This window comes from Aethina tumida, chromosome 4 (genome assembly GCF_024364675.1).
Source record: "Aethina tumida isolate Nest 87 chromosome 4, icAetTumi1.1, whole genome shotgun sequence".
NCBI lineage: Eukaryota > Metazoa > Arthropoda > Insecta > Coleoptera > Nitidulidae > Aethina > Aethina tumida.
Genome location: NC_065438.1, coordinates 13,725,798 through 14,014,155, shown reverse-complemented (window position 1 = coordinate 14,014,155; position 288,358 = coordinate 13,725,798). Strand labels below are relative to the sequence as shown.

The window sequence follows — 288,358 nt, the reverse complement described above, 5'->3', positions numbered from 1 at the left end:
TTAATCCATATGTTACCAATATATATCTGGTGGTTGAACTGGCGCCCTTTTACCAGTTGAAACTGCTCCAATGATGATTTAAATATTCCTCTATATGATACAATTATCATTTTTAAGGCACAAGAGGGAAAAAAAATTAAAAATTTGGATTATTCTGTCCCAAATATTTTCAAATTCGGAAAATCTAATAATAGTAACTGAACAGAAGCTGTTCCAATGATGAAACAAGAGGGATCCAAAAATTAAAAAAAAAACTGGATAATTCTCTACCAATTAATTATTCTCAAATTCTGAAAATCCAATAATAGTAATTTACAACATCTTCGATGATAAATCAGAAACCTCGTTCGTTCTATGAAATAAATTTAATGCAGATGTTACTAATATACATTGAAAACGAATCAATAACTTTAAATGAAACAAAACTAAATTATAATTTGTCTCTATTAACTACTAGAAACCAGCTACATTTTACAAGTTCAAACTCTCAGTGATGATTATATTCGTTTATGAGAAGCAACTATTCTCATATCAAATAATAGTAACTTTTGTAAGATCTTTTATGATAATTTGGAAGTTTTGTTACATTCATAAAGGAAGTTCAACGTTTTCACTACCAGTATATGTGTAATTCAAGGAATCAATAGATTAAATGTACATTAAACTACATTATACTTGATGAAATCTATTAACTACTTTGAAATAGCTGAATTTTACAAAGAGAAATTGTTTTTAATAATGATGTTAGTACTAATTTTACCAAGTAATTATTCTTTTTTATATAGCCCAACTTATAAATTTTAAGATTTTAGGGAACAAAATAGAAGCTATTTCACAGGATTGGTATTGTACCACATTAAAACGTTTGAAGTAAAAAATTAAGTAAATTGGATAATTTTACCCATTCTGATATTCAGATTATCCAATAATAGTGCTCGCAATTTACAATATCTACAGTGATAATCCGGAAGCTTCCTAAAGGAAATTTAATCCATAAATTGGCAATATATATGAGAAGGCTAATCTTATTTAATCCATATTTAATTAAGAGGTCGTTATGGAATAATGAAGTTTACGTAGTCGTATCGAAGTGTGACAAAATTAAACAAGTCACGTATAAAGTAATAAAAATAATAATGTCGACGATTTTACCTCACTAACATAACAACATAATATCTAGTTTATGTTAGAGTTTATTATCAAACCCCATCATTAGAGTTTATGCAGTCTATTTGTTCTGACCATTTTAAATTATACATAAATCCGTAACGACCAATGTTTAATTTCTGAAAACAATAACTGAATATTATATGCACATAATGTGGCACGGTATAAAATATTTCATATACTTTGATTTAAATTGAATTTAAGGTTTTGTTATAACGTTCATTGTGGCGTTTTACAATATAATATTTAATTGTTCCCTTTATGATAATTTATTGAAAAATTAAATTCGTATCAACGAGGAAGTATTATGTATAAATTATGTTTTATATTTATTAATTAAATTTAAAGTTAAATTTATTTAATTGTTTTGACTGCCTTTGAACATTTGGTAAAACAATAAATGAATTCAACTTGAAAAATTGTAAATTATGTATTTACTTGTTTAAATTTAATTCAAGTAGAATAATTGTTTATGTGTCAAAAAATTAAAACTTAACTTAAAATATTTGAGAAACAGTCATAAATTTTTTGTGTATTTTAAAAAACAAAAATGAAGAAATGGATGTAAAAAATATTTGAGAAACAGCAAAAAATTTTGAAAATGTTCATCAAGCTTGCAGCCCAAAAATTGAGGTTTTATGGATGCTTAAGTCAAATTTATCTCTGTTTCGTCTGGAAATAGTCGTAGCAACCAAAATCAAGAACGATCTTTACAAATGAGTAAGCCATCAAATCCGTGCACTTTTTCGAATGGACTTTTGGCCCGCCATGCCGATAATAAAATCGATCGGCAGTCGGGAGCAACTAACACATAAATAATTAAAATTAACTGCTTTTTGGTCGGCGGCCAAACCCCACATTTGCGAAGCCAAATGTCGAATTGAATACTGTCGAAATCCCTTCGGATGATGCAGCTTTTATCTGCGCATTTTTACGTTGGTCGCCCCGGTTCCGGTCGAAATTAACTTTTCATTCAAATTCACGTCAGAAATGAACGCGCCAAGTCCCGCGAGGTAAAAATTTATTTGATAGGAAAACGATATCCGCCCCTTTCGAAATTACAACGGGGCAATTTGACTAACACGTTTCGCAATTATCCGGGACGGTTGTCCTTTTTTTTCGTCACGTCTGAACACCTTATTTATTCAATGTAAACTAAAACAAATGTTGGATGAGTGGAACCGAATGCAACCGTGTCGGTTTATTATGTTTCAACGCTGTCACTCCAGGCAAATACTTTATAGCGATTGCTGCTCCAGCAAAGCATTATTGTTCATTCAAATCGACGTAATGTAGCAGCAAAATGCAACAACTAAACTATTACGTAATTTAAATGTTTGTTTCGCACTCGGTGCATTGTTTGCACTTTAGGGAGAGTCGATGAAAATGGGTGATACTCCTAAGGGTACATTTTAATGAACCATAACATTTGACATGAGTTTAGAAGTGGCCAAGTTATTTTAGAATAGAAAAATAATATAAAATAATTTTAATAAATAAATATATAATTTTATTTTTATCGTATTTCCATTTTTTATTTTTGATATTTTCTAACAGACTTATGATATAACTAACATGTCTAAAGAGTCCTCAATCTAGAAAGAGCCATTATTAGTACACCCAAATTTAAGCACAAATAGTTTTTTACCTAAAAATGCCAAATGTCAATTTACATAGATACGTCACAATCAGAGATACTATAACATGGTTTGCCACAATCACGTTTTAAAAAAATTATGCTCCAGCCGCTTAAGTCAATTTTTCTCTATCGGGTTTAGAAAGCCAAAATCAACCAATTTGGGTCGGGACGCCATACCTTTTCAACGAAAAAACTCCATTATTGATATTGGAAGTCTGAAAGTAAAATGTCTTTTTGTGTGGCGAACTTCCTTAAACAAAATTAATATTCCCGAGGGACAATAAGCGGTTTTATGTTTCCGACTTTTACATAGAAACGATTTATTAAATCATGTGGATATAGGATTTTTTTCCATTTATATACAGTCACTGTCGGAACGTGATCAGAAATACGATTCGAAATGACAAGGGAGCGAAATTATCGGGCCCGTGACATCTCGACAGTCTTATTTAATTAACTTTCATTTTTTTTACTGAAGCAGGGGTGAATAATTATGGCGTTTGGCATTCTATCGCCGGCTGCGGATCACACAGTTTGGCGGTAAGATCGTTCGGGTTTCTGTTTCTTTTTTGTGTGGGAAATCGATCAGTGCTAATTGTGCCTGACACATAAAATTTGATTTTTGCCAAAGGAACTCAGTTTAATAAAATTTCAACTAGACTGGAAGCAGGAAAAGTTTCCCAACTTATTACTTTACGACCTGTTTTATTTTATATTATCGAAAGGAGTTCGGAACTTTAAAAACTAAACAGGAAAATGTTAAATTTCATTTCAAATATATATTAAACTGGGAACTTTCCTGAAACCCATTTGATAAATTAGAATGTTGAATATACAAAGGATGATAAATTTGAATGTGCGAGAACTATGAGATTTTTTCGACGCAATCTTATGCAAAGAATGAGATTTATTTTTACAATGTCATCTACAATATATCAGATAATAAGTTTAACATGGGGCAATAAATTAGGTTTTTTACACTAATAATGGCTTTATATCTCTCAAATATATTTTTCTTTCTACAAGCGACTCCTAACTGTACGCCTTGAATTCAAATTACCATAAAGGGACAAAAAATTGTTTGAAAACATAAAAAAATTATGAGGAAAGTCGTTCCCCCAATGATATTATGGCGTCGTTAGCATTACAAATTATTTATGTTTAGTTGTTTCCTTTGAGTGATTTATGATTCTGAAGTTTATTTTTGACTCATTAATGCCTTTTTAATAAACAAAGCATTTGTGCAAGTTGAGAATAGGACTCGTCAGGACTACAGATGCGCCAAATCAAATAACTACAACGTAATTCATCATAAAGAAACCATTGCGCATCTAAGGGGCGTGGCTATTTTCTCCCATTCTCAACTCATCATGATCACAATGAATAAAATATATTTCTCACAGATATATTTTTCCTTTTACAATTTCAATTTAAATGACCATAAATGGACCCCACATTGTCATACAACTCAAACAAATTATGAAAAAAGTTGTTGCTTCAAAGATATTGTGGTGTCGTGTGTGATTTATAATTCAGAAATTTATTTTTGTCTCATTAATATCTTTTTAATGAACGAAACATTAGTGCAAGTTGACAATAGGACTCGTCAAAGATACATATGCGCTAAATCAAGTAACTACAACGCAAATCGTCAAAGAGAAACCACTGCGCATGTAAGGGGCGTGGCTAATCACCCCCATTGTCAACTCATCGCGATCAAAACGAACAAAATCCTTTTGGCCAATTAAAAAGAAAGTATCCGTGCGCCACAGGTGCTAAAATAAAAGCTGCCGCCTAATTGCCTGGGTCGCACGTCTGGTTATCGACATCGATTTTGGGGGGGCGTACGTCCGACGGCAATAAGGTCCGGGGGATCCCCCATTAATAAATCAATCACACATTTGTACGAATGCGATTAAATCCCCCCCGGACGTTTCGCTCAGCTCCGGATATTCACCGGATTCCGGGGGAATTAGAATAAATTTGGCCGCGAGTGACCTTTAACAGATGCTCCCCGGGTCACTTCCTGGGTCCGGTTTTCGACTCGCGTCCGTCTTTAATCCGATAATTACGTCGGTGCACGGAGATCACGCAAATATGCTCGGACCGCGGTTTCGGTCCGAATTGCCCCAGGCAATTTCAGTCAATCCGATTAAGATTAAGATTTGCGAAATGATATAATGAAGATTCAGGGGGAATAGTCTCCGGGCTTGATGCAAATTGAATTTGTGAAGTGTAATAAAAAATTTATTTAAAAGACATGATCATAAACCCTAGACAGAGAAGGATTTTAGTACTAATGATATTTTCAATAAATAAATCGTTGTTGGGATTGGTATACTCAGCAATAATGATCTCTAACCGTGATTAATTGAATTCATTATTAGTTGTATTCATTTGAGTTTGAAAACAGACCCTCCCCCATTGTATTGTTATCGGCGCACCCTAATACGGTGTATTAGTGGCAGTATTAGATTTTCGGAACCGAAAGTGTTTGATACGTTTCAAACACAAAAGACCTGGCATATACACTCTCACACACACACACACACTTACACCGATACTCAACTTTAATAAAGTAATATCCGCAAAACTTTCCGCAATCCGGGTGAAGTTATATGAATTATAGTTGTGATTTACGTTGGTCCCGATTCTATGGTTATAAGATGATTTTCGCTTGATTAATGTTTAAATTTATCTTGCCTAGAGTGCTGTTGAAATTGGGACGCGAATTTATCACAATTGATCTGGCGGCTCGGTTTCTTGTTATTCAACCCAAAATCCTTCTTTAAAATAAAATCTAGTCTTTTTTATCATTGATTTTTTTTCCAGTGGATAATATTAAATTTAATTAAGATTTTTAACTGACTTCTTAAGTATATGTTATAATATTTATTTAAAATTAATTGACAAATTATTAATTCGACATTATTTATAATAATTATTAATATACTTTGTACAAAACTGTGAATTAAAAAATAATATTTCAATAATAAATAAGTGTCAGTAATTTGGAGTATTAATTGATTGAGTTAACTGAATTCTTGAGATTCTGTTATAATATTTACACAATTATTGTAACATGAAAAAATAAATAAGATATATTTTTTATACAATAAAAAAGTATTTTTTTATTATTACAAATCTAGTTAAAATATTTAAACCTAAATTTTATTTAAAAAAAATATGAAAATAATAAAATAAATGAATATTCAAATAAGTAATAAATTTATTTAAGGAGTTTAAAATATGGCGAATGCATCAATAAAATTAATTTACAAATTATTAATTCGACATTCCTTCTAAAAATTATTAATATACTCCGTACAAAACGAAGAATTAATAAATTAAAAACTTCAATAATAAATAAATATTAGTGTGAGTTTACTGACTTCTTGAGATTCTGTTATAATATTTACACAATTATCGTATGAAAAAATAAATAATATTAATATTTTATACAATAAAAAAGTATTTTTTAAACATCATAAATCTTGTTAAAATATTTTATCTTATATATTCGCAAAAAAATGAAAATAATAGAATAAATTAATTTTGAAGTAAAAAGTTTAAAACATGGCGAATGCGGAAAAAATTAATAAACAAATAAAAATTTTGAGATATATTATTTGACATAAATTTTATTCTTTTTAAAAATAAATTTTTTTATCTTAATAAATATTTTAAACAATCAAATGTTTACTATAAAATTAGTTACGAACTTACTTTCTAAATGTTTTTTTTTTTTTTGTTCTAAATCGCTGAGAATATTACGTTATTCGGTCGGTTGGTGAATTATGCAAAACACAACGTATCGCATCCCAGTAATTGTATTTTACTTTCGTGATGAAAAATACACATAATCCATCTTTGACTTTTGAATAATTTAGTCTGTCAATGGAGTTTCATTACGCGAAACACAGTACATTTACATAAAAAGAATTCGTAACGATGTCATAATTAAAATCCAGCGACAGAGCAAACGGTTTCCTCCATTTAATTTAGTGGCCGGAAAATGTGGAGATAAAGCGAAACGGGAAAAAGAACGCGCCAACCGCGAATAAGAAAACTTCAAAGCGACCGACGAAATGAAATGCGGCCAATTATTTGGAAAACACAAAATAACACATGCACGGGTATTATTTACTATATTAAAAATGAATCGGGGGCGTTGTCAGCTATCTATTGAAGCGCTGATCTAAATGCAAATCAGCTTTAATAATATGGAATATAACTCGGGCGTACGGAATGGGGCCGTGCTGGTAATCATTTAATATGCTTTCAAGTAACGCTAATCTGGCTTTAGTCGAATGATATTGAATTGAGCTATTATCACTATGCAGTTCTAGGTAATTTCCACCAGACTATGTAAATTCATTAAATTTATTTTCGGCTGGGATTCTTTTCTATTGACTATTGAGCCGATTTAATATGGCATTACTTTGGAAGTCAAATATAGAAATGTCATTTCTTTATTCATAAAAATACTCAGTTAAAATTTTAAAGTAAAATACAATAACTATTGATTAATTATCTAAATTATAGTAAAAATTTGATTTGTTTATTAGGATAAAAACAATTTATTATTACATAAAATAAGCTTTATATATAATAATATATCTCAAATATTTATTGATATTTTTTTTATTTTTTACAAACTCGATTCAAAAATTTGATAAAAATATTTATTTTAAATTATTAATTATTTAAATTATATTTAAAATATTTATTAAAATAAAAACAATTTATTAATACATAAAATAAGATTTGTGTATAATAATATATCCTAAATATTTATTAATATATTTTTTTATTTTTTACAAACAATTTGAAGTTAATAATTTGATAAATTTATTTTAAATTATATTTAAACTATTTCTTAAGATAAAAACAATTTATTATTACATAAACTAAGATTTATGTATAATAATATATGTCATATATTTATTGATATTTTTTTTATTTTTTACAAACAATTCCAAATTAATAATTTATTAACGCATTCGCCATATTTTAAACTTTTTTATTCATTTTCTTTATTTTTATTTTTTGTGAATAAATTTTAACATAAGATATTTTAATTAGATTTATAATGTTCAAAAAAATAGTTTTTATTATACAGAAAATGTATATTATTAATACTTTCACATCACAATAATTGTAATAATCAATTAACATTGCAAATGACTGTTTATTATTGAGGCCTTTACTAACTTTATTAATTCTCTGTTTCGTGCAGAATATTTTAATATTTTTTACAGATAATATCAAATTAATAATTAGATAAATACATTTTTTAAATGCATTCGCCATATTTTAAACTCCTTAAATAAATTTAGTACTTATTACTTTATTATTTTCATTTCTTTTAAATAACTTTTAAGATATATTAATTAGATTTATAATGTTCAAAAAATGCTTTTTTATTATACAAATTTTGTATATCATTTATATTTCATATCAGATGCTTTCCCATATTTTAAATTATTTAAATATCTATCTCTTTACTAGAATATTCATTATTTTCTTTTATTAAAAACAAATTTTAATATTAAATATTTTAAATATATTTATAATCCCTAAAAAAAAGCAGTCTGAACGAGTATTGTCTCAGAAATCCAAAAATATAAAAATTTACAGAGTATTGTGACCGAAAAGTGAAAAATACCAGATCTCATTTTGATATACCGAGTGTCCTAAAAACTACACATACATACATATATTCATTATTTTGTTAAAATTATTTGGAGCATCTTTATTAAAAAGACTTTCTGGATTTTATATATTTCGTAAATAGTAGTAGTAAAGGAAATGGATAAAAAAATAATTTCCGTCGCTTTCATAAAATTTTTTCGTTTGAATTATTATTTAAGTCGATTTATTGATACAAAAGTTGTTTACCTCTTAAATTTTACAACTAACAGAAAATAATTAAGAAGTTATTCATAATTAGAACATAATTACTTCAGTACATTACCTTGTGCACAGTTTTAACCAAAAATAGCGAAAACATAATATTCTCGACGATTTATAGTGAAAGGATGTAAATGAATAATCCCGCTCTAATCCGGCAATTTTGATAGCGAGGCAAACAGAACAACATGCACTTATCTACGCTTATGGAACACACCGTGCGTAAATTCTATTAAACACAACTCTCTAGTTTCTCACTAAGTAGTTATTCTCTAAAATCATAGTCCGTGAGGGGCTGTCTCCGACAAATTTCAAGTTTCGGCGAATTGCTTTAATATGCTCCCCGGTACGCTAATTTGAATCCGAAGTAAAATATGGACCGTTCCTCTTGTACATTTTGTCTGTTTCGTGAGATAGGGACGAGTTTAAAACAAAAATGCGGTCATTACTTGGAATTAATTCCATGTCAATTTTATGTTTTAAAATCGACGATTTTCAGGAAAATGTCGTTTCAGCAAATTTTGTACTTTAACTTTATTATTAATGATTGCGAAATTTAAGGGAAAATAGTTAAAATAAACTTTCGTTGTTAAATATACGTGGGATTAAAATTTGGAGATCTCTATGGTAAACGAAATTTCTTATATTAAAATTTAATTATGCTCTTGAATTCATAAGTTTTCCTGCTCGAATATTAAAATTTGAAGTGGAAGGAAAGTTTTAAAATTATTTTTATTGCATAATTAATTACGAAGTAATTTGAAATTCATGTAAGTATAAAGATTTCTGAATTTAAATTTCATAATGTGTTTATTACTAGGGCTAATTTTGTTGATATGATGATTTTTAATAAAGCATTTCTTTTAAATTTTTTGTGAAACATCTCATTTAATAAAAGTTAAAATAGTAGATCGGTTTAGATATAAAACCAATTTTTTAAAACAATTTTTGATTTTGAAAAATTATTTTTTTTTTTTTTTTTGAAATTCTTTTTGTTTTAGAAAATATAAAGAGATGTTAAAAATAAAAATTAAATTAAAACAATTTTTGATTTTGAAAAATTAATTTTATTTTTTTAGAAATTCTTTTTGTTATATAAAAAAATAAAAGATATATAAAAAATGAATTATAAGTTATAAAAAATAGGTAGGTATACAATGAATTGAAATTATTTTCAAAATTTATTATATTTAAATATATTTTTATTTTAAAACATTTTTATATATAATTGTTAAACTAATGAAATTTTTAAAATATTTTGAAAATAACTTCGACATTATTATAATGTTTTTTTATTTATTTTAAAAAAATTATATGGTTTATAAAAAACATAATTCCATATTTTATTGAATTATTACTTAAAAATGTCGATAAACTGAAATTATTTCCAAAATTTCTTATATTAAAATATATTTACAATTTTAAACATTGTTATAAATCATTGTTTATTTAAAATATTCAAAATATATATTTTCATCAATGTTATAATAGTGTTTATATTGACTGTAAAAAATTTAAATAATTTGGAAGTGATATGTTGTAAATTTTCATTTTAAAATAATTTATATATAAATTATATACTAATTATTAACTACAGTAATTTTTAATATATTTTAGAAAATAATATCAACAGTGTTATAAAGTTTTTTATATATTTTTATTTTAAAAATTTGAAATGGTTTATCAAAAAATTTATTTTATATTTTATTTAATTATTTCTTAAAAATGTCAATGAAATTATTTCCAAAATTTCATATATTTTATATTTTCAATTTGCAATAATGTTATAAATATTTATTTTCTTAAGGAAATAGTAAAATATATAATTAAAAAAATATAGATAAAAAATAAAAGTAGTATGTATATTTTATTCCACATAAAACAATATAAAATATTAAAAATGTTACATTAAAAAAACTGCAGACTATTTTTAGACGGGCAGTGAAAAGGCAAGAAGTAAATTTAAAAAATGATTAATTAGATCCTAAGCAGACACAATTAATCAATCAAGAAGAATCAGAAAATTATTGAAACGATTAATAAAACAATTAATCAAAAGCTAATTCGTAGACGGTCCGGATCAACGTGAACCAGACGGCCTTCTATATTACTCACTTGTTGAGAATTAATATTGATGACTGGCCTCTTTTCCTTCCGGGCTTCGAAACTTTAAAGGATAAGGGCCGTCGCATTAAATTGCAAGAGTCTCTTTCAACGTTAAGGGGGAGGAAGAAAACGAACGTTTCAAGTTTTGTGAGCTCCCGGAAAAATTTATGTAGTATGTTATAGTTAGCGGGAGGTCGGTCATAATCATCAGGCATTTCCTGATTTCCACAATTTTTCCTTTGTGCGTACGCAACGAGATTTACTTTGACTTATTCGGAGGGGACAAATGCACTTCTTTGTCACGGCGACATGTCTCCGAACGCCTCTTATGTGTTAACTTCGCACCATTGTTACCGTTCTTTCAACCAACCAGCCAATTTGTGGAGATTTATTCGAGGGTGAAAATAAAATAAACCGAAGCCGTGATGATTTACAAAAGGAACACTAATAACAGCACGGAACAAGCCGCAACGTATTCATAAAAGACGAACGAGCTGGTACTTAATTCGAGAACGATTTCAATAAACGTTCGTTTCGCCAAAAATCGGCATCTCTTGAAAGCTCTCCAGGCATTATTTCGGTACCTTTTAAATTATTTATTTAATGTGGGTAACTGAGAGGAAGCTCAGCTTTATGAGGGCCGCAGGTAGCTGAATAATATCAAATACTGACCTAGTTTCTGCGTCCCCCCGCAATTCCTACGCCTTATTAAGACGACACGAAAACGTCTGCCGCCGTTCCAAACGACGCGATACAATGGCAATTTATTATGAAAGCTTAAACAGCCTCGGTATTTTTGCGGAAACATTGTTTTCGAATGTTCCGAAGTGTGCGAGTTTGTGGCGGGCAAAAACATTATAATCCCAGGGTGTTTTATCTCAGATTTCGGAAAAGTTTTGGGTCAGTTTGTGTCTTAAGGAGCGATTAATTTTATATATTTATACCACACACCCGAAAGTTTTAATTATTCCATGATGTACAGCCCCAAACTATAACCCAGTTTTCATAAACTCACAACAAACTGTGGGTCCACTTAAGATGATTGAAATTAGGCTTGGAAACTAAAAATATTTACATATTTACAAGTCCGAGCGAAAATGTAGTTTTTATTGGATGCAGAAAAGTAATAAAATGGCATTTTTCACATTATGTCCTATAAAAAAGTTATATTGCATTTTTGTAAACGCATTACACCTGGAACTTATGTGTGCAAAATGCAATATAGCGATTTTATAGTAGAAATCTCCTTTAACGTGCATATAATGTGGAAAAGTCGTTATCCGAATTCCACAATTAAAAGTTTTACGGGAAACGAACGAAAAATTTTACATTGTAAAAACGTTTATTATTCACGACGTTCGGCAACGTTAAATTTCAGGTTTGGTGGAGTAAAATCTAAATTAAATTCTAAATACTGTATTTTAGGATTTTCTTACAATGTCTGTTATTTAAGAAAATTGGAAAAGAGTTTAAGCAATGAATTTTTAAATATTTTTTAATTTTATGAATTATTTATAGATGTATAAGCTTTTCTCCAAAATATTTATTGTATTTTTAAAAATCGATTAACATAAAATTATGTTCTCAATGTTTGTAATGAATTTATTCTTATTTCCTCATTTGTATTATTAATAGCATTTTTATTTTACAAAACAGAATTTGAAATAGAATAAACATTATTCACATTTTTATTATCGGAAATTTCTTCTAAGTAATGACAAACATTTTTCTCTACATATGAAATAATGATTTGATGTTGGTAATTTTGTTATTTTCAAATAATATTTTTGATTTGAATGAATAAAACAATAAAAATGTGTATAGATTTTTTTGTATATAAAAGTTTATTATATTAAAAATTGTTTAGAAATAAAAATTAAAAAACTAATTTAAAATATTAATTTTGTTAATTTCCGACAGTAAAGTAATAAAAATATGTACATTTTTTTATTATAAGAAAACAGTGATAATTAAATATTTTAAACGAATGCATATTTCTATTTTTTTTATATTTTATTTTGTTATTTACATTTAAGACAAAAATGAAGAATTCCTGAATTTTTCAAAGTGATTGAAAGTTTTATGTTTGAAATATAAAATTATTTTTATTCTACATATATTTTTAAGTTTTAATTTAATTCAAATTGAATCAAACATTTTTCTCACATTAAAAATTCGTATGTATTTCAATTTAATTAATTTAACATATTGAGAGTGAAAATTTTAAATATGACATTATTTTTAAAATACATATTTTTAAAATGAGAAATTTCTTCCAAACTATGTCAAATATTTTCCTCAAAATAAAAATTAAAAAAAAAATTATCATATTCATTTTTTTGTTATTTTCATTTCCAATTTATAAAGCAACAACAAATATGTTTCTCTTGTAATAGAATTTCTTCCAAATAATAATTTAGCCCTTTTATAATATTAACCTTGTAATTAACTGAGAAAAAAATGCTTTCAAACAAATGTCGATTTGATAATTATAAAGTGTTTTCAAAGAAAAAAAATTACGTGGTGTGATTAATATTCATCAGGATTGCTCAGCGCTTCAATTAATTTAAGCCACTTTCTTCAATTCGACGTCCCGAAATTCCCATCGCAACGTGGAATTTCGCAATGCAGTATATCCCGTTTAAAAACTTGCGAAATAAATAAGGTGCAAATGAAATATGAATTGATTACAAGTCCGCATACGTCGGTGTTTGCGTTATAATGCGAGGGTCCGAACAATTTTTCATTGTTTCGCCGCTTTAAATAATTAATGAAGAAAGTTTTAAATTTACGATGAGGTCCGCGCCAGGGGTCGCGTCCCCCGATTTTCATTGATATAATACCTCTGGCGGTTCCTAATTGGAATTCTATTTGAAAGGGGTCACACCGTCACCGCACCACATAAATCATCGATATGATGAATTTTTGGGTAGGTTAAACCCGATAAAAGCCCCATCAAATCTGTTTCGAACTTTTTCAATTATTTATTCCGCATGTAAAAGGTCCGTTCCGCGGAGAATTACAAAAATGTCCGTGTGTGAGTTTAATCGATTGACTTTTTACAACGTTCATCCTTTTTTTTTCCGAGCGATTTTTCATGAGTGCAGTTTTGCAGGGGCGTCGCACCGGAATAAATCTGGAGTCCTCCAATACGAATATACGACTATTGTTTTAGTTTCGGTCATACAACAATGGTCGGCGTCCGAAAAAAATAAAAATAAAAAACACCAACGGTAACAAATTGCGGCAATGCGGAGGAAAGTTGGATTCGGTGTTTTCGGTTTCCTTTGTGATTTCTATCTAAATGCGATATTTACGTGGGTTTTCTTGGCAGCCGCTCCCGCATCGGCCATGTGTCCGCCGGAACGTTAATTCCTTCAGTCCGCAGTCGCTTTCACCTGCACCACTTAACAAATTATACATTAAGGTCCGGGCATTGCATCCGTGGAACGACTTTCTAACCAATCGACAATATCACGGGATTAAGACCGGCAGCGAAAATAAGTTTCGTGAATTGTACAAGTTATTTCAGTTATTCGGTGTTGCAGAGTCTTGTTATTAAAACTAGTTCGAGAACGGGACTGAAACCTAAAGTTTCACGACCTGAATGTGCGCATGTTGAGGATATTCTGAATTTTATACGTTTAGTGCATAAGAAGCCTAAATTAAGTTAGTTTAATTAGAAATATTCTTGAAATGTTTGGTAATTATATAAATATTAATTTTATAATGCAAAATTTAGAAATATTAATTTTTGGAAAGTTAGCATTATATTCGTCATTTTGAAGAGTCACCCAAAGAAATCTGTAAATTTTTGAAAATCTGTGAAAATGTATAAAAAATCCACGAAAATTAACGAAAAACTGTGGAAATTAATGAAAATTTATAAAAACTATATAAAAATATATAAAAGTTTTTGTATAACTGAGGAAAACGATGAAAATATATGAAGGCTTATGAAAGTCTATCAAAATCAAATATAATATGAAATCTATAATAATGTATGAAAATATGTGAAAATTTATGAAAATATACGAAAATCTATGAAAATTTATAAAAAATTATAAAAATCCATGAAAATCTATAAAGTATGTGTTTTCATATTTTCATCTATAAAATCTACATATTTATAAAAATCTGAAAATCTATGAAAATTTATGAATATCTATGAAAGTATATGAAAATCTATAAAAATCTTAAAAGATCTATGAAAATCTATGAAAATCTACGAAAACATGAAAATCTACAAAAATTTTCAAGATTTTTTTATATTTTTGTAAACTGTGATTTTTATTTTACCTATTAAGAAAACATTATATAAATTATTAAATTAACAACAGAATTTTGTTATAAAATCAATACTAACTTTTTTATTAATAGATTAACTTAATTTTAGATGAATCAATTGCTTTAATTAATTTTGTTAAATATTGAGCGTTTAATAATTTTTAAAAAAGAGTTTCTGTAAAACGTATAACCAAATTATTAAGTTAACTTTGAACCAAAGTACTAAATCACGTTTTTGATGCAATGTTTTATAATTTATTAGATTAATTTATTTTTAAAATTAATACATACTAATTACATACCATATATATTTGAAATTAAAATCCACGAACCGGATAAAACACATATCATGACGTTATAGCAATTTGTTTTATCTGTAGCGTTATAAATTACAGTGCAAAGGTACTGGAAAATGCATTATTCGATGCAACTGCACAAGATTATGAGGTTAATGAGTTATTAAACCTATTATGCTGTAGAAACAACGTTACATTTTAATTACCAACGTCGTTTGATGCCAAACAAGAATGTATTTCCACTGACGCCACACATTTAAATATTCATTCACCGGAGTTGAAATTACAAAAAATGTTTCTAATTAAATATTTATATAACATATAATTTATAATACATGCACAACAACAAAATAAAAATTGATTTTATAATTTTTTGAGTTGTACAATTCATTTGTTCATCAGTTAAGTATTGATGGAAAGTGGTGAATTTGCATACATCAAATATGCTAACGAGATGATCAATCTTGTTTCCTGATTTGTAATGCATTATATTTCATATTTCCGTTCTATATCTTACACAATTTCAATTTGAATTTCTTTGTTTCCAATACTTGAAAAAGTAAATTAAATTTTAATGCAATAATTTGTTTTATTAAAAGTATTTTATTATTTAAAAATACTAATAAAATGTTGTCGTTAAAGAGCAATCACACTATGCAAATATTAGGCCGTCGTCACGAAATTCAGTTGATGCTTCGTCATTTTATTCCTGTAATTAAGTATCCCACACAATTTTATTATTCATGAGTCTTGAGACTTTGGACTACTTTTGAGACGTTTTACGATAATCACAAAATTTAGTACGCCGTAAAACTGTTCCGGGGGCATACATTTATATCCTCCCCGGTAGTTTTTTACAACAAAAATGTTTATTTCGCTAAAACTATAAAAAAAAATTTACAACTTACAGCAGTTTTATTAGCTAATTTAGAATCAAAGCAAACTGCATTAATTCTGTTTTTTCTAATTTAAAACTGGTCGATTCAGCGATAATGTAATGACGAAAATAAGGATCGTTCGATTCGAGTAAATTAATACTTTTTAACACTTTATGAGAATATAGTTTAGCATGGTACGCTAGTGAACAAAACAAGAGCTAAGCGCAAAGTAGGATTTATACTGTTTTATTCTCAGCAAAGGCCTCGAGACTTATCCGAGCGAAAGAAAGGCTTACAGCATCCACTTAATGCGCATAAACATCTGCTAAAATTCCAACGCGAACTTTCCGATTTGAATTGTTGAGTAAAGAATCCGGCGCCTGCCCTTGTTACATATGATAAAATTGTGTTGGATCATCAACCAATAAAACATTACAAACTTTTGTGATGAGATTTCAATTATTGCCTGGAATACAATAAATATTTAAAAACGCGTATGTCAATTTAAAATGGGTTAACGCGGTTTATGTTGCATAATAAATGGTATAACCAACCAATTTTAACACAAACTTTCTTTAAATAAAGAATGAATATTAATTAGAATAATGAATAGATAAATAAACAGATATTAAGAGAAGATGAACATATTGTCATGTGAACATGTGGATAGATGAACAGGAATCACATGTTCATGCAACCATATGGATATATGAACATGTGGTTAGACGAAAATATGGTTAGATGAACAAGCATGTGAAAAGTAAACATGAGGTTATATAATCATATGGTTATACGAACAATCGTGTGGTTGTATGAACAAATATATGGTTATATGAACATGTGGTTATATAAACAAATATGTGATTATACAAACATGTGGACAAGCATATGGTTATATGGACAAACATGTGGTTAGGTTAACGTATATGGTTAGGTTAACGTATATGGTTAGATGAACAAACGTGCGATTATATGACATATATGGTTATATGGACATATATGATTAGGTGGACGTATATGGTTGGGTAAACAAACGTGTGGTTCGATGGACAGGTGGTTAGGTGACATATATGGTTATACGTACATTTATGATTATACGAACATATATGGTTAAATGAACATTTATGATTAGATGAACATATATGATTATATGAACATTTATGATTAGATGGACATATATGGTTATGTGAACATATATGGTTAGGTGGACATGTATGGCTAGATGAACAAACGTGTGGTTGAATAGGCAGATGGTTAAATAAATATATGGTTATATGAACATGTGGTTAAATGACAAACATGGTTAAATGAACAAATGTGTGGTTGGATGGACAGGTGGTTAAATGAACAAACGTGTGATTGTAAACAAATGGTTAGATGGACAACCATGTAATTAGGTGGACACGTGGTTATATAAACGTGTGGTTCGACGAACATGTGGCTAGATGAAAAAACATCTGGTTAGATAAACAAACAACTAGGCAAATGAACAAACAAATGGACAATTGGTTTAATTAATTAATGAATAATGATTAAAATGATTTTAAATTTCAATTTTCTTTGTTCTTTGTTTTAAGTACGTAATTTTCATAAAAATACAATACATACAATAAATAAAAAGACTTTTTTTGCATTATAAGATTACTTATAATTATATTTGTTTTTACATCATTTAATTTCTGCAATATTTATTACACAATCTTTCCTTATTCTTTTCTTTTAATATTTCTTTTAATTATTATTAATTGCCCTAATTAACCACACAGGATCCAAAACCCATTAAATCCGGTCCATAACTAAACCGGTAGAATCATAATCTACGCCGGAATAAATAAATTCATTTGGCGCACCGAAAACCGCCGATAAATTCGCAACGAATTTGTTTCATTACACAACTGTCACATAAAAACGTTTTAAATTACAATTTTTCTAAAAAAAAATCAGATAATCTCATTATAACGTATAATCAAATTTATGTCCGACCGCGGCCGCCACTGTATTTTAAAAACGGCCCCTAAATTTTTAATATCAGCGTCAATATTTTTCAACTGTCAGAGGGTGGTTTTATTATTAAATCGTTATTGTAACTTCTGGAGAATTGAACATCCACTGTATGGCTCCATTTACGGTAATATTTACCAATTAACCTGTGTCTATTTCTTTTATCTTTTGTAATATGAAAACTACGTCCCGCCGCGATTTTAATTATAAAATATATAATTAGTGTTCCACAACATGGAAATGATCTTCTTTGTTGCGGAAATAAACTTCCAGCATTGTTTTCTTCATAAAATTGCCGTTATATAGAGGATGGGGGTTTTCAATTACGTCCTTTGATTTCAAACCCAAGCGCACTATGTTTTTTACCTTTACGTTGCAGGTAAAGGTTAAGTTTTCCATTGTTTGAATATCTATATTTTTTTGAATTTATCAATATTGGCCATAATACTTGGAATTGGGTGGTACCCGTTGGCTTTTTTAACTGCTTCATATCTTTTGGACATGGATTCAATCAAATTATCAGTTTGCCTCTGTTCTGTTGAATACTTTATTACTTCGACCTTTTCCTTTAAAAACCAACTTTGAGATGTGTTTGGAGTCGTAGTGTTGAAATATATATAGGCATTTTTTCAACAAATATTGGACTAAATCATTAATAAGGATGCCTCTATAAACAAACCAAACCATTATGCCCTTTACACGGTGCAACCGATACTAATGCGGTGCAAAGAAAAACGCCCCCATACAATCACAGATCCTCCTTCAGTTTAACAGTTGGCATTTTTTATTCAATTGTTCACCTTTCAGACGTTGAAAATAAACAATACCATCACTGTTAAACAGGTTAAAGTCATGGATAAATTCTTCTTTTTTGGAAATGATTTCTTTATTGGTCTACTTTTTAACCAAAAATTTTCGATGTATAGTCTTAGTACAATTCCCAAATGGCCCATATTGATTCATAACAGCGGAAATTTGAACCAATTTTACAAAACTATTACAAAATTATTATTTTGTAATAGTTTAATATAAATATATTATAAATATAAAAAAATAAATCAATTATATCTAAGTGTTTTTACACATTGCAATCAACGTCGACTTACAAATCCGAACAACTTAAACTACTTCGCAATAGATGTGATAACAGGACAGAACCATCCGTACATAATTAAATCGTACATGTACATTAGAAATAAATAATTCTGTTAACCGATTTTCCTTCATCTACACAACACGCCGTGTCCCGATAACTGACAAATCGACAAAGTTTCGCAACGCCAAATGGATACATTCCAGTCAAAGATTTAAATTCGGCCCCCAGGCCCGAACGTCTGACGTTTGATTTTAATTGTGGTTCTAACTGAAATTTAACATGATTCCCCCACTTTAATGGAAACCTTTAACTTTTCTATTAGACGCGTAACAGAAGCGAAAGGGCTGCGGTCCAAAGCTCACTACTCACCGCAGAGAATGCCTTTCAATTTGAATAAATTAGATATTCGCTACAACGTGTAATTTTCCTAGCTAATGCGGCCGTGTTTGCGTTCCAGTTTCATAACGTGAGATTTCCAGTGTTATGATCTAAATAGTACATGTATAAAACTAATAATACGGTCTGCAATTATGCATTCAGGATTTGCATTCGGTATTATCTCGTTGGCCTTTAATCACGCTCGTATTAATCAGGGTGGTGGGAATTTTTCGTCAAATTCAGTGTACGGTTTGCACACAGACGTATAAAGTTGTCACATATGTCCTATCTAGGGATAATACTACCTGTGGCGCGAGACAGTACGTTGAAATTTATTGTATGCAATTTTGTCCGTGTCTCGACAAATTAACAATAACAATGCCGCCGTACCTAGCAAATCTCTCTCTAAACTCTGTCAAGTTTATAAACGTTACAAACTAAATTAGATTCATGTTTTTGCTTCATTATTATGAAAGGTGCCCTTATAAATAGGTGGTCGAAATGTAAAACACGTTCAATAATGAAGAAAATATAAATAAAATTATATTTCAGAAATTGTTTTTCCTAATATTTTCATAACCTTTGGTCGAATCGTGTTTAAATTTTGTGTATAGTATGCTAAAATACATATATTCGTAATCTTACATTTCATTCACAATTGACATTTCACAATATTTGTGATATTTCATTTCTAGATTTGAAGAAATTTAAAGATATTTTCATACAATACAACATGAATAAATAATTAATTTAGTTTTTACTTATTTATTAAACATAAATTTTATTAACGTTTCAGAAATAGCACCATTTCCATTGATAGATAATTTTATATTTCATAATTTCACATTTCACAAATTTCTATTTCATAATTTTCTATTTCATAATACCGTATTTCATAATTTCGTATTTCATAATTTCTGAAATAAAAAAAAAAAAACAATTTTTGAATTTAAATTTGAGGGACTGTATTTTTTTCAGGACAAACTTCATTTTTTGACATTTTTTTATCTGAACCCAAATTTTGACCACCTTTTTATTTAATTCCACGTGATAAATTTAGTAAATGTTTAGCAAATGGACGTCATGGTATGAGAGTTACATTAATTTCAATTTTCAACGATTATACTTCCAGTTGTGGAACCAAACGATTATTCAAAGTAACATCCAATTTCACTAAAAAATAATAAAAGCATCCACAAGACATTAATCTCAATTTTCAATAAACCGTTACACATCTAGTGCTTAATACCAGACGATTAATCAAAGTAGCATTCAATTTTACTAAACTATTGATACTGTTCTAGGAATCGATCTCACAACCCGCCACTGGTGGATAATCGCCACCGTCCTCCTCTTGGCCGCGGCTGCAGGAGTCGGCGTTCCGATAGCACTGAAAATCAGCTCCAACGCGTCGTTCGAGGAACGTCTGGAATTCGCCACGAGACTCCTGCAGGAAACGCCCCTGGTCGACGGACACAACGATCTGCCCTGGAACATCAGAAAGTTCCTGCACAACAAGCTGAAGAACTTCAGATTCAACGAAGACCTGAGGAACGTGGCCCCGTGGTCGAACAGCATGTGGAGCCACACCGATCTGGTCCGTCTAGAACAAGGCCACGTCGCCGCCCAGGTAAGCGACAAATACAATTTTAACTTTGACGGATGTTCCAAGAAAATTGCTCAATTATTCGGCGACGTGCTTTAGACGTAATAAGTAAAAGGTGGGCGGATGCTGCATGTGCGGTGTCTGCGGGACACCAGGTGCACCCACTTAAGGTTGTGGTTGCGGAATATGCCAGATTACTTCCAAAATGGCATTTGCTTAATACGCCAAGATGTAAACAGGTGTCTTCGGATTCGCGTACCGCAGGACCCGCTGAATTATTTATACGAATGACTTGAACTGAAAATAATGAGAAAGTGAGGAGGCCTTAAGAGCCATCGTTAATAAATAATGAGCCGAGTGCCAATTTTGGCCCGACTGATAAATGAACGGATTTTGTGTGTTTGTGAGTTTATGTATGGAGGATGTAAAAGGGATTTTGTTAAATAATATAGGTTCTTGAAAGGAAGTCGGGTTATTGTGCTCGTTGGATTTTTTTTTTGGCAATCAATTTAATGATGCCCTCTTTCATCGTCGCTCCTTCAAATATTAATTTTATGGTGAATACTGCTCAACAAATAGGAAGTAAAAAATTGCGACTAGTGTGTTAACAGATCCACAAGGGTATTTACAGTATCCTAAATTACGAATTTAATTTCGAAAACTTTCCATCACATATAGATTTTGAGTTATAAACTCTTAATCCAAATGGAGTTATACATTTGGACAACACAAAGACATATTTTATCTAGCATGGCCAAAAACAGAGCTAACTTCTGATTAGGGTCCCTAAAAATTGGACTATAGTTACCGTTTCCAGTAAATTCTATTGTTGTAATCTTAATCTCAAAAGTTCATCATGCTCTTTGGATTAAAAAATCATAACTCAAAATACTGACGAGTTAGAAAATTTTCAGTTTCAGCAATCCAACAATTAACATTAAATAGCCTCTTACACCGCAGTCGCAGAATGTTTGTAAACTGAAATGATGAAATGATCAAGCCATTTCGTTGCATTTCAAATTTTTCACATAAAAATTCTGATTTAAACTTCTGAAAATCTGTATAAAATATGTATTCTACACATAATGGATTGTACATATTTTCCACGAAAATCTAATTTATCTCCCGTTACACATTCAGGACTATCTCGAACAAAAAAAAAAAAAAGGACGAACAATTTCGAGTTAGCTCCATTCGAACAAAACCAACTAGAAAATATTGTATGGCGGGCAAACATAAAACTACTTTACGTAAAGTTCACTTCTTGTTTTATTCTGAAACCGTATATTTATAAAACGTCCGCAAAGTTTACAATATACCTTCGAAATATTTTTCAAAGTGTTTCGCTGATACTTTCAGCTCCCGTGAAAATCCTCCGTAGTTTATATGATACATATCGCGTTATGACGTTGCACTTTTGCAACCGACCGTTGGGAAAATAACCGAAGTGGCTTACGTAGATACATCATACGTTATCTAATAACTTCGTTTCGTCGACGATATTGTCAATATAAAGTTCACCCTCTAAAAACAATTTAATCAATATACATACTTTAATATCTGATGCGGGCCTCAAAATAATATTGTTCCGTGCCGCCCACCCTTTGATCTCGTCCGCATAAACATCTTTGAATCGTCGGGGCGCCGTCTGTTGAATCACTAAGTCAAACAAAACTCGTCCACATCCAAAATCCCACCCACCATGTACATGTACGTGCACAAGGCCTTGTTGCGTAGACGCGTAAACACCGTGTTAATTGTAGCTAAACGATTTAATTAAACAGACGTGGCAGATAAGCAAATAAGCAAATTACATTCCACCTAAACCGCAATGTGTTACTCCTTTAATCCCATAAGATCAGCGTGACTTTACTGCCATTTGACCATAGTCCAATGATATTCGGGTTTGGCGCGTCCAAATTGGTCTGGGGCACAATCGACAATCTCCAAGGGTCCGGCTAATTAACCTGAAATTTGTGCATTTATGAAAATGTTGTTTTGTGTTGACGATTGTCGTTGCGAATTATCAGTTTGCGGTTATTGTTTCGAACGGTTCATTTAGTATTTAGTTTTAATTGAATTCTAAATTTAAATGTAAACTAATTAACTGGGTGTTCATCGGGGTAATTATGTGGAATTAGATCTCCAATAAGACTAATTTCAATTTGATTACTTAACACACAACAATATTTAAAAATATCACTTCATAACTATTTCTGATACATTTTTGAGTTAACTAAATATAAGAATTTGAATAATCTTTTAAAATAAACGTCTGAATTTACACATTCAGCAAATTTGTTATTAGAAAATTGATGTTTGAAATAAATGTAATGAAAATGTGAATTAAACGAATATTCATTTATATCTTTTTTTCCACAAACTAATCTCTCCAAATTCCTTGAGAAATTAAAATAAAAATTAATTAAAATAAAAAAACAAAACATTAACTGGTACATTTTTCCAATCAGCGCCTAATTGCTTCCCCATTTTATAAATAATTTCATGTAACCAATTAATACTCAAAGTAGTCATTTAATTTAAAATTTTTGTATCAAAAGTTTTTAAGTTCTTTCTGAATATTCAATTTAATATGTTACTTTTTTAATACCGAAGAAGAGGTTAAAACTAAGGTTGTTGTTTTCTTCAGCTTCAGGGACTTTGTTGAATAAATATCAGTTTAAAGAAAGTTATGTTATTATATTGTTGCTTTATATTAAAAAATGGAAAAAATAGAAATTTATCAAAAATGTTTTATAATTATTAGTCAATCAAATAATTTGCTCAAGCTGAATGACTTTTCCAAATTGTTTTAAGTAACTAACAGTCAAAGTAACCATTTAATTTAAAATTTTTGATATTAAACTCTATATATTATTTAAAAGCTTTTTAAGTTCTTTCTAACTATTCGATGTAATGTGTTACTTTTTTAATACCTAAGAAAAGGTCAAAACCAAGATTGTTGTTTTCTTCAGCTTCAGGATCCCAAATTTTATTTCTCTTGTCATGAATTTGTTTTTATTATTTTTATTTAATATAAAGAAATGGAAAAAAATTAAAATTTTAAAAAATATTTTTTGATTTTAAGTGAATTAAATAATTTCAAGTAGCCAACTAACAAACAAATTAATTTAAATTTATAATTAACTCAAAAAATATATTTCTAAACTATGTGGAATAATTGTCATCTAATGAACAAATAAATTTTTTTAACATGATATGATATTGTAAACTTGTTGTTCGATTAATAACTAATTATATCACATTTGTATTAAATGGCCAATAAATTAGCTCGTGATAGACCAATTGGTCTAAAATCAGAATTGATTGCAGTTGTACGCTTAATCGACTGGGAAGGTCCTTTTCCTTGCTGAATTCATCCCCCGAAATTAATGTATTTCACCCCGCCGGACCATAACTTATAAATTTGTTTCTTCACTGTTAGACGACGCTCCAACAAATCAAGATTTATTTAATTAAAGCCAACTAAGCAGACCGCGGACGATGATTTAATTGATGTTGAAACACTTAAAAAGGTGAAATAATGTCCGAACGGAGTCATTAAGCAATTTTGTAAAAACGCCCACATCCCACAACGTAATTTACATCGGTTCATTTAAATTGGGAGGAAATTTCCTTTTCCCATCTCGAAAAAGGGCAGTGAGAGAGTGACTTCATTGTTTTCAGTTTTATTCAATGCCGCGAAAAAGTGCTTATAAAAAAAAAATTGAATAAAAGTTCTTTCAGTTAAATTACTTTTCATGCTCCGTCTTAATGGTCTCCAGCGAAAACATTTGTGCACTTGTTTAGTGTGACAAGGTTTAAAATTTGTTACAAAGCCGATTCAATGATTTGGGGCTCTAATTAAAATTGCCGTTTCCGGTGCCGGCTTCTTTGAAACCATTCCCGGGCCATAATGAGATTTTTATTAAATTGGATACGGTCAAATTAGCAAACTTCTGTTGGATTCATTTAATATTTGAAATCCAGTTTCCTATTCAACATTCATTATTATTATTATTATTCATACGGTACGTTCTCCCGTAACATGCATAAATTTTATGAAAGCTACCGCAGTTTATTACTAAACTCTAGTTTGCATAATTTGTGACGTTTTAACAGCCCACCGTGAAATATGACAAGCTTAAAAATTATCTAATGTCTATCAGTTTTTTATGTAACTTTCATTTTTACTGCATAAACGTTTACACAAAGTGTTATATAATAATCCCTTTTAATTTCATAATTAAAACGTCCTCAATCATTTTAACTAATTAAGTGCTTTTATAAAAAATTGTGATCTAACCTCCTTTGATTTTATAATTCCAAAATAAGATTTTCCTTTGATTTTTATGAATTTCTCAACTCCATTCAATTAATAAAATGCTTTACTTATAATTAGTGTTGAGACAGTTGATTCCTTTTAATTCTGACCTATACAAAGTTTACATAATATTAAATTAGTAAAAATTTTAAATATAATTTGTTCATTATATTATAATTTAATAATTCAAATAAGATTTTCCATTATTTCTATGATTTTTTTAGTATTATGTAACTTATAAAAATTAGTTTATTCATCCTTAATGCCAAATCAGCTAATTATTTGTCTCCTTTTTTTTCAACCTTCTAAAGTTTAAACAATATTAATTAAGTATTAAAAATTTCTACTTTAATAATATTTTTTAATTTTAAAATTAAAATAAGATTTTCTGAAATTTACATGAATTTTTCCTAATATTTAATAATATTAATTCAGGTAGTTACTTTGATTCTTTTTTATTTCTAACCTTCTAAACAAAGTTTAAACAACATTAATTGATTACTAAGTTATATAATTTGTACTTCAATACTTTCTTTTAATTTTAAAATTAAAATAAATGTTTCTCTGATTTTTATTCCACTTTTTCTAGTATTATTCAGTTAATAAAATTGGTTTGACATTTATTCTATTTTAATAATAATTTCTTTTAATTTTATAATTAAATTAATTTTTTCTATAATTCTATGATTTTTTCTAGTATTTAATAATTATAAATTCACTCAATTAATAAAGTTCCTTAAATTATTTTATTTGTTATTATTATTAAATCAGCTGATTAAATTGACTTACTTAATACCTCTTTTAATTTTATAATTAATTATAATTTTTTATATGATTTTTATTATATTTTCTAATATATGACAATTATAAATTCATTCAATTAATAAAGTTTCTTAAGTTTTTTATTTATTATTATTAAATCGGTTAGTTAATTTAACTTTTTCTTAATTTGAATCTGTATACAAAGTTTAAATTTATATATAATTTCTACTTTAATCATCTCTTGTAATTTTAAAATTATAATAAAATTTGATGTGATTTATATGAATTTTTTCTAGTATTTAATAATTATATAAACTTATTCAATAAACAAAATTTCTTAAACTAATTTATATGTTATTAATGTTAATCAGATGGATAATTTGACTTTTTAATTAGGGCCTTCTATTCAAAGTGTAAATAATATATATTAAATATTAAATTTATATATAATATATTTATTAATGATTTCTTTTAATTTTATAATTAAATTAAGTTTTTCTATGATTTTCAGTTTTTTTTTGTATTTAATAATTATATAAATTTATTCAAATAATAAAATTCTTCTTGAAATTAATTTATTCTTAATCAATGTTAAATCTAGTAAATTTGGCTCTGACCTACTGTGCAATGTTTAAAGAATTAATTAAATACTAATATTACACAAAAAAATTTGTTCTTTAATATCTCTTTTAATATTATAAAGGAAATCATGTTTTTTATTATTCCTATAAATATGCTAATTAATGTTAGAAATTATCTAATGTTTATAAATATTTATTTATATTTAATTTTAACTACAAAATTGTTTACATTCATAATTTTTTAACGATATCATCATAAATACATTTAGGAAAACTTTAATTATTTTCTTATCTATTGTTTAAAATAATTACACCATGTATAAATATGTAACCTTCATTTAAATTATCTATGTTAAATACCTACACGAAGTATAACAAAAAAAATGTATGTTAGGTACAACATTTAAACGTTGATACAGATACTCAATTGCTAATAGTAACTTAAGTTCAAACACAATTATGCCTAATTAAAAGTCTAAACGTTTTTAATTAACAAACACAATTTGAAAATGCAAATAGAGTTTTACAGACACTGCCGTTTTAATAATTCCGTTCTCAAACAAAAAGACATGTGTTCAGTGTCATCTATGCAATTAAACCGAAAAAATAGCACAGTGGGAAAAAAAAGGCGCACGACGCTAATTGAAATCTGCATTTGGAAATTGAAAATCGCGCCAGTAAATTAAGCGTTAATTTCGCAGAATCCAAGCCTGGATGAACCTTACGATCTTAATTCCGCAGTTCGCCGATTGGTAGTAGAACGAAAATCCAATTTCAAGTAAACTGAAACGTTAATATTCGCCTTTACCATTTCGCTATTAGATTATCTTTAATTAGTGCAAACAATTCCGGAAAATTGTTCGAACGTCACCGGAGCGAACATTGACTATAAATATTGCATCGGTCCATTCGCGTTTAACGTCGTCTAATTGCACCCGTTCAACCACTGTTTAATGTACAGACAACCCCGAGCTCCAAGAAATTAACGCACTACAATAATAATTGAGAGATACCTATATAATTGATTTATTTAATTTTTTGGTTACATAAATATTAATCTATACAGAATAATAATTGATTGAAAAATTTAGACTTGAATTAAGATTATTGGATTAGGATAATAAATACTAAATTTAAGCAATTTTATTAATTTGATGGGTTTATAAAATTATTAAATTCTGGAAAAATAATTAAAATTAATTTATATTTTAATTAATATTGTTGAAATATAGTGTGGAAAATAAATTGTATGGAATATAATTTACCTTAATTGGATGTGAATTTATCATTAATTTGGATGTGAATAGACTAATTAAATAAGTTTACTAAATTCAGATTTTAATTAATAATATTATAATATTGCATGGAAAGACAAAAGTTAAAATTTACCAACTAATTTACCATCAGTATGAATGTGAGTAAACTAATTAAGGAAGTTTATTAATTATTATTTATAAAATAATTAAATTGAATTAAAAATTAACTATCAAAAATATAATATTAAATACTAAAGATATTCCTGGAAAGTAGTGCTTAAATTAATAATTAAAAAATGGATTATTGATATAATGTAAGAGGGACAACATTAAAATGAAGTTAAAATGTGCCATTAATGATGAATGAACTAATTGAAGGCATTTTATTATTTGAATAGATTTATAAAATTAATAAATATTAAAAAAAAAATCAATAAAATTGAAGAAAATCTTATATTAATTAAAAATTTGAGATTATCGAAAAACTGATTTTATATAAACTCAGATTTTAAAAAATTTTGTTGAAATATTGTATGAAAGATACAAATTTATTATCATTAATTTGAATGTGAATGAACTAATTAAAGAAGTTTATTAATTGAATTGATAATAAAATAATTAAATACTAGAAATATTGATGGAAATCAATAAATATCTTATTTTAATTAAAAATTATCTATCAAAATTAGATTTTATATAAACCCAAATTTTAATCATAAAATACTAAAAAAATTCGTGGAAATTAAAAATTAATTTTAAAAAATTACATAATCTCATATTTTAATTAATATTATTGAAATATTGTAAGAGAGGTCAAAATTTGTCATTAATTATGAATTAACTAATTTTATTAATTGAATAGATTTATAAAATTTTATAGTATATTTGAAAAATTAATAGGAATTAAAGAAAATATTTAATTAAAATTGAAAAATATTATCAAAATGTAGGTTTTATATAAAAACGAATTTTAATTTATATTGTTGAAGAAATTGTATGAAATGAAGGACTGTTAGTTTAGTGTAATTTTTGTATTTATTTAATGCTAAAAAAACTCATAGAAAGAAAAAAAATCCTTATTTTAATTTTGAAGTAAAAGAAATTAACTAAGATCAAATTTTATATGAACGTACAGTCTAAAAAATCAGAATAAAAACATTGATAATAATAATAATAATATAAATGAATAAATTTACTTAAAAAAAATATTTTCAAATGGATTTAAACAATTACAAAAAGGAAAAAATGCATAGAAAAAAATATTATAATAATTTTAAAACTAAAAGCTATTATTGAAGAACAAATTATATATAAACATATGACGTTATTTATTAACAGTATTAAAATGGAGTAAAAATTCACCAATGGATTTTCCATAAATAATAAATGAACTAATTTAAGGAATTTTATCATTTACATGGGTTTAAATATCAGAAAAAAAAAATAAATTATTATAATTATAAAGTTTATAAGGATATTTTATTTAAACTTATGTTAGTACCTCATTAATATTGTTGAAACGTTGTAAAAACGACCGAAATTAAAAAGTTTTTAAAAGTGACCAGCGCTGAATAAATTAATTAAATAAAAAAATTTTGTTAATTAAATGGGTTCACAAAAATAACACTGGAAAAAATTCATACAATTCAAAGCAAACCATATTTTAATTAATAAATTAAAAGAGTGAAAGCACTTTTTGAACTGAGTAAGTAACTTATTATTATGAATATAAAAAAAGGTGAATGCTGCTGAAAAAAAAAATGCTCCAGACTTCTCCAGACTGTAATTAAAATTTTAGCAGTCGACGTCGCGGTGCACATTTTTTGTTCGGCCCATCAAAGAAACAAATTCGCCTTACGCCTAATTGTATATGCAGAGGGTGTAAAGATATATGAAAGGCCTCCACCCCCGACAAAGATGTGTGCAAACACACGTACATTTTAATGGGTCAATTAATTTGTTTTGTGTCTCAGACATTGAATGCGAAAGGACCTGAGTGCTCTTCACTCGAGCACTTACCACGGTGTGTGTGTTCTTTACGCGCGTCCGGACCTCTATGCATTTCACACCGGAAATAGCGTCTGCATTTTTCAGTAGCTCAATGGAAAATACACTGCTCCAATAATTTAACGTACCACCTATATTTTTGTAAATAAATTTTTCTATTTAAGTAATTTATTAACTTTGAAACACCCTCGTATATAAGTGTTCTTTGATACCCTCTTTTAATTTTTAATTAAAATAAGATAAAAACACATTAAATTATTAAAATTCCTTAAATTACTTTATTTATTATTAATTAAAACCATTTTAATTCTGATTTTCCATAAAATGTATCAAAAGTATTAAGTTCTAAATTGAAATTTTTTAAAATATATTATATATTCTTTGATTTATTTGACTTTTTCACCAATCATTTGGTAAATAAACATTTTTTCTCGACAATTTGCAATATTTTTAAAAATCAAACAACATATTTCCTCCATCAGTTTAGCAAAATCTTTAATTTTGAAACATTTCATCTTTATTTAAAAAAATCAGGTTTTCCATTACATTATCCATGATTGTTTAACACTCGATTATTTAAAAATCGTTTGTATTGGAAACAGGATATGCGTATTTATAATTCCAGATCATGTTTTATTAATTGCACAAATTGCCATAAAACTGTATTAAATACGCTCATTTAATGTCTATTATTCCACTTTATTGCCTCTTTCTGTTCGCGTAAAAATGGCACCGAATTCAATAATAACGTGTAATAAATCATGTAAAAATTTCGAAAATAATGGTCACAACAAGGCAACAAGTGTCCACGTCTTTTCATCCACCTAAATCAAATTGTTACACATGTACAAAATTGGAACAATATTATTTCGTATACTAAACACACACAATAATTAACAAATTAAATTGAACTTCTGATAAAAAGAACACATAAATTTAATTAACTGAAAACAGCCGAAAGCGATAATTTAAAATTACAATATATATGGTAGATTCGTCCGCCATTTTATCCGGATTAAATTTCTCGAATTTATTAAATAATCTCCGGGGATTGTGATTTAATTGAAATTAACCGTCCTACTAATTAAATAATTCGTGAATCTTTTTAAGTGTTAGCTCCCGAAACGTAATTAATTTGTTTCGGACCGACTGTAATCAGATTAATAGATAACTGGCCAGATTTTGTTTGAGTAATTTGTGTGATTAAGTCCGACAATACGGTTCGACGTTTTAAATACTTTAATTCGGTGACCGGATTACGCGGTCCATTAAAATAGTTTATATTATATAAATAAAAGCCTTGTTATTGGATGATGTTAATTAAACATTAAAGTCCAGATTAAAAATAATGCGATTGTTGTCGATTATTATTGGTAAATTGTATCGGTACAGATCCGAGTTTCTTTGTTCGGCGTCGGGAAATAGGGAAATCGCCATTAATCTCTTGTTAACAAAGCGTCGCTTTAACCGGCAACTAAAGTTAAACACAAACTGTTCCCCCGAGTGGACGTAAAAACTTTTAAAATACTCTTTTTAGAGTAATTAGTGCCGGCTCTCCTTGATGAATTAATCAAAGTTTTTCATTGGTACTAGTGTCGGAATTGCAAGCTTAAGTATTGTCCAAGTTTAAGTTACAGTCTTTTACGTAAGTTTAATATACCAGTTTAACCACATCGCTTTTTATGATCTAAATTGTGTCTGTGTATATATATAAAGGTTGCTATTATTTATTTTCACATGAACTGAATAAATTTATTTTATAATCTCTTTATTTTTCGTATTTATCTTTAATTTTTGTTTATATATCTTCTTTAAATTGTTTTGTTTAACAAATTTAAAATAAAATATGTTTTAGGCTACTTTCTGAAAAAAATAGACATACAGAATAAACAATTTTTTCATAAAAATTTCAAGGAAAAACCTCATAAATCAATATTGTTCAATATTTAAGTTTTTTTTTTAAGTTTCAGTTAACGTTTTAAATTATTTTTAGCAATATTGATAATATGTGATTGCAAAAAGGTCCTCAGCATTGTTAACAAAGGCCCGATAAATTTGCGTAACGAAAAAGGGACGCAGATACAAGTTTCCCAGTTGAGTACACACCAAAGGCCAAATCATTATACGAAACTTGTCAAGCTTAAAGCGATAGTAGAATATATTTATGGTAATGATCTGTACAATAGGCTTTCCAGTAAAAACACAGTACACCATCCAAATATGATTAATGCTTTAATTATGTTTTTAGCCGTTTTGCGACACGGCACAAAAACACTCCCGAAACGACATCGACGCAACATGTAACTCATTCTTAAACTGTGGGAGTCCGTGGCAAATCGATGCTGCCTCTCTAAATCAAGATGGTGTGTGTGAATGTTCTTTTTTTTCAGGCCTGTAGCAGCAAAATTTATCAGCATATTAAGGGAATTTGCGTACCGAAGCATGCACAAAAGATTCGCCCGTTTGCACGAAACCGACTCCCATTTTTTCGGCGACTGAAAAATTCCCCTGTCACTTCTCTCTCGGAAAAACCTGAAAACTGAAAGAGTGAACGTAATGGTGCGCGACGTACATCTGCAAAGTTCTTGGCAGCCGCTTTTTAATTCATACCCTCGGATGGATTGTCGGTCGCATAGTTTTTAAATAGTGCCGGACTGAAGTGATGGACGCTTTGACGATTGTTTTTTTTTTTTCTCGACGATTCTAAGTGATTCTTTTCAAATCTTTCGGATATGCGTCGCCCTGTCGTGCTGATAAAAGTTTTAAATGGAAGTTTCAGGCTGGTAACGGTTTTGTTGGAACTATTCAGGGACAAAGTTTCGAATTAATAGTTGGAATTTTAAATATTTTACTGTTGTTAACGGTTATACGGGCCGAAGTCGTTTTCTCGGTGGTTTAATAGTTTCTGACTTCAAATTTTAGTAATTTTGTCAAAGAAACTTTGCTAAATATTTAAAATTTTAGAAGATATTCTGTTAAAAAAAAAATAATAAAAAGATACTTAATGAAATTATTAATTAAAATTATCAAATATATTTTGAATTTATAAAAATTAATTTTAAAATATTAAAAATAACTAATTAAATTGAAAAAAATAACATTATTAATTTAAATTTTTAAAATCAAATATGAAAAATTAGAAACAACCATTTAAATTAAAAAAAAAATGAAATTGACAATTTAAATATATAAAATTTAAAAAAAAATCGAGGATAAATTAAAAATAACAAATTAAATTTAAAAAGACTAAAATTTTGAATTCATTTTTTAAAATTAAAAAAATCAAGGTTAAAAAATTGAAGTAATTAAATTTAGAAGAATTAAAATTTCCAATTTAAATATATCAAATTTAAAAAAAAGGAAATTAAAGCAAAATAAAAATAGTTAATTTAAATTAAAATTTTTAAAAAGTTAAAAAAATTGAGCTAAAAAATAAAAATAATCATTTATAAAAATACTAAAATTGATAATCTATATACATGAAATTTTAAGAAAGAAACCTAACCTAACCAAACCTAACGTAACCTAACCTGACCTAACCTAACCTAACCTAACCCAACCAACTTAACCTAATCTAATCTAACCTAACGAAATATATTTTTTCTTCAGAAACATCACCAAAAAAAAGTCGATAACGTAATTTTTCAATTTTTATGAACTAAAATCTTCCTGATTTACTGATTTTATTGATATTAAACTCATAAAAAATTAAAAAATTACGTTGACATTTTTTTGAGCTTTCTGATAAATTCTGATCTGATTTTTTTCATTACACCTAAAAATAGAACATTTAAAAAATATATATATATGGAAAAATATTGATTTTTTGATTTTATTTTTTTATGATATAAAACGTGAAACAACAATTTAATAAAAATTCTTAAATTTTCAAAAATTCATTAAAAATTACTTTATCGATAAATTTTTTATTTAAAAATGTGCTATTTTTGATCTCAGCCTAAACAAAACATTATTAATCAACAAAAGAAAAAAGTTTGGCCGAATATTCATCATTAAAAAACCAAATATCAAAAAATAATCTAATAATCGAATGCTAAAATTTATTCTCTTAACATAGTTACAGATTAATTGCCTGATAATTCAAAATTAAATAAATAAACCAATAGAATCAATGAAAAGCAAATTCAAAATTAAAATCAACAAATTAATTAAAATATTTTCATTGAATACAACGCAAATGCGAATGAAAACTGAATTTAATTACGCGTTTTCACAGTTACATTTTAAAAATTACTACTTCAAACTAAATATTTGAAATAAATATAAACAAAAACTAATTTTGTTGTGGACTTTTATCAAACTTTATAATTTAATAGTATTTAATTGACTACGTGAAAAAATCAACAAAATAATTAAAATATTTTCATCACAGCGCTATGTGTAGTGAATTAACGTCTCTTGTTTTTGACAAAATTGAATTTAAATTTAATGAAATTTAAATAAACTAATTTAATATATGTTTTCATGTAAATACATACGTATGGGTTTTAAAAAATTGTAGTTTTATTGAAACTAGTTGAACTTGTAAATGTTTAATTTAATTTAGGGCATATTATACGAAAAATATGTATATTAATTAGTTTAGTCACATAACATAAATTAAATTTTTGATATTTGGTTATCATATTCTGATTAATAATATATAGAAAATTAAAATTGGGTAAACAAATAATATTAAAATTAATAACTTTTATATATTTCTAATATTAGTTTCTTTATATTATATATTAAAAATATTTTGTTGGAAATGTTTGATTACTCTAAGATTTTTTTTCTGACTGGTTCAAGTTGTCGAAATTCTATCGTATATGAACTTCGAAAAATGGCGAATGCGCATTTAATTTTAGTGGATAATTTGAATTTCCTTGATTAAATAGTTTTAAAAATATGTTCAGTGCTTTTATTTATAAAACTAACGTCGACCTATAAACCCGAACAAATATAGATATCCATTTATAACTTTCTATTTAATAACTCTAAGATTTTTTTCTGGTAGGTTCAAGTTGTCGAAATTCTATCCTATGTACACTTCGAAAAATGGCGAATGCGCATTTAATTTTATTGTATAATTTGAATTTCCTTGATTAAATATATTTAAAAATATGTTCAGTGCTTTTATTTATATAACTAACGTCGGCCTATAAACCCGAACAAATATAGATGTGATAACAATGGTCACGAAAGCCTTAATCTTTATTTACTCGTATACCAAATTGTATAAAAATAACTTAATATTGGGTGTTGCGTTTTTTTACAGTAATAAAATGTGACCGAAAACGCCGTACCGCAGAAAAATCCGAAAAATGTCCGTTTCAATGGAATTAGCGCCAGTTAAAATACGAGGGCACAGTTCGAGACACGAATTATGGTGCGAATGCACCGACAACAAAAAAAAAAGCGACGTAAAAGTGTCAGCGGCAACAGGAAAAGTTTTAACGTATTCCCATCGATGACAAAAAAGCCGTCACACGTATTATTCCTTTGCACGACGCGTCGGCACAAATATAAATAAAACGGCGACGACTGTTGCGGAATCATTTCCAATTACCCACATATATTTTTTTTCCACGGCCCCGCCGATTGATCTGGAACCGAATAAATGGCGAATCGGAAACCATTGACTATTAAAAAAAAAAATGAAATAAAATCAAAAAGACGCGCCATTATGAATTACACACACGAGTAAATAAACCTGTGGCCTATTGGGTATAAATTTGTCGATCACATGGTTCGGCTGATGTGTGCGGAAATTTTCATGAGCGAAGGGAAACGGCCCACGTATTTAGCATTTTTCGCCTTCGATGTGCCAACTTTTATCCCCGGACCTTTTATCAGTTTTTGCATGTGTGGGCTATTAAAATTTTGCATTGATTTTTTTGTACTTTAACTCGTTAATTTTATTCGCAACCAAACTAAATAATTATTATTTTTGTGATTCAAAATAAACGTGTACTAAATAAATGCCTAATAGGATGTTAAACCATAATTAAATTTAATTAGTCTATTATTATAAGGTTGTTTGAATGTTTAATTTCATTTGTTGCAATGGTGCAACATAATAAATTTACGATAATATGTATTAATTCTGTTAAATTAAATTTAATTAAATATAAAATTTGTGTCAATATTATTAATGTAAATAAATTACAATATTGTGCTAATGTAGTATAAAATTTACAAAATTTCATTTTACAAAATATAATATTTTAGAATTATTTTATTTTATTATATTTTGCAACAAAAAACTAAAAAATTAATTACGAGTTTAAATTAACAACTTTGTTTAAAATAACTTTATTTATCAATAAAATAATCACTATTATAATCAATAATTTTTGCCTACATTCAACAAGCAAACTCAAATCAATACAAAAATAAAAATTACTCTTGTTTATTAATTAGTATTGTAATCAAAATTTTACAAAATATCTAATAAAACTGTGTGTATATATATATATATATATATATATATATATATATATATATATATATTATATATTTTTGAAATATTTAAACCAAAAATTATCAAAAATTAACTATATATTAAAATTAAATTATATGATTAAATGAATTTTATTATTTAATAAAATATTTTAAAAAATATAAATAGGATTTTTTGTAAAAATTTGTTCAAATATTCCAGAGCAAATTAAATTCTATTAAAAAAGTAAAAACATCTGAATATAATGTATTTTAAAAAATATTAATAGGAAATTTCTTTATTTATTTATAAAAATTTATTCAAATAAATATTGAATTAAAAACAAAATTACACAACATATGTAACGAAACAGTTTATAGAAAATATTATCAAATATAAAAAAGAAATTAAAATGAAAATAAATGGAATTTGAAGGAAATTTATTATTTAATAAAATTTCTTCTAAAAATTTATTTAAATAAATCATGTATTATTTTTTGAAAACAATAAGTGAATTTTATATATTATATTAAATTTTTTGAAAATATCTGAAACAATACTAGTCAGAAATAAACTAAAAATTAATATAACAATGAATTTGAATGAATTTTATTAGTAAGTAAAATATTTAAACAAATTATGACTTAAAAATATATATTATTTTTCTGCTACCTAATTTTATTATCTATTAATTAAAATAAAATATCTAATAAAATATTTAATAGAAAATATTATTATATTAAATTTTTTGAAAACATAAAATTAATATTAATAGTTATTTTTGTTTTCTAAAAGTTTATTTAAACAAATTATGACTTAAAAAGTAAAATAACCAAAATTAATGAACAAATTAAAATGAAAATTAATTAAATTTGAGTGTAATTTTATTATTTAGTTAAGTATTTTAAAAATTATAAATAGATATTTTTGTTTTCTAAAAGACTATTTAAACAAATCGTGACTTAAAAGCACTAATTATTTTTACCTATTAGTATTATTTATTAATAAAAACAAAATAACTATAATAATAAAATAGTTAATAGAAGAAAATATTTTTATATTTAATTTTTTGAAAACAAAAACTGAAATAACCAAAAATTTAATTGAATTTGAATAACTTCAAAACTTCTTTATTAATAAAAAAAATTAATAAAGTAGTTAATAGAAAATATTATTATATTATATTTTTTGAAAGAATATAATATAATAATAATTAAATAACCAGAAAAAAAGAAGATATTAAAATCAAAATTAATTGAATTTAAATGAACTTAATGTGTGAGAAAAATGGCTGAATTTGCCTTACTTGATGTTCTTTACATTACTCCAGAAATTTTTCTAAATTTTCACCTAATTTTAAATCATTTGTGTGGGTGTGGTAAACATTTGTACTGAAGAAAATCTAAATAATCTAAAATTAAATAAATATAAAAAAAATTCAATGTAATAAACTTTTCCCATTTTTGAGTTATTTCAGTTTCATTATTTCATGAAAAACTACTAGATGGTACTTAACAGTTGGGTAAATTTGTAAAAAATTGATGTAAATAGAAATATTCTCGCAAATTATATTTAATTCTTTTTTTGCAACTAATAACCCAGTATTTTCTACGACACCGGAAACCGTGTGAAAATAAGCGAAATCGATAATATCGGAACACGTGTGCTGGGGGGATTGTTCTCGTAACGGTAGACTTCAATTAAAAAGTTAATTGAATAAAATGTAACCACAAAGCGGCCAGTGGTTAATTACCTAACCGGCCTTAAACTATTTTCACGCCCAGCGTGCCGGAGTTCTTTTTCATTGAAATAAGAGGCAAATCAAAAGTTTACAAGCTACTGAACCGGCAATTTAAGCGGCCAGTCGTTAACTTAATGCGTTTGGCTTATTAAGTTGAAATGACTTTCTAAAACATCATAATCCTGTTCGGGGTTTCATATTTATTCGACCTTAAATTTAAAATGCGATGGAGGAAAACTTTAGATGCGAACTACTTTAATTCTATGGAGCGTTGTTCGGAAAACTATTTTTTAATAGTGGGGTTTTTAGTATGTTTTTGGAGTGTCGCCGACAGACATTTCATTTGTGTGTTAACTTAGGGTTGGCCCAAGTTGGGATTGCGATTTATTAAGGTTACATACAGTACGATCCGAATAGGATGTAATGCTCCCGTTAATATTTAATTTATAACTAAATTTTAATTAATATGTCAAAAAATAAACAATTAAAAAAATTGAACTTATTATTTCTTATGATTATTAGATACACATATATTAAAACTAATTGTCAAATCACCATCAGGAAAAATATATTCAAGACATTTTTCTGTTCAATTATTTTAATATAAAAATAGAAAATATGTATTTTTAAATAATAAAACAAAAAATATATTATTAAATATTATGAATTTCAGATCAGATATTTAAAATATGGCGAATGCATTTTAATATTTATTAATTCAAATAATTAATTGTCAAAATTAATAAATCAGATATCCACAAAAATTATTAATTTTATCAAACTTGTCTTTAAATATATTGACAATTTTATTAATTATTAATTTTAAAATTAATAAATAATTAATTACTCTTTTTAAATTTTAAATCTATTGTAATTTTTCAACTATATTTTTATAACTATATTATTAACAAAAATTTTCAGTTTTATGTTAAAATAGAGTTAGTACAAGTTGGAAGTGGGACATATACATGACGTGTATATTTTATTAAAATTAATATTTAGTAAAATGAATTGATTGACAAATTTTGAAATAATATTTTCTTAATTATTTTGAAATGAAAACATTTAAATTTAAAATTAATAACAATAATGTTATGAATATATTACAGTAAAAACTCCTTATTATATAGACCTTATATATTATCCTAATTCATTTGAATATTTTAATTAAGTTTTTTGTTTCGCATCCAACATTTTTACAAATGATGTTAAAAATGGCGAATGCGCAATAAATTCAATAATTAGTTACTAGTAACCAAATTCTAAGAATAAATTGATTATATTAAAAGTAATTTATTTCATCCACTGTTAGATTCATTTTTTACAGATACTATTTAAATTTTTTTAATTAATCAGTAAAGTAACTTTTAAAATACTATAGAAAATATAATTTTGATGTTTAATAAATGTTTAAACATCGTGAATGCGCAAACAAATTGTATAATTACAACTACATCCAAAAGGCAATTAATTTTATGTTTTCAAATATCTTATCCCAGTTCATTTGAATATTTTAATTAAATTTTTTGTTTTGCATCCACCATTTTTACAACTATTGTTAAAAATGGCGAATGCGCAACAAATCCAATAATTAGTTACTATTAACTAAATTCTAAAAATAAATTGATTATATTAAAGGTAATTTATTTTATCCACTGTTAGATGCATTTTTTACAGGTATCATTTAATTTTTTTAATTAATCAGTAAAGTGACCTTTAAAATGTTATAAAAATTATGATTTTGATGTTTAATAAATGTTTAAACATCGTGAATGCGCAAACAAATTATATAATTACAACTACATCCAAAAGGCAATTAATTTTATGTTTTCAAATATCTTATCCCAGTTCATTTGAATATTTTAATTAAATTTTTTGTTTTGCATCCACCATTTTTACAACTATTGTTAAAAATGGCGAATGCGCAACAAATCCAATAATTAGTTACTATTAACTAAATTCTAAAAATAAATTGATTATATTAAAGGTAATTTATTTTATCCACTGTTAGATGCATTTTTTACAGGTATCATTTAATTTTTTTAATTAATCAGTAAAGTGACCTTTAAAATGTTATAAAAATTATGATTTTGATGTTTAATAAATGTTTAAACATCGTGAATGCGCAAACAAATTATATAATTACAACTACATCCAAAAGGCAATTAATTTTATGTTTTCAAATATCTTATCCCAGTTCATTTGAATATTTTAATTAAATTTTTTGTTTTGCATCCACCATTTTTACAACTATTGTTAAAAATGGCGAATGCGCAACAAATCCAATAATTAGTTACTATTAACTAAATTCTAAAAATAAATTGATTATATTAAAGGTAATTTATTTTATCCACTGTTAGATCCATTTTTTACAGGTATCATTTAATTTTTTTAATTAATCAGTAAAGTGACCTTTAAAATGTTATAAAAATTATGATTTTGATGTTTAATAAATGTTTAAATATCATGAATGCGCAAACAAATTGTATAATTACAACTACAGCCAAAAGGCAATTAATTTTATGTTTTCAAATATCTTATCCCAATTCATTTGAATATTTTAATTAAGTTTTTTGTTTCGCATCCAACATTTTTACAAATGATGTTAAAAATGGCGAATGCGCAATAAATTCAATAATTAGTTACTAGTAACCAAATTCTAAGAATAAATTGATTATATTAAAAGTAATTTATTTCATCCACTGTTAGATTCATTTTTTACATCCGTGTATGGAATGAAGTCTTATTTTTAAGAGGCAAATTGTTAATGCTTCTGCTGAACATCAGTTTAAATTGAAAGAGCTTCTAAAAACTGCGAAGCAAGGAAAAATTACAAAACTCTGCCTAAGCCTGAAGACAATAATTAATCAATATGGTTAAAAACTTCAATTAAATTGATTTTTATATATATATATATATTTTCTTTGTTTTGTCACCTAGGAATATATCCCCTGTAATCCCATATAAATTACCATTCTATATTCACGGTTTCTGTATTCGCAGCATATTTACGGAACATATACCCAGCGAATAAAGAGCTTTTACTGTATTTTTAATTTTAATGTCATAACAGAAAACTAATAGTAAAATTATTGTTATGTTATTATCTAGAAAATTATTAAAGCTACTAAATTAATCTTTGGAAATTTTTAAATTATATGCACGTAATTTTATAATAGACAAAAAATATGTGTTAAAATAGAGTTAAGTCAAGTTGAAACTGGGATATATGAAAGACATGTTCAATTTATTCAATTCCGAATATTTCACAGAAAAACTAATTTTAAATATTCTGTTAGTACCACAGTAATTAATTCTTCAATACACTTTACAGGTAAATGGATTCCTTGACCATATTACCGAAACGATTTTATTATGAAATTGCGGAACAAAATTAACATGTGAACCCCGAATTCAATTATCGTTTTATATTCGTGCCGCGTCCCATTGTTCGTTGCGGACACAAAAATGCGCCGGCCAATCCGACATCAAACCGAAAATCCGACCGCACATTTCCGCTCGAGAAAGTTTTTTCGATAAACCACTGTGAAAAATTCGATGCACGGCATAACCGAAATGGAAATGCGCCGTCCGAACTTTTGGTGCAGTACGCGGCGTATATTTTTATTTCGTCCGACTTTAGGTCAGTGCATCGCAATACGGCCAAACAAAACCCTGTGTGGGGGCTCGCTCACACAATACACCCCAAGAAATATCTATCTATCCATCTATTCCCCGGACTGCGCGGCGTATCTTTATTTTTGCGGTTTTATTTTTCGGTTGTTGCTTTTTTTTCTTCGTTTTGGGTGTCTCGTTGAAAGACGGTGCCACTAGTGGATTGAATTAAGCCGGATGGACCGTAATAAATCATTACTCCGTTCAATTGTGCGGTATAAAGAACAGGCGTGCACTCCGGGTTGGGTTTTAATTCTGGATAAGACCCGGGGATACTTTATGAAATGGACAATTTTCGAGCGCAGCCATCAGTTTTGTTCCACAATAACATTTTTCCTGTTCTGTACATTTGGAAACAGATTGCAGGGGAGCGCAATTAAATGAGATAACTAAATACAATCTTCTAAAAAATTTGGTAAATAAATTTTCTTTTGGGCTCAAAGTAGCCCACAAAAAGCCCGAAATTTCAGTACTAAGAACACTTCGTAATCGACAAAATTAACCGTTTAATGACAATTAGAAAAGTACAAGTACCTAGAAAACTTAAAATTAAAAAAAAAAAACTAAAATAAGTGCAGCACCTCATATTAAGTTCAAATTTCTTTTCCCGTTTTCAGAAAATATTAATAATGATCAATTGATTTGGTTCGTTAATATCTGGAATAGTGTATGTACATAGTTTAGCACTGAAACACATAAGTGTGTTCTAACATAACGCCATAACTCTCGATAATCTCTCAACTCTGTATTATTGCTCATTGCATAGTTTCCGGCACGTAATCCAGGATCAAGAAGCAATACCAATATAAAGGACTTGCCTGAGACAATTGAATATTTGTTCGCATAATCCGGCACAGAAGGCTTTAATATACCCTTGAACCGTTTAAATTTATAAGGATTTTCGTAACTCGTACGTACACACCTATTGCAACATGTTCTTTAGAAACTCGTCGAGGCAACTATAAAACTTAAGTTCCAGCATCCATGTACCGTTCCATGAATTTCTAAATACTTGACGTAGTTAATAATTTTCTTACGAAACTGCCCCGGGACTAATGAACGGATTTAACTCGAGACAAGCTTTCAAGTATTTTGTAGCTTGACCCTTTCTGAAGTGCCTCGCTTTGCCTCGCAGTAACTAACAAAGTAATGATTTATTATGCACGTCTCTTAAAATACTCTCGGTTTTGTCGTAACTGATGGCCGACGTTTTCCTTTCAAAAGATAATTCGTTTAAATTTATTGTTAAATTAACGCCTTGTATATTTATACGAACGTAGAAATTACCGGACTGAAAATCGATCATCAATCAAACAGTTATCGTTGTGCGGCATTGACGCAAAAAAAATCAAGCTGGCAGTCCCGAAGCTTTCGTCATGACCGATCGGCTGTAACTTTCGCTTTCCCAACCACGTTCACATGCATGTCCCGGACGTTGGTTAAGATTTTATCGGAGTGTTGCCTTTTATCCCGCACACGTCATCGCCATCCAGCGCCTTTAATGAATTCGCCACCGTCGACGACCCGGATATACCCAACCTATTTTGCACATTGAACAAATGATAAAGCGAAAGGGCGATTTTGATGAAACTGTTCAAACATTTGTAATATTCCCGCTGTCAGTCACAGCGTAGAAGATGGATCCCAATTAAAATGAACATACTTTTATTACGGCTCACAAGAGCAACGATTTCCTTGACTATCAATCAAGATTAGAGCAAATTACGGCCATAACGAGTGGGTTTATTTCCGAAATACTGCAGGATAATAAAAAACCTAAATTAAGGTTATGATAGTTGATCATTTCTTTTACGTTTCTCGTGATGAAGCTATTTATTGAGGCGTTTTTGTAATTAACACGTCTTTGTGATTGTTAAATAACTTGGGATGATACAATTCACCTTCTGTTTAGTTTAATCCATCACAACTTCCCTCTTTGATCAATGTCCAGTATAATGGGACTACATTTTTTATTATCATTGGAGTTATAGCTGGATGTGAAAGAAAGGAATCTTACGCATAATTTTTCTTCAAGTTTTTAGTTATGAAACAAGAACTGATAGAAATGTGTACGTAATGCAATATAGTAAATAAACGATTGTGATGAACCTTCTGTTTACTTTAATCCATCACGTCACCTCTTGACTGACTTTGAGCAATGTATACCATATTGCTTCTACATCTTTTTATTATCTTTGGAGCTACAGCTACAGCTGGGAGTGAAAGGATATTCTTGAGCACCAACTTCAAGTTTTCAGTTATGAATCGCCTCATTTGTAATTTATTAAGTGATTAAACACAGTACATGAAGACTTAAAGCACTTAGGTATCTAAAATTTGTAGATTTAGCATTAGAATCAAAAGTTGTGAGAATTGTGTAAAAATATATTATAATAAGTAAATCGACTATTTTGATGACACTGCTCAAATATTTGTAATTTTCTTGTTGTCGGTCACAGAGATGAAGATGGATTCCAACTAAAATAAACATATGTTGAATGACTTTGACCTCACCAGAGGAATAATTTCTTCAAGTATTTTTCATTTCATTCATGTTTGTCATGATGAAGCTATATACTGAGACATTTTGGATTTAATTCGTCTTCGTGATTGTTAAATAATTTGGGATGATGTAATTTACCTTCTGTTCACTTTTAACCATCACAACTCTCCTTATGTGACTTTGAACAATGTCTACCATATTGTCCCTACATCTTTTTATTATCTTTGGAGCTATAGCTACAACTGGGAGTGAAAGGATAATCTTGAACACCAAATTCAAGTTTTCAGTTATGAATCGCTTCATTCGTAATTTATTAAACGATTAAACACACTACATGAAAAAAACTTAAAGCACTTGCACTTAAGTATCTAAAATTTGTAGATTTAGCATTAGAAACAAGAGTTGTAAGAAATGTGTAAAAATGTATTATAATAAGTAAATCGACTAATTTGATGACACTGCTCAAATATTTGTAATTTTCTTGTTGTCAGTCACAGAGATGAAGATGGGTTCTAACTAAAATAAACATACTTTGAATGACTTTGACCTCACCAGAGGGAAAATTTCTTCAAGTATTTGTCATTTCTTTCATGTTTGTCATGATGAAGCTATATACTGAGGCATTTTGGATTTAATACGTCTTCGTGATTGTTAAATAATTTAGGATGATATAATTTACCTTCTGTTCACTTTAAGCCATCACAACTCCCCTTGTCTGAGTTCTTCCGTATCTTTTATTATCTTTGGAACTACAGCCACAGCTGAGAGTGAAAGAATAGTTTTGAGCATCAGCTTTTTTAACTTTTCAGTTATGAATCGCCTCATTCCTAATTTATTACGTGATAAAACACAATACACGAAGAAATGGTTTAGATGAGACTGTTCAAACATTTGTAATATTCTTGTTGTGTCTAACAACTTCTAAGAGCACACAATTCTCATTATCTTTTTACTTTTCTTTACTTTTTACCCTCCAACAACACTGGATGCGTCTGTATTTGTTTCATTAGCTTCAGAGATGAAGCTGGGTGTAAGGCGGAAGAGTCCTGTACTTTAGTTTCTCCTCCAAGTTCGACATCATCTCACTCTCAACTTACTAAGCTCCAAAACGCAGAACACGAAGAAAACTTGCAGCGATCGCACTTAGATGCCTAAAATTTACGGACGTGGCATCAGAAACAACAACAATTTCATACAGTTACACAACAAGAGTTGCCAGAACTTTGCGAGTCAATCTAAAATTCGCTTTGATGTGCCGCGATTTGCACTCGAAATCTTGATCCTCTTTGAAACTGTTTAATGCACTTTGGCGTCGCCCCCATTGAAAACTAATACACATTGAATGCCATTAACGAAACTATCGCACGGGGAGGAAACGTGACGAATTTCCAATCGATCCGAATCGGATGGCCCGATACCGCCGACCCGATTGGTAAAAACGTGTCGGCAAACTCGTTACGAACAGTTTCAGAGACAAGACTTTAATCCGCCATACACGACACGAAACGTCCCACTATTGTTAGTTACAAAAATAAGGGTTTATACATGTCACGGGGATTATCGTGTAATATCGGGTCGAGTGTTTAACTCGTAAATAAAACACCGTTGTCTATTTAGCCCGAACATGTTGAGCCGCGCAATTAATTGTTTGTCTGGTGACGGACGAATTGATGAAAGTGGAAAAAATCGATTGTAATTTCGGGTTTTCTTTATTTGCTGCCCGTTCTAATCCCATTACTCGTCCGAATTGTTTTCGTTGTCGTTTGTTTTAAACCCAAATGAATTTTTTCACTGTTCACTGATGTTTTATTTAACGAAGCCGGCCAAGATCCGATGTCGGATAAAGTCTTTGTTTAAATCAGTAGTCGATATTGCCTACTTATCCACTGTTTATCATAATATTGGAATGCCTTTAAGACCCCGAAACCTTTGTCATAAAAACAAATTGAAAACAAAGGGAGAAGAGAAAATATTTACCGCACAACATCTTGTGCTTTTTATTTGCAAGATATTGAAACAAACAAGTATTTTTATAGGTTCACACAGAAATGTATTGTGCTTTTGAGAATACTAAATAATTTATAAATGTCTATAGGGTACACGTTTTGGATACAAAGAAAAATTGTTCAAGCGATTCATTAGTAAATTTTGATGAGTTGGATGTAGTTTATGTTAGGTTATGTTACGTAAAATTAGTTGAGGAAAGCTTTAATTAAATTAGATTTGCTTAGTAAATAACTAAACATTTTAATAATCGTCGTTTATATTATCAACTTTTGTTAGTAATTAGTTTAACATAGATAAGGTTATAATAAGTAAAGTAAGGTTAGGTTAGGTTAAGTTAAATTAGTTTAATAAATAACTAATTTTCATAATTGTTGCTTATAAAAGTATAAAAAGAGAAGAATTCTAAAGAGAAAACGAATCTATTCAAACAGGAGGAATAGTTAATTAATGTATTTAATTATATAGAGTTTTTTTGGAAAAGATATTATCTTAAATAAACAAATAAATAACAATGCATAGATTAAAATTCGTATAATATACTGAGATTAAGTTAGATTAGGTTAGGTTAGGTTATGTTAGGAAAAGTTAGGTTAGTTTATGTCAGATTAGTTACGTAAATATAACAAATTCTAGTTAATATTGAACATGAAGTTATTTCTTCATAGGAACTAAAAAAATGTTACTGAAATAATTCTGAAACAGTTCCTCAAAGAAATTAACCATTATTCATGTAGATCAACTGTGAAATCATTAGTATATTTATTGGCAAATTCTATTGTTATGTGTGATTGCACGTAAATGAAATACTTAGATTAATAGGTCACGTACTATGTGGAAATCAATGGTTGATTACTATTATAACAATCACCTCCGGGTTCGAGCGTTTATTATTCATTCATTTCGACAATAGTATTATTTGTTTTAGTATTGATGAAATAATACTTATATCATTAAATTTATATATTCATATTAAAAGGTTAGATAAGGTTCAGTTAAATTAGGTTAAGTCACTAAATAACTTAATATTTTAATAATTCATACCTCTATTATCAAAAATAGGAAAAGAGAAGAGATCTAAGAAGAAATTTACATGTTTCTAATTATTATGTAGTTTATTTTGAAAGTCTAACTTAATCTAACCTAATTTTATCAAACATAATCCTATACAATCACATGATATTAAAATTTCAAAAATAATAGACCAATTTTTTATCTTTTCTTATTTTTGATAATATTAACATTAATAATATATGAAAATAAAATAACCTAACCTAACTCAAGGTAATCTAACATAACCTTATCGAACATAGTTCTAAATTTTAAAAATAACAATGAATATTTTTTGAAATATAAAGTTTTCTATTAACTTAACCTAACTTATCTTAACCTAATCTTACATAACCTAACTTTAATGTAAATAAATGTTGTAAATCATAAAATACCAGATTAGATTGTATTAAAATGAGATTTAATGGCGAGACAAATGGACAGAAGCCATAGATCAAAAACTTACACGGCAATGTTTGAGCATAATTCCGCGGCAAGGTACTAATAGAGCAGCGAATAAAGCCGGAACGGACAAAAAGAAAAGGGGTGGATCCGGCTGGAATAAGTGCCTACAGAAGTCGGCAAAGTTCCTCGAAAATACCGGCTGTATGGAAGCCGGCAGGGGAGCGAAGTGCACAAACAAAAGTTGGCCCTTTAATATTCATATTCTATTTGTTCGAGTGCTGTATGCTTTTGGTCTTTCTCAATGGGCCCCACAATACGCGTACAGATATAATTGTACTTGGACAGAGTTCAAGTCTGAACCGCGACCTGGTCCCCAGATTAATTGTTTGCCATTCTTTTGTTTCGTCCAAAGTGTTTTATTCAAATGCAAAGTCACAATAATTCTTCGCGGCGTGCCGGTTTCGTATTAATTTGCGATTTTTGGGCCGCCGCCTCTTTTCCAAACACCATGTTACGTTCGCCGGGTGCTATTGTTCTTATTTTAATTTTTGATTTAAATAAATATGTTTGGTGTGTGTGTGTGTGTTAACGCTGTGGCCCATTAAATATAAAAACATCTTCTGTATTTGTAATACTGTAACAATTCTTTTTGAACTATTTTATGTTCTTTTTAATTTTTGATAATAAAAGCTATAATTATTAAATTATTTATTTATTTTCTAACCTTACTTTATTTAACCTTATCTTTACACTCAAAAATTAAATTTTTATTAATAAAAAACTAATTAAAATTATGTCTATTTGTCTCCCATTTTAATTTCAAGTTAAGTAAATAACTAAATATTTTAATAATTGTTGATTATATTGCAATTAGATGAGAGATAGGATTAGCTTGGATAAGGTTATGTTTGGTAAAGTAAGGTTAGGTTGAGGTAATAGTATTAAACTTTAAGAACATGTAATTAATTAGTATTCTTTTATTTCTTTCGTCAATATTTAGAAGACTGCTCTATTAATAACGCAGAATTATCCTCAAACATTTCGTTGTAATTTTAATGTATGGCTTCTGTCTATTTGTCCCTCATTTTAAGCCCAAGTTAAGTTATATATAATTAAATATTTTAATAATTGTTGATTATATTGCAATTTTTGAGAATTAGGATTAAAATAGATAAGGTTACTTTTGGTAAAGTTAGGTTAGGTTAAGTTGATAACATTAAACCTTCCAGATAAACTACATAATAATTAGAAATATGTAATTCATGAATATTTTTTACTTCTTTCATCAATGTTTAAAACTGCTCTATTAGTGTCGCACAATTATGCTCAAACATTTCGTGATTATTTTAACCTATGGCTTCTGTCTATTTGTCCCCCTATTTTAAGTTCAAGTTAAGTTTATAAATAACTAAATGTTTTAGTAATAATTGATTATTATATTGCAATTTTTGAAAGTAAGGTTAAGTTAAATAAGATTATGTATTGTAAAGTTAGGTTAGGTTATGTTCATATTATAAAACTTCCAAGAAATATGTAATTAATTAGTACTTTTTAAATTGTTGAAAAGTTTTCTCTATTAGTAAGGAAAAATTATATTCAGACATTGTGTTGTAATTTTGATATATGGCTTCTGACCATTTGTCCACCTATTAAATCTCCTTTTAATACAATCAAATAAATTATTTTATTTCCTCCGGTTTGGATTCTTCTTGTATTACCAGTATGGAGTTCATAAAAGTTATGTTTAAAATAGTCGTAACTTCTGAACGCTTTCATTTAATAAACCATTTCTGTCGTCATTATTATTAAAGTGTTCGAACGTGACGCTACCTAAAGCGACAGTTAAACATGATGAATTTTATAATAAACGCTAGATCCCCGTAAAGTTTATAAATTCTAAAGCGTGTTTACGGCCGTATGTTCATAATAATCTTAAGCACATATTAAATTTTGGAAGTCCTTACATCACACACGAAACGTCCCCATTATCATAAATCCTAGAAAGGTGTAACGACACACGTTATAAATAACCGACTCGTCTTGCGACTGTGACTATTGCTCATTACAATTTGATTGTGCGCAAAAGTTTTCAGGTTTTCAGCGGCACGAAATCATGTAAATGCGCCCGAAACAATTTTCATATCATTGCACTTTACATATCAATTTATCACACTTACAAATTTTCCCCCTTTTGCAACGGAATACGTAACGCATCATAAATATCAAATAGACGGCAAAACCGGCATTAAGAGATAAACTCGCGTCCCAACGTTTGTATGTGTGTGTGCGGATTTAAATTATTCATTATATCTCGAAACAAATAAGAACATCAAACGTCTAATTTGCACAACAAATTTTACGTTAGAATCTGCCCTGAAAATTCTCACTCAACTCGACTGAAACAATAAACCAGGCTCGGATCAAAAATTAATTTTCAAAACCTCGTCTGGCCATTTTGTTTTCCGACACATATTTCATCTTATTTGCTAGAGAAAAAGCCGTATTGTCAACTTTACCACCGCCAAAATACGTTCGGATGTGATTTATACGACGTATTTACTATAAAATATAATAAAAAAAAGCCTATCAAAAACAGTTTTTTTGTGTAACAATATGCGTAGGAAAGTGTATAAAACTGCCACGTGAGAAAGACTTTCACTGTAAGATTTAAAAGTGAATCCCGCAAAACGCTTCTTATACATAATTCAGGGGGTTTTTATATCTTTTTACGCCTCGTTTTTGTTTTACACGCCCTTTCTTTCGATCCGCTGTGTACGTTGGTGTCGTTTTTATTTACTCAAAGGGTTAATGTATTATTGCCGGTCTGATACTGTTTTTTTGCTTCATTACAAGAAAACAATGGGAATTAACATTTTTTTCTGACATTTCAGTGTTCGAGTTCTTGGCTTAAAAATCTCGATTTGCAATTTTTGCGTGGGGGGTAATAAAATTGTAACAGATGGTTTAAAGATTTACACATTGGCAGGGCACTAAATTTTTAGAGTGTAATGTTTCGGAACGTGCTCTAGTTTATTACTCAATTCAATCGGTAACAATCCCACTTTGCAGGACGCATTCGAGAGTGCTGAAAGTTTGTAATGTTTTGAAGCTTAAATTTCTTCACATTTACACAAAAAAATAATTTACATGTCCTAAAATTTTGCGGTTATAAAAGTATTAGAAACTGAAATGAGAAACTAAAGAATTCTATCAATATTATTAATATTTTTAATTTAACTTTGATTAACATAATCTTATCTAACTTAATCTTAACCCACAAAATTTTACAAGTATCAGAAACTGATATGACTAGTTAAACAATTTCATTAGTATTATTAATATTTTTAACTTTAATTAACTTTAACCTAACCTAATTTTACCTTACATTATCTTAACCATACAAACTTAAGTTGAACCTAAAATGGGAGACAAATAGACAGAAGCCATAGATTAAAATTACAACGGAATTTTTGAGCGTAATTCTGCGTTACTAATAGAGCAGACTTCTAAATATTGATGAAGAAAGTAAAAAAGTACTAATAATTACATGTTTCTAATTATTACGTAGTTTATCTTGAAAGTTTATTGTTATTAACTTAACCTAACCTTACTTTACCAAATAGAATCTAATCTAACTTCATTCTGTCTCTCAAATATTGTAATAATTATATGATTACAATTATTAAAATATTTAGTTATTTACAAATTTAATTTGAAGTTAAAATGAGGGGACAAATAAATAAAAGTCATAAATCAAAATTACAACGCAATGTTTGAGCATAATTCTACGTTATTAAGAGACATAAATATTAATGAAGGAAGTACAAAAGTACTAATTAATTACATATTTATAATTATTATGTAATTTATCTTGTAAAGTTCAAGGTTATTAACTTAACCTAACCTTACTTTACCAAACATAACCTTATCTAACCTAATCTTACTCTCAAAAATGATAATATAACAAAGAATTATTAAGATATTTAGTTATTTACAAACTTAACCTGAACATATGATCTTCAAATTAAAAAAATAATAAAAAGTATAAAGTTATTCTTTAGTATCTTAAAACAAATAAATAATATTTATTTTCTGTCATATTCAAATATGCTTTTTAAGTCTGTATCACAGATAAGTTCTACATAATAAGCTTTATTCAACAACTCTTCTTACCTTTCAACCTTTTCATGTTTCCTTAAGAATCCTTCTTCCTATCTTTCATAATATAAGAAACAATTATCAAAATTATTGTTAGTTATTTACTAACAACTGTAATGTACATAATTCTTAATATTTTAAAATAAGAAAACCTAACTAAAATAGTTTATGCCATCGTTTTAAAAAGAGATTTAATTGGGTGTGAACAAATGTTGGAGTCATAGTTACAATGAAGTATTTGGGCATAATTCTATGAAAAGTTACTCATAGAACATAAAAATAGTGCTTGCATTAGGAAAAATAATATTGCAAGTCGCTAAATATAAATAATATACAAAAAAAGACCAAAAGTGCTATCTTGGAGAACAACCGTATTATCCACAGTTTCCTTATTATAAATATTATTTATTCAAACTATAATTATTCAGTATTTTAGATATTCCTTTACCCAATAAAATACAGTTCATGTAATAACAGGTGTAAACTGTTTTGAAACTAACAGGTAGTAACAAGTATTTATTAGTAGAAGTTTATAAATTTCTCCTATAATTGTGAATAGTTGATTCTTTTTATAAAGCTTCATTTTAACAAAGTTCTCACACAATTTGCCCTTTACTTTTAATGAATCATTAAAATGTAATATAATTCTCAAATGTGTTTCGTAAACTTAATACAAAAGTTTATGATCAAATTCATTTTATAAAATATCACATTAAAGTTATTTCAATACTTTATATACTATTTTTAATACTTCATATTTTATACAAAGAAAACTTAATTATTCATTTTTCATAGAATCAAATCCAATATAAATAACACCATGAATAAATTTTTAGTTAAATTAATAATAAATTTAATTACGATAGTAATAAATTAATTGCCTTTGTACAAAATTGAATTAAATAGAATTTTTAATTTATAGAAATTTAATAAATTACATACAATATGATTATTTATATAATTTAAAACATATAATAAACAAATTAGTTTTTTTAATCAGTTTTCATAATGAATTGTTAACATTACATATAATTGAAATAAAATTAGCTCGTATGTTATGTAAATACTAACTCCATTAATGAATTATTATGAATTTTAAATTAACTCGCTAAATTCACAATTATAACATTGCAACTACACCAATAAAAATGTAACGGTCCTTTCAAAAGATTTACGCTTTGACGAGGCATTAAAATTTTAGTGAAGGTACAGTGTTTCGGAATGTACTCGGGTTTTATTGCTCAATTCGATCCTTTAAGAGTGGAAACTTTTACAAGACACATTGAAAGTTTGTAAACAATTTAAAAATAAAATTCCTTGAAGTCCATTATAAGTCTTGGTTTTGCCTTAATGAAATAAGGAACTTTAAACTGCAAGGTAAAAAAGAATTTTTAATTAAATTTGCAACGTTAACAATAATTCTCACGTTGTGATTCTAATTAATTTTCTCATTAAGTGAAATTGCATTAGTCGAATATAATTGTTTCGGTAATTACGGGTTTGTGGATAACGTAACTATTGTGCTGTACTTACACAATTTTTTCATTCGAACTTTGTTAATTAGCAGAGCCATTCTCTTTAGTAATTTTTATTGTGGAGTTGTAATATGTATAGAATATAATTGAAAAGGTTGGAAATTAATGAATGGTGTACACTTTAGGGCTTTGGGAAGACACAAATATTTGAATATATTGATCAGTATGAGATGACTTTATCTAATGATGTGGCCAACTTCGTCTTAATGTACCTCATTCTATGTCTGCTAAACTTGAAGTCTATGGAAGTCTCATGCCTACGAAGTTCCTCCGTGATCAACCAGTTATAAGTCCAGATATCTTACTGGCTATGACAACAAATTTACTTCGAAATATTGGAAACAAACAAAAATAACATAATAAAATATGAGTTAGGGCATTAACTTGTTAGAAAACTGGGGTTTTAAGGGAAGATAGCAAATGGAGACTTCAAGAAAAATTTAAGAAAAAGAATTATTTAGACTTCTTCGTTATTGAACGTCTTCTATCTATTTAAATTTTGACTACCTATTTTAAAAATACCTAATCATTATTATCAGACAAAAATATTTGAATATATTGATCAGAATCAGTTTTTAAACTAATAATGAGTTGAGTCTCCACAATTACATCGTCACCGATTTGAAAATGTTAATAATGCTAAAATAAAAAAAGGTTAACCCCAATAAGATAAAAATATCTTCAGCACAGCATGTAATTAGCCAGTTTTTGTTGCACCATACTAAAGGTATAATTTAGTTCAGCTGAAAATGGTAATTGGAATTTAATTTCCTATCTGGTAGATAAGCTTCTTTTCATATTTAGACGACGTTCCATCCGGATTCCTCTTAAAATAGTGCTGATATTCTTACAATTACTGTCAGATCCTTTGAATAACGGTTTTAATGAATCGTTAAATATACACCACGATAAAGTTTAATTTACTAAAAGTGGAACTGCAATATAATGCACAAACTAAGACATAAAATAAGAGGTAATCAAAAACAAAAGTATAATTGGGAACGAGAATAATTTGCCATATTTTCATAAACATTATTTGCAATTTGTAGAAAAAGTTTTAATTTTCTCTTGGGGCAGGTTGGAGCGGAAACTCGCAATATTAGAATTTTAAAAGGAGACCTATCTTAAGTGTCCCCATGTAGGAAGATAAAGTTTCTTATAAAAGTATAATATACCCTTATTGATTTTTGTTTGCGGGTGTATGACAAGCTCATCAATATTTCTTGGGGCCAAATAGCTGACGTACCAGAATGTACGGACACGACGTGGAGGCATATTGGAAAGACGTGTGTCACTCATTGTTCAAAACAATGCATTATAAGACCTATTACTGGTATACGTTTCGTGAACAACTTACAAGACTATCGAACATTGTTCAACTTTCTTGTTCAATGCAGCATATGTTCGGGCTCTTATTGAATAACTAGCGAAACTTCCATGCATCTCGTTACATTTGCTATGTAAAGTACACTAAACTTTCTTGGTGTTATTGCAAAGAGCATGTTTAAAATCGTAACGAACTTCCACTGAACACTAATGAATGCTGTTTGACAATTCGAAACTTAACATCGCAACAGTTGCTGTTTATAACTGAATTTCTGCAAGAACCATTCAACTATTTTGTGTTGGGATCAAATTTTTAATACAGGTTCGCTGCGACCAAACTAACTTTCAGTTCGAAGTTGTAAAATTTAAATCAGTTCATATAAGTTTGGATTTACATAACATTTACATAAAGAGAGCTTAAGAGCTTAGTAATATACACATATGACTAACTCAAAATTGATTGATGATTATTTTCTGACCATTATGCGTTTAAAAGTGTGATTATTAAGTACATAAATTTGATAAAGGAAATGCGTCTTTCTTTCGATAAGACTGTTTTTGTTTTGACTTCTTGGAACTTTGTATTGAAAATAAATAATTAATGCGTGATTCACAGAACAGACAAGCAATATGATACTTCACTTTTAATATTTGAAGAAAGTTAAAATGATTTCCTTACTTTTCATTCGTTACTATTTATAAACATAAATTTCTTTCACATTTTAAAAAGCCCTCCATTTGTGTTAATGCATAAATTCTTTTTTGTAGTGACTGTACTATTTGGTCCCTTTCCCCTAATTTCATTAAATGTATTTTCAATTTTTTGATGTAATTGTTTTATGGTAAATAGTCTAATATATGATAGATTAGCGACTGTTAATCTGGCTTTTTAGTTTGATTAAAACACTAAATTCACAATAATACGCTTTATTACAACAAACGTACTTTAACCCTCGACATCTAAAGCTTGACTGCCCGGTTCTTTCTTAAAAACTGCCCCGATTATTAAATGTAAACAAGTACTTCAGATTTGCTTATAAAACAAAACTAGTCTAAATAGATGTGAGCACGTCGCATCGGTCCATCGGTCCATCGGTGAAGGTGATGACGTAAGCTAACATATATATATATATATATATATATATATATATATATATATATATATATATATAAATACTATATAAAAAAAATACTGTGAAAGTTACAGCTCTTAATTAATATTTAGAGGTGCCGCATCGTAAATTTTAATTTCCCGTTTATAAATAACACGGGAACGGTGTTCTCTTGAATTTTGGAATTTTTTAACTCTCGTTAGATGTAATATTGCAAAATGATCATAACAGATTTTTATAGAAAATTTAACGCTCTACAAAAAATGTCTCTTACAGTTTTTTGATATATTCATTTTTTAAAAAGTTATTTAACATTAAAGTTGGATTGTTTAAAATTTTGACATTTTTCTCATTTTCTGATGCAACCATCAACTTTATGGGAAAATTTTATATGACATTTTTTGTAGAAAATTTAATTTCCTATAATTTATTTCCGAAAAAGTTTTTGATATTTTTTACAGATCATAAGTTACCCGATGAAAACTAAAAATTTAGTATTTACAATACAGAAAAAAATTGCCAAATGTAGTAAAAGTCTGTAGTGTAACGATATATACTATTTTGATTATAATAAACAATCAATTTTTTTAGTAAAAATCTATTTATTTAAATAAAATGCTTAATTTTAAGCAAATAAAATAACATTTATTTAATAAAATTTTTAGTTTTCAGCAGGTAACTTATGATCTGTAAAAAATATCAAAAACTTTTTCGGATATAAATTATAGGAAATTGAAATCTCTACAAAAAATGTCATATAAAATTTTCCCATAAAGTTGATGGTTGCGTCAGAAAATGAGAAAAATATCAAAATTTTAAACAATCCAACTTTAATGTTAAATAACTTTTGAAGAAATGAATATATCAAAAAACTGTAAAAGATATTTTTTGTAAAGCGTTAAATTTTCTATAAAAATCTATTTTGGTCATTTTGAAATATTATCTCTAACGAGAGTTAAAAAATTTAAAAAAACCAAGAGAACACCGTGTTATTTAAACGGGAAATTAATATTTACGATGTGGTACCTCTTAATATTAATATTAAGAGCTGTAACTTTCACAATATTTTTTTTACCATTTTCAACAAGATTTTCGATATAAATAAAAAAAAAATTGTCGATTTTTTTGAAACAGAAACAGAAAATATATATAGAAAATAAATCAGATATTTTTAAGAAATAGTAAATTATTTTATTATATTATTTTTTTATATTTTGATTGATTTTCAAGAATAATTATTTTAATTTTATAAATTTAATTAATAATAACATCCCTGATCATATTGATCTCGTTTCCATTAGTAATATTTCTAATAACAGTGGTTCAGCATAATCATAGAAGACAATGTAAGTCCACAAACAGTTGAATCTACCATCTTTGTCATTATGTAAAAATTTGAAAGAAACCCAACATCTGAATATTTTATTATTATTTATTTATTTATTTTGTATTACAAAAAATATAATATTTATCACTTTCCTACCACCAATTTCGTTTAAATTCAATCTTAATCGAGGCTTGGAGAACCAGCACTTATTCAAATGCGAAAAACGATTTTTCAGCGAAACACAATCACTCAGAAAGTGCATTAAACGTATGTTCAAGCGTGGTGGCGGGCTTAGATAGATTTCCGAGAATGTTATCCCGCCACAAAGAACTGGATGATTTATTATATTGTTTTAAAAGTGACACCGGCTAGACTTTAAGCCTTCTCTTAGCTAAAGGCGCTGCAAATCTGGACACATCGTCTAATCCCAAAATGTTTGTTTTAAGCACTGTACAAGGCCCACCGCATCGATCTGCCCTTTTTGGTCCTCCTAATGTGTCCACATTGTTTCGTAGCCGTTTTAAAAAACGCCGCTTTATCGTAATTGCTCCCGCGTCCAAATACTTATCTAAAAACGCATTCATATTTAAATTTTGGGCCCCGACAAGCTCCCAACTGACTAAACAAACTTTCCGTCATCGATCCAGTCCGACCCTGGCAAGACAAACATCTTCGCATCCCTTTAAAGTTTTCACGTGAAAGCCGCAAGATAAGGTGAGTTGATAGTAAAATTCGCCAAGAAACTAGCCGAGATATTATGTAATTTCTGCTTAAAATTCCCCCGAAATTTGTTTAAAGTCTTCGGGAAGTGACTGATTACGTCAACTACATTTTCCGCATCTTTTCCCGGAGCTGAGGGAAACTTGCCGGAGGCTGGTAACAAGTTCGTTGCCTAATTTTACGATCTTTAACACACCGAAGAGCATAAATTTCATACTGATTAACTTATTAATGCGAAACACTAATGTTGTTCGTGAAGATGACACGTCACGTATCAATGCATTTGGAATTCATGTCGAATATGAGGGCAAATACTTATCGGGGATGTGTAAAAAATTCAACATGTTCTCAATGATGTTCGTTGCGATGGTCTGGGAATAGTCGATAAAAGTTCCTCATTCTCCCCTTTGACAACTCTATTATTTATTGTGTCAGTGATGGAATGGTACGACAAATACATATTGTCAGATCGAAGCTTGTTACTTCCAATACATACGTTTTACCTAAAATACTTGTACACTTATTGACACGATATTGGCATCTTGTATGTGACAATAAAAATTATAATCTTCTGCCCTCGTAAAGTAATTGTGGGAGAAAAAAATAAGTAACACACATTGACTAAACTGTAATTATAGAACAATTACATTAATATAACCTGACTGTGACTTTGTAAATTCAGATTAACAGTAATTAAGCTAACAACAATTAATTATACCGAATAACATGGTGTGCTAACTGTAACTGTTAATACACATGAAGTGGATGATTTGAATCATTTCAAAAACTAGAATATCAATGACCTCCTATTAAAGTAAGTTTTAATGAATAATGTAATCTCCTGTATAAATTAAACAAAATTGCATCAACACATTTTTCCAATCAGTACTCAGAGGTCCCCCCTTGCTTTACTAACAGCTTCCACCCTCCTTGGCATACTCCAAATTAGTGATTCTTGATCCATAGCTCGCCATTCTTCCCTAAGGGCTTTATCATCTAAATTTTAAAGCTAGTTGTTTTGAGTGTAAATTTGTCTTTGAAGCTGCAGTGCATAGTCGGTGATTGGCCCTATGATTCCGGGTACAACGTACTAAACATTGTGAGACATTATACATTTGAGCTACTTGTTGGTGACTTAGATTACCATATTCCAAAATTACAATAATGTCAGGAAAATCTTCAGAAGAAAATATTTTTGGAGCCATTTTACAGTGCCAAACAACAAATAAATTAAGAATGAACCGAATAAACTATATTCAAAGGATTTTAAATACATAAAAAATAAAACAAATTTACTGCTACAGCTACAAATATTCAAATAATATTACTAACCAAAATAAAATACACTGAAAATATATTTAAATCTATTTAATCCAAAAAATTGTGTATATAGCTGAAATAGCTGGAAATGTTTTTGATTTGTTGCTGCAAATTCTCTAAACTAAACTATTATAAATATTAAAACATTGAGTCAAGAAATATATTAATAGTAAATTTTTATTTTTGACTCCCCTAACCCCAGTGCTAAAACAAAAGATAAGCTTGTTGTATGTTATTAAACCACAGCAATGCCATAATAGTTGCACTAACGCCCCATTATATTAAAACATCATACTTGTGGTCGAATAAATCTAAATAAACAGTAATTAAAGCCACAAAAATTTATAATACAGCATTTGTATTATTTTTGTTTAATTTATTGTTCTGCTAATCTGATCCCATTTAATTTAAATGTATGTTACACAAATTCTTTTATTTTTACCCCAATTGGATTTTGAAGTAAATTTTCATATTAACAGAAAATCAGGCTCTTTATTAATTGGATGACGTGACCTTGATGGAAACTAGTTAGTAAATGTTTAGTTAAGTTATATATTAAAAATTCAAATAAAAATATTGAATATACAGGTTAGTGTCAATTACTTATAATGAGTTAGACCTCCATGATGAACTAGCTACGCATTGACTAGAGAGGTGATTCTATCTGTGGAAGCTTCTTTGGTGCCCACTTTTTATAAAATCATCACCAACTTCTACATACTGATTTCCTTGTGACTGCTTTGTTCCTTGCCTCCAGAATCAAGAGGCACCAAGATGACTGTCATAGATCTTGAATAAATGCTCAAATTATGCCAGTAAAATTAATTGGATGACATGCATTTGATGAAAGCCAGTTAGTTAATGATTAGTTGAACTGGCAACTTAAAACAATCATTCAATTTTATTTATTGTGCTAATTTTGATGACTATCACTTTATGAAAACTCCTAAATTGGTCAATGGATTCGAACTCACAATGTCCTTTTGCTGACTTTTCTGTCAACTATATTCCCTTGACTCCGGTCAAAAGTGCAACAATATTCTAAAACTTGTGGTATAAATAGTCTTAATGTGGTTGAAGACATACTGACCTCGTTGTTACATTAAAATGTGCCACTTGTGGTCGAATAAATTTGAATAAACAGTAATTAAAGCCACACAAATACAGCATTTATATTATATTTAAACGACATCTAATTTAATTTAAACGTATGTTACACAAATTCTTTTCTTGTTACCGCAATTGGATCCTGAAGTAAATTTCCATGTTAACAGAAATTCAAGCTCTGCATCTGAAAGGTCTTGTGGGAGAAATTCCCTGAATAGTTACGACATTATGGCAGCGTGTCACTCCGACCGAGGACTAGTGCCATTCGCCACTACACATTCAAAGCGATGTACAATAAAAAAAATCCCCCAGCGAGTCAATAAAAACATTGTAGTAGTGCGTTAAGATAATGGCACTTAGGGCATCACCGATTTGAAACATCTGTATTTTAACTGACGAGTCTCTCGAATGCGCCTTCGCATCCACAGTAGGCCTAAATGGAAGGGTTTTATTGTCCTTTGCCTCCCAATAAAAATAAACGGCAGGCTTATTGGAACGGATTTTGGACACTGTTAGATTACAGTTTTGATTATTTGGCTGTTGTGGTTTCTAATGATGTTATTTTTAGTGATAGTACCAGTTACAAGAAACAAAATTATTTTGTATCAGGAAGATAGTAGTTATTATGAAAATGTCAATGTTATTGTGTTAAAATTTTATTACTATAAAATGACCAAAATAATACCGAAAGAATTAGATTTTATGGACATAGGATTGCCATTATGACATTACCCATTTACCGCCATATTGGTGTGCCTCCACACAAGTATAATTTAAACATTTATCAAGGAAATGGTTTTACAAAGAAACTCACTCAAATTAATATTTATTAACATATATTATAACAACTATTATAGTAATAACCAATTAAATTTAAATATTATTACATATTTTTTACACTCCATTGAGGAACTGTTTCCAAATCAACAGCTCCATCTGTGGAAGCTTCTTTGGTACCCGTCATCGCCAGCCTACTCCTTGTGACTGGTTTGCTCTTGACCTCCAGAATCAAGAGACACCAAGATGTCAGACTTAGATCTAGAATAAATACTCAATTTGTTCCAGTAAAATTAATTGGATTACATGCATTTGATAAAAACTAGTTAGTTAATTAGTTAGTTGAACTGACAAATTAAAATTCAATTTTATTTATTGTGCTAAATTTGTAAATGATATTAAATGAATTCGAACTTACAGTATCTTTTTCTCTTCATTCTCAGTCAATTCCTTTGGCTGTCCCTCCAGTTCTTTAGAAGCATTTTCCTTCAACTCTTTTTCATACTTTTCTTTAAGTTTGTGCAAATCACAATATTCTAAGGCAACACTTAGAGGTCTGCAAAACTTCAACATTTTATGATAATTTTTCATTTGATGCTGTTGTCTTTTAGGAAATTTGTACTTTCGCCTATATATTGGTTTATTAGGTTTAGAGGATTTTGATGTTGAAGGCACAACTTTTTCAAGTCCCTTGGTAATTAAATCATCCGGCACTTGGTAATTTTCTTTCTCCAACCAAGTTTTGCCCCTTTCTGAGCTAAGTGGTATGTTTATTATATTCAAGAATTCGTCTGATTGACTTGTTGACGGCTGTGGTGGAGAATTTGATACTGGCACTAAATTAAGTTGTCTTAAAAACTGCTCCTTAGTCAGTGGTGGGGGTGGTTTCATGATATCCTCAAATCTTACATTTGGGATTTTCATTGTGGGTCACTCAATGTTTTTTTTTTATTTTCCTTTATCAAATGTTCTCCTGACAAATGACTTGTATAGGAATTGTTACTACTACTTTTTTTTTCGAGGTTGGCACTTCGTATTTGGAAAATAAAAATTCATTATTATGAAAAATATCATTTTATTCTGAAACTTTAATACTAGTTATATAAAAGTATACAATAATATACAGGATTTGATATGGATTGTGTATACAAACTTAGAAATTACTATCAATTATTACCTGTTTATTTTTTCAAATGTGACAACAATTAAATTACGTTATTCTACTTCAAATATTCCCGCCATAACAACTCAAAGTCTATTTTGAAATAACATAATTTGTTTATACAGCATAAATTAAAATTAATTATAAAAATTATATGTTTATATACATGATTACAATAAAAAATACAATTAGCATTTGTACACAACTAGTGATAATTTGCATAAAATATTTAAATATAAATAAATAAATTTATGCAACTTTACAACAAACAAATAATAAAAATAGTTTATTCTAGATAATTACTTATAAATAAATAGAAATAATATTTTTTAGATAATTAATGTCAGTTAACTAGAATAGTAATTCCCTGAATATATCATGGACGCTTAGACAATTTTAAATTTATATTTGTAATTTTCTCTCAATTAAAAGCTACAATTTTTGTCATATAAAAAATACGTTTTAACATGGATGTAGTTTTACTAAGAAACTCTGATTAGATCTTGTAATAAAATGTAATAATTTTAATAACCAATGTGCTAATTTTAATGCCCATCTCTTTACGACGACTCGACGACTCAATGTCCTTTTCCTGAGTTTTCTCAGGATTAATTGGATTACATGCATTTGATAAAAACTAGTTAGTTAATTAGTTAGAACTGACAAATTAAAATAATTATTCAATTTTATTTATTGTGCTAAATTTGTAAATGATATTAAATGAATTCGAACTTACAGTATCTTTTTCTCTTCATTCTCAGTCAATTCCTTTGGCTGTTTATCCAAATGAACCTCCAGTTCTAAAGAAGCATTCTCCTTCAACTCTTTTTCATACTTTTCTTTAATACTTAGAGGTCTGCAAAACTTCAACATTTTATTGTTTTTTTTTACAACATAGATTTTTACTTAAATTCTCATAAAAATATACATATAATAATAATTTTAATAATTATTAATATATATTAAAATGCTTATATACAAAAAGGTATTAAATTTAAGCATTAGATATTTTTTTTATTTTATTTTAAGAAATAACGTTATATTTTGAATAAGTTCAAAAAATATTAATTATAAATCAGTTTAAATAAAAACAGTTGGGTTGTCCGAAATCTATATTAAGTTGCCTATTTTTTTGTTGTAGCAAAGGTAATGAACGTAGTATAAATGATGTTTTTTCGGTATGGTCGAATTATATTTTTGGAGAGGCAAAACAATGAATTGAAAGTGGTAACCAATTCTGTAACCGATAGTACGTGCGACAATATTCTGGTGCTTTAGAAGTAAACGGTGGTCTCAATGTTGTTGAATGCGCACTGGCTTCTTTGTTTTTCTTGTTGACATATCATTCAACTCTTTCAAGTCTCCTTACAAGCGACTTGTATTGGTTACCAGTTCTGCAGGAAATTCATTATCGACAAGGGAGGGATTTTGAACGCTGTTAGAATAGTTCTGATTAATCCGTTCTTATTTTCTAACTACGTTATTTTAGTGATATTACCAATTACAGAAAAAAAAAATTATTTTGTATTAGGAAGACAAAAACTCATTTTTTTGAAAAATATCATTTTATTTTGGTAAAAATGTATTACTACAAATTGTTCAAAACAATACCGAAAAAATTAGATCTTATGATCACAGAATTCTCATTTGGTATTATCTACATAAGTTATTTATTTAATCAGTCTTTTATTTGTTGTTAAAACTCTCTTGCAACAAAAACTCTAGATTAAATTATTTCAGTTTGAAACTAAAACAAACTAACTCTATAAGTTATGAGAGCTAATTCAAAATTATATTTTTTTATCACATCTTTAATACTAGTTATATAAAAGTATACAATAATATACAGGGTTAGATATTAGTTCCCTATCTAATCTTAGGAATTATTACCAACTATTACCTGCGTATTTTTTTATCTCATGTGATAACTATTTTGTAAAACAAAATTACATTTTTATACTTCATGTATTCCCTGCATAACAACACAAATATATTTGAAATAACATAATTTGTTTATACAGCATAAATTATACGTATGTACATATATATAATTACAATAAGAACAATTATCATTTGTTGGAATGCCCACACAAAAATATAATCCAACAATGTCAGTGATAATTTGCATAAATAATTTAAATTGATAAAATATAAATGAATAAATTTATGCAACTTTACAACTAACAAATAATAAAATTAGTTTAAACTAGATAAATCCCTATACATAAACAGAAACAGTAGCTTTAAATAATAAATGTTAATCAACTATAATAGAAACATTAATTCTCTGAATAGTTCATGGATGCTCAGACAATTGTAAATTTATAATTTTATCTTAAATTTAAATAGAGAATTTAAGTCATATAAAAATACATTATAACATGGAAGTTGTTTTACTAGGAAACTGATTAGATTTTGGTTCTATTGTAACCTGTAATATAATATAAAAATGAAATAAACAATGAAATCAATGTTGTCTAATTACATAACAGCAGAAAACATTTGTGTTCATAAATGAAACAACCTTAAATTATAGTAATAACCAATCAAATTTAAATAATGTTACATATTTTTTACTCTCCATTGAGGAATTGTTTCCATATCAACAGTTCTATCTGTGGAAGCTTCTTTGGTACCCACTTTTTCTAAAGTCATCACCAACTTCTTCCTATTATCTTCCTTGTGACTGGTTTGCCCTTCGCCTCCAGAATCAAGAGGCACCAAGATGATTGACATAGATCTAGAATAAATACTCAAATTATGCCAGTAAAATTAATTGGGCGACATGCATTTGATGAAAACTAGTTAGTTAATGTTTAGTTGAACTGGCAAATTAAAACAAACAATTAATTTTATTTATTGTGCTAATTTTGATGACTATCACTTTGTGACGACTATCACTTGGTCAATGACTTTTAAATGGATTCGAACTCACAATGTCCTTTTCCTGAGTTTTCTTTCAACTATGTTCTCTTGACTCCCAGTCAATTCCTTTGGTTGTTTGTCCAAATAAACCACTAGTTCTTTAGAACCATTCTCCTTCAACTCTTTTTCATATCTTTCTTTGAGTTTGTGCATATTACAACATTCTAACACAACACTTACAGGTCTGCAAAAATTCAACAATTTATGATAATGTTTCATTTGATGGTGTTGTCTCTTAGGAAATTTGTATGTGTGACAATAGTCTGGTGCTTGAGGTATAGATGGTCTTAATGTTGTTGAAGACATACTGGGTTCGTTGTTATTTTTATTGACATACCATTCAACTCTTTCAAGTCTCCTGAGTATAACATCTTGTGGCACTTGGTGATTTTCTCTTTTTAACAATTTTTTGCCAATTTCAGAGCTAAGTGGTATGTTTATTGTGGTCCTGAGTCTAACCGATTGACTTATTGATGGTGGTTGTGAGGGAGGATTTGATACTGATTGCTTATTGTCTGGCACCAAATTGAATTTCTTTAAAAACTGCTCCTTATTCAGTGGTGCAGGTGGTTTCATGATATCCTCCAATCTTACTATTGGAAGTTTCATTATGGGACACTCAATTTTTTTCATTTTCCTCAGTCGAAGGTTCCTCCTTACAAGTGGTTGATTTGGTTTATTACTGGCACCCTTTTTCTGGAGATTCGCCGTTCTGCAGGAATTCTCATCATTGAATGGTTGACAAGTTTTGTAATTGTAGGAGTACTTTTTGAAAAAACGGCTGCACTTGATCACCAGCTTTTGCAAAATGCTGGCCTTGGGTCTTCTCTTTTTGACGCCGTTTTTTGCGTAGAAACTATCGAATTCCAACGCGTTGGGCCACCACTTCGGTCTGTTGTTGACATCCTGGCCGACACTTTTGGGCAACAATTTGTTCGTGTACACGATCAATTTGTCGACGAACAATTCCAAATCGTACAGGTCCATGTTGACGATTTCATTCTTCGGATAACCACCGTTCAGAACGTAATTCAGAGAGGCGTTTTGCGAATATTCCACTACCTCATGCTGAATCGGGCACTTTTTGTTTTGACGCTTGTTCTCTCTGATCGCCACCATCGTAAAACTCTGGACACTGTCGCATCGGCCAGTTGCGGTGCACGGTACGTGTACGTTGTCAGTGCGGGCTGACGCAAATTTACGCACTAAAACACATTAATTTTGCGAAATTCACGTCCAAACATCAATAGCTCGACGAGTCAATTGAGAGACGTCGCGACGCAGCCGCCATCTACCGATCGATATTAGCGAACCTAGAACGCGCGCACTTTTCCCACTTCCCACCAATAAATAATTCTTTCTGACTTTCTTTTTTTATTTACCGTTGGAATAATGACACTTTTTTATTTATATGTTTGCCAAAGGAATGAATAAATATTTTTTTTTATTTTTTATTTTTTCTTGTGTTTCAATATTGTTTAAAAGTATTACAGTACAAAGTTTAACAATAAAAATTAAAAATTACATTATTTATTATATAATCATTTTAGAAATAACAGCTGCCACAATAATTCATTTAAGTTTAATCATGTATTTGAATTTGATTTGATGATTTATTAGATAATTATTTAAGAAACAACTGCTGAAAATGTCTCAGAAATACCCTTTAAAAATTTTGTCCAAATTGTATTATTACATATTAAAAACTAGTTGAAAGTCAATTTTTTTAAACATGTGCCACAACAATTTTTATCATTTACAACTTTATTTCTTGAATATACAGAGTGGTTCTAAAATGTCTGTATATAATAGCTCATGATTTATTAGATAATTATTTCAGAAGCAGCTGCTCCCCAGGATAGATCCACCTTGTCGTGGTCCTGGGGTACAGTATCGCTCCACAAGCCAAGGTAGTGGTAAGCTAACGGATCTAACTGCAAGTCCAATCCATCCCCAGGAAGATCTCGGATCTTCCTCAGATTGGACTTGTTCTTCCAAACCCAATTGACAGGGGGCTGGCATCTTTGTCAGTCCCACGTCTTCTGGTTCAGCATACGTTCTTTCCCCCATGGATTTATACATACATGGTAAACACTAGGGCCATGATCTTCGCAGAGGGGTTTTTAACCTTGCCCCTCTTTGTTTCTCAAACAAAAAAAGCAGCTACTGAAAGTATCCCAAAAATACACTTTACAATTTCTTTTTAATAAATAGTTGAATCCAGTTTTTTAAAATATGTGCCACAACAACATTTATTATTTCTAGAATATACAGAGTGATTCTAATATGTATGTATACAGTAGCTCATATCAGTTTAATTACTCAAGTATTTTTTTAATTTTTTTAAATAATTTATTAGATAATGTGTCCAAATTGTATTGTTATAAATTAAGAACTAGTTGAAAGTCAAATTTTTTAGATAAATAAGATAATTATTTCAGAAGCAATTGCAGTGTCTCAGAAATACCCTTTACAATTTCTTTCAAAATTGTAACAACATTTATTATTTACAACTTTATTATACAGAGTGGTTCTAAAATATCTGTACATAATAGCTTATGATTTATTAGATAATTATTTCAGAAGCAAGTGCTGAAAGGGTCTCAGAAATATCCTTTACAATTTCTTTCAAAATTGTACTGTTGGATATTACAAACTAGTTGAATTCAATGTTTTAAAACACGTACCACAAAAACATTTATTATTTCTTGAATATACAGAGTGGTTCTAAAATGTATGTATACAGTAGCTCATATATGTTTAATTACTCAAGTATTTTAGTCTAAATAATTTATTAAATAATTATTTTAGAAACAATTGCTGAAAATGACTCAGAAATACGCTTTACACTTTCTTTCAACATTGTACTGTAAGATATTAAGAACTATAAAGCAAAATTTTTGAAACATGTGCCACGACAACATTTATTATTTACAACTTTAATATTCGTCAACATACAAAGTGGTTCTAAAATGTCTGTACCCAAAAGCTTATTTATGTTTAATTACTTATATACTTTACAAATTTTGTCAATATTGGAAAAATAAATATTAAAAACTAGTCGATAGTCTTCTTCTACAGATTGGTAAAATTTAAAAGATTACATAAAAAGTTGAGAACTGATAAAATGATGAATATTAAAAAAACATATATTATTAATAAAAATCAATAAATTCTGCCACGGAGTTTTAAAAAGAAAGTCAACGATTTTTCAACTATTTGCTTACAATTAGTGAATATAGTATTACAATAATGGTATTTAAATATTAACAAAGGGAATGTAATGTTTCTGTAATTATTGCAATTAAATGTAAATTTTGAATGTATTTCCTTTATCATCGTTATAATCAAAAAAGAAGTTCCAAAAAAGAAAGAAGTAATTTTAATAAATTGCCTACATGTATTGCCCGCATTTTCAACGAACATTCAATATAAAATATTTAAAGTAATTCGTCACCGACAGTTCATGGCTTTGACAAATGCCAAGAACAGAACCGTAATTTGGTTGCAGTCGTGCGGTTCGTTACGGGGAGACCCTAAACAGATGTTACACATTTCGATAAAATGGTTAATTTACAAAAGACACAACCTCTATATTAACTATGGTTTAATATGAATATTAATTTGATAAATGTCCAAATTTTATCAGTCTCCTTTTTGTGTTTTATTAAATTAAAAAAATATAAATTCATTGAAAGGGAAAATTACGTAATGTTAAGTGGCTACTTTTTTTATTCACAATTTATAATAAATTATTTTTTACTATTTATATTAGAAAAAAATTAAATGAATATATTAAGGGGATCGGGAAGTCCTTTCTGCGCATGTCGATATTTGATTGTCTGTATCTGGAAGGCGTGGCAAACTTATTTTAAGGTTATTCTGACTTGTTCACTTCTAAATAATTCAATATATAACTTTTTCTCAAATTTGGGGTGAAATGATCAGGTGAATACCAGAAGAGCAAATCCAGTATTGTATGTTTACGAGTTTAGCAAAGGTAGAACATTGACATAAACAATAAAAAAGAGGACTTTTATGTGTATAATTTATTTGAAATAACTATATAAACGTTCAATGATTTAAAACATAAAAGTCTTCATTATCCTGTAATTAGCATAAGCCCCTTTTTTTCTCAGGACAGATTATCATGATAATGAATAATCCATAAGCCTTGTAATTAGTCCAAGCTTTTATCTTCTGAGAGTTACCATCCAATTATCCCACCTGTAAGTTTAGTAAAATTCAGTAAAACGTTCCCTTGAATTTTATACCTTTGTTCAAGGAGAAATGAAAACATCAAAAAAACCCAGCTGATCAACTCAGATAAAATGTGCTTTATTAAAGCCGGACTGATGAAATTTAAATTATGCGGCTCCATCTGAACACATCCATTAAAAACTCGCACAAACGTGAAATGTGCATTGTTCACGTCAGACGATGATTAAATATGCGAATTCCATGCCAATGTTCGGAGGTCGCAACATCCCACCCCTTTACGAAACCATTAATTGCCATCGTATTTTTGATAAACTAATTAGATTGTTTTGCGGGTTAATTTACAAGCGGCGGAGCTGGCAAAATACAATTAATAACAACAAAGGGCTTTTAGAGGCGGTACAATAACCGCGACGCCACGACTCCTGGACTAAGTGCTTATTGGGCCCATCAACTTTCCGGAATAACATCGGTTTTGTGGATACACATTTCGAGCGGAAATTTGATACTGGCCACATTAACAGATAATATAACGCGTTCATTAATTCGCATCAATCCAAATGTTCGCATAAAACCGGAACGACACCGTTTTTGACCGGCGAAATTGATAGCGGAACACGCCGGTGTGGGATCGGAGTTGGGCTAATGTGTTTTAATTGGGTTTTGGCAACAAAAGTGTCTCATTACAGCGATTGAAACATATTAACAAATTGCGGTTCGCCTTTGTTGTGTTCGAAGGTTTTTTCTTTCATTTCAAATGTCACTAGTATGAAGGAGATTAAATTTTGGACGGACCAGGTATGGAAGGACTGTCTGGATTTGTTGGAGAGAAGATTGGTGAAGAAATCAACGTCACACTCTTAGAACTGAGCCTACGAGACAAGTCCTATTGACCAACCAAGAAGAAGAAATACTACCTACAACACAGAATTTTTACTGACCCTTTTCATACCTCTCTCATCATCAAAGATAACAGCTACTTTGGGATGTTGAGTAAAATGAGATTTGTCTCCAATGATAAGTCCCAAATTTGTTGGGATATACACAAGGATCAGGAACGGGAACAAAGGCGAAATCAACAATTTTTTGTGAAGAGGTCTTCAAACAGTCCAACGTTATGGAACCCAATCGGCTGCCTTACTTTAACGCTCTTCAAAATCCGGTTTTCTAACAGAATTATGACTAACCTCATACTGTGGTGGTTTCTTTGGTGTGTTCCAACATTTCCACTTCAATAGAGAAGACATTACTGATACTAAGCTCCAACTTTTGAGTAATTTAATACCATATCTAGGAGTTCTTTAGTTTTGTCCCAGAAGACATTGTTTTCAGTCAAGTATCAGTAATTTTAAAATACTGATAATTATACACTTGGTTTCAAATGTCACCATGCTATAATTTAATTTAGAATTAACATAAAATTGTTGTTAATATATTATTATATAATTTTATAATACTCTAAAGTACCTTAACTTTTAACAAATAGAGATTATTCATCATTAATAACTTTATTACCAAAAACGTTTATTTATTTATTTATTAGACAAACAAAACCAAAATCAAATTTTTGACTGTGTTTTTAAAAATTGTTCACTGTCAAATTTTACTAGAAAATGTTTTTTACAATCAGGAATATTTTTTTTTTTTTTTTTTTGTTAACCAGCATGAATTCATTTAACATTGTTGAATATCAAATAACTTAAATATTTACTGGGTATGTGTCATGTGAAATGTATAAAGGTGAAAATCGATGTTAATTATACAGATTTCTCGTTCGACAGGATTGACGACCTTATAATTCTCAACAAATTAAATTCCTTTGGTTTTAGCAATTCCACTATTCAACTACTGTCTTCGTACCTTAGTGGGCGAGAACAGCAAGTCAGCTAAAACGGAATTAACACGAAATTCTACTTGGCATCCTCTGAGGTGCTGTAAGGTTTCTTTATCTTCTATTCAACAATGATTTACCAGAAGTAATCAATTGTTTGCTGATCATTTCATAATTTTCCTTTCTGACAATTCTGTCACTGACTGGGAGGATTTACAATTGCAAATTGTGGCAGAATCCAAACCTTTAGTTAAGAGTTCTGAGTGATGATAAATCTGTTTTTAATAGTCATATTTTGGAGATGTCTAGATCTGCATATTCCTTCCTTCCCACCCTTCATACCTTCAAACTTGTAACCAAATTTTGGAAAAAGTGCAGCACAGATTTTTTAAATCTTTGAAATCTGATGCTACATATCTCAAAAAAGTGACCTGCGAACAACATCTTCATCAGAATAGTAGTAGTATTATGCATTAAACTCACCTCTTCAACAACAGAGTAGAGATGAAATAAGGTATCTCAAGATGAAATTGAGCAACCATCAATGTCAAGCAGAGACAAATCATAGTGGAGGTCCTCAGTTTTTCTTTTATTTATTACCTCAATCTGTACATCATCAATCAGTAGGTTTTCATAACAAAAATATTAACTTTCAATTTTATTAAGAAAAAGTTTGATATACAAATGAGATATCCCAATAAATATTTTGCACAACACCAACTTCTTACCTCTTAATGAGCAATAAATATAAATGTTCTTCAACAAAATTGGCTTGACGTAAATATCCTTCGTGGAGTTTTAACACGCAACCTAAAAATTCTATGAATCGTATTCGCTCAGTTGTTGTGGGAATACTATTTCTGTATTACAGTTGATACCTGGCGCCCGGGCTAATGCGAAATGAATACAAATTCAGCCAGTTTCCTCAGCCATGAACGACATAAATCCCCGACAGGTCAATGCAGAAATGTTACTGAAATAAATAAATTTAATACGTGACGGAGGGACGTTGTCCCTGAGAGACGTATGCCGTTCATAAATCCAGAAGTATCTCAGTCTTTCCAAGATTATGGATCACCTGTGGCATCTTATCATGGAGCGGCCGTGAGCTGGTTTTAAATTTTAAAACAATGTCGCCGTCGGACCGACGAAAACGCCTGAAAATCCTAATGCATTTTGGAACACGGTAAATCTATCAGGTTTATGGATGTCTGACAGGTCAACGGGAAATATTACTTGTCGACGTACAATTCTTTCGACTTAACGCGTCCACCGAAATATTCCACTCCGCGTTTTATTTTACAATCCACTTTAAATTACTATGTATACTGGGAATAAATCTCGGAGGGGGAATGGATGGAGTTATTGCAATACCTCAAGAAAATTCCATCCACCACCTACGGTGTGTACGAAGATATTGGACGAATGTAACAATTACATCCTGCACTTTAATTGGATTAAGTCAGCGAACATCCAGTACTTGCATGTTCATCGCTTTCGGTAATTCTGGGAATGGAGCTGCGAATTAAACTCGTTTAAAAATAAAGTGGAGCTCATCTTGCTTACTCTGGCGATTCGCCGAGAGCTAATAAACTTTACTCTAAAAGGCACGTCACCTTGGATTATTGCGCCGGTTTTTCCAAGGCAAAAGGCTTGAGTGGATATTGGTATATGGATGTTTTTATCAGCTGATGTTGTTAAGAAATGTTGAAACTTTTTAAAGAAGATTTTCCAGTTCCCACTCCGCATTCGGATTTAATTCAATTCTAACATTTTTGACGTCTAATTTGTCGCCCTTGTCTCGTATAATTTGCGTTGATTCGTGATTTTGTTGCGACGCAAGAAGTATTTTTTAAATTAAAAGCAACTTACTGTACAGCTGATTAAACAAATATTTTTTATCGCTTCTTATCTGACGGACCTTGAGCAACACAAAGTGTCTGATTCACTCCTCTACAGTTTGAATAATAAATTGCCTCGATCACGGCACATTAAAACGTGAGACAAAAAAGTCATGTTTTAATTCAATAAATATGCAAATTACAGGCCGTAATTAAACCTCAAATGCAGACCTATTTCATCATTTTTGCAGTTAATGAACAAAAGAAGCTCCATTACCACAATTACGTTATTCATAAGTTTGTTTTCGAGACCGAAATTAAAACTTGAACGATTTAAAAGTTTAACACATGCATTATTAAGATCTAAAGAAAAAAACGCTTTAACGTTGGGAACTTTTGCATTTTGGAGACGATAAACGGCCGAGATGATGCTATATATTCGACCCTTAATGAACTATGAATGTGAAGGAAATGCAGTAAAAAAGTTTGTAAGTGATCTTTAATATGATACTTTACAATTCTTTTCAAGTCGCCATTGTTTTCGAAGCACCGAAAGCTTTTTATGTATCACTAAATTATGCGTTATCGATTCGCCTGCGCAAGTCCTATTGACTGAACGAAATTTAAAGGGAAGCGTTCTTAAACACTCGAAGTTCCTGTTGCTAATTAAATTATCAGACGCTTTCCTGCAATAATTTGGTGATTGTTTTGATAACAAATCCTCAGGCTTAAAAGTTGGACGACGGCAGCCTGCCCTAAGTTTATGACCAAAGGGACAATTACCTCAATTATTGTTGCTGGGATTTTAAAATTAAAACTTCCAAATTTATCACATGGATTATAAGATGGAAGACTGGAAAGATCATTTAAACTTTTTCGTTTCTATAACAAGGAACATGGGGAATTTTCGAGAGAAGTTTTGGGACTAAACAAGTTACGCATTTGTTTGGAAAGTATTATTTATATGTCAAAGACAGGGCTGGGTTTACTAATTTATAATCTATAGTAATTATAAAATCTTTGGGAAAACATTTTATCATTTTTTCCAAAGGGGTCTCCAAGCAGCAATTAGTAAACTTTGGATCAAAAATTAAAACTTTGGCAATTCCAAAGTTTTTCACATACATCATTAAAAAGGGAAAAAAATCGAATGAAACTTTTTCATTCAAGAGGCGAGGAAAAGCGGGCGTACAAGTTTTTCAAGAAACTATAAATATTTGTAACAACAACCATTTTATTTCTAACTTTATGTTTATGTAAGTCAATTAGAAATTATAATGTATTAACCCAAATTGTTGTTAAATGAAACTATGTAAAACTTTTATGGACTCTTTGACAAGAAATGGCCCTTTATTATACGATATTTTAATGACGTTTGAGTATAAAAGGGTTCTAGTAAAAAGTTATTGGCTGTCATAAAACAAGGCGGTAAATACTTCCTTAAAAGCTGCTCTTTGGACTCTTTATCAAGACTTTTTCCAATATTTTTAGCATTTAGTCAAGTTTCAGCAGTACAATGTTGATACTAGAAATGAAATTCTAATTAAGGTCAAAGAGTTTGTCCTAGTAAGAAAAAAAGAGCAATAAATAATTAAAAACTCAAACTAAAATATTAAATATATTGAATACTAACATTTTAAACAGTTAATGAATTGGATCCAGCTATTCATTGACTCGCCTTGGCATTGATCTCAGGTGTGGAAGCTTCCTTGGTGCCCTCTATGTCTAAAGTCACCACCAACTTCTTCCTATTGTCTTCCTTGTGACCGATTTGCTCCTTGCCTCCAGATTCAAGAGGCACCAAGATGCTTGACATAGATCTAGAAAAATACTCAATTTATACCAGAAAAATTAATTGGTTAACATGCACGTGATGAAAAGTTAGTTATGTATATTTAGTTAAACTGGCAAATTAAAACAATCATTCAATTTTATTTATAATGCTCATTTTGTGACGACTCCTAAAGTTGTCAAAGACATTAAATGGATTCGAACTCACAATGTCCTTTTCCTGTCAATTACATCCTTTTGACTCCCAGTCAATTCCTTTGGTTGTTTCTTCAAATAAACTGAAAGTTCTTTAGAAGCATTCTCTTCCAACTCTTTTTTATACTTTTCTTTAAATTTGTGCAAGTCACAATATTCTAACACAACACTTAGAGGTCTGCAAAACTTCAGCTGTTTATGATAATTTTTTATTTGATGGTCTTGTCTCTTAGGATTTGTGTAACTGCGACAATATTCTGATGTTTGAAGTATAGTTGGACTTAATGTCATTAAAGACATACTGCCTTCGTCGTTCTTTCTTTCAAGTCTCCTGAGAATAACTTCTTCTGACACTTGGTGATTTTCTTCCTTTAACAATTTTTTGCCAATTTCAGAGGTAAGTGGTACGTTTACTGTGGTCCTGAGTTCGACTAATTGACTTGGCGATGATGGTGGTTGTGGTGGAGGATTCGATACTGATTGCTTTTTGACTGGCACTAAATTTAAGTTTCTTAAAAATTGCTCCTTTGTCAGTTGTAGGGGTGATTGCATGACATCCTCCATTTTTACAATTAGAAGTTTCTTATGGGATACCCAAAGACTCCTCCCTACAAGTGGTTGTATTGGATTTTTCCTTTTGATACTGTTTTTCACGTTGGACCCGTTGTTGACGTCCTGTTCGACACTTTTGACAGTTGACATTTCCAAATCATAAAGATCCATATTTTGGAAATTTTGTTGATATTGGCCTCGTTGTTCTTCTTGTTGACATACCATTCAACTTCATCAAGTCATCTGAGAATAATATCATCTGAAACATTATGATTCCTTCTTGATCAATGTTTATTGTTGTCCTGAGTTTGATTGATTCACGTCTCAAAACTGTTTTTTAGGTAATTGTCTCAAACATTTCCAGACAATATTTGGAGTCAAATTTAATCGATCGCCTATTTCTTTTTTAAGGCAGTAATTAGTCCTCTGTCAAACTGTCTTACATGACTAAAATTCGTACATTTTAATAGTAGTAACATTTGAAATAAATGAAAAGTTCTTTTAAACATTAAAAGTGAGTTGAATACACAGATAAAAGTGTGTGGGACGAAATCTTTTCATCAAATTTTTTTAGATCAGTCTCTCAAACTTCCCTAATTAGCACATATTTTTGTAAACGATACCTTTGACTTTATGTGGCACAAGCAAAGCAACTCCCACATACAAATGATAATACAAATATTCTTAAGACCCGTTTTCTTTACCCCGCATTAACTTTATGTCAAAAGGATTAAAGCTTTCAGCCCCAAGTCATAATAACTCCTTTATAAAACCTTATAATTATAATAACTCCACCTGACAAGATTTTAATTATTTCACAACCTTAGTCGCACACATATGGCACACACAAAGACCAATCGGACAATCTACAAAGGAATAGTGGCCATTGTCAACTATCACAAGATCGGGGCGCCACCTTCAAAGTCTAATTAAGACGCGGGGACGAGGCGGCCTCTTAATTGCGAGGCGCACACCCCCATTCAAAGCGAAGGAGCACGGATAGTTAGTTCACAGACCATTTCGGTTATTAATTACGGCCGAGGAATTATCCTGCTGCCGCTCCTGAATTTCTTGTCCACAATGGAGTGATTTAATTAATTAGAATGTGTATCAGTTCAGATCGAATTAGTTAAGCCTTCGATTTGCGTGAACGGTACGACTGTTTTGTTGCTTCACAATGACCGATAAATTTGCGAGTTCCCCGCTCACAAGACGTTTCTACTATTCGTTTTATTTACTTCATAAAGTCTTATTTTGTCATCATTATTCCTTGCTTAGGTTACGCTTTTGATAAACTATTTTGTAAAGTAGTTCGAAAAAAGAGCAAAACGGCAAATTGCCTATTAAAATGAACAGGAACAATTTCAGGATAAAATATCGAGGAATAAATTGCCAACAATTCTTATTAAAACTTTACAAAAACTCTTAAAAGGATTAGGGAAGTAATTTAATTAAATTTATATTTGCCGGAGAATAAGTTTAAGTTAAAATAACAAGAAAATTCTAATACCTTTTAGCGTCTCACAACTCCTTTGTATTATTAATTTTATTTTAAACTATTTATTTTCAATAACAGCAAATTTTAATTCATCCAAAGACCGTCTACAAAATTAATTTTCTATCGTAAAACGTAAGTACAATATTATGTAGCAAATTTTACAAACTCGTGAATTAAACGACTAAAAGAAAAGTTTTAAAAGCTACAGACTGTAACGATGACATAATTGTTAATAGTGATGAGTTGTTCATTTATTAATTTCTTCATTAAACGGAGTGTTTTAAAGGATTCACTAATGGAACTTGTTATGGTATAAATGGCATAATAAAAAGTTTAGAAATCCATTTAAATTTAATAAATACTTCATTTTGTTCAGATTCGATGACAGAATTTCTGCTAAATTTATAGATTTTACAACAGTTTATTGGAAAAAAATTTTGAAAGTTTCTTTTAATTTGTTCTTTGATTTCCTTCAATTCGTTTTCATTTTTTTAAAATTGTTCTTTAATTGTTGATTAATATTACATTGATTTCTTAAAATTAATCTTTAATCACTGAGATTTTAACATTACTTTTATTCCATAGAATAATGAAAATCAATGTTACTACAGTATTATTTTTAATTTTTTTTAAATTAAACTCACAGTATATAAAATATTTTAAAAGTTTATAATCTCATTTAATATTAATAAATATTTCTTCCTTTTCTTTTATTCATGACAGAATATCTTTTTATTTAACATTTTTTGAAAAATTTGTTGGAACAAAATTTATTACTTTTCCCATTACTTCTTCTTTTGATAGTTTCTTTTAATTTTTTACTTTGCATCGACTGACAGGGTCCCTTAAATTCATTTTCAATTTTTTTTAATCTTCTTTAATCAATGAGATTTTTAATATTAATTGAATACCTCAGGATAATGGAATTCAATAATTAACTGTTGCTTTTTTTAATTTTTAATCACAGTGTATGAAATATATTAAAAGTTTATAACCCCATTTAATATTAATAAATATTGTTCTTTTTCTTGTAGTGATGACAGAATATCTGGTTTATTTTAGATTTTTTTAAAAGTTTAATGTAACAAAATTTATTATTTTTCCAATTATTTTTTCTTTTGATAGTTTTTTTTTTATTTTGCATCGATTAATAAGGTCCCTTCAATTCATTTTAAATTTTTTTATTCTTCATTAATTATTAAGATTTTTAATATTAATTGAATATGTCAGGATAATGGTATTCAATAATTTACTGGTGCTTTTTTTAATTTTTGATCACAGTGTAAGAAATATATTAAAAGTTTATAACCCCATTTAATATTTATAAATATTTTTCTTATTCTTGTATTGATGACAGAATATCTGGTTTATTTTAGATTTTTTTAAAAGTGTATTGGAACAAAATTTATTACTTTTCCAATCACTTCTTTTTTGGCAGTTTTTTTTTTAATTTTTTACTTTGCATCGACTAACATGGATTTTAATTATTAAAATTTTTAATATTAATTAAATACGTCAGGATAATGGAATTCAATAATTTTCTGGTATTTTTTTTTTAATTTTTAATCACAGTGTATAAAATATATTAAAAGTTTATAACCCCATTTAATATTAATAAATATATCTTCTTTTTTCTTAACATATATTATTGCTATTTTAGATTTTATATAAATATTTTAGTGGAACAAAATTTATTACATCTCAATTACATTCCTTTTTGATAATTTCTTTCAATTTTTTACTTTGCTTCTACTGACAGGGACCCCAATTATGTATGTAATAACTAAATTTGATATAGTAGTTTAGCTTTGTGTTTAAATTTTTAATTAAATGCAACTGCAAACATGTTTTTTTATGCTACTAACTTTTCAAACCAATTTTCTTATAAAATCAATACCCGAGACTCAAATAAATAAAATTCCCATTTCAAATTTAAAGTAAACTTGTTCAGACCTTACAAAGTAAATGAAAAGAAAATATTGCAAACTTTCCCGCCCTCTTACATAACTCTCCCGTAATAATCTTCAAATTAATTATATCTGAAGTCTATAACTGACTTAATTGCATCCAATTAAAATAGCAAGTTGCCAACATTCAACCCCCACTTTTTGACTCCCTCCAATTGGTTGAAGTAAATTAATGGTCCTTATGGTTCCGATGTAACTACACATGCATATAAGAACCAAAACCGCACCCCTAATTCAAATTCACCCACGGAGAAACCTTAACCGGACCCACTTTACATAATTACAATCTTGTTTCGTCTCGACGACGACGACGGGGTCAATCTGCCGGCACACTTGTCGATCTGACACATCAATTTATCATCACGAACTTATCATGCACCAAGTCCCGGATGTGTTTCCCGGTATCCAAATCCGGACTGCAAACTCACTGCCAACTCCGTGCTAACGAACCGGAATCATAGCATGATTCCAGACCTCATTATCAGTGAGGACGTTAAAGTTTCAATTGCTGATAAAATTGTGTTGCCAATCCAATCGTGTTATTTTTTTCTCTTTAACAATTCAGACGTTCCGATGCGGACGGGAAGAAGTGATGGATATATTCAGAATGCGAACCGTGGAGACGCATCCGGCAATATATTCCCCATCGTGATTTTATCCAGAGGCACGGGCGTCTCGCAATGTTTACCGCGTAAATATATCATCGGCGAATCTGGAGACACACATATTTCAGGCGGTTCGGTCGGGGGGTTTCAGGAGTGGCGTATAATGCGGAAAAGGTAGATGTATCGTATCGTGATCCGTGATTTACCACTGAAACCGTTTATTACCCGTCGTTCTGGGCATGACATCCAGCGGAGGACGCAAACAAAATAATTCAGGAGGTCGGCAGCCGGAGCCCCGGACGGTTTGCCGGCTGACTGCTCCGGACTGCTTTTGGCGGTTTTATTTCTACGGATTTGAGTTATTCGACGATCCACCGCACTGTCCCGGCTCGCTCTGTCCGGTTGATTTATTAATTACTTCCGGTGTATGTGAGAATTTATATTGCTTTCTCTTATATTTATTCAGTCAGAACTCGCCACCCATAAATACCATGATGTGGTGTTGCGATAAATTAAACTGACCGTATCGGAGATTTTATTTTAGTCCAACGAAATTGTCCTTGAACTGTTTCAATCAATTGATTTGACTGTTATATAGTAATGATAATTAATTAAATTATAATTTGTTGGTTGAAAGGGAAGAAATATTTAAATCTTATAATGTCAAAGTTGAGAAATTATTCACTCTCTTATAAATGTCAAAAACAGGTTATACAAAGTAATTAATAATAAAAAATTACGCTTAAATTTGAGAAATTTTTTATGTTTATTTATGTAAAAAAAATATAACTACTTATATCAAATTTTTTTAGAATAAAAGTTTAACTATTATTTTTCGATTTAAATTAATGATTATAGAATTGAAAATTACGAAAAAAGACATAAAATATTCTCGAATGAAAATTTTATATAAATTAATTTGTTGTTGTTTGTTTTTTATTAAACAAATGTTCTATTTTAAAATTTATTTACTGTTTAATAATTTTGATTGATATTTTCAAAAAATAAGTGATTGTTTTTAAATATATTTGTATTTTAATAAAATTTAAGTGTTAATTAAGTAATATTCAAAAAATTAATTATCTAAGTGTTCATTGAAAATTATGAAAAAGTACATAAATATTTAATCTAAATATTTTTAAAAGTTTGTACTTAAAATTAATGATTGAGTATAATTTTTGTAATATTAAAAATTTTAATCTTCCTCATTTAAATTTACTTTAGTTAACAATTATACAAATGTAAATTCAAAATTATGGTAAAAAATATAAATTATTCCCAAATGAATATGTCAAAAAGACCATTACACAAATATTACTAAAAAATTATATTTAAAAGTATTTATTAAAAAATATTAAAAAATTAAATTTATGATATTAGCACTAATAGAAAATTAAAAAAAAGGAAGAAACTATTAAGAAATAAAAATGTTAAAAACAAAATTATTCCAAATATAATATTAATTAAAAATTCTATTTAAAATTGGGAAATTATAATTTTTTTAAATTTCAAAAACATTCTACCTCACTTTACAAATTCATTTTTTTTTTTCTTACAGAAATGTTTGATTATTTTTAATTTAATTTATTTTTTAATGACTTTGATTTTAAATTTAATTTAATAATCATACAAATGTTAATTGAAAATTTTGATGAAATACATAATATTTCCCAAGAAAATTATCAAAAAAATAATTATATTAAATATTACTAAGATGTATTGATTTAAAATTATCAAAAAATACATAAATTTTTGTTTTAAATTTTATTTATTGATTAATTTATTTTTTAATGACTTTGATTTTAAATTTAGTTTAATAATCATAGAAAAGTTAATTGAAAATTTTGAAGAATCACAAAATATTTCCAAAGAAAATAATAACAAAATATATATATTAAAAATTACTAAAAATTTATACTTGTTTTCTTTATAAACTTCAACATATTTAAATTCAATTTATTTATTTTACTAAACATTGTCAGAAAATTATATTTAATATTAAGAAATTGCTAAATTTATTATAAAAATCATAATTTTTTTCTGAATTAAATTATTTGGTTTTTGCAAAAATTCATTTGTTTAGCTGTTTTTAAATTAATTTGTTTATTCTTGACATTGATTTTAATTTAACAATAAAATATCACATATTTCCAAATTATAGATAAAAAGACTATTTTAAGAAGACATTATTGAAAATAAAAATTAATCTCAAAATTGCAAAAATGAAATTTAAATTTCAAATAATTAAAAACAAATGTTTTTGATTTTATTTTAAAATTTATTTGTTTTTTTACTGATATTGATTTTAATTTCAATTTAATAATTACTGAACTTTTAATTAACAAAAATTTTTAATAAAATAAATTGATCATTAAGTAAATTTCAAGTTTTTGATTTTTTTGTTAAAGTATTTTTGATCACTTCTCAATGTTGTCAGAATTATTTATTTAATGCTTTTAAATTTGATTTTATTCACTACAGTGAATAAAATATTCAAAATTTCAAATAATTAAAAACAAATGTTTTTGATTTTATTTTAAAATTTATTTATTTATTTATTTATTTTTTTGATATTGTTTTTAATTTTAATTTTATAATTACAGAACTGTTAATTAATATAAAAATTGATTTAATTATTGTTTAATAACTCTAATTTAGTAATATTTATTAAAAATGTAAAATAAATATATTTTACTGTTTAAATGATAATTTAAAATGTAAAAAAATAAATCAACAAAAGTTTTTAATAAGATAAATTTTTCATTATGTAAATTTCAAGCTTGATTTTTTGTCAAACTGTTTTTGTCAATGTTGTCAGAATAATAAACAATAATAAATTCACTTCAGTGAACAAAAAATAATAAAACTAATGAGAGGAGCTTAAATTTTAGTTCTCATTTAGTGACAACAAAAAGATATATCTTTTAATAATAAGACAGTTACTCTCACATTACCGCAGTTCTTCAGATCAGTTTTTATAACCTAAAAGTCTGCAGTTGCCCATTTGGCTCCATCAACGTCGCACCCCGAATAACAAAAAAAAAGCAACATAAAAACGACTACAGTGTGAATCGCACATAAAAGTTTTGATGTTCGTTTTCCGTGTTTTCCGCTTGTTTTTTCGCGTTTAATTGGAAAAATCGGATGGTATAAATCTTCCGGGCCGCGGATATCTGAATCGGATAGAAACTGGTGCGTCCATAAACAATACCATTCAGAATAAATTAGCTCATCAGTGCGGGAAAAGTAAACAACCGGGACCAACCCCCCGCCCCCAAAATACGATGTTTTGTAATCGGTCGTGTTTATGTAAATCCATTGTGTTTACCAACAAATAGTTAATGATAAATGCAGCGTATTTACATGCCTTTTGTTTGTTTAACGCTATAATGTTTACTACCTAAATGTCACGCCGCCAGTCCGATACACTAAATTAAGTTAATTAAATCGGATGCGGTTATCGAAGTCAAAGGACGTGGAACGTGTTGCGGACATTGCGATAATCGAAGACCGATTCCGGGGGTGTCTGTGAATATGTGCGGTGTGTGTTAACATAATCCCAGTCGAGGAACATCCGACGCAATTTGATGCGATGAAACGGAAGAACAACCCCTGTGCCGACATAAAAATACAATTACAACTAGATTGGATATAAAGCTTGGCGCATTTTTTTCTTTTTTTTTTTTCTGTTCCAACCCCCGGCCTCCGTGCACTTTCGCGAAATTGCCGCGTCCGTATTTCGAATGGAAAACTCGTCCATTAAATCACCGTTTTTATCAGTTTTATAGTACAATGGCTCTTAACAGACCTCGGGAAATTTAATGGCGATTCGTTTTCCCATTGAAGAATAACACGGTTTTACATGGTTAATTAATTAAGAATGAGTTATTGTTGTGCAGCACTTATTTAAATGTGCCCCCTTAAATAAAGGTCCCTTTGAATCGAATTTTAATATTGCATCTATAGTGACGACGGCGTCGCCGATGAAATAGGATTTACGCGTTTATATTTTAATAATCTATTGCGAGTGAAATGGATATTTGGTCGTAAAAGTTTTTGCATTTTAAATTAAACGAAATGTGCTTCGCAATATCAATGGATAATTAAAGTAAGGTATGATGAAATTTTTAATATTACGATATGAAGTATATTTCATTATGTTTATAGATATTAATAAGAGAAAAGAATATTGGCAACGAATACTTTTTAATAATATGTAATATACATTTTAATATCGTCATATTTTTAATGTATTTTTATTTCATTTTAAAAGCTTTTTTCTGTATTTTATTTTTCACTATTTTATTATTCAAGTTATAAAAACTTTTCATTAATTCAACATATGTTGAATATGGATTAAAAAGTAAATTGGTTATCTTTCTTTTTAATTAATTGTTATCTTTAACAAATTTATTTATTGGAATAAATATTAAAAAATAATTTTCCAAAATTAAAATGTCAAAAATATTGTAAAAAAATATGTTTAAAAAATAAAAATTGTAATATTTGAGCAAAATGGGCAAAAAGTTTTTAATTTATTTCGAACAAATTAATATTTTTTCAAAATTTTGTTTGTCCCATTATGACAATAATTTTAAATTTTATTTGTGAGTGTTAATTAAAGAAATTTAAAAAGAAAGTAATAAAATATTCTTATATTAAAAATATTAATACAACATATGTTAATATAAATATTTCCAAAAAATATACATTCTTAACAATTTATAAATAAAATGTTTTCTTACTGGAGAAACTGCTAATTTTGTTACAAAAGCCGAAATTATTTAAATTTAACTTATAAAAGGTTTTTAAATTTATTAATTTTAATGTCACTGACTTTTATTTTAATTATAGGGACATTAATTGGGAAAAATATAAAAAACTAATTTGTCAAAATTAAAATGTCTAAAAAGAATTATATAAAATATTGAAAAAAATATCTTTAAAAATATAGAAATTGTAATATTTGAGCAAAATGAGCAAAAAGTTTTTAATTTATTTAGCAAATTAATATTTTTTCAAAATGATTTTTTTGTCCTATTATTGTTAAATTTCTTTATTTTTTAATGACATTAATTTCAAATTTAATTTGTGAGTGTTAATTAAACAAATTTAAAAAGAAAGTCATAAAATATTCATATATTAAAAATTAATATAACATAATATAAATATTTCAAACAATATATTTTCTTAACAATATTTTAAATAAAATGTTTTCTTAATTAAGAAATTGTAAATTTTGTTATAATTGTTAAAATTATTTAAATTTACCTTATAAAAGGATTTTTAATTTATTTATTTTTTTATTTTTAATTATACGGAAATTAAGATGTCAAAAAACAATTATATAAAATCTTGTAAAAAATATGTTTAAAAAATAGAAATTATAATATTTCAAGTTTTTAATTTATTTTGAGCAATTTGATATTTTTTCAATAACAATTTTTTTGACCTAGTATTATTAAATTACTTTAATTTTTAATGACATTAATTTTAAATTTCATTTGTGAGTGTTAATTAAATAAATTAAAAAAATATATATAAAATATTCATATAGGAAAAAAAATGTATATATTCCTAATAATTTTTTAAATAAAATGTTTTCATGATTGAGAAGTTGTAAATTTTGTTACAAATGTCAAAATTACTCAAATATATCTTAACCATATTGACTATTTGTTAAAAGGCTTCTTAACTTTACTAATTTTAAACATTGATTTTAATTTTACAAATGAGAAATTTTAAATTTTCATATAATTGCTTAAAAGTTTTTAATTTATATCAAGAAAATTAATTTTCTTTTCTAAACTTTTTGTTTGTCAAATCAAACCCAAAAATATTCCAATATTTTATTTTTATATTAACTTTAATTTTAATTTTTAATTCTAGATATTTTAAAAAATATTTCAAATGAAGGTCTCAGAATATATTTATACCAAATTATATTTAACAAAATGTGCCCAATATATTCCGAAATCAATTAAGTCAAAATGCAATATTTACATATATTATGTTGATTTTAATTTATTTTAATTCTAGAAATGTTAAAAAATATATATATATAATTAAGGTTTAAAAAATATTTAAACGAATATTATTTAAAAAAATACACCCAAAATTAAAAAAACATCTCAAAATCAATAAAATATTAATTTTCTGTCAAAAAGCTTTTAATTATACGACTGATAAAAAATATTTCAGAAATTAAAATGTAAAGAAATAATTATGCAAAATACAATAAAAAATTTGCTCACTAATGAGACATTATATATTACAAAAAGTTTTTTTGGTTAATACCAAAAATTTTATTAATTATTGAATTCTACTCATCTTCACTAAATATTATTTAATCATTTTTATTATTAAATACAAGAAAAAAATAACTCAAAACTTATATTTTGGTCTTTTTTTTATAATTTATAGTCTAATATTATATAATAGAACGTCTTCAATAATTTTGTGGGATTTTTAAATTATACAGACAAAATTTAAGTAAGCACTTAACATTCAAACCATGTTGCAAGTACAGAGTGAACCCAAATTAATAGTGTGAATAAATTTGCACCAACACTTGGAATTATCTTTTTAAATTCTCGGTATGGCTGCGGCAAAAATTCGCGACAAATTCAGCCGGTTACAATTCAATAACTCTTGTCAAGTTCATTGTAAATTCAGGTACACCGATGAGCGTGCCGTAGGAGCTGAATGTTGATTAGAAACTTGTAAAATATTTCGCAGACGGACACGTTATATTTTCCTAGGGACGCGACGGACCTTTATTATACCCCGTGTCGGGGATACGTCGGACAATATTAACTTTTCTCACGTGTCCAGTCAATATTTATTGTCCTAGGTAAACATGAACGGAAATAATTTCAATCCGGCGATTTATTACTAATTGTTCTCCATTTCCACTCCACACTGTAATCGAAGTTTATGGGGGTGGATTTTCAATTTGCGTCCGTTTCAGTTTGTTTGACAATTATTACGGTGGAATAAAAAAAACACGTTTACCGATGATCAACATTGAACCAATAAAAGAACTTCTGTTCTATTCTATGTTTTACACAGATAACATTTATGGTTAGGTATCTCTGACACAAACTCTAATAAATTTATATGTTTCCTGTAATTTTCTGCGTCCACTCGGTATTTATCGAATAAACAATTAAGTCGTGGTGAAATTGGGCACATTTTCAGGGGGTAACCGCAGTAATTTTGGTAAATGTAGCTGAAAGTAATTTAATGTTAACGAGGTGGATTTTTAAATTAACCTCGGTTTTAGTTTGACAATTATCAGGTTCGTTTACTATAACAAAATGCCTCGGCAATAAACAACAGAACAAGTACTTCAACGAACATATATTGTGGCTGTATTGCAACTTTTACTATGTCAATAACAGCTCCGTTTTATCAGTGAGTAAAAATTTACATAAAACAAAATATCCAATTTAACTTATGTTAGAAATATTTTTTACTGTAAATGTTATCTTAAAATATATTTGTATTTACTATATCAATAATAAATGAACTTTTTTGCCTTTTATCATAATTTCTGTCAGTAATATTCTTTATTTTCTCAGTGAATAAAGATTTATATAAAAGAGAATTACCAATTTAATTTCTGTTCCAATTTTTTTATAAATATTTTGTCAAGTATTTGCAGCAGGAATATTTTTTACTGCAAGGATTATCTTGAAATATATTTTTATTTAATGTCAATAATAAATTATATTTTTACCCTTGATCACATTTTCTGCCTATAATTTTGTTTAATTTGTCAGTGCACAAAGATTTAATTTCTCTTTCAGCTTTTTCTTATGAAGATTTTGCCACTTAACAGACATGTTTTTGTCTGCATGTTTTATCTTGAAATTTATCTATATTTAAGCTCATTAGCAAATTATTATTTTTTTAACTATTATTTTGATTTTTGACAATAACCTGTTTTATCAATTTTTACCAGGAATATTTTTTTCTGCAATTGTTATCTTAAAATATATTTTTATTTACTGTAATGTCAATAATTAATTAACTTTTTTTTATATTTTCTGTCAGTAATATTCTTTATTTTCTCAGTGAATAAAAATTTATATAAAACAGAAATACCATTTTAATTTCTGTTTCAATTTTTTTATAAATATTTTGTCAAGTATTTACAGCAGGAATATTTTTTACTGCAAATGTTATCTTGAAATATATTTTTATTTAATGTCAATAACAAATTAATGTTTTAACTATCATATTTTTTGCCAGTAATAAAGATTAATATTAAAGGGAACTTTAAATTTAATTTCTGTTTTAGTTTTTTGATAATGATTTTGTCATTTAATTATTCCAAATATATTTTTTCTGTTTATGTTGTCTTGTAATTTATTTCTATTTAAGCACACTGGCAAATTAATATTTTTTTTAACTTTTATATTGATTTTCGACAATAACTTCTTTGTTTTATCAGCAAATATAAATTTACATAAAAGAAAATTTCGAGTTCTACTCATTTTTTAATTTTTTTATAAATATTTTGTCAACTATTTGCTCCAGGAATATTTTTTACTGTTACCTTTATATATATTTTTATTTAATGTCAATAATACATACATAATTTTTTAACTTTTATCATATTTTCGGCCAGGAATATTCTTTATTTTCTCAGTGAATAAAGATTTATTTATATAAAAGGGAATTTCCAATTTAATTTCTATTTCAATTTTTTAAAACGATTTCTCTTAATTATACCAAACATATATTGCATGTATTGTTTTGATATTTATTTCTAATTAGACAATTATAATTTTTCTAACTTTTATTCTGATTTTTGACAATAACTTCCCAGATTCATCAGTAAGTAAAAATTTACATAAAAGAAAATTTCCAATTCAACTCATGTTTCATTTTTTTTATAAATATTTTGGCAATTATTTGTACCAAGAATACTTTTTATTGAAAGTGTTATATTGAAATATATTTTTATTTAATGTCAATAATAAATTAATTTTTTAACTTTATTTACTTATTTCCTGCCAGTACTAACCTTTATTTTTTGGTGAGTAAAGATTTACATAAAAGGCAATTTGGTAATTGGTATTCTCAAGTTTGTTTCAGTTTTTTAGTAGAAATTTTTGTTAATCAACATTTATGCTTACGAAAATTATTTGGTGCTAATTATTATGTTATCCCTATTTTATACCATAGTCCTGTTTCTTTCTGTTACTTTTATGCAGGGCGGATCAATGAAACCCGCAATAGTAATCGCACTTCCACTCAATAACTTCCGTTTCCCTCTTAATATTAAAATAAACAATTAAGGATGCCGCATTGGTGAAACGGAAGCCATTTTCCTAAGACACCGCAGCAATTTTGCCAAACGTACTGGAAACTCCTGATGCAATGTTTATGATCTAATTTTGGGGACCTAAATGTTGTTTTTGTTTCAGTTCTGGGCGGCGTACGTCCCGTGCGATTCCCAATACAAGGACGCGGTCCAGCTGACATTAGAACAAATCGACGTAATCAGGAGGTTCACTGAATTGTATCATCCAAGACTGACGCTCTGCACATCATCCGAAGGTATTAAACTTTTTGTTTTGTTCTTGTTCACTGAACGGTTATAGTTTCAGTCTGTCCTGTCGATTATTAGTTTCAGTTGAAATTGAGTTACCCAAACATTGATCGTTCGTTTTGCTTTTATCACACGCGACGTTCGGATTGTTTCAGAAATTAAGGAGGCCCACAAAAAGCACCAATTGTGTTCGCTGATAGGAGTCGAGGGGGGACACTCCTTGGCTGGGAGCTTGGCCGTCTTGAGGACCCTCTATCACGTAGGCGTCAGATATCTGACCCTCACATCTACGTGCAACACACCCTGGTAAGTGTTTTTCCATTGTACGTCCAAATAAATCACAAATTGTGCCACAATAATGAAGAGGATAATAACACTAGTTTGTAGTCATTTTACGACTTGCGTGTAAGGGGCTCTTTTTTGTTAATGTTCCTGACACGTAAGATAATATATATATTATAATTTTTTTAACAAAAATAATTGAATCAAATTAAAAGTCAGATGTTTTATACAGTAGAGCAACACAAAGCCACTCTTAGGATACTTTAAATACCCCTTAGACTTGTTACAACCCCTTGATTGAACCGAAAAATGTGCACGTGTTAGATTTTTTAAATTAAGAGTATTTCAGCAGTAATTACTTAGCATCGAGGCAGGAAAGTGGGAAAAGAAAAACAATAAATACAAGAACTAACTTCCTCATAACCAAGAATTCATTTATTAAGATGCCGACGACAAATCCTAAGGAAATTTTAATTCCCCAAAGTGGTCTTCAGCCACAGTTCGGGAGTGGGTCGTCGCGAAATCTGCAGCGGTGTTGCGGTGGAATTTCGAAGGAGAAAAAAAATATTTTAATTTAACCAGCCCGTGAAATTTCACGTTTAAAAATGGCCGTAATAAAGAAGTGAATTTACATAATTGTGATTTTGTCTAATGAAGATGAAACGGGAGCCGAAAGGGTGGAACGCATTAAGGATTGAGGTCTGGCCCATTTTTTTTTTTCCTTGAAATTAGAATAATGAACGCCATAAATAAGCCGGAGGCTGTGATAAAATTACAAATCTGTTACTTGCAATTCCATAACAACGCATTAATGTTTACTCGTACGCGTTGTTTTTGTCGCAGGGCGACTTATTGCCGGGCCACGGAGGGATCACTTCCCCTTTTGTATCTGCAGTACATTTACGGGCAAGTTTTTGGGACTGGCACTGGGGGCCGGACGAGATAAATGTTTTAGTTATTTCGCTGATGATTAATTAGAATAAGAGACCACGATCAAGGGCTTAATTTTGATATGGCTCAACAGAAACTTTCTTATCTGCGGCCCCTCACTGGGTTAGATAACTGCGGTCCCGAAATTTCCGGTCCTAATCATAAAAGGGACAACAGGTCACATGGAATAGTCCTTAAGTAGTTACAACTTTTTTATGCAATATCATATTGTTGTCCATAATATAGATTTCATAAATAGGTCACCCAGTTTTTCGGTCATAAACCTCCAATAGATACAGTGAGGAACATATAAGATGGAATAAGTATGTAGCTTAATGTCACAGACATGGAATAACTATAGTATGACTCATTTTAAAGGGTACTAAATCAAATAGAGAACTTATTTTTTTATAGAAATACCGTAATCAATTTTTCTCATTTTAGTACTGTAAAAAATAATATATTGGACCTTTTTCAGACTTTATGACATACATAGAGAAACACCCCATAACTTTTTTATTCACATTCCGATTTAAATGAATATAAACTCAAAAATTGAAGTGTAAAAAATATATGCATGCTATAAAAATTATTATTATTCATTTTCGTTCAGTATTAGTAAATAATAAAATAGATATTTTATTATAAAATATTAATAGTAGTAAATTAAATTTAAAATTAAATTTATAAAATGTAAAAAATTAAGGTTTCAAAATTAAAAATATTCAGTTAATTAAAAAAAATATAATTATTATTTTAAATTTATATTTAAAAAATTAAAAATAACTAATTAAATTAAAAAATAAATGAAATTATTTTTTGTTTATAATATACAAAAATTTAAACTTAATTAAAATAATAAATTAAATTATAAAAAGTTTAAAATGGAAATTTATAAAATTTCAAAGTTGAGCATAAAAAATTAAAAAAAGGAAGTTGAATTTTAAAAATTTAAAAATCAATCTTAAATAATTAAAAATAAAAAATTAGATTAAAAAAAAGATTACACTTTTAGTGTTTTTTTGTGTTTTAGTAATATTTTACGTTTTCAGCAATTTTTTTCCGTTTTTGGTTACTTTTACATTTTTTAACTTTTTACATTTTTCTTCGTTTTTTGAGATTTTAATAACTTTTTAATTTTTTAATGATTTTATGGGATTTTAGTACTTACTTAATCACTAAAAATTCACTACAAAGGTGTAAAAAAACTGTAAACAATAATAAATTGGTAAAATTCCAAAAAGTCAGAAGTTTCCATTATCTGAATCCTTTTTCCAATTCCTCCTGTTCATTAAATTTCTCCAAATCATGGTCATGATGTAATTTGATCATCATGTAATTTGGTCACTAAGTAGTTCAGTTATTAGTTAACTAGAATATCTTAATCACTGAGGACGTAAAAATTCACTAAAAATGAAAAAAAGGTATTAAAACCGTGAAAAAACCCTAAATTAATAAAAATTCTAAAAAGTCAGAAGCTGAACCTTTTAACAGTTGAACCTTTCAACATTTGAAACCTTTCCCCAATTTCTCCTGTTAATTCAATATCTGCAATTCATTTTCTTGAATTTTTCCAATTTCTCAAATTTCATTTGGTTATTAGTTTATTTGGTCATGACATAATTTGGTCATTAAATAATTTAGTCATTACATATTCGGCCATTAGGTCATGAGGTAATGTTGGCATTTTGGCCATTAGATAACAGAGATTTTAATAACTCTTTATTTTTAATATACTTATTTGAGATTGTTGTATCTTAATTATTGAAAATGTGAAAATTCACTAAAAATGGAAAATCGTGAAAAAATCGTAAAAATTCAAAATTGGTAAATATTCCAAAAAGTCTGAAGCAAAACTTTTCTACTGTTGAACCTCTTAACAGTTAATACCTTCCAAAATTTGAAACCTTTCTCCAATTTCTGTTCATTAAATTTCTTCAATTTCTCCATTTTCTCAAATTTGGTCATTAGGAAAATTGGTCATGAAGTAATTTTATCATTAGGTAATTCGGACAATATGTTATGGATCATTAGGTAATTTGGTCATTTTTAATATGTTTTTAGTATTTATTTTTAGAATATCAGTAACTTTTTAAGTTTTTAGTGAATATTTTCGTTTTTTAGTAATGAGGTAAATTGGTCATTAGGTAATTCGGTTATTAGGTTATTTGGTCAGTAAGTAATTTGGTCACTTTTAATATTTTTTTGGAATTTTAATAACGTTTTCAGTTTTTATCAAAATTTCTAGAACTATCTCCTTCACGTAAAGACATTTTTTATGGAATATATAGAATATTTCCTGTCATTTGAACTATTATTTAATAACAACAAGTTATAAGTCAAGTTACACGAATATGTTCGTTTTAAATGGGCTACACTGTAATTAGAAACCGTCATTGGAAACTATTTGCTTTGTCACAACACAAAGTTACATTGTAATAGTAAATTTTGGCAAATCACATTATTATTTTGGAATTTAATTGTTGCACAGTGTCAGCATGCATATGAAATTGAAATTTGCCCAAGTGAATAGTACCAATTTGTTCAGGCCAAACTTCATGCAAGTTCCGCGTCGCGGAAACTTTGTTTATCCAAATAAAACAACCGACAAGAATTTATTTGGGCAGGAACGTAGTTGCGCGACGCGTACGCCAAAAACTTTCGACGGCAAGTCGGACCCGGTGACTTATTCCCATTGTGCCCCGCCGTTGCCACCTTCCCACCCCCGGTTCATACGCAATTAACTGCGCCAGCTTAACAAGCGATTCTTGTTAATTAAATAAGCCCGAGTGGAAAGTAAATTATCCTCTTCGTCCGCAACGAAATTTTTATTAACCCCGGCTAATGTATTTAAAAGTTCCTCACTCTCTCATTGTTCCAGGGCCGATTGTTCTCTGACTGATATGCCCGGACGGAAGCCCGAACACGGGGGACTCACCGATTTCGGGAAGGTACGTATACGAACTTTTCGTTCGCGCAACACGAATTAATTTTACTTTGCGATTGTTCTCGTTTTTGTGAGTTGTTTAACTCGTCGGCTTGGCGAAAACAACGGACGAGTTGTCTTGGTTTTGTGTGCTTTATAAATATGGAAAGTTTCTTTTGCATATTTTCAGGGTAATTTACGCTGCTCAAAACGAAAATGTTATTCATTTTTCTTCCATTTACGTCTATTTAGATCATTTATTTTTTACTGTTCATCATTTTACTTAATGCACATGTACGTGTACATTTTTAAATAAAATTTTCAAAAATTCTTTGTATTATCACCAATTCTGCATTATCAAAATAAGTTTTAAAATACAATGTAATATCCTACAAGTATCATGCTTTGATACAGCAAAATCAGATTAATAATGGAAATGTTATGGCAGAGAGAAAAATAAACGAATATTTAAATTTACTGCTATATTTCTCAACACCCTTTAATATTTGAACTCTTTTTCCAATTTTTCCTGTTCGTTAAATTTCTCCAAATCCAATTTGGTCATGAGGTAATTTAGCCATGATGTAATTTGGTCACTAAGTGGTTCGGTCGTTAGTTAACTGGGACTTTAATAACTTTTTACATTTTCTTTTTTTTTTCGAATTGTATAGTAGTAGTATCTTAATCACTGTAAAAACCTAAAAATTCACTAAAAATGTAAAAAAGGTGCATGAAAAAGCAGTAAATTAGTAAAAATTTTAAAAAATCAGAAGCTGAGCCTTTCAAAAGTTGAAGCTTTCAACATTTGAAACCTTTCTCCAATTTCTCTTGTTAATTCAATATCTGCAATTCCCCCATTTTCTAGAATTCTTCCAATTTCTCAAATTTTATTTGGTGTTTAATTTATTTGGTCATGGGGCAATTAGGTCATGAAGTAATTTGGTCATTAGGTAATTTGTCATTAGGTAACAGGAATTTCAATAACTCTTTACTTTTTTATTTTATTTTTTTTTTTTGAGATTGTTATAATATCTTTTTCTGAAAATGTAAAAAATCACTAAAAATGGTATTAAAATCGTGAAAAAGCCTTTTAGCCCTTTACATCTTTCAGCATTTGAAACCTTTCTCCAATTTCTATTCATTAAATTTCTTCAATTACTCCATTTTCTCAAATTTCACCAATTTCTCACATTTTATTTGGTCATTAGGAAAATTGGTCGTGAGGCAATCTAGTCATTAGGTCATTTGGTTATGAAGCAATTTGGTCATTAGGTAATTTGATCATTTTAAATGATTTTTTTGGAATTTTAATAATTTTTAGTATTCCTTGCATTTATTAGTTACTTTATGTGTTAATATATTGAAAATATTTTTAAATCTATTGAATCTGGTAAATTCAAATTATCCACTATAAAAATGCCATGTTATTTTTGACCATATTCGATTGATTGATAGACAATTCCAATATCCAAAGTTTTACATTTTTATTCGTAACAACAAGTATTCGTAATAACAAGTATTTCATGCTCAGATAGAGCAAAATCAGATTAATAATTGAACAATGTTTTGGAACAATGAAAAATAAACGAATATTTAAATTTACTGCTATATTTCTCTATGATTCATCTCTTTGAACTATGTAAAGAGCTTTGAATTGAACTTTTATGTTTCCTAACGGACGAATCGTCGCGAATAAGAATTCCTTAATCGGTTATTATTTGTTCACCACTGAAGCTTTGATATCATCTTTCTATTTCAGACACCTTATTCATCGCTTTGACCACCTAGGTTTTCTGAAAATAAAACCAAATAACTTAATAACTGAATTTTAATTGTCTTATTTGAACCTGAAAATTGGGAGTAAATATATGTATAATATTTGAAATTCATTTCATTAAAATTTTTGGGCAATATTGGATTTTTTTTAGAAAACAAAACACTATTTAAATTTCAATTAGGCATTTTTAATTAGTTTATAAAATTTTCTGCCATCTTGTTAATCTTTCTGTTATATTTTCATTTTTTATCCAATCTTGCCCTTTGAAAGTGAATGAAAAACATCAAAAACCTCTTGGTACCTCAAAACATCCATATTTTGTTATTACATATTTTAAATATTTTTAATTAAAAGTTAGTCCTCGTGTAAATAAAAATATTAATAAAATTTATTTGATAAAATTTAATAAAGTCAACGTAAATAGTAATTTTTACTTTTTTGTCAAATTTATACGTATAGTACCGACCAAAAGTAGACAAACATTTTTATTTTGTAAATTTTCGTTTATATAAAAAGAAAAAATTTTTGTCAACAATAAAATACACAAAATATAATGTTTTAAACATATATTAATAATTTCATTAATTCAACTAATATAAATTTGAAAGAAAATAAACATAATATAGAAGGAACAAAAGTAAAGAAACAAATTTATTTTTATATTAAATTATGTTAATATTTGGTGACATATCCCTTTTTTATAACCTCTAAGCATCTATTTTTCTTAGAGAAAATAAGGTTATAAATATATTCCTTTAGAATTGAATTCCATGCTAACACAATTTCACTAATTTTTTTCGAAATTTTAAAATTTTTTCTTTGTTTTGATCAAATTTCCTTACTCACAATGTTCCAAAGGTTTTTAATGAAGTTAGGATCCGGACTCTGTGGTGGCCATTACAAAACTGTAACCTTATTGTCCTGGAACCATTGTTTTACTATTTTTTGGCCTGATGCTTTGGATCATTGTTTTGTTGGAATGTGTTCCTCCACACACATAATTTTGCTGAGAATCTCTAAGTACTGGTACCTATCCATAATTCCATTTATTTTCAATATAGAGCCAAGCTCAGTACCAGAAAAGCATCCCCAAACCATCACATTTCCTGGGCCATGTTAAATGGTACCGAGTGTTTTCTAGATGACCTGCCATTTGCAATAGCATTTTTAGTCTGTCATTTCTTTCTGAAGTAGAGACAGTTTGATAAAATTCAGTAGCGTGAGTCTAGCTGCAAATATTATCTGATTAACCCCACATTCCAACATTTATAATACAATTACAATGGACCAATCTGAATTTATAAAAGTTTAAGTAATATGTTAAACCGAAAAACACAAATTGGTCATTATATAAATGAATGGGCTAAGTGAAAAAACGATTTTTTCATGTGCTGCGCTCCCTAATTGCCCTAAAAAAATTCTGTAATTTAAAAGTTGGAACCTATTAATCAAACAACTTTACAGTGCTTTAGAATTGTATTATTAAATTGATTTATTTTTAAAAAATTCTTCTTGTTTCGTTGTACTCGTAGATGAGATATGTTAATATTAATAAGGCCCATAATCTCGTTGCATTATCCATGTAGAATGATGAAAAAAGAAATTAACATATTGATTTAAAAACCTAATTATAAGTTTTGCATTCGAATTTGAAATTTAGATCGGATGGTAAACAAGTTTTATTAATTCCTATGATCTAATCGGAACTTTTTTTATCCGAATTATAAAGTGGAATATTCAAATCTTCACACTTTTTAACGAACCCCATCGCGACAAGACGGGGTCGCAGACCCGTGCCGTTTGCGCCATTGTTCAATCTCACACACGCGATCTTGATGCTTTGGCACGTTTGTCGCTAATTCCCGTTTTATCCTTTATTAATTTAATATAATGTCACGGGTCGACATCCACTCTATTCCATTATTATTAATCTGCCTCCGATGCAGAGGAGATTTAATGAAAATTGTGAAGGAACCGAGAAGGTATTTAATAAAGCAAAGCCGGGGCAGGTTGCAGCCGAATCCCTGATAACTATTCGGCTCGGATATTTATATGCGTTTTTCTTTTCTACTCCACCCTGAATACGACTTTTATTACAATTTTCCACACCCTCGGAATATCACGGGAATGCGACCCCGTCCGGCTTAAACAGTGGAATCAATAGACTTTCGACATGTTCAAGTGAAATAATAATTGGGCCCAATAAAGCATGGATAATAAGGCCTCGTGGAAGCCGCGTCGTCAGTATTCAAAGTTATCATGGTAATAATCTAAATCAATTCGATTCCACGGCCGACTCATTCAATTTAGACAGCCGAATAAAGTTAAAGGACGACCAAATTAGAGTTTTCTTTTATTAGATTTCGGGACGCCGAGTTATCACCGACTTTTTTTTTTTCACTTTCACTTTTATTTATTTTCATATCGTCAACCCCTTTCCGTCCCGCCACCCCCACATTGTACCGATCCACCGTCCCTTTTGTATGTTCCCGCCCAATTACCGGTCCAGATATGAAACACGAAAATTAATTTATTCCGTTGAAATTATTAATTTTACTAAAAACAAAAAAATTGTTTTTCTTTTACGCGATATTAATTAAGGAGGTACACAGAATTTCTCGAAATTAATTAACGATCTTGTTCACAAAGCAATTTTTGAATAAATTAGGTGGAATTTTCGCTAATTTCGTAGTGGCCCTTTTGTGAATGCTTTGTTTTTAAATTGGTGATTTAATTGAGTTCCGTTCTACGTACTGGCCAGTTTTTTTCAGCTGTTTTCTATTTTTCAGCACGTGTAATGCATTAATTTTTACGTTTTATTACTGCGAATAGTAATTTTAAATTAAAATGTATACTTTATAAATTTTTAATGCACACAGTATTTTTATTAATTCTAAAAGTTTACCGGAATATAATAAATAATGGAATTAAGGAACATATTTTATTTAAAATATTTTATTGTCTGTATTACATGTTGTGTTTTAAAATTTTTATCTATTATTAATATTTCACCTACATAAAAGCCTCATTTCCATACATTTATGCATTTTCTGTTTTTAAAACCTCGAATATTAATTAAAATTCATTTTGATGCTTTAGGTAAAAATAAGTGGAGTGAATTATTTTCTATTTCCTTTAATTTGATTTCTTAAAATATTTTTAACTGCATTATAAAATAAATTGCAGTCACATATGAATGTATATTGTGTGTAACCGGCTGCTTTTGATGTAATTCACCCCTACAGTTAATTCTACTAACATATCATTTCGTCAATAATTAATTAAATCTTGTTTGTTGAATGTAAGTTCTGTCAACTACTCTTGTAATTAATACTAACTATACACAGTCGCCTTTGGTAGTAATCAAGGAGTTCAATGGCAGTATTCAATAATTGGCGAATTATCTACAACTGCATATTCCCAAACCAAAGATATACAAGTGTGTTAATAAAATAGGAGCAAATAAGACACGTCCAATAATGAAGACAATATATTTTTTTTCTAAAGCTTCTGAAAAAGTGATGGTGACAAATAATGAGAACCTTAATGCTGAGCGTTACATTTTGAACACTGTAGAAGAATATGTTGTAGCATATGCCCTTTTATAGGTCCAAATTTTTTACTAATGCAGGATAATACACGACCACATACGGCCCATGTTGTCCGAAATTATCTTGCTGACCTTAGAATTAATATAATGGCCTGGCCAGCTTACAGTCCAGACCTTAACCCAATAGAACATATCTGGGACATTTTTGGGAGACATTTAAGGGACCATCTTAACAGACCTAATAACTTTGAAGATGTAGAACGTCTTCTACTCAAAATTTGGGTGAATTTGAACCAAAATGATGTGAGGCTGTCATTTGTAGTAGTCATTCATTATTTTTTATAAACATCAATTGGACCAAAGATTACAGAAATGTTAGAAAAATTCAATTTTTGAAATTTAAATCAGGGTCTGTTGTTGTTGTCTTCAAGAAAAAGATTTTCTCAATTATTGAACGTGGTTGAATTAATATGTACATTAAAAATGGATAATTTCCTCACAGAGCATCATCAGGGAGATGAACCGCTTAGGAATGATAGTGGACCTGTCGCACGTGTCGGTCGGAACGATGCGCGACGTCCTCCAGGTCTCCAAGGCGCCGGTGATCTTCAGCCACTCTTCTGCTCATGCGCTCTGCAACTCGACGCGCAACGTGCCCGACGAGACGCTGCGCAAACTGGCCCTGAACAAAGGCGTCGTCATGGTCAACTTCTACTCGCACTTTTTGACCTGCAACAACGTCTCCACCGTCGCCGACGCCGTCGGTGAGTATAACGATTACAAATTGTTCTGTTGGCAGTCGACGGACAATGAAATTGCCCTTGGTAATCTGCATTTGTGCTCACGTTTCTGATATTAAGGCGAATTAATTCGTATTTTTGTTTAGCCCACATAAATCATATAAGAGAAGTGGCTGGTGTGGATAATGTGGGGCTGGGAGCAGGCTACGACGGGATTAACTAGTAAGTATTCATTTATTCCCGTCCAGTTCCGGAGAGCCGGGTTTTTTGTTCACTTGTTTTTCATTGTGGATGGAGAGGGGATAATGTCGCTTTTTGTGCGCCCTTATTAATGACTGACAATTCTGTACACTTTTATTACTTACATGACAAAAAGCTCTGAGACAAAAACAGGTGGTTTCGGAACCGGACTGTATTTATACCACGACACGTGTAATCATTGTTTGGGGAAACTTTCATTGCATTTTTTTTACTTGGAGGCTTGAATTTATTGTTTTCTTCCGGCACGTTATCACAACGAAAGCCCATTTTAATTCTTAACTCCCCCATTAAACTCTTATTGACCGTTTCACATTCAATTTAAGCGAATTTCCCCATAAAATTTTATTGACCACTTCGTTTACCAGACAAAGTTCCTAATAACCCGGATTCCATAATTCAAAACTGCACCCCGGAAACGCATTCAATCAATAATTCCATAACTTTTTTAATACGCCCAAGAAAAGTATGCCGCTTATTAAACACTCACTGGGGGAACTTTCGACGTCCACAAGCATAAAAAGTAACCGGAGACGTCTTCCGTGTTTTATTTATCGTTTTAATCATTATGAAAACCTCGTGCCACTTTAATTAAGTTCGAACCTATTTCGGTAATAAGAATTTTTAAAGAGTGAAGCCGGAACCAGACACGCCGTTTCCGATAATGAAATTGTCCGGAAAGTGCATCGCCGAGTAAAAGTTCATTTTGCAATGCATAATTAAGTAGCCGAGTCGCCGGTGAAATTATTACGACCGCACAGCATCAATATTCAAACAACTACGTAGCAACAGTAAAAATTAAATTAGCTCCACCCTTTAAACGTCCCGATCTTTGACCTCCCGCCCCCCCCCAGTGGCGGGGGTTCGACGTGGCGGAAATCGTCAAAGTAAAATTTATTTTCCGTTGCAGCGTTCCCCAAGGTCTGGAGGACGTGTCCTCCTACCCGACGCTCTTCGCCGAATTAATCGGCACGGGCAAGTGGAGCGTGGAGGATCTGAAAAAATTGGCGGGTCTGAATTTCCTCAGGGTGTTCCGCGAGGTCGAGAGGATTAGGGACGAGTACAGGAAGGCGAACGTGGCTCCTTACGAGGACGTACTGTCGCCGAAGCCCAAGGAGAACAACTGCAGCTCGCAGGATCATTGAATCCCCAACGTTTCGCAGGACGCACTGGTCGCCAATTGGAAGGAAAAACAATATTAGGCTAATACTGTTAATTTTTGTTAATGAATATGATAATATTAATAATATATTGACCCTCTTTCTCGAAATAATTAAATGTTCAATTGATAAAGTCTAATTAATTTATTAATATTTAAAGATTACCCATATAAAAAATTATAATTAAGACACATATATAAATGGTTATTTAAAAATAAAATATAACATAATATGACCAAAGCAAGGAAGTCAAAAAATTATACAAAAAAATACTAGTAAATTTTTATATTTATAGGAAATTAGATCAAATTTTAATAAGGAAGTTGCTAAATAGAACCCTTCGTGCAGAAATTTTTAAAAGTTAATGTTTCTAAAACAAACCCTGTATATATTGTAACATATGTGTTAGACAAATATGTTTTATATATCATAAAATTTATGTACTGAAACACTGTTAAATAATCCATAAATGTAAATAAATAATAAGCATTTATAATTAAAAACTGTCAAGGTATAGAAAATATATTAGTAAACGTTAACATTATCATAATATAAATGTAAATGACAAGAAACTTAAATTTTTATTCATTAAATTTGTTTGCCAACCCCCTTAAACACATAAATTCTTAATTAATACCAGACATGTATTTATGCTTCTAGTAGTTAACTGGACAATAAATAAACGCTGCAGTTTCTTTCCATGATTCATTTCAGTATTATAAAGTATTGTATAAATGGTGCTATATTGATAAAAAAGTTAGTTAGTCATTATTTTGTTGGCTAGACGTTTTGTAAGAGAATATAGTATATGGATGTAGATATAAGTACTAAAAGTTTAAGTTTGTAAATGTAGATTTATTATATTTTTGTTAAAAAAATTCAGAGAATTGTAGATAATTCTAAAAAACCTAGTCTCGAAGTGCAACTCAACGTAAAGATATTTTTTAAATCGTATGCACAAACCGTGTGTCAATTTTAACTAGTTTGTTTTTTATTCGGCACATACGATTTCACAAAATATCTTGGTTAACTACACTGTAAATTTGGGAAAACCTGATTGCACTTCTCATGTTAGTACTTACTGCCTGTATGTAAAACCCTTTAAAATGGAAAAGGAATCGCTTTTAAGTATAGAACAAAACCCGCTGTAAATAATTGTACATAATTTTGTTTGTAATGTGTTTTTCACCGAACGAATACAGCATATTCCGAAAGAAGGAACATTGAAGGAATATGCGTTGCGGTGTATTACTATAATCAGAATGTCTTATTTTGAATTTTCGCTCATTTCTACATTGCCGATTTTCACAGTTTAGCTTATTACAGATTTTATTACTTTATGTTCCTTAGACTTTTAACCCTTCTATAAAATTTTTGATGCAATCAATATTGCATCGCACTTCGTATTCATCACTGAGGCTGTGGGATATTTGTAGCTTGGACTTTTGAAACTAGTAAATTAAATAAGGCATTTTGAAGTGCAGCGAAAAGATTTCGTGCAAAAGATAATTGAAGAAGGCATTCTGGTAACCTCCTGTGTTCATAATTCAAATTAAATGACTGAACCTTTTGTATTTAGTTGTAATGTCTTTATTTCGTTTTTCAATTAGACTTCGACGATGTTAATTGTAACAATGACTTAAAAAAACTGCTATGCATAAAGTTAAACGGAATTAATATTTGGTCGTGTGTGCACTGTGTAGACTTAAGGAATATTGATGGCAGGTCAATTATGCAATTTTATACAGTGGACGATGATCATATAGATTTGTAAGTGGGTGTATACTTGCTTATAAATTATTCGTCGATAATTAATGTTTTATATAATAAGCCACTTTTGTACAATTCCTCCCTGTATAGTAAGTTATAGGTCTCTCGAAATTGTTTCGTTGGCGGTAGTTGCATAGAATATATTAAGAAATTGTGAAATAAACTGGACCAATTTCTTACAATTTGTAAAACTAATAAAACTGTATATAACTCGATAGTATTAAAAATTATTCCCAACATATCATAGATATAGGATTATATTATCTCAGCAATGTAAGTTTTTTATGTTACATGTTTGTGGATTTTATGTATATTTATTAAATAAATTTTATAAAAATTATTTGTTTTCATTTCAATTTCATTAACATCTAATTAACACGAAAATCTGTTTGAATTCATGAATCATTATATTTATTCATCTCCTATTATTAGGGGATAATTTGTTTTATGGTACTAATTGTTTGTCAAATTTAAAATCTAAAAATTTAATTATAAATTTCAATAATTTATTTGAATATTTGCAACTGTGTATTAAATTTATTTTACTTCTTATATGTATAAAGATGCAAATAAACCACATTCAATATCTTATAAAATTTTTAATTCTAAAAAGGCATTTTGTGGATTTAAATCTGAAAAATTGGCGGGTCTGAATTTCCTGTGGGTGTTCAGCGAACGTGGCTCCTTATGAGGACATTCCGCCACCGAAGCCCAAGGAGAACAACAGCATCTCGCAGGATCATTGATTTTCTAGTGAATAATTAAATATTCAATTGGTAGTCTAATTAATTTATAAATATTTAAAAGTTACCTATATAAAAATTATAATTAAGACACATATATAAATGGAAGTCTAAATATTATACAAATAAAATACTAGTACATTATTATATTTATAGGAAATTAAATCAAACCCTGTATATATTGTAAGACATATGTGACAAATATATTTTATATATTATAAAATTTTTATACTGAAACACTGTTAAATAATCCATAAATATACATAAATAATAAATATTTAAAATGAGATTTGTTTGCCATATATTTCCGATCTCATTAAACAAATAAATTCTTAATTAATTCCAGACATTTATTTATGCTACTAGTAGTTAAGTCGACAATAAATAAACGCTGCAGTTTCTTTCCACGATTCATTACAGTATTATAAATGATTGTAAATGGTGCCATATTGAATAAAAACTTAATTAGTAATTATTTTCTTGGAAATTTTGACAAGAATTATTACGGGTCCTTAAAACTCAATTAATACTAAAATCAGTTAATGAGTTAAGAATTTTATATCACATTTATTCACCTCCCATTATTAATGACACAAAAAAAATACGACTAAACTATAAAAAATGAAATAATAATATTAATAATTCCTAAGGGATCTGAAATAAATAAGAAAACAATCTTTTGAAAATAAATCTTTATTCATGAATAAGATTTTATTCCAACAAATATTATCAGAAAGTGAAACAGGTTACATTTATTTCGTCATATCAATATGTAGTTCACATCTGTAATATTTTCCTTTTTTCCTCCTGAAATTCTCTAATAAAGCTATTATGTTTATCATATCATACTAACTTACGTCGCTTTCTTTACTTTTTAAACAAGTACATGCATAAAAATAAGATAACATATATTTGTTGCATTACACATGCAACATATTTAGCTTAATAGTGCAGGATTAGATGAAGAACAGTTTCCTAACATTCAATACAACATCATACAGGTTACACATATTTGAGGTACCGAGGTTAAGTGTTTTCCGCAATTTGCATTCAAAGGTGGAATGTTTCAGAGCAAACAAATACAAAAACAAGTCAGGAAACCATCAATCCAATCAATTAATGCATCCATTTCATGAGGTATTTATATTAAAACTGAATATAAAAATAATACAATACAAGTACAGTAACTAACACACCTTATACGACTTACAATAATAAAATGATAATAAATTATTATTAAATATAAAGATACATATAAAATATTAGGCTCTATACAAATAGCCAAATACTTAATTTATTTATTTAATATTTCAGCATAATATGTGATGCTTTTAAAAAATCAAGGGGATATTTTTAAGATTATCTGTCCAGTAGATATGATAAAATTATGACTCCTCCTCACACAATAACAAAATTTTCATGTCCATGTTAACAAGTTCGATTTCAAAATTCACTATTTATGAATCGTCAAATTAAGGATTAACCAGCTTTGTCAACGAATTGAGAAGTCTGAGCACATGAAAACATTCTTGACGCTAATATAATATCACAAATTTAACAACACAAGAAAGTATACGTATATAGATTCGGAACAATTAAGTTCTGTGATTTTCTCTGCGATTTGGCTAATTAGGCCTTAGGAGTTTGCTTTAATATTTTCTTTTTCTCATTAGTTTCTTGTCTAATGGACCTTATTTTCTGCGTATGGCTGCTGAGACGCTTTATCTGTGCTTGTAAATCCTGAGAAAACTCGGTCAAGTTAGTAATTTATTCAATTATTTAAGACTAATGCTACTTACAATAAGTGTGCGACTATCCACGCCCTCTTCTTCTTCTTCGTCTTCCTCTGAAAATTATATTTCATATTTAATTCATTTTAGACGTTCACTTTTCTACGTACCTTCTTGTTTAACCTCCACATTGGGAGGTGGAGTAGTTACGTCATCAGCAGGGGTGGTGGGCGTCGTATTCATATCCATACTCATTTCTGTGGAGTCAGGTTCTGAAAAAGTATTATTATCGGGTCCAAACTTAGCATCGATGTTAACATACCTGTGAATTCCATTTTGACCCTAATAAACGGTGCCTCCCTCGGTGCCGTCGGGGTCTCTTCATTCGGCCTAGAATCCTCGGATTGCTGCGGCTCCTCCCTGGTCTCCGGCTGCGAGTCATAAGTATACTCGTCAATCGATTGCTCTTGCTTGTCATCAATCACCTCCTCCTTTATCTGGTTTCTCACGCCAGCGAAGCTGTCCCTAACATTTTTGAATATATCATGCTGCGGGGGCTCCTCGTAATCATCGTCCTGTGAATACGCGTAATCGTAGTCCTGCGGTTCCTCTTTGATGCGCATCGGCGGTTCGTCTCCCACCATCGAGTCCTCATCAGACTGTATGCTGCCGTTCTTTGCTTGCGAGCTGGATGCGACGCTGTTGGGCGTCGTCGATTCGGCCTTCTGCGGGTTCTGCTGCTTGGGCTCGCCCGGCTGGCCGTTGGTGCCCTGCATGCGCTTGAACCGCACAATCAGACTTTTACCGTGCATGATCTCGTTGAAAGCGCATTCGAACGCGTTCATCGCATCCTCCACGGTGTTGAACGAAATAAACGCGTACCTGAGACGATAGCACCGTTAGTGGACATAATCGGACGAATGACGCCAAGTGGCTTACCTGGTGTATTTCATCTTTTTGGCGTAGCCGATGTCGATGCGGCGGTGATTGGGGAAAAGCTCCAATATTTCGTCCTTCGTGACATCGTTGGGCAAGTTTCCGACGTACAGTGTTAATGGATCGATATTTTCCGATTCTTTTTTAGGTGCCGGCGCCTGTTTCCGTTCAACCTGCAAATATCCGTTCGCCCCCACCGGTTTTATGGCGCTGATCTTTTTTATTGTGTCATCCACGTCAACGTTAGCCTAAACAAATAAATTATCCTCTAGTTGTGGGCCCAAAATGAAGTCGGAGATCATAGGAAAACTTGTGCTAGTGCGACAACAATCCCAACTTCTCATTACTATTTTGTTCAATGTAATTATCTTGATATAACTGACATCATCAGCAAAAGATTTCCTATGTTTAGGCAATTGAGTTAGTAGTCGGGAATAATGGAACTAATGGAGTCGTGTTTTTTCCAGTGCTTACTAAAACTTATCTGAGTTCTCCTTACTGATTTTCTTTTTTATACTTGCCTGAGTGCCAGTGAATAGTAATAGGATGCCTAGATTTAGATAAATCGACTGGTTGTTACCTGTAAATGGTCATCGAGAGAAGAATCGTGTTTTAGTATCAGAATGCATAGGGTACACAATAGAAAACAGATCGACTGCAGGTAGTGGCCACAAGTTTGAATGTTCACTGGCAGTCAGCAAATAATTAAACAACAATGTGTTACAACTCCATTGATAATATTGTAACGACTCTTGTGTTAACGTATTGTCCTTCTACTTTATATCTTGTTGGGACGTTCATACAGGTGTTACCTAAGTAATAGCACTGCATATACAATTATCATGTTACATACAACAAGGCTACTTTTACACGACATTATTGATGTCGCATACACATTTTTCAAATTTTTATAATCACTAATACTAAGGTGAAACAATATGGTATGTGTATATTGTTGTGTCCTTTATTTTTATCGTTTTCAAATTTGTTAAATCCCACCTTAAAGAATATATTCATATTAAGGAAATGTTTTTCTAAGTTTAAACATTCTTTCTTAACTTTAACATGTGTCACCCAGGAATTAAAAAATAACTATAAAAATCTGGTTAATAAAAATATAAATTTAGATAATGTTCCACAATTTTGTAACATACTGTTTAAAATAACTATATAAAATTTCACTTACATTTTTAGAGTATATTATACAATTAAAGTTAATGAAAAATGTTAGGCAATTTCAGCTATTTTCGTCATTTAAATTTTCCAATAATAAATTATTTCAATATTGGGAATTTGACACTTTTAATTGATAATTCAGTCAATACAAATATAAAAAGCAGTAACAGACCAAAAAGATTTTTATGCTACGATGGAAAAAACTGTGGTATGTATAATAATGCTTTAGCAGAAAACGTTGAAAATTGGAATTTATTTATCTCCGGTAAAATAATCCAACAAAAATAGAAATAAATATAGTTTTACTTCAGATTTTTGATAATATGTATAATTTTATTGTCTTTACAATTTAATTAACCATTTGAACATCTACAATGGTTTATATTTTTTATATTTGTTAGTGACTATCAATCAATCAATAACATTTAATTTCTTTGTTCCTTTCTAACAATTACAATAACAAATTATTTTTCATTTAATCGTCCTATGACACATGTTCCCGTTATGAAATGTTAACGGTATTATATTTTGAAATGAATTCGAAAATTACTAAAATAAAGGATTCCCTAATGTATGCAAGTGTAATGTTGAAAAGGTGTATGTGAAGCAAATAATGGATAATATGAATAAAAATAGCTAACTGTTTTTGCTAGAGTATTTTTGATACTTACAACAATCATCATAGAAAGACAAAGCAGGAACTGTAGCAAAACTTTTGCTATATTTTATTCATTAGTGTGTGAAAATGTAATGTTTAAGTATAATAAGAAACTCAATGATGTTTTGGTAAGAGGACGAAAATGTTTCGTTTTTTAAATAAGTTTATTAGAGTAAAATTGAGAATATATAGATACCAAATTAATTTCTCGAAGTGTCCCGGAAAAAATAAAACCTTAACCATTGACTGATATCTTTCTTTTCTAAATTTTATGTTACTACGTTAAAAATTTTAGCAAATTATATATCAAATAGTAAAGAGTAAAATCAATGCTAATCTAAAAGTTCCTAGATTTTCGATATCAAGAAGAAACCTCCCTGAATGTTGAAAATATCACCCTCAAATTTGATCATGCATATGGAGATGTCACATTAAGTTAACATTAAAAAAAATAATCATTAATCAATGTTTAAATCTTTCTTCCCGAAATTTTGTGGTGTAGTCAAATAGTAATCAGTAAAATCAATGTTAATCTCAATGTTGGTAGAATTTTGACAAAAACAAGGTGTCCAAATATCATCCCCAAATTTGATCATCATGATCATCATCATCATACATCATACTTCTCGAAACGTATCGAAGCAAATAATTATTAAACAATGTCTAAAATCTCTTCTTGACATTTTATGGTACTTCATTAAAAATTTTGGTAAATTATATATCAAAGAGTAAACAGTAAAATCAATACTGACCTAAAAATTGATAGAATTTTGTAAAATAAAACTAGAAGTTGCTAGAATTTTGATAAGGACAAGATGCCTCCTTGTAGGATGAAAATAACACCTTCACATTTGATCATGCGTATGGAAACTTCTCAAAACACGAAACAAATAATCGTTAACCCATGTCTAAAATTTTTACTTTTCAATATTTCAAGATACTTCGTTAAAATTTTTGGTAAATTATAGATTCCTGTGGGATGAAAAATATCACATCCAAATGTGAGATATCACATGAACTTACTCAAACAAATAATCATTAACCAATGTCTATAATCTTTATCTCTAAAATTTTATGGTATTTCGCCTTCTTACCAAAATACCTTTGTAATAAAAAAATATTTTATAAATACAAATTAATTCATAAATTCAACAAGCAGACAATAAATTTAACAAAAGGAAAATAATGAATAATCAATAAGTTACAAAGATGACATTGATGATGATACGACAATACATAATGATATACAATTTTAAAATAATGATATACACTTTTTGCAACTTCACATAACACAGGGTGTTTATTAGTTGTAAAATAGGTATATCCATTAAGTTAACAAATTTTAGGTTGAAGATACATATTGCAAAACTTTCTGATAAATGCGGTCATTAGGATATGTATTTTAAGTTTAAATTTATCGATTCAAAAATCTAATAAGACTTTAAGATAAGAAAAATACTGTGAACTATGAGTAGTATTACAAAATATATTTGAATGGCATTTAAGAATTTTATAGTTGAAATAGTTTTGTATCTAACAATTGTCAACAAATATTTAGTTTGAATATAATCCACATCAATGAAAGAATACTAATTACAGCAGAGGTATATTCTGTGAAATCTAATCTATGAATTTATCCATAATATACATAACATTCGCATTATCTTGACGCTATCATCCAATAATAGTCAAGGCGAATGCCCAAATATATTCAATACAAATATAAATTACATTCTGTCATACAAATTTGATAAAATCTACTGAATAAATGTCCATTTTAATACTCACATGCAACGCCACAAAACAGTTCCTCGGTGTGATCGACGATGGGAAATAAACGCTGCTGATTGCGGGATTAAAACGCATAACCATGTCCCTTGTTATCTCAAAATCAGGGAACTTAATAACCAACGAATTCTTGTGCATAACGTTGAGATGCCTCTCTAGATCTAAAGCAGCAGTACACTCCGCCTGAGTAAATTTGACTGCAGGTTTCTGCGGAGGCTTTTTCTTTTTATTATTGTTGTTGTTGTTGTTTCCGCCGTCCATTTGTGAGGCAGGTCTCTTATATTGGCCGTGGCCACCATTGTAATCGCCGTTATATCTGCAATAACCATAATAAAATTAACTTAATGTTTATTCTCGAAGGGCGACACCCACCGTCTGTTGTTGTAATAGTTGTAGCGTGGCTGAGATGGTGTGTAACTCCTGTTATACGGCTGTTGCTGACCACCGGAGTACTGTGGTGATGTGGCGTACGAAGTAGACGGCATCGATGGCGACATGTACTGCTGTTGCTGTTGCTGGTGATGCTGTTGCTGCTGTGGATACTGCTGATGCTGGTACTGTTGCTGCTGATGCTGTTGTTGCTGAGGTTGTGGCGGAGGATGCTGCTGTTGGTGATGTGGTTGGTGATGCTGTTGGTGTTGCTGGTGCTGCTGCGGTCGCTGATAGCTGTCACTGTCCGACGAATGTGATCCGTACTGGGGTTTCGGCCGCTGGTACCTTTCTCGCTCGGGCGTGTGCGGCGGTGGAGGCGGCACCGACCATCTGTTCATTTTTTCTGGCGAAGGTATGGGAGGCGGCAACGGTGCCGGGTACTGGTACGACGGACCCGGTTGAGGTGGAAGAGGTGGTTGTGCAACTGGAATGGGCGGGGGTGGTGGTGGCACGTCGAAGCGTGCTGGTGTTGGCGGCAAGGGTGGATTTGAGGGCGGTGGTGTTTGAGATGTGCTTGTCGACGGCGAAGGGGGTGGAGGAACGTGAAATCTGCTCGGGTCCCAGCCCCATTGCCTGTTCATCTGGAGAAACATAAAAATTAGTTTGGAGGATTTCATTGATGGTGTATTTCAAAGAATTTTCTAAACTAGTAAATTTATTTTCAAAAGCTAAGCAGCAATATATACGGAATTAAAAGCCCTTTTTAATGAGATACTATTTAAACATCATTCCCAGTTTAAAAAAATTTTGATGGATGATACTCACTTAGGAAATTAAAGGTTTTGTTATGCTTTTTGCTTCAATAATAAATTAAGATTAAATAATAAAATTTTAAAATGAAAGAATATAAGATTAAAAGTAAAAAAATGTACTGTAATGGTCATTATTTTTAAAATGTCAAATATTAAGGCCACAACTATTTTATTTAATGTGAACAATTAAAATAATTAACATTAATTTAGAAAGGAGTTTGTATTGACTAAATAAATAATATTATATTATCATAATAAGCAGAAGACCTCTGATAAATAATCGTCGGAATCGGGGCGAATCATATATAATTTTGTTAAATGAAAAATATATAAATGTACAAAGTTCATTAAAAAATAGAATTAAACTGAACAGCAGCAGGGTTAATATAATTATAACATCTACTGTGGCTATATTAAAATTGTTTTTTCTTCTTAATATGGTGAAATTCTCAGATGACCTGAAACATTTTACGCGTGGGACATTCAAATAATTCCAGTGGGAATAGAAACATACAAAAATAACACATCAAGACCACTGAGGATTACATCAAGAGAGATAAAATTCGGAAAAACGAATTGAGCATGCGTTAGTAAAAAAGGGGCAGGACCAATACATCAACATTGAATGTGACGTGTGATATTTTTAGCTTAATTTAGGCATCATTTAAAGGGCAAAAATGCAAATCAAATCTAAATAAGATATATTTTTGTATATTATTAAATTGTATAATCAGTGTGGCCTATTTAATATAAGAAACACCACAGTAACATTTTTATTTATAATTCAGTAGAGAATAGATAAAAAATAATTTTGTGCATGTTGAGTAAAATTGAGCAACAAATAAACAAGTTACTGGTACATATATTTAAAAAAAATGATAATTTCTTATACTAATATATGATAAACAAACAATATATAATAATTTCTTTCTCACCAAAATATAAACACTAAAGGATTTAACTACCATATATTTAAATAGTTTAATATTAATTATTAAAATATAAGCATACAGATAAAAGGAATAACGAAATCAAAAATTATTATATATGTCTATTTCACAAATATTTTAAATGCATAAACAATATTTTCCACATGACTTTCCATGCTACACACTTTCTAAATTTGAGAATTTCCGCAATAATTCTTAGTAACAAATATTTTAAAATCACATATTGAAGAAAAATATCAAAGTATTAAAATGGCAACATAAACAAATCAAATGATTATGCACTTTTAAGAAACATATGTATCTCCATGTTTTCATAACACAGAATGTTTTATGTGATGTAAACAGTTAATCTTATGTAATTAGATCTGTGTCTACAAAAGTAGTTTGTTGACATATAGGGAAGACAGTAAAACAGCATCCACCTCCATGATCAGGTTATTGATTATTCAATGCTTAGAAAAAGCGTTCAATAAAGCACGAAAATCTTCGTCTATCATACTATCCACGTACCATTTGATAATTATTTTTGTCGCCTCCGTATTGTTTTCCATTCCAGTTATTCCAGCCTCGATTAGGAGTCTGAAACAACGGTGATATGTAATTGAATTTAATTACGACTATATGTGAATACTTACTCCATGGTAATTGTAATTGTCGCCCATGGTTAAAATGGAATTTAAACAATTCAAACAACAATTAATACACTGACAACTTTAGGACGAGACACAAAATGACAACTAACACGAATAATTATTTACGTGTTGGGGATTTTTGGTTCGCTTATGTTGGCACACAAAAACACCAAAGCTTTTGTTGTGCTTAAGGTCCATTCACATGGAATTGTTAAGGTTTGTACATATAGTTGGGGTGACTACAATCTGTACTTCACAGACCTGACATACTAAATATAATGAAATCGACGTTAAGTCGATAGAGATAATTTTTTTTGAGGGAGTTTAAGCCTGACAAGTATATATACAATATGGTTAACTTATGTTAACATATGATATAAATAAAAGTTTAACTTGTTTGTTAAAAAAATAAAAACAAAACAAAAAGGACATATAATAATATAAATACATAATTCAACAGTAAATTTTCGTCGGACATGTGATTTATATGAGGAAATTTGTTTGTTGTTTCGGTCATTAATAGTGTCATTAAGTACCTATATTTTAAATAAAGAAACAATTAGTCACGGAAACGTGCGACTTGATTATACATAACCATTGTAATTTTTTGCATAGCATTTTGTAACCACAATCGATCAAATATTTAATTAATATAATTAAACTTAAGTAATTTTGTGGACATCATTTGTTTGAAAAATACAATGTGCTGGAAACCTGTTTAAATGCGACATTAAATTTTTAAAATTAAGTAGTAAGTAGGAAACCAACTGTATTCCATAAGTGGTGAACATATTAGGAAATGAACAAAGTACGGCTAGACATAAAAAATTTTACAACGCAATACAATTAGCAGTAAATAATTAAATTGCTTAAGTTTAACGTAATTAAACGGTATTTTAATATTTCATTTATCCTCTTTTAGCAATAAATAATTATTAAAAAGTAATACGTTTGCCAATCAAAGATGACGCTACTGATCCTTTTAATATTTTATAACCTTTTTAATTATTTATTTTGAATAAAATATGTTCTAAATGTTGACTCAAGATGTAATCTATATCTTTATTAAATGTCACCAAAATTTCTAATGTCATTTCAGCATTTACGAATAAAAAGTTAGTTAATTGATTATGTAAACCCAATACGAAATTTTATATTTTTAATATTTTATGGGCAATTTTAAAAACTCATTTAGCTTTTATACATACAAATTAAACAATTAACAGTAAATTGTTAAATTGCTTAAATTTAACGTAATAAAAAGCTATTTTAATATTAAATTCAATTATATTTATTTACTTTTTTCAGTATTAAATACACAATATTTAAAAGAGTAGTTGTCTAAAGATGTTCCTACTGAAAAATAAAACAGTATATTAATATTAAATTCAATTATATGAATTATTATATAAACAATATTCAAAAGTATTGTTAATTAAGGATGTTGCCATTGAAAAATTTAATTAGGGAGGCAGCTTCAAATTTTTTTGTATAAAAATATTCTAAACGTTAGTCTAAAACATAAACTACTGCTAAGCTAAATTTAAAAAAAAAATTAAAAACTAGTCTCAGCGTGATAGCTGTACAAACAAAAATTAGTTAAAGATTTAATATGAAAGTAAAGAAATTTTTTGTTAATAAGTATTAAGTTGCTTAAATGTGACGTAATGGGAAGAAATTTTAATATTACTTTCAGTCATATGTATTTTAATTTGTTGTCGATCAAAGATGTCGCTACTGGACAACAAATTTTGCAGCCAATTATTTTAGTATTTTGTAGAAACCTTTTTTATTTTTCTGTATAAAAAAATTCTAAATTTTAATCCAGAATTTAAACTATTTCTACTCAAAAATTCATTAAAATTTATAAAGTATTTACAACGTGATGCATGTACCAACAGAAAAATTACAGAATTTAGAATTAATGTAAGGACATTTTATATTTTTATACAATGGTTTCTAATTGTTAAACGGCATTAAATTAAATATACAAAATAAAATATAAAATTAAGAATATCTTAATTTTTTCAAGCGACATCTATTGAAGTCTTTAACAGAGATTTCCCGGTTAACACCCCATTAGTGAAATATGACAGGTAAAAAAAATAAATGAGACTCCAAGTCAAAATTTTGTCCGAATTTTAAAATAATTCCATAATTAGCGAAGAGGACCACCTTCGAGTAAGAAATTACTCAATCCATAGTTAAACCAAATTATTAATAATAATCTAATAACCCAGCCATTGCGACAGTTTGTTGATAAAATCGCAATCCATTTGAATTTTTCCTTTGGACGTGCGTCCGATCAGCAGTGGAATAGTTCTCGAGCCGCGTAACATGTAATCGTTACATCAAGACCGCGACGACCGAAACAGAAAACGCGCCTTTGCATAGGTGGGAACGGCCAAGGTATACACCCGGCAGGTTTGTCGATGTCGGTGCGGCGCATGCGTCCACGATGGCGGTGTGATAGGGCGTGCGGCACGGTTCTGGACCTGGACAGTTCATATATCCGGCCGAATATTCGTTAGTTGCATAGTTTCCGATTCGACCGTGACTCGCACACTGCCGGCGTGACACGCACACGAATTTGTCCATTGGTTTTCTTTTGGTTTGTTAGTGCCGGTCCAGCAACATGCAGGAATACACGCAGGTCACATCGCCCAATTACTCCTATGTCTTCAATTTCGAATCGGATTTCATTCACCAGAAGAGCCGCACGTGGATGAAGGATAACTGGACATGGGGCTTCTATTACTGTGGCATCTACATGATATTGATATTCGGCGGACAGCATCTGATGCAGAATCGGCCCCGATTCGAGCTTAGAGGCGTTCTCAGTTTGTGGAACACTATGCTGGCCACTTTCAGCATAGTCGGCGCTTCCAGGACGGTACCGGAATTCCTGCACACGCTTACCCAACACGGCTTGTACCATTCCGTTTGCGTGCCATCCTTCATCGAACAGGACAAAGTATCCGGCTTCTGGACGTTCATGTTCGTCCTCAGTAAACTGCCGGAATTAGGTGACACCCTCTTCATAGTGCTAAGAAAACAACCGCTGATCTTCCTCCATTGGTACCATCACATAACTGTGCTGCTTTATTCCTGGTTCAGCTACACGGAATACACGGCGAGTGCCCGATGGTTTATCGTGATGAATTATTGTGTGCACTCAGTGATGTATTCTTATTATGCATTGAGAGCCATGGGTTATCGTCCACCAAGACAACTCGCCATGGTAATCACATCCCTCCAGCTCCTCCAAATGGTCATAGGCTGTGCTGTTAACTTTTGGGCGCACCAGTTGCTGCAGAGCGGCGCCGAGTGCCACATAACCCCCTTTAATATTAAGCTGTCAATTGCCATGTACTTCAGTTACTTTGTGTTGTTTGCGAGATTCTTCTACAAATCTTACATGTCTGGCGGTAAACGCACAAAGAGGGCGAACGCCTCAGATTACACCATGCTGAAGTCAAAAGTACATTAGTGGGTACGAATGTACCTAATGTTTACTTTTTGTTATTTGTGTCGAAAGGACATTTTGTGTAATTTTTTAATTCAACGTTTTTCCTAAGATTATTTATATATTTTTCATACTTGACCATGTTTGAAATTTAAATTATAAGTTTTTATATGTGATACTTGTATAGGATGTTATCTCGGTGATTGTCTACCTGTTGAGGTATGTTGAAATTTGCTTATTTTTATGAATATTTACATTATGGAAATGAAAAATCCATAAAAATTTTATTCATGTAAATAAACTGTATAATAGAAATCAATTGAAGTGAAACATGTCTTTTCGACTAATTCATAAGGTGAAGTGTTCTTTAACAAATTACCTCGGTAACACTAATTTGTTGTTTAGAAAAATTAGATCATGATTAAGTGCATTTAGAAGTTTTTTACTTTTGAATACTTTACCACCAATGGTTTCAGGGTTACTTTCCAAGCGATATCACAAAATATATTTATGTACTACTTTTTGGTCAATCGTACATACTGTGATTTAGTTATATTGAATGAGTAATTTTGACTAGAAAATTTATTTATCTAATTTAAATAATAAAAGCCAGTTTATCATTGTTTTGTGATATCAACACTGCATTTCGCAAAGGGGGATAGGTTTTTATTAAAACTAGTCATTATTTTATATATAATAAAATAGCTAATATTAAATACAATATTTTTTTATTGTCAAAACCTGTTTTTTGGTAAATTGTTTTTTTATCACAACAGTTAGTATTATAAAACTGTGAATAAACAATGTAAAAATGCTTATAAAAATAAACTAGCTAAGCTGAAAATAAATTATTTTCCACCTAAATCCCTGTTTTTATTTTTTATTTGTATTATATTTTACAGGAACTCCCCAGAAGAAATTAAATTATACACCATCCCACACGTCAAAAATTCAAGGTGTTCCTAAAATAGGTGGTCAAAATTAGGAAGCAGACACAACACATCCAATAATGAAGAAAATCTAAATAAAATATTTTTCAAACAAACAATCATATCTGTTGTATTGTTTGGAAATTACTAACTGTCTTCAAACGTCTGTGACGATCAAAATTAATCAATTGCACAAACAATATGCAAAGCTTAATTATTTTAAAAAATATTCAGCGGCATAGAAAATAAGGCGACAAAAAAAGGGGAATCCCCAAAATATACCTTATTGTATCATTTTGGAAAAAGTTAATTATATTGAATTGTAATTTCTAAATTTTATTTAGATTTTCTTCATCGTTGGATGTGTTCAACCTCGAAACACTTTTAAAAACCTTTGAAATTGTAACAGCAGATAATTATATAAAGTTACAATTAAACTATATTTTTTGATATTATTACACGCCACACTTATACTATCAGTGTTCAAATATACGTGTGCTGGTTTGTCATGGAAATTTTACTGTTATCTGAAGAAATTCTGCCACATGTAGTGTAAAAATCGATTTTCACAACTACATTGACGTTTTTCCAAATTTTTATTTGTAATTGCATAATTAAACTTCAGTTTTATTAGCTTTTGTGTCAGACTAAAGTGCAACTAACTTTAAACACTGCGTCATTAAAAGCGAAATGAATCGATTATTTTAATATACAAATGGACAATCAATTTTGTAACAATGATACCTGAATATGATTACGAAATAAACCTCATATAAATATTTTAGGCGCATATTTACCCGGATAATTAATTCAAACCTAACAGACACAAATACTGAAGACCTGTTATTTTTATTGCCCGGTATTTTATGTGGTGAATTTTAAGACACACTGGTAGCAACAAGTAATCAACATTAATATCCTATTGTTTTTACGTAACCTTTTTCGGGATTGCTTTATTTAAGCCAAGATTTACGTTACGATTTGGGTTTTCCTAAATATTAATTTTTACATAAAAATTTTACGATAAAACATCAATCTTGATGTGTGGAATATTTCCCGGAATGCGTTTCAAGTTTTTAATCTAAATTATGTACTTCTATTGTTACTCGTGGGGTCACGTCTAAAAATACTGTTTTAGTAATTTTTTATTAACCAAGGAAAATGTCTTCCCATCACTGCACATATTTATATTTATAGAATTAAGTATCAGAAGAAAATATATTTGTGATATATTAATGTAAATCAAGCCAGTTTTATCTAGTCTCTATTGAAATATTTTGTGATAACATGTTTAAACAAATATTAGTAATATTGCAAATCCGATTATTGATAAGATCACGTTTGTCCACCTAGACTTTGACCTTTTCGCAGTTTAATTACGGATTCTCGTTTAATTTTAATCAATTTCATTCAAAATTCCAACACGATTATGGCTAATACTATTTTTCTTAATGTGAACTGTTAAAATAATATTAATTTACTAACATAATATTGTTTTATACTCCCTTCTAAAAACTAAGGGTTAGTTTAAATTTGTATAATATTTATATTGAATATGGTTATCAACGTGATGCCACATGTTTTCTTTAGGATTGATATCTGGAGATTGCGTCGCCTAAGACAAAACATTGATGGTGTGATCTTTTAACTAATGTGTAACAAGCTTGGATTTGTGTTTGTAATTGTTATTGTGTTGATAATCATTACTTAATCGCATGATTTCTTCAATATGCAAAGCAAATTAATGTTTAATATATCTCTTTACATAAATTGATCAATGTGCCCTTGTATAAGATGAAGGAAGCCAACGGCAGAAGCATTTCCATACCATAATTAAACCACCACCCTGTTTCACAATGATTATAACAAACATAAGTTAAACCGTCAATTTTAAATAAATTTAATGTGGATTCATCATCAAAAATAACCCATCGCTCACTGTTCTGAGGTTCAGTGGATGGGATACTGAGCAAATCGAAATCGGGCCTTCCCATTATTGGTAGAAAGCAAGGTTTTCTTTACAGGAGTCTAACTCAAACAAAGTTCTATCTACTAACCTCTTTCCCACAATCTTTAAACTAAATTTCTCACTTCCTCCAGGTCAGTTTTAATTTGAGTTGACGAAAAGAATGGATTGTTTTTTGACATTCGCATTAACCATTTACTTTGACTACGACCCATTAATAAATAATTGTAATAAGCAAAAGATCTCTAGTAAATAATCGACTGAATCGACACTCATCATTGAAATATTATAATGTAAAATATTCTATAATTTTGTCCAATAAAAAATTAAAAATGTACGAAGTTTAATTAAAGAATATAATTAAATTGAGTAGCTGTATAGTGGACATAACAATATCAAAAAGAACAATAAACATTATATACACTGGAATCTAATTCAAATAGCACAGTTCAAATCTTTAATACAATTTTGTTGCTATAATTGTGGTCACTACTATACATATAAGCTCTACTTAATTGGACCACTGTACTAAATGGATAATCTAGTGATGTTTTAAAAATAAATTGTTATATAAAACAAGTGTCAAAAATGAAAATATAGATTCATAGCCATGACTGTTGGATGATCCATATTTTTCAAGTTTGCTCCTCATTTTACGATTGACTTTTCTTAATATTTCTTTAGTAATTAAGTACATATTTATATTATGATTAAAATTTTTCATGTAAGTTGTAAAACATTTTCCTAATTCTTGCTTTGTCTACGAATAGTATCCACCTGTTGAACGTATTGCCAGAGATAGCCCAACCGGATTGTTCCAATACATACTCGTTACCGATGTAACCATTATACAATCAATGCATTTAACGTAACTCGATACCTACAAGTAACAACACCAAAACAAAAAGTGAACAACAGAGCACCAATCCACTTTGTTATGGACCAGCTCACCTTCATCAATAACTCCCAGGTAAAAAATTCATGTGCCCACCCGAAATCCACGGCCTTATCATCCACGTTACATTTCCATCATGCGTATTTTTAGCCACCACAACAGAAATCGTACGATGTAAATTGATAGTTGTGCAGGAAAGTCATGTAATAATACTTGACCCGGTGAAATCCTAAGATAACCGATTCACGCCACTGTTCGTCCCCTTCGACAAACAGTATTTCATTCGTGCGACTCCTGAACTTGACAATGTAGTCACGGTCAAAATTAAGTTTGGTCGACGGTTCCGCCGGTTTCGTCGCAGGGTTTCTTTCCAGTTTCTAGCTCTGTTGGATTGAATATATTAAAGCGTTATGAATTGTAAGCGGGTCCTTGGGTTTATTGATGATTTGTTATGGAAATTTCTGGTGGAATTTTGCTGAGAGAATTGTTTATTAACTTTTTAACCATTTTTCAATTGGCCAATAAATGTACAAAAAATAATAATAATAATAAAATTGTTAAATAATTATATGAATACAATAACTCAATTTTTCGGTAATTTTATGTACATAATTAAAAAGTGTCCTATTATATTATAATTACTAATTTAAATATTTTAGTTTTTTAGACGTTATAAAACAATCAATTTCCTCACTAAAAAATTATCCATGGTTGTAAAAATTGATAAAAAATTATTGGACAATAAATTAGGAATTTTTTTTACTAAAAATATAAGTTTATTAAAAATATAAGTTAAAAGTAAAATAAATAAACCCACAATTAATTCAACATCTACTAGATATGCTCTAGAAAATTGGAAACTGTAAAAATAACAATTGAATTAATATTAATGTTTAATCTTCAGATGTTAATAAAGTTTTATGTAATAAATTAGCAACAGCAGATTGTACTATCAGTTATTTCATTTGTATTTCATAAACAATATCTGTTATTAACAAACAAAATAAAAATTCCAAAAAATATTTCAAACATTTATGCGATAAAAACTAGATATGCTCCAAAAACTGCAAAACGGTAAAAATAAACTATTGCACTTAAATTAATTTTTAATAGGGATTGGCAACAGTAACTTCCACTAGCAGTTACTACATACAGTGATGGTCAAAAGTATGGAATGACTTTGTCAAGGAATGTATTTCATTATTACTTTCATTTTCATTTTTGACATTGGACAAAAGATTGAAATACTTTTTAAGTGTACAAGGAGTGAATCCAATTTTTGTCAAAGCTTTCAGTGTGTAAATATGAGTAAAAAGAAAATAAAATCAGACGAAATGTATTATATTGATTGGTTAAAACATGAATTATGTGATATTTTTCATATAAAACATATCCTAAATCAATTTTGGTATTTTGAGAAATTATGGGAACAATAAAAATAAAGAATTATTATCAGTCAAAATTTAAGAAAATCACAAGTAATCATTTCTACAGATTACGCTCTATAGTAAAGAAACTTGTTTCAGTTGTTTACTGTAATTATTTAAATGGAGTTGAGGGTAGTGTCATCAAAGATCCAAACTGTTCTCAGGATTGATGGATTTGCAACTTACATCAAAAGTGTTTTTAGAACTTATACGCCAAGCCATCTTCCTCACACTCACCACACATCAATCTTCCAGAGTTTACTGATAATAAGCTTTTAAAGGACTATCTAACAAAACTATATTTGGACATGATCTAGAAAATGTGGCAGACTGCACAAATACCCTATTTTAGAATGAGGATAAACTAACATTAATAGACATACTATGGAAATATCTAGATATGCATATAATTCTCTTCGATTTTCATTAAACATCGAAGCCCTCAGTGTATAAAGATGGATAAAAACAAATGTTTATCAAAAGAAAAAACAAATCCTAGATTTTCATAGTGATGGACTGAATCAACATCAGATTTTGAGAAAATGTTGCATACAGGGCATTAGGTATCATATAAATTGGATCTGGCTGAGTCTGGAATTAATCACAAATTAAAAATGAGACAACTAACATCACCAATAAAGAACATTTGTGGCAAGTTATACAAGAAGAAAAGACAACATTCTTGTGGATTTTGTCGACTCGATGGTCAGGCGATGTCAAGAAGTAATTGGACGAAATGGTTATGCTCCCAAATATTATACAAATATACAATTTCCAAATTTAATTCGTGTATGTGATATTATTCCAAACTTATGTCCATGATCACTTTTTTTGTTTAAATATATTTTAATGGAAATTAATTTTTTTACAAACTACCATTAATATTTATAACTACATATACGTATGTATTTATATCATAAATAATATCTGTTGTCAACAAACAAAATAAAAATGCAATGGTGGTCTAAAAATAATTAAACATTTGTCCGATAAAAATTTTGTTTATAAACATGTTATCGAGATGATTAATTTGTATTTAATTACATTACCCAACGAGGTCTAGGTTAAAAAATACTCAATTAGCGTAATGGTTTATATGTCATTTTTATTAAGTTGTCGATAAGCAACAATATACGTATTTAAGTAAATAAAAACATAAGAAATAATTGATTTATGTTAAAAAGTAGCCACGTTGACGCACTTAATAAAAAAAAAAATAATTTAGCAATTTAAATTACCGTACTGTATTTTTATGGTCAACGTTTGGACATCTTTAAATCAAAGCGACGTCGAACCAAATACGAAAACAACAAGTCTCTCGTACCAATTGAAAACAGGGCTAATGCCATTAGAATGTGGGACAACGTGTTGGAAGAATTCTTGTGATCGAAGTGCAAGTGCGAATTGAGTAAGAGCGATCGTTCCGAGGCAAGAGAGTAGGTCACAACTTGTGACAAACTTCTTGAACGTGTATCGGATTCTAGACGCGGACAAGTACACGATTTCGCTGGAATCTCTCGCTTCACGACTATGCGGGAGATAATTCCGCTAATTTTGTAATTGTATCGCTAATTTTAGCGTTTTCAGCGTCGCTTTTGTGCGAATTGACTCGTTTCACTGCGTTTTACGTTTCGGAATGTTTAATGTAAGTACGCCGTTGAGTTTTTGCCGATCCAATTGGAAAATCATTTTACCTTTGGATATTGTAGAAAGTTGTTGTTTATTACGTTTTCATTTATTAAGATAATACAATTTTCTTGTTTTCTAGATAAGTGTAATGTAAATTTTCTTGACTCACTGGACTTGTTTATGTATTATATGTACATTCGTTTGAATGACTTATTTCTTTTTATAAAACTGCGTGTCTTAATCAAGTTTCACTCTTAAAATTATATATATTTTTTACAATTTAATAAAAATAATTCGTGGTTTTTACCAAACTATATTTACAGTTACATGTTACATAAATCCATTACTGGAGGCATACTTTTCATTTTTTGGAAGAACTAATTTAAAAAATGTATGTGGAAAGAATGAATTATAATATTAAACTAACTCATCAAATACTAAGTGACCAAATGATACAAATATTTTTACATTTCCAGGATGAACTGACAACAGAAAAATTATTTTCTTTCTAATTTACCAATTAAATGTATAAAGATGGTCCAAAAATTTTTGAATTTGTTTTTCGAGGAAACCCCACTTTTATATGTCTTTTTATATTGCCCTGTATGTGGTTTGGATCGTTTCCTTGTTGAAACTTCCAAATTAGTACATGTTTTGTCAATGTATCTTTATATACAAAACTATCTATTTTGTCTTCAATTCGTATTATGAGGTAGTACCAGATTCCGAAAGACATATCCATACCATGACGTTTTCACCATCGTGTTTAACTGTTGGTTTTTGATACTTAAAATAGTTCCGTGTTTCTTACCTGTAGCCTACTATGTGATCCAAATATCTTATTCTTGGTTTCATAGCTCCATGGTACCAAATGCCACATGCGTGGGGTCTCGTCCATGATTTCTGGGAAATTCCATTCGGGTTTTACGGCTTCGTTTGGATATGCACTCAAATAACATCGCTTCACATAAGCGACGTCCCACAGTTCGATTAGAGATATCTGCATCGAAATGTTGAGATAATTCCTCTTTAAGTTGCCTTGGTGAGTTTGTTGGACTGTTTACTGATATCCATTTGATGCGTTTATGGACATTTGGATTTGTTTCTCGAGGACACCTCATCTCTGTACTTGTTTTTATGTTGCCCTACTTGTAACATTCTCTCAAAATCTGGCATTGATTCAGTCCATCACTTTGAAAATCTAGGATTAGTATAGAAAGGATAATCTTCTGAAAAATACTTGTTTTTACTCATCTTTACACATTTATTCATTAAAATTATATGCATATCTAGATATTCCTATAGTATGTCCATTAATGTTAGTTTAACTGAAAGGTTCTAAAATAGGGTATAAGAACAAAGCTTTAATAATATACCAGTAAACTCTGGTAGATTGATGTGTGGTGAATGTGAGAAAGATAGCTGGTGTATTAGTTCCAAAAACAATTTTGAAATAGGTTACAGATCCACCAGCAATATCCTAAGGAGTGTTAAATACTCTGTTGTTGTAGTTTAATTGATCTGAAACCTACAAATTACCTCTCTTCATTTTAACAAAACTCTAAAAACTATTTAGATCCCTGATGACTGTACCTTCAACTTTATTTAAATAATTATTAAAACAAACTTCTTTATGACTTATTAATTTGGAAAATTCCTTGTAGAAATAATCATTTGTGGTTTTCTTAAATTTATATTTAGGAACATGTTTGTAACTTCACAATTTTTATAAAAAAAAATCACATAATTCATCAACATCAGAATATTTCTTAAGACATTATCAATCAATACCACAAATAACATAATTTAAAGATTTGAAAGTTGATGACTGAAAACTTCTGGTACAAGAAGAATTAAGAATTCTAGATAGCTTCTCTAGGTGAAAAATACTCATTATTAAATCCACAATGTTTTGATGGCTATTTTTGGTATTAATTTGAGATAATTTTTATTTACTAATACTGCTTTATGGTAATTGAACTTTGGACAGATGGCTTGGTGTATTAGTTCTAAAAACACTTTTGAAATTAGCTGTAAATCCATCAATAATATCCTGAGGAGAGTTAAGCACTCAGTTGATGTAATTTAACAGGCCTGGAACACGCAAATTATATTACATCTCTTCATATTAACATAACCGCAAAAACTATTTGGATCCTTGATGGCCTTAACCTCAACTCTATTTAAATAATTACAGTAAGCAATTGAAATAAACTTCCTTACTAGAAAGAGTAATTTGGAATATTATTTAGAAATTAACTACTTGCGGTTTCTTTAAATTTTGAGTTATAATAATTCTTCTATTTTATGGTTTGAATAATTTCCCAGAATACCAAAATGGATAGATGTGTCTTGAATTTATATTTAGGGAGATGTAAGTCGATTGTACATTTTTTTATAAAAAAATATCACATAATTCATCAACATCAGTATATTTCTTAAGACATGACCAATTCATACCAATCAATGGCATCATATAAAAAAGGATAATCATCTTTTTATGTTATATGATAGATTTCTTCTGAAAAATATGTTCATTTATCTTTACACACTGAAGGCTTTGATGTTTAATGAAAATCCAGGAGAAGTAACCGCATATCTAGATATTTTCATAGCATCATCATCACTTCTGATTCTAAAAAGGGTATTTTAGCAATCATCCACACTTTAGGAAACTTCCAGAAACAACAACAGTGTTTCAGTAAAAACGGTACTAGATCGTGTCTAAATGTAGTTTTGTTAGGCAGGCTTTTAAAAGCTTTAATAATGTTACTATCAGTAAACTCTGGTAGATTGATGTGTGGTGAATGTGAGAAAGATGGCTAGTGTATTGGTTCCAAAAACTCTTTTGAAATAGGTTGCAAATTCAGCAACATCCTGAGGAGTGTTGAGTATTCTGTTGTAGTTTAATTGGCCTGGAACCTGCAAATTGCCTCTCTTCATATTAACTCCAAAAACTATTTAGACCTTGATATAAGTACCTTCAACTCTATTTAAATAATTACAGTAAGTAACTGAAACAAACTTCTTTACTACAGGGTGTTATTTGAAAAATTCCTTCTAGAAATGATCACTTATTGTTTTCTTAAATTTTGAGGGGTAGTAGTTCTTTAAATTTATTGTTAGAATAATTCTTCGGAATACCAAAATAGATATAGTTCATCAACATCACTATATTCTTAATATTTAAAAATTATATATCAGATTTGAAAGTTAATGACTGAGAACTTCTGGTACAAAAAGAAGAAGAATTCTAGATAGCTTCTCTAGGTGCAAACTAATTATTAAATCCAGACTGTTTTTATGGCTATTTTTGATATTGATTTAAGATAACTTTTGTTTACTAATACTGCTTTGTAGTAATTGAACTTTGGATAAATTAGTCAAATTCCTCAAAAACATATTTTTAAATTACATTTGCGTAAGGTCATAATATAATCGTAAAATAATTTGTTCATTTAATGTTAAGTAATAATTAATTGCCATCAAATTATACAATTAACAATTAAACGCACAAACAATTATTGCACATTTCATTGAACCAATTAAGAAACTCGTAATTTTGTCAATACGTATTTAATACAAAATGTACAAAGTGATCATGAGTCAGACCTTTAATTTAAAGCCTTGATGAACAACATGTTTCTACTGATCATTTTTTTGCAAACCAAACAACAGACAGAAAAATCCTGTTCTTATCGGAACAAGGCCTATAATTTAATCCCGAGTCTTAAAATTCGACGAAAAGCAACATTCTTAATTTTCAAAGTCAACGAATCTACTTACAATAAATTAAACATCCTGCTGGTACAAAAGAATCTTCTATTTATTTCTAAATTGAATTAGGTTATTGTTGTTATTTACAGTGTGTCGCAACATAAACGCTGAGCTGAGCTTCACTTGTTTAAATTTATGACCCCGTTACCCATTTAAATAATATTTCCAATTTGATCAACGAATCATTAATTATTCATAAATATTTGTTGAAACAATCAAGGATAAATTGCGCGTAATTCAGGAAATTTTCGTTCGATTTTAACGAGGAAAACTAGTTTTTAAGAAAAAAAACTGGCAATTAATTTGCATAATATCGATCACACAAACTGGATTTAAGCAGTTTATAAAATAATATATATGACATTGCTTTTAAAATTTAGCATGTTCAACAATTTAGAAAAACAGGAAAATTACGGTTGTGACTGAAATTTACAATAGTTTGGTCGTGTTTGGAAGGTCACTGTTGAATATTTAATGTGGTTTTTGTCTGTTTCAATGTTTCCGAGATTTTATTTATTTATTTTATACAACAAATTATCACAGAAATTCAAACAAAAACTTAAAACAGACCTTTCTTTGTAATCTATTTTAGAAATATTATTCGAAAACAAATTAACGTAATATCGTCATGTTTTAATTAAATGTTATTTGATAAATAAATTACGGTGAATTCCAGGATAAATAACGTAGATAATTGGAAAAATTTTTATTTAAAATATTTTACAAGGTAAGTGCATACCTAAGTCGTCTGAGTGTTTACATGTTTTTTTAAAGAATTTCTGGAGTAAAATAAAAAATTAATTATTATCTTGGGGTATAATTATTATTTATTATTAAATTTATTATTAATAATTGACGATAATTATACCACAACTATTGCAACTTGAAAAATTGTAATAAATTCAAATCATTTATTTTATATTTTATTATTTTTACTATTATAAAAATATTGTTTATAAAAATGTCAAATTTTGTATGAATATTTGTTTTATAGACACTTAACATAAAATGTTGATCAATTTTGGTACTTTATTACAAGTCATCCCAAACAGGAGTTCGAAAGAATTTTTCTAGATATGTAGATTATGAAAGTGGATGATTATAAACTCAATCTATAACTTCCGCGTTAAGTTTGACGTTTCAATTAAGGATTCGACATTAAATGATAAATTAGATTAGGTTAGACTAATTAAAGTTAGGTTAGGTAAGTTAAGGAAAGGTTAAGTTAGGTTATGTTAGGTTAGATTAGACTAGTTTAAAATATATTGGATTTAAGCAGTTTATAAAATAATATATTGGACATTTGATGTTTTACAATTAAGAAAAATAGGAAAATTACAGTTGTGACTGAAATTTACAGTAGTTTAATTGTGTTTGGAAGGTCACTATTGAATATTTAAAGTAGTTTTGTCTCTTACAATATTTCCGGGATTTTATTTATTTATTTAATACAACAAATTATCAAAAAAATTCCACAAAAAATCATAAATAAAAACAAACCATTCTTTGTAAACTATTTTAGAAATATTCGAAAACAAATTAACGTAATATTGTCATGTTTTAATTAAATGTTATTTAATAAATAAATTAAGGTGATTTCGAGAATAAATAACTCATATAATTGAGAAATTTTTAATAGTATTTTACAAGGTAAGTATGTCGTCTGCAAGAATGTCTGGTGTAAAATAATAAAAAATTAATTACCATCTTGAGGCATAATTATTATTAATTATTGATTGAATTGTATAAGAAGTATACCACAATTATTGCATCTTGACAAACTACAAAAAATTCAAATAATTTATTTTATGTTTGGTTTATTTATATTTTATTGTTTCTTATTATTATACAACAATCATAAAAATATATTGCTTATAAATTGTCTAACTTTGTATGAATATTCGTTTTATAGACAATCAAAATATTTATTTTCATTCAATTTTCGCACTTACGTAAAAACAGAAAATCTATCATCCTTAAATCCTTTGTTTTTGCAAGTCATCCCAAACAGGAGTTTGGAAGGATTTTTTCTAGAAATGTAGGTTGTGAAAGTGGATGATTATAAACACAATCTGTCATTTCCGCGTTAAGTTTGGCGTTTCAATTACACATTCGACATTAAATGATTTTGGCACCAGAAAGGTTAACAGTTCAAAAACAAGGTGACGCAATTAACTCCGGTTTACCTCAAATAAATATTTAAATATGCATGCATAAAATAAACATTCGGTTGTTATTTTTAAAGAGTAATCACGATAACGTTAATGTTTAATGGTTTTGTTGTACCTGATGTTTGGTGACAACCAGGTGATTTAGTAAAAAAATATTAGTTTAAAGTTCACACAAGAGATAAACAGACTAACAGAGTTTCATTAGATACAAATTAATTGTATAATAGGTTACTGATTATTGATTGTGTTGGGGAAATTTACCTGTTTCTTTCCGAAGAAAAATTCCGAAGAGAATTTGGAATATTACATTTTATAATGGGGATCCCTTTTGATTGTTTGTTGTTATGAGTAAGCGAGTCATTATTATTATTATTATGAATAAGCGTGTCTGTAATTTTTATAGCAGACCACTTAGATAAGATACTTAGTATTGTAACGCACAGAATTGGATTGTTTTTATAAATTTTCTACGTACAAGTCATGTACAGATTAAAAACGACATTGTACCGTAATAACTGTCACTTCCTTGACCCTTAATTCGTATAAATACTACTATTTAATTTGTTATAAAAATTACCCCAACGACAATACTTAATTAATATGTTTGTTGACATTTGTATATTTTTTCGGAAGTGCGTATTTAAATTCTTTTTCAGCATTTATTGAACTCAATAAATAAATACATTTACATAAATTTAAATTCTCAAGTTCGTTTCATTAAAATCTCAGTCAATTAATGTTAAGGTTAAAACAAAAATTGCGACGATTAAAAAACTGATCTTGTTTCATAATTATAATTAACTTTTTCGAACAACGTCGATTTTTGACGTAATGGCAAAAAAGAATATAAAATAATTAAGTGATTTAATATTAAACTTTAAAATGACATTGTAATTTGTTTTCAGAATAATCACCATTATAATTAACAATTTCTGATAAATTAACTCCAAAAGAACAAGAACTCTAGGTTCTTGAATTTGACCTCAAATTTCACCTCCTCTTCATAATTAAGACGTTTATTACATAAAAATTAAACAATAACAAATATAAATAATGAATGAAGAAATGTCTGAACTATATGATGGATCCGGCAGAGTTTTGTATTTAATCGCATCTTGAGATCTTATGTTGTCTTACATTGCCTTGAAAAAGTAGAATGTCTTTTCTATCTCTAAAGAAGCTGTTGAGTTAGTTTTTCATAAAGTAACCAGCTGCATTGATCGTATGAAGTCTCCGTAATTATTTCACTGCTAGTTACGTGTTACAAGGTTTTTCCTAAGAATTTTTTAAATATATTTGTCACAGTTGATCATATTTCCGAGGCTGTACTGAAATTCCTGCTCACACTCACTCATCATAGGTTGCGTACCATCCTTCTTCGAACAGGACAAAGTATCCGTCTTCTGGACGTTAATGTTCGTCCTCAGTAATCTGCCCAAATTAGGTGACATCCTCTTCATAGTGCTAAGAAAACAACCGCTGATCTTCCTCCATTGGTACCATCACATAACTGTGCTGCTTTATTCCTGGTTCAGCTACACGGAATACACGGCGAGTGCCCGATAGTTTATCGTGATGAATTATTGTGTGCACTCAGTGATGTACTCTTATTATGCATTGAGAGTCATGTGTTATCGTCCACCGAGACAATTCGCCATGTTAATCACATCCCTCCAGCTCCTCCAAATGGTCATAGGCTGTGCTGTTAACTTTTGGGCGCACCAGTTGCTGCAGAGCGGCGCTGAGTGCCACATAACCCCCTTGAATATTAAGCTATCAATTGCCATGTACTTCAGTTATTTTGTGTTGTTTGCGAGGTTCTTCTACAAATCTTACATGTCTGGCGGTAAACGCTCAAAGAGGTCGAACGCCTCAGACTACATCATGCTGAAGTGGAAAGTATATTAGTGGGTATGAATGTACCTAATATTTACTTTTTGTTATCTGTATCGAAAGGACATTTCGTATAATTTTTTAATTCAACGTTTTTCCTAAGATTATTTATATATTTTTCATACTTGACCATGTTTGAAATTTAAATTATAAGTTTTTATATGTGATACTTGTATAGGTTGTAATCTCGGTGATTGTCTACCTGTTGACGTATGTTGAAATTTGCTTATTTTTATGAATATTTACATTATGGAATTGAAAAATCCATAAACATTTTATTCATGTAAATAAAAAGTATAATAGAAATCAATGAAAGTGAAACATTTCCTTTCAACTAATTCATAAGGTAAAGTGTTCTTTAATAAACACTAATTTGTCATTTAAAAACATTAGATAATGATTATGTGAAGTTTTTTACTTTTGAATACTTTACCACCAATGGTTTCAGGGTTACTTTTCAAGCGATATCACAAAATATACTTATGTACTATTTTTTAGTCACTAAGCTGAAAATAAATTATTTTCCACCTAAATCCCTGTCTTTTATTTTTTATTTCTATTATCATTATACAGAAACACTTTCAAAAACTCAACGTGTTCCTAAAATAGGTGGTCAGAATTTGGGAATAGACAGTTCAATAATGAAGAAAATGTAAATAAAATATTTTTCAAATAATACTGCGGAAATCACTTTAACTTTCTTCATACTGTAAAAGTAAAGTATCTTAAAAAGAGCTATGATAATAGAAATTAATCAATGATTAAAAAATATTTAACGATGGGAAAAGGGGAAAAAACAATTTCCCAGAATCTTGCCTTCTGTATCACTATGGTAAAAATGTATTATATTGATTAAAGGTATTTATTTTAGGATAATATATACCAAATTTATAAACGATATGGCCAAAAAGTTAAGGAGATATGAGAATGTGACAATTTTGAAAATTTAAATTTGAGGAGTTGTATTTGTATTAAAAAAATATTATGGTAGAGATTAATTTTGACTATTACTCATAATCTAGTTATAAATAAAAAAGTTATAGGAGTGTTGTACGTGTCATACTGTATAATTGCAATTAAAATTTCAATTATTTTTATCTGAATACTCACATGGTTTAAAACACAACTTATATAATTAATAAAAATATAATATATTAATTAAATTCATAATAATTAATTAATAATAAAATAATATATCTGAATATGTAAGAGATAGATAAAACAAATGGAAAACAATAATTAAAATATCAAACATTTTTTCAACGATTTGTACACATAATTGTACTTATTATATATGTAAATATATGGATTTAATAACATTAACTTGCAATTAATATATTAAACAATGTTTTTTTACTCATAAGCGTGCCTATTAACTAATATTTATATGATTTATGCATACCTGATAAAGATCACACCAAAAAACAATTTTCCTTAATGAAGTTTTTGCAAAATTAAATTAATTGAGTTTAATTTTTTTTTGTATGATTAATTGTTTACATTTTAAAGTTGTTTTTATTAGAATAATTATATAAATAATATACATTATGTATGTACTTTCGTTTTTGCTTGAATTGGGTATGTGCGAATTTCACAATTCAAACTGATTTCTAAATAAAATTTCATATTGTTATTAATATTATGGACGTACAATTGTAACAATGTTTTGTACAAAGACCACAATCACAAAAACAAGTCCGTAAAGCCAAGCAACATCAATATACCTAGTGCAAATAATAAGTAATTGTTTATTATTATATAATTGTATATGATTAACAATAATAAACAAGAAAAAATATGCCTCGTGTATAAGTGTAACGAACATGCAAAATAATTGTGACTCACATAACGTTAGTTTTTGGTTTAAATTTCCTTTTTAATAAACAAAATCCATGTCAAAGTTCATACTTCCTCGCATTGTATGTATTTTCGAAAAGGGGGAGGGGGGTTCTATAATAGGTCGCATTAAATTATTGAATATAATGTAAAAATTTAAATCGCCTCTCGCCAAAATAAATTAGCCAGCAAGTCCCCTAATAATCTTTGGGCAATGCGTACGTGGTAGTAGTAGTGGATGGACTTTTGTTGTAATGTGAATCACGCGAGATTAAGAAAGTGGTGAAAGTGACCGATAAAAATGATTACCGTTCTGTGGTGTGACGTAAAAAATTAAACAACAATGCCCCGGAATAATTTATAATATTTATAAACAAATTTCAAGGACGGCACAGTTTTAATATTCATCGCCAAGTGCAATAGGTCATTTGAGGGAAAAAATATATAGTGTGTATATATGTAAAAAGTGTAATTGAGTAATTGAGTTTGTTATGTTGTGACTTTTGTTGTGAACTTTGGTATAAGAAAGTTGCAGCCAAAGTTGAAGTGATATTTAAAAATTTAAATGGAATCTGAAGATTTAATTAATCTATTTTATTTCTTTGTAAAAAACGCATTTTCTACTTTCAGGTGTACAAGTTTTAACAATTATTAATTAGATTTAAATAAAGTTAATGACATAGCTGACATTTCTTTTTTTATATTCATTTGGGCTCTCTTTAAACTATATTTAATTAAAATATCCTAAATAAGGATTCAATTCAAAATTTATCCTGTAAGTAACATTTGTATTGGATAGATGGGCAGATGGAAAATAATTTTGTTTTCTAATTATTCTAATAATATAAACCCAAGTACACTAAACCTACTGTGAAGCATGGTGGAGGAGGTGTTATGGTATGGAGATGTTTTTTTGGGTTTTGACATTGTCCTGCTGGTTAATAGACATAATAATGGAGACACTCTAGAGAATCAAATGCTTCCATCTGCCAAAGATAACATTAGTTTAAGGTGGACCTTCCAGCAGGATAACTTCTCAAGGAATACGTGTACCAGCATTTATTTTGTTTAAGTAGAAATTATTTTGAATTAAGTAATAAATAAAAATTGTAAATAAAATCAAATAGTTTGATTGCATTTAATTACAGGTGTGAAATTCCTAATTATCATTAAACTATAATGTGTGCCATTTCCCTGACCACCGCAGTAGAGTTATTTTTTGACCGTCTCAAAGTCATAAGCATAAACCATAAAATATATTTTAGTCCGGCAATAAATTTAAGCTTTTAAAATTTATTTATTATTTATAATAATTATTTTCATTAATTATTGGCTGACGTAAGTTGTCCCACAATTAATATTCCCATTTAATACCCGCCATTGTAAATAATTATTTGTGCAGATAAAGAAATTTGTTGATACAAAAATACCATCGGTAAACAAGAAATGATCACTTATTACCTACTCATTACGGTAACCGGTGAAGAGGAAATGCGGTTATGAATAATCAATTGCATCACATCCCAAATTACACCTGTACCAAATAACAGATTACATTTCTAGAACGTCGAGGTTTGTTTCTTGATTTCATATTTAAATCACTCTAAAGCCCACGTAAATTAATAACCGTGCAAAGTAATTAATTGTTCGCATTTACGTCAACACAATTTTCAGAAATTGTATGTCTCTCAACAGCTTAAAAGTGAATTAGACAAAAAACATGTAAGTAGTGATAAGCGGATTTCAGTAGTTGCATTTCAGTGGATTCCTGTAAACCCTTGTGGCAATGCACTATAAATAGATTATGATAATTTCCCAGTTTCGTGACCAGTAATGAGCCAATGCTTGGTAGTAATTAGCATTATGTCCGATTACATTTTGTTAACGTATAAATGAGTTTATTTTAAAAAATAATAATAATTTTCATGTTAAGTTAAAAGCTTGTCAATTTTAAAACAATTAGTGTGCTGACCTTAAGATTCGCCACACATGCAAAGAAGTATGTAACTTAAATTATTATTGCACGATAGTATTAACTTTTATAAAAACTTCTGCAATTTTAAAACAATATTTCGTTTCATCATTTACCTAATAAACAATAATTCCAGTTTATTATATTTAAATTACTTGCTTCCATACTTAAAGTTCCCAACAAAATTCGTAAGAAATACTTGAATGACCACGTTTTACAACGTTCTCATTTGCTTAGCTATTATCAATTCAAATCATATAATTTGTATGATACAAACTTCTATAAGTTTTAACTTTCGTTATGTAATTCGAATGTACGTTATCATTTAGAAATAATGAGGATAATGCAATTTCACAATGTCAAAGTTGCAGTTCGACTTGTATTAAATATTTATATTGAACAAACGCTAATTTCCAGTAATAATAGTTTCTGGGAAAATAAATATTTGTTACTGCTTTATTGATTATTTAATATTTATTTTTTGATGATGTGCACTGTAAATTTATCTTAATTATTTAATTTCAATCTCTTTTTTGTAATCCTATTAATTAATCTTTCTATCACTATTGCACATAACATCATGATGTATGTTTATAAATTTGTCAAGCATTTAAATTTATATTTTGTTTGTTTTATAATTAATGATAATTATTATCTTGCTGTTGCTATTCTGTGAATATGGAAATGTTCAAAAGATTATGTTTTTTTTTTTAATTTAAAATCTATAAGAATCATTAATTTATCTTTGATACTTATTTTTCAAATATTTAATATTGTTATATACATTGCAGTCAAAGATTTTAGTAATCTTGCAGTTTAAATACATATAAGGGATCACTCAACGGTATATACAGTAGTGGTCATTTTAGAATGTTAATTATAAAAGTCACAACTATTTTATTTAATGTTAAATGTTGACATAATATTGATTTATTAGTTTAGTTTAATATTCTCTTCCAATTTTTAAAAACGTTACATATGTATTTTTTACTTGAGGTCAAAGTAATAATATAAAATTGGGTTAGGTTAGGTTAAATATCACTAAAATTTACCTACATCCTTAAACCACATACTAATTAATCTAATTTCATGTCCCCTTTACTCCAGATTGGCTTTAATTTAAGTTAATGATGAAAATGGATTGTTTCTACACCTTCGATTTAATTAGTTCTCAAATTTCTTTGAAAATATTTTTCAAAGCTTGTACTTTTTTACAAATATTGGAAACCATTGGCTTTAGACATAAACTCGTAGCTAGCTCTATTTGAAGAAGAATAAAATTGTGTTAACCATCTACATAGTATACACTTACAAGAAATGTCTAAGGATATTTTAACTTTAAATTTCTTTTTCAGATCTTTATGTCAATAAAAAACGAAGTTTAATATTATATGTGTTTTTAAACCAAATTAGAATAAAAAGTATTTGTTAAATTTAACTTATTATTATTTTTTATATATAACAACACTGTAAATAATAAAATTATAAATATTTTAGTTTAAAGGTAAGTAAGGATAAGTCATCGATATACGTTTAGTGAATGGACTTTACATACGTATCTACCTTTAATTATAGACTATATCAATTGACATTCATTTTTAAGCACAAACTGCGGGAGCCGATATATGCAACCCATCTTGCAATTTTGTTCTATTTTAGTTTTTGCTGAACCAACATAACCAACCGTAGTTGTATTTTCATGTGCTGATAATAATAATAATATAAGATAAATTATTACGTGTCCGATGATCGTAGTGATTGAACTGCGAAAATGGCAGGTACAACGTCTTTAGAATATAAGTATCAAGAAATGAGAAACAAACTTACAAACACACAATGTTCAAGAGACACTCTTAATTCAGTGAAAATGTCTTTATGGCGTGAAATAAACTCAAAAAGAGATCTCGACCGAATAGAAACAATGAATGATTTAGTTACGGTTTTGGAAAAACGATTGTGTTTGCATTCAGGGGACACACACCTAATGGACGATATTGCAGACCTCATGGGAATAAGTATTTTAACTATACGACAGAACCCTCAACCCAGTAGCCCAGGTACCAATGTTTTTTTAGATGTTATAAAGATGGTAGCTGTTGTAAATGTTTATTGACACATGTACATGCTTATGTGTTTGTTTGTATTTCAAATTAATATTAAATATTATATAAATTAACATGTTGGATTGATATATGTGTCAATTCAAAATATCAAAATTATCAAAACAAAAAGTATGAATACAAGAATACACATAAAAACTAAACATGCACAAAAATATAGGTTACACAAATATGTAAATTTTAAAAGCTTGTTACTAATTATTGTACTCCTATTCATATATATAAACATATGTGCATAATATAAATCAGTAGTAACTTTATTTTCATAACAAAAACCATTATTAATTATATATTTTATTAGGACATCCTTCAATATTCCAAGAAGTAAATAGAGATATCCTGATTAGAGTGCAGGATAAAATTTGCAATGAGATTGGCAAATACTGGAAGGAATTTGCTAGACAATTAGGAATTTCTGAAGGAAAAATTGATGAATTGGACGCAAAATTCAAATCCATAAGTGAAATGACTCGGCAGGTTTTGCAATATCACATCCAAACTTGTGAAAAAAATAGACTGAGAACAACTATTTGTGATGCCTTAATGAGGGCAAAGAGGAATGATTTACGAAAGGAAATAGAGCATATTTTTGATACTCATCACTTGATTTACCCATATCACTTTTAATTTTATTCAAATATTTTTTACTTCCTTTTTTATATACATATCTATTAGGGTAAATCAGTTGATGAGTATCAGAAATATGATACAAGTTTAATATTTCCTTTGACAATTTTGTTTCATAAAATCTCATTTTTACTCTTTGATATTTTAAATTTGATTTATATAAATTTTCTAGTCCTAATAAATTTATGCAAGAAAAAATGTTAAAATCAATTTTGACAATATATTTTTGTTAATGTATTAGTAGTTGTACAATTTAGTTTGTTTCTTATATTAACTATATTATGTACAAAAATTTAATGACATTAAATATATTTATACATTCTTAATGTAGTTTATTTTCTCCTCTATTAGTTACAATTTTAATAAATAAATAAAAAGTATTTCATTAAGAAACTAAATTATAACCAATGTTATCTAGATATTTTTATTTATAAGGAGAACTAAGAAGTTATCAGTCTTATCTATCTCATATTATCCTATCTTGAACTTGATCGTGAACTTGGAAATCATAGCATTGTTCTTGGCGGAATGTGCAATATGTCCCTCTATTTTTCATCATTTCAACACTATTTGACGTTCATACTGTTAAAACAATATATAAATTTTTTTGTGTCATTAAAAATTATTGTCATTTGAAGTATATTTGGTTATTTATAACCAATTAGTATATCAACCAACAGTTTACATTATTTTCTCCTACTACCTAAGAGTACATATTAAATGAAGTTAACACTACAATTAATTTATAAGTCTATTGGGTATTTCAGGGAAAAGAACTTATGAATCACATATAAAATTCTATTCCATAAGGAAATTAGGAAGCAGATCTTGCAGTACCACCTCTAAACATATGAAGCAAAAAGTTAGAACTACAATTGTGTCCTTAAATGCGTCCCAAGAGAAGTGACTTGAGGAAAGTAGAGCATTTTTTTTTTATGTCATTCAAAATTGTCATTTGAAGTGTACTGTATTTAAACAAGACTAAATTAAATAAAAATTAGTACCGCCCATCGATAATCTACATTATTTTCTACGACTACACATGAGTGCAGAATATATCAAGTTAACACTGAAAATAATTTGCAAGTCAATTGAGTAGTTCCGAGAGGAAGAATAAGGAAGTGCAATTCCATAAGAAAATTAGGAGGTAGGTCTTGCAGTACCACCTCGAAACATGTAAAGCAAATAGAACTACCATTTGTGATGCGATCGAAATAACTGGCTTGAGAAAAGTGGAGCATATTTTTGAATTTTTGATATTAATCTCTTGATTTGCTTAAACATTTATTTTATTAAATATTTTTATTATATATATTTTATTTTTATATGTAACGAAAATATATAGTTATTTGGATAAATCAGTAAATATGAAAAATATAAGATTTAATATTTTAGTTTATAATTTTATTACTCTTGTTTTAATATACCTTTTGATGGATAGAATTCTGATTTAGAGATTATACTGCAAATTTCCTAGTCGCAATACATTAGTAGTTATAATAAATTTTTCAAAAAGATTTATTGAATATAAAAAAACTGATATACTCAAAAATTTATTGACATTAAATATATTTGTACATTCCTAATATAGTTTAATTTTCACCTCTATTTTAGTGAATTTTAATAAGCTTAAGTAATTAAATTATTGCCAATATTATTTAAATATTTTTTATGCATAAGGAGGAATAAGGAATAATGAAGTCATTAAATTTGTTCCTAAATAATATACAGGAAATAAGATCTATAGATTGTAATTAAAATCTGTAAATGTTATAAAATATATTCAATGCATCAATATATCTTATTTTTTGTAACAAAAAAGTGTCCTCAAGAGAAACAAAAAACAATAAATATTTTCCAAAACTAGTGTAATAAATCATTCGAACTCAATTACCAATACTAAGGAAGTTACAAAAAATACAGTTACAATATATTAATAAACAAAAAACTGAGCTAAATTTAGAATATCGCCCTGTTTAAACAGTGTAGGAATATTTGGAGACAGAACCAGTCTTATCTATTGTATCTTGGTGCACTTGGAAACCTAACGTCGTTCTTGGTGGTATGTGCAATCTATCCTTCAATTTTTTACCAATTTCCATCACTGCAGCACTGTTTGACGCATCAGAAGTCCATACAGCTAAAGCAACACAAATTTTATGTATTTCAAAAGTATACTAGGTAATTTAGAGTAGAATTAATCAAGTTAACTTATGCTTATTGATATAGTAACTATAAATAAAACAAAACTCACCAATTTTATCACCCTTTTGTCTAATATTGACTACAGCTCCACATACATCATCAGAATGCTCAAAAGCTTCACCAATCAAACACAAGATCTAAAAGAAAAGTCAGTTAGGAGTAAATAATCATAGTATATAGTGAATGACTTACAATGTCCAGCCAATATCTATCTAGTTCATTATTTCTCTGTCTTTTTTCTAAGCTAAGCAACCATCTGCCACCACGCTTGTTGGCTTCATCTTCCCACATTGGTCTTATTCCTTTTTTGAAAAGAGAATAGTCAGTACCTTGTCGCAATTCGCTGGCTGGCTTAACATGATTGTACAAACTAAAATGGCAAGGTGAATGAGTTATACATGTGATTGAAAAATGAACTGTGCCAGCATAACACAACATACCTCCAAAAGTCCTCTACAGTTTGAAAGGAAACGATTTCCTTTTGATTCTTCTCCCAAGTTTGTGTTCGATCATTTTCATAGTACCACAGGGTCCAAGAGTTTTGCAAGGGATGCTTAATTGAGTAATCCATTTGTTCTATTTCATTTACATCAGTTTTCTGATCATTCTTCTCGTTCTACAAGTTAAAACGGTTAATAAATAAAGCAACTGCTGTAATACATTCACATCAACAACACAAAAAGTAACGTCCTAAATTGTTTTCGGCTGCTTCACAATATGGCAGTTTATGAAAATGTTTGTTACACCGTTACCAGGTTACCAAAAAAGGCAAACTTGATAATTTCGAAAACGACGTGCGGAATTTTACGAATCGGCTTATACATATTGATAATTATATTTTTACCTCAAGTTCCACAGAATTCGACATTTTGATGGCCGAGCTGCAAGCCTGCAAAAGAACGTACGTTCAACCAATGCCAACACAACAACACCAAACGCCCTAAAGGGAGATCTGTAGTTCACAAATGTTGATGGTGTACTGAACAACAATTTGCGGGGGATGTTTTGATGAAGAATATGTGCAAAATGTGTTTTGTACCTGCACGATGTTGAATGTCAAATTTGTAAGTTTATGACTAAGTGGACGTATGTCTGGTATTAACCGGCGGGAGAACGGTATTTTAAATAGCTCGAATACTCACAGTCATTTTGGAGCCCCGTTTTTGGTTTCTATCACTTATAAAACATTATGTAAGCAAAAAATGATGTGGTAGTTGACTGACTTACGGAAATATTTAATGTCAAAATAATGTAACTATGAGAAATACCGGAATTCAATTTGCTGTCAGATTGACTAATGTTTTCTTACCCTTCGATGGTATGTTGGATACGGAATTTTAACCATTTTCGGAATGTTTTTTTGTAAATGCAGAGCGCTGGTCGCTTCTCCTTGTTCGACGCCACACACTAAACTGATGTAGAATTTCACTTTTTTGATGGCATGTAAAAAAAGTATAAAAAAAGTATATTGATTGAAAAAAATTAGGGAACAAATTACAGTGAGTTTTGCATATCCATGGTTTTAATTTAAAACATAGTTATACAGGGTTCCCAATACATTTTTAATTTATCTGAATATGTCATCGATGATAGGTTTTCGAAGCTAAATGTTCTACATTTTTCTAATATGTTTCATTTTTTTTTGTTTCATCAATTTCAATTTTTATGGAACTGTCTTCTTTAATTATAGAACAGTGGGGTATAATTTACCTGGATTTTATATTTGTATCCTCTTAAGTTGTGATTAAATTTGCTTTACGACTTCCAAAACATAATTTACAATAATAATAATAGTTGGGGAAAACTATTTTGAGCCTTAGATTTTACCTGGTGCAGCCCAAAATAGCCTCCACTAAAATCTATAATGGAAGAATATTTTATAAAATTATATTTTGCTTAAATACAATTGTAAATTTTTAATAGTATTTTAGTAATTTTGAAATGAGAAACTAAAACTGACACTAAGTACGAATATTTCACATTCACAAATGTTAAAATAATAATTTATTATTATTGTTTTATATATATTTAAATTTAAAGAGAATATCAAAATTTAAACTACATATTTTATTTCTTTTTGAAAAACACTTTTTCTATTTTCAGTTGTACAAGTCAATTATCAATTAAAATTAACGTCATATCTAAGAATTCAATTTTCATTTTTAATTGTTTTCTTTGGAGATAAATTATTAAAGGTATTACTTTGATTAGATATATTATCATGTGGAGACTTATTTCAAAAAAACATTTAATTTAAAATTTTTCATTTTAGTATTGTGTCTGAATGGAACTGGACACAAATATAGCAACTTTAATTTTAAATGATTAAATTTGTATTATTTAATTTAATATTTTGTTTCAAGTTTTACGAACACAGACGAATTTTTTCCTATCCTGCCACTGTCAGTTTTCCTAAAATTTTTTCTAATGCTTATTTAGCAGTAAACTCTTTACCATCTCATCTTGTTCCCTCGGTCTTGGTAACAAATTATATGAATTATAATTTTTCTTACAGTTTTATTAGTAAATAATCGATTTAAATTCACAGAGAGCAATGAGGAACAATAAAAAATAAACAATATATTAAATTGTCCTGCTTTGGACGCATTATTCGAATAATTATCATGCAAAAAAATCATCATTGACAAATGGATCTATTACATCTCTCAAGATATTTTCAAACAGAAAACTGTTAATTTGTGGTTCAATACATGCCAAGAAAAGGAACACCAAACCATAACGTTTCCTCCACCATGTTTTAAAATTTTCGTAGTGTATCTAGGGTCTAAACTTCTGGATAGTCTTTTAGACATACTGATATTTTATGACTCAATTGATTCAGTTTTGATTTTCCTAGTAGACAAGAAAAGATTTCGTTTTCTGAGTCTGTCAATTTGTTCTGTGTTATTTTTCTGGTCACAACCACAATAAAAGTCTATGAACTAGTTAAATTTTTACTAAATGGATAAAAAAGGTAATGGCAATTTCGTAGGGGGATATTAAAAAACAAAACTAATACATAATAAAAAAAGAAAGTCACTTTAATATTTTATTAAGGAATATAATATAACAATGTCCCTAAAGCAAAGCCCTGTATATCATTTTAAAAAGCATAACAGTTTGTAACAATCCAAAAAAGTTACAATGTACTTGATTAAAATGTACATAAATGTTAAGATCTAAAACAAATATTAATAACAATTTAGTTAATATAATAAGTTTTATAAAATAAAATAATATATATATTTAAAATCCTTCTAAACTTAAATAATAACTAATAAATTCTACTCTACTGAATTAGCACCAAATTGCTCATTTTCATAAATGCTCTAAAGCTGTATACATATTTAGTATCCACAACAAACAGCAACAATATACATTTAAAAAAAGATTACAGAAACCCATTCTCTCTCATATGCTTTAAAACTTGATATGGCTTTATAGAGAACATTTATTTAAAACGTATATTCTCTATAGAAGAGGAGAATAGCGTAAAAATATAACATTAAGTAAATTCCCAATAACACTAACTAGTGTAGATATACATGTATATGATATTACAAATTTAAGGCAACTGGTTCATTTAGAATTTACAGCTTTGTTCCGTATTGCTAAAATTTTCAAAAAAATAATTAAAAATAAAACTATTCCTTAAAGTATTATGCACTTCAATAAACAATTTATTATTTAGAATAAATAAGCATAATCTAAGTAATATCGCGACAATATAAATAGAAAAATATTTTTAACAAAATTAAAATAAATCAACATTTACATCAAAAAACATGACTCACATTTTTTTGTGGTTTTCTACATTTTTTTTTCGGTGTGTAATCTGTGTGTGTGAGATAAGTGTTCGTGTGAGTGTCTTGTGTGTTTTACAAAAAAAGTGTATAGTGTTACATTAAAAAAATAATTTATACTGTTTTAACCCTACGAGCATGCCATAAGCCCCCGCCTTGGCCGGCCGATGGCGAACGGCAAGCCGTAGTTACAGATTTGGACGTGGGACACCCGAACAGATCTACATGAGCTTCTGCTTGGCGCATTCGGGACAGATGATGTCGTCCTGGTCGGTGATGAAGCCGCGTCCCACCAGGCTGGTCTTGCACGAGGCGCAGTGGAAGCAGTCGTTGTGCCAGTGGCGGTCCTCGAACGAGATGAACTTGGTGCCGCCGATGCCGGTGATGGGCTTGTTGCAGGCGAAGCAGCGTTTCGCGAACAGCTCGCCGAAGCACTCGGCGCAGTAGGGCTTCTCGTCGCGGCTGGTGAAGCGCTCGCCGGCCAGGCTCTTCTGGCAGTGGGTGCAGGTGAAGCACTCCCTGTGCCACGGCTCGTTCTTGTAGGTCACGCCGCCGCTGGTGATGACCTAAACATAATTATTCACGTTACCATCAACAAATTGATGAATTTTCCATATAAATTCATTTTTTTAAATAAATACTAAACAATACAATGATACTAGAGGTAAATTGAAATTTTATTTGTGGAAGAAGAAAGGGAAAAGGAAAACAGTAATTTCTCATGGAAAGTAACATATTCTGTTCACATAAAATCGTAAAACATACACATAAAACACAATTTTAAGAAAGATACTATAAAACGCAAAAATTTAAAATGAATGCGTGGTAACACATTAATGTATCCAAGACAACTTTCTATTAATTTAATTGTTTTGTTGCTAATTTTATTCCAAATTAATTCAATTTGAACATCCAAGTCTTCCATTTCCTTTTTTACTGTTTACTGATGAGGCCATAAAAATGTTCGAATGATCGTAATTAATTAGTTTAATTAGTTTTTGTGTATTTCAGTTTCTTTTGTGCTTTTTAATAATGTTAATTAGGCTATTCTGGAGTTGTTTTTAGGCATGGTACTCTTTTAATATGTTACTTTCTCACTAATTGTCGTATAACTGAGAGTAAACACTTATTTTTCAATTTTAATATAGAATTTTCTTATAGAAAGTTATAATCATAACAACGTATCAATACATTCTATTTTTAGGGTGTACGACGTATATATATATATTTTCCATACTTGAACTTATTCGATTGTATTTGTTAAAAAAACAGGTTCCATTATGTATTACTTAATTGTTTATAATGAATATAACAGTTTATTATTATGTTTTCTTGATATTATGCCTCGTAATTAAAGATTTGTCATAATAATGGTTTATAAATAATATATGTAATATTCTACAATGCAATTAATGTTTGTTGCTAATTTATTTTTTATGTAATTTATTTTCTTTTGTACTTTTTAATAATAGTCATTAGGCTATTGTGAAGTTGATTTTAGGTATTCTTATAATTTGTTATTTTCACAGTAATTGTCACATAATTTTTGTCACAAAGCAACAGCTAGACATATTTCGTAAATGTTTGAATTTAATCCTTATGCATCTGTAATAAAAATATTAAATTATATTATGCTTTATTAGATTGTTCATAAAAAATATAATATGGCAGTTTATTATGATAATATTTTCTGAATGTTATTGCCTTGTAATTAAAAACATTTTGTCATAACAAAGTTTTATAAATACAGTAATATGTTTTTATTAATGTTTACTTGTACTTATTTATCAATATTAAAATTAAATTGATAGGTGGCAAAAATTTTTGAGGGATAAAAGGAAAGAACACGTCCAATAATGAAGTAATTCTAAAAAATTCTTCCTGAAGAAAGTATCTCAAATTTGAATTTCATTTTATACTTTTATAATTTTTGAATATTGTTAAATTTTTATATTTATTAAATTTCTATATTTTTTGTGATTTTTATAAACTTTATAATTTTTATAATTTTTGTAATTTTTATTTTTATAATTTTTATAATGTTTATAATTTTTATAATTTTTGTCATTTTTGTGATTTTTATAATTTTTATAATTTTTGTAATTTTTATAATTTTTGTGATTTTTATAATTTTTATAATTAATTTTATTAATTTTTATATTTGTAATTTTTATAATTAATGTAAATTTTTATATTTTTTAAATTTCTATAATTTTTATGCTTTTTATAATCTTTATAATTTTTATAATTTTTAAAACTTATAATATTTAAAATTTTTATAATTTATGTAAATTTTATATTTTTTAGTTTTTGAAATTTTTATATTTTTTATAATACTTAAAATTTTTACAAAATATTTATAATTTTTAAAACTTTTATAATATTTAAAAAAATTTTAATTTATACAATTTTTATATTTTTTATAATTTTTAAGATTTTTATAATTTTTGTAATTTTTATAATGTTTATAATTTTTGTCATTTTTGTGATTTTTATAATTTTTGTAATTTTTATAATTTTTGTGATTTTTATAATTTTTATAATTAATTTTATTAATTTTTATATTTGTAATTTTTATAATTAATGTAAATTTTTATATTTTTTATAATACTTTGTAATTTTTATAATTTTTGTGATTTTTATAATTTTTATAATTAATTTTATTAATTTTTATATTTGTAATTTTTATAATTAATGTAAATTTTTATATTTTTTATAATACTTAAAGTTTTTATAAAATTTTTATAATTTTTAAAACTTTTATAATATTTAAAAAATTTTTAATTTATACAATTTTTATATTTTTCATAATTTTTAAGATTTTTATAATTTTTATAATTTTTATAACTTTCATAATTTTTATAATTTTTACAATTTTTAAAAATTTTCTAATTATTCTAATTGTCTAATTCACAATGAAATTCATCATGAAAAAAGTACATTGAATAAACAATTGAACCAAATGTTATAGAATTAGGAGACTTTATTTATTATTGAACGTGTTCCACATGGTCCCAAATTATGACTGAAATATTTAACAGAGAATTTTGGTAAACATGATAGATTAAGAATAAGAATGTATTTTTTCCGATCCATAAATTTTAATAAAACCGAAATTTCAATTTACCTTTTTCATATTAAAAATTAATATATGCACAATTTATTATACATAAAATATTAAAAGTGTTTATTTACCTTGTTGCATTTGATGCAACGGGTGGCAAACTTCTCCTCGTAGCATCCGGCACAGTAGATCTCTTGTTCACGTGGAATGAAACTTTGGGTTCCAATTGGGACCTTGCAGACGCAACAGCAGAAGCACTTCTCGTGCCACTGCCTAGTTTTGTACTCCATTTTCTTAGTTCCTGCAACAGAAAATATTACTTTAATGCGTGGTTCAAACACATTATTTTTTTAAATAAATCATTTTCCCTCATGTGGTGATAATCCGGATCGTACGTGCGGTTCATTCACTTTTAAAACGAACGTTGGAAAAAATATGTAAATCGCCCAGTTTAAGTTTAGTAAACGGGGGCTATAATAGTCGTATCGCTTTTTACGGGGGGATTGATAAACAACCGAGTCACGCGACCCGGTCGGCGTCTTCTGGCACCCGCAAAAGAAAGAAAACAACACGGCCCGGTACGGCGTTTGTGTCGTCGGGTTTCCGGTAACGCGGGCCAAAGTCGAGAAATTGAATTGGACCTTTTTCAAGCGTTCAAATTCGTGGAATTTTACGAATTCTTGTCTAGACGTTGCAACCGAACATCACCCACATGCAATTCGCACGTAAACTTTCGGATTTATTTGTTCAATTCGCGACATAAAAGTGGATCCAAGGGCGATGGGCACGATCGATGAACTGCAGCCAGCATGCAAAGCCATAATTTTGCGTTTCTTTTCGAATTGGGTCACGTCAATGTTGAATTATGTCTGGAAAATGGAACGTGTGTTTGTGGCCGATTGCCGTTTTGATTAATTCGTAACGTCGGATATTTGTTGGGAGAAAACAAAAAATTTAGTGTAATTCTGGTGTGCTGAACACGAACATATTTTTCGGTTTGTCTTTACTTGACACATTTAACGAGGAGACCGATTTAGAAGAAAGTGTTGAGTAAATCAACCATATCTAATCGTTGGCTTAATATATTATAATCGGATATTATATATATAAATTATTAAATTATAATTATTTTCAAAAAAGGAAACCAAATTAAACACTTTAATTAAATTCATCTTTGTGATAAAATCTGAAATTTGTTTTTCAGTAAGAAGATATTATTTAAATTAGTACCCATACAATTAAAATTACAAGAAATATCAGTTAGCCATTTTCATCGGTTAACATAGTACATTTAAATGAAGAATGTGGAGATTTAGCAGCAAACTTATACATTGTCTTTCTGTTCTTCGTTTCATAACACTTAGTTTTTATTTGATCTTGTCATCTAAGTTTTAAATGTATTTGTAATTGAATAGTTTATTGATTGAAAATATAAAACTTGGAAAATTGTAATCATTTATTGTTGAAAAAATTAATCAAATGGGGAACGTGATTGAAACAGCCATAAAATTGCTTGTCCATGAAGCTTTCATATTTTCTTTCCATTTAGTTATATGTTGGCATAACCTTTCACTTTGTTCATCACTTTAACCATGTAAATTTTCAAAAAAGGAAACCAAATTAAACACTTTAATTCAATTCATCTTTGTGATAAAATCTGAAATTTGTTTTTCAGGAAGAAGATACTATTTAAATTAGTACCCATACAATTAAAATTACAAGGAATATCAGTTAGCCATCTTCATCGGTTAACATAGCACATTTAAATGAAGAATATGGAGATATAGCAGCAAACTTATACATTGTCTTTCTGCTCTTCGTTTCATAACACTTAGTTTTTATTTGATCTTGTCATCTAAGTTTTAAATGTATTTGTAATTGAATAGTTTATTGATTGAAAATATAAAACTTGGAAAATTGTAATCATTTATTGTTGAAAAAATTAATCAAATGGGGAACGTGATTGAAACAGCCATAAAATTGCTTGTCCATGAAGCTTTCATATTTTCTTTCCATTTAGTTATATGTTGGCATAACCTTTCACTTTGTTCATCACTTTAACCATGTAAATTTTCAAAAAAGGAAACCAAATTAAACACTTTAATTCAATTCATCTTTGTGATAAAATCTGAAATTTGTTTTTCAGGAAGAAGATACTATTTAAATTAGTACCCATACAATTAAAATTACAAGGAATATCAGTTAGCCATCTTCATCGGTTAACATAGCACATTTAAATGAAGAATATGGAGATATAGCAGCAAACTTATACATTGTCTTTCTGCTCTTCGTTTCATAACACTTAGTTTTTATTTGATCTTGTCATCTAAGTTTTAAAAGTATTTGTAATTGAATAGTTTATTGATTGAAAATATAAAACTTGGAAAATTGTAATCATTTATTGTTGAAAAAATTAATCAAATGGGGAACGTGATTGAAACAGACATAAAATTGCTTGTCCATGAAGCTTTCATATTTTCTTTCCATTTAGTTATATGTTGGCATAACCTTTCACTTTGTTCATCACTTTAACCATGTAAATTTTCAAAAAAGGAAACCAAATTAAACACTTTAATTCAATTCATCTTTGTGATAAAATCTGAAATTTGTTTTTCAGGAAGAAGATACTATTTAAATTAGTACCCATACAATTAAAATTACAAGGAATATCAGTTAGCCATCTTCATCGGTTAACATAGCACATTTAAATGAAGAATATGGAGATATAGCAGCAAACTTATACATTGTCTTTCTGCTCTTCGTTTCATAACACTTAGTTTTTATTTGATCTTGTCATCTAAGTTTTAAATGTATTTGTAATTGAATAGTTTATTGATTGAAAATATAAAACTTGGAAAATTGTAATCATTTATTGTTGAAAAAATTAATCAAATGGGGAACGTGATTGAAACAGCCATAAAATTGCTTGTCCATGAAGCTTTCATATTTTCTTTCCATTTAGTTATATGTTGGCATAACCTTTCACTTTGTTCATCACTTTAACCATGTAAATTTTCAAAAAAGGAAACCAAATTAAACACTTTAATTCAATTCATCTTTGTGATAAAATCTGAAATTTGTTTTTCAGGAAGAAGATACTATTTAAATTAGTACCCATACAATTAAAATTACAAGGAATATCAGTTAGCCATCTTCATCGGTTAACATAGCACATTTAAATGAAGAATATGGAGATATAGCAGCAAACTTATACATTGTCTTTCTGCTCTTCGTTTCATAACACTTAGTTTTTATTTGATCTTGTCATCTAAGTTTTAAAAGTATTTGTAATTGAATAGTTTATTGATTGAAAATATGAAACTTGGAAAATTGTAATCATTTATTGTTGAAAAAATTAATCAAATGGGGAACGTGATTGAAACAGCCATAAAATTGCTTGTCCATGAAGCTTTCATATTTTCTTTCCATTTAGTTATATGTTGGCATAACCTTTCACTTTGTTCATCACTTTAACCATGTAAATTTTCAAAAAAGGAAACCAAATTAAACACTTTAATTCAATTCATCTTTGTGATAAAATCTGAAATTTGTTTTTCAGGAAGAAGATACTATTTAAATTAGTACCCATACAATTAAAATTACAAGGAATATCAGTTAGCCATCTTCATCAGTTTACATAGTAGATTTAAATGAAGAATATGAAGATTTAGCAGCAAACTTATACACTGCCTTTCTGTTCTTCGTGTCACAACACTTAGTTTTTATTTAATCTTGTCTACTAAGTTTTAAAAGTATTTGTAATTGAATAGTTTATTGATTGAAAATATAAAACTTGGAAAATTGTAATCATTTATTGTTGAAAAAATTAATCAAATGGGGAACGTGATTGAAACAGCCATAAAATTGCTTGTCCATGAAGCTTTCATATTTTCTTTCCATTTAGTTATATGTTGGCATAACCTTTCACTTTGTTCATCACTTTAACCATGTAAATTTTCAAAAAAGGAAACCAAATTAAACACTTTAATTCAATTCATCTTTGTGATAAAATCTGAAATTTGTTTTTCAGGAAGAAGATACTATTTAAATTAGTACCCATACAATTAAAATTACAAGGAATATCAGTTAGCCATCTTCATCGGTTAACATAGCACATTTAAATGAAGAATATGGAGATATAGCAGCAAACTTATACATTGTCTTTCTGCTCTTCGTTTCATAACACTTAGTTTTTATTTGATCTTGTCATCTAAGTTTTAAAAGTATTTGTAATTGAATAGTTTATTGATTGAAAATATAAAACTTGGAAAATTGTAATCATTTATTGTTGAAAAAATTAATCAAATGGGGAACGTGATTGAAACAGACATAAAATTGCTTGTCCATGAAGCTTTCAAATTTTCTTTCCATTTAGTTATATGTTGGCATAACCTTTCACTTTGTTCATCACTTTAACCATGTAAATTTTCAAAAAAGGAAACCAAATTAAACACTTTAATTCAATTCATCTTTGTGATAAAATCTGAAATTTGTTTTTCAGGAAGAAGATACTATTTAAATTAGTACCCATACAATTAAAATTACAAGGAATATCAGTTAGCCATCTTCATCAGTTTACATAGTATATTTACATGAAGAATATGGAGATTTAGCAGCAAAGTTATGTCTTCTTGTTCTTCCTTTCACAACACATTTAGTTTTTATTTGATCTTGTTTGGTAAATTTTAAAAGTATTTGTAATTGACTAGCTTATTGATTAAAAATATAAAACTTGGAATATTGGAATCATTTATTGTTGAAAAAAGTTAATCAAATGGGGTTCGTTCATCTTAATCGGGTTTGCTGAAAATCACAATTTGTCATAATTTAATTTATCCAATATCAAAAGTTGAAATTTGTAAACCAGTGCAATCGATTTAATTTAAGATAGAGCAGTCACTGTGAATATGTAAGCAGCAGAAAATGGCTGAAAGCACTTCCTCTATGCAAACAGCAAAACCTCACACGGTGATATTGAACAGATGGCCTGTTACACAAATAGAAAATAGCCGTAAACTGTGCAAGTGTCAATGAATAGTGGGTATCATGGCATGCGTTTTCGTCGTATTTTCATCACGAACGATCGCAGATCGAACGAGGAAAAAATAACTCAAACCCACAACTTTCTACCTATCAGGTGAAGTGGTATCGATTTACATGGCGGTAAGGGAAATGTCAGCGCACTTAATTGATACGTATCAATTAGACTATGATATTTACAAACCAATCGGCGTCCCGCTAATTAGAACGAATGAATTTTTATTGCGGGCCAATTACCGGACTCGGTCGGCCCGCCAGTCGTGTAGGTTAAACGCGACAATTCGGAATTTATCCTAATTTGTACGGTTGCTGTGGGATTCATGAGCGAGTAAAAGAGGTCAATGTTAGCGTACCAGTTTCGTGTTTCTTTTTCACGTTTCGAACGTCGTACCGTCGTTTCGTATCTAATCAGGGCCTGGAAAAAGGGACGGTGATTTTTGAGTCATCTGCTGTTTGTGCGTTAATGAAAAAATTCCGATTTGACCATCGTCCGAAGGCCGCATCTACCGAACGGATTCCATATAAGTACGTGCCGGAGCCGAGATTATTATTAGTCACTTGTGCGGCGATACACACTGACGAAAAACGTCGACAATCGATTGGCATGGACGATGGGTTTTTGTGTGTGGAAAAGCCACCATAAACGGGGCGAGTTGCTCCGAGTATGCGGTGGTTGGTCGTGACGTGATGTTTAATAAAAGACACGTAATACGTTGCACAAGATAAACAGAACCTGTTGCTTATTTTATGTCCAATAACAGACGGCTCGAATTAGCCCAATTATGTTGTTAATTGTTAGTCATCGGTGTTTTAGACGGTGTTCTGTATTCAAACTGCATCCATTATAATTTTATATTTGTTTGACTGCTACTGTACACGATTATTATGTTAGAACTTTTTATTTATACAAAGTAAAACTAGTAATTAAGGAAGCATCTGTTTTATTATATTTTTAAACAAATAAAGAGAGTAAAACGTTTTGAATTATTGGTTAAAAATCATCAAATATTCAAAGTAATTTTTACATAAATATATAGTTCAAAAAAAAAAAAAAGAGTTTTTGAATCACCAAAATTATAAATTTTAATATTTTTAGAAAATTATAGAATGCTCAAAGACTTGAAAGTTTGAATTACTGATTTTGAATCACCAAAATTATAAATTATGATCTTTTTTAAAATTATAGAATGTTCAAAGTGATGTTTTAATATAGTAAATTTATATAATTCTATTATATTTGAAATATTGCTATTTTCAAAATATAAATGTGTATTTTTACTTAAATATGTATACATAAAAGTAAAAGTTTTTAAGACTTTTTGAACCACTGGCTGAAAATCACCAAAATTAGGAATTTTGATCTTTTCTAAATTATAGAATATTCAAAATAATGTTTTAAACTATAAAAATCATATAATTCTATTATTTTAGAAAAAATGTTATTTTCAAAATAAAAGTGTGGACTTTTGCTTAAATATGTACGTATAAAAGTACTTTTAAAACATTTTGAACTACTGTCTGAAAATCATCAAAATTAGGAATTTTGATCTTTTCTAAATTATAGAATATTCAAATTAATGTTCTAAACTAGTCAAGTCATAAATTCTAATATTTCTAGAAAAATGTTATTTTACAAATAAAAATGTGGATTATTGCTTAAATGTGTACTTACTTAAAGCTTTTAACACCTTTTGAATTACTGTTTGAAAATCACCTAAATTAGGACTTTTGATCATTCTTAAAATTATTTTTTTTTAAATTATACAATTCATATGATGTGATGTTTCATAAACTATAAAAGTCAAATAATTCTATTATTTTTGGAAAATTGCTATTTTCAAATTAAGAATGTGGATTTTTACATAAATAAACACTTATAAAAGAAAGTTTTTAATATATCTTTTAAATAATAATAATGATAATTCTATTATTTTGAAAAATTGCTGTACTTAAATAAATAAAAGTAAAAGCTTTTGAGATATTTTTGAATTACTGGTTGAAAATCACCAAAATTATGAATTATGATCTTTTTTATAAATATAGAACATCAAATTGCTAGTTTTAAAATAAAAATGTGGATTTTTACTTTTTTAAAATTATAGAATGCGCAAAGTGATATTTTATAAACTAGAAAGTAAAAGCTTTTAAGACATTTTGAATTACTATTTGAACATCACCAAAATTATGAATTATGATCTTTTTTAAAATTATGGAATGCTCAAAGTGATGTTTTATAAACCAGAAAAGTCAAAAAATTTTATTATTTTTGAAAATTGCTATTTTCAAAATAAAAATGTTGATTTTTACTTAAATATGTGTGTATAAAAGTAAAAGCTTTTAAAATATTTTTAATTACTGTTTGAACATCACTAAAATTATGAATTATGATCTTTTTTAAAATTATGGAATGCTCAAAGTGATGCTTTATAAACCAGAAAAGTCAAAAAATTTTATTATTTTTGAAAATTGCTATTTTCAAAATAAAAATGTTGATTTTTACTTAAATATGTATGTATAAAAGTAAAAGCTTTTAAAATATTTTTAATTACTGTTTGAACATCACTAAAATTATGAATTATGATCTTTTTTAAAATTATGGAATGTTCAAAGTGATGTTTTATAAACTAGAAAAGTCAAAAAATTCTATTATTTTTGGAAAATTGCTATTTTCAAAATAAAAATATTGATTTTTACTTAAATATGTATGTATAAAAATAAAAGCTTTTATAGACATTTCGAATTACTGTTTAAACATCACCAAAATTATGAATTATGATCTTTTTTAAAATTATGGAATGCTCAAAGTGATATTTTATAAACAAGAAAAGTCAAAAAATTCTATTACTTTTTGGAAAATTGCTATTTTCAAAATAAAAATGTTGATTTTTACTTAAATATGTATGTATTAAAGTAAAAGCTTTCAAGACATTTTGAATTACTGATTGAAAATCACCAAAATTATGGATAATCTTCAAAAATTATAGAATGTTCAAAGTAATGTTAGAATAAATTAGAAAAAAGACATAATTCTATTAGTTTTCAAATATTGTTAATTTCAAAATAAAAATATTAGAATGTTCAAAATAATGTTCTAAACTAGAAAAGTTTTTATTTTCAAAATAAGAATGTACTTTTACTTAAATATGTATTTATGAAAGTATTATAAAAGATTTTTAAGAAATTTTGAATTATTGGTTGAAAAAAAAATTAATTTTCATCTTTTTCAAATTACAGAATATTCAAAGTAATGATCCTAAATAGAAAACTCACACAATAATAAAATTATTTTTGAAAAATTGATATCTTGAGATTTTGAATTACCAAGTGAATCATTAAATTGCAATAGTTAAAATTTAACATTATTCAAATTTCTAAATATGTTTTGTAATGGAATACTACTATAAATATATAAATAAATATTACATACAGGTTGAAGGTTTTAAGAATGGGAAATACTAAAAATAAATATTTTTACTTGTTTACATTGTAACACAACCATTAATTCATAATTATTGAAAGATTACTTAAAAAATACATATAAAATTTTAAATTAAATTATTCTGATATGCTTGACGCACATAATTTATTATTTGTTATTCTGATTTATCCAATTTTTAAACAAAAATAAATTTGTAAATAATTATTTTGAACATAAATAATTTTTAAAATTTTATATTTTAATTTTATTCTAAAAATAATAAATAATTAATTTGATGTTGGAACTATTTTTGTATTAGATTACATTTTAAAAATAAAATGGCATTTCTTGAAAAAAAAAAAAAAAAATGAATAACTAATTGATATTAAATAATGAATTAAGTATATTGAACGTTTTAATTTAAGTCTAATTATTTAAAATGTAAACTTCTTGCCAGACTTTGAAAATACAAAAACAAGTGGTCAAAAAGTATCGAGCAAATTTATCGTAAGACGTCCGCCGACAATTTCAAAGCAAAAATGTCAAATATGTACCGAGAAACTTGGACATTGTAACCCAACCGGCATACAAAATAATCCGCACCGACCGATCTAGGAAGCGCCCATCAATGTAAACAAATCGAAACACTATTTTCGCCGTGCCAAAATTACACTGCGGCAACAAACAAAATCGTCGTCCGCAAAACGCGCGTCGGACGGTGCGAATCGCACCAAAACCACACACACCTAGGGGCAGGCTGGCCGGATCGCCGAAGAGACAGTCCTTGCCCAGGCAGCACTTGAACGCCTTCTTGTCGCCGGGCAGCTCCATCGACAGTATCGCCACATCCTCGTTGCGCTCCTTCGCCCTTTTGATCCTCTCCTCGCCGACGGTTTTCGTCTGCAAGTTGAGTCGCGTCTTGAACTGGTCGCTCAACGTTCCCGCCATCGTCCCGAATCTGTACTGGAATCGCTTCGGTAATAAGGGAGTCACTTCACATCGGTGCACGGAACACACGCACGCCGAGCACGGAGATCGGATATTCAGAACGCGCCGTCAACGTTTAGCCGCTGCCATCACACTGTTTCGGTGCGGAGTGGCGCTCCTTCGGAGATTTCGTACCAGCTCGCGGTTAACATTTGTGCGGCACAAGGTTAATACGGGTCCGAGACGCGGACCGCCGCTACCTACACACGCATCTCGGCATCTCGTAGGTGAAGTCGGCGGCGGCCGGCGTGGCCGCCCCAACGGCGGCACTCTCAATTTCTTTATTATTTAACATCCATAAATTGTGTTCATGGTATCTACTTTAACCACTCGAATGTCAAATAGACTTGCATATTTCTTTCTGAGTAATTTATTGTATTTTCAACAATACTGAACCACATTTGGAGATAATCGGGGCAATTCCACAATAATGAATCATGTGACATTTGAAGTTGTAATACACGTACGTCATTTTGGATGGAATTTCAATAAAAAGTGGGTATTGATAAGCACAGTACATAATTACCAAGATAACGCATCATTTATTGTTGGAAGAGTTCACAATATTATAATAAGAAATATTAAAATGTTAAAAAAACATTGTATTTTTATTTATTATAATCCTATTTTGATTTAATTTAAATATTCTAAAAAATGTCTTCTTCGACAGTTGGTCATAAAAAAATACCCAAGAATTATTCATTTATAATCTAATATTATTTACTATAATTCAGATTTAACTAAATAGAATATGGTAGTTATAAATTAAATGGTGTAATTTCGTCAGTTAAATATAATATATTTTAATTTAATTTCTTCTTCTTCTTAAATTATATATATTTGGCTAATTAGAAAACTAGCCATCATTTATTCATTTATAATTTAATTTTAAACATAGTCTAGAAGGAAATATATTAATTATAAATGAATATGTTTAATTTCATCATTTTTGATATAATACACTTTAATTTAAATATTCTAAAAAATATATGAAAGGACCTTCGACGGATCGCCAGAAAGAAAAATAGCCAATATTTATTCATTTATAATTTAATATTATTTATTATAATTCAGATTTAATTAAATAGAATATGGTAGTTATAAATTAAGTGGTGTAATTTTATCAGTTAAATATAATATATTTTAATTTAATTTAAATATTCTTAAATTATATACTATTTATTAGTATATAATTTATATTTATTATTATATTAGTTGGCTAATTAGAAAACTAACCAACATTTATTTATTTATAATCTAATTTTAAATATAATCTAAAAGGGAATATATTAGTTATAAATGAATATGTTTAATTTCATCATTTTTGTTTTAATACACTTTAATTTAATTTAAAAATTCTAAAAAATATATAAAAGAATCTTCGACAGATGACCAAAAAGAAAAATAGCCAATATTTATTCATTTTGAATCTAATAATATTTATTATAATTCAGATTTAACTAAATAGAATATGGTAGTTATAAATTAAGTAGTGTAATTTCGTTAGTTAAATATAATATATTTTAATTTAATTTAAATATTCTTAAATTATATATAGTTGGCTAATTAGAAAACTAGCCACATTTATTCATTTATAATCTAATTTTAAATATAGTTTAGGAGGAAATATATTAGTTATAAATGAATATGTTTAATTTCATCATTTTTGATATAATACACTTTAATTTAATTTAAATATTCTAAAAATATATAAAAGAACCTTCGACAGATGGTCAAAAAGAAAAATAGCCAATATTTATTCATTTTTAATTTAATACTATTTATTATAATTCAGATTTAACTAAATAGAATATGGTAGTTATAAATTAAGTGGTGTAATTTCATCAGTTAAATATACTTTAATTTAATTTAAATATTCTTAAATTATATCTAGTTGGCTAATTATAAAACTAGCCATCATTTATTCATTTATAATCTAATTTTAAATATAGTCTAGAAGGGAATATATTAGTTATAAATGAATTTGTTTAATTTCACTATTTTTGTTATAATACACTTTAATTTAATTTAAATATTTTAAAAAATATATAAAAGAACCTTCGACATATGGCTTGAAAGAAAAATAGCCAATATTTATTCATTTTTAATCTAATATTATTTATTATAATCTAGAATCAACTAATCTTCGATAGTTTGCTGCCAGTCAGAAGAATAGTTAATAATCATTAATTTATATTATTATTATTTATAATAATCTATAATAAATAAAATATGCTAATAATAAATTAAGAGGTTTAATTTCAACAGTTTAATAAAATAAACAATATAAATATTCTTAAAAATATATATAAGAAGCTTCGACAGTTGGCCAGTCAGAAAACTATAAATTTATTCATATATTGTTTATTATAGTGTAGATTCAACAAAAGAGAATATATTAGTTATAAATTAATATGACTAATTTCATAAGAATTAACATAAATACTTTAAATAAACTTAAATATGCTTAAAAATGTGTGGAGGAATCTTTGACAGCTCAAAATTATTTCAACATTTGGCTAGCTGGATACAAGCCAATTTAATTCAAATTAATAATAGTACAAATCAATAATAATATCCACGATTTCACGAGAATTAAATTAGCAAATTTTCACTCACAATTTTTAATATATCCTTTTTTACTAACAAATTAATTTATTTAATTAAATTTTTTTGTAAAACATGAATAATAATAATTCCTACTAATCATACAGTTTGCAAGTAAATAAATTTCTCTTCTTCTCTTTTACTTCTTAAGCACTCTCAAAAAAAAAAAAACATTCATTAGCAAAAATTTATAAGGTGTAGTGAGAAAGTGAAAAGTGTCACGTGCGTTGCAACGTAAAAATCTGTTACTGCGCACTCAAAACAATATAAAAGGGCGTGTCTACTAATACGATCCGAGTCTCAACTTGATCGAACTCTAATTGTAAAATTTTGTGCTTTACATTATATCAATTAATTTGCTTAATTGGAGCATATATTGGCGTGGCTTAGTCCCAACCCTTTTCTATTTTAAAACCGTGTTAAATGCGACTGTTTTTTCTTGATTACTCATCTTGTATAAAGTTTGGCAAGAATATTAATTAATATTTTAGAGATTTTCTTTCAGGATAACATTATTATTTTGTAGCACAATCTGGGCGGCATAACTTTATTTGCACGTCATCAAATCTATTCATTCTCAGTCAATATTATATTAGTAATTTTGTGATAATTTTATTTTTTTGTATTATACCATTGAATCACTTGGAAAAATCAGTTAATGAAGTTGGAAAGGGCTTTCTCACCACGAATAATGACACATTTTTGGCGCATCCACCATTTTTATATAATTTTTATATAATTAATAAGTCCTTGTCCATATTTATTCTGTTTACGGCGAATCGAATTGTTGTAAATATTACGCCACAATGTGTCGCTGACCATAAATAAGACCGAATTATGCAAATCGACGCTTTCCACTTTCGACGGCCAAAATTCGTCGGCCAAATTAGGTATGAAATCAATTTGCCTATTTTAAAACGTCGAAAACAATAATATTTTGCGACCATCTGTTCCGTTCCTGGCCGGCAAAAGTCGCATTGAACGGCTGCCATTTAATTGATAAAACAAGAAACTTAAGGACAAACAGGATCGTATTCTGATATTTGGTTAGAAAAAAAAAAAAAAGAAAATAGTTAAGCACAACTAGTTACTACTTAAGTGTGTTTGACTTTCGACAGGTGTTGGTGCCCACCCAAAATTACCGCAACGTTTAATTGATTTGCTAATTGATTAAAAATATTTGTTGAAGAACAGACATCATTAAATAAAAAACTCGTCAAATAAGCATTAAGCTATCGACGCAAAGGTGTCTTTGTTTACAATCCTTTCTTTACACACCTATCAGTTACTGAAACAAGTCTGGAAACTAATGAAAAATCTATATTTAATTGCGGTCCCAACAACCAGTGACTGGCTCAGTTTATCGAAAAACAATTAAACAACAACGTTTATTATTACCGCTCGTGATTCTAATAATTTTCCATTTTATATTACGGATCGCATGTCTGTTAAATGAGGGAACGTCTACAATTACGATAAAAAACATAAACGACGTTAAAAAAAGGTCGTTGAATGTCTGGAAGATTGTTCAAGAATCTAACTGTTAAACGTACAAGTGTTATTGTTGTTTCGGCCATTGTGAATTGACAAAGGATTTTTATTTATTTTTGGCACTGTTTATTGCGTCACCACAATTATTAAATTTAATTGGGGAATGTCAAGTTTTACTTATTTTATTGTCTCGTAAAAGTCTCAGTTAACTCCGGCTTTGTAGATCATTGCCAATTTGATAATTACTTGTTTATGCTTAATTCCACCATTAAATTTAAAATATATTAATGTAATGTGTTGGCCAGCACAAAGCCCAGACCTCACTCAAACTGAAAACCTTTGGGATGAAAATCCATGTAAAATTTGAATGAACTCTACGAAGAAGTTTAAAATCAGAAGAAATATCGGACGATTATATTAAAAAGCAACTGAAATTAATGAAAAGAAGTATTTAGAAGTTATTAAAGATATACTACCAAATATTAAATAAAGGAAGGCCAAATGTACGTAAGGTTGTTTTGGCCCTAGTATTGTTTTCAAATAATAATAAATAACTAAGTAACTAAACTCACTTATAAACAGTTATATTGCAGGATTATTGTTATCAAATATACTGCATAACTGACAATAATATGAATATTAAAACTTATACTTTTATCAAGAAAAAATAAAAATTTCTAAAATTGATCTACATATGGGCAATAGTGTATGTGGTAGAGTCACTTTTGGAAAACAAAAACGTACTCTTAGCTCTTTAATAAAAGGGGCTTACTATTTGTATTTTGGGTGCAAAGACCAAAATAAAAATTGGGCTTTCCATTTCTACTGCTGTAAATATGTTTCCACCATTCACAGCTAAATGGAAACAAGCTTAAAATGCCCTTCGCTGTCTCTAAGATGTGGTGTGAACCAAAAGACCACGTTACTGGCTGTTACTTTTGTTTGACACCTCCCATCGAAAAAAGCTTTTTGGAGAAGAAAAGGTCTGTGATACAGTATCCAAATTTACAATTCACCATACACCAGGTGACTTATAGTGGCGACTTGCCTGTACCTAATCCACCTCAGGAATATAGCCTTGTTTCTGATGATGTAGCCGGACCATCAACCTCGCAATACTTCTAATTTATTTGTGAATTTCCCAGTATAAAGCTTCACAAAATAATAATTAATTATGAATATTTAAACGTACATTTTTATCAAGAAAAATTAAAATTTCTAAAATTGCTCTACATATAGGTAATAATATATGTGGTAGAGTCACTTTTGAAAAACAAAATCGTACTCTTAGTTCTTTAATAAAAGGTGCTTACTACTTGTATTTTGGCTGCAAAGTAGGAGACCAAGATAAAAATTGGGCTTTCCATTTCTGCTGCTATAAATGTGTTTCCACCATTCACAGCTAGCTAAGTGGAAATAAGCTTAAGATGCCCTTCGCTGTCTCTAGGATGTCGTGTGAACCAAAAGACCACATTACTGGCTGTTACTTTTGTTTAACACCCCCCATCGAAAAAAGCTTTTTGGAGAAGAAAAAGATACAGTATCCAAATTTACAATTCACCATACACCAGGTGACTTATAGTGGCGATTTGCCTGTACCTAATCCACCTCAGGAATATACCCTTGTTTCTGATGATGTAGCCGGACCATCAACCTCGCAAGACTTCTAATTTATTTGTGATTTATCACATAAAAAGCTTCACAAAATAATAATTAATTATGAATTAAGTGACCTTATAAATGATTTGGAATTGTTCAAGACAAAAGCTTTGACCTCTGGGCAATACAGTTTACTTTAACATAAAGTAAAGGCTAAGAAGGGCAAAATGAGTGTCTACATTTTAGATTCAATGACAAAAATGAGCTGTTTAATGACTTTGCTGTTACTTAGGTGAAGTGGAAAAATGGATTTTGCTCAGGAAACAAAATGAAAGTTGAAATTTGTTCCCCAAAGTTATTTTAATTGGAACAGAAATTGATTAATTAGTAACAGCAAAATCAATTAGGACTGGCACCTCAAAAAAACTTGGCACAAAATTAGCATAAGAAACTAATTTGGCAACAAAATTATCTAAATTGCCCGATACATAATGCGAAATTGGGTTAATACGAATGCATGATCTCACTCGAAATTATTTGCAATTTCTTCAGTCTTAAACATCGATTTAAACGTAACATAACGTTCGTGATTCATACTTGTAATTTAGTTGTGCGTCCTTGTAACAAATTTTTCAACAATAAAATCATTTTTTTTATTAAAGTGTTCGATTTTTACGTGTCGACGATGGGGTTACACCGAAGGCGTCACGTTCCTTGTGCCGAATATCGCGTTGTGTTGTGGTTCGTCCCTTTATAGAAAGAGAAAGGCCGAAAGCGTGTACGCGACCGTTTTACTGATTTTGGTCATACGTAGTGATAATAATAAATTCGGCTTAGAAATCTCGGCTGATCGGATCAATCCCGTTTTAAAATAACATAACCACCGGCTCTGTAGGTGTATCGGTCGCTGGCCAACATGGATTCACGCGTGTTACGTACCATTGTGAATTGAACGGCGCTTTTCCATTTTTGGTAACCAGTTGTGGCATACATTTGATTCCCCGATAAATTCCCTCCGCGAAACGTGCAACGACAACGTTCAAATTAACTTGTGTCGAGATAATAAAAAAACTGTTCGAACGTTCATAACGTGATAATTAGGTAAAACATAAAGTTTAACAACTATTGTAAATAAATGTTAATGGTTTTTAGCAAAATTATTTTGCACTATTAATTTTCCTCCTAAACACTCCCAAATACTTTCTAGTTTTCACCAGGTGTAAAAACCGTCTTGATAATTTCACTTTTATTTCAGATTAATTAATTGCAACCAGAACAATAAACCACAATGAATATTTATTGCATCATTTGATTTATACATTCACTTTTAAATATCGGTTATCGATAATCAATAATAAATTCGCACTAATACTAAGTGTTATTCAAGTATCTGACGTCAGCCTACAATTTCCTGTCCATGTATTTATTTATTTTTATTTTGATTGCTGATTAATAACAATCAACACAACAACAAAAAACTGATGTAAAGGTGAGATTACAACAATATCATTAACTGTGATTATTGAATGAAAATATATAAAACTGGAAATTAACATACATTCCGAAAGTTTTTATTTATTTCGTTTCTTTTTTAAAAAACTTTGTATATACAGGGTGATTTGCGTAACTCATCCATTAGTTTGTGGAGATCAGGAAAAATATTGATTTAAAATTTTTATATCTTCATAAATTAATTTGAACTATATTTCTCATTTATTTTGAATGAAATTTAATTTCTGGTTTTGCCGGAAGTGACATCAACTTGGTTATTTTCAGTAGAACGCCTTCAATATTTTAGAATTTTTAAATTTCAAATAAATTGATTATACCATCTTATACCTAATATTTTTTGAGTTATTAATTTTTTTCCAAATATTTTGACAGATTGATGATCTAACTAAAACGTCTGTAAATTGACCAATTTTGAAGGTGGAAAGTTATTTTTTGACATACTCATTATACAAGAACCATTCTATAAGCAACCCTTATGAGACAGGGTAATTGTTAATCTACCTTTAATTTTATGCATTTTAAAGCATCAATAATTTTTTTAATTTCTATATATTTTTTGATTTTTATATTTTCCATGTAATTACAAATAAAATGGGTATACTGCATCTTATATCTAACCTCAATAGTTTTTAAGTTATTAATTTCTTTTTAAACAATTTTGACATATTGATGGTTTAACTAAAATGTCTGAAAAGCCATCAAACTTGATGCTGCAAAGATCATTTTTGGCATACAAGTAAATCAATGACCATTCTAAAAGGAGCCATAATTAGTATTCTCAATTTTATACAAAGTGTTTGTTATTTGATTTTGATTTTTTGAATTTTAAAATAACTTTGAAATTTTCAATTAAACACCCTGTAGATTTTTAGATTTTTATATTCCACATGTAATTCCAAATAAAATACTATATCCTATACCTAAACTTAATAGTTTTAGAATTATTAATAATTTTCTAAAAATTTTGACAGATTGATGGTCTAACTAAAATGTCTGTAAAACTACCAATTTTAATGTTGGAAATGTTATTTTTGACATACCCTTTTAACCAAGAACCATCCTATAAGAAGCCATTATTAATACTTCCAAATATTGTATCGAGTGTTTGTTTTTGTGGCATCTTAATATCAGGATACATTATTTTTAAAATTTTGCTAAAATCTCTGTTAAGGTGATTTAATATTCAATTTAATTACACTAAAATATACATGGTGTTCCATTGAAAATAACTAATTTATTGACGTTTTAAGATTTTCGAGATTAAACATAAATAATGAACACCTTGTATAAAATTTGGAAATACTAATAATGACTTTTTATAGTATGGTCCTTGATTATAAAAAAAAATCTTTCCAATATCAAAATTAGAGGCTTTACTGACATTTTGATTAGACCATCTGTCAAAATTTTTAGAAAAAAATTAAAAACTCAAAAATTATTGAGTTTAGATATAGAACATGGTATAGTCAATTTATTTGAAATTATATATAGAATTTAAAAAATCAAATTTATACATGTTTCATTGAAAATAACAAAGTTGATGTCACTTCCGTCAAAACAGGAAATTAAATTTTGTTCAGAAAAAATTAAAAAAGTGGTTAAAACTCATAATAATTACAAAAAATTGAAATCATATCCATTTTTTTCTCCATAAAATTTTAATAAATAAGTTAAATGAATCACCCTATAATAATCCAGAAGAGTAAATAAATAAAAACCAGAAAAGCAGGCGAAAAAATATTTTTTTATATTTGATCACGATCATCGTTTAAAAACAAGTTGAAATCTGGATACTTGAGTGATTTTTTTTCTATTTGGCTTGGAAATACCCATAACGCCCAAAATCAACACCCAGTATGTGATTATTTTCTAATAACGTTTAATTGGCTGGGTTTTATAATTGTTCATGAAACAATTATAAAACCATCAATGATTAATTCACATAAAAAACATAAACACAATTAAAATATCGGTGGACAATTACAGCAAATTTTCCCAAAAAACTCGACCCAAACGATCACGTTCCCATTGTATTCTAATGACAAGTCGGATTTCATCCCACGCCACATAAATTTATTTAAATGGCGAACCGATTGATGCTTAAACGATACTATTAAACATTTTTTTACAATATTCTTCCACAATCTGAATAATTAATGGGGCCTGCAGATAGCCTATTGCAAAATTTGATATTTGTATTAATTAAAATGATGTAACGTCTCGATTATACAATTAAAAAATGTTCAATTATAATTTATGCTCGTATTAGACGCATTAAATTTCTCACCGCTGTGTTATTTTTATCTCTGACTAACGCTAAGGATGCCTTAGAGTTGTTTAACATCCAAGTGATACGTAAACAACCTAGATGCAAAATAATATACGCATACTTTATTTTACCAGTTGAAAAATGCTCTTACTTATTTTATTACAATATATTAATTAGAATTTGCTTTAGAAGAGTCTTAGATGGCTCCAGTTTTGTAGATCTATGTTAATTTTGGTATAAGCATTAATGTGACTGGAAAGTATCGTCGTCGAAAGTTAATGTAAGACACTGACAGAGTTGTTCAAAATTTCTTTGAAGAGCTTAATTTGAGGGTTATGGAGTGGCCAGCGAATAATCCCGATATGAATCCAATAGATTATCTTTGGGACATTCTAAGGCGACGTATAAAAAATCTGGAACCCCCAAATAACCTTCAAGAATTAGCTCAACAGCTTCAGAGGGAATGAAACAATGTACTACCCCAAGACTTGATCTACCGATTAATTCAATAATGCCTCAACGTTGGGCCGAACTTCGAATAAATAGATAATAATATATTTTCTTTGGGAGCCAACTAAAATAGGTAATTTTAGCCAATTAGGTTTTGTCCAAGAACCACAAAAAAGCAATAATTTGTTCCCCAGCTTTATTCCCATCAATGTGAAACTCGTATCAGCCTCGTTACCTGTTAATTTATATATTAAAACAGTGCAGCTGTTGCGGCACAAGTGGGTGCCCACAAAGCCATATGCTCGATTATTGCGGAGTCTGCAAAAATCGAGGGCCACATCTGCAAAACGATTTGCATCCCGGTCCCGCACTCAGGTGTGCACTTCGCCGTGGCGGAAAGGGCCTGCTGTAAGTTGGGTTTGGGATTTCGTTTTCGGGCGGACCGTGACGGATTTACGTCATCATTATTTCGGATAGTGTTCTAAGCGACGACGGCCCGCCTTTCACCGCCGGCTGTGGGTGGCATACCTGTTAAGAGTCGGGCGCAACTCTTCCGGCTATTAATGCCGAAAATATACGGTGGATTTGTTTACGGATTGGATTTTCTGAACAGGTTCACCGCCACGGTGGCGATTAATCAATGTGGCGAAAGTCCCGGTTTCAACAGGTTCACTACAACATGTTTATATGGGCGAGAACAGCTGAAGATGAATCGGTGTTTTTACATATTTTATTTTTGTTTCGAGAACTATATTTTACTTCGGTTAAAATTTATGGTCAGTCAGCTTTACATAATTTGAGTCAAACGAAATTTAATGGGGGGATTACACTTTTCGATAGAACAAATTCTCATTTTAATTAGAATTTACATTAATTAATTATTTTGAACTTAAAATATAAACATATAACCCTATTAGATTTTATTTAACAAAAGAATTGTGATATTGTGCTTTTTTCTTTTCTTGATTTAGTTGGGAATAATTTTATTAGTATAATATTAAAATAATATTATATTTTATAATTAGAATATTTTTATATTAATTAAGCAAATATAAAAACTAGAACATACACATTTTTTTAATTCAATAAAATAGAATAGAAAAATTCCAATGACAATAGTTAAATTGATATCTTGAAATTTTGAAAATTTTAAATAATGTTAATATTAATATTTAATCTATTTATTAAAGTTGTTCCATAGAAAATTTGAAACAAATATAACAAAATTATAAATAATAATTTTGCTTAACTAACTTTTAAAATAGTGAATAATATTTTAAAAATTAGTTATTTTAATATTATTTTGTGTGTGTAGACAATTAAAAAGTTTAAAATTTAAACAAAAACAATTATAAACTTGTAAATTAACTACTCAAACCTTTAATTATTTATTTAGTTTATTTAAACTGTGGATATTATGAAAAGGAGAGTTTTTAAAAATTTCTTAATTTTTCTCGACTAATTTTTAAAAATATAGAAAAAAATCAGAAGATTTGAAATTAAATAGAATTTGTTTTTAAATTTTCTTTATTTTTCATAAGTTCAACGAAAACCATTAAAAAATAATAAAAAAATGAATATTAAATATATTTTGTTTATTTAAATTGAAAAAAATTTATTTTTCATAAGTTCAAAATTCTAACGAAAACCATTAAAAAATAATAAAAAAAAATGAATATTAAAAATAATTTGTTTGTTTAAATTGAGAAAAATTATGATATAATATAATAAATATTTTAATTATTTAAATTAAGTTGTAATAAATTGAAATAAATAATAAAATTATAAAAAATTATAATTTTAATTCATTTTTTGTATTTTCACATGTGGCAATAATAATAATAATGAAGTTCAACATTTAAACGCAAAATATTAAAAAATAAATTAATAAAAGGATGAATATTAAAATTATTTTATTTATTTAAACTGAGAAAAATCTTAATATTATAAAAGTTTTTAACAAATTATTAATTTTACCAAAATAATTTTTAAAAATATAGAAAAAGAAAACAAAAGATTAATATAAAATTTTAAATTTTCTGTCATTTTTATTAAATTTAAATAAACCATAAAATTAAAAAAAAAAATAGAATAATTGTAATGAATATTTTAACAAAAAAAAAAAAATAAATTGAAATAGAAATTGTTACCAATTTTTTTTAAATATTTTACGATTGGAACATCAATAAAATTCAATTTTCTTTATTATAAATACAAAAAAAATTGTCTTGTGTTTCAAAAATTTGTAAAATTTAAAAATAGTTTTTAAAAATTTCTCATTTTACATAACAATTTTTTTTTCTTAATTTAAATTATATTGTCAAAAAATTGAAACAAATTACAAAATTATAAAAAAATAGTTATAATAATATTCAAAAAAATTAATAAATCAGTATTTTGTTTATTTTGTAATTTTCTTTTGACAAAAAATTACAAAAAGTCACGATATGATAAAAAAATATATTATTAAAATTAAGAAAAAAATCACGAAATATATATATTTTTATTTTCTTTAAATTATATATAATTTGACAGACAGACAAAATAATAATATATTAGAATAAAGCACAAAATTTTATTTATTTTTTATTTTTTGTGTGTCAAAACAAAAGTTCGTCATAGTGTGAACAAAAACATTTTTTTAACTTTTAAAGTAATAATTTAGAAAATATATATTTTTTTAATATTTCATCATAAATTTAAGCCAAATTATGTAATTAAAAAAATTAATGTCATATAATAGATTTCAAAATACTTTAATTTTAATGATTAATAAAATCAATAATAAGAATATAAATTTTTAGAACTTATAAATCATGAAATTATGTAAAATTTTAATATATTTAAAAAATTTTTAATAAATATTTAATTTAACTATGAAGAAAAGGTTCAAATATTAACTAATTAATATTATTTAATTTAATAATGAGGCAATAACTTCTTATTTTCTCTATATTTTTGTGCATGTTATATGTAATTTAAAAAGACATAATTCATTTTTATAATTTATGTAACATCAACAATATTTAATAGATTAATTAAATTAGATAATTATTATAATTAAATACTATTTTTAATAAAAGTAATTTGTTGTTATCCATTATTAATAATATTAATATTAATACATATTAATTAAAAAATGTATCTGATTTTTTAAATTATATTAACCTTACAAAATCCAATAGTTCAACTATTTATTGTGTACATAAAGATTTATTATATATTAAACTAGATAAGATAAAATTTAAAGTTTGTTATTTTTATTTTGATATTAAACATTATATAACAACAGTAAATAGAGAATAAAAAATAAACCGCAATTTCCGGGAGCACAATCCATAATTGTGAAAACAGCCATAACATAAATCCTTACAAATAATAAAACCCATCAAACAACACGCCAAATATTTATTTATTCAACAATTATGCAAACGAAGCTATTTCGAGAGCCATCATATTTAACTTGTAAACCGCGAATGCCGTGTGATTCACGTCAATTAAAATTTTCATATTTAACGCACTTAATCATGTAAACCGATGTACAAAAGCTGAACCCCCGTAATGTTGATCAATAAATAATGGTCGGACATCCAAATTACTCGTTGCCCATTAAACCATTAAACGATCGCCTTAAATCATTGACAAATTAATTAATGAGCCGGGCTAAGGTGCGAAATCGTTTTAAGAGACTACCACATTTTCCACACGCGGTGGGCGTCCGAAATTTCGAGGCAAATATTTGCCGTGCACGTCACAGATTAAGCAACAAGTCCACCTACCGGCCCTGAAGATCTCGTGGCAGCCGTCGCATCTGGAGGCGAATTGTTCGTCGTAGCAGCGTCCGCAGTAGATCCTGTCGCCTTTGGAGCCGAACTGCTTGTCGACCAGGGATTCCCCGCAGGTGGTGCACAGGAAGCAGGCCTCGTGCCAGTGCTTGTCCTTGTAGGACAAGTCCTGCGAACGCAACATTGGATTAGATTCACCCGAAACGGGGGGTCGAAGGGTCCGTTACCTTGGAGTCGATCCCGATGGTCCTGCTGCATTTCTCGCAGGCGTTGGCGAACACGGACTCGTAGCAGGACACGCAGTAGGGGTGGTCGTCGCGTAGCACGTACCTCTGGCCGGTCAGGCTCTCGTCGCATTGCCAACAACAGAAGTGCTGGCCGTGCCAGTCCTTGTTCATCGCCTTGGTGTACTCACCACTGAAAATTAGCTGGAAATTGCACAAGAAAATATTAATCACACGTACAGGTTTTGGGGCAATGGGGAAAAATGTACAGAGGCACCATATAAAAATTGAGTGAATGTGTTATTGTTAGGTTGCTATTAGTTTATTTATGGCACATTTCTCGCCAAATGATGCAACGTTTAAAGCAATAACATTGAATAATTTATGGTATGCATTTGGACCGATGTTTAAACATTAAATTATTTTTGTTAGGACTTGGTTTGAAATTGATGTAAAGCAGTTGAATACTTAATATTAAATGTAAATAAATAATAAGCTAAATTGGACGATGTCGAATGAAATTACTTACAGCCATTTTTGTTAAGATAGACCAGTGTCAGTTGAACCTACATGCACATACACGTAGTACAATCTAAATACTTAGTTTATTTGTTGCTTATGGTTTATTGATTTATTTTATCTTTTATAGCTCAGATAAATATTCAAGTTTAGTAAATGGATGAACATGCAACATTTTATTTTAATTTAATAATTGTCATAATTTTCGTAATTTTTTTTATTAAAATATTACAATAAATTCATTATGGAAAATAAAAATATTAATGTTTGGCATATAAACAACATAAAATAAACATGTATGTTAAAATTAAATAAATAAAAGTAATATTTATTTTTTATCAATTTTCCTTGGAATTAAGGAAATACCTAAATATAAGTTAAGTTGTTTATGTTTTAGCTCCTGATTTGTTTGAATAAATTTATATTACTCAAATATCTTGATAACTCGATCTAAATATTTGGCACAACCTTCGATAAGTCGAATTTCTATACCCTCATTATGTATTACAATTATAAGTTTTAAAATTATTTAATTTTTATTTTATTTAATAACTTGACTCACTCGATGTTTTTTATGGCAAACTATGGTTCGAGTTATTGCTCTTTCTAATTAGATTATTTAATTTTTTTTTATTTTGTATATAAAACATTTGCTTTATGGCCTCAAAATTTAGCTTCATGCTGTAAACGATCATTTTAATGAACAACATCAAAGTCGTCCAAAAATTTTTACAAACGAAAAAATTCAGCAATAATTTTCACTTAGAAATTATTAATTAGGATTTTTTCAATTTTTAAATCTCGATTCTCAAATTTTTTGAACAACCTAATATAAATAAACTTAAATTTCTATTTATTTTATTAATGTTATCGTTGTATACATAAATATAATTTCCTTAAAATATTTTAGTAAAAACTAATACTACCATAATAAAATAATTAACAAAATCAATTTTAAATTAAAATAATAAACTTTTTAAATGTAAATGAAAAAAGTAACTTCGACAAAACCATACCAAAAATGGTTCTTGTTTTATATAAAAAAAGATATGAACAAAAATCAAACAAACTACTTTAAGGTTTAAGGATATTATGTTAATTAATTTTTTACACTTAAGAATATTCAATTCTATATATTATATATTTTCTTAATTTTTAAATCTTTGCATATAAATCAAAATAACATTTTTTAAGGTAAAAATGTCAAATTTAATTTATTAATGTTAGAAAATCAAATAAAAATTATAAAAATATATTGTGGACATAAAGTCAATAAAATTCAATTCCATAATTATGTTTATATTTATTTCTTTTACTAATTTTCTATATTTTAATTGATTTAAATATGATAAAGTAAATAAAATTAGATAAAGCCACTGAAAATTGATATGAAAAAGAAAATGTAAGAATAAAATTAAACCAAAGATGGAAACACTATTTGTTTACCTTTATAATCCATTAATGGAAAAATATATTATTTTACTAATTATACTAAAATGTATAAACCATATTGACACTCAAAATTATGGTTTATTAATGTTACCGTTTCATGAAAATTAATTTAATTACATAAATATACTTTTTAAATGTAAAACAATTATTTTAAAATAATTAATTTAAGAATAAATAGAAAATAAAATAAACATATTCAAAATACATTGTGTACACTTAGTTTGAAGTTGAAATTTTATCTTTTTTAAAGTAAGTAAAGATTGTTTGTTGGATGAAGTCAATAAACATCTCTTCCAAATTTATATTTTTCATTTAGTTTTTGTTTTAAATTCTTGTATTTTAGTGGATTTAAAAGATCAAGTCGATAAGATTAAATTAAGAACATCTTAATGAAAAAGAAAAGGTAGAAAAAAATTCAATTGAATAAATTTTTTGGATTTATCTTTATCCGTTAATGGAAAAAATAATATTATGTTTATTAATTATATTTTCTTAGTTATTAAAAGGAGTTTTTTTTAATATTTAATAAAATAAAACTTCATTTCAAATTTATATTTCGATTTATTTGTGTCTGTTTTAAATTACTATATTTTTGGTGGATTTAAAATATATTAAGTCAATAAGATTAGTTGAAAGTATTGAATATGAAAAGGTAAGAATAAAATTCAACTAAACTTAAAAACATTACTGATTAATGTTTTTTTTACCTTTATGATCCATTAATGGAAGTAAAATATTATTTTTACCAGTTTTAAGTTCTTAATGTTTAAATCTCGATTGTAAAAATCACTCTAACAATTTATAATGTAAAAATATCAAATTTATTAGTGTTATCGTTACATGAAAATTAATTTAATAAACATAAATATATTTTCCTAAGTGTTTCAAGTGTAAAATATTTGAAAATGTTATTTTCTCAAGGGAAAGATTGTGTTGGTTAATTGAAATAGTAACAGTCATGTAAATGAAAATTATATGTTGTGTTAAATCTAAAACATATATTACAGTGTTTCTTATTTATAATTAATAAATTATCCGCCAAAATATCATAATTATAATATAATAAATGATAGGTTTAAATAAATAAAACACAGTTTCACCAAACTCACAAACAATATACATAAATTTACACATAAAAAAACTAATATCCCACACACGTAGCAAATATGTACCTTTAGTGAACACAGGGGTATGTGATGGCATGTCTTCTGTTGCCAATTGCGAACTGATCCCGATGTGTAGAAGTGCGTGAAAGTGCGAACCGATTAATGAAAATCCAATTATTGAAACGTAAAACCGCCCATGTGAAAAAAAAAATAGATGCAATGACGCATGTTTACTTTCCTGAGCAATAATTAATTAATAAGTTTTTGTCTCACAGTGAAATTCGGAGTCACCGGATCAGATTTCGGAGCTAAGTTTCGTAGAGGAGATCTTGTGAAACTAGGGACGAAAATAAACTATTTACATGGCCGCAGAGAATCTCTAGAGATACACCGCTCCGACTGATCGGTGTACCGAATATTCGGATTGCGGACACTTGTAATAATTCCTGACGGGTGCGCACGTGTATTTTTAGCACCCAGATGGTACTGACCTGCCTAATGCGATGGGTAATGCAGCAGTTTGTACAGATGTTGCACATACTTAATATTCAAAATAATTGTTTGGTTAGAAGGATATTAATTGAATTATTAAGGACTTATTATGTCTAGTGAAATGGCCAGGCCACAACAGCAAAAAATCTGTTTCATAATTATTAAATTTTAACGACTTGTTTAAAATTTTATGGTTAAACTTTCTTATGGTAAATTAAAAATCCGGCGAAAATAATATTGGTCATATGGATTCTTGATCAAAAGCTATAAATTTGATTCATAATTAAAACTTTTAACTTATAGTCACAAAAAACAATTTTCATTTTTATAATTAGGAGAATAATAGAAGACCTATTAAAATACGTATGGTAAAAAGTTAATTAATTACCACGAACACAATTTCTATGTGTGTTAAAAGGTAATGAAAACAACGTCCTTTTTATTTTAATTAGCAAGTTTAGAACAAAAGTGTCTTTGAGACGTGTAGAAATTATTAAATATTTGCTAATTTATTTATTTTTTTCATTAAAAAGTTGTGATTAAATATTAGCACGAATAATTTTGCTTACTAAGTTGTTTTTACATTATTTGAAAATAATTTCAAATGATATAATTTAATAAAAAATACATATAAAATTTTAAATTGAACATTAAATATAACTTTAAAAATACATTTTAATTATTTTCATAAATAAAAAATAAAATTTATAAAATTAGTATCTTTAATATTAAGATTTAAAAAATAAAAGAATATTAAAAAATTTCATAGAAAATTTTGAATAATTTATGTAAATTTCTATTATTAGAACATTTTTAACAAATATTAATTTATTTATTTTCACAAATCAAAATCAAACATAAAATTTATAAAATTAATATCTTTAATATAAAGATTAAAAAAATAATCGAATACTAAAATTTATAATTTTTACTAATTATTGAATATTTTCATAAAAAATTTCGAATAATTATGCAATTTTATATTATTAAAATATTTAATTATTTATATAATATATATTTTATTATCTTTTTATACTCTTTAAAAAAATATGGTGATGGTGAAAGTACAAAAAATATTGAATTTCTCCATAATTATTTAAAAAGATAAATAAATAAATCATATAAAATTACTATATTTTTAAGAAATATTTATAATTTTTTTAATTTTATATTACTATAACAAAATACTTTTTTTTATATTAACAAATGTTATTTTTAATTTTTATTTAACATTTTTCAATGATGACAATATCTTATGAAAAACTATATATTAATCTTCTTAAGAAGTGTTTAAAAATTTCTTAATTTTATTTTTTTACTGAATATTATAATTATACATTTAATTTTTTATATAAAATAATTGAAATAAATTATTAAATTATAATGTTTTTAGGAAATGTTTAAATATATTTTAATTTTAGCTAACTTCATAATTATTTACTTCAATATTTTAAAAGAAAACACTATATTAAAAATTAAAATTAAAAAATATATATTACTTTATTTGTTATAGAATTACAAATTTTTTATGGATTGTTTAAATATTTATTAATTTTATTTAATATTAAAATAAAATATTTCTTTTTATTTTAATAAATTTTATATATTTTTTAATATTTTTCATAAGAGACTTAAAATTATAATATTTAAAATAAATATTTGAATATATCTTAATTTTAGACAGATTTATAATTGTTCAGAATGTTAAAAATAAAAATAAAGATTAAAATTTGAAAAATATATTGTTTTATTTATTTTTTCATAAAATAATTGAAATAAATTAAATAAAATTACAATATTTTAAAGAAAATATTTCTTAATTTTATTTAATTTTAAAACAAAATATTTCATTTTTTTGTTTTTTGTACTTTTGACAAAAAAATTATTAATATATTGAATACATAATTATTTTTTATTTAAATAGATCATGAAATTATACAAAATTACTGTTTTTAAGAAATGTATAAAAAGTTCTTAAATATTCACACAATATATTTTTAATAAAATTCAATGAAAAATTAAAAAAATATATATTTTACTTATTTTTAACCATAAATGAATAGAACTATACTATTAAAAATTGTATAAAAATATAGTAATGTAATATTAAAGAAATAATGAAGTGGAAAGAAAAAATAATAATTTTTTAATTTTTTTTTGTGTGTCAATAATATAATATTGTCTATTGTTATTTTATTATCTTTTATATTTAGTTAAATAGGTAAATTAATTAATTTAATGAGTCAAGACAGATTTTATATTCGGTGACATTTGATATTAACAATCCATATAATCAGTTTACATAATTCTTTCGAAATATTAAAAAAAAAATGAAATTAAGAAATTTAATGAAATTATGGTAGTTTATGAAATTTACTTATTTTTTATATTTTTAATGATAAAATTATGTAGTTGTTAATTTATTTTATTTCATATTTATGTAAATTATTCAATTTAATGAGTTTTTTTTTGCAATTTTTGTAATTAAAAAAGAACTGAAATTAATACTACAGAAAAATTAGTACATTTCACCAACAATAAATTATATATTTGAGATAAAAATTATATTTATAATAATAATAATCATTTTTAAAAGGGTTTAATAACTTTTTATAAGCAAATTTTTATTAATTTTGAAAATTAATTATATTAATTTTTTCCTCCTAACTCCATTTATAAATTTATTGCGAAATTTTGTTTAGAAAGTTTTAAATTTAAAACACAGAGCCACAACAAGGCAACCTCATTCCTAATTTTATAAATTTTTCTTGTATACAAAATTTAGTTAAATTTTTGGGAGTTGCAAATAAAATGGGCCTTCTCGTACTTGCTCACATTAAAACGTGAACCATAAAATTACAAATTCAACACCGAATATCACTTGGCGGACCGTTTCACAGATCGCAAATTTTGCATTAACGTGTCGCACTTCCACTGTTATTTTCCAAACACTCATGTCATAATATGTCTGTTGGGTCTGTAAGTTTGTAAATGGTTGGTGGTTTGTCTCCGGCTTACATCCCCAATGCCATGCACATACCCCTGGTTTCCGTTGGTCCTCTCCATCTCGGTGATGGTCACCTCCCTGCCATCGCCGGTCGTTTTCGTCGTCTTCTTCACCTTCTTCGTCTTCTTGGTGACGGTGAAGTTGCTGTATGCGTCCACGTCTCCCATTTTCTCTTCCTTTCTTTTACAATCGGTCCGGATAAAATCGAATTTACACACACACAGTCCGTGCAGTCAGACGACGTCGACTGATTTCTGTTAGTTGGGTAAAACGTGTAAGGCCGCTTCCATTCGGTATTTTTAGAAAATGATATGGAACGTGGTGCCGGGTGCAATTTTCTTGCTGATGCTCTTCAACATTTTCGAGGTGGGCCGCACTCCCGAAACCCGACATAAATACATTAAATACTTGACGCAATTTTATAATTGGACCGACTTGCATACGTGCGCCGGCACCGTCGATCCAACCGATTCGCCAAAAAATGGCCCGCTAAGGTACACACACAGCTTCACCCATCAACTTATAACAATAGTCTGTCTAATTTTTTTTATTAACAAGATTGCGTGTTTTTTCATAATTGTTTTTATATAAATAAATAAACTTCTCACAAGCCTTTACACAAATCTTACACAATACTTTATTACCACACTGGGGAACGTCACACATCTTTCCAAAACGAAAATAACAAAACCTTACTTATTTTATTATACTAATTAGCAATTTGTCTTGCAAAAGTCTCAGCTGGCTCCGGTTTTTTAAATCAATGCTAATCTCTGTACTAATAGATAGGAAATACTTGAATTTATTATCTCTGAAGTATTCTAAATTGTTGGTTACTTGTGTATCAACCACCAGTTCTTCTTCAAGAGTTCTTTGTTTTTGAGATATTAGAGAGTTTTGAGCAACATGTCACGAGTATGTGTTATATACACTATACCTCATATGTAGAGTAACAAATTAAAAAATATAATCATTTCATTAGTACAATGATGAGTTTCCAAAAGTGATAGAAGAAATAAACGAAGAGTGTGTTGGTGAGTACCATAAAACGAAGACTAAAAGAAACTGGTCTATATGGTAAAAAATCAGCAAAGAAGACCTTTTTGTAAGAGAACATGTGAACTGGACAGATGGGCAATGGAAAATAGTTTTGTTTTCTGATGAAAGTCGATGGCATTATATGGGTAATGAAAGGTATAATCAGAAGTACACTAAACCTAATGTGTGAAATATGGTGGAGGAGCCGTTATGGTTTGGGAATGTTTTTTCAGTCAAAATGAATTAAGTGATTTTATGAGGGATTTGGAATATAAGCAGAACTTTTTACCTCTCAACTGCAACAATGGAATTTACATCAAGATGAAGTTAACAAGTGTAAAATGAGTATCTAAACTTCACATTGATTCATTCAGATGATAAAATCGTATTAATTAATTACTCTAGTGGAACTAAAAGAATATTGTTAATTGAATTTTGAAAGTTCTCTATATATAACCATAAATTAAAATTTTCTATCAAATAATTTAGAGCCAACTAACAACTTTTCCATTTATTAATAACTTAAACACACCGGAATTTAAAAATTTAAAGTTCTAGTAATTGAAAATTTGTTCCCCAGTGCTATTAATGGAATAATTTATGCATTAACTTGTGGGTTTTACAATAACGTATTAAACGAAGACGTATATAATTTAAAAATATTAATGCCCACCGTTGCATTATAATGTAAATATTGTGGGACTACTTAACAGGTGCATGTTAATAACATAAATAAACGTGTTGCACAACAGAAAAGCGCAATTTTTTATAATTTATTTATATGGATTAGTCATCCCGTTTAAATACCAGCTTGATTAATTGCTAAGCGCCATTTCAACTAATTATAGTTTATGGGGAAATGAAGACACTGTCAAAAATTTTGAGGCCACATTAAAGATTTAAAATAGACGAATTTGATGTGTTAATCTATTTTAAAAAATCAAAGTCGCACAAATATTTGGCAAAAAATTTTATGAAGCATTCTACTTTGCTAAACAGAAATTTTGAAAGGAAATCTGAACCAAACAGAAAAATCTATTTAACTTAGTGTCTTTGATGTTGTGCGTATTTATAGGTCAACAATAATAAGCTGATTAATTGGAAATCTAGTTTAAATAAATGTACACCAGATATTTGGTCTAATTATTATTAAAAAATACAGTAATTGTGTCAAAATACACAAATTTTTGTTTCCAAGAATGGATGAAATAATATCTGTAACAATTTTTGTTGTTTTATCATTAAAAAATACTATGATACAATGTAACAAGTTAAGCTAAATTAATGAAATGTAATTGAATATTTAAATTTAATTAGTTGTACACAGTTTTTTCCAGTCTAACATTGAACAAAATATAAAAACAGAGTATGATCTAAGTTTCAAGAATAACTTGTTTTAATCTAAATTATAACATGCCTTTCTACTTTGTTGGAAACCATATATAAATAAATATTACATCAATATTAATTTTAAAACATTATCAGTAATAAATCCACTTTTCAAAAGGAGCAGTTATTAATTAAGCCGGACGTGTTTAAAAACAGCTTTGTCACAAACCGACTTTTCTAGGCTAGAATGGTGGGTTTTAAATAGATAGAATGGGGCATATTTGCAATGTACGTGTCAATCAAGGAGAGACCTGGCCCAGATCCAGAAATTCTTATTTTTCAATTAAGAAAATGGGGCGATCAACACATTGTTCCAAAGAATGATTCCGAAAATAATCCTGAAATATTAAAATTTTGCATTTGCAACGGACGTTTACATAAGAAATGCACAGTTGTTTAAATAAATTATTAAACTTGATTCCTGCCAAGTTCCATGATATTTACACGTGTCATATTGTGATATGTCCATTGATTAACATATTTCTTAAGTCTACATTTAAATTAACATGTAATACTTTCAGACAAAATAGTTCTAACTACATTGTTAGAAAACGACCCGATTTCCACCATCGGAGCGTCAAAAAACAAAAACTTCAAGCAGTCAGTCCAGTGTGACCTTGTACACAAAAAAAAATAAATAAAAAGCTTACAAACGCCAATAGTATATTACCCACTACTAAATGAAAGTCTACAAAAACAAATCTAAGCCTCCATAATTATTGATTTACCCAAAATGCTTCAGGCTCTTTCTTTTTTTCCAACTTTTTGGTCAGCTCTTTGGCCGCCTCAGACAAAACCTCCTCGGTGTTGCCCTCCGTGGACGTGCCAGCTTTATCTATAAATCAATCAATGTAATACCCCCCTAATCGGTCAGCCAACAAACGTACCTTGTTTGTTGTGACTCGACTTTTTCTTGCCCTTTTTACTGGTCTTAGCTTTGACACCATCCAGTTCGTTCAAAAACTTTGAGTTGTAAGACGTTTTTTCCTCCACCGAAACCTGGCACTGAGACGAGGTCTTTTTGATGTTGTTTTCCAAGTTAACGTCTCTGCCATCGGATTCAGATTTGGAGCGATGTCTGGATTGCTTTGGGAGCTCCAAGCTGTTACCGGGATCCCTGGGGGACTTGGATCGGGATCTGCGTTTGTTGGGAGTTGTGACCAACAGTTGGTTGGTCCAAAATTGGGTGGTGTTGTGTTCCGTTTCGGTCACAATCACCCTAACTGGGCTGGGTGACTTGGACGAGTACATTTCTTCGTCCACCTCCGAAACACTGACCGGAGGGTTGTCGAGCAACTCGGTGCAAATACTGTTACGGGGAGCCAGCAGGTCGAACGAAGGGAAGGGTGAGGGCGACCGCCTGAAGGCCTCCGTACATTTCCTTGGTATTGGTGACGGTGACTTGGATCTGGCCGGGGAGTTGCGCTCGGCCGTAAGCAGCTGTTCCGTCCTTGCGGAGGTGGACTGGAAAACTCTTACGTCCCTTTGAGTCTCCACGAACATTTCGGACGGGTTCGAAGGGAAGGCGATTTCCGTTTCGGAATCGTAAAAGTCGTCGTGTATTTCGATCTCATGTTTCGAATATAGGGGGTTGTGCTTTTGTAGTTCGGACAGCACCTCTTCGGTTACTATGAACTGTTGGGGTAGGGGTAGGGGTGAACCTCTGCCGCTTTCGTCTCCTTTGAGGACGATCCTTTTGTGCGGTGACGGGGACCTGTGGTCCTTTTCGTAGAACAAAAACTCGGGGATGGACTGCTGATGTTGCGACCTGTGCAAGCCCTGAGGCTCCTCCGAGACCACGAACCGTCTCGGCGACGCCGACCTCGACCTGACCACCTCCTTTTTCTCGGTGACAAGGTAGCGCCTTTGTGAGCTGGACCTCGATCTGTCCTGCACCACATTCTTGTTGATTTCGATCTCGATGTCCTCGTGGCTGAGACAGTCCCTGTTCAGTCTTATGCGGGGCACCGTTTCCGGACTGACCTTAGCTACGTCACGGGCGTTCAGACTGTCCACATAGTGCCTCCTAACCTGGCCCAGGTCTAGTTGATTGCCCCGCGTCAGGTTCCTCCTCACGTTGTAGCAGAAGTCGAGCAGTTCGACGAATCCGACGCACGCCACCAAAACGGAGAGAAGCAAGCCCATAATTCACTCAGGAGGTGTGCACAAAATTTATTTATAACATTTCGTCGCTTTTTGCTTACGACCGATTGGCGCGGTTTTCGAAAAAATTTACCCACGAATTTCGTACGTCGATTTGATGGGAACTAATACGTGACTACATGTGCGGCCATAAACCAGATGCGACAATAAGTTTTGCCAATATTTGAGCCCCGGGGCCCGAACCGATGGCTGCATTCACTGTTACCTAATTAATTAACGGGGGACGACGGCAAGACAATTTTATGCACGTATGCCGGTGCAAATCGAACGAAAACAACGTGTCAATTCTGTTTTGTACACAACCTTTGCGGCGAAAATAATCGCCCTTGATATTTAACTAGATAATAGGACCGAAAATATTCGTGATTGAATAGACGCTGGACCGGAGATTCGCACGCGCCAACTTTTTGGACCGACTTATTAATTCGCCCCATCTGTTTGGATCAGTAAAACGTCCAAGCGATGCACTCGATGTTTATATTAAAACAAAAAATTGCTTGGATAAACTTAATAAAGTAAACTAATGACTGGATAATCTAAATGTAACTAAAATAATGTGCCAGTTCCACGATAACTTAAAATAGAATACAATACGTAAGTCGATTCTCTTGTATTGAAATGACATTATTTTTAGAAAACTAGGTTTTATCATGTTTACGTTGTGTACGGGGAGTTTTGTAAATAGTGGCGTTTGACTTGCAGCATTATTTTTCTATTCGGTGTGCTAATTGTGAACATCGTTCGCTGTTAATATGCCAAAACTTGGCTAAAATGCGAGAAACACGATTAAAAATAGTTTACATTGCAAATTACTTTTTGGCCAATAATGACACCTTGTTTACCCCGTTAAAAATGCCGCCAAAACTTTCTAGAGAAAACTGTGTAATCACTTCAATTAAGATCAATTTATTTTTAAAACAAATAACATATTTTTGATCAAAAATAAATTGTGTTCATCGAATTATTATTGTTATAATAACTGTATTAACTGACAATTTAAGTTTTTAATTGATAATAATTAGAAGACAATAAATATGTACAAGTGAGAGTTCTAAGTTTTACAGTTTTTTTTATTAAAAGATAATCAATATACCACATGAAAAAAATAAGTATTATTTTATCTTACATTTATTAAAAAATACAAATTTAAACACTTACAATAAGTCAATTTGTTATTAAAAAAAGCGAAATAGGATTAATAATAAAATATCAATATAATTTTTTAGAAAATATTTTCATGTTTTTATTATGTTAAATAATTATATATTTATATTCAAATACAAAGTATTCTGTCTAAATATGAATTTTAAAATAAAGAACATAATAATAACTTAATAATATACTATTATTATAAATTAAGTGTAAAAAAAGTCTATTTTAAATTGTATTGTCAAAGAGATGAGATAAGTTGATGATTAAAATGATTAAATGATAGATTAAATAAGAAAAAATAATTATAAAATGAAAAAACAATATATTTAATATCAAATTATAAATTTGATAGTATTTATATAAAAGTTGAAAATTAGACAAAAATGACAAATATTGTTTAAATAAAATGTTTCTTTATATGTAATTTTTTATTGGAATTAAATAAATTAAAAAAATCAAATAAGTCAAATTATTTTTAGAATTTTAAAAATATTAAAAAAAAATATTTAGAAAATATTCTCTATTTTTTATATTTTTATTAGATTAAAAAATTTGTACATTCATAATATTATTCGAATTCAATTTACATCGAACATTGAGTAAATTTCTCTCCATATTTTATAGAAAAACTTTTAGATTTTCTTAAATAAAATTTAAAATAAATTATAATATTTAAGAAAAATTACTTAAAAATTAAAACTAATAGAAAAATTGACAATATGTAAATATATTGAACAAAAAAAATGAGGTTATCAAACTAATTTTAATATTAAAATTTTCAATGATTTAAAATTTTTTTTAGAAAATATTAATTTTTATTAAAAAAAGAAAAAAAGAACAAAATATTAACAAATTGAAAACCAACGAAGTTGTCAAATTATTTTTAATATTTACATAAAAGGAATAAAATCTTTTAAACATTTAAGCTAATTTACTAAAAAATAAAATTTAAAAATATCTTTAGAAAATATTATTTTTGTTTTTTCTATTAGATTAATAATTTTATTTATTTAAAATTTGTAAAATTGAATATACAGATTTTTTTTAATGAACATTTATCTTAAAATATAAAAATTAAATATAAAATTTAAATTACCACAAACTAAAAAAATAATAAATTATTTATGTTTCTGTAAGATTAACATTCATATTCCAACTAAATATATTATTATAATTCAAATTATATTTAATAAATTTGTAAAATTGTATATACAGAATTTTAATTACACAAAATTTTATATTAAAATAAAATATAAATTTGAAAATAAATACGAAAATTTATATCAAAATATTATCTTTGTCGTAAAATTACATATATGAAGTAAAAATATAAATAAAGATAACCAAAGAAGATGTCAAATAATTTTTATTATTAAAAATCATAAATATTTTAAAAAAATATAAAAAATATATCTTTAATATAATATTTTTTATTATTTTTATTATTTAAAATAATTCACATTTATATACAAAATATATTGTTATTATTCAAATTCTATTAAGAGAAATTTGTAAAATTGATTATACATAATTAAGAAAATTGTAATTAAAATTACACATATAAAGAAAAAAAAACTAAAATTTATGTCGAATTACTTTAATAAAATTAATAGAGAACATTTATCTCTATAATTTTTTGTTTTTATTAGATTATAAAATAAAAAATTATAGATTTATACTTAAAATCTCAAAATACGAAATATATAATTTAATTTGTTTAAGACATTTATCATTCATATTAAAATAAATTATAAATCTTATAATATTTACGTATAATAATTTTATAATATCTAAGAAAAATTAATTAATAATGTAAAAATTACTTTTTGTTACCAAAAATTATGAAAATCTAATCTAAGATTAAATATCATATATTTATATTTAAAATTTGTAAAATTGAATATACAGATTTTTTTTATTATTTATACACACAAATTCTTTATATTTTTGTAAGATATTTAAACACTAAATATAATATTATTATAATTCAAAATTCTTTAATAAATTGAATATATAGAATTATCTTTCAACAAAAAAATTCTTAAAATAAAATATAAACTTGATTGATAACAATTATTAAAATTTTAATTAAAATATACATACAGACATACATATTATTTTTTTAATAAAAATACACACACAAGATTAAATAATTCTTTAAAAAATATTCTCAATTATTTTTATTCCACATTAAAATTGGATATTTGGATGAAATTGGAGATTTTCTTTCTTAAACAAAATGTTATTTTACAGTCATACTAAATTAAAATTTATTTATAATTTTTTAGAACATTATTTTTATGTTTCTTAAACGTACAATACGATGTTTTATCACTTTCAAATAACACATTAAGGACATTATTAAACAATATTTATCTTAAAGCTTTAATTATTAAAACGTTAAGTAAATTTGTAAAAAATAAATTATAAACTTTTTAAATTTAAAAAGAAAAAAAATAGTTTATTTATTAATATCTGTAAATTTAAAATAATTGTAGTGAAATAAATAATAATTACAATTAACAATATGCATGTCAGATCTATTTTTACCTAAAATAAAATAATTGAATAATTTATGCTTTTAAATATGCATTATAAAAACAAATATTTTTTTATATAATTTCAAATGTTAAATATTCAAGTTAATAAAAAAAAAATTTTTCATAGTTGATGTGACCCACAAGGTGAACTCTAGTTCAAATAATCATGGATGTCTTAAACGTGATTATAGCACTAATACAATGTTTTGAACTGTCAACTGTCACCTTCAAATAACACATTAAGGACATGAATTATTAAACAATATTTGCCAGTGCTCTCGCTGGTTCATTAGTCTTTCGCATCCGAAAACATTTCCAATTAAAGCCACCATTTTAACCCTGCAAACACCAAAAACGCATTCCAAATAGGTACGACGTATTTATACCATTTCAGGCGTTTCCGTTGCGAAAATCGCAACCTTGCGCCTCGACTCGTCGGAGGCCTTTCTACCCAAAACATCCGAGCCATGTGCACGAAAAAATCGCGAAAACCCTTCTCATTAAAACAAGTGGGTGCGGCTCAGAATTGCGGACCCACACGTCGGTTTTCTCTCTTTTCGCCACGTCCGGGCGATTTTTTCGTCACGCCGACAGATGAATCAATTCGAATTGTGGGTGGCCCTTGTTCGTAAATTCGTTTTTCACCAATTAAGAACAAAAGTTGCCCACGCGCTTCGCCCGAATCGAGTCAAGGCGTTTCGGTGGACGGTTGGCGGGAACCTTGCCGAAATTGCACGTTTATGCGCCTCGATGGGACAATGCGGGACATTGTTTCGTGCCCGAACACGCGTTTGGATCGATTCTGATTTGCACTTGGGTTACCGAAGGAATTTTGCACACGGGCCCGTTTAATTATCGTGTGAACGTTAAAAATTTAGGTGGATTTATGCTGTCGATTAACCAATTTAACGATCTGAAGTGACGTGAGGTTAATTGAAAACGACCACGTAAATTTAGACTGTGCAGAACACAATTTATTTAACCGTGTTTACCTGAGCACCACAAATCTGCCAGACCAGGAATGCAACTCTATGTTTGTTCGATATAAAAATAAAAATAGTCTATGATCGAAACGGTCTATTTTTACAGCTATTTTTTGATACATCGAGTTTTATCGTTGATTTTTTGCGGAGGATGCCAATTTAAAAAGTGACACGACCAATGCATAATTTGGTTATTGGTTAAATAACCTCGAGGCTCGTCCCACATAACGGGGTTTATACGGTTTGTGTGAACTTTATTAAGTTCAAGTACGTTTAGACATTTTCAAAAATATTTTCAAATCATTTTTACACCATTTATTAAATTTTAAAAAAAAGTATCGAAAAAAAATTTCATAAACAAAAATTATAAAATTAATAAATATATAATTATTATTATGTAGTCTTAAATTTGGAATAAAATTAAAAAAGTTCTAAATAAAAAAATTACATAAAAAATTCTTAAATAGTAAATTCATATATATATATATATATATATATATATATATATATATATATATATATATATATATATGAAGAGAGGAATATTTTTTAATATTAACAGGAATATTTATTAAAAAGCACTTCTTCTTTGATTAACAATGGAGGAAGGGGTAAATATACATTGTTTTATCTAATTTAAAAGAATTCTTAAATATTAATTATTCGAATGAATTACTGAATACTGTATTACTGATAATTGTCTATAAGAAACATCCAATTTGCTCATTTAAAAAAAAATACGTTGTTGAAAAAGACTAGGATACTCTTTTGAATAAAATAAAAGAACTCGTACATGTTCATTGTTTGATGTACAATAATTTCTTAAAAATTTTTCTTTAAAATTCTTAAAAAAAGTATTCTAATAAATTATCAGAGATTGATATTTGTCAATTTATCTACAAAAAATTATCTATTTTGCTTATTTAAAAAAAAAACTTTCTTGTTGAAGAAGATATAAGAATAATAATTCAAATTTTTCTTAAAATTTCATTTTTATAACTTTTAAAATAAATGATAATGCAGTTTAAATAGAAAATATTTGCATAACTTTTAGTTATAATAGTATTTTTAATATTTAGAGGAATATTTGTTACAAACTAATTTTTGGTCATTTATTAAGGGTAGAAAAGTTTTGAATAAGATAAAAAATTGGTAAATATTCATTCATTTCTATATTTTTTAAATTATTCGAGAGAATTGTCAGAATTATTCATAAAATTGTCACTTTTTTTGTAATAAAAACTAAAAATTTGCTTATTTCAAAACATTTTAAGTGGTTAAAGAAGATATAAGACAAAATAATTCAAATTATCCTTAAATTTTCATTATTAAAGATGGGAATGCAAATTAAAAAAAAAATAATTTTCAAATTTCATTTTTTAATCTTTACAGGAATATTTATCAAAAAGCACTTCTTCTCTGATTAATAATAGAGAAAGTCTTTTGAAATTTGAATAAAATAAAAGAATGAGTTGTGTGATACATTGTTTTATTTAATTTAAAAGAATTCTATTAAAAATAATTCGAATAAATCTCTAAATATAAATAATTAGAAAATTATATACATTCAAAATTTTAGTTATTAGTTTCCTTTTAATTATGATAGATTAATTATTTTAATTTATATTTTAGTTAAAAATAATAATCTATTAATACTTTAACATGAGCTTTAAAACTTTTAAAAACTGTTGCTTATTGAGAAATACTTATTAATTAATATATTTTTTAAAAATTAAATAAAAAGTAATTTTTACATCAAATAAATTTTATATAGGAGTATTTGTTATGAAGTTTTTTGAATTTTGAATGAAATGAGGGAATTGGTAAATATTCATTATTCTATATAATTTAAAAGAATTCCATAAAAAAATTTAATTATTATTCAGAAAATTCTTTATATTCAAAATTTTAGTTTCTTTCCAATTATAATCGATTGGTTATTTTAATTTGTATTTTAATTAAAAAAATGATTCAATAAAAGTTTAATATGAACTTCGAAATTGTTAAAAATGTCTTAATTTACATGAATGATTAAATCACACGTTTATTATTGAAAAATAATGTGTTAAAAGTTATTGAGTATGAGTAGGTACAAAAAATTTCCATGGATATAAAAATAATGAGGTGGCAGTGTTCGAGAAAATGGATTTTTAAGCTGTGCGACTATTTTTAAATTACAAAATGATCGATTTTATCATGAAGCTAATTTTAAACAATAAAAAAATAAAACAGAAATTGATCTAAATTGTTTAAAACCTTTTATTTACAATTTTTCAAATTTTAATTAAATAAAAAATACTTGTTTATAATATTCCAAAATATATATTTGTATAAAAATTTGATTAATAAGTCTATAAAAATAGTTTTTTAAAATTTTAAATTAAAATAATATTATATATAGTTAATAAAATAAAAATAAAATTTAGATAAAAACTTCAACAATACCAATTTTTAACAACAAAAAATAGTCTAAATTATTTGGAACTTTTTATTTTCAATTTATCAAATTTTAATAAAAATATACTCGTAACAAAATTTAGAAAAAGATGAAATTAATTTAAAACCTTTTATTTTCAATTTTTCAAATTTTAATTAAATAAAAAATTACTTGTTTATTAATAACTTAAAAAATATTTATATATATTTAAAATTTTGATTTTCTATTAATAATTGTATAAAAAAATTAGTATTTTTCAAAATTTTAATTAAATAAAAGATACTACTTAATAAAATACCAAAACTGAGAGAATGAAAAAATTTGTTTTAAGTAGTAACAAATATTAACAACAGAAATTAGTATAAATTATTGAGAACTTTCTATTTCCAATTTTTTAAATTTTAATTAAATAAAAAAAATCTTGTAATGAAACTCCATAATTGAGAGGAAAATGAAATAAATTTTATGCGATAAAAAACTAAAAAAATGGTCTAAATTATTTAAAAAGTTTTAGCAGCAAAATTTGTTCAAAATTTTTTCAAATCTTAAATTATAAAATACTTGTTATAAGATTCATAAAGGTTAATGAAATTAGTTTTAAACAATAAAAAATCTTTAACAACCAAAATTGGACTAAATTATGCAAAACCTTTTATGTTCAACTTGTTCATTATTATGCTCCAATATTGAGATAACTTTTAGATTAACATTAAATGTATAAAAAAATTAGAAAAATTGCTAAGAAACCCTTTTACAGGATTAAAAATTTAGAAATATTAAAAAAATAATACAATAAAATAATCTTGGCTGGGATGTCCCCTGAATCATTTTGATCCATGTTATTTAAATGCACGTCACACCGGATTAAGTGGAACGTTCACATATTCCGACTGAAAACTTTCCGGCTACGCTCCTGTCGCTTCGCGAATTTTAAAACGGCATCTTTTATAATATTGTTTCAATTTAGCCGCTGCACACGGCCCGCACGTCGGCCCGCCACGAAGCGTCTTCGCCGTCGGTCGACGTCGCGCCGTCCTCCGCACAGCTGACCGACTGTGCGTACGTGGAGCGGCCAAAAAAGGACCGGGGCTCGGGTTGCATCCACACGACGGTCCGCCGTGCCACGGGGGAGGCGAAGCCACCCCGCCAAAGCGCGGGGGTTGGCGGAACGCGAAACTTCGCCGGGGAACCCGATGTCCGAGGCCAGGTGGTTCCGTGCAAGAGTGCCGCTTGGCACCGCGACAAATCTCGAAGGGGGGAAAAATAAACGAACCAAAACAAACGCCGCATTGTGTCGGAGTGGGTGGTTAAATTTAGATTTGGCCATTTGTCGGGACTGTTGTTATTAATTAAGTCCAAAATTCGTGTTACAACTTTACAACACACAATAAATTGCACCAGTTGACACAATGAACTTCTTTATGGTGCAATTATTTTTAAATATATTCGGAAAATACATTTCCTACACTCTCAACTAGATTAAACTGATTCTATATTAACTAAAAATGAGGAAGGGGGTGAACATCTTCAACAAAATTTAATTACTAATGAAATTAGATACCCAAATTAAAAGAGAGAGAGAGAATGTTTAAGGCATTATTACTGGACTGTGTTAAGGGAAACTTATTATAAAAAGTAGGAAAAATCAGCACACACTAGTTTCTCAGTTCTGAAGTCGTACAACCATTTAGAGATAACGAATTCGTCTGGAAATTAAATGGGAATGATGCTCAATTTCGGTTGTCATTTAAGACTGTGGTTAATATTTTTTTGAAAACAAGAGAGTTGATAATTATGTAAAAAATTGTTAAGAATTTGCTATTTTTATAACTTCTATAGTAATGGTGTAAATATGTCTTCAAAAATGCATTTCCTACACATTCGACTAGATTTCTTTGCCTCTAATTTAACTGAAAAATGAAGAGGGTGCATGTTCAATAAAATTTAATTACTAATGAAATTAGATACCTGTATTAAATGAAAGAGAGAATGTTTAAGGCATTATTGCTGGACTGTAATAAGGAAAACTTATTATAAAAAGTAGGAAAAATCAGTACACACTATTTTCTCAGTTGTGAAGTCGTACAACCATTTAGAGATGACGAATTCATCGGGAAATTAAATGGAAATGATGCTCAATCTTGATTGTCATTTAAGACTCTGGTTCAAATTTTTTTGAAAACAAGAGAGTTGATAAATATGTATAAAATTATTAAGAATTTATTATTTTTTATAACTTCTATAGTAAAGGTGTCAATATGTCCTCAAAAATGCATTTCCTACACATTCGACTAAATTTTTTTGTCTCTAATTTAACTGAAAAAGATGAAGATGTGTATCTTCAACAAAATTTAATTACTAATGAAATTAGGTACCTGGATTAAAAGAAAGAGAGAATGTTAAGGCATTATTGCTGGACTGTAATAAAGGAAACTTATTATAAAAAGTAGGAAAAATCAGAATAAACTATTTTCTCAGTTCTGAAGTCGTACAACCATTTAGAGATGACGAATTCGTTGGGAAATTAAATGGAAACGATGCTCAATCTTGGTTGTCATTTAAGACTGTGGTTCATATTTTTTTGGAAACAAGAGAGTTGATAATTATGTAAAAAATTGTTAAGAATTTACTATTTTTATAACTTCTATAGTACAGGTGTCAATATGTCTTCAAAAATGCATTTCCTACACATTCGACTAGATTTCTTTGCCTCTAATTTAACTGAAAAATGAAGAGGGTGCATGTTCAATAAAATTTAATTACTAATGAAATTAGATACCTGTATTAAATGAAAGAGAGAATGTTTAAGGCATTATTGCTGGACTGTAATAAGGAAAACTTATTATAAAAAGTAGGAAAAATCAGTACACACTATTTTCTCAGTTGTGAAGTCGTACAACCATTTAGAGATGACGAATTCATCGGGAAATTAAATGGAAATGATGCTCAATCTTGATTGTCATTTAAGACTCTGGTTCAAATTTTTTTGAAAACAAGAGAGTTGATAAATATTTACTATTTGTATAACTTCTATAGTACAGGTGTCAATATTCCTCAAAAATGCAATTCCTACACATTCGACTACATATTTTTGCCTCTAATTTAACTGAAAAAGATGAAGAGGGTGCATCTTCAACAAAATTTAATTACTAATGAAATTAGGTACCTGGATTAAAAGAAAGAGAGAATGTTAAGGCATTATTGCTGGACTGTAATAAAGGAAACTTATTATAAAAAGTAGGAAAAATCAGAGTACACTATTTTCTCAGTTCTGAAGTCGTACAACCATTTAGAGATGATGAATTCGTCGGGAAATTAAATGGAAATGATGCTCAATCTTGATTGTCATTTAAAACTGTGGTTCATATTTTTTTGGAAACCACAGAGTTGATAATTATGTAAAAAATTGTTAAGAATTTACTATTTTTATAACTTCTATAGTAAAGGTGTCAATATGTCCTCAAAAATGCAATTCCTACACATTCGACTACATATTTTTGCCTCTAATTTAACTGAAAAAGATGAAGAGGGTGCATCTTCAACAAAATTTAATTATTAATTAAATTAGGTACCTGGATTAAAAGAAAGAGATAATGTTAAGGCATTATTTCTGGACTGTAATAACGGAAGTCGTACAACCATTTAGAGATAACGAATTTGATTGTCATTTATGACTGTGGTTCATATTTTTTTAGAAACAAGAGAGTTGTAAAAATTGTTAAGAATTTACTATTTTTAAAACTGCTATACTGCATATGTGCATATGCTTTTAAAATATATTACCTGCACTTTCATTTGAATTACTATATGACTAATTTAGAAGCTGAAAATGATAAACAAAGTGAAAATTTTCAACAAAATTGGATGTCTATGGAAATAATGGATCAAGATAATAGGAACAAGGGCCAAATCTTCAATCAAATCAAGTATGAAAGGAGAACAAAATATAATGGTATTTTTACATTAAATTTTCTAAACTGTTATAGTTATACAACGATTTAAAATATTCGCCTATATTCTCTACAAGTCCTTACCAAGAATACAGATTTTACTGACCAATATGTGACTTAATTAATAAATTACAATTTGTATACTTTAAAAACATATAAAAACTAATAATATTATCACATTTTACATAAAATTTAATCCTAGAAAATTTATGTTTCTAAAAATGTATCATGCACATATTCTCAAAATCTGTAAAGCAGTGTTATCAATCATATTAAATAAATGGATGTAATTTGTAAAAGTTAAAACAAAAATAACTCATACAGAATCAACAATTTGACGGTATTTATGGATAGAAAATGTTCGTGAGTCATATAAATCGTTTAAATATAAAATAGTTAAAATTATTTCAAAGATAATTAAGGTGACAAATTGGGCGTCGAAACGAAAATAAAATAAAAAGAGCGCATTTCCGTTTTCCCCGTCTATTTAAAGTGCACAATATTATTAAATCACCGTCATCCCGCGATAATATAGTAATAGTTTCCACAGGCGTTACGCAGTTTATGTTACATATCGCATGTGCATCATTATTATAAATCACAGGTGGGTCCGCCGTTTCGCCGTTTCTCTAGATTTATACGCCTAGCGTTCTCTAGTCGATTTTTATTCGTTATTTATAGAGCGAGCGCGCCCGATATTTATAAAGTGACAAGACAAGCGATGCGAAAAAAGTGCCGTAATAAAATCCATATTCACACGACACCACGAAAACAAAATAAAATTTTCGAATAACACGACGATTGGCAGCGGAAAAATGTAAATACATGCCTGGCACTGGTCCGCCTAAAATTAATCGTAAACTAAAAATACGTTCATTGAGAAAAATACTGTTACTATCAACGAGTCAATCGGACAGTTTCGATCGAACGATAATTATTGATTGCGAATGGGAAAATAAAAAAATTAACGTTTATCTGGCCAACAAATACATTAAATAATTAAATTAGTACAACAACTAAATAAATCAATTTTGGTATTTATTGTTTGTTGTATTTTCAACAAATATTAATATTTTAATAGACTCCGAGGAGGACGATATTTGCATACAACTGTGGCTGAGAGAAGAGCCTTTAGAGGAGGATCTGTAATAGTATGGGGCGGTATAACTTCAAAACCAACGTACAGTCCTCCACGTCCTGGCAAACGATTCCCTTATGGTGAGGCAATACATTGACGATATTCTCCAACCTATCGTGTTACTTGTCATGAATCAGAATGGACCAAATTTCACTTTACAACAAGATATTTCAGGATCACACACTGCCAGAGTTGTTCAAAATGTCTTTGAAGAGAATAATTTGGGAGATAGAATGTCTTTGGGACATTCTGGGGTAACGCATAAGAAATCTGGAACCAATAAATAACCTTCAAGAAATAGCTTAACAGGTTCAGAGAGAATTGAACAATGTACTCCAAGATTTAATCCGCTATTACAATATTGGTTATAATTTTTTTGTTAATATTTTTATGTTTGATCATCTTTCATTAATTTTACCAGCAATGTTTTATGATTTCTTATTCAATTAAGATGTAATTAAGCATACTTAGAAAATAGTGTATTAAACTATTAACAAAGCACTTATGCGATTATACGTGTGAAATGGGCCACTTCCGATTGCCTGAGTAACAAGTCACGGAAATTAGAAGAAGGAAATTAGTCATAAGTTGTGGTACAATGTTTGATTATAATAGGTATATGTAACCAAGAAGTAAACAATAATAACAATAATGTACCTGATAATTATATATAATTTACTATAATTACTAATAAAAAAGTTAAGGATATTAGCTGTTTTTATAGAAAAACCATGCATAATATTTAAATTAAATAACGGTAAAATTATAAAATAATATTGTTTTGTAAGTGTGACATGATGATTTCCCAGTAATAATAAAACAAAGGTCAACATATTAAACATTATATTTGTGATTGTTAAATGTAAACACCAAAAATATTTAAATAATCACGTTGTGTAGGCTGTAAACGTTAATTTTATGATTTTCCGATTGACAAATTTTACATAAATGTTTCTTAACGTTCATAATTATCTAATAATAATGTTGATTATAATTATGTTTTATTTCCCAGTTACAACACCTTGATGATTCCTTTCTTATCATTTATTTATTTACTTAATATTAAATGAATTGCAAACTGAATATAAATGAATTGACACAAAAACTTTTATAAATAAAAGTGTATATTCAATGTGAAAATAAACAGAATTTAAAGTACAGATTAAAAAGTTTACTTTAATAATAAACTAATGTAAATGAATAATGAAAAATATTGGTTACTTTCAGAAAAATATAATTAATGATTTATTAATATTTTTAATAATTGTCTTAATTAATATTACATTACATTTTATTACTCATAACAATTTCAAAATTATAGTCTTAACATTTATTTATTTAATATCAACTGAATAGAAGTAAACTGACAAAAATTTTTATGAAGGGTATTTCCAATGTGAAATCAACAAAATTCAAAGATTAAAAAGTTTAACTGAATAAATCTGAACTTAAAACAATAACAATTCAATAATAAATAAATTTAAATGAATAAAAAAATATTGGTAAGTTCAGGAAAGTATAATTAAATATTTATTAACATTAATAACGAATTAATTATAATATTATATTATTATTACAACATTTTATTCCCCATTTAGAACAATTTAAATATTATAATATTACTATTTACTTATTTATTTATTTAATATTAAATGCTTTATGGATCAACTGAATAGAAATGAAATGACATAAACATTTTTATGAATAAAAGTGTATTTTTAATGTAAAAACAGTCAAAATTCAAAACATGGATTAAAAAGTTTAACTTAATACGTTTTGAGCTAAAAACTTTAATAATAAATTACATTATATTTTATTTCTCATTTACAACAGTTTAAAAATTCTTTTGTTATCATTTATTTATTTATTAAATGTTTAATGAGTGTTCACCAACTGAATAGAAATGAAATGACATAATAACTTTTATGATAGTGTATTTTTAATGTGAAAATAAACAAATTTCAAAGTGAATGTAAAAGAATTAAAAAAAAAATAATAAAATATTAATTATATTCAGGAAAATATAATTAATGTTTATTAAAATTCATAATTGATTAATAATTATATTAATTACAATATTATATTAGATTTTATTCCTTAGTTAGTATAATTTAAAGAATATTTTATCAGTTATTTATTGACTATTGACGTGACAGAAAAACTTATGTTCATTCAAAAGCTTAAGTAAAAATAATACAATCCAAATAATATATAATATATTAAAAAAGGTTAATTGAAATCTAAACAATAGAAAAATCCAATTAAAGATTAACATCCATAATTAATAAATAATATCATTAATTATTTTATTACATTAAATTTTATTCCTAATTTGGAACAATTTAAAGATTACTGTTTTATTATTTAATATTAAATGATTCAAAAACAGGAAAGAAACAAAATGACAGAAAAACTATGTTCAAAATTCATTTAACAGTTTAAATATTTTCAATATGAAAATAAATTAAAAACAAAGCATAGATTCAAAAGATTAACTAAAATAGTTTTAAACTATTGTTTAGAAAAATAAAATTTACACCCACAGTTAACTAAAATAAGCATAATTATAATATTAAATTACATTTTATCCTTCATTTAGAATAATTTAAAAATTCTTCAATGCTTTATTTGTTCATTTATTTATTTAAAATTAAATTACTTACTCAATAACTGAAAAAAAGAGAAATTGTGATGAAAACATGTATTATAAAATATTAAAGATCTATTAACTTCTATAATTATCTAATGTAAGGGTAATTGTAATATTACATCAAAAGAAAATATTGTGTATGATTTATTCATACCATTAAAGATTTATTAACATTCATAATTGTCTGATAATAAAATTAATTCTGAATATCAGATTACAATTTATTCTTCATTTAAGACAATGCAAACATCATTATCATTTATATATTTATTTCATAAAAAAATTTTTTGGATTACATTCGTTTTCAAATGTTAAATTATCAATATTATTATATATAATAGTTAACAGTTTAATTAAGAATAGAATTGAATGAATAATAAATAAATTGATATGAATGATGTATTAAAAATACATTTTTTATTAACATCCTTAATTATCTAATAATTACGTTAATACAATACTTTTATTGTCCATTTGATACAATTTAAAGACCTTTATAATATATATTTAAGTCAAATAGCGTACTCACCAACTAAAAAGAAACGAATCAACACTCAAAACGAAAAAATGAAATCGTTATCACAACCGACGAGACGAGTGAGCAAACAACGCACGAGGAATTCTTAGAGCGTCTTCGGCAAACGATATCGATGCTCTAGTCGATTATATTATGAAGATTAAAAACGCATATGTTAACCGTACTGGAGTCCATTCTAATAATAAACGAGGGTTGGATATTTTTAAACGTGGTGCATCAATTTAACTAAAAATGCACCATAAATCGAATGCAGACGTATCTGGGCCGAGACGTTTCTAATAAATTGCAAAATCGATCGAAATACATTCGTTGGGTTCGGCTGTGCGTGTGACAAGTCGTGTGGATATTATGAATTTAACAGATATGCTGTTATGAGACGATTAGCACAAGTAGGAACTAAACTGGCAATCATTTTCACCAGGCGCGAAATGGACTGTAATGACTCTAAAAATAGGACTTACATAGAGACATTTAATAAAAAGTGCATTAAAAACTGTTCTTTGCTGATTTAAATTCATTTTACATTTGCATGAATACCATGCAATTGCGTGCAGAGACTGTAATTTAGTTGTGCTAGCTGGTAATTATAACATGTCACTGTAATTATATGATTACAGATCTAAGGCACTAATTAGTATAAATTGCAATAAATGTATTAAACTCCTGGTGGGTAGATTGATTGATTACGTGTAGGGAAACTTAAGGTGGAAGCTGGCAAAAATGTACAATTGACTTTTCTATGGGCGTATGATGACGATTCTTAGTCATTGTTTTTGTCGTTTACTCCCACATCCCAATCAAATTATAAAACGTGAGCGGAAGTTAAGATTTCATGCATCGACAATCGGTGCCATATACTCCCAATAACGTTTATCATCTTCAAAAATAATAGGCTACTTTGGGTACCTCCGTACAGAATCCTAATCAAGACACCTACCTCATCACAGCCTTCGCATCTGGGTTTCATCTTTTCGGCATAGTGCCTCTCGCAATAGACTTGGTCCTCGTAGACGCAGTACGCCAAATCCACCAGCAGGTCTTCGCACTGCGTGCACTTGAAGCAGCCCGGGTGCCACAGGCAGGTGCCCAGACGCGGAGCCGCCACGCTTATCTGCTGGTTCTGAATGGGTTTCTGGCAGAAGGTGCACATGGAGTTGGGGGGCGCCGGCTTGGCCACCCCCACGTCTAAGGCCACGTCGTTCCTGCCCGATATGAAGTCCTAAAAACGCCAACATTAGTCAAGTTCCCCCAATTCATGTCCGCAAACTCACTTTGTAACTCTCGGTGTACTCCGGCTCGACGAATTTACAAGCGGACAGCGCCAGATCCTGTTTCGGCAGCTGCCTGACTAATCTTTGACTCCGGGCCAATTCGCCCTTTGATCCCAGTTTCGGAACTTCGTGTGAAGGCAGTGTGGAATAATACTGTTCGACCTGCACGGACAAACGGACAAATTGATTGATTGCGGATTTGCGTTCGAAAATGGTGTGATGTAACGTTTGCGATTTGAATTTACCTGTCGGGCGGATGTCAAACCGGGAGGCACGAAGGTGTAGCCCAAAGTTCTGGCGTCCAGACCGTCGATGTTCTTGACCAAGCCCAGTCGCGACCTGGCCCCATTTTCCGGCACCACTTCGTGGGAGTCCCTCGCACATTTGCAGTTCGTGCAGGTTTTTCTGTAAAGAATAATAAAAAATAGTATTAGCCTCTATAAAAAAAATCATTAAATAATTTATTTAATGAAAGAAAATACACATATTTTGTTTTCTACAATTAGAACAAATTATTATAATAAATAATTATTATAAATATTATTATTCATTATTTATTAAATAATAAAAACAAAATATAAGATCAAAATAAACATTATAATTATTATTTTTATTTTTAAACCTTAAATTTGTTTGATATTTGGTAATTTTTTAATTTGTATTTCATTTGTATATTTTAAGCACATATATTTATTGTTCTAGAAATAAATAAAAAATGATAATATAAAAATAATTGAAACCATTTCTTATATCAAATTATTAACTTATTCTTATACAAAAAAAAATAAGTATAAATAAAATAAATGTAAATTAAAGAGATAATTAAATGTCGTATCTAAAATTTTGAACTGTTTTTAATATTTTATTTTTTTTTTTAATTTAATTCTAAATAATTTAAAAAAATTAAATAATAATATAAAAATATTCGAAACATATTAACTTACTATAAATAAAATTAAAAAAAAAAATTAATAACAAATAACTAATCTAATTATTTCACATTCAAAAATTTATTTTTTAATTATTTATAATTTAAACAAAAATATAATAAATATAAATTAAAAACAGAATTAAATATATTAATTTTTAATACTGTTTTTAATATTTTGAACACCTTTATTAATTATTCTTTTAGTTTAATTGTAAATAATATAAAATTATAATAAATAAAAAAATTAATAAAACAAAAATATTTGAAACAATTTTTAATTAATTAAAAATAAGAAAAATAATTTTTAACACACAGTTTTTAATATTTTAAACATATTTATATATAAATTAATTAAATTGCAAAAATATATAAATTAAATAAATAAAAAATAACAATATAAAAATAAAAACAGTAATTCAACAGATAAATTAGAAACAGAATTAAATCTATTATTTTATTACTGTTTTTTAATTTTGAAAATAGTTTTAATATGAATGAATATGAATTATGAAATTAATCTAAAAATAAAAACTAATAATAATATAATAAATAAAATTAAATAAATAGAATAAAAAAATAATAAAGAACAATTAAAGATACAATTAAATCTACTATTTTTTGTTTTTATATGTTTATTATATTTTGAACACATTTTTGCTGTCCTTTTAATTTAATTGTAAATAATTTAAAAAATAAAATAAAAAAATATTAGAAATTATATTTATAACAATAATATTCATATTTAAAAATAAAAAAATTAAACAGAATTATAATAAAGACAAATTAAAAACAGAATTAAAACGATTGTTTAAGCTTTTTTTAATATTTAATAACACATTTATTAATTGACCTATTAATTTGATTGCAATTAATCTTACAATAAATAAATTAATTTAATTAATAGTTTAAAAATATGTGAGATATAAAAAAAATAAAAAGACAAAATAAAAAATAATAAAGAAAAATTAAAGATAGAATAAAATATACAATCTGTTTTTTTAAAATGTCAATAACATTTGATTCCATTTAATTTAGTTATAAATAATTTAAAAATTAAAATAAACAAAAAATAATAATAAAAAATTAAACAAAATTAAGTAGTAAGAGAATAAAGATAAATTAAAGACACAAACAATATTTTGGACACAATAATATATAATTTATGGACTAATAATATATAATTTACAAAAAGAAAGTATTTTGTATCAAATTAACAACTTAATATAAAATATTAATTATTCTAATTAAATTTTATATGAATATCTTTGAAACCATGTAAATGTTTAAGATGTCATCACATTCTTAAAATAGACTTTTAATAGATACAAAAAATCATAAACAAATATAATTGATTTTCAAGTAATGATAATCAATTTTTATGATATTTATTTAAATTATCTTTCTTATGGATATTTAGCCTTGTCGCTTTTTCATGCCTACTTAATTCCATTAATGAATGCATATTTCAAAGAAATTAACAGTTTTTTTGTGTGTGGTGACTATATCAAAATCTTAAGATTTTTTTAGCGGTACTGATATTAATAATCAATTATCTAATTGTCTATTTGAATTAAAATTTTTACATAAAATCCATTTTTATACCTGGAACTTAATATTAAATATTTATAATATTTATTTTTGTTGAAAATTAATTAAGCATATTTTCATCACTTATTCTATGAATTAATACAAACATATTTTAAATACATTTTTAGACACAAAAATTAAGATATTGTAATATCAAATGTTCAAATCTAATAATTTACCAAATGAAAATGTATGAACATTTATAAGTAATATAAAATATATTTTTATTGCTACAATTACACTAAATTATTTGAAAAATTTAGTTTGTCAATGTCGATAACCTTTATTATAAAATATAGCCCAATAATTCACAAATGACAAATAAAGAAATGCCTCATTTCCCGCAACCAAACAGCCACCGTCCAATTTTCCTTCCCTGTCCCCACGTGTCAATAAGCGCCATAAATTTCAATCCTTATTAAATTTAATTGGAAATATTTCCTACAAGACGAGACACCCCACACATAAAACATTATTTATACGTCCCAGAGCAACAACAAATAAATAGAAACACGGCAACGAAATAATATATGTAATTTCTCGAACGCCGCAAACCTAATGGTATGCAACCGAGATAACGATCCGCGTGTAAACGTGAAAGTGCCAGTCTTAATCCATGTTTATAAATAAATGTTGCTCATTTCGAATCCAATTACGGCGGATTGCGTGCTTCAACTGTTTCGTCTTTGATAATTAAATTAGACCGCATCCTTTAAGTCGTTATCAGGTCGGGAAATCTCGGGGCGCATTCGCCATTTTTATTATTATTTTATAAAATAGCTTTTGGGTGTTATGAAGTGTAAGACGTGGATTTTTACAACAAATGTGGACGCTTTAGAAATATTAGTTTATAATTCCAACTTATAAACTTGTTGTTGTTATGTTATTTTAATTATCTAATAATAATAATATTGGTGAAAAATATACTGGGTGTCCAAAGAAAAAATTATTTAAATGTCCAGAGTTGAATATAGTCCGAGAAAATTTAATATATTATCATTACTATTTATAGTTAATTAGTTGAATAATTGAAATATATTTTTTATACGGACGGGGCAAACTTTGAATTAAATCCTTTTATGAAATATCGTACAAAATATTTAATTTTAAATTTTGTGTTATTTTTCTGGGCACCAGTGACGACTCGTGAGGTTTGTGTCCAGTGAAACTCATTATATAGTATACAAAAATATATTTACGAATAACTAACAACATAAAATTTAAATGATCAGTGCTTTTGATCTAATAGTTCTTTAAACTCAAGAATCGCCAATTAGAGGCACGGCTCAGCTCTCCTACAATTAAAACAATAGTCTGACCTTAAAGCGCATGCGCGAGTATTGAAAGCAAATAGAAATAATTAAGATTCACTTATGAAACCAACTGACGCGAAAACTGCCTCTGGAGAACTTGCGAACAAAATATTAATTAATATAAAACTGTTATTGCTTGTTTAATTGTCGATTTTGCAACATATGACATTTCTTTCTTTTCTTGTTTAAATATTAAGTAATATTCTATTTCAAAGAATAAAAACACAGAAAATGTGTATTAACATTATGGGAATAATTAATTTTTATAGGTGGGGTCGTGCCAGATATGAGTAGGCGCCACTGCTGGCCACACTATATACAACAGTGGTCATTATGTTTTATATTTTAGACATAATTCCTTTATTTAACGTTAAAACTATTAAAATAATATTAATTTACTATTATTATTGTTTTATATAGAAATATAAATTCTAAAAAATGTTATATACAGTGTGGTCCATATGAAAGAGAGGAACCCTCATAAAATAGAAAATTTATATTTTTTGACTGATTTTGATAAACATTTTCCAATTACAAACCATGAAAATATGTCCTTGTAGATAAATTATTACGTTCTTTGGTCCAAAATTCAGACAGCAATAAAAAATTTTGACCACTGAAAAATAAAAAATTTGCCAAAATTATGGTCACTATTCTGTATTTTTTTAAATAATTTTCTCCTTAGCTTTCATAATCTTAAATGGACTACTCTGTATATAAATAAAGTGTTAATATTTTTATATAAAACATAGCATATAAATAAATAAGTAAATAATGTCATAAAAATTAAGTGATTTTTTTATTTTTACTTATAATTAAATTATATAATTAATTATTATATAACTATTTCATCTAAAAAACTTATTTTTCTTAATAATTCACACACACATGTAATATTACCCTCAATATATTTTAAATATTCATAAAAAAATATTTTCTAATTACAAAATTCACAGTCAGCAATAAATGACTATGAAGTAAAAATTTTGACCATTGAAAATTAAAAAATTTGCTAAAATTATGGTCACTATTCTGTATTTTTTTTAAATAATTTTCACCTTAGTTTTCATAATTTTAAATGGACCACTCTGTATATTAATAAAGTGGTAATATTTTTATATAAAAAATAGTATATAAATAAATAAGTAAATAATATCATAAAAATTAATTGATTTTTTATTTTTACTTATATTTAAATTGTTAATTAATTATAATACAATTATTTCTTATAAACAACTTATTTTTCTTAATAATTCACATACACACGTAATATTACCCACAATATATTTTAAATATTCATAAAAAAATATTTCCTAATTACAAAATTCACAGATAGCAATAAATGACTATGAAGTAAAAATGTTGACCATTGAAAAATAAAAAAATTGCTAAAATTATGGTCACTACTCTGTATTTTTTTAAATGATTATCTCCCTAGCTTTCATAATCTTAAATGGATTACTCTGTATATTAATAAAGTGGTAATATTTTTATATAAAAAATAGTATATAAATAAATAAGTAAATAATATCATAAAAATTAATTGATTTTTTATTTTTACTTATATTTAAATTGTATGATTAATTATAATACAATTATTTCTTATAAAAACTTATTTTTCTTAATAATTCACATACACACGTAATATTACCCGCAATATATTTTAAATATTCATAAAAAATATTTCCTAATTACAAAATTCATAGATAGCAATAAATGACTATAAAGTAAAAATGTTGACCATTGCAAAATTAAAAAATTGCTAAAATTATGGTCACTACTCTGAATATTTTTAAATGATTTTCTCCCAAGCTTTCATAATCTTAAATGGATTACTCTGTACATTAATAAAGTGTTAATATTTTTATATAAAAATAGCATATAAATAAATAAGTAAATAATATCATAAAAATTAATTGATTTTTTATTTTTATATTTAGATTGTATATTAATTATAATATAATTATTTCTTATAAAAAACTTATTTTTCTTAATAATTTTCACCTTAGCTTTCATAATTTTAAATGAACCACTCTGTATATTAATAAAGTGGTAATATTTTTATATAAAAATAATATCATAAAAATTAATTGTTTTTTTTATTTTTACTTATATTTAAATTGTATAATTAATTAAATATAATTATTTCTTATAAAAAACTTATTTTTCTTAATAATTCACATACACACGTAATATTACCCTCAATATATTTTAAATATTCATAAAAATATATTTTCCAATTACAAAATTCACAGACAGCAATAAATAACTGTAAAGTAAAAATTTTGAACACTGAAAAATAAAAAAATTGTTAAAATTATGGACACTACTCTATATTTTTTTAAATGATTTTCTCCCTAGCTTTCATATGTGAGTTTTCCTGTAAATGACATAAATCTCATCAATGTTGCTTAAAAAAACTGAGCTCAGAACACTAAAATCAGTTTTGGTCAGGAAATACTCGTGTCATACAAACTCTACTAATTTAGGATATGCAGTACATTACGAAATTCGTTATTAAAAGAACATTCACAAACCTAATACTTAAACAAAATGAACAGAAACATTGCAACGATTATTTTTACGTTGCACCGGTAAAACATGTTGGAATTGCATTCCAGAAGTTATATTCTGTGGCAAAAGCGATTTGTTGCATAAATCCGGCTTTATTTACGCCGGCCGGCTAATTATACGCGAGATACATCAAAATGAAAATTATGTTGTTAGGACAAATTCGTAATGGATTGCGGCCCGCGGGCGCGATATTTTTTCCCATTAAAATGTCAAAATGGAAAAGCGGCGACGTGCACCAACCTATATAAAACGACTAATGCGCATAATTAAGTGCCATATCTTGCCAATTGAAGATTGTGCCGTAGAAAAAAGAATAATATAATGCCGTTCGAATGATAAAAGACGGCATCAGCCGCCTTGATTTAACTCCCAAGCGGCGTCTGACAATGTTCGGACGGTGGATCGCCTTTTTGATTGAACTTTTCGCATGGCGGATTCCATCGGTGAAAGGCAACACCGCCGGATCGGTATCGAAATGTCTCTATTTTCAGAATTTTCTGCCGGGATTTGATTTGATTAAATCGCTATATTATGTGTGGAAGTTTTGAAATAAATAAGCCCAGCTCGTATAAAATGTTCAATGCGTATTTTTTCTTTTAAAATCTTTTTATGGGGGTTAATTATTATTAAAATAGTAATAATTTATTATTTATCTTGATGACATTTGCATTATTCATGGCATTTATTTTGCTGTGCCCTAAAATAAAGTGGTGGTAACACGTTAAACATTGAAAAAGATAAAACTCTATAAGAATTTCGTCGATAAACTTGGCATCAAAAGAAAAAAGTTTTCTTTGATCTATCATCCATATTTTATACCCCTTTTTAAGTTGTGTTAGAGAAACCAATATAACCAATTTATAAAATTGGCAAATTTTTGTGATATATTTTTTTATTTTGTTCAGTGTTCTTTCTAAGATTTATAATATTTTTTATATTTTAATAATATTAACTATTCTAAACTGTCACTGAAATGCAGTGCCTGAAGACAGACGTCCATTAAAATTTATCGTTCTAATTATCAAGTAAAATTTGCATACAATTTTCCTTTTGTACCTGAATTTATAAATTAATTATTTATGATTATTATTTTTTAAATAATTTTTATTTAATATTAATCAAAAGTTTCCAATAAAACTAAACTAAATTTCTATTTGTTGGTTTATGGATTCTAAAGTATTCTTACTGATTATTTTTGTATAAAATTTAAGACAGATTAACCTAACCATAAAATATTAATTAATTAATTTTTTTAAAAAAATTGATTAGAATATTTTATAATAAATATTGAAAGAATTCAAAAACACATTAAATCGTCGAATAAAATGTGAAAAATGTCTAATTTTGACATTTTATTTCTTATGTATCAAAGTTTGACATTCTTTGACATAAAATATCAAAGGATATAATTTTATTGACCAAATTATATTTGTAAATGAAATAAAAATGAAACTTTTTTAAACTTAAATAGGCTACACTGTATATTAAGTTAAATAATAAAGTGTTAAAATTATATTTTTATATTATTTGTATATAAAAAATAGAACGTAAATAAATAAATATATAGTATCATAAAAAATTGATTTAATTATTTTTACTTATAACTAAATTGTATTGAATTAATTATTATATAATAATTATTTCTTTTAAAAAATTTCTTTTCCTTAACTGTCACACATATTATTACCATCAATGTATTTTAAATATTCATTAAAAAAATCTTTAATTATCTAAAAAAATTATCTCCTATTTTTTCTCAATTTTAAACATAAAAATACGTTATAAAAAATCTCGATAAAAACGTTGGATATAAAAATAATGATATTAATAAAATTTTAATTAAGCAAATTCCAATTATAAATGAAAAAATAGAGGTATTTTCATCTTAAATGGGCCACACTGTATATTAATAAAGTGTTAAAATTATATTTTTATATTATTTGTATATAAAAAATAGAACATAAATAAATAGTATCATAAAAAATTGATTTAATTATTTTTACTTATAATTAAATTGTATTGAATTAATTATTATATAATAATTATTTCTTTTAAAAAACTTATTTTCCTTAACTGTCACACATTATTACCCACAATGTATTTTAAATATTCATTAAAAAAATCTTTAATTATCTAAAAAAAATATCTCCTATTTTTTCTCAATTTTAAACATAAAAATATGATAAAAACGTTGGATATAAAAAATAATGATATTAATAAAATTTTAATTAACCAAATTCCAATTGTAAATGAAAAAAATATAGAGGTATTTTCATCTTAAAGGGACCACACTGTATATTAATAAAGTTCAAAATTATAATATTTTTATATTATTTGTATATAAGAAACACCACATAAATAAGTCAATAAATAATGGCAGAAAAAATTAAATGTTTGATTTTTTTATTATTTTTTACCTAGAATTAAATTGTATGAATTAATTAATATAGTAATTATTTTTACTAAAAAGGTATTTTCCTTAATAACTCTCCCACACACAATATTACCCTCAATATATATTAAATATTCATTTATAAAATTATTTAATTAATTTAAAAAATGGTCTCTTATTTTTTCTCTTTCCTTGTCATAAAAATACGTTATAAAAAATTTCTATCGATTGATATAAAAAATTTTTGTTGGCCAAAATCCAAATGTAAATAAAAAAATATTGAGGTATTTTCATCTTAAATGGGCCACTCTGTATATTAATGAAGTATTAAAATCATAATATTTTTATATAAAACACACATAAATAAATAAGTAAATAATGAAAAAAAAAAATAAAATGAATTATTTTTGTCTATAATTAATTTGTATTGAATTATTATAATTATAATAAACGTTATTACTCCCAATATATTTTAAATATTAATTAATAAAAAATACATAAAATGACATAAAAATTAGTTATAAAAATTCGAAAAAAAATGGGCCACACTGTATATTAATATTAAAAATATAAATTTTTTGATATTTGTATATAAAATACATATTAATAAAATGTCAAAATTTTTTGTATAACTTGTATACAAAAATAACATAATTAAATATGTAAATAATGAATAATAATAATAATAATAATAATAATAGACGATACTGATTTTATTATTTTTACCTATAATCAAATTCTATTGTATTAATTATAATAAATAATTATGTCTACAAAAAACTTGCTCAAACTCACATATACACATATATTATCTTCAATATATTTTAAATGCTATTAAAAATATTTAATAAATGAAAAAAAGCCTAAAAGTATTATAAGAAGGTTCTAAGAAATATAAAAATTAAATAATTTTTTATTTAAATTTTATTGAATTAACCATAATAAATAATTATATTTAATTATTTTTTTTTCTTTTAATCCATTAGCGAATAATTAAATTTTTGAAGCCAAGCCACGAACCGTACAGTAACCAGTAATGCACATAACGAAGTATCACATCTCGCCAATTAGCAGTCGACAGATAAAACAAAAAAAAAAATAAAAGAACCATTCGAAAGGCTTCTGCGTATGTAGGCGTTAGTATTTTTAAAGAAATGCACCGACTTATAAGGGCATCATCGACGGCAATATGCATTTCACTCGATCGCCAGTCAACATTCTGAACGGCAATAATAAAAATGGTGAGACACCAGGCCATTCAATGTTGATTTTCAGCTATTTTTACGACTTGGTAAGTAAGTAAAACGGCATTTGATATAACGGCAATGATAAATAGACATGTAGCGTTCGTGTGATATGGATTTTACATCGTTTCAGTTTTGATTTTCCAACGGGAATTCCATTTGACTCTCTAATGCAATATCTGCAGGACTGAATATAAATTTCCTGTTTGAACATGTGATTTATGTGTGTATGAAATTTGTTGACTTGTTATTGAAATACGTCGTGGAAAATGTACATTATTAATTAACATTCTTCGCAAACCAAGTCGAGTTTGCATAAAAATCAAACAATAAATCATCAATTGATTTAACTGTACTAGCGGCAAAAAATGTCTCATAAATGTCTTATGAAGATCATTAATTAAATGGCAAAAAATGATTTCCTTTTAATTGAGCCGGTGAGCAGAAAACAAATTTGCTCTATAAATAGAATGACATTTCGATGGTTATAGAGAAAATCTTGATTAATAGACCAATTCAAGGTTAGTCATTTACCTAATACTCACTAATTAACGAAATTAAAAGCAGGCCCTTGATAATTAGTTAATTAACACCTACCACATTAATTGATCAATTGCACCAAAAAGTTCTAAATTCGTCGACGATCCGATATTAATATTTTGAGGGACGAATTTCACGGTAATTAAACCCGAGATATATTTTTGGTCTTAGTGACGTTAAAGGAAACTATAATTAACCAAGACGATTTTATGTGTTTCAATTTTTTCATTTCCAAATTGATATGAATAATATTTATTCAGAACACAAACTGAGGATAATTGTAAGTGGGTTTATTATTTCAGTAGTAAATTTTCTGAATCCTAGTTTAAATATAACGGAATTATTCATAAAACTGGTTGTGTTTTAATATTAGGGGGACCGGAAAGTAATGTCGATATTAGATTGTCATTTGTCAGGTCATTGTGTATCTCGAAGGTGTGCCAAAGTCATTTTAAGGTTATTGAGACCTTAACCCAATAGGACATAACTGGAGCATTCTTGGGAGACGTTTAAGGGACCATCCCTTAAGGGATTAGAGGATGTGGGACGTCTTCCACTCGAAACTTGGGAGAATCTGGACCAAAATTAAAAATCTCACAGCTTTTGAGTATGATCAAAATATGAGAGACTATCATTCATAGTAGAGGTGGAAACACCCCATGTTAAATACAAATTTTTATTTTTTATAGACATCAAATTTTGTTAATTCTCAATATTTTTTAAGATTTTTGTACCAATTTTAAATAAATATACAAAGAGAGTGTAGAGAATATTAATAATAATTAATTATTATTGGTGTGATGCAATAATTTCTTGGACTAGAATAATGTTCTCCCTAATACAAAGAACAAAATAACTATCAAGAGTTATGAGGGTCTAAAAGCAAAGTAATGAAAAACAGCAAATTATTGCTGATAAAATATTTATGAATACTTAAATTTCTGTTGTTATTAAAGGTTATGGTTATTTATATTTTATTTTATTAAAACTACATGAAATCTAAAACAGTTTAGACCTAAAATAAACAATTGTATATTAACAGTACTTGTACAATTTATTTTTATGGTCGTCAAAGTAATAATAATTTATAAAATGACTTTTATCAATATTTTGTTACAGTTCCACAGGTTTATTGAACTTTAAAAACATAATCAAGATAAGTGCACAACAATTGTAATTAACAAACATTAATTTACTAAATTACGTCAAACCAAAGATTAAAAATATCTTTAGCTAAACTTAATATTAATAGAGTTGAGTGAATAAAAACCATTATTATAGCACATATTTAAATTTAAAGCTGTTAAACAGCTAATAAAACGAAGATGAAATAAAAATTAGTAATTTATTGGCAGCCAAAAACTAACATAAATAAATCGAGCCCAATAATTTAATATAATTTATCAATATATTAACATTAATGGTGTTGTCCAAAATATGTGAAATATTTAAACGACTACAAGCTAGAAAAATACATCAATTGCCCCATAATGTACCATAAAAATAAACTGGCCCACCCAAGATTATATTTTCTTAAGGTTAATTACAAACAAATTGGTAATTTGTGACATGTATTAATATTTAATATTTACTTGTGCACCTTTTTGGGCTATTTATAGACATGCATACGTTAATAGATAATGACGTTCGAAAATAGAATTTGATTAATTTACGGTTATTGGTGAATCTGGGCATTTAATTTGTGTAATGTAAATTTCGTAAATATTGAAGTCTGTTTATTGGCTTTTATCTGAGTGAAAAAAGTACGTCTTTCATCTTGTTATCAATGGATGAGTAGCTGGGATGATTTGCATACAAATATTTATTAAACTGGGGCTCGATCGATACAAAGTTTCTAACATTGGTTTCCCAATTTTTTTTCTTGATTAAATTACTACAGAATGTATTATTTTTGGTTGTTTCTTCTGTAGACTAAAATACAAATTAAAATTTGGCGGAACTAATTATTATTTTGATAGATTTATATTTTCTTTTAATTAATTAATTAATTAATTTATAATTAATAAAAACTTGTAATCTGATTACATTTTATTTAACAAAATAATTAATTGTACTATTGTGGTTCTTTCTGTTTATGACATTTCCGTTCTCATTGTGATTAAAGTTTATATATAGTAAAAATTATTATCAAAAATTTACTTATCTTATTTTATAACTTTCATTCCAATTAGTATTATGTAAATATATTAATTAATACATATATTATGTCATTATACATCAAATGATGCATTATTAATAAAATTATTGAATTTATTTTAATTAGAATATTTATTATACATTTTTAGAATAAATTCAATAAATTAAAACAAAATTTGTTTCTTAATTTTGTTTTTTTATTCGGTGGTTTTCAATGACATTAATTAAAAATATAAATAAAAACATTTTGGCCTTTCTAAAAGGATAAAAAAGTATATTTTATAATATATATTTAATTTTAAATTCATCAAATTTTTAAAAATTAAAACAAATTTAGTTTTTTAATATCCTTTTTTTATTATTCAGTGTGCTGGAATGACATTAATTTAAAGTATAAATAAAAAGAGTCCAACTATTCTAAAAGTATAAAAAAGTATATTTTACAATTTGAATATTAAATAACTGATTGAACTAAAAATTAAAAAATATTTAAAAATATAATTATTAATTTATTCAGTTTCATCAAAAAATGGAAAAAAATCATAAAATTATAAAAAAATTAAAAGGTTTAAAAATATATTTTTATAAAAAATTCAATAAATTAAATTAATTTATTGAATAATATTTTCATTTAATATTTTTAAATTATTGAATAAATTTTCATTTTATGAAGTTTAAATTATAAAAATGTATATTTTTTGAATTTGAATACTAAAAAACTGGATTAACTGAAAATTAAAAATGTATTACAAATTTTAATTAATTTATATTGTTTCATTAAAAAATTAATTAAAATTATGAAATTATAAAATATTGGAATGTTTAAAAGAAAAAAATTAATAAATTAAACCGAAGTGAATTAGTTAAAAATTAAAAACTATTAAAATTTTAATTAATAATTTAATTTTCATAAAAAAATTGAATAAAATTAAGAAATTTTAAAAAATTATAATATTTTTCGTAATAGTTTAAAATGTAAATAAAAAAACAACATGATATTAAAAATTAGAATATTTTTAGAAAAGTCAATAAATTAAAACAGTATTAGTTTTTTCTTTTAGTTTTTTTTTTTAATTCTATGAAAATGAAAATAGTTCATTTGTTTATTTATATTGAAATAAAAAAATTAAAAATATGAAAATTTGAATGGTTTTAAGAAATATTAATTATTGATTTAATTTTCATCAAAAAATTGAATAAAATCAAGAAATTTTAAAAAATAATAATATTTTTCGAGATAGTTTAAAATGTAAATGGAAAAATTGAATAAAACAGGATATTAAAAATTAGAATATTTAAAAAAATCAATAAATTAAAAAAGAATTAGTTTTTAAATATTGTTTTTTTTTAGATTAGAATATTTTTAGAAAAAAATCATTCAATTTTTATTTTTTAAATTCAAATAACAGTTTAAAATGTAAATACAATTATTTAAAAACTTTTAGAGAAGATTAAATAAATATATCAAATAATTATATATAAAATATATTTAAAAAAAATTGCATTCATCATATGTAATTTAATAAATTGTTTATTATTTACATATTACGTTAACATTTAAAGAAAGATCTTCACCAAGTTAAAAAAAAATAGATTATAATGGATAATTAAAATTAATTCAAAGAAATTTATTTTATTTTTAAAACCATAAATTACTTTTCCGGTAATATCATCGACCATCAGCATCGGTAATCGACCGATGTTTCAAGTAAAAACATTGGCATCGGCATTAAAAAAATTGTCAACAGTCCAATACTAGTTAAAAAGTTAAAAACAACATATTTTCTTTTTTGAATTACCTCTATTAAAGCAAAACACGGTTAATTATGTCGAACTGTATTTACAAAACAGTTCCGTTACCAATTAAAACCAGTTCAATTAATAGCAACAGGTATTTTCGTCCGAAAACATTTAAATTTAGTCTAAAATCACGACGAACTACAAAATCGTTGTGAGTCACGTTAACAGGTGTATTTATCATGTTCTCACACACACACACGAAACGTCCCACTTCATTAAAAAGCATCTCGCCGATTGAATTTGAAAATTACTTGCGAAATAAACGAGCGTCAATTTTCAGTTCCAGCAAAGTGCAAATTCGACCTTTGCCGCGATTTTCGCACCCGCTGTTTATCAACTTATCGAATCTCTTCGATGTTCGAAACGGCTTCATTAACCTGAGTGCATTTCGATCGTAAAGCGATCGCCGCCCCCGGAATAAAAAAATATATATGTATAAATCGGTACACGACATTACAAAACTCGGATTTCCAGATGAAAGTTTGTTTAGTCTTCGACACGATTCCGATTCCGATTCGGATTCGAAACAAGTGTAAACAGAACCGAAATTATACTCCGTTGTCCAATAAAAATGACCATTGTGTCAGCTAAAATAGTTTTTACGACGACCATCCGATTGATTTATGCTCTTTAAATCAATGCGGTTTAAAAATACCGGCGACTTTTGCGTGGCCTTTGATGATCGCAGTCCGTTGCATGATAAAATGCATCGCCATTTATTGCTTGGTTCACTTTTCCGACGAAATTTTTCGTTGAGAAAGGAAATTAAGTTGTAAAAATAGTAAATGTTCAATTAAATTATTGAATAATCCTTAACGGACTGTTGATTTTATTCTATTTTTTCCATCCATAATAATAATTTTATTGCAATAAGTATTGAAGAGAAAAGTACTTCTGAACGAACAGATAATGAATATTTTTGATATATAATGATAAAATAAAACAAGTAAGTACTTTTATATTATTTTTATAAACCTCTTTAAATGTATTTAGTACTATTATTATATTTATGAAAACTATAAAAAATTTTGAAACGGAGTTTGTACTTAAGAGATGAATATGTCAAAATGTCTTGATATGAAATTTAGTTATTGAAGTGAAAAATACTTCAGAACGGAATGTTAATTAATATTTTTAATATATAATCAGAAAATGAGACAAGTACTTTTATTACGGTTATGAATAATATAAAAAGTAAATATATTTATTTATCACTTGTCTCAAATTTGAGACAAAATTTGGCATTAAGAGAAGAAAATAAAGATATGAAAATACCTTGATATAAAATTTAGTTATTAAAAAGAAAAGTACTTCTGAATGGACGGTTAATTAATATTTTTTATTTATAATCAGAAAATAAGACAAGTACTTTTATTTTATCTTTATCCTCCTTTATAATTGTGTTGCATTAAGTACTCTTAGTATGGTTATGAATAATATAAAAGTATGTATATTGATCACTTGTCTCAAATTTGAAACGAATTTTGTCATTAAGAGAATAAAATGATAATATCAAAATATTTTGATATAAAATTTAGTTAATGAAGTGAAAAGTACTTCTGAATGGACAGTTAATTAATATTTTTGATTTGTAGTCAGAAAATAAGACAAGTACTTTTATTTTATTTTTATCAATCTATACAATTGTTTTGCATTAAGTGCTCTTATTATGGTTATGAATAATATAAAAAGTATGTGTATTGATCACTTGTGTCAAATTTGAAACGAAATTCGTAATTAAAAAAAGAAAATGAAGATATTAAAATATCTTGATATAAAATTTAGTTATTTAAGAGAAAAGTACTTCTGAATAGACAGTTAATTAATTTTGATTTGTGGTCAAAAAATAAGACAAGTACCTTTATTTTATTTTTATCCTCCTTTATAATTGTGTTGCATTAAGTACTCTTAGTATGGTTATGAATAATATAAAAGTATGTATATTGATCAATTGTCTCAAATTTGAAACGAATTTTGTCATTAAGAGAATAAAATGAAAATATCAAAATATTTTGATATAAAATTTAGTTAATGAAGTGAAAAGTACTTCTGAATGGACAGTTAATTAATATTTTTGATTTGTAGTCAGAAAATAAGACAAGTACTTTTATTTTATTTTTATCAATCTATACAATTGTTTTGCATTAAGTGCTCTTAGTATGGTTATGAATAATATAAAAAGTATGTATATTGATCACTTGTGTCAAATTTGAAACGAAATTCGTAATTAAAAGAAGAAAATGAAGATATTAAAATATCTTGATATAAAATTTAGTTATTTAGGAGAAAAGTACTTCTAAATAGACAGTTAATTTTGATTTGTGGTCAAAAAATAAGACAAGTACCTTTATTTTATTTTTATCCTCCTTTATAATTGTGTTGCATTAAGTACTCTTAGTATGGTTATGAATAATATAAAAGTATGTATATTGATCAATTGTCTCAAATTTGAAACGAATTTTGTCATTAAGAGAATAAAATGAAAATATCAAAATATTTTGATATAAAATTTAGTTAATGAAGAGAAAAGTAGTTCTGAATGGACAGTTAATTAATATTTTTGATTTATAATCAGAAAATAAGACAAGTACTTTTATTTTATTTTTATCCCCCTTTATAATTGTGTTGCATTAAGTACTCTTAGTATGGTTATGAATAATTTAAAAGTATGTATATTGATCACTTGTCTCAAATTTGAAACGAATTTTGTCATTAAGAGAATAAAATGAAAATATCAAGGTATTTTGATATAAAATTTAGTTAATGAAGTGAAAAGTACTTCTGAATGGACAGTTAATTAATATTTTTGATTTGTAGTCAGAAAATAAGACAAGTACTTTTATTTTATTTTTATCAATCTATACAATTGTTTCGCATTAAGTGCTCTTATTATGGTTGTGAATAATATAAAAAGTATGTATATTGATCACTTGTGTCAAATTTGAAACGAAATTCGTAATTAAAAGAAGAAAATGAAGATATTAAAATATCTTGATTTAAAATTTAGTTATTGAAGAGAAAAGTACTTCTGAATGGACAGTTAATTAATATTTTTGATTTGTAGTCAGAAAATAAGACAAGCACTTTTATTTTTATTAATCTTTACAATTGTTTTGCATTAAGTACTCTTATTATGGTTATGAATAATATAGAAAGTATGTATATTCATCACTTGTCTCAAATTTGAAACGAAATTCGTAATTAACAGAAGAAAATGAACATATTAAAATATCTTGATATAAAATTTAGTTATTTAAGAGAAAAGTACTTCTGAATGGACAGTTAATTAATATTTCTGATTTGTAGTCAAAAAATAATTATTATTATGGTTATGAATAATATAGAAAGTATGTATATTGATCACTTGTCTCAAATTTGAAACGAAATTCGTAATTAACAGAAGAAAATGAAGATATTAAAATATCTTGATATAAAATTTAGTTATTTAAGAGAAAAGTACTTCTGAATGGACAGTTAATTAATATTTCTGATTTGTAGTCAAAAAATAAGACACGTACTTTTATTTTATTTTTATCCTCCTTTATAATTGTGTTGCATTAAGTACTCTTAGTATGGTTATGAATAATATGAAAGTATGTATATTGATCACTTGTGTCAAATTTGAAACGAAATTCGTAATTAAAAGAAGAAAATGAAGATATTAAAATATCTTGATATAAAATTTAGTTATTTAAGAGAAAAGTACTTCTGAATGGGCAGTTAATTAATATTTCTGATTTGTAGTCAAAAAATAAGACACGTACTTTTATTTTATTTTTATCCTCCTTTATAATTGTGTTGCATTAAGTACTCTTAGTATGGTTATGAATAATATAAAAGTATGTATATTGATCATTTGTCTCAAATCTGAATGGACAGTTAATTAATATTTTTGATTTGTAGGCAAAAAAAAAGACAAGTACTTTTATTTTATTTTTATTAATCTTTACAATTGTTTTGCATTAAGTACTCTTATTGTGGTTATGAATAATATAAAAAGTAAGTATATTGATCACTTGTCTCAAATTTGCAACGAAATTCGTAATTAACAGCAGAAAATGAAGATACTAAAATATCTTGATAAAAAATTTAGTTATTTAAGAGAAAAGTACTTCTGAATGTACAGTTAATTAATATTTTTGATTTGTAGGCAGAAAATAAGACAAGTACTTTATTTTATTTTTATTAATCTTTACAATTGTTTTGCATTAAGTACTCTTATTACAATTATGAGTAATACAAAAAGCAAATATATTTATTTATCACTTGTCTCAATTTTGAAAGGACTTGTCATTAAAAAAGGAGACATGAACATATCCTGTTATGAAATTAAGGTATTAAAGAGAAAAGTAATTATTGTTTTTTGATTTAATGAGAAAATAAAACAACTACATTTTTTTGTTATCTTAATCCACATTAATAATTTTATTACTCCAAGTAGTTCCAAGTCATTTTATAAATTTAATCATGGACAAATTTGGATTTATTCCCGCCATTTGAGTAATCCGAACAATCTTCTAAAAAACAAGGATGACATTTTAACGCAGGATTTCCAGGTAGCGTTAGTTTTATTGAAAGTTGTTCTGTCCCACACTAATTGTAAGATAATTAAAGACAGTAAATACATCAATGCCATTTTAGTTCGAGTGTATTTTTCATCGCAATTAATTATAAGTAATTACACGGGCATGCGAGTAGATCTGAATAAAAGTAAAAATTTTATGGCGATTAGAGCCGTTCGAACAATGGACATTTGAAAGTAATGGCGTACAGGATAAGAAAAAAACACTAATAAAAACGCAATCCTTATTCGATGGGATTAGAAATGTTAACACAATGTTTAGGATTAAGATTACAAACTTTAACATAACGTTGGGAATGTTTCACGTCGTTTATTCATGTATTATTTTTTTGTGGGTTATTCAGAGAAACGTTTGTCAGTTCAGGAAACAACATCCGGTGAGATTCAGATATATTAATAAACTTTAAACAATTTTTATTCATAATTTTGACCAATTGTTGTGTGGGCCAGTCGCAGGTAAAAAATTTACAAGCACTGAATTACATACTGCAAAATAATCATGTGTCAAAAATACGATTGGCTTATTTATTATCCTTGGCCACATTTTGTATATATCATATGTCTGGTTTATATATTCTCTGATTAATCATAAACTTGACATTGCTAGGTGCTAATGTTGGAAACTTAACGAAAATAAATCTATTAGCTAAAATATATATTTATTTTTGTCGTTTGGCCAACAATATTAACCTGAGGAGATCGATTTAGTAGTTTATTAGGTGAGGAGGTCGTAAAATTTTATTGGCAATATTTTAGCCATCGGAAAAACAGTCGCAGGTTTTTTAATTAACGTATAACATTTATTTTTGTTTTGTGTGTTCTCCACTAAACATATTGGCTTAACGAATTCGCAAAAAAAATGCGTCAACGGCGACGACCAGTCAACACGAAAATAGGTTTTTACGATAAAAATTTGTGATTTTAAAAATACCGATCATGTGTTCCTGTATATTTCCTACGTATGTTAGGTATAAACAAATATAAACCAAATTATCTTGTCGGTGGGCATTTTGAATTGATATTTTGCGTTAATGAGTTTACAAACATTCGACTAAAATAATGTGATGGAATTTTAAATTACCTGATTTAATCACAAGATTAAAGGATCTTTGAGTAAACTATTCGAAGTTTATTATTAACTGTAATCGCATTTCTAATTATACATTAACTGCTTACCAGATTTACTTAAATGTAACAATAATTATTATAATAAATTGTACAAATATATTATTAAATTCATAAAATAATTAAGTATATGAAAAACATGTTTTAACATTATGTTTGACTACATTTTATATATTAAAAATATATAAAAATATGGTAATAATATGGGACTCAATAAAAAAGTAATAATATTAATTAAACATTTAAACTCTATTTATTCTTAGCATTTATTATTATAATAATTAAAATATTATTATTATACTTTATTTCATATTTCATTAGAAAAGAAAACTTTAAGAGAAATGTTTGTCTTAACAATAATTATTATATTGAATTCTAAACATTTTTTGTACCATTTTTAAATTAATATAATACTTTATTAGAAAGAAGAATAGGAAAAAATATTAAAGGGGCACATTTTTTAAATAAATAAAAATATAATTTAATGATTATAATTTCAATAAATGTCTCTCTAACTATAAACATTTTTAAATTAATATATTACTTGACTAGAAAGAAAAGTTTTAAGAAAAAATATTAAAAAGAAACGTTTTTTAAATAGATAATTTATGATTTTAATTATTATAATTTAAATTAACACAGTACTTCATTAGAAAGCAAACTTTTCAGAAAAAATAAATAAAAATTTGATTAAAAATGATTATAATAAATTTATTAAAATATTTATTCCTAACAATAATTATTATATTAAATTCTAAAAATATTTAATATTCATTAGAAAAAAAATAAAAATATGATATGAATAAGTATAATTTCAATAATTATTCATCAAACTATTTAATATTAATAATTTTCAAAAATTATTGTTATAATAAAATATTTTTAAATTAAAATTAATTAAAAAAAATTAATTTCAATAAATTTATTCCACTAATTATTTAATCTTAACCATAATTAATATATTTAAATTTAATAATATTTGTACAACAAATTTTTTTTTTTAAATTAATGGTACTTCATTAGGAAAAAATGATATAAGAAAAAATAATAAATAAGAACATTCTTTTTAACAAATGAAAATATAATTTGAATGATAATAATTCATTTAAATAAATTTATTCCTCTAATTAATTATTCTTAACATTATTATTATATAAAATTCAAAAAATATTTGTACAATGAAGTAATTTTTATATTAAAATAGTACTTCATTAGAAACAAAGGTTAAAAAGAAGTATTAAAGAGAAAATAATTAATAATTTAATTCCAATAATTATTCATCAAATTATTTAATCTATTAAATAATTACAATTTCAATAAATTTATTTCTCTAAATATCTGATATTAATAGTAATTATTATACTAAATTCTTAAAGTATTTGTACCTTAAAATATTACTAAATTATTAATTATAGTGCTTTATTAAGAAGAAATAATAAGGGAAAAGTTTTCTATATGATTATTTCATCAAACTTGTCCTTGAAAATAATTGTTATATTGAATTTTGATGAATTGCATAGTCAAATATTTTTAAATTCATTTAGTACATCATTAGAAAACCATTTAGAAGAAATATTGTAGATTAAAATTTCCTAAAGTAAACAAAAATATTGTAATAAAGATTTTTTTATCATTATAAAAGAATTAAGAAAAATATGAAGAAACCTAAAATAAATTACGTAAATATATGTTATATTGTTCACTATTTACATATGTATTTTGAACAAATAAAGTTATTATATTAAACCACATGTTAGTGACAGATAAAAATAAACCATTATAAAACAATAGTAAAACATATTAATATGAAACGAGTCTATTGTCACATAAACAAAAATATGCTAATAATAATAATAATAACAATTATTATTATTAAGATAAGATTTGTATTGTTTATTCTATTTATTCGTAATAAATGTTTGTTTATATAATAAAAATGAATCAAATTTTCAATTATAATAAAATGTTTTTATGATCATAAAAAATGAATAGGGGATTCACAGAAACCAAATTCTGTAGCTGCTAATTACAATAATTATGTACAATCTATTGTTACCCTTTATAATAATCAGTTGTACAAAATTACAAAGGTTTACCTATAATATAATAAAAAAAGAATAAAAATAACAACAATAACTATACCCATACGGTATGCTAATTATTCCTAATATTTTTTAAATCAAACAAAGTTGATCGTAGTAAAATATTTTTATTTCTAAAACCATTAAGTGGAACATTAAATGCAACGTAAAAATATAATTTTGGAACATAACCTGCATCTGGATAAAACTCATTTTAATTCTTTATACACACTGGTTGAAATAAATAAGGACTTTATAATTCTAATTTAGTAAGTAAATAATTATTTTTTATTAAGTGATTTTGCTCAGTTTAGATTTCTAAACAAACGTGTGTGGTATATCTTACGTTTATCGTTGCCATCTTAAACTGTACTGTTTTTGAACAATAAAAAACATTTGCATGAATAATATCATCGATAACAATCTTAGAATGAAAGTAAATAAAGCAACAGTATACTCAGTGTTTGTTACTGTTATTCTGGGAATGATTTGATAACTTGTCGTTAAATAAAATGGTTCGGGGCTCAATTTTAATTTGATCCTCAGAAGGGCAATTTTTGGAAACGTGGAGGAACTGATAACGGCTTAATGGGCTTAAGAATTCTGGTTTATTTTCTGAACAAAACCTTTTTAAAGAAATTATTTTGTCGCAACATGAACAAAGGAAGTTACTAATACTAGTTCAATCCACTATCTTATCTATAATCAACTACAAATGAACAAACATGACAAACTATTAGAAACAACATCTCATACATGTACAAAATACATTTCTTAAACAAAACTTTTCGTCGACAAAACTAAAATCCAATGACTCGACTCAGTTTAAACAGTTATTATCAAAAGCACACTCTCATTGCGGTTTTGCGATTACAGCTTATCAACACAAACGACAATCAGCTGTAACAAAAGTAGTCGCCTAACCGAACATGATTTTCGTCCCGTTTTATAATCAAGTTTCCGCCACATAATACCGCGGTAAATTAAATTATGAATTTTGGTCGTATGCTAATTGTACTGTTTAAAATGCACGGTTCAAACACAAATCACCTCGCCTTGACGAATAGTGCAAGTATTTCTTAACGGATACTCAAGGATCCAACGTGCTGTTTGTTTTACTTAGAAAATGGTTCAAAATACCACTCGCAGGAGTTAAAAAAAGTTTTTTGATGGAATTAAGGCTGTTTAAACGAGGAAATGATAAAAAAAAACACTTGTAGCAGTTGTAAAAACAGATTTTTGTAGCAATTAAAGCAAATAATATGTGTGTAATGTAGACACTAGCTATTGATCATTAGTTAAGTCAAAAAGAATTTAAGACAACACCTGTGAAGTTACTAGCTATTGAACATTATTTAAATCAAAAAAAAGGTTTAAAACAGTAAGTCTGTAATGTAGTTAGTAAGATTTTTTGTAGCAATTAAGGAAAATGATGTGTATAATATAGTTACTAGATTAACAGTGTTTTGGGACAATTAAGGCAAATAATAAGTCTGTAATGTAGTTAGTAAATAGTAAACACTATTTAACTTAGAAAAAAGTTCAAAACAACACTTGTAGCAGTTGTAAAAACAATCTTTTGTAGCAATTAAGGTAAAATAAAATATGTGTAATGTAGTTATTAGCATTAGACATTATTAATGTCAAAAAAGGCAAATAATAATTCTATAATGTAGTTGGTAAGTATTGAATACTGTTTACTGGAAAAGGTTCAAAACAATGCTTGTAGGAGTTGTAAAGAGTTTTTTATAACAATTAAGGTAAATAATATATGTGTAATACAGTTACTAACTATTGAACATTATTTAATGTCAAAAAAAGGTTTCAAACAACACTTGTATAAGTTTAAAAAACAGTTTTTTTGACAATCAAGGCAAAAGATAAGTCTGTAATGAATTTTCTAACTATTGAACACTGTTTAAATTATTAAAAGGTTTAAAACAACACTTGTAGAAGCAAAAAAAGTTTTTTTTATGACAATTAAGGCAAATAATAATTCTATAATGTAGTTGGTAAGTATTGAATACTGTTTAACTTAGAAAAAGGTTCAAAACAACGCTTGGAGGAGTTGTAAAAACAATTTTTTATAACAATTAAGGTAAATAATATATGTGTAATACAGTTACTAGCTATTGAACATTATTTAATGTCAAAAAAGGGTAAAAAACAACACTTGTATAAGACTAAAAAACAGTTTTTTTGACAATCAAAACAAAAGATAAGCCTGTAATGAAGTTGCTAACTATTGAACACTATTTAAATTAGGAAAAGGTTCAAAACAACACTTGTAGAAGTAATAAACAGAGTTTTTTTGTAGCAATTAAGGAAAATATAATGTTTATAATGCAGTTACTAACTATTGAACATTATTTAAGTCAAAAAAGGTTAAAAACAAAATTTATAGAGGTTCAAACAACAGTTTTTAGTAACAATTAAAGCAAATGATAATTCTGTAATGTAATTGGGAAATATTGAACATAGTTTAACTTAGAAAGAGGTTCAAAACCACACTTATAGAAGTTGTAAAACAGATTTTTTGTAGAAATTAAGACAAACGATATGTGTGTAATGTAGTTACTAGCTATTGAACTTTATTTAAGTCAAAAAGAGGTTTAAAAGAACACTTATAGAAGTTCAAAAAATAGAATTTTTATGACAATTAAGGCAAATAATAAGTCTGTAATGTAGTAAGTATTGAATACTGTTTAACTTAGAAAAAGGTTGAAAACAACACTTGTAGGAGTTGTAGAAATAGTTTTTTGTATCAATGAAGGCAAATAATAACTGTGTAATGTAGTTACTAGCTATTTAAGTTAAAAAAGGTGTAAAACAACACTCGTAGAAGTGTTCAAAAAACAGCTTTTTGTGACAATTAACGCAAATGATAAGTCTGTAATGTAGTTACTAACTATTGAACACTGTTTAATTTAGGAAAAAGTTCAAAACAACACTTGAAGAAGTTGTAAAAATAGTTTTTTTTAGTAATTAAGACAAATATTATGTACGTAATGTAGTTATTAGCTATTGAATACTCGATAAATTAGAAAAAGGTTGGAAGCAACACTTGTTGAAGTTGAAAAAACAGTTTTTTGTAACACTCAAATTGATAAAATCTGTAATATAGTTTCTAGATACAGAACGTTAGGAAAAGGTTCAAAATAACAGTTGTAGGAGTAGCAAAAATAGTTTTTTGTAGTAATTAATAATATTATGAGTTGCTAGGTACTTAACATTGTTTGAGGTAGTATACTGTTCAAAACAAAACAAGCAAATGATAAGTGTATTACGTTGTTACACTGTTTAGTTAGGATATGTTCCGAAAATGTTCCAATCGACATTTACCTCGCACTTTGGTGCAAATCTTGGTCGAAAACCCTCGCGTACAGCTGCAGAAGCCTTATGCACGTCAGACTGATCCCCTGCCAAGGATACAGATCCTTCTCCTTAAGATTGTTCGCGATCATCACTGCACCAGTTACGCACACACACCACAATCAAAAACTGCACTTGGCCAGCCCGTCCGGGGCGGCTTTATACCTGCGAACCGGCAAACAACCCCCTAATCGACGTGCGGGACGACGTCGAAAACATCGCCGGCCCGATCGGCGGCCAGGACGAGCGCTTCGCAGGACGATTGTTTGTAAACAAACGTTTCAAATTTGCCGCTCGGAGCTCGCGTGCCGTTTGACAGCGGTCGGGCGCGTAATGCGAAGATAATGGTTGGCCGCGGATTCCGTGCGACGAGCGGGGCTTGCGCGTCGCTCCTCCGATCCGCGAAATGCAGAAACCGCGGCGCTAACGCGTCGCCGGAGGACGAAATGCGGTGCGGCGGCGGCGGCGGCGGCGGCGATTTGTCGTTGCGATCGACAAAAAATTTTGTTCGACTCGTTTTACCATTCATTCATGTTACCGGGTTCGTAAACGTTTGGTGCGTCGCATATTTCGGGACGGTGTGGGTATGTTTTATAATTCAGCGTGCCCCCGCTTTCACGATACGGTTTTTGTTTGGGACGTGTGTGATTAGTGAGGTATATTACTAAAAATAACGGCGTGCGGTTGAATAAAAAATCTAAATATATCGGTCATTTTTTTTTTTTTTTTTTTTTTGGAAATTGTTTTCGACATTTTTACGACCAGGAAATTTATCTTGCGACTATTGTTAAGTCGTTATTGTGATATTTTTCTGAGGCTTATAAGTTATACATATTCCCGATATGAATGTTAATTATCAGAATAATAAAATTGTAATTATTTTTAATGTAAACATATAATAAACAATAATATAATATCTAAAATGTTAAAAATTATTCAATTTCTAAAAACTCTTAAATATAAAAAATTATCTTAATTAAATGTCAAAAAATATTATAAATACTGGGGACAAGTAAATATTTAGAAAACTTAATATTTCCTCTTAGAATTAAAATAAAATTATTTATCTAATTTAAGTCTTAAAATTTATACAAATTTACAAAATTTTTGAAGATCATATTTCTGTTTTTTTTCTAATATAAATGAAATGTAAGTTATATAAATTATAAATATTTTTGATTAACTGAATTCAAAATAATAATAATAATAATAAAATATGATATATAAATATTTAAGAAATAAATTTTAACAATTAATATTTTAATTTCAAATATCAAAAAATATAATAAATACAAGAGACAAATTTACAAAATTTTTGAAGATCGTAATCCAATTTTTTTAATATACATGAAATGTAAGTTTCTAATTATAAATAATATTTATGACTAACTTAGTTAAAAAAAATATAATAAATAAATTTTAGTAAAATTATATATTTAAATTAAATATTAAAATGCAATAAAAAACAATAATAATGAATTAATCAAGCAGTAGAATAATAAATTAAACAAATTGAAAATAATGAAAAATTAAATTGAATAATTTCAATAAATATGAGTACAACAGATATATTTTTTTAATTTCTAAAAATTTTTAAATAACTTAATCAAATGACAAAAAATTTAATAAATACAAGAGACAAATTTACAAAATTTTTGAAGATTATATTCCAATTTTTTTTTAAATATAAATGAAATTTAAGTTACTAATTAAAATTAATATTTTTGACTAACTTAATTCCAAAAAAAGATACAATATATAAAAATATAATAAATCAATTTTAGTTTATTTCTAAAAACTATAAAATAAAAAAAATTACTTAATTATATATCAAAATGCAATAAAAAACAATAATAATGGATTAATTAAACAATAAAATGATAAATTAAACAAATTAAAAATAATTTGAAATTAAATTGAATAATTTTAATAAATATGAGTACAATAGATATATTTTTTAAATTATATTATTTCATATTTTATTAAATTTATTCATGTTTTCCTTACCTATTTTTATAAAATATTCTTAGAAATGTATTAATAAAAAATATCAAAATTGCTCTAGAATATTACAAAATTGTTAAATAATTGATAAAAAGTATTATATTAACATCAGTCTACTTTATTTTTCAGTTTTTAAAATTTTTAAAAATTAAATGACATTTTTATAAAAATACTTTTTATATATATAATTATATATTTAATATTTATTTATTATTTTATTTTATTATGAAAAATTTTTTAAATAAAATAAAATTATAATAATTTTAGTATTTTAATAAAAAAAAACTATAAAATATAAAAATTCATCTAATATTAATGAAATTATCAAGTATAAAAATTACAGTTTAATTCTTTATAAATTAGTATAAAACCATAATTTTGAACAGAATTTGAAAATTAGAATTCAAATTTTTAAAAATAAACAATTAAATTATGAAAATTTGATTTAAATATTAGAAAAATTTAAAATAACGGATAAAATATATAATTAATCATATCTTAAAAAAAAGTTACATTTCGATTTCTAAAATTTTTGAAGATAAAATTATATTAAAAATTAAATATAATATTTAAATATTAGAAAATTTAAAATAATAGATAAATATAGATTAATTCCTGTTTTGCAACTATCGTTATGTCCTTATTGTGATACTTTTCTGCATTTCATAAATTATACATTTTCCCGAGATAATGGTATTCATTACGGACTAGTTTTATATTTATCATCATCGAGAATAATGCTGTCATTATGTGCAAGCTAATTTAGATAAAAATATTCTTGTATTTTAATTGCAAGAACTATTAATTACTAATTGCAATTTATAAAAAGATCCTATTAATGCAAGACCATTGATTTAATTACATTTTAATTACGAAAATATATAATTTTTATAAAATAAAAATAAAGTATAATTTTTTTATGAAATATATACATATGTTAATGTAAATTGTTACTAAAAATAAATTAATAATGAACAATAAAATAAATAATTTCAATAAATAAATGAATTGTGTATCACATATTTATTCATATTTTCAACTGACAGTTTGAATAAAAAAGTATATATTTAAGTTTTAAAAATTACAAAATTTTTTATATAAAAAAAATAAATTTCTAATTATAAAAAATATTGTTATCTGTTTTAATTTTATAAACTATTAATTATAAAAAATTAACTCAAATTAATTCATAATCAAAATGTAATAAAAAACAATATTAATGGACTAATCAAGTATTAAAATATATTATTAATTCACACTATAAATTATGTTTATTATTTTTCGAAACTTTCATATAAAAAGTATGAATAAAAAAAATGATCAAAATTAAATTATTAAATTTTTAAAATTATTATTATTATTGAAATATTTGTACTTTAAAATCTCTAAATAAATTTTAATATGATACAAATATAATAAAATTTTGACTAATGGAAATTCTGTGAAACAGATTAGAATTTATTTGCAATGATAATATCATAAAAACAACACATAGAAAACAATCTTGAGTAATCTTCTGTAATACTATTAATATTAGGATTATTTATTAGAGTTTTAATGTTAATATTTAATTAAATAACCATAGACAGGAATTTTTCTGTATGGAATTGCCATTAAATTTGATGAAATGATGAAACATTCCTTTATAAAATAATAAATTAGAATCAAATCAATGTTTGTAAAATATATTTATGTAACAAAAATGCCTTAAAAAGTTTTCCATAAAAGATGTTAATAAAATTTATATTTCAATTTAACACACTCTTCAACATAAAAATTAGGCGCAATTTCCAATTATAAAATATACAAAAAATCATCAAACTTTTCACACAGACATCAAAGCGTTCTGATAATCGAAAACATTTCAATTCGCGGTGTAAATATTTCATCGGTTTTGTCCAGTAAATTGGAAAAAGTCCAGAAAAAACGCCAAGATATATTTAGTGAAAGGCGCCGATTTGTCAAAATCACGCGGAGGAAAAGGTATTTTATTTTTCCGAAATAAAAAACAAACGGCGAAGGGTAATGGAGACGACTGGATGGATTGGCGTGTCGTTGGGCGCATTTAAAAATATCCAGGCCGTGGAAATTCCGGAGATTTATGCGAAATTTCGACAGCGAACGCGTTGACGAGTTTTCTGCATACTGCCATCTAAATCGGTGGATCTTTCCGAAAATAAAATAAAATAAAATAAAAGTGAAAACGACTCGACATTATTCACACGAGACACTAGCATTTCCTATCGAAATATTTTATGCGTTCTAAATGGCTTTTTACACAAGGCAGACACTGCAATTAAAGTGATTACATGTTTTATCGTGTACCACACTAATTATATTTATAAAAGCAAACATTAAAGTAAATTAAGCGACAAATGCAAATATAATATAAATAAATGGGAAAATTGTTCACTCGACTCATTGTTTAGTCAAAAAATAAAACGCTATTCCATTAAAACCGTCGTAAAGTCCGACGTAAAGCTTCAATTTCAAAATATACAAAAGCTTATTTGACGAGGTACCAACAAATCAATTTCACTAGTTTACATAAAAAAAATACTGAAACTTTTTTTTATGTATATTTTTATGTTTATTTTTTAAAGTAAGTAAGAAAAACAGTCTAAATTTCAGTTACTTACTTTTGCAGAAATTTCCAACTTTTGACAAAACTATTACTTTGTTGTAATCTTTTCAAAATATAATTGTGGGATGTTTTGAATAGACATACCTCCTTATGCATTAATAATGAAATACTGATCTCAACATGTTAATAATTATTTTGTTAGTAATTTATAATATTATCACAGTAATAACATGTGAAGATTTTTTGCTGTATTTACTTTAATTTTTGGCATAAATTGTTTAAAAACATTTGACATTTTTTGTCCACGTTTTCACTATTTTAGTGAATATTATTTTTAAATTTTATATTATTTATTAATACACAAATAAATAATATATATAAAATCTAAAAAAATTGGTTTAAACATTTATAAATTGTTTTCACATAAATAAATTTTAATTTTAATAAATATTTGAATTATTTAATAAAAAAATATATTATAAATTATTTTTTTACTTATTTTTAATTTATATATTAATACACAAATAAATAATATATGAATAAAAATATATTATATAATTTATTGTAATAATTTAATTTATGCGCAACAATTTTTATATTAATATATAATATAATACATAAATTTTACAGAATTTGGAAATTAAATAAAATACATCACTAAAATCTAAAAAAATTGGTTTAAACATTTATAATTTCTTTTCACATAAATAAATTTTAATTTTAATAAACATTTGAATTATTTAATAAAAAAATATATTATAAATTATTTTTTTACTTATTTTTAATTTTTATATTAATATATAAAAAATATAAATTTTTTAAAATCTATGAATCAAATAAAATAAATAATGAATAATTATATAATTTATTTTTACTTATTTTTAATGCTTTTGTATAAATATATAACTATATTCCATTATTATGCATGTTAATAATTTATAATTTCCTTATTGTTAAATGAAAAATATTCAATATTTTATAATTATTTTTAATTTTTATATTAATATGTAAAATTTTAAATTTTATAGTCTGTGAATTAAATAAAATATAATATAAATAAATTCTATAAAAAGGTTTACAATTTAATAATTTCTAATTTATGGATAATAAATTTAGAATATTTATTTAATATTGAAAATTATTATTATTATTATTATTATTAATTACCTTTAATTTTAAAATTAAAATATAAAAATCTAAAGTTTACAAAATTTATTAATTAAATAAAATAAATCACTAGAAAAAATGCATGAAAATTTAAATTTATATTTAATATGGAAATTTATAATTTTCTTTCCCAAAAATAAATTAAAATTTTAATAAAAATTTGCATTATTTAATTTAAAAAAAATTAATATATAATTTATTTTATTTTCTTACGTTTATTATTTATATTATTTATTCTTCAATATACAGATACTCAATATATAAACAAAAATTCAAAATATATTATTATTTTTAATTATAATTTAACAATTTAATTAATTATAAATTCATAGATATAAAAAGTCATAATTTATTCATGATTAAAAAATAAATAAATTAATTATAATTAATTTGATGCATAAAAATTTTACAGAACTTGTAAATGAAATAACTAAAATCCATAAAAAGTGAGTTTAAAAAATTATATAATTTCTAATCTATGAATAATAAACTTAATTTTTGAATTTATTATGGAAAATTATAATTTCCATTCTAAATATATAAAAAATATAATTTAATTTATTTTTAAATATAATAATTTTATTTATACATGAAAATATAAAAAAATCATAATATATTTTTAATATATGTGAAAATTAACTAAAATTATGTATATCAAATAAAGAAATAATTTTTATTTATTTTTTTTTTTTCTAAATTTCCCAATTTTTAATTACCCCAATTTTATGTTACACTTTAAATATAAAATATTTAAAATGTAAAATTAATTAAATTCTATTTTTAAAATTAAAGTATAGTATGGTACAATTATTTATATTTATTTACACCAATACTAAGATTAGAATATGCTCATAATTAATTTGTATTTCTTTTATTATGATTATTGTATTGTGATTGACATGTTTTGTTGAATATATTTTAATTTTTGGCATAAATAGTTTGTAAACAAACTAAATTGTTTCTTGTCTGTGATCTGTCTACTTATTGATCCATATTACCTACCTAAACCCAAAAATAACAGTTTCAGCCGAAGAAATGAGTAAACCAGTGTTAATATTGGGTCACAAAAATAAATGTGTTGTGATTAATCAAACAGGTGTTGCAGAATTTTAAATTAACTCCAATATAAACTTGTTAACGGATTTTTGTCTACAGCAAGGAAATTAATTATACCAGATCAATTTAACAGATATCAAAGGTTATTGGTTATTACAACCGATAACAGATTTATGGCTGTAACATTAACGACATAAAACTATAACAACCATTAAGCAGCAACATTAAAGTCTTATGGCACAAACTAATCAAGTCTTTTTATGTTCCGTATGTAGTGCAAATAAATTCTCGCTTCCATTACTTAAGGATTCGGTTTACGCCGCCGAATGATTTACATACAATGGATGCACGGCGAAAGAGGAAATCTCGAAAGCTCGAATGTAATATGGCTTCGTCATCTCGTCCAAAATTAAAAGTGATAAAACACACTCGCCCACAAATCCTAGCAGGTTAAGATGTTTGCCGACCGGATAAATTAACGGCTGCGACGCAAATTTTAATTAAAAATGTCACATGGGGGACCCGAATTAAACGATCACCCTTTAATTTGTTCAATTAGTTTTCGGTCGGAGACGATGTCCTTTCGATCCGGCCTCATCAACTGTTATTTGAACTACAGCAATTCGGAGTGGCTCCGACATTTTTTGGTACAACTGGAGATTTAATTGACTGATTTGGCTAAACATGCATTTAAATTAAAGATAAATGAACATTCTATAACTTTTATTTATGTAGTTTCGACATTAGTCCAGTAGTTTAGATGCCAGCAATTTTAATAACTTATTAAAATCGTTTTTTTGAGCATCAAACTCTAGCACTTGAACTACTGGACCAATATTAACACTATTATTTATATAGTGTTCAATAATGTTCATTTATATTTAATATAAATGCTTGTTTAGCCAAATCGGTCAGTTAGACCTCGAGTTATTCTCAAAAGTGTGGAACACTTAAAATTTAAGAAATAATATACCTACCATTTAAATTAAAAAAATTCATTATTGATAGGTGCGTTAATTTCTTGAAACTGTTATTAGGTACTCAAGAAAGTTACTACGTTTATTAAACTTAAAAATAAAATACAAAAATCTCAACTTAAACAAAACTTTGGGGTTCTAGAAGTGACGAAGACGTTGAAGGGGTTTTGTCATCATTTTAGAAAGGTGTAGAAAGTTGTCAAAATGTTTGAAAAAGTGATGATCAGTTAGCGAAAGATTTGATGAGTAAAGCGGATGAGGCAGACCATACTGTTCCGAGAAATTAAAGCATAACATAGTGATTTTTTTATGGAAGCATTTCGGAGTGGCTCCGACATTTTTTGGTACAACTATAGATTTAATTGACTGATTTGGCAAAACAAGCATTCAAATTAAAGATAAATGAACATTCTATAACTTTTATTTATGTAGTTTCGACATTAGTCCAGTAGTTCAGATGGCAGCGATTTTAACAACTTATTAAAATCGTTTTTTTGAACAACAAACGCTAGCACTTGTACTACTGGACCAATATCAGTTGAAAATTTGTACACCAGATGGTAATCGATTGTTGATTACAAAAATAATTATATTATTGATTAAAAATAAATACTTATACTTATTAAAATTTAATTTAATGTAAGAAAGCGGGTCCCCCTAATAATTAATTTCTTCGGGTATTAGCGGTTGCATAATTCGGAGATTATTTAGTCTACATTTAGAGTTTAAAATGAATAATTGGCTCGAAACACGACGAAAAATGAGCGGAATCGTTGATTAATTGCGCCAACATGCGAACAAGTCCCGTAAAATAATTCTCGAGCCACTCGACCCGTCTGGCATGGATATTATCAAGGCAGAAAAACGTCCAATAAATCATGTGTCACTGTGCTGTTGTTTGCTTCAGTATTTTAATTAATCTGGCGATTGTTTATTTACAGTCTTGTAAATATTAGAAATCCAAACAAAAATTGCTATTGTCTGCGTGTGTGTGTGTGTGTGTGTGTGAGCGGCAGAAGGAGCTGTTGCGGGAGTAATTAGGAAGATTGCGACATTAATTTGAGTCGTGGTGTTGCGTTTCACGCCTCGAAATTGTTAGATTGTTTCGTATAATGTGCGTTTGTGTTTGTTTATGAAACCATAAAGCGGGCGCTGAAAGAAATCGCTTGCAATTAGTGACCAGCAGTTGATATATGTAACATAAATCGGACATGGAAACTCAATTAATTTACTGTATAAACAGCAAGTTAAAAATCGTTCAGATTAGCTTCATTGATTTAGATGTATAAATAATTTTATACTTAATCCAAGTTTACAAATTAACAGGCTGGGTAATATGAGAGATTCAAAAACTAATAACTTAAAATCCATAAATTGTTGTTCCTAAACTATCGTACCTTTTTAAAAAGACAAAACTATATATATATATATATATATATATATATATATATATATATATACATATATATAAATTTTTTTTTTCGTTAAAATTAATGTAAAACTTTGTGTAATGTTAAAATGGTTGCAAAATTTTAATCTTAAAATTTATAAAAATATTTAAAATATATTATAATATTATTATATTATTGTTATTATTAATTATTTAATTATATAATTATTATATAAAATTTAAAAATATTAAAAAATTAAAAATAGTCATAGAAATATTTAAATTTTCTTAAAAATATTAAAAATTTATAAAAATCTTTAAAATAAATTAAATATGGGATGTATGAGAAGATGGATCATTGTTAAAAATTAAAAAAAGAATAAAATATTGCAGCTGTTTAAAAATTTTGACATATGTGATTAGTTATCTAGAAATTCTGAAACACTGAAAATCCTGCCTATTTTAATACATAATTTGAGAATATAAAATATTTTAATATTATAAATTGTTACAAAATTTTAACAATATTAAAAAATAAAAAATAGTAACACCAATATTTAAATTTTGTTAATATTATCAAAAATTGCTAAAAATACATTATTAATAATATTTAAATTTTGTGACTTTTATTTAAAAATAATTTATAAACATTTAAAATGTTGAAAAAATGTTTATCAACAAAATGAACTTTTTAAAAATTTTGACATATATCTAGAAAATCTGAAACACTGAAAATCTTGTCTATTTAAATTACCTAAATTAAATTATGAAAAACTGAAAATATAGATTACTTATTAAAATTACTGTAAAATTTTATTAATATTAAAAAGTGAAATTTAGGCACAGTATTATTAAACTTAAACTTTCTTAAAAATATTAAAATATTTTTAATTTTTTTTTAAAATACATTTAATATCATTGTCACTGCTTCTAAAATTTTTTCAGTATAAAATATATATTTTTTATTAAAATGTTGAAATTTTGTTGAAAACATAAAAAATAGACAAAAACATATTAATAGAATATCCGATTATGCTGAATATGTCAAATATTGATAATAATATTAAAAAATAAAAAAATGCCCCTTCACCATTTTTTCAATATTAAATTTATTAATTTTTTGTATGAAAATAAAATTTGTCTTTCATATAAAACAAAACATATACATTTAAAAACTGTATCAATATTTGTTAAAAAGATAAAACATTGAACAAGTTTTCTGGAAATTCTGAAAAACTGATAAAAATTGTTTATTAAAATTACAGTATAATATTAAAAAAATAAAATATAGCCATAGTGATATCTAAATTTTCTTAAGAATATTAAAAATATATAAAAATCTTTAAAATACATTAAATATGGGATGTATGAGAACTTAAATCATTGATAATAGTTTAAAAAAAAATTAATATAATGCAACTTCTTCTCACATTTTTTCAGTATAATTTTTTTTTTTTGAAAATTAAATCTTCCCTTATTTAAAAACGCATATTAAAAAAATATTGAATCAATGTTTATTAAAAATTTTGACATATTAGACAAGTTGTCGAGAATTTCTGAAAAACTGAAAATCAATACCAAAGTAATACCAATATTTAAATATAATAATAATATATATTTTATATTGTTAAAAATATAAAAAATTTACAAAAACCTATTAATAATAATTTCTAGATTTTGCTGAATATATCAAATATTGACAATTTTAAAAAAAGAAAAACTGCTTCTTTTCCATTTTTTCAATATTAAATTTATTATTTCTTTTATGAAAATTAAATTTGTCTCATATAAAAACAAATTATAAACACTTAAAATTGTTAAATTAATGTTTAAAAAGATTAAATTTTTAGAAACTTTGACTAAAAGAACAAGTTTTCTAGAAATTCTGAAAAACTGCTAAAAATTGTTTATTAAAATTATATTACTTATATTAATATATAATTTAATTTAAGAATGTAAATTATTCAAATGTATATATCAAATGTTTGTACCAAATTTTAACAACAAAAATTAAAAAGGTATTAATATAAACATTTAAATTTTGTTAAAAACATCCAAAATTGATAAATATATTCTGTACTAAATACAGATACAACACAACTGCTTCTCATATTTATTCAGAAATAAAATTATTTTATTTTGAAACATGAAATCAACTTATAAAAAATTATATGACCCATCCCTTTGCTAAGTAGTAGTAGCAAATAAAAACTTTATTTATTACTAATTTACAAATATTTAATGTAATTCTTATGTGTATCATAAGCATGTGAACTTAAATCGTTGCTAACAATTTTTATCAATTCATAACCAAAAGTGTTATTTTTCTTAGAAAGAAAATGAATCAGTTTTTTATCAGTTTCCTAATAAACCTTTTTTCGTCTTGACTGTACTGGCATATGTTAGAAACTATTCTCAATATTTGAAAGCATGTTTATTTCAGATCTTTGGTATTTGATGCTGATCAAAGATAATTATTTATCAGTTATTGACATTACATGATAAATATGAGACGGCAACGTTCCATAAATGGTATACATCACACAGTCCATAAATATCAACAGTGAATCAGGAACTCTCAAGGCTTCCAACCCGACTAAAACTATAATAGTTGCTAGGTGCTCTGGATATTTACTTTATTGGTGACGCAAATCTGACCAACGGTGTCTTCCATCCAATTTCCTGTGTCTCCACACCCTGCTCGTGACAAAGGCCATTCACGAGTTTAAACAATCATCCCTGCCTATAATCCTTTCCCCCATCCTATTTATTATCCTGACTATCTGCCTCCGTAAAATGTTTGCACGCACACCGTTTTGTGCTGCCACTTAAACACGCCCATGTTAATCTGACGAACGACCATCGGGGGATTAGGGTGATGGAATTTCGATCATGTCGATTCCTGGACGGATCGTAAACCACAGTTGCGAGACGCTTGTTAAAACTTTGCTTCGTTATGGGGCAAAACATTCTATTATCTGTTGTTACGGGGCGTAATTGAACAATAAATACACCCCGGCCTGTCTGATATCTTCGGTGTCATTTTGTGAAGACGCTTCTCGGACGTAACACCGCTGTGATTTCCATTGCAATTTTATCTACTTGACGTCGAGTGTATCGGGTACTACCTTATCGAAGTAATAATCGACATCCTGTGGGGTTGGTTATGAAGCAATAATTTAATGGGATCATTTGCGCAACACTTCAAGGGCCACCTCCTGAGACTGGCATCAATTTAATGACACGTCCCGGTGCTAAATTGGTAACTGGACAGCGTTGCTCAATACCGTTTATTGTTGGCTTATGATAATGGTTTTAAATTGTAGAATTAAACAGTGAGACGTAAACACCACAGTATCTTTTATATTTGTGACCCAATTTTAATGAATAAGGTCTCAAAATATATGTCAAATATGGCAAATTTTATAGTTAATAATCTGAATATATTTAATTCTTCTAGTCAAATAAAACATGGAACAAAATGTGAATAATACCTCACAAGGCGACATAAAACATTGGTTCTCATAAAAATTTGGAAAAGAAGTTAATACAAAATTTATCCAGTAGCTATAAAAAATATATTAATAAACCACTGAACATTCAATTAAAAAACAATAAGAAAAAGTCTTAACAAAATAACAACTCCTTTTATAGACAGACAAATTGGAAGTGTACGAAACGAAATCCTTTCTTGTCTTCTGGTCAAATAAAAAATGAATTAATTGAATCATATAATACGGTGTGTCTGGTAGAACAACCAGACGTCGACTGAATTAACAAAACATGCAAGGATGTATTTCAGTAAAGAAACCATTGATATCAAAAAATAATATTCGAATAAGACATACAAATATTATTAATTATCCTCTCAAATTTTGTCGAAGGATATATTTAGAATTTTTTATTTTTTCTTGATAGGAATGGAATTAAATTAATGAAATAAAATATAGGCTCTACGAAAGAAATATTATCATCAGACAAATTCGAAACATTTTTTTCCTTCATTGAGTCTCAAAAAAAGTTTCAAAAGACATTTTTTTCTTTTCTGACTGTCAGGCGAAACAATTTTATTATAAGTCACTAAGATTTAATTCTTAAATAAAAAACAGGTTCAGGGAAGACTCTTTCTTAAATGTACCATTAAGTATTCTAAGAATTTTTAATTTTGCTTTCTGGAAAAGGCATTAAAATAATAAAATAAAATGTAGTTTTGGCATAGTTTTAATTCAAAGAATGATATTACCATCACACAAGTTGGAGACATATTTTTTCCTCTATAGACTCCAAAGATGTTATAAGAAATCTGTCAAATGATACAGAAAATAATTTTAAGACATGTGTAAAATGTTTAGTATGAAGCTTCTAATATATAATTCTTAAACAAAAATGACAAAGGTTCAGGAAAGACTTTATCTTAAATGGGCCATCCCGTATATAGTACCATTAAGTATACTTAAAATTTTTAATTTTGAAGATGTTACCATCAAACAAACTGGAGACATATTTCTTCCTCTATTGAGTCCCAAAAAGTTTTAATAAATCTGTCAAGTAATACAGAAAATAATTTAAAGCATGTGTAAAATTTTTATTATAAGTCATCTAAGATATAATTCTTAAACAAATAGCAAAGCTTCAGGGTAGACTCTATCTTAAATAGCCCATCCTGTATATAGTACCATTAAGTATACTTAAAATTTTTAATTTCGAAGATATTACCATCAAACAAACTGGAGACATATTTCTTCTTCTATTGAATCCCAAAAAAGTTTTAATAAATCTGTCAAGTAATACAAAAAATAATTTAAAGCATGTGTAAAATTTTTATTATAAGTTATCTAAGATATAATTCTTAAACAAATAGCAAAGCTTCAGAGAAGACTCTATCTTAAATGGGCCATCCCGTATATAGTACCATTAAGTACACTTAAAATTTTTAATTTTCAAGATATTACCATCAAACAAACTGGAGACATATTTCTTCCTCTATTGAGTCCCAAAAAAGTTTTAATAAATATGTCAAGTAATATAGAAAATAATTTAAAGCATGTGTGAAATTTTTATTATAAGTCATCTAAGATATAATTCTTAAACAAATAGCAAAGCTTCAGGGAAGACTCTATCTTAAATGGGCCATTTCGTATATAGTGCCATTAAGTATACTTAAAATTTTTAATTTCGAAGATATTACCATCAAATAAACTGAAGACATATTTCTTCCTCTATTGAGTCCCAAAAAAGTTTTAATAAATCTGTCAAGTAATACAGAAAATAATTTAAAGCATGTGTAAAATTTTTATTATAAGTCATCTAAGATATAATTCTTAAACAAATAGCAAAGCTTCTGGGTAGACTCTATCTTAAATAGCCCATCCTGTATATAGTACCATTAAGTATACTTAAAATTTTTAATTTCGAAGATATTACCATCAAACAAACTGGAGACATATTTCTTCTTCTATTGAGTGCCAAAAAAGTTTTAATAAATCTGTCAAGTAATATAAAAAATAATTTAAAGCATGTGTAAAATTTTTATTATAAGTTATCTAAGATATAATTCTTAAACAAATAGCAAAGCTTCAGAGAAGACACTATCTTAAATGGGCCATCCCGTATATAGTACCATTAAGTACACTTAAAATTTTTAATTTTCAAAATATTACCATCAAACAAACTGGAGACATATTTCTTCCTCTATTGAGTCCCAAAAAAGTTTTAATAAATCTGTCAAGTAATACAGAAAATAATTTAAAGCATGTGTAAAATTTTTATTATAAGTCATCTAAGATATAATTCTTAAACAAATAGCAAAGCTTCAGGGTAGACTCTATCTTAAATAGCCCATCCTGTATATAGTACCATTAAGTATATTTAAAATTTTTAATTTCGAAGATATTACGATCAAACAAACTGGAGACATATTTCTTCTTCTATTGAGTCCCAAAAAAGTTTTAATAAATCTGTCAAGTAATACAAAAAATAATTTAAAGCATGTGTAAAATTTTTATTATAAGTTATCTAAGATATAATTCTTAAACAAATAGCAAAGCTTCAGAGAAGACTCTATCTTAAATGGGCCATCCCGTATATAGTACCATTAAGTACACTTAAAATTTTTAATTTTCAAGATATTACCATCAAACAAACTGGAGACATATTTCTTCCTCTATTGAGTCCCAAAAAAGTTTTAATAAATCTGTCAAGTAATACAGAAAATAATTTAAAGCATGTGTAAAATTTTTATTATAAGTCATCTAAGATATAATTCTTAAACAAATAGCAAAGCTTCAGGGAAGACTCTATCTTAAATGGCCCATCCTGTATATAGTACCATTAAGTATACTTAAAATTTTTAATTTTGAAGATATTACCATCAAACAAACTGAAGACATATTTCTTCCTCTATTGAGTTCCAAAAAAGTTTTAATAAATATGTCAAGTAATATAGAAAATAATTTAAAGCATGTGTAAAATTTTTATTATAAGTTATCTAAGATATAATTCTTAAACAAATAGCAAAGCTTCAGAGAAGACTCTATCTTAAATGGGCCATCCCGTATATAGTACCATTAAGTACACTTAAAATTTTTAATTTTCAAGATATTACCATCAAACAAACTGGAGACATATTTCTTCTTCTATTGAGTTCCAAAAAAGTTTTTATAAATATGTCAAGTAATATAGAAAATAATTTAAAGCATGTGTAAAATTTTTATTATAAGTCATTTAAGATATAATTCTTAAATAAATAAAAAAGATTCGGGGATGACTCCATGCTAAATGGGCCACCCTGTATATAGTACTTATTAATTATACTTATAATTTTTAATTGTACCTTGCAGGTAAAAGTACTAAAACAATAAAATAAGATATAGAATTTGCGTAGTTTTATTTGAACGAATGAAGATATTATAGCGGCACGAATGTGGCAATTTCACCGAAAGAAATCCACACCGCTGCTACTGGCGTTTCAAAATTGGCGTGCGCAATTAATTAACCGTATAAAGAGCGTCCAATAAAATATACTGTCAGGCGTATAAAGTAAATAAAAAACGGCGAGATATGTGACACATTTCGAAAATTGATCGAACTCAACACATGCACAATTACGAAACGTCGATGCGATATTGTTCGCAGTAAACTATTTAATTTTGCAACCGCGCCACTGCCGATTTGTACGTGCGGGACAATGATTATGAATATGTATAAATTGTCGGTGAAATAACGTGTAAAAATAGACGCTTATGCAATGGTAATGGTAACACTCGAAACGCAATTTTTATGGTATTATATCATATCAGAGTTACAAGGTTGTTTGTCTATGGGAAACGATTTTCTGCACACCTTTCTTCTAAAGACTAAAAAATATTTCACTGTTCATCTTAATTTATCAACGAATGACAACAATTAATCAAATTATGTACTGAATTAATTTTATTGATATTAATTTACTTATCATTATTAAGAATTGTATTTTTCTTAATTGTTTCAAGATTAATTTTTTCAAGCAAAACTATACATACTCGATGAAACTTCCAATTATATTGTTATAAATTTTATATAAATATTGAGTAAATTCTATTTTATTTACATTTTACTTAGTTGCTATAAGATTATTTTTCACAAGAAAAAAAATTCAGTCTGTGAAACTTCATATAATGATCAATTTATTATGAAAGCACTTCATTGGTCATCTTAATCATCAATGTCTGATAAAAATTAATCAAGTTATACAAGACTGCTTTGTAAGTTTGAAAAATCTCCAATTAGTTGTATTGTTATTAATTTGTTATAAATATTGAGTAAATTCTTACTTGATTTACATTTTACTTAGTTTCTACAAGAATATTTTTCACAAGAAAAAAAATAATTCAGTCCATGAAACTTCATATAATGATCAATTTTTTTATGAAAGTACTTCATTGATCATATTAATCATCAACGTCTGATAAAAATTAATCCAGTTATACAAGACTGCTTTGCAAAATTGAAAAATCTTCAATTAGTTGTATTGTTATTAATTTGTTATAAATATTAAGTAAATTCTTATTTGATTTACATTTTGCTTAGTTGTTACAAGAATATTTTTCACAAGAAAATAAAAATAATTCAGTCCATGAAACTTCACATAATGATCATTTTTTTATGAAAGTATTTCATTGATCATATTAATCATCAACGTCTGATAAAAATTAATCCAGTTATACAAGACTGCTTTGCAAAATTGAAAAATCTTCAATTAGTTGTATTGTTATTAATTTGTTATAAATATTAAGTAAATTCTTATTTGATTTACATTTTACTTAGTTGCTACAAGAATATTTTTCACAAAAAAAAATAATTCAGTCTATAAAACTTCAGATAATGATTAATTTTTTATGAAAGTACTTCATTGGTCATCTTAATCATCAACGTCTGATATAAATTAATCAAGTTATACAAGACTGCTTTGCAAGTTTGAAAAATCTCCAATTAATTGTATTGTTATTAATTTGTTATAAATATTGATTCTTACTTGATATACATTTTTCTTGGTTGAAACAAGAATATTTTTCACAAAAAAAAAATAATTCTGTCTATGAAACTTCATATAATGATCAATTTTTTATAAGAGTACTTTATTGGTCATCTTAATCATCAACGTCTGATAAAAATTAATCAGGTTATACAAGACTGCTTTACAAATTTGAAAAATCTCCAATTAATTGTATTGTTATTAATTTGTTATAAATATTGAATAAATTCTTACTGGAATATTTTTCACAAGAAAAACAGATAATTCACTGTATGAAACTTCCTATAATGATCATTTTTTCAAGAAAGTATTTCATTGGTGATCTGAATCATCAACGTCTGATAAAAATTAACTGACTGAATAGTGAGATGTACTTTTTTGGAATAATTCAATAAGCCATTAATTTGCTCAAATAATTCGCACGCCACTAATTATAGAAAACATGATCTAATATATACAACTAAAACAATCTAAATTTAGAGATGCAACGTTTCATAAAAACATCCAGACAATGCAAATGTACAATTATGAAAGCGCAATAGTGTATTTCTTCATTATTTGCGTGTGAAAATTATTTTCGTACCCAATATTCTGACGCATCCGGTTTTAAATTTAAAACACCTCACTTTCGTACTGCATTAAAAAGCCTGTTTGTTTGGTTTTCTATCATTTTAATACATATAATTAACCAATCCAAACAAACATTAAAATAGATAACTGGAAATAACCCAAATCCTTTGGTAAACTGCGCCCGCCCCATTTAAACAGCAACGTAGTCACAAAGCGGGGGATGAAAGCGCCTCAATTTCCGCATATTTGGAAATCGTCCGTCCGTGTGATCGGATTAATCGGTAAATTACCCGGACAAATAGCACAAAACCGTGGTAAATGTCATCCGGTAACCTTTTTCGCCACTTTAAGGAGATTGATGTAGTGCTCGAATTGAAGCCGATACGAACGAACTGCAGATAAAAAAGAATTGACATTTACGCCTAGTTGGTCGCGTTTTAGTGAAGTGTTAAAATTGCGGATCGCGGAAGACGTAGACCGGCATGATTTGCCAATTTTTTACGCCCCAGCTGAAATCCAACTGTTGGTGCCCATAAAAATTTATATCAGAGATGTGTAAGACAATAAAATATGGCCATCAAGTGGCTTTACGACCGGCGTCGGTTGCTGAAAACTGAAATGAGTTATCCGGTTTAAAATGTCAGACTTGTAACTATTAGTTACTTAAACACGGCATAAAATTAACCGGTCAAAACGTTTGGGTTCTTTTATTAAATACCTCAAACTAAATTTAATCTGAAATATGGATGCGAGGCTTACAGTAAATGATTTTACAGCCGGATTCTGACAATCTAATTAGTTTGTGTTTTTATTTCCATACGTCCCAAATCCTTTGATATGCTGACGTTAATCATCCACGATCTTTCCTCCGACGAAACCTCGAGTCAGCATTGTCGTAAATTTTTCAATGAACCAGATGTAAATCATCAAATAAACGAGCCCGAATTCCCTCAGTAAATATTTTCCTTATATTCTTCCAGTTAATTAATGAACTGCGCCGTTTTAATCCTTAATCTGCGTCATAGCCACATTAAGGATATCAAATTTTGACTGGTTCGTTCAGGATGTGGTAAATTTTTTGATGGACGAAAAGTCGTCTAAAAATAAATCCATTAGAAATATTGTATGATTGACGTTGTCTTCGCACATTTTTATTATTGGATATACGATACCCGTCGAAAAGCTTTTAAAGGTCCGTGCGATGGAAAACGTGGTGAGGATTTTGTCTGACTGTATCGGATGAATTTGTGTCATTTAAAAGGCATTAAATTCTCAACGCACAAATTTTAGATCAATTTTCTGGAAAGTATAATGTGGAACTTCGCCTCTTCGTGATTTATTTCACTTAATATTCATTAGTTTATTTTCACAATCAATATGCATAAGCGTTTAAAAATAAAAACAGCTAAAGGTAAAATATTTATTTGTGAAAGTAAATATGAATATATAATTATAGTACAATATCTATTTGAATATAATTTATAATATCATCATGGGTATGAAGTAATAGGATTTAAAATAATGAATGTTAATGAATAAAGATGTTAAAAATAAAATAAATAGTGAGATTTGTGTGGGCCAAAATAAATAGAGAAGTCTTTCAGAAATGTGAAATATTGTTTCTTTTTTTAATTATTACTTACAAATAAAAAAGAAAAATAATATTTTTTTAAAAATCTCAGAAAAGATATAAAGGATTTAAATAAGACGATATTGGAGGCCATAATACAGGTCTACCACTTCTTGTCCATCTAAGTGAAAATATAAATGCATCCTGGAACCACATTTGTTGCCTTTAGTCCAAAAGAATGTAGTTCAAAATATGTGTGTGTGTTATATATTATTAATATTAAATTAATTAATACACATCCCTTCCACAATTAAAGTTCCTACATTTATGTCCCGTACAATTAAGAAAAATATGTAACATTTAATAGAATAAAAATATAGTAGTTTTTATAATACTCTATAGAACAACAAATTAATTAATTAGTAAATTAATATTATTTTAACAGTTCACATAAAATAAAAAAGATATAGCAAAAATATTTTAAAACTTGCCATAATAATAACAACAACTGAATCCATATGTTTTAAGTCTTTAAAAATACGTTTATTTAAACTGCTATTGTATAAGCTTGAATTCCCTTTTAAAATTCAAAAATCAAAATATTTTAATATTCAACAGTATTAGACATTAGTATGCGGACGCTCACTTCTATTATGCAACCCATGTTACACATATGAAAATTGAGCTGCATACGAGGGCGCCTTAATGCAATATTTAAATATGTTTATTGATTGGCATTTTTAAATGATTTCCGGATGTTTCTGCAATCAATAAAGTGACCCCTTTCGACACGGCAAAAGTCGTATTTACTGTTATTTGGAATACACTGATGTAACAGCTTTAAATATAGAATTATAAATATTTTTACATTTTAATTAATTATGATTTAGGCTTGCAAATTATTCATGATTTAGAATTACTAATGTCATTACTAAAAGGTCAAATTCTGTGTCACATCTGCGAAACGACGTGCCTTTCAAATGTAAATAAATTCGACAATTCAAATGGTATTAATAAAGATTGTGACTTGGTACGTTTCAATGGTTTTGAATTCATACATTTGCCCTTGAATAATTAAAATCAGCAAAGGTGTTTTTGAATTATCATTGAATTAAAATAGCGAAATGCCGTTGTTAGGAACGAGAATTCAACTATTCATATAATATTAAGTTGCTTATTCGTAGGTGTCACATTCCTCGTCACAGGAGGAGCCAAAGAATGCATTAATAAATAATAAAAATAAGAAATCTTCAAACAATGACCTTTGTCGCCTTTTGTGGCACAATTAATTACTTGCTGTCGGAAAAATGAATCATCATTTGTTGAAGGTATACGCAGAACAGGTAAAATCACTTTTTTTTTCGTTTGAAGTGTTAACAACAAACATGTTCGGCACTCATGTCTGCAACTGTTGTACTAAACAATGTCGAATAACTAAAATTATCGTTATATAAAAATTGAGACGTACAGTGGTGGCCAGAGAAATGGCACACATTATTATCTTAATGTTAATTAGGAAACGCACACCTCTAATTAAAAATAATCAAAATATTTTTATTTTATTTAATATGTTAGTTCTTTCTCTCGTTATTCATTTTGTACCTAAATCAAAATAATTTCTACCTTAAGTAAGTCTTAAACAAATCCTAAATTTGAGGCTTTTTAGTGTTTAGATGCAGACTTTACACTGACCAATCAAGAATCTCAATATTTTTACCTTTTAACCAACTTTGAATAACTTTGGGTGCATCCATACCAAAATTTATTATATTATATTTATTTAATAAAATAATATATATTATATATATGAATTACGACTGAATTATGATTTAAATCCTCTTATGAAATATCTTGTGCCATTTATCTGACCACCACTATACATCCAATTCACAAGTTGATATTCCTAACTTAAAAAATTGAGAAACACAATTTGAATTAATATTTCTATAAAGACAGAAGTATATAACAGTAAAAAAAAAAACATTTAAACATTTCTAATACTAGATTTATAGATATAGAAAAAGAAAAATATTTTACAATTTTTATATTAAAATTATTCATCAATAAAACTATTTAAAATAATAAACAAGTATGTTTAAATGGTTATCTAAACTTTTCTAATAATAGATGGAGAATATTGTTTTATTAAGTAAAATAATAGATATATAGAATATATTTTTTACACTGACTGGACAAAATTTGATTTAAATATCTTATAAAATATCTTTTAAATTGTGTGACATTTCTCTGGCCACCACTGTATGTGATGGCAAATAAGCTCGACTCATCCTAACGTTGACCTTACTTATTATTGTATCATCCTTAGTTTATCCAGAAAAATACATCATGCGACTGATTTTAAAATAAAAATGGTCAGATTCTCCCACGATTTAACCCGAAATTCACGTGTTATTATACGTTTCCTGCTTCTCAGAACGCATTTTATTATTTCAACATTTAATGTAATTATAGAAAATTAATGCTGAATCACAACAAAGTCAATGACTTGATACAAAGTGTTCGAACACACGATCGTTTATCAGTTAATCGTGTACATAATACGTTAACCCAATTCTTGTGCGGTGGTAAAATCGACGACAATTTGATATTTTATTCGAATCTGAAAGTAAGGTCGGTTGCGCAATTGAAATTGTATACGAAAAATTTGCATTCGTCATGCAATCATAAATGCACTTGTCGAAACACAAGCCCGATTCAAAAATGTCAGTTTTATTGCGATATTTCGTAAACAAAGCCGTATTTCTAAACAGTTCATTAGATTCATACGGTTAATTTGCAAATGATGTTATTGTAACTGTCTTGAATTTGTTATGGATAATTTTCGTTCCAGATTTATTTAAAATGTTATCTCGTCCCAGAAGACTTTGTATGATGTTATTACACGTATCAATTGGTCAGATCTTAAGAAATATACTGATGTGATATTTTTTATAATAGGCAGTATCATTCAAAAGAATTATAATCACACTAAATTTAAGAACGTCACAAATGATAATTTCTACTTCACTCTGTAGTGTCATCAAGATCTAAATAGTTATTGAGATTATGTTAATAAAAAGAAAGACAATTCGCCTAATCCTGACCAATTAAATTACAACAATTTTTGGAAAAAAAAATTAAGAACTCAAAAAAAAAACAATTAGCTATTTAATTTGCAATTACATATAGAATATATAAATCCAAAATATACAGGGTGTTCCACTGAAAATAATAAAATTGATGTCACTTCCGCCATACCCCGAAATGGAATTTTATTCAAATTAAATTAAAAAAGTAGTTCCAATTTTGTTACAAATCAATACCTTTATCCGTTCTCCATAAACTTCAAATTAATATGTTACCTGAATCACCCTGTATATGTATAGTATTTGAATTTATAAACTTTTATATTGTTTTATTGATTTGATTTAATGTATTTGTGTATTTACTTATCTAGTATACTGTATTTCTAACAAATATTTGTAATGTACCGATACTCAAATTATATCAATATTTTTATAAATTTCTATAACATTTGAACCTTTTTATATTTATATTACTTATAATTTTCCACTCTTTTCTTTATATATTTGTACAAAGATATCTTTCATTTAAATTCTGTTATTTGTCATATTTTATTGCTCAGATAAATTTAAATTGTTACATTTATGTTTATCATTAAAAATCCAAAAAATACACGGGACAATGAACACCATATGTAAAATTTGGAAATATTAATACTGAATTTTTATAGAATAGTCTTTGGTTAACATGTATGCCAAAAATAAGCAATAGTCATTTTATTTACAATTGTATGTAGAATTTAAGAATCCAAAAATATACAGGATGTTCCATTGAAAATAGCATATTTGATGTTACTTCCTGTGAAATCGGAAATTAAATTTTGTTCAAAATAGATTAGAAAAATAATTTCAGTCATGTAATAATTGCTCCAAAACTTTCAATTCCATATATTTTTCCGTTCCTCACAAATTTTTAATGACTAAGTTAGGTGAATCACCCTGTATGTATAGAATAATCTTTGGATAACTTGTATGCCAAAAATGAACAATATTCATTTTCTTTATAATTATATGTAGAATTTAAAAATCCAAAAATATACAGGGTGTTCCATTGTAAATAGCACGGCGAATCACCCCGTATGTGAGTCCACCACAATTCAAAAAAAAATATTCATTAACATTGTATGGAATAATATTAGTATAAAAAACATTAATAATTTAATATTTTTTTAAATGAAATAGCCTTCTGAATTTTGAGAGAGACATCATGCATGACAGAGACAGTAAAAGATTCCCACCATGAAGCAAATTTGCAGACTTACTGTCTCTGTCGAGTATGATGCCTCTCCCAAAATTCAGTTGAACCAAACGGTTTTAGATTGGTATAACATCTTAAAAAATTGCTTTAATAAAGACTTCTATTGTAGTAAGACGTGGCAATGAGTCACAGTTTTCACAAAATAAAAAATATTGCAAATAAATTGAACCTAACTGATATCTACTACAAACCGGTATCATAAAACTGTTTATTCCTAACAAATATGTTTTTATTATTTATGTAAACTACTCATTTGAAACGTGGGAGTATTACAACGTCTATTATTGATTGTTATCCAATAAAAACGCATCAGACATAAACGTCCTTATGACAACAAAACACACAAGATAAAAAAAATTGTGTTTTGCCATGTCAGTCGAGCTGATAAAAGTATTGAGAAATGCATTCACGAAGATTTTTTTTCCTGTTATCAACGTTGCATTAACCCACTGGACCTGTCCAGTTGCAGTTGCGGGTTCTGTGTCATGTCTATTCATAGCCGGTACGATCATTTGCATTCCAATTGCCGGCAAACTTGAATTGTTGGATAACGTGTTCCGCGGAGGTTGGCACAAATTTTCTTTTTATTGTTATTATTATTTTAACGTTCTCGCATCCGCCGCCACACTCAATGCCACATTGATTGCGAACGTCGCAATCGATATCGCGTGGTGGGACGCAGATTTCGGGTGCTTACCTCCACTTGTGGCCTTCGTAGCCTTCGATGCACTTGCTGCAGTTGAGGCACGACTGGCCGATGTCATTCTCTTTGATCTGGGCGCCCTGCAACATAAATAAACGGTCTATAATATCTACTGGACGTTACAACTAAGTATTTCAATACTACTTGTATGGTCATTAAAACTGTTGACACTCAGTTTGGTGAGGTTATTATAATTTCTGTTTTTCTAAATGTATTATTTGAATCTTAAAATTAGCTACAAACACAAGTTTTCTTTATCTGAATAAATAATTTTATGCGAACCGGAAGTGGTTGGAATATTTTCAATAAAAACCTACAATGTGTTTAAATTAGTACTCAACTGATAATTCTTGAATGTAAATCTTATCTATAAATAAAGTGAGAAATGTTGGAAATAAAAAATGCGGTAACATAGCAAAAGTAGTCACAAATATAAGAATAGTAAAAAATTAATTGTAAAACTACAGAAATCTGAAATTCTTGAAAACATCATTAATTTTATTAAACCATAATTTAAAAAAATGAAAATGTGTGATTGTGTGAAGAAAAGAAGAATAAAATATAATTATGTACAAATTTAATAAGATCATTTTCCTCATTTTTGGTCATTTATTATTATTTTCATTATACTTTTAGAATCGTTAAAATTGTTTCATTTTATAAAATTGACAATTAAATAAATATACAGTGTGGTCCATATTTTGAAAAAATGAGAACACTCTAAAAACTTGGTTAAACAATTCTAATGTTGTACTGTTTAATATAAATTGTACAAATAAGTGATAATAAAATGTTAAAATTAACAACAAAAATTTAATTGAAAAAAGTCAAAAATGAGGATAAGTCTGAAATGAAAATAAAAAATGTTTCTGGTTGGTTGTGTAATTTTTGAAAAAAATCTAAAAATAAGAAAACTGTCTAAAAGAACTTGATATCTGTTACCAAGTTTTTTAACATAAAAAAATACAAATTTTTATAATTATTAAAATTTGAAATTGAGCATTCTAAAAATTGACCTTTAATGAAATATACAGTGTGGCCCTAAACAATTCTACTGTTGTACTGTTTAATATAAATTATACAAATAAGTGATAATGAAATGTTAAGATTAACAACAAAAATTTAATTGGAAAACGTCAAAATTGAGGATAAATCTGAAATGAAAATATAAAAATGTTTCTGGTTAGTTGTATAATGTTTGGAAAAATCTAAAAATGAGAAAACTGTCTAAAAGAACTTGATATCTGTTACCAAGTTTTTTTAACATAAAAAAATACAAATTTTTATAATTATTAAAATTTGAAATTGAGCATTCTAAAAATTGACCTTTAATGAAATATACAGTGTGACCCTAAACAATTCTAATGTTGTACTGTTTAATATAAATTGTACAAATAAGTGATAATAAAATGTTAAAATTAACAACAAAAATTTAATTGGAAAACGTCAAAATTGAGGATAAATCTGAAATGAAAATATAAAAATGTTTTTGGTTAGTTGTGTAATGTTTGAAAAAATCTAAAAATGAGACAACTGTCTAAAAGAACTTGATATCTGTTACCAAGTTTTTATAACATAAACAATACAAATTTTTATATTTATTAAAATTTGAAATTGAACATTCTAAAAATAGACCTTTAATGAAATATACAGTGTGACCCTAAACAATTCTAATGTTGTACTGTTTAATATAAATTGTACAAATAAGTAATAATAAAATGTTAAAATTAACAACAAAAATATAATTGAAAAAAGTCAAAAATGAGGATAAGTCTGAAATGAAAATAAAAAATGTTTCTGGTTAGTTGTGTAATTTTTGAAAAAAATCTAAAAATGAGAAAACTGTCTAAAAGAACTTGATATCTGTTACCAAGTTTTTTTAACATAAAAAATACAAATTTTTATATTTATTAAAATTTGAAATTGAGCATTCTAAAAATAGACCTTTAATGAAATATACAGTGTGGCCTCAAACAATTCTACTGTTGTACTGTTTAATATAAATTGTACAAATAAGTGATAATAAAATATTAAAATTAACAACAAAAATTTAATTGAAAAAAGTCAAAAATGAGGATAAGTCTGAAATGAAAATAAAAAATGTTTCTGGTTAGTTGTGTAATTTTTGAAAAAAATCTAAAAATGAGAAAACTGTCTAAAAGAACTTGATATCTGTTACCAAGTTTTTTTAACATAAAAAATACAAATTTTTATATTTATTAAAATTTGAAATTGAGCATTCTAAAAATAGACCTTTAATGAAATATACAGTGTGGCCTCAAACAATTCTACTGTTGTACTGTTTAATATAAATTGTACAAATAAGTGATAATAAAATGTTAAAATTAACAACAAAAATTTAATTGAAAAAAGTCAAAAATGAGGATAAGTCTGAAATGAAAATAAAAAATGTTTCTGGTTAGTTGTGTAATGTTTGAAAAAAATCTAAAAATGAGAAAACTGTCTAAAAGAACTTGATATCTGTTACCAAGTTTTTTTTAACATAAGAAATACAAATTTTTATATTTATTAAAATTTGAAATTGAGCATTCTTAAAATAGACCTTTAATGAAATATACAGTGTGGCCTCAAACAATTCTACTGTTGTACTGTTTAATATAAATTGTACAAATAAGTGATAATAAAATATTAAAATTAACAACAAAAATTTAATTGAAAAAAGTCAAAAATGAGGATAAGTCTGAAATGAAAATAAAAAATGTTTCTGGTTAGTTGTGTAATTTTTGAAAAAAATCTAAAAATGAGAAAACTGTCTAAAAGAACTTGATATCTGTTACCAAGTTTTTTTAACATAAAAAATACAAATTTTTATATTTATTAAAATTTGAAATTGTGCATTCTAAAAATAGACCTTTAATGAAATATACAGTGTGGCCTCAAACAATTCTACTGTTGTACTGTTTAATATAAATTGTACAAATAAGTGATAATAAAATGTTAAAATTAACAACAAAAATTTAATTGAAAAAAGTCAAAAATGAGGATAAGTCTGAAATGAAAATAAAAAATGTTTCTGGTTAGTTGTGTAATGTTTGAAAAAAATCTAAAAATGAGAAAACTGTCTAAAAGAACTTGATATCTGTTACCAAGTTTTTTTAACATAAAAAATACAAATTTTTATATTTATTAAAATTTGAAATTGAGCATTCTAAAAATAGACCTTTAATGAAATATACAGTGTGGCCTCAAACAATTCTACTGTTGTACTGTTTAATATAAATTGTACAAATAAGTGATAATAAAATATTAAAATTAACAACAAAAATTTAATTGAAAAAAGTCAAAAATGAGGATAAGTCTGAAATGAAAATAAAAAATGTTTCTGGTTAGTTGTGTAATTTTTGAAAAAAATCTAAAAATGAGAAAACTGTCTAAAAGAACTTGATATCTGTTACCAAGTTTTTTTAACATAAAAAATACAAATTTTTATATTTATTAAAATTTGAAATTGTGCATTCTAAAAATAGACCTTTAATGAAATATACAGTGTGGCCTCAAACAATTCTACTGTTGTACTGTTTAATATAAATTGTACAAATAAGTGATAATAAAATGTTAAAATTAACAACAAAAATTTAATTGAAAAAAGTCAAAAATGAGGATAAGTCTGAAATGAAAATATAAAAATGTTTTTGGTTAGTTGTGTAATGTTTGAAAAAATCTAAAAATGAGACAACTGTCTAAAAGAACTTGATATCTGTTACCAAGTTTTTATAACATAAACTATACAAATTTTTATATTTATTAAAATTTGAAATTGAGCATTCTAAAAATAGACCTTTAATGAAATATACAGTGTGGCCTCAAACAATTCTACTGTTGTACTGTTTAATATAAATTGTACAAATAAGTGATAATAAAATGTTAAAATTAACAACAAAAATTTAATTGAAAAAAGTCAAAAATGAGGATAAGTCTGAAATGAAAATAAAAAATGTTTCTGGTTAGTTGTGTAATGTTTGAAAAAAATCTAAAAATGAGAAAACTGTCTAAAAGAACTTGATATCTGTTACCAAGTTTTTTTAACATAAGAAATACATATTTTTATATTTATTAAAATTTGAAATTGAGCATTCTAAAAATAGACCTTTAATGAAATATACAGTGTGGCCTCAAACAATTCTACTGTTGTACTGTTTAATATAAATTGTACAAATAAGTGATAATAAAATGTTAAAATTAACAACAAAAATTTAATTGGAAAACGTCAAAATTGAGGATAAATCTGAAATGAAAATATAAAAATGTTTCTGGTTAGTTGTGTAATTTTTGAAAAAAAATCTAAAAATGAGAAAACTGTCTAAAAAAACTTGATATCTGTTTCCAAGTTTTTTAACATAAAAAAATACAAATTTTTATAATTATTAAAATTTAAAATTGAGCATTCTAAAAATTGAAATCTATACAATGTGGTCCTAAACAACTCTAATAATAAATTTATTTAATATGTAAATTATACAAATAATAGATAATAAAATGTTAATTTCATAAATTTTAATTTCATTGAATTGACAATTAAATAAATATACAGCGTGATCCATATTATGAAAAAATGAGTCTAAACTGTCTAAAAAACTTGGTTACATAACAAGTTTCATTAATATATAAAAAAATGCAAACGTTTATAATAATTAAAATTTAAAACTGAACATTCTAATAATTGACATTTAATGAAATATACAGTGTGGCCCTAAACAATTCAAATGATGTACTGTTTAATATATAATTTGTATAAATAAGTGATAATAAAATGTTAAAATTAACAAGTCTAATATAACCAAAAGTATCTTCAAAAACATGAGAAATAAAAATGTAAAAAATTTTCTAGTTAGTCTAATGTGAGAAAAATTTTAAAAGTGAGAAAATTGTTTAAAATTCTCTCTAACTGCTTATTTTGTATAAAAAATTCATAAAATTTGAAATTGAATATTTCTATATTAATTAACGTCTAATTAAATATATAGGGTATAACACAATAATAATGATCTTAAATTTCTAACTGAATTAAAAAATAATAATAATAAAAACTAGAAAATTTTCTTAAAGAACTTAACTATTACAAAGATTTTATATCATTTTTTGTTAAAATTTGAAAATAAAAATTTAATAAATTGACGTCTAATCTAGAGTAGTTCATTTTTACAAAAACATTGCTCAACCCAACATTTTTATTCGTGATTAAATTTTAATGGATGCTAACTCAAAACATATTCCTCATCCTCTTACGTAATCCTTACGTCCACACCGGACATCACAAATTGAACGTAAGACAAAATTCCCGCAACAAAGCGCATTATCCGGCCGTAGGAAACGGCATCGCCTGTGCATGCGTTTGTAAGCGAATGCCAACGGCATTACTTGTTTCCTGATAGTACAAAACGAAACCATTGTGCAAGAGACATAATCCACAACATATGCAAATTTCGATACCGCCAGCGACCTCCGTCCGTCCGTCGGTCCGGCCGGCCGGCCGAGGGGTCGCCGCAACATTATTACTCGAATATCGCGTTACACTTGATGCGACCCCGCTCCGAACGATTAACGCGTAATTATGAAAACAAGAAAGCGGCTCCATTGTTAATTGAGATAACGAGGACCGGCCTCGGCGCATTAAGAAATTAAACCGACCGACGCGGTCGGAGGACGCGGATATTCGACAACGGAACCCACTCGGACGCTTCGGCGGTCTTCAACTTGGAAAATTATTTCGGAAAGCATGTGTCCCCTGTTTACAAACATTTACATCGTTTCCCACATGCAAGTGCACGTTGCGTAACCGATCTAATTATAAAACATTTTTTCAAATCGGCCGTGAAGTGAAACACGTCTCCATTTTTAGCATGTTTACGTTCCATGTGTGTGGACGTATGCCGGTTACGGAAATAATGCACACGATTTAATGTCTACGGTGCCTTTTTGCCGCTTTTTATGAAGACGTAAACGAATATTTGATGACACGTTAATTGGCTCCGTCGAAGAACAGAACACAACTGTGCATGCGACGAAGTTGCACCATCAGCTACAAAATTTTATTAATTTTGTAGCGTAATTTTTATTCAAACAGACCATTATTTATTTTATCGTATTTAGCGTTTTAATGTCTTACTTTTTAACTAGGTATTTACAAATTTTTCCAGTTAAAGTTTGATAACAAAAACTATAAAAAATAAAGAAATAATTAAAAAATATAAAAAAATCTATAAATATACTACAGCTCATATATACAGTAACTTTCAAGGTACTCCGCACTTTACCAAAACGACATAAGAAACATTATATGGGAATTTTGGACACTTTATGGTCTAATTTCGACTCAAAAGTAAAAATTTTGGGCTCACTCAAATTAGTGTGATTATAAATTTTTATTTCGTGTAGAAAAATGTCGTTTTTAAGTTGATTATACTTTAATTAATATTTTAACAATTTTTGGGAAATATTATTTATTTTATGTTCCTAATTTTTATTATTTAAAATTTAAATGCTCAGATGATATATGAAAAATATTATATATTCATTAATGTTAAAATTTTTGGAAAAAAATATTCAATAATTTTTAAAAAATATATAGATAATCAATTTTTTGTTTATTTTTTCTTATTACATATTAATATTATTATATTTATTACATTGATTTAATAAATTCAAAAAATGTGACATTTTTCACATTAAAATAATTAAACTTCATCTTTTTTAAATTAATAAGTATAAAAATTTTGAAAATTGTTAAAAAATGTGTAAACATAAAAAAGTTTAAAATTAAACATCATCAAAATTATTTAATTTTGAATTAATTATTTATAAATTTAAATTTAACTAATTTACCTAGATTATGATTTATTATATTTATAAAAATTAGAGAATCTTTGTTTCTCATCAAATCAACATTTTATTTTAAAACATTATATTATTTACTTTATCTTGTTTGTTAAAATTATAAATAAAAATGTTTGAAAGTGTTTTCGTTTTAAATACACACTATATATTTATTTAGTTATAAATTTTCGGCAAGTTTCAGTATTCAAAGTAAGTTAAAAAAATATTAAAAATCAAATTTTAAGTCAATAAATTTTAAAAATGTAATTAAAATAATTAAACTTTATTTTGTCTAAATTAATTTAAAAACATTTTTTATTGTAAAAATCCAATTTAATAAATATAATAGGTATGATAAATTTAAAAATTGTTGAAAAATATTGGAAATATTAATTTTAAAATTAAACACCATCAAAATTATTTAAAAGTAAACTAACAATTTAGGAATTCAAACAAATTTAGTAATAAAAGTAATATTGGTTCTAAAATAATTTAAATTTATCTGAACTAATTATGATTTATTATAATAAAAAAATTAAAGAACGTTTAAAAAATCCTACAAAATCCAGTGCAATTTTTTTTAAATATACATAATTATAATAACCGTAATTTAGATTAAAATGCAAAATTGTTCCTCATTGTTTGTAGTGATATATGTTGTTTACTTTTACATTACTTATTTCAATAACTTGACTAATAACTAAATATAACATTGGAGAAAAACCATAACAAAAATAATAGTAAATTTAAATTAATTATTTTAGAAAAGACCAAATAAATCTAATTACATAATATAATAATTTAAAATTATCTAAACTATTTTAAATTATGATATATTACAATTTTAAAAATTAAATGAAATTTGGAAAATCCTACAAACAAGATTGAATCATTTTATTATATATATTTATTATTATCATTATTATTATTATTATTATTATATATTTCATTAATTATGAATTTTCTGAAATTTTTTGATTTTAAATTTTAATGATAATGAAATTAATTTGAAAATTGTCGATTTTTGTAAATTAATGTTAAAATATATATTATTAAATATATATTTTTAATATAAATAATCCAGTTTTAGTTTACTTATTAATACATTACAATACAGCAAATTTTAAAAATGAAAATATTAATTTAATTAAACTTTTCTTCTTTTTTTTCTAAATTAATTTAAAACATTTTTTTTTTTAATACAAAAATCAAATTTAATGAATATAATGAAGTAAATTTAAATTATATATTTTAGAAGTTTAGCAAAAAATTTGAAAATTGTCGAATTTCTAAATTAATTTTGAAATATATATTTTTTAATATTAGAGCAAATTTTAAAAATGAAAATCACCATATTAAATTAATTAAACTTTTCTTTTTTTTTTCTAAATTAATTTAAAAAAAAAACTATTCAAATCAAATAAATTTAATTACTATATTGTTTCTAAAATAATTTATATTGTTACAAAAATTAAAGAAAATATGGAAATTCTTACAAACAAAAATTTTAAAAATTTCAAATTTATTAATTATACAAATAACTAGGAAAAAATTAACATGAAAAATTTAAATAAAAATTAACATTTGTTTATTTAATTTTAATATTAATTCAAATAATTAAAATAAAAATATAAAACACAAATTTTGTTATAATTTTTAATTATCTACGGTTCTTAGACTATAAAATTGTCTTTTTTAGAAATCATATCAAAAACCAAAAGAAAGTTTGAATGACGTTCTAAACATAATAAAATTCTTTAAAATATATATTATCTAAAAAAACATTTTGCTTCTTATAAATTGTAGAATTAGAAAATTAATTATCCTAATTAATGTTGACTTGCAATTTCCATATTTTTAATTAAAACAATTCCAGTACTACCGTTAAAGCCTCGTAAAAAGTCGTACATATGATGGTGTTTTATCAAAATAATGATCTTCCGTATTTGTGTGTGTGTGTGTGTGTCCACTTAACGTACTTAAGCATAATTCGTAATTAAACGTTGAATTGTTTTCCAGCTAGCGACAATTTAAAATTTCCACACTGCACAACTCATAATTTCCATCGTTTAAAACAAACAGATGACAAACCAGTTCGTACGTCACCTGTTGTTGCACTCACCCCGGGCCTGTAGTTCCACACTTTTCTCGTATCGCCCCGATAATCGTCACAGACGTTCGTCTTCAATTTATCGGCGTCCACGCCATTTATGGTGATCTTGGTCACATTCGGTTCGTCATAGTGCCTGGACGTGTACTTGGAACGTGCGAACGACGTGTATCCAGACATGTTTCCCCGAATTTCGATCCGTTTGCTGACCACAGAGAACCACTCGATTGAACGATAAAATAATAAAAAAAAATTACGCGCACTCCGCAAGGACCGGGTACCGACCGACAGACCGTGTGGCGTACCGAAAGTAAAAACGAAAAGAAATTCTGTTAACCTTCCGACTAGTTTTAACACCTACATTTCGCTTGTTGTGGCCGAGTCAGCTTTAACAAAAAGGTAACATCGCTTTAGGTTGCGGCTTTAGAAACGGTGACGTCATGCATTGTGATACGATTTTGGGTGTTTGGAGCAGTTTGTGATTCACTCCGACGTCCCCCGGACGAATCGATTCGGTACGCGGACTTTTTTTCCGATGACGGTGATTACGGATCGGATGTTTTTTCGATTGGTTCATTTGGAATCTCGTTTTGGTGTGGGATGAAGTCAGAAAGTGATTTCGGTGGACAATGTGGACGTGAGGGAATCACGAGAGAATCGCCATTGTTAATTGTGAATTGGTTGATAAAATGTGTGCGTTGTGTTCACATGCTTAACATATTTTACGTGACGGACATTATCAATTGATCACTCGCCTCTTTAGAATCCCAAGAAGCCAAACATTAATTTGCTTTTATGTATTTTTAAATATTCTCCTCTTCAATAGTTTTTCAACTGTAAATATTTTAATTAATTATCAATCAATTACAGCAAAACAAGTATTAATTATATCATGAAAAGTAACAGATAAGATTGCCAAAAAAATAATTTTAAAATTTGCTGCATATTAAAAAATATATACAAAAAATAATATGTATCAAAAAAAATATTCTAAAATTTTGAAATTTTAAAATAATTTTGTGACTACATTATAACAAAAAGTTTAAAAGAAGCTATATTATACTAAAATTATTAAACTATTTAGATGACAAAAATATGAATTATATTATTATTTTATATTATCTAAAATAATAAAAAATTATCAAATTGAATTAATTAAAAATGTGAAATAATTGTAGAAGAAACAAAATGTAAAAAAATAAAAATATGGAATAATCTGAAATATGTTTAGAAATATAAAATGAAAAAACAAAAAACATGAAAATTTCAAAACTGTATTTGTTTAATTTTATTTTCTTTTTTCATCAAAATAATGTATGAAACATTTTTAAAGTCATGTTGAAACTGATTCAGCTGTGACAAAAGTATGAAATTTATTACTTAATATGATCAAAAATTGATTATATTATAAGGTGTTATTCAAAATTGAGATGTTAAATATATTTAGAAAAATAAAACAGTTTATTTAAGTTTAACATTATTGTAAAAAATGTGAAATAATATGAGATATATTTTATAGTATAACAATAATTATTAAAAATGAGAAATAACTATGGAATGTATTTTTTATTTTATTAAGTATTATTATCATTACTATAAAAATAATTATAAAAATTGACAAAACTACAAAGAAAAAATCCTTAAAATTTACGAATTTTAAAAGAATTTTGGAATTGCATATATTTTAATAATATACAAAAAATAAAAATATTTAAAAATACGTTGAAATTGATAAAATTATGTAAAATGTATTAAATATATTATTTAAAATAAATACTACAACTACACTGTAAGTAGTTAATTAATATAAAATAAAAAAATGAAATAATATGAAATAAGATAAAATAAAATAAAATATAAACAAAATGAAAAAATAAATATTATATAATGAAAAAAATATAAAATAATGTAAATTTGACAATGACTAATATGCACATAAAAAATATAAAATATAAATAAAAATATATTAAATTATGTTGAAATTGATGGAACGAACGTAAAAATAAAAAATGTATTATTTAAAATAATTAATAATTTGAGGAATCAAATTTATTTAGATAACACAAAATAGTTTTTAAAAAGTTATAAAAATGTAAAAAATGCTAAAAAAAAACAAAAAAATAATATTTTAAAAAAACATAAACATTGAAAAATATTAAATGAAAATTAAAAAATGAATAAATTACAATAATTAACAACATTAAAGTAAAAAAATATTAAAAATATCAAAATATGTTAAGAATTTTAATTTGATCTTTTTTATACTGTTTTATTCACCAAAACTACTTTTTAAAATAATTACTAATGTTATGTTATATGTTATAAAATATTTTTAATGAAACACTATATTATTTAAAACAATTAAAAATTGTTTAAATTGCCAAGAGTTCGTTAAATAATAATTTTAGAAATAATTTTAGAAAAATAAACAAAATATTTTTATTATTTAATAATCTAAAATATATTTGTCATAAAAAAATAAAATGTAAACAAAATCAAAAAATATATATGTTTAAATTGATAAAACTATCAAAAAATTTCAAAATTATTATTATTTATTATATTAAATAATTTATATTTTAAGGAATTTGATAAATTTATATAATTCAAGATACTAAATTATGTTTAAATTGATCATTCAATTAAAATATATATTATTTTAAATAACTATTAATTTTGTGTATTACAAAAATTTAATTGAAAATAAAAATCAAATATATTTTGATAACACAAAAAAGTTTATTTTATAAATATGTAAATAGTATTCCAAAAAATATTATTACAATATTTATTATGAACATAAAAATAAAGTGTAACAAAATCAGAAAGTGTGCAAAATAAAATGATATTAAATTATGTTTATATAAATTTTAAAAAATCTTAATTACCTTATAAAATATTAAAAAAATTATAACCATAAAAATAAAATATAGTGCAGTGCCATTAAATGTTTTCTGGTCTTAAATTGTATATAAATATTATGTATAAAACATGTCATGTCCCATCTTGATGTCATATTAGTCTTCATAAAAGCATAATCGATTGCATAAACAAGTAATTATGACATGGCAACAAAACGAACTCGTCTAATCCAATAAATCCATCGTCTCCATTAATTTTATTCAGTTAACTAGCCATCAATGAGTCACATTAATAAATATAGTTGTTAATTGATGAGGTCATTGAAATCATCGGCTTCGCGATACACGATGTTCCGCCTTTGCACCACATCGGATCGATTAACATTGTCTGGAGGTATTTGCAAAATCGTATTGACTATTTTCTATGTTCCTGGTATTCGTGCACGGATGACTAGCTCCTTTAACCATCATAATGTGTTGGCGGATTAAAATCGGAGCCATTGCTCTAGTTATGTCATCGAAATGTTTAGAAAGCGCTGTTGCTACCGGGATTATACAGTTTTACTTTTGTAACTTATGTTTTTTTTTTGCTATTTTATATTAGTATGGAAAGTACAAAACCAGGAAGTAATGAGATTGAAGAATTGATGACGAACAATAAATTCATTCCTTCGCCTCTTCCTTGATCGCCGCGACAATGGGCAATGGATAATGGATGGAAACGATTGGATTTGTAACTTGACAGTACGTCGAACACAATCGAGGCATAGACGAGAGGTGCGCTGCCCACTTGGCCTTAGTCAAGGTGTTCCTCGCCTTGCGTACACCATGTATGGACATCTGAGACCGTGACGTCACGCGCACCTAGCTCCAGATTGGGTAACCAGATGCAAGTATACGGAACCCAGTGTGGAAATGCTGATCGATTATCAGGAATTCTAATACATTTATTTTATCTAGATACTTAGTGCCTTGACATTATTAATTAAAGTAAAATTGTGAAATGTAATATCCTCATTTGTTGGTAAGACTATGCTTGATGTTTCGGTGGTTTCTGGAATGTTATTAATCAATGCTTAAAAGCCTAATAGGTAATAGGAAGAACAACATACACGTAATTTGATTATTGTATTATATAATACAAATAAAAATAAAAAATTCTGTAATATAAATAAAAAATTAAAGTTATTCAAGAAAAACAACAAAATTTCATTATCATATAATACAAATAAAAATAAATTACATGTTAAAAAGTCTAATCTATAGTAAAAAATAGAAAAAATAACAATATTTAATAAGCATACAATATATAAGTACAATATTCTGAAATAAGTTATAAAATATTACGAAAATAAAAATTTATTAACATGTTACATTTTTTTCAAAATTGACTTAAATAATATGTAAACACAAATGTAATATATAAATACAAATTTATATTAACGGAATGGTTGAATATAATTTCTTTTATAAAAAATTAAATTTACTTATACAACAACAAAATTGTATTATCATATAATATAAATAAAAATGTTAAAAATATATAATACTGTAAAAAAATCAATTTAATACTGTAAAAAAAAAATAATTTATTTAAGAAAAAACAAAATTAAATAATTATAAGATATTATATTCTTATAAAAAGAAAAATATATTATGTTAAAATATCAAATAATGTGAAATATTTCAAAACTGACTGATTTTTAATGTTGTCATTTAATAGACAAAAGAATATTTATATTGACCGAATGTCTAAATATTACTTTTCTTATAAAAAATAAAATATAATATTATTTATATACACTATATAAAACGTCTCATATAACAAACAAACGAATTTTTATATTAGCTGAATGTCGAAATATTATTTCTTTTATATAAAATTGAATTTATTAAAAAAAAATACAAAATTTAATAATCATATGATACAAATAAAAATAAAATACTCAGAAATAAGTTATAAAATATTCTTATGAAAAAAAAATAATATAATGTTAAAAATATCATATATCATATAATAGACAAATAGATATTTATATTAACCCAATCTCTGAATATTATTTCCTTATAAAAGAATAAATTTATTAAAAAAAACAAATTTAATAATTATATGATACAAATAATAAAATACTCGAAAATAAGTTATAAAATATTATGAAAATAAAAATAAATTACAAAAAAATGTCAAATACTAAAAAAAATGCTAATTACTACTTATTATCATTTTTCTTATAAAAAATAAATTTATTTTGAAAAAACCGCAAATATAATATATAAAATGTATATAATATAATACAATTTAATATAAATATGTATAAAATAATCTTAAATAAACTAATACATTATGAAAATATAATAATAATATATTAAAATGTTAAAAATATGAAATAATGTAAAAAATTTCAAAAAGATTTTAAAAATTCAACATATAACATGATAGTCATTAAATATGTTAAAGGTCAACTTTAAAACATTATTTAGTATTAAATCAAATAACACGTCACACAACCAATAATATTTATTTTATAAAATTGATAAAGTGATAAAAACAAATATTATTTTTAACAATTACGAATTATTTAAATAAACCATTATAAGAAATGTATATAAAATAATATATAAATTACGTATAAAAATATTTTTTATGTGTACAAAATATAAATTAAATAATTAAAGAAAAAATTTAAAATAAAATGTATAAGATATGAAAAATATCGATTTCTGTAAAAAACTTTGATAATAAACATTTTAATCCTGAGTGATGGAAAAATTATTACAAATAATAATAATTCAAGATAAATATATAATCAAAAATATATTTGAATATTAATTAATATAGTCAACAAAGATATTGAAAATTAATATTGAAGATATTATAATTTACTTTGAACAAATTTTCATTTCCGGTTTCATAGGTGGTATCAACTTTTTAATTTTTAATTGAACATCCTATTCAATTTTAGATTTTTGGATTTTTAAATTTTGCACGTAATTTCAAATAAAATGACTATACAGAGTTTTTACCAATAATCTGACATTACATTATACTTTTGGTAAAATATTAATAAATATTTTATATATAGAAAAAGCTTATACTAATCAAAATATTTATTTTTTTGAGAAGAGCACTTTTATAAATTTATCTACCTTGGGAGTGGTTTTTCATGGACGTCCTGACTTGGGACGATTTTTAACACTACCTTGAGTGTGGAATTTACACAAAATCTTTGAAACAGCTCCCTGAGTAATATTCAAAGTTTTTGCCACGTCACATTGCGTTCGGCCACTTTCGCAAAGTTCAACTACTCTTTTCCTAAAGTGAAGTGGAAAGTAAACGTGTTTAGGCATTACTACGAAATTGTTAGAAATTTATGAACAACTGACCACAAATAAAATAATATTCCATACTTTTTTCCAAGTCGAAAAACGTATCCGATAAAAAGACCTAATCAAAAACGATGAGCACCAATATTAGTATACCGGATGGTAAATACAAACTAGAGAATTCGTTTAACACCATTACAAGAGATATGAATAATCCCATTCAATTTTTTAAAATATTTCATACTTTTTTCCGCCACTGTACATTGAAAAATTGGTTTCAAAAATTGGACCGACAATCTTATATTGGTCTCCAGTATAAATTATTTCAATTTTATTAGCGAAACTTTAATAAGGAAGGGTATTAAATAAAAAACTTTATATTTCATAAAATATATTTTAAAAATAAATTCAATATTTTTGTATAAAATTTGTTACACTATATATTTTTTATAATAAATCAACTGATAATTTATGAATATTAATTACACCACATTGCTGTCTGTAGTATTAGTTAAGTGCTTACTTAAAAAACAGAAGAATCTAAACTAGTTCATAGCAAAAATCCATACATAACTAATCGACAAATAACTATTTTACACCTTACATAAATTACTAAAGCATATCATATTATGTAAATTACAACACGTTTTATAATTATAATTTAGGAGAACTGATACCCGATTAAAAAATTATTACAATTAGTCACACCTGAGCTGGCACCTTAATTCATATAATCACACTACCATAATTCATTTATTTGGCACACAGCTAATGCAATACAGGTGGATAAATTAACCAAAATACAAACAAAAACTACTCTAATTTACGGCCCAATTCCCCCAGAAGATTATAAAATGCAACACCGTTCTCCACTTCTCGATGACACTGCACTTCGGATTTTTTCCACCACTCGACCGTCGTGAAGTGTCTTAACTGCCTCTCTTACAGAATATTGAACCGCGGACCATATGGTCAATGGGGATCGGGTAATCCTTGGTTATAGGAAAAATTATTAACAAAAAGGCACGACCATAAAATCCGAACATCTGTTCCTATTTAGAGGTTTTCCATCTCAAAATCTTGACAATGTTTGAGAGGTAATTAGTAAGTGGTGAGTCAGTGGTTGTAAAAATAAATATTTGGAAAAGGCGTGGTCTGTTTTCAAGGTATACAATGTTTTCTGTGTCACAATTTTGAGAAATGTTATGCACAAAATACAGTTTAATTTAACTTAAACAGTTTTACAACAAAATTACATCATTATATTTAAATCATAAATTCTTTCATAAAAATTCCGTTAAGCTGCTGCTATCAAACATATCAGTCACGTTATGCGGTTTGACTTCTAAAAATAATTCAGAAAACGACCTCCAAATAATAAAAATATTCTAATAGTATTCAATATTGAGGTACAACAATAAATATGCAGAAATTTTTCACTCCATTAAAGAGTCAATTAATCAATAATTCATAAATCAATTTGTATTGATGCCATCTTTCTAATCGTGGCACTTGAATAAAACACCAATAAAGACCAGAATTCCTTTATGAGTCTGGTACAATTCATTATGCAAATGTTGCCCTCACCATTAAACTAATAATGGAAGGTAAAAATCCCAGATACAATCTCGTTATAATAAATCTCGATCACAATTGCAGTGTTAATCAGGAAATTAATTTAAATGAGATATAAATTCGAAAGCCTTAATTGTTATTTATTTGCTTAAGCAACAGGAAACATTGTTTCATTCTGGCTTTGTGCCAGAATAAGATATCGGTAAATTTCACTGTGTAAAACAAGACCCTAACATTTTTATTGCGTTATGCGAGTATGTACTGGATATTTATTGTCTATGCTAAGATTATAATATGAATGACACAATGTCAGGAAATACCTAAACACACAATAAGAAAATGAATCTAAAAATACTGGTTATATTTTAACTGACAATGTATTGAAAGTACTTTATTTTAATTAGTTAATTACAAAGTTATGGCAATGAAATGATGTCATCGCCAATATAAAACTTTACACTGAATTCAACACTTGTAAATGTAAACTGTTTGTATTTTTTATTAATATATGTTTAATGAGCACGAATTTGTGGGAGTAACCTAAACATTGAGGTATAACTGTTTTCCTTCATACATACAGTGGTGACCACGTTAGTTAATGTTAATAATAATAACCTGTTCCTTCTCCAATTATTCATTTCGATCCTAATCAAAATAGTTTATACTTAAATTGAATCTTAAACAAAATAAATGTGATGTGTCCACTTTAAAAAATATATTACATTTTTTAAGTTATTTATACATAAGTTAAAAAAATGGTCAATATTTTGTTGGGTAAATATACAATGGCGACCAGAGAAAGAGCACATATTAAGATAGTAATGGAACTTTAATTAGGAAACACACACCTCTAATTAAATGCTGTCGAAATCCTGAAGGAAATGGGACTTATTGAAATTAGTTCAAGGACTGGAAATATTATACTTTCTGGCTAATTTATGTATAGGGATATATTAAACAACAATTTGCTTCCACATGTAAAAGAAATGATACTCCTAATAAATGTGTTTCAACATGAAAGCGATCCCAAACACAAATCCAAAATTGTGAAAGATTTGTTAAGACTAAAGCATCAATATTTTGTCTTACCAGTCCCAATCTTCAAATATCAACCCTACACAAAACATGGAGGACCATGTTTATAACTAAATTCGACATTTTACAAATTTAAATAAACTTCTCACAGCAATTTAAGAATCTTGAAGGAGTACAGACTTGTATATTTAGAAAATGGTCGAGTCTAAGCCATGGAGATGGGTCAAAATTATGAAATAAAAAGATTATTACACTAAATGTTAATGTTAAATAAATTAACACAGTTTTAATCATTAAAAATACCTTTCAAAATTCTTCATGTCCAGTTCAATTCAGAAAAATATATGTAACATTCTATAGAATATGAATATAGTAGTTTTTATAATACTGTATAAAACAGCAATTAAATTATATATATTTCCTCATATTTCCCCAATCTTCATTCCAATACTGTTTAAATTTATTTAATTTATTTATTTATCCTAAAATATATACCTGCATTTAAATGTAATAAACTATTTCGATTAAAACACATTAAGGTAGATTCTAGAGAACCCCCTTTTTTCGACCTATTTTCTACATCCCCGAATATTTTTTTAAACTATTATGTTTTTCATATTCTTTACAAAACCTAAAAGAACAAGATTCTCTTGATAAACTTTGGTGAGTTTTTAAGAAATTTTAGTTATAATGTATGAAGAATTTTGAAGATATTTTCTAGCAATTATTTTAACAGTTCACTTTGAATAAAATAATAATGACCTCTACTGTAAATCCTGTCCTATTTCTTTCATCAACCAAATCACATCAATATGTGTGTTTAGTTGTTTTTAAGATGTATAGGGACTGTGAGAAAATTAGTGAATAAGGATTTGTATGATAGCAGACCTTTCAACAAACCCTTGTTTTCAAATAAGAATGTGAAGGCCAAATTTCGACAACAAAACAGTGAGGAAGGGTAGTTTTTAGTGTGGAGAATAAATGTGATTTATTTAGAAGTGACTTTCCACTTATATTATCCTTCAAGGACAAGACTATACAAAAAGTTTGTGTGATTCAATTATGGTTTTTCTAAATTAAATGTCTTAAAGACAACCCCTACTGTGGTAATTGTTGTTAAATTTTACTGCTAGCCTGTGTGAGAAAACCTATGTATGAAAATATCGACAAAGTTATTCTGGAATGATTTAAAAGTAGATTTTTTGAAAATAAAAATCCTTTCACACAAATAACTGATTTTTTTTGCATTAATATTATAGCTTTGCTTAATATAATACATAACAATGATGTTGATTTTATTATGAGTTACATATTTTAGAGGTTTCAAAATGATAGTTTTAATAAGAAATGTATTTAAGCAGTATCTTTTATGATATCTAGCTTATATCATACTTCTACCATAAATACACATTTATAACGAGTTACCAAAGTTCGACTGTATTAGTTTCTAGGATACACTATAAAACAACTGTGGTAAATTAATATTTTATAACGTTTCACATTAAATAAAATAGTTGTGGCCATAACACTCAACATTTTAAAAAGTTTCTATATTAATGACCATCATTGTACATATCTATATTAATTAGTATCTAAAGTATCCATTATCGAATTGAAAATTTAATCAATTGTGTGTGGTACATTAAGTATAATTAAATTAGTATGTGGGCAGAAGCAAAAACAAATAAAAGTCGTTTTAAACACTTCAATTAGACCCATTACTTTTATTAACACCCAACCCTCCTTCATAAATAACTATCATAAATATACAAGTTAAGCCTCAAAAACGTCAGGGCATTTATCATGGCAAACCCTTGTTTCGTCCCCATTCTCGAGTTATTTCAAGGATAATGTTGTTGCCAAAAAATTATAAAAAATCTGCAAAGTGACTCACCAGTAGAAATTAATATATACCTAATGAATTATTATATTCCGAAAGTGTAAAACAGTTAAAATCGACAATCAAAACGTCTCATGAATGATTTCTAATGTCGTAAATATTAAAATAACCCATAAACAACACACGTTTACAGAAATCCATGGAATTTTTTCACCATGAAATACACACAGAATTTATCTAATTCGATATTCCTCAACATCGGTTCTCCATTCCGCTTAACTTAATTAATTCCCGCAACATAAATTCGAATGTCTCGGTGCTTTCTAAAATCCCGGTTTGTGCGGACACGCGAGTTCTGTAGTTTTGTTAAAATCGTCATGCTAATGCCGTTCGCAAATCCGAATCGGGTGTTTTGTAACGCCGCCAAAGGTGAATGTCTTGGCAGTTTTTCACAAAAAATAATCAATATTATGTTCGTAGTTTAGTGAATGCCTAAACTCGCTCAGGCTGAATGTCTTTTAATTTTGGTTATTAATTTGGATTGTTTCCATGAAGATTCCTGACTTTATTATAACCGTGACGAATTATTAATTTACTTATTTATATATTTATTAAACGAAAGGAATGATATTTTTTAAATAAACAATAAACATGTAACAAGTTGTTTGGAGTGTGGGCGTAAGCCGGTATTTATGCAAATATAAATTTAAAAAAATAATAAGTTAATCTTACATAAAATACACATGCACATAGTGAGGCAACGAAAACAAACGATAAAATTCTACTTACATCAACAGAAAAATATTTCTGGGGCGTCCTTTGGGCAATCATTCTCGTAAATTACAAAATCATTAAACAATCTAACACAAAAAAACACAAACTAGTCAAAAAATACAAACAATAGCACTTAACATAAAATAACATATTCAACAGACACCACACATTTAAAGTTTTCAGTCATAAGTTGAAAGAAAAAGTTTTTATAGGTTAGAACTGAAAACAGAAAGGAACCTACCGTGCGACACTCACCAAAACACTGAAGGGAATCGATATTTTCTTCACCATATTGGGTTAGGATTTTTGTTGATTCGGTGTGTGCATACGGGCGACATCCATCGGTAATGACGCGCACTTATTTGAAAAGACTATTTATTCTGGAGCGCATTTTGCTAATTAAAAAAATAATGGTCAGCGAATTTTGTACAACGTAATGTTGGAGTAATTTAATTTTTTTAGTTTATTTTACCATGTCCAAACTGTTGTGTACCATTTTAGACGTTGAAAAAATTGAATTTGATACGCTACAAAACTTATTGTTTCTTCATATTTCCCTAAATTTCATTTCAATACTGTTTGATTAATTTATTAATTTTATCCTCTAATATATAACTGTAATTAAATGCAATAAACTATTTCGATTTTGACACAAGGTAGATTCTAGGGGGTTCCCCTCTAGATATTCAAAGAAACATTATTTAATTTAAAAACTAATATTTAAATAACAAATATAAATTAAATAAACAATAGAATTTCATTTTAAAGTTAATTATATCCAATATTAAGAATTTTGCTCATTATATTTTATTGTAGTACTTTTCATTATGTAAAATTCAAATAAACAAAAATTCTTTTCTCTTTCCAATAAGTCGTCTCACCTACCTTGTTTTGAAACTAAACAGGTTTGTCTCAAATAATGGGTAATTTTGGATAAAATTTAATGAAATAAAACATCGGAATCACATTCATAACTTTATTATGACATCAACATACGGAATGGATGACAAAAAAGAAAACAATACACAAAATCACTCATTAATCCTACTTATAATCATATTATTTAATTAGTTAAACTATAAAACAAAATATTACTCAGACTTGTCGCTTGAGTTCTGCCGCTTCATCGACTTAAGAGCTTTCTCCCTTAATTTCTTTTCGTCCTCATTAATAACTTCTACGTCACTATTGTCGGAATCATCACTGTCGGCTTTCTTCTTCTTGTGTTTCTTGTGTTTCTTCGAGTGTTTCTTCTTCTTCTTATGCTTTTTATCCTTTTTCCTCTTCTTAGATTCTAATTCGTCATCCGACTCGCTTCCGGACTTCTTCCTCTTGTGCTTCCGCTTTTTAGTGGATTCGTCCTCGCTGTCCGACGAGCTATCTTTCTTATGTTTTTTCGACTTTTCCTTATCCGACTCATCGCTGCTGTCCTGCTTCTTCTTGTTTTTGGACTTGTGGGATTCGCTGTCGCTGGAATCGTCACGTTTGGACTTCTTAGTTTTCTCAGAGCTAATGGAACGATGCTTCTTCCGCGCCTTCCTGTCATCCTCCGAATCAGAACTCTGATGTCGCTTCTTGCTCGACCTTTCGTCGCTGCTGTCCCGTTTCTTCTTAGAAACCTTCTTCTTGTCAGCTTCGACACTACTACCCCGCTCTTTCTTACTCCTCGACGAGTGTTCTGCTTCGCTGTCACTCGAGCTGGAATCACGTTTTTTAGGCTTCCTCTTCAGTTTTAATTTCTTCTTGTCCTTTTCTTTTTCTTTAGGTTCGTCACTTTCCGAATCACTGGACGACTCAGACTCGCTCTTCGAAGGTTTCTTGGAAACCTTCTTCGGCTTAACCTCGACCTTTTCCTTGTGTTTCTTTCTGTCCTCCTTTACTGAAGCGGCCGTTTGCTTTTTGGGTGGGAATTCGTGAGCCTTGATGAACGGAGATGGGGTTCTTGACAGACTTCTTGAATATCTAGGAGGTCCGTACGGCGGAATGGGATATTTACCCTTCTTCTTCTCCGGACTAATGCTCCTAGACTTCTTCCTCTCCTTCTCCTTACTCTTAGCCTCTACAACAGGATGACTTTCAGAAGTCGAGATTTTCCTTTTCTCCTCCTGCTTCTTCTCCACCCGCTCCTCGCGAACCTTAGGCTGCTCCTCCAACTTTTTAGTCACTTCTTCCTTTTTGCTTTCGGGTTTCTTCGAAGCTGGTGTAGGCCGTGAGTCACGCGACGTGTCCCTCTCTGTGCGTGGCTTGTCGTTCCTGGTTACCGGACTAGGACTGGGCTTGCGCGGATGATCGCGCTCTCTGGGTGAAGAACGACGGACCGGCGACTTCCTTCGTACGCTGCCTCTGTCACGGCTGTTGCGATGCCTGGACCGCGAGCGACGGTCCCGCGATCTAGACCGTCTTCTGTCCCGTGGTGGCGACGGCCTGCGGTAGGGTCTGTCTCGGCTGCGGCTCCTTCTCCCAAAACGTCTACAACAACAAAGTCAAGTTAATGCCTGTTTTTAAAGAATTAAATTAAGGTCAAAAATACCTGTCAAGTCGGTCACGACTGGCGCCCCTCCTACGGCTGATGCTCCTGCGCCTGCGGCTGGGACTGCGGCGGCTCCTGCTTCGCCTGCCTCTGCGTCCACGGCTCGGGCTCCTGCGCCGACTGTAACTGCGACGACGGCGGGGGCTCGGTCGTCGTGGGGTGCTGCGGCGACCCCGTGATGGGCTGCGTCTGCGACGGCTCACGCTTCTCTTACGCGACAGGCTGCGTCTGGAAGGAAAATCTGTGATAACGGGCATATAATTGATTAATAAATTGTCACGTAAGAAGCGCAGATGAATTGGTTTAACCAGTGTCTTCTAGAATCAACCTAAATAGGCAAATATAACGGATTTTTTAATTTTAATCGAATGAATTAGTAAAGTATTATCTTGAAATAATGACGAAAATCGTGATGTAATCCCATATCACATAAATAACACAAATATATGATAATTGAGAAGCAGAACCTAAAACGTAGTTTTGAGAGAAATAAAAAATGTTATCTAAGAGATTGTTTGGAATAAAAGTGAGCCAACTATAAGATTACCACACTTATTGTACACATTTCTATTCCAAACACTTCAGAAAGTAGTTTTCAGCATTTTCCTCCAAACTACATCAAGAGTTGATTGTACACACCTCATATATTTAAGCTACAATACATATAAAAATGAATAAACTTATGGTGCATGATTTCTTCAAACACTAATCTTGGAATTATTCACCACACTTTCTATGCGGCAATTCAGTAACAATTATAAAACAACTAATTTGAACTTAAAACACAAAAATGCAATGATGTAACTTCCTTTTGGCAAACATTGGTGGTCAGTGCCTGAAAGTTGTCATCCCGACTCCACTATCGAGATAATCTGAGAAAAGTAATACAAGTTCATGTTTGATATGTTTCTTGTACTGACCATCTCCACGGGACTCGCCTTATCCAAGTCCTTGGGCATGATCTAAGGCTTTGAAGAAACCCCACATCAGTCAACCGTCGTCGCCGGCGTCTGAGAAACAATTTCTCAAATCCGCATCCGCCCGTGTAGTAGGCGCTGCGCCGTCCCTGAGCTGAGATGTAGTCCGTCGCTCCGTTACGCGTGTGTGTCCCCGGCTTCCGGTCCACGTCCCTAGGGTCGTCCTTCGGAAGTCGCTCCATCCGTCGGGGGGTGTCCGTGAGCTGCTGGCCAAGGAGGTGCTCGTTCCGTGGCAAGGCGTGCAGTAGACACTCGAAGTCGGTCGACGGTGTATTAGCGTTCCTCCTGGGCAGACGTTCGGTCACGTCAGTCGGGCGCAGCAGTCTTGGTGAGCGTGTGTGTGGACGGTTGACGTTGATGTTTCTAAAGATGCCGATGAGTCGGTGATCCTGTTCGGTTAAATGGTCAGGTCTCAACCGGCCGACGGTGTCGATGAGCGGCGTAGCTCGGCACCTCCGGGTGGTAGAAGACGCATCCGGAGCGACGGAGCAATCGATAGAAGTGGGTGACCTGGTTGGATCGGGTAACCCGTTGTTGGCAGCAGCCTGAAGTCACCGAGTGATATCACAGGGCTTCAGAAGGGTTAGTTAGTTGTAAATGATGCCCAAAGTCGAGAGACTTTAATTATGGGCGGGACGAATTGTGTTAGGTGAGGCCGTCCCGATTGACACATGATTTAGGGATTTTAAATGTGAAAACTGTTGCCAATTTCTAAGAAATTCTCTTTAAGATTAGTCAAATAATATTGAAAATGAGTCATTAAAGACTAACCCTAAAAAGAGTTAATTGGCTTCTGGTGTGAATTAATTATATTGCATTTCAATATGTAGAATAGTTTAAATACTTTGTAATATAAAATGGCCAAGATTATAATATGTGACCACTGCTTAATCAATTTAATTAGAAATTTTATTATTATACTCAAGCCATACACATTGAATAATTAATAAACGAGAAGATTCTTGAAAGAATTGGTATTATGAAGACAGACAAGCTACAAAATGTGAAGATATCGTGACACCTGTAACGTATCTACGATTCGATCAACATTTGCGAAGGAAAAAGCGTCCGTAAAAACAAAATTAGTGAATTAATTCCAAGATTACTACTGTACGTGAGCAACTCGATCTATTAAAGGCTATAAAATATGTAGAAAAGTAGCCTTGACGGCAAACTAAAAGTATCCCCCACCTTCTGGACAAACTCCTCTTGCGACTGACGGACCGTCTACGCGAAGTGCTGCGCTTCTTCGACAGACTCCTCTTCCTTCTGGGACTCCTGTCCTTGCTGTTGCGCCTCCTCCTCGGCGACTTGCTCCTACTTCTCTTTCGTCTGCCCTCCGGTTCGCTGTCCGAACTGTCCTTGTTCGACCGATAATGCCGCTTCTTCTGCACGCTCTCCTCCTTCTTCCTGATCTCGAACGAGTCTCCAGCTCCGCCTGCGCCCACCTTCGATCCCGCCGAACTCGAACGTGAGCGACGTCTCTCCTTGGCGCCTTCCTTGGACCGCGAACGGGACTTCGAGAGGCTCGTCGAACGCGACTTGGACCGGGACTTGCGCCTGGAACGAGACCGCGACCGACTGCGGGAACGAGAGTTCTTCGACGAGTTCTCGGCCAGCGACATCAGTTTGGCCTGCAGCTTCGAGACGGGCATTCCGGAACTGCTATAAAATAATTTCGTTGGATAACTAAGCATTTTAAATAAACCTCATCTGCGGACTAGTCATTAAAAATTCAAGACAATACTTTCACAAATTCTCTGCAAGTAAAAAACATTGAACAAAACAATAACGAAAAACCAACCTGTGTTTGCCGTTGGTGTTGGTGTCCGCCTTCTCGGACCCTTCACGTCCATTATTCGGCCTCTCCCCAGGACTGATGTTCCCGTTGTTTTTGACCTCGTTCTCCATCGCTGACCTGGACCTGCTCCTGGACTTGCTGGTCGACTTCCTGTCCCTGCTCCTCGACTTCCTATCACCGCTCTTGTTTCTGTCGCGACTGCGGGACTTCCGGTCGCGGCTCCTCGACTTTCTGTCCTTGCTGACAGAGTTCCTGTCGCGGCTCCTGGATCTGGCGTCGCGGCCCTTGGAGGGACGGTTCTTGTCGCCACCGCCGCCCTTGTCGTTTTGCCGACTGGAACGGTCGTTAGAACGCCGCCTGCTCGGTCTGGACGAACGGGACCTGCTGCGCCTTGATCTCGATCTGTCTCTGTATTTGCGGTCTTTTTCCGATTTGTCACGGTCCCGTTCCTTATCACGCTCCTTTTCGCGATTCTTTTCTTCTATTTCCTACAAAACAGACAACATTTAAGATTATATTAGTTGGGTATATTAATAAAAAATATTGGCAGCTACTCACTAAACTATAAATCTATTTTCAACTGCAAATAAACATCAATTCAAATGTAATTAAGATTGAATTATTCTTAAAATGATATTCCATTAAATGTAAATTAACAATCCTTTCAAAACAAACTAACAAAAAAACAATAATATTCAAGCAACTCAAATTTTATAACTACCTAACCTAAAGTGACAACTAAAATTACCAACATTATAAAACCAAAATACCCTTTTCACTCGAATCTTCACTAAAATGTTTTAAATCCTAAGACTAGTATAAATTGAAAATGTACCTTTTTCTTGGCAAGTTCTTCTCTTTTTAAATCAATCAGTGAGTCTGGTATTCCTGTGGGGTTATCTTGGGCAGACAGTAGAAGGGCCCAAAGTTCTGCCATGAATTCCCTGGCATTTTTTCCATGTAAGAACCCAGTTAAATTAATTTGTATTTTTTTAGGGTCTGGATACTGCAAAAAACAATCTATAACACCCACTCATAGTTTAAGAAATAAATACGTACCTTTTCCTCTAATTGATTGTAAACGAAGTCGACAACCACATCATCGTCAATTTTGAGGATCTCAGTCAGTTTGTCTTGAATCCACGGCTTAATAACGTCCAGTTTTATTTTGGACATATCAACCTGTCAATGAAAATAGCATGAGCACAATTGCTTACATGGAAATGTTTGTGTGAACTTACCCGTTGGCTTAAGCAATCTGAGAACTTCATCTGCTTAAGGAGTTTTTTCTCCTTATCGCTGAAGCGGTTGTCCTGTTCAGTATTCGTTCCCTGAAACATGTAGTTTTGATTCATTATGTTTAAATGTTTAAACACCGCAGTTCGTTGATGTTGACATGCTAGGCTATTTATAATATTGATGCACAAATGAAATTTTCAGTTATCGACTTACCGTATACATAATCATATATCCAGTGGTCCGGCTAATTAAACAAAAAACTTAGTTACTATATATTAACTGGGTGAAAATTAAATTCGACACCGAAATGTACAAGCGTACCGGTAAATGATATTTACACTATACAATAAGTGGCGTAAACTTCATAGTTTGTTATTTCCGATGCCCGAACTTATCGTCTGTCCGACACCGCCGTTGTGATTATTATTCGGAGTCGATTCTGATTTTATGTGAACACAAACTGATGAAATCAACATTTATCATCCATGTTGGGTATACAAAATGGCGCAGCGTCAACCAATGAATATACTAACAGTCGGCTTTACACATGAAAACTGCAGGAAAAGAAGAAGAAGAATCCCTAAGAAGTACCAACTCAATGTTATAACAGTGACATATATCTAGGCGCGAAGATATAGCTATGTTGCCACATATAATACGGCATTGCCATAATGACTTATTTTTTGTACATCTCTTATTTTATAAAAAGTTAAAGACCTACGTACTACGTCTTTATTTAAATTATTTGCTTATCTTTTTAATTATAGCACTACAACAAAATTCGGAATTGATTTATGATCTTTTGTAAGCAGAAAAGCTCCTTAAAATTTTTTACTTTTATAACTTAAGAAACTTTAGAAGAAAAATTCAGTTTCTGTTAAAATAGACTTTTATATGTATGTAATTGCATGGAAAACAGTTGTGAGGCGTCGCAGGTTAGGAAGGAGAGTCTAGAGGTATTAATGATTCAGTGTACTCTTTCCTTAAGTAATACTGGCAAGTGTTCTTATAGGATTACATAAACTTGGGAATATGAAAAAAGTTTTTTTTTATCACCAGGATGGATCCACCTTGTCGTGGTCCTGGGGCTCAATGCCGCTCCACAAGCCAGTGGTAGTGAGGAGCTAACGGATCCAACACCTGCAAGTCCAATCCATCCCCAGGAAGATCTTCGGATCTTCCTCAGATTGGATTTGTTCTTCCGAACCCAGTTGACAGGGGGCTGGCATCTTTGTCAGTCCCACGTCTTCTGGTTCAGCATACCACGTATATGCAAATATACGTTCCTTTCCCCCATGTATATACATGGTAAACACTATGGCCATGATCTTCGGATCGGTGCTCGGAGAGGGGTTTTTAAACTTTCCCCTCTTTGTCCCCCAAACAAAAAAAAGGGAATACTCGGTGCTATTCTCCAACATTGTTGTTGATATATAATTTGAAATTAATATATAAATCACGAATTCACAGTCATTGATATTTTTGTTATTAAAAATATTAGTCAGACCTATTTTCAAACTCTGAATCAATTTGAATTGTTCTTAATAAATATTTTGTTTTAAGAAACTAATATCCATAAAACGTTTGTTAATTTACATATTACAAAGGTTTAAAGTTATTTAAGAAGAAGGAGAAATTATACAAAGTAGTTTATTACTAACATTATTAAATAAAAGAAGATAAATAAGCTAAATAAAAATAAATAATTTTAATAGTTTCTGTATATTTCTGTGGACCAAAATAATCGACTATTTTTGTTTAACTTCCGACACTGAAAATTTGATTCCCACGCACCTTTAAAAATGCTCTTCAAAGATGAGCTCTTAATTTTATATGGAAAAATTCATATCTAGACATTGCTTGATTGTACAAAAAAATTCTATTTACACAATATTAAATATTTGTTTTGTTGTAGATTATAAATATTTATATAATATAAATACTTACCTAAAGATTTACTTTATAAATGACTTTATATCGTATTATACTAAAATTTAAACTACCTTGTTTCATTATTAGTATAAATTTTAATTACTTTATTGATAACAAAATTTTTAAATTTTGTAGTACTATAACTGTAAGTTATATATAGTAAAAATTGTTTAAAATAAATATAAAATATATGATTACCAATTTCCATTTTTTTTTATTAATTGTAATCGTATTTAGATATATAAACACGTGGGTCCACAGCAGTTGCGTTCCGATTCAGAAACCGAGCGGTGTCGTCGAATGTGTCTAACGAAAGTAAGAAAAAGTCCAAAAAAACCAGTTCAGAAAAAAACGCGAACATTTCACATACAAAATTGTATAACTTGACTAACTTAAAATAGAACGTACTCTTTCTTGCAAATATACTAAGAATTGTAAACATAAATATTTGCGATATTTCTTAAAATAGGTTAGTATTTAAATTAAAACAAAATATGATTCAAGTAGAAATTATTTTGATTTAGATATAAAATTAATTAATGGGAGAAAGAATGTAGATTAATTATTCTAAATAAACTATAAAATATATTGTTGCGTTTTATTGAATTCTGGCTACCACTATGAGAAAAAACATTTTTTTAAATTTATATTTGAGGGGTTGTTAAAGAAATTCAGTTTATGCAAGATATAATTAAAATTAATTCATTTATCAGAGTTTATTATTTAATAAGTTACATGTTAAAGTAAATAATAACTATCTCTTTCTTACTTGCTATTCTTAATATCATTTAAGCCAATTCATTATTTCTATTTTATCAGTAAACTAAAAATATATTAGGCATCTACTGTTGCAAATCTTCTTCGTTTTCGCACAACTTTTGTCGCTTTTTAGCCTTAATATCGGCCATCGTTTGTTCAATTGAACGGCTATCTTTCTTGTTCTTACTAGGTACTATAACAAAAAGAAATATAAACATGTAATAACACACATAGAAATGATATTCATACCAAATCCATAACTTTGGTTAGTCTCAGTCTTTTTGGCAGCATCTAGGGCTGCCTCTTGTCCAATTAAATGAGCATATTTATCTTTATAATTATAATTGGGGACAAACACATTTTTTTTGTTTCTCGCATACTCTTCTTCCATTAATCTTTCTTGTTCCCTCTATTAAAAAAAAAATGTGATTTTTAGTTATTTCTTCTTGACTCTGTAAAAAAATCAAGATCATTAATTGAAATTACCTTTTCAATTAATTGTTGTTGAATAAAATCATTCCAGGGCTCCCCTCTCTTCCTTGCCGCAATTTCATCTGCAGATGGTGCATTTTCCTTTCTGTATACCCTTATGTATCTATCGACTCCATCCACTCCAAAAGCATATGAAAGTAATCCCTTACTATCTGCGACTTCATGTCTAAATTCAAATAAATTAATGCATTTTCGCGTGACATATCACTAAATAACTTACACAATACTTCGATAAATCTGGTCCATAGGTTCAAATTTTAACATTACATTCTTTTTATCTTTGAAGTAGTTATCGAATTTTGTTTCGACTCTCTCCTTAAATCTGTTCAATTTTTCTTTTTCTAATTCCTTATTTTTTTCAATTTCCGCCTTCTTTTCTATAATACAAAAAATGTATTATAAATTGAGAAAAGAAAAGTTTAATTTTATATTTTTTATTTAGTAGTTTTCTTTTTAATTATAAATTAAGCATTTTGTAAGATATTTCATAATTCAATTAATTTATTTAATTCAAAATTTATATACATTATATCCGCACATTAGTCAGAATTGGTTGGCCAAAGAATGAGCACAATCAAAATTTACATTTTGTACATTTAATAATACTCCTAGCAATAAACAAGGAGAACGAACTCATCAAGATTTAATAAAAGTTGAATTAAAAATTATCAAGGATTTTAGGATAAAAATATGCTGGGAGATAATTCGTGAAACCGATACAGACAAATACAAATGACATTCAAACACTGCAATTAACTTTTGAAATTTCCTTTATTTGTATATAAATTTACCATTTCTTATTCTTACAAAAATAATTTAATAATATTTAAGCAACTGAAATTTATTGAATATATAATACAACCATCTAAAAAATGTTCCATTTCTTTTATTATTTTTAAAATTTAATTTTTGTCTATAAGTAGTATAAATTTTGTTTGACAACAATAACATGGTTATAATAATCTGTCTTATTAGATAACTCAAAAATAAATTTGTGAAAAAATTGTTATACCTTAATTTCTCTGCCTAATTTTATGTTGTTATATTATTCTTTAATATTTAAACAAAGAACTAAAATTGACATTTTAATAATAAATAAATTATGTAGCTAATCTATTATTACATATATACAGTTTTCCATTTTCAAAACTACAACTTACTTTTGATGAGATTTTTCTCAGCCTCACTTAAAGAAGGTGGTTTGTCCATTGAACTCATTATTGAACCCAACAAATCCATTTTGAAATAAATTTTATTAAAAATAGATAAGGTTGATAATTAAAATGTCAAATATGACAAGCGATATTATGAACTATTTTTCATAGGTTAAAATTTAAATATGTATTTACATCTACACATGTATGTCATAAAATTATATAAAAATAAATTTGTAAAATTAGTTTATTGATTGTATAAAATTTTTCTATTACATAAATAATCACACATGAATGATCTAATTTCCTTATTTTAAAGATCAAATATTAATTTCTATACAAATATATATAAAGCAAAAAAGTTCGATGTTGACAATTCGATGTAACTCAATGTTTATACCTAGTTGGCGCTGTTGTCGATGTTGGTTGTCAAACTTTACTTTTAATTTAATATCCTATAATTTTAAAGAAAAGAAACATTTTTATATTATTTTCCATAATGTTTTAAAACAATTTGATATTATCTCGATAAAAGAAAGTGTCATTAACTTACACGTTAACTCCCACATCCGTAAATTGTTTTATTGGGCAAAACTGCCTGAGTTAGAGAGTATGGTTTTAATAACTGAATAGATCATACTTATCCAATAAAAAATGTGGCAAAGTATGGTGAACATGTCTAAAGAAGAATCGGTTCAGTATTTACGAAATTTGGGTAAGATAAGACCGTTGATTGGCCAAGAATCATACTTACAAGCCAATTTTTCTTCTAGAACTGGAGGCATATTCTCATTTAGTATCAGCTCTTAGAGCCCAAGGTTCTCTTAATTCTGACAAGAAGAAACTACTAAATGATACTGGAATTATACTGAACATTTCCCAGGAAAGACATAATGCTGAGATTCGAAGAGCCATTACTGATGAGAGGCTTAATACAGTTGCTTTTCAGTAGGTTACCTCTTATATCAATAACTAGTAGTAATAAACATTATATTTAGTGTTTCAGGTCAAAGTGAGACCATAGATGAGTGGGCACAAGAAGGAAGAAGAGCATTTCCATTAATTGCCAGATACACACCAGAAACAGCATATACATGTGTTGCAGATGAAGTTGCTGAAAGTGTAAACCATATGAACAATCAAATACCTTCTTCACAATGTATAGATCAGAAAAAAATCGTTAATTTAAATAGTTTCACCTTAACTGATAGTGGTAAGCCTCCATTTCGGATGCCTGAACCACCAAAAATGGATGATATAAAAAAGAGGAAACTATCACCAGGAGAAAGCAGTAGTTGCTTAGCACAACATCTGTTAGGACCTTCTAAAAATAGTAAAATACAACAACTTTATAGGTAAGTTAAAAAACAATAATTTAGTGTAAAAATTGTTGAGGTCTTAATATTCTCTTCTACAATCAGTCACATTAAATTAACACAGGATTTGTCAGTTTGTGAGACTTATATTTAAATTGTTAATTTGTTTCAGACAAAGGTCAAAATTAAAAAGTAAAGAATCTTGTAAATTGAAGGAGCAGGAACTCCCAAAATCAATGTTTATGAGTGCTGCAGTGATGCATCCCAAAATTAATGTCTTGCAAAATATCAGTTTGCAACCTCCATCACCCACTGAAGACCCAAGTAAAAATAATATGAATCAAAATGAACAAAACACTGTAATTGGAATTTCTAATGAAAATCAGGCACCTCACAATAAACTAAATAGTAAGCCAGTAAACATGACTTACAAACCATTGCCTATTCCAGGAACTAGCAATGACCACCAAAAATGTCTAAAACTTGCTGCTCCCAAGAAACCTCCTCAAAAGCCTGGACAAAAATTGATTGTTGTATCAAATTCACCAACTGTTCCTTCCAACAGTGTGCTGCAGAGAACGCTTAATATTCCATTTGTTAAGAGTTTGCCCATGAAGAACTTTGAAAAATTCAAGATTGTAAGTGCAACTAATCCAAATCCACTCCAAGCACCAACAACAAACAGCAATAACTTAAGTTCTGTCAAACACAAAGTGGTGACAGTAAGAACGAATCCAGCAACTAAGAAAGTTATACCATTATCACAATTACAAGTATTGCATTCAAAAGCAAACATCAAAGTCCTTCCATTTGGAAGTAAAATAGTAGGTAAAGCAGTTCCTACCACTACTTCATCGATGTACATAATGAATTCAATGAATACACACTCAACATTAACAAGGGAATCTGTTCCACCTGTAATGTCAACTGTAAAAACTGATTGTGTAAGTCATTACACATATACAAATAATGCAATTCAAAAATCTGACATTCAACCTCAGTATGAATTACTAAAACATAGAGATCATCAACCAGAGTATGATTCAACCCATAAGGCTGAAATTCACTCCCACATTTTAACAGAGGAAATACAGGTTCATCCACTTGAAACAACCGTGAGTAAATCTGAGTACAATTTAATGGAAAAATCTGAGGATGGTTTACTGAAAAAACGTGATTCATTAGAAGAATTTGAAGTTCAACATGAAAGCACTTCATTACAAGAACAAGAAGTTCCAGCTAATTCATTAGAAAAATCTGAAAAGGAAATTGTGTATGATTCATCAGAAAAGCCGCAGGTCGAAATTTTATTTGGTTCATCAGAAAAGCCTGAGCTTCAAGAAGACTGTGATAACTTTTTAGCAAAACCATTTGAAGATGAGACATTAAATGAAGTGCATGTTGTTTGTGACTTGGACATGTCCAATGAGTTGGAGATTCCACAAGAGAATTGTAGTGAACAAAATAATTCCCTTCAGCTTGACATGCTAGATGATAAACAGGTGATATATGAAGGGACTACTGAAACTACAATACTGTATGATAATAATGTAATATCAGAGGAAACGGTTCATTCGCAAGAAGAATCGGATAAGTCTTCTGAATTGCAAAGTAAGTATATGTTGTATATATTAGTGGACATTATTATAACAACTTTTTAAAATGTTAAATATTTTAACTATAATTGTGAACTGTTAAAATAAAATTAATTTGATAAGTTTTTATATACAGAACTATAAAAACTACTATATTCATATTCCATAAAATGTTATATATATTTTTATATAATTGAATGGGAGGTAAATATAGCAATTATCTATCTTATATCTATATTATTTAATTTAACGTTAACACTTTGTATAATATCCTTTTTGTTTTATAATCTTAGTGGCATAGATTCGACCACTTTTCGAATGTACTACAAGTTTATATTTTTTTTAAGAATCTTGACGTGATCCCCATGTTATCTATAAAATTGATGTCTGGAAATTGGGATTGGGAGGACAAAACATTGATTCTTTGGTCTTTTAACTTATCCATCACAATTATCGATTTGTTTTTCTTTTCTTCTAAATTCACAGAGAGCAAAGAAAGACAATCACGTAAAAGGTTGTTATAATTGTCCATTGAAAAGTAAAGAATAAAATAATTGACCAATTACAAGACATACAATAATAAAAAATAAACATTGTTGATACAGGTATCCATTTCCAATAGTACAACTCATATTTTTAATAAATTTTAACCCCACTGTATGTTACATTATATATATGGTAATTGCAGTAAATCACTGTGTATTTAAAAAAATAGAAGTCACTATTAAAATATTTGTTTTTTTCAGATTCAGAAATTATAGAGAAGATGGAATTTGAAGAAAGTAGTGTAATTGATTTCGAAAGTAATTCTATTTTCATGAATGAAGTTATTTGAGTTTATTTATTGTAAATGTACATATTGTAATTCTGAGTAATTGGTTTATAAAGTCTTAAACCATTGTGGTGAATATTAAATGTGTGTTGTAGTATTGAACAAAAACATATTTATTTGTGTCTGTCGTATATTTTTTTTATAAAAAAATAAAATGTATATAATTATATATATATATAAATATATTGTTTACTCAATAACTAATTGTATTTTTTAAAAATAAATTTCTTACTATAATGGTTAAGGTAAGTTATTTTAAATATGTAACATGATTTTTGGAATTTATAAAAGATTTTACTTGAAGAAAATTGTACTACGTAAATTACTAGATAACATCAGGAATATTTAAAAACTGCGAATACTTCAATAACGAACAATTTTTATCAAATATACAGATAAAAACTTTTGAAATGAACATCTGTCGGTATGATTATCAGTCTACCGGGTGGGTTATTTTTAAACCACAGAATGTGACGTGATTTTTGTTACCTGAATTGTATTCTCAAATGATGCACCCCCCATCAATTCCCTCCCTCCGGAAAACAAGTTAAGATGAATACAATAAACACCATAATATATGGGGGGCGCCCACTAGACGACAAGCTGTTATTAACAATTTCCAGGGAGTGAATTTAAGAAGAATCCCGAAAAGCTTTTGTGTTTGATTAATTTTTATGGGCCGGTCCCGGAGGTACTGCAATACCGGGTCAACCCGCGACAGAGGTGGAGCAAGCCCCTAACCCTCCATCAATTTCCAAAAATCAGTTTAATATACTGGCACCGCATGCGGTGCGTATCAGATATTAAGCTGATAAGAACAGATACTACACTTTGATCTTAGCCATAGGGCCGAGAAGCGATACCGGTAAAACCTATTTTCCCACCTCATAAGAATATTTTTAGAAGCAACGTCGGTGAGAACAATATACTGGCGACATCTATTGGTAACTTTGTTACATTTAATTATAGTAGCCAAAAAAATAAATTTTATCTTTTAAAACATTAATTTTGTAATGTTGTTTATTATTTGTTCCATTAAATAGTCTATAACTAATAATAGTCAAAAGTGGAGAATTACAAGGCAAGTAGCTGTTATTAATTCTGAGCGAGCACGAAAGACCTCCAAAATGCATAATTCGTATAGTTAGAAACAAGTGGAAGCTACTAAAAATTCTGAACGAGTAAGGAAGACCTTCAAAATGCATAATTCGCATTCACATTAAAATCAATTTGAAGGAAATATTAGGAGCTATAAAAGATTTATTGAACCACAGAAGAGTATAAGCATGAATATTTTTTTGTGTCAAGATGAAAATTCAATTATTATTAGTGTATTCCCGTGTCAGGATGAATAAAAAATCATGAAAATATGTTATTCATTTATTACATAAAATTACAAGTGGCAACAAAAATCACATACTAACAAGAACAAAGTCCTCGAATTAAAATCAATCAAGAAAAAAACCAGTGAGTTTTCTTATATAAACACGTAGAACTGAAAACCATGATAAAATATTTTGAGTAAGAAAACCCTGTTTTATTAAAGCTACTTCAATATTCATTGCTTTCAGGTACAGTAAGACTCACATTGCCGGTTCATAAGTGAATATAATTGCAAATTGTTGGGCACCAAGACTGTTCGCCAACCATTCGTTCTTCAAAACGGCCATCTTCACGCTGTCTATTTTAAATTTTGCATATAAATTCGTGTGGACCGCCCGTCCCATTCCTTCTAGTATTATTAAGTCAGCATCTTCCATCAAATTACACAAATCTACGAATTACATATTATTTAAATAATTAATTTAACAATTCGTTTTCTTCATTACCTGGGGAAAGCTGCGTCAGATCCAAACAGGGTCCACCCTGTCCGTTTTCGACGGTGATCAACTGCGCATTGGCGATTGCCTGTTTCAAAATAGGACAGTGTTGCGCAGCCCGACAACAATACATGTTCAGATCGTGATAGGTGACATCGTTGAGGGCTGGTAATGAGTTAGCTGTCAGCACCACTCTCGTTCCTTGAATAATGAGCTCTCTTGCCAGTGGCAAAATGCCCAAAACAAAATCCACGCCTGCATTGTCTACGAATATTACCGCAGTATTATATGGACTCTTCTGTAAACATATTTGATTTTTATTGTAAAATACATATTTAAGGAGCACACCTAGTGTGAAATTTAGAAACACTGAAATGGAGTGGAGGATCTTTTTTATCTAGTGACTGTATATTCATTATTTATCCACAAATGTATCCTCCAAATTTTAAAACAAACGATGCAGTAGTTTTCTTTGAAAAATTACCTTTTTTAGACCATCACACTGGGTGTGCGTCTTTATGAACAATAAAAAATAGCTTGTCACTCAAACATTTAATATTATTATAGTATAATTAATACTTTTTATTGTTTCTTTTATTAAACATAGAGCATAAAGTATTTTAATATTTATGTGGAAATAACAACCAAAATAATGTTATTAAACATACAACTCCTGAGATCAAAGTTCATATCCTGTTGACGTTACTACTTATAAAATAATATTCGGTTGTTATGTTTTGATAAAAATAACATCAGAGTACTACCATGATTTGGCAATTTACCATGTAAAAAATTCATAAATCATAAGGGATTTTTGATTTTCCACTAAATAATGACGAAATATTTACAAAGAATTTAAGTTATTTACCTTCAACTTTTTAATCCAGTTATCTAAATCATCCCTAAACCAAGGTCTTTTTTGTATAGTGTTCAATGCTTGACTGAAACCAAAGTTTTGTGAATGCTCCAATATATCGGCTACTGCTCTGGCTCCCCAGTCAAATACATTACCAGCTAACACTCCTTTACACAAATCAAGCCATTTCTCATTGAAGTCTTTTATCGAATCAATTGTATTAATTCTATCCTGGAACTCCAATAGAGCCAGGTCACTTTCTTTTTCTTTCTGCGTGTACCAGGCATCTTTGAAATTGTTGGATCTGAGTGTTTGTTCATTGAAGTCCAGCAATGTTCGAACACTTAGAGACTTCAAAACTCTTAAATTGAAACGTTAGTGTTTGTTTTAATAAATGTCAAAAAAACTTACCGTGGGTCTTGGGCCAATTCGCCAATGAGTTTGTGGAAAGCTTCGTAACTTCTTTCAGCTTGTTGTTTAGCAAGTGGATTTCCAGGATTGAGACTCTCAGCTTTACTTACGAATTTTTTCACCATTTGTTCTAAACATGGCAGCCAGTAATTTCTCTCCTTTGCGTTGTTAATCAAGTCGACGGTGTCAGGATTGTAGGTTTCAGGGTTCCTCAACACAGGACAAACACATTTCACACTCTCATTCATGGTTAGTTTTCAAACTGATGCATTGGTCTGTATGGAATTGTCTTTAGATACTTCAAACAAAATTATCTGAAATTATCAGTGTTTAGTTTGGAATCATATGTTCTATTGTTTGTTTTGATCTGTTAGCTATTAGATTACCTCACTAGTTTATTGTACTTTGTCACGGTTGTTATTGTCTGTTAGTGGTTCCGGGATTATAATCTTGAAGCAGGCATTTCCGCAATCAGTGGGCTGGTTTGCGACTATGTGCACCAAATACAACTTGTTGAAATATTTATAAAAATATTGGCTAAGTTCCAGGTTGACGTTTAAAATTTAGTGATTTTCATGTTTGCGCCAACTTGATTCAACTGTCACTAGTAGACATTTAAAATGTAGAATGAAACTTCAAAATAAAAAGCGAGTGTGAGTGTTACTACTCACTCACTAGATACAAAAATAAAATAAATAATATATATTAATAGATATTTTATTTTAATTAAACTCACTTAATTAACATATATCTGGTTAAACCAACATTTTGGAATTTATTAAGCTGTTAAAATGAGAGTAAAATTAATAAGATAATTTTGATGGTTTCAGCTTCAGAATGAACAACAAAATGTTTATATAACGGATAACGATGGTCTCTTATCCTTAAAAAAAAAGGTCTCTAATGAACATTAGAGTGGGGACATATAGAGAATAAAATATTTTTGTTTAATTATTTTAATAGGCCCCCTTAGAGGCTTCCAAAAATTGCCGTAGCGCACGGTATTTCACGTGCACATGGCGGGGTATTGGTTAAAGTTTTCAACTAGCAATAATCGCACCTCGGATAAACCTCATTGGTTACGATAATGCCTCTGCGCAAAGCTGACGAATTTTGTTTTCTCGAATTATTTGACCATTAGGTTTGAACCAACAGCGGTAAGTTATTGCACAGCGACATCTCTTGTTGAGTCTTACACTCATTTATTATAATTTTATAGGATAAAATACAGTTTTCTTAAAGAAGATTTTCTTTATTTTAAATTTGTTTGATTTAAAATTTATTTTAATCTGATTAATAGGAATTTTTACAAAATTGATAAAACTACAGAATTAAAACCCTGTTATAATTAGTTAAAATTAAATATTTATTTAATAACTGATATACAGGGTGACTCACCTAACTTACTCTTTAGATATTTATAGGCAACAGCAATATTTAGAACAATTTATTTTAAACAAATTTTCATTTCATTGACATCAACATTGTTATTGGAACTCCCTGTACATTTTTGGATTTTTTCATTCTACTTGTAATTACTAATAAACTAGCTCACCATTTTCTAACTCAATAGTTTTTCAGTTATTCTCCGTAGTTCATTCCAAAATTACTACCCATTTTACCTCTTGTTACATATAAATCATGGTTTATTTAATATATTATTATAAAAAAATAAACTATAAGAATATTTAAATAAATACTCACATACATTCATTTAAACCAACACACTACATCGCAACTACGATAGATGTTCTCAGATGTTTTCACTTCAAAACCAGTGAAATCAATGAGCTTGGGTAGCAATTTAAATGTGCGAAGAAATCATGTGTATATAGATAGTTTACGTATACTATATCTATTAAAATTTATGGGTAATGTTAATGGTAGAACATTTGC

The 288,358-nt window shown here is 27.8% G+C and overlaps 14 protein-coding genes, 1 long non-coding RNA gene, 2 other non-coding genes and 1 pseudogene across 26 annotated transcripts; 5 read left to right on the top strand and 13 right to left on the bottom strand.

The window, feature by feature from the left end:
- Positions 1–61,531: 61,531 nt before the first annotated feature.
- On the bottom strand, positions 61,532–62,448 carry LOC126265422 (uncharacterized). Its single transcript, XM_049966907.1, has 2 exons — positions 61,918–62,448; positions 61,532–61,760 (listed from the first exon to the last, which is right to left on the bottom strand). The coding sequence occupies exons 1-2, from the start codon at positions 62,421–62,423 to the stop codon at positions 61,694–61,696; spliced, it is 573 nt and encodes a 190-aa protein (XP_049822864.1). The 5' UTR covers positions 62,424–62,448; the 3' UTR covers positions 61,532–61,693.
- A 1,802-nt stretch (positions 62,449–64,250) lies between these two features.
- On the bottom strand, positions 64,251–66,880 carry LOC109602826 (uncharacterized). Its single transcript, XM_020019271.2, has 2 exons — positions 65,597–66,880; positions 64,251–65,401 (listed from the first exon to the last, which is right to left on the bottom strand). Exons 1-2 carry the CDS (start codon positions 66,703–66,705, stop codon positions 65,224–65,226), a joined length of 1,287 nt encoding a protein of 428 aa, XP_019874830.2. The 5' UTR covers positions 66,706–66,880; the 3' UTR covers positions 64,251–65,223.
- An 8,006-nt stretch (positions 66,881–74,886) lies between these two features.
- LOC109602821 (uncharacterized) lies at positions 74,887–76,126 on the bottom strand. The gene is made up of 3 exons (XM_020019264.2): positions 75,476–76,126; positions 75,110–75,296; positions 74,887–75,001 (listed from the first exon to the last, which is right to left on the bottom strand). The coding sequence occupies exons 1-2, from the start codon at positions 76,024–76,026 to the stop codon at positions 75,143–75,145; spliced, it is 705 nt and encodes a 234-aa protein (XP_019874823.2). The 5' UTR covers positions 76,027–76,126; the 3' UTR covers positions 74,887–75,001; positions 75,110–75,142.
- Positions 76,127–86,682: 10,556 nt separating this feature from the next.
- Positions 86,683–101,254, top strand: LOC109602822 (dipeptidase 1-like). The gene is made up of 7 exons (XM_049966413.1): positions 86,683–86,778; positions 89,522–89,654; positions 89,802–89,952; positions 93,740–93,809; positions 99,614–99,935; positions 99,998–100,073; positions 101,020–101,254. Exons 1-7 carry the CDS (start codon positions 86,683–86,685, stop codon positions 101,252–101,254), a joined length of 1,083 nt encoding a protein of 360 aa, XP_049822370.1.
- A 3,203-nt stretch (positions 101,255–104,457) lies between these two features.
- On the bottom strand, positions 104,458–112,976 carry LOC109602830 (E3 ubiquitin-protein ligase RBBP6). Of its 2 annotated transcripts, XM_020019277.2 has the most exons (9): positions 112,840–112,976; positions 112,715–112,783; positions 110,443–111,083; positions 110,071–110,386; positions 106,452–106,696; positions 105,835–106,394; positions 105,683–105,784; positions 105,582–105,628; positions 104,458–105,522 (listed from the first exon to the last, which is right to left on the bottom strand). In XM_020019277.2, exons 1-9 carry the CDS (start codon positions 112,864–112,866, stop codon positions 105,412–105,414), a joined length of 2,118 nt encoding a protein of 705 aa, XP_019874836.2. In that variant the 5' UTR covers positions 112,867–112,976; the 3' UTR covers positions 104,458–105,411. The 2 variants fall into 2 exon arrangements, with proteins under 2 accessions (XP_019874836.2, XP_049822074.1); XM_049966117.1 differs by lacking the exon at positions 112,715–112,783 and having other exon boundaries at positions 112,840–112,940.
- Positions 112,977–115,314: 2,338 nt separating this feature from the next.
- Positions 115,315–117,166, top strand: LOC109602824 (elongation of very long chain fatty acids protein 6). The gene has a single exon (XM_020019267.2). The coding sequence runs from the start codon at positions 115,472–115,474 to the stop codon at positions 116,324–116,326; it is 855 nt and encodes a 284-aa protein (XP_019874826.1). The 5' UTR covers positions 115,315–115,471; the 3' UTR covers positions 116,327–117,166.
- Positions 117,167–119,557: 2,391 nt separating this feature from the next.
- Positions 119,558–127,025, bottom strand: LOC126265336 (uncharacterized). The gene is made up of 3 exons (XR_007547842.1): positions 126,935–127,025; positions 120,149–120,475; positions 119,558–120,077 (listed from the first exon to the last, which is right to left on the bottom strand). It is a non-coding gene; the product is annotated as an uncharacterized LOC126265336 (long non-coding RNA).
- A 3,227-nt stretch (positions 127,026–130,252) lies between these two features.
- Positions 130,253–131,290, top strand: LOC109602823 (elongation of very long chain fatty acids protein 6-like; annotated as a pseudogene).
- Positions 131,291–136,471: 5,181 nt separating this feature from the next.
- LOC109602827 (FAS-associated death domain protein) lies at positions 136,472–138,854 on the top strand. 2 transcript variants are annotated; one of them, XR_007547823.1, is made up of 3 exons: positions 136,472–136,854; positions 137,219–138,253; positions 138,312–138,854. XR_007547823.1 is itself a non-coding variant. In XM_020019273.2 (2 exons), exons 1-2 carry the CDS (start codon positions 136,569–136,571, stop codon positions 137,542–137,544), a joined length of 612 nt encoding a protein of 203 aa, XP_019874832.1. In that variant the 5' UTR covers positions 136,472–136,568; the 3' UTR covers positions 137,545–138,854. The 2 variants fall into 2 exon arrangements, 1 of the variants encoding a protein (XP_019874832.1); XM_020019273.2 differs by having other exon boundaries at positions 137,219–138,854.
- Positions 138,855–139,279: 425 nt separating this feature from the next.
- On the bottom strand, positions 139,280–141,217 carry LOC109602825 (eukaryotic translation initiation factor 4E-1A). Of its 3 annotated transcripts, none has more exons than XM_020019268.2 (6): positions 141,059–141,196; positions 140,594–140,638; positions 140,190–140,365; positions 139,942–140,119; positions 139,799–139,886; positions 139,280–139,684 (listed from the first exon to the last, which is right to left on the bottom strand). In XM_020019268.2, exons 1-6 carry the CDS (start codon positions 141,092–141,094, stop codon positions 139,521–139,523), a joined length of 687 nt encoding a protein of 228 aa, XP_019874827.1. In that variant the 5' UTR covers positions 141,095–141,196; the 3' UTR covers positions 139,280–139,520. The 3 variants fall into 3 exon arrangements, with proteins under 3 accessions (XP_019874827.1, XP_019874828.1, XP_019874829.1); XM_020019269.2 differs by lacking the exon at positions 141,059–141,196 and adding an exon at positions 140,892–140,990; XM_020019270.2 differs by lacking the exon at positions 140,594–140,638 and having other exon boundaries at positions 141,059–141,217.
- A 1,568-nt stretch (positions 141,218–142,785) lies between these two features.
- On the bottom strand, positions 142,786–268,971 carry LOC109602828 (four and a half LIM domains protein 2). 5 transcript variants are annotated; one of them, XM_049966733.1, is made up of 9 exons: positions 268,764–268,971; positions 248,390–248,475; positions 198,069–198,228; positions 197,824–197,985; positions 197,490–197,771; positions 170,002–170,202; positions 169,769–169,943; positions 146,748–146,917; positions 142,786–144,118 (listed from the first exon to the last, which is right to left on the bottom strand). In XM_049966733.1, exons 1-9 carry the CDS (start codon positions 268,803–268,805, stop codon positions 143,774–143,776), a joined length of 1,623 nt encoding a protein of 540 aa, XP_049822690.1. In that variant the 5' UTR covers positions 268,806–268,971; the 3' UTR covers positions 142,786–143,773. The 5 variants fall into 5 exon arrangements, with proteins under 5 accessions (XP_049822690.1, XP_049822689.1, XP_049822691.1 ...); XM_049966732.1 differs by lacking the exon at positions 268,764–268,971 and adding an exon at positions 257,352–257,534; XM_049966734.1 differs by lacking the exons at positions 248,390–248,475; positions 268,764–268,971 and adding an exon at positions 223,492–223,790.
- Positions 178,951–181,605, bottom strand: LOC109606345 (uncharacterized). Its single transcript, XM_049966736.1, has 3 exons — positions 179,889–181,605; positions 179,730–179,836; positions 178,951–179,339 (listed from the first exon to the last, which is right to left on the bottom strand). The coding sequence occupies exons 1-3, from the start codon at positions 181,144–181,146 to the stop codon at positions 179,274–179,276; spliced, it is 1,431 nt and encodes a 476-aa protein (XP_049822693.1). The 5' UTR covers positions 181,147–181,605; the 3' UTR covers positions 178,951–179,273.
- A 739-nt stretch (positions 268,972–269,710) lies between the features above and the next one.
- LOC109596012 (serine/arginine repetitive matrix protein 1) lies at positions 269,711–275,951 on the bottom strand. 2 transcript variants are annotated; one of them, XM_020011463.2, is made up of 8 exons: positions 275,509–275,951; positions 275,298–275,387; positions 275,116–275,238; positions 274,892–275,062; positions 274,060–274,544; positions 273,447–273,917; positions 271,279–271,506; positions 269,711–271,217 (listed from the first exon to the last, which is right to left on the bottom strand). In XM_020011463.2, exons 1-8 carry the CDS (start codon positions 275,521–275,523, stop codon positions 269,840–269,842), a joined length of 2,961 nt encoding a protein of 986 aa, XP_019867022.2. In that variant the 5' UTR covers positions 275,524–275,951; the 3' UTR covers positions 269,711–269,839. The 2 variants fall into 2 exon arrangements, with proteins under 2 accessions (XP_019867022.2, XP_019867023.1); XM_020011464.2 differs by having other exon boundaries at positions 273,447–273,920; positions 275,509–275,949.
- A 1,977-nt stretch (positions 275,952–277,928) lies between these two features.
- On the bottom strand, positions 277,929–279,775 carry LOC109595992 (sperm-associated antigen 7 homolog). The gene is made up of 5 exons (XM_020011441.2): positions 279,639–279,775; positions 278,699–278,855; positions 278,473–278,644; positions 278,236–278,395; positions 277,929–278,179 (listed from the first exon to the last, which is right to left on the bottom strand). The coding sequence occupies exons 1-5, from the start codon at positions 279,715–279,717 to the stop codon at positions 278,070–278,072; spliced, it is 678 nt and encodes a 225-aa protein (XP_019867000.1). The 5' UTR covers positions 279,718–279,775; the 3' UTR covers positions 277,929–278,069.
- Positions 279,776–280,063: 288 nt separating this feature from the next.
- Positions 280,064–283,569, top strand: LOC109595989 (BRCA2-interacting transcriptional repressor EMSY). The gene is made up of 5 exons (XM_020011438.2): positions 280,064–280,347; positions 280,406–280,580; positions 280,631–280,987; positions 281,121–282,559; positions 283,290–283,569. The coding sequence occupies exons 1-5, from the start codon at positions 280,287–280,289 to the stop codon at positions 283,376–283,378; spliced, it is 2,121 nt and encodes a 706-aa protein (XP_019866997.2). The 5' UTR covers positions 280,064–280,286; the 3' UTR covers positions 283,379–283,569.
- A 475-nt stretch (positions 283,570–284,044) lies between these two features.
- Positions 284,045–284,236, bottom strand: LOC126265460 (U2 spliceosomal RNA). Its single transcript, XR_007547942.1, has one exon. It is a non-coding gene; the product is annotated as a U2 spliceosomal RNA (small nuclear RNA).
- A 503-nt stretch (positions 284,237–284,739) lies between these two features.
- On the bottom strand, positions 284,740–287,063 carry LOC109595991 (4'-phosphopantetheine phosphatase). The gene is made up of 5 exons (XM_020011439.2): positions 286,849–287,063; positions 286,463–286,776; positions 286,064–286,412; positions 285,205–285,493; positions 284,740–285,149 (listed from the first exon to the last, which is right to left on the bottom strand). Exons 2-5 carry the CDS (start codon positions 286,708–286,710, stop codon positions 284,959–284,961), a joined length of 1,077 nt encoding a protein of 358 aa, XP_019866998.1. The 5' UTR covers positions 286,711–286,776; positions 286,849–287,063; the 3' UTR covers positions 284,740–284,958.
- A 363-nt stretch (positions 287,064–287,426) lies between these two features.
- On the bottom strand, positions 287,427–287,567 carry LOC126265468 (U4 spliceosomal RNA). The gene has a single exon (XR_007547951.1). It is a non-coding gene; the product is annotated as a U4 spliceosomal RNA (small nuclear RNA).
- Positions 287,568–288,358: the final 791 nt, after the last annotated feature.

Coding starts and splice junctions, on each gene's coding strand:
- LOC126265422 (XM_049966907.1), bottom strand. CDS start 62,423: ATGAAAATCCCAAATGTAAGATTTGAGGATATCATGAAACCACCCCCA. Junction 61,761..61,917: donor AATGAAGAGAAAAAGATACT/GTAAGTTCGAAT, acceptor TATTTATTCTAG/ATCTAAGTCTGACATCTTGG.
- LOC109602826 (XM_020019271.2), bottom strand. CDS start 66,705: ATGGTGGCGATCAGAGAGAACAAGCGTCAAAACAAAAAGTGCCCGATT. Junction 65,402..65,596: donor AAACTCAGGAAAAGGACATT/GTGAGTTCGAAT, acceptor TATTTATTCTAG/ATCTATGTCAATCATCTTGG.
- LOC109602821 (XM_020019264.2), bottom strand. CDS start 76,026: ATGGAGGATGTCATGCAATCACCCCTACAACTGACAAAGGAGCAATTT. Junction 75,297..75,475: donor ATTGACAGGAAAAGGACATT/GTGAGTTCGAAT, acceptor GTATTTTTCTAG/ATCTATGTCAAGCATCTTGG.
- LOC109602822 (XM_049966413.1), top strand. CDS start 86,683: ATGGCTGCGGCAAAAATTCGCGACAAATTCAGCCGGTTACAATTCAAT. Junction 89,953..93,739: donor TCTACGTGCAACACACCCTG/GTAAGTGTTTTT, acceptor TCATTGTTCCAG/GGCCGATTGTTCTCTGACTG. Junction 100,074..101,019: donor GGCTACGACGGGATTAACTA/GTAAGTATTCAT, acceptor TTTCCGTTGCAG/CGTTCCCCAAGGTCTGGAGG.
- LOC109602830 (XM_020019277.2), bottom strand. CDS start 112,866: ATGGGCGACAATTACAATTACCATGGA. Junction 112,784..112,839: donor ACAATTACAATTACCATGGA/GTAAGTATTCAC, acceptor CCGTTGTTTCAG/ACTCCTAATCGAGGCTGGAA. Junction 105,523..105,581: donor TGGATAGTCGCACACTTATT/GTAAGTAGCATT, acceptor GAGTTTTCTCAG/GATTTACAAGCACAGATAAA.
- LOC109602824 (XM_020019267.2), top strand. CDS start 115,472: ATGCAGGAATACACGCAGGTCACATCGCCCAATTACTCCTATGTCTTC.
- LOC109602827 (XM_020019273.2), top strand. CDS start 136,569: ATGGCAGGTACAACGTCTTTAGAATATAAGTATCAAGAAATGAGAAAC. Junction 136,855..137,218: donor CCCTCAACCCAGTAGCCCAG/GTACCAATGTTT, acceptor ATATTTTATTAG/GACATCCTTCAATATTCCAA.
- LOC109602825 (XM_020019268.2), bottom strand. CDS start 141,094: ATGGTTAAAATTCCGTATCCAACATACCATCGAAGG. Junction 139,887..139,941: donor ATAGATATTGGCTGGACATT/GTAAGTCATTCA, acceptor CTTTTCTTTTAG/ATCTTGTGTTTGATTGGTGA. Junction 139,685..139,798: donor ACAAAAGGGTGATAAAATTG/GTGAGTTTTGTT, acceptor GTGTTGCTTTAG/CTGTATGGACTTCTGATGCG.
- LOC109606345 (XM_049966736.1), bottom strand. CDS start 181,146: ATGGGCTTGCTTCTCTCCGTTTTGGTGGCGTGCGTCGGATTCGTCGAA. Junction 179,837..179,888: donor GTCGAGTCACAACAAACAAG/GTACGTTTGTTG, acceptor ATTGATTTATAG/ATAAAGCTGGCACGTCCACG. Junction 179,340..179,729: donor AAGAGCCTGAAGCATTTTGG/GTAAATCAATAA, acceptor TTAATATTTCAG/GATTATTTTCGGAATCATTC.
- LOC109602828 (XM_049966732.1), bottom strand. CDS start 257,519: ATGTCTGGATACACGTCGTTCGCACGTTCCAAGTACACGTCCAGGCAC. Junction 248,476..257,351: donor TGTGGAACTACAGGCCCGGG/GTGAGTGCAACA, acceptor TTTATGTTGCAG/GGCGCCCAGATCAAAGAGAA. Junction 197,986..198,068: donor GTTTGACATCCGCCCGACAG/GTAAATTCAAAT, acceptor TTGTCCGTGCAG/GTCGAACAGTATTATTCCAC.
- LOC109596012 (XM_020011464.2), bottom strand. Junction 274,545..274,891: donor AAGAACTTGCCAAGAAAAAG/GTACATTTTCAA, acceptor TCTGTTTTGTAG/GAAATAGAAGAAAAGAATCG. Junction 273,921..274,059: donor AACACCAACGGCAAACACAG/GTTGGTTTTTCG, acceptor ATTATTTTATAG/CAGTTCCGGAATGCCCGTCT.
- LOC109595992 (XM_020011441.2), bottom strand. CDS start 279,717: ATGGATTTGTTGGGTTCAATAATGAGTTCAATGGACAAACCACCTTCT. Junction 278,856..279,638: donor TGAGAAAAATCTCATCAAAA/GTAAGTTGTAGT, acceptor TTTGTATTATAG/AAAAGAAGGCGGAAATTGAA. Junction 278,645..278,698: donor CAGATTTATCGAAGTATTGT/GTAAGTTATTTA, acceptor ATTTGAATTTAG/ACATGAAGTCGCAGATAGTA.
- LOC109595989 (XM_020011438.2), top strand. CDS start 280,287: ATGTGGCAAAGTATGGTGAACATGTCTAAAGAAGAATCGGTTCAGTAT. Junction 280,988..281,120: donor AAAATACAACAACTTTATAG/GTAAGTTAAAAA, acceptor AATTTGTTTCAG/ACAAAGGTCAAAATTAAAAA. Junction 282,560..283,289: donor TAAGTCTTCTGAATTGCAAA/GTAAGTATATGT, acceptor TGTTTTTTTCAG/ATTCAGAAATTATAGAGAAG.
- LOC109595991 (XM_020011439.2), bottom strand. CDS start 286,710: ATGAATGAGAGTGTGAAATGTGTTTGTCCTGTGTTGAGGAACCCTGAA. Junction 286,413..286,462: donor GAATTGGCCCAAGACCCACG/GTAAGTTTTTTT, acceptor TTTCAATTTAAG/AGTTTTGAAGTCTCTAAGTG. Junction 285,494..286,063: donor ACTGGATTAAAAAGTTGAAG/GTAAATAACTTA, acceptor ATATGTTTACAG/AAGAGTCCATATAATACTGC.